At 37.5% G+C, this 288358-nt stretch overlaps 2 protein-coding genes across 5 annotated transcripts; one reads left to right on the top strand and one right to left on the bottom strand.

The window, feature by feature from the left end:
* Positions 1–17071: 17071 nt before the first annotated feature.
* Positions 17072–20151, bottom strand: LOC122468560 (C2 calcium-dependent domain-containing protein 4A-like). Its single transcript, XM_043555276.1, has one exon. It carries the CDS (start codon positions 19258–19260, stop codon positions 18190–18192), a length of 1071 nt encoding a protein of 356 aa, XP_043411211.1. The 5' UTR covers positions 19261–20151; the 3' UTR covers positions 17072–18189.
* Positions 20152–28195: 8044 nt separating this feature from the next.
* VPS13C (vacuolar protein sorting 13 homolog C) lies at positions 28196–237961 on the top strand. Of its 4 annotated transcripts, XM_043555277.1 has the most exons (85): positions 28200–28379; positions 42049–42092; positions 45191–45233; positions 49640–49735; positions 51329–51430; positions 56885–56947; positions 62145–62210; positions 62489–62598; positions 64989–65048; positions 68437–68496; positions 69290–69370; positions 70782–70839; positions 72584–72711; positions 74918–75024; positions 75560–75731; positions 76861–76923; positions 88196–88325; positions 88894–88988; positions 94964–95106; positions 95937–96129; positions 97128–97242; positions 97829–97965; positions 99154–99277; positions 101167–101284; positions 105057–105186; positions 106191–106269; positions 106947–107086; positions 110759–110912; positions 112772–112851; positions 114282–114341; positions 116429–116588; positions 117326–117442; positions 118547–118650; positions 119007–119174; positions 119667–119971; positions 122000–122147; positions 131377–131485; positions 135529–135665; positions 137499–137655; positions 138731–138810; positions 139378–139437; positions 141119–141281; positions 143050–143166; positions 144483–144586; positions 149440–149607; positions 151010–151314; positions 152239–152386; positions 157271–157421; positions 159448–159557; positions 162316–162485; positions 163745–163992; positions 165110–165339; positions 167768–167860; positions 170087–170452; positions 170875–170961; positions 172241–172396; positions 172559–172823; positions 173690–173850; positions 174830–174951; positions 175481–175775; positions 177045–177434; positions 179248–179352; positions 180284–180448; positions 181989–182117; positions 182388–182521; positions 184694–184820; positions 195385–195620; positions 201501–201642; positions 203180–203320; positions 204122–204203; positions 204773–204842; positions 205428–205539; positions 205670–205783; positions 207704–207843; positions 209520–209601; positions 210586–210699; positions 211666–211741; positions 212556–212719; positions 213938–213983; positions 215633–215756; positions 216271–216385; positions 221263–221351; positions 233765–233888; positions 235346–235426; positions 235742–237961. In XM_043555277.1, the coding sequence occupies exons 1-85, from the start codon at positions 28280–28282 to the stop codon at positions 235841–235843; spliced, it is 11259 nt and encodes a 3752-aa protein (XP_043411212.1). In that variant the 5' UTR covers positions 28200–28279; the 3' UTR covers positions 235844–237961. The 4 variants fall into 4 exon arrangements, with proteins under 4 accessions (XP_043411213.1, XP_043411215.1, XP_043411214.1 ...); XM_043555278.1 differs by lacking the exons at positions 56885–56947; positions 62145–62210 and having other exon boundaries at positions 28196–28379; XM_043555279.1 differs by lacking the exons at positions 221263–221351; positions 233765–233888; positions 235346–235426; positions 235742–237961 and adding an exon at positions 217139–218306 and having other exon boundaries at positions 28198–28379.
* The last annotated feature ends 50397 nt before the right edge of the window (positions 237962–288358 follow it).

The raw sequence follows: 288358 nt of genomic DNA on the forward strand, positions 1-288358 counted from the left end.
AATTAAATCTAACTTTAGGGGTGCCCGGGGTGGGGGTTCAGTAGGGTCAAGCATCTGACTCTTGATTTCCCCTCAGGTCATTAATTCATGATCATGAGATCCAGTCCACCCGCTGAGGGTAGAGCTTGCTAATATTCTCTCCCTCTCCTTCTCTGCCCCTCCCCTGCTTGCGTGAGCACGCACACTCTCTCTCGCTCCAAAAAATCTAACTTTACAAGAAAGACTTCTAAAACTTATATAGTATATTTTCTCTTTACTTAAAATGTTATATATCTAGGTTATGTATATGTTTTCTTTTTTATCATGCTGATTTAAAAAATATTTTTCCACCAGAGGGGCTAAAAATTAATTGAATTACTTGGTGTGGATCTATAGTCCGGGACAATAAGTATCTAACAAAATTATGAATTCTATAGCAATATTTTGCCTGTCTTCTGATTATAGCCCTTGATTTGGCACTAGACCAGGGTTTGTTTTGTCTTAGGATCAGGATTCTTTTTTTCTTTTTTAAAAAATTTTAATTCCAGTTAACACACAGTGTTATATTGGTGTCAGGTATATAGTGATTCAACAATTCTGTACATTACTCATTCGCTTATGAGACCAGGGTTTTACTTTGACTTCCACAAATCTGTTTTCTGGCCTCTCAGTTTTGCAAAATGATAGTTCTTTTCCTGAGAAAATCCTGAAGAAAGAGTAACTCCTTAAAGGGGTCGGGTAAAGGTGAGTAGAAAGAATATGCAAGTATAGGTTTCAGAAGTTTACAAAGGCAAGATTATCTCGTATTTAGGCTTTTGGTTTTAGGCCTGGGTGTACCAATTAAAGAAGGAAATATTGGGGCGCCTGGGTGGCGCAGTCGGTAAAGCGTCCGACTTCAGCCAGGTCACGATCTCGCAGTCCGTGAGTTCGAGCCCCATGTCAGGCTCTGGGCTGATGGCTTGGAGCCTGTTTCGGATTCTGTGTCTCCCTCTCTCTCTGCCCCTCCCCCGTTCATGCTCTGTCTCTCTCTGTCCCAAAAAAAATAAATTAAAAACGTTGAAAAAAAAAAATTTTTTTTTAAATAAATAAATAAATAAAGAAGGAAATATTGACTGTTGGGGTTTTTGTCAAAAGTTCCCCTTAGCAGCCATTGTTACTCTAAGTCAGTATGTTTTACCTCTACCAAAAAAAAAAAAAAAAAGTAAGAGTTCTAATACTATGTCTTTATGTAAAAAGCAAAAACTCTTTCAAGAGGAGGTTGAGACTTTGACATAGAAAAACCTCATCATGAAAACAGAGGCCACTATGGCCAGCCAACAGTGTGTTTGTCAACCGTGTCTCAGTCACCCCAGCCAAGCAGAAGCTAGGCAGAGATCATATGATCAGCAACTCAACAATTGTTGGCCTGAGATAAGGACTAAATAACATGACTGTCTTTCGTAAATTTACAATATAAGGAATGACTGCATAAAGGTTTGTAGGGAATCTGAGGCAAAGTTTGACAGATTGAATGGTGATCTAGAGGACTTTCAACAGTTAGTCCTGGATTAGAGCTGTCTCAGATTAGAGATTTATAAGACCTATGTCTCCATCTCTTCTTTTGAATTTAACAGGAAGAGACAATCTAGGGCAAAATCAAACCCCATGAAACAGACTTTGCACATGTAGACAAACAATAGGAAACATAAGGCCAAAAAACAAAACAGGAAATAAAGTTCATGGTAAAAATATTCATCAAATGATAAACCTTCAAACCACAGGGTGTAATGATTTGTATACAAAGACCCAAGTCTAATTATTTCCCAAATGGTGCACCTCCAAACCAAGAAATCTAATTATTTAATCCAAAAATATAAACCTAATAATCTTATAAGCAGAACTCCTGCTTACAATGAGCAATGAGAGCTCAATGAAACTAGTCAGCACTTAGAGTGTTGTTGAGACTGGCTCACTTGGCAACAGATTTGAAAAGACAAATGAAGCTTGAGTACAGGGGCCTGGTGAGCACCAGGGTTGGTCCAATAGTTCCCTGGAATGCTGCCAAACCAGTCTTCAAACAAACTTTGGTGGAACCTCCAGAAGGGTTAAAGGATCAAAGAGCCCTCACTCCATTTGTTAAAAAAAAAAAAAAAAAAAAAAAAAAAAAGAGTTTAATTCATTGTTTACTACAGTAACAGAGAGCTATGTTGGATAGCACAGTCTCTCTGAATAGGGAAGTCTGACACTATTTTATAGGGGTTTGAGATTTGGAGGATCTTCAGAGGGAAAATGTGTTGACCTCATCTTGGTTACTTATCTGAGACTGTTGTTGGTTGGCTATCACTAAGAGGCATGGTTATTGAAATGAGTCCATCACCAACTGGCCCACCTTCAAAATTAGGGGTTGACACTGATTGGTTGGCTTGCAAAAGAATGTTCACTGGAGCAAGTTATTGACTGTGTAAACAGGTTTAAAATGAGTTTGGTGCCTTCTTATTACCATGGTTACATAACAATCAGTCTTTTTCTAAATTAATGGGAATTTTCTTTTTATGTTCAGCCCTAACTGATACACCTCCCTTAGTTTAGGTCTGGACTCTGGATCCATATCCCACCTTTACTAACTTTGTGGTATGTCTTGAAAAAGTTACTTTACTCAACTCTAGGCTCCTCATTTGTGAGACATGGCTAATGATACCCACCTTTAGGATTATTGTGAAGATTAATGTTACAATGATCGTGAGAACTGTAAATTACAAAACACCCTAAAGATATAAAACACTTGGAATACTCTAAAGATGTGATAATATGCCAAAATGGTGTTTAAATTCTAAAGTGCTTTATAATCATAAATATTTATATGATCATTTTTAGTATTTAAATTGTTATTATCATGCCCTGTTCTTCAAGACCAACTCACGTGTTCTCTTTGTCAAGAACATCATTTTGACTACCCAAGCCTCCATGGATCCTCCTCTTCTCTGGATTTTCACATTCATTATCTGTACCATACAAATTAGCCCTTGTAATTATTCCATCTTGATTGACTCACTATAATTTCAGGTCTTATTTCTTCAAACAGAATTGAAGTTACTTGAGGCAAGAGTCTTGTCATTAGTGTTAATGAAGACACTCAGGGCAGCCTCTGTAAGGCAATGGAGCTTAGACTCGAGATAACACTTACTTGCTATCCTGGATCCATCCCAACCCTCCCATTTTCCAAATGAAGAAACTAAGGCCCAGAGAAAAGGTAGCTTGCTCATAGAATACAGAGCCAGAACTAGAACCCGTGTCCCCTACTGCTTGTCATCATTCTTTCTTCAGTGTCTCCAGTGCTGCATTGTGAAGATCCCCAAGGGTGCCTGACACAGTTGCTGAGCTCATACTGGGTGCTCAGCAAACACCTATAACTAGCTTTCTGAAGGCTGAGTTTACTCAGGTATTTGGAAAACAGAGCATTTCCACGACACTGTTGACACTGTAATATAATACCGTTGGGTCTTCCTGGGGTGGCAGCTTAATTCATGATTGTGAATCATCTGACATTTCAATCCAGATTTATAATTTTCATACTCTTTTCCTTCCATAAGAAGTTCCACAAAGGATATTCCAACTCTCTTAAAGTACATACCCTCCCTCACTGCTTGCCAAAGTCTACACCAGTAATACAAATGGAAAGAATTAGTAATCGCACAAAACCTTCCTGGTTAAACATGGCAATGGAAAAACACATCGATCACATTCATAATGAATATTAGATTTAAAAAGCATAAGTCTAAAAACATATTTGCATGACATTAGTTTATTCCCATCCAAGTTACTTAAGACTGAGTTTGATGCTTCTGAGCTAATTGTTCTTTCTGGTTCTTTCTCCAGGCACTCAAATAGGCACTTAACAAAACAATAATTAAAGGTAGTTGGTTCTTTTTAACTCCAATGCACAAATGGCATTTTTTACTTTTTGGAGTCTGTTGTAAATTAGACCTTGAGGTGGAAGAGAAGAGTAGACAGGAAGGGTGCCCTTGCTTAGAAAAAGCCCAGGTCAGCAAATCCTTTCCGAGAGACCCCCAAATTTCCATTAATACATAACAATAATAGCTGTACTTAGGACAGCAAGCAAACTACCCTCAATCCTTTTCACTTGCTGCGTTATCTCTGGGAACATTGTGCTTTCTACAAACAGGTTCCTTTCTTGAGTCACAACCCTATTTAATTTAGTATTTTTCTCTCCCTCTTCCAAGAAGCCTTTCTTTCCCCGTTTCACTTTGTAAAAGAAAATATAACCAACCACAAAGGGCAATTCATCAATCTGTAGTAGGAGCCATAACAATGTCCATATCTTTGATCCTGAAATCAGTTTACTTGGAATTTATTCCAAGAGAAAAATCAAAAGAAGAAAAAATAGTAATAAACTGGGAAGAGTGAAAAATGGGTAACAATAGGGAAATAGGTACATTAATTATTACATATCTACTTCAAGGGTTGTGATACCAAAGACTAACAGCAACATAAACAGCTCTTAAATTATAATCACAAATTAAAGGGAGAAAAAAATGGTATGTTTGTGTAGAGACTGTCCTTGGAAGCATATAAATCTAGCTATACTTATGAACACAGAATGGAAAGTAGTGGACAAAAACAGAAATCATTTATTTATTTTAATTTTTTTAAATGTTTATTTATTTTTGAAAGAGACAGCCAGAGCATGGCAGGGAGAGGGGCAGAGAGAGAGGGAGACACAGAATCCGAAGCAGGCTCCAGGCTCTGAGCTACCAACACAGAACCCGACACAGGGCTTGAATTTACCAACCATGAGATCATGACCTGAGCCAAAGTTGGATGCTTAACCTACTGAGCCACCCAGGTGCCCCAAGACAAAAATTATTTAGATCAGAGTGTCAGGAGAATGGTTGTGTTTTGATGGTGATAATTTTTCAAAGTATTTTCTAACAATGCAAGAAATTCATAGTTCATCAGGGTAGTTAGTCTTACGGCATACGAAATAGCACTCTGGTTTGAGAGTCAGGAAATGCCACCAACTGACAATATGACCCTGGAAAATGCTTTCTCTCTGATCTTCCTTTCATTATCTATAAAATAAGGACACTGAGAAACCTTTTTCTAAGTTGATTTGCAGTTTTAAATTCTATTATCAAGGGGTGCCTGGCTGGCTCAGTCGGTTGGGCATCCGACTTCCACTCAGGTCATGATCTCACAGTTTGTGAGTTTGAGCCCTGCATTGGGCTCTGTGCTGAGAGCTCAGAATGTGGAGCCTGCTTTGGATTCTGTGTCTCCCCCTCTCTCTGCCTACCCCTCCACTCCCGGCTCATGCTCTGTTCAAAAATAAATAAACATTTTTTAAAAATTTAAATTATATTATCTTTCATGGGCTTCTTTGCCTCTTTATTTTAGTTAATGTTTGAAAGTGTTTTAAATATTTAAGGATGATAAACACTTGTCAGATTTCAGGGCCTTAGTCCAGTAAAGAAACTCTCAAGCCTCAATCTCAAGCTTAGAGAAATGGGTTACATAAAGTGAAAAGTAATCTGCCTTGACTCAAAACAAGTCATTTTTCTTAAGATTAAATCTTGCCTTTATCCACTCTCAGAACGGCTCATACTTGCAACCTGCTGATGATTAAACCGGTAGTCATGCAGTCAAATGTCTTTAAAAGATGGATAAATAGAGTTATCCAAGGGCAGTATGATGCTGTGAATGAATAAATCATGACTGCTGACATAGGATGAGTTGCTGTTTTCTAACTGTTACAGGGCACAATGATATCTACCCTTTAGTTCTGTGTGCCAAGGTTTCAGCAAGGCAAAGTCCTCAGGAGGTGGCGACATCATCACCAAATTTCCCCCCGGGGACCGTTGGGACCTAAGAAGCAGTGTTTCTATAACACATTTTACTTATCTTGGATCTCAAACTTAGTTCTTTTTCTAAGACTTCCCTTCTCTCTTTTCTCTACAGACCCCAATTCAACTTACCTCTTGGTTACCCAAGCCCTAAATTTTGTAGCCATATGCATATGGCTCCAAATCAATGGTCTTGCCCTTTATAAGCTGCATGACTGTGCATCTTCTCGGACATTCAGAATCTAGTTATAAAGTCCTTCTTCATGCATCTGGGGCACAAGAGAGCTAATACTTAATGTGTCTCTTGTACAGTGTCTGGTACATGGTGAGTATTAAATAAATGTCAGAACCTTTCTCATTTCCCAATCCCCTCTTTTAAGAATCCATGTCTAGGGGGGCCTGTGAGTTCAAGCCCTGCATTGGGCTCCCTGCTGGGCTTGTACCCTTTGTAAAAAAAAAGAAGAAGGAGGAGGAGGAGGAGGAGGAGAAGGAAGAAACAGAAAAAAAATTCTTGTCTATAGCACTATTGTTTGTAACACTTAACTTGGCACTTTGTACTGTTTCTCAAATGACTCATATGGGTATAACGTATCTATTCAGTCTCATAGCTGGAAGGTCAGTGACAGGATAAGCACTTACTGAACATGCTGGAAGCTTGGGGAGAACATTAGAATATAACTAATATTTATTAGGTGGTTCTGCATACCAGGCACTGTGCTGTGCACTTGGAATGCCCTAGCTCCTTTAATCCTTAAAAAAAAAAAAAAATCCCACGTGGTAGGTAATTTTACTGCCTCTCTACTAATGAAAACATGACATTTTACAAAGGCTAATGAAGAGACGCATAGTAAACAAGAGCTGCGATCTGGAACCCATATCCTTCTGATTTTGAATATAAACTCTTTGTAAAAAACAAACTTACCATCAACAACGGACACTTGGAGAGTTGCTACAGAGTAGCTAGTGCCCACCATCCAATCCCAGATCTGCAGAGGGCGTGGCGCCTTTGCGGGGGAGGTGGGGGGGGGAGGTGGGGGGGGGAGGGGGAATGACTGCTGGAAACCGGCTCTGCAGCGTCCTAGCTCTGATGTCACTAGAAAGCTCATGTTTCTGCTCCTCCAGCTGCAGGGTGATACAGAAAGGAAAAGAGAGATTGTCAACTCCTCAACAAAGGTGATCTTTACTAACCTGCCCAGAGGAAAAGCAGTCCCATCTAAGCCCCATCTCTATTCAGACTTTAATGATATAATTGTTATTTCCTTTCACTGACTCCCACAACATTTGATCCTGGTTTATAATACACCTCTTTATCCATATTGGTTTTAAATGACTAAATTCATAGCTTTGGGAAAGAAACTCAGTAACTCCCACTGAAGTCCAAAGCTTTGGAATCAGCATGAAATATTTAAACATTCTGATACTCTAGGATTCTAAATAGACACAGACATTTTATGGACATCTTGTACCAAGGTAATAATGATTGCATTCCTTTATAGAATTGTTGAATCACTACACTGTACAACTGAAACTAATACAACACCATATGTTAACTGTACTGTAATTAAAATTTTTTAAATAATTGCAGAATAACAACTTTCCTCATAAACAAACAATTACATTTCTTTGAACTTCTGTCCTAAATATGGCCTTTGCCTAATTGTTATTGCTACTTTTTAAATACTAAAGTAAAACTGTACTCAAAATGTGAAAAACTGACTTCTGTGCCTGGGAGTCGAAATACGTAATGAAAAGACAGAGCTTGGGTATAAAGAAGGAAGATAGGGGCCCCTGGGTGGCTCAGTCAGTTAAACATCTGACTTCCGCCTAGGTCATGATCTCGTGATTTGTGAGTTCGAGCCCAGTGTCGGGCTCTGTGCTCACAGCTCAGAGCCTGGAGCCTGCTTTGTATTCTGTGTCTCCCTCTCTCTCTGCCCTCCCTCTGCTCATGCTCTGTTTCTCAAAAATAAATAAATGTTAAAAAAGAAGTTAGAGAAGGAAGATAGTTTATGACTTTGCCATGCAAAGGAGGCTGCTACAGGCTAATGCCTCCAAGACTACAAGCCTGCCCAGTGTATTTATAGGAAAATACAGGATCTGGGAGGTTCCAATAGGAATCTGGTACATGCTGTCGGCCCTGTTGGTCATGGCTTCAAGGTGGTCTCGTGACTAGTGCTGGAGTGGCCACCAGAATCTCATTACTAAGTACATATGGGGTCAGTGAGATGTCAATATCGATACCGAGTTCCTGGAACAAAGGATTTTACAGGAAAGCAAGTGAAGGAGAGGGGAGGCTTCAAGAATGAGGAAGAGAAAAATTTGTTCAGTTTAAAGTCAAGCTTTGCTGAGGTACTAGTGTGTCCATCTTAATTTCCATCCATCTTTATTTTTCTATACTGGTTTAAAAAATTCTCAGGGGATTGAGGTACATGGTTGTAACAATACACATGTAACAAAAAATTGAAACTTTGAATATATGTTTCCTTCAAAAGGTCCCCATAGGTACAAATGTTGGCAAGGACGCAGAGCAAAAACAATTCTCATAGTTGTTGGTTGGAAAGTAAAATGATACAACTCCTTTGGAAAAGAAGTTGTCAGGGGCGCCTGGGTGGCTCAGTCGGTTAAGCGTCTGACTTCAGCTCAGGTCATGATCTCATGATTTGTGAGTTCAAGCCCCACGTCGGGCTCTGTGCTGACAGCTCTGAGCCTGGAGTCTGCTTCTGATTCTGTGTCTCCCTCTCTCTGCCCCTCCCCTGTTCACACTCTGTCTCTCAATAATAAACAAATGTTAAAAAAAAATTAAAGAAAAGAAGTTGGCACTTTCTTGAAAAGTTAAATATACACCTATCACATGATCATTTATCCATTCTACTCTAGTTATCTACCCTGGAGAAATGAAAGCATATACCCAAAGTACTAGACATGAATAGTCATAAACTGGAAACAATCTAAGTATCTATCAAGAGGTGAACAGGTGAACGGATATAAATCTAGCCTTCTGAATGGGGTCAGCTTCTTCTCGTTAGCTTGGAATGAGTTCCAATATGGAAAGAGCTTGGAAGTTGTCACTCTCATTCTTACAACAAGAAAAAGGCTGAACACACTGAAAATGATGGACCTAATGACTTTTTCATCAGATTCAAGGTAGCAAAGTGAACCACTGCTCTGAAATCTAGAGAGACACACAAGAGAATACTGATAATCCCAACCAAGAGCAGACCATCTGGAGCAGAAGCCACTGAAGCCATAAGTTGATAGGAATACTTACATGGTAGTATTAACAAACTGCTGGAGGCTGAGTGTGTGCTGATGTGGAAGTGAGAGATTCCTGATAGCCAAGATCTCAGGGGTGGGGTTGTGTGTGGCACACTTTCATGGGTTTTACCTCAAGGAATCCCACCAGATTCTCATGGTGAAAGGTCAAGCAAAACCTTGGTGATCATTTTGAGAAACTCCTAGCACATTCTCCATAACAAAAGTCTACTCTACAGAAGAGACTTTACCAAAGCCTTACTGACTTGCAGAGAAAGGCATTTACTCAACTCCAACTTTCCTCTCCTTTCCATCTCCCTAGAGGGGAAAAATTTTTTTTAAAAATGTGAAGGTCACAGCCCAGGGACAAAAGCACACAGGAAGAATGAGATTTAATCATGGTATTGAGGCAAAGAAAGGCGAGAGAAATGTAGCTTAAATTAAATCTCCTTACAGCTTCCAGCCCATTGACAGGCACCTGAAACATGCAGAGGGTGACCTTCCTCAAGGAACTCAGAGCTGGCAGTCTTAGCGCCTTAATGTTTATGTTTTATTAAACGCTAAAAGTAACATTATCTTAACTGCAGCTAGCCCCTCAATGTCCTGAAAGCCTTGCTTTCAAATTCCTTAGAGACTTACACTCTCCCTAACCCCACTAATTAAAAGTATGTAATCATTCACTCATCACAATCCAAGTGCACCTATTTCTGTCCACGGGTCCTGTCCTGAACTATATAATGAGATCGCCTTTTTGCACCAAAATCATCTCAAGGATTCTTTCTTAGCCGTTCACTCATGAACCCAAAATTTCATAATTTCATCAGTATAGACTGCTTCCCCTCTCCAATATTTACCACCACATCAGTAGCACTGCCATGCGAGAAAGTGGATAATAGCGAAAAGAGCTGTAAGACACGTAAACACTCTGTTTCAGAAACTGCACCTAGGGAAGCCCAAAGACTACAGATCAGACAACAATAAGGACGCAGAAGGAAACTGAAGCCTCAGACACTTAGAGCTACAGCAAATGGGAAACACAGCATAATTCTGCCAGATAAGCATAAAGCCTCACACCAAAGGTCTATTTTACCTCTGCTCCTATTATTTAATACATCATGTCTGGTGTTCAATAAGAAACTACAGGCAAGAAATAAAAGGCAAGAAAAAATAGGAGAGACAAAACAAACACTCAGAACCAGACTCAGATATGACACGGATCTTGGAATGATCAGACAGGGATTTTAAAATAACCATGACTAGGGGCGCCTGGGTGGCGCAGTCGGTTAAGCATCCGACTTCAGCGAGGTCACGATCTCACGGTCGGGGAGTTCGAGCCCCGCGTCGGGCTCTGGGCTGACGGCTCAGAGCCTGGAGCCTGTTTCCGATTCTGTGTCTCCCTCTCTCTCTGCCCCTCCCCTGTTCATGCTCTGTCTCTCTCTGTCTTAAAAATAAATAAACGTTAAAAAAAAAATTAAAAAAAATAAAATAAAATAACCATGACTAATATGTTAAAGACTCTACCGGAAAAAGTGGAAAATATGCAAAAACAGATGGGCAATGTAAGCAGAGAGATGGAAATTTTAAAAAATCAAAAGGAAATGCTAGACATTAAAACACTGTACCAGAAATGAAGGAAGCCTCTGATGGGTAGACTGGGTACAGCTAAGAAAAGAATCAGTGAATTTTATGATATGTCCATAGAAACTTCCCAGATTGCAATGCAAGTGTGGCAGGATTCTCACACAGAGAGTGGTGACTCTGAGGCTTTTTTTTTTTTTTCGGGAAGCAACTTTATTAGTGCCAACACTGGCTCAGTTGGGTTTGTACCCGAAAAACTGAGCTCCAAGGCCATGTGGCGTAGTCTTTTACACATCTTCTACTTCTTTGCCTCCAGTATTGGGTAATGTAGAGGCATACAGTCTGATTGGGTGGTCTCATGTTACAGGGTCATGAGAGGAGTCACCAACACATGCTAGCCAGGTTGCCTTCCCTTATCTTGGGGTCTATTCCTTTTAGGAAGCGGACTCTACCACACAAGGAGAAAAAATAATGAAGGAAAAACCCAGGGGCACCTGACTGGCTCTTGGTCTCGGAGTCATGAATTCGAGTGTGTGTTGGGCATGGAGCCTACTTAAAACTAACAAACAAACAAGACCCAAAAATCTCAGAGCAGGCTACCCACAAACTGTGTGACAATTTCAAAAGGTGTAACATATGAGTAATACCAAGAGGAGAAAAAAAACAGAAGGGAACAAATGTAATACTTCAAGTAAAAACAGAAGAGAATTTTCCAAAATAGATGACAGATATCAAAGAACAGATCCAGGAAACTCAGAGAACAACAAACAGGAAAAATACACACACACAAATCTACACCGAGGCATATTACATTCCAGCGGCAAAAAACAAAAACAAAAACAAAGAGAAAATCTTGAAAGAAGTCAAGGGGGAAAATACCTTACCTACAGAGGAAGAAGGATAAGAGTTTTATTGGACTTCTTGGGGCACCTGGGTGGCTCAGTTGCTTCAGCGTCCGACTCTTGGTTTCCACTCCAGTCATGATCTCTAGGCTTTGTGGGTTCAAGCCCCGCGTCGGACTCTGTGCTAGTGGTATTTGCTCTCTCTCCTTCTCTCTCTGCCCCTCCCCAATTTGCACTCTCTCTGTCTCTCTCAAAATAAATAAACTTAAAAAAAAAAAAGTTGGGGGCCTGGTGGCTCAGTCAGTTAAGCATTTGGCTCAGGTCATGATCTCTTGGTCTGTGACTTTGAGCCCCGCATCTGTCTCTGTGCTGGCAGCTCAGACCCTGGAGTCTGCTTCGGATTCTGTGTCTTCCTCTCTCTCTGCCCCTCCGCCTCTCTCTCTCTCTCTCTCTCTCAAAAATAAACAAACATTAAAAAAAAAGTTATATTGGACTTCTTGTCAGGAACGACACAAGGAGGAAGAGAGTGAAGTGAAATATTTAAAGTATTGAAAGAAAGAAACCATTAAAATAGAATTCTGTATCTAGTGAAACTATCCTTCAAAAGTAAAGGAGAAATAAAGGCTTCTCAGGCAAAGAAAAACTAAGAGAATTCATTGTTAGCAAATCTGCCCTAAAAGAAATGTTAAAATAAGTTCTTAAAGGAGAAGAAAAATGACATAGGTCAGAAATTCAGCTTCACATAAAGAAAGAGAGCATGTCAGAGAAGGAATAAATGCAGGCAAAATGAAATATTTTTCTTACTCTTATTTGATTTGGTGGATAACTGTTCAAAGTAACAATAGTAATATAGTGGTAATATATCATAGTAATAATAGTAATATTAATAATTATTGTATACGGGTAAGTAAAATGAAAACAACATTATAAGAGATGAGAAGGAAAAATTGGAAATACTGTTTTATAATATACCTGAAGTGCCCATGAAGTAATTTACTGTTATTTGAAAGTAAATTTAGATTAGTTGTCAATGTATCCTGCAAGCACTCGGGGAAACCACCAAAGGAATTTTTTAAAGAAGTATAATTGATATGCTAAGAGAAAAGAGAAAATGAAATCCTATAACATGCTCAGTTAAGACCAGACAAGACAGAAAAAGATGAAAAGAGGAGAAAAGGAAAAAATAATCAAATACTAAGTTCAAGGAATAAAAACAAGTTACAAACAAGTGAATGGATAAGAGAATTGGGGTTTATCCATTCAATATTCATTCACCAATATAAAGGAACAAAGTATTGAAATAGACAACATCATGGGCACATCTCAGAATAATGATGCTGAGTGAAAGAAGCTAGACCACCCCACTCCAAAAAAAGAATATATGTATTCTTCTATTTATATGAAATTCTATAAAGTACAAACTGATCTATAGTGACAGAAAGCAGACAAGTAGCTCCCTGGGGAGCAGGGTGGGTGGGTGAGGGAAGTCAGGAGAGAGGGATCACAAAGGAGCATGAAGAAACTATTAGGTAAGTGAAAGAAGTCATACAGAGAAAGACAGATACCATATGTTTTCACTCTTATGTGGATCCTGAGAAACTTAACAGAAGACCAAGGGGGAGGGTAAGAAAAAAAAAAAAAAAACGATTAGAGAGGGAGGGAACCAAACCATAAGAGACTTTTAAAAACTGAGAACAAACTGAGGGTTGATGGGGATTTGGACGGAGGGGAGGGTAGGTGATGGGTATTGAGGAGGGCAGCTGTTGGGATGCGCACTGGGTATTGTATGGAAACCAATTTGGCAATAAATTTCGTATTAAAAAAAAAGAAAAGAAAAAAAAGTAACTATTAGGACCGATGCATGTATTCATTATCCTGATTGAAGTGATAGTTTCATGGTCATATATTGTACATCAAAACTTATAAAATTGTATGCTTTAAGTGCAATTTATTGTATGTCAATTGCATCTCAAAAAAAGTTAAAAAAATAGATTATGTGAGGAAAGACAGTGAGAATTGAAAAAAAGCATGGAGGTCTGAGAGGTCTGCCATTAAATTAACCGTTTATTTGATGCATGGATGTAGGCAACTGACTTAAGTCCTCTGAATCAAAGTGTCCTTCTCTGTAAAATGGATATTGTATCAGTTCAGATTGTGTTCATATATATCTGGAAACTCAACAAAGGCTGAAGCAACTTAGGAATGTATCTGTCTTCTGGACAAGAACTTTGGGTGTAGGCTGTCCAGAGCTGGCATGGAAGATCAGTGATGTCACTGAGAAACAAACCTCCTTTAGCTTCCTTAGTGACAGCTGCCATCTCTCACAACTTGTATGTTCCAGCAGGATGAGGGAGGAAGGGGAAAAGGCACCATTAGCTGGCCTCTTGCTATGATTCATAGCTGATTCTCATAGCTCTCCATAGCTGAGAAAGGGCCTGAGAAGGCTAGTGTTTGTTCTCGAGACCCTATAGCACATAAGGGAGAGCAAGAAGGGGTTGGACTGGGTGTTGAAGGGACCACCTATAACATCAACCCCAGGTACAATAAGAGTACCTACCACAAACAGTTGTTGAGAAGCTACAAACATAAAGGATAAAAATTATCTGTGAAAACCATAAAATACAAACAAGAAGAATCATGTTGCTATTTGCTTTCTAATGCCCCAGAAAGTCTAATCTGACCAGAGTTTGTCAATCGTCTCTAATGCAAGTGCCATTATAATGCCATACCAAAATTCTTAGCTAATGGGATCTTGCCATGTTAATATGCAAAATAGTAGAAACTGTGTTTGTTAACACCATGCGCTGTCCCAGGTTTTTTCCATCTGTTAAACTCATAAGCCTGGAGGCAAAAGAGCTTCTACACACTAGAGGTGAACCACACAGGAAGTACTTCCCACGGGTGGTAAGGTGTTAGCAGAATTCCTAGGAAAGCGTTTGTCAGGTCACCCTAGGAGACAAGGAATCCCAACATCAGCAAATTGGATTGAGCTATGATAGCAATATGTATATGAACCTAGAGAAAAGGCTCAATGTCACATCTTCATACAGGCCTTTATGAACCATTCAATCTGAGGTGTCTCTTTTTACCACAGTAGTGCTCTTTTTCATTATCACATTTTATATTCTGAAGCGCTCCTAAAATTAGTTGTTTATGGTCTGTCTCCTTCTCCAACTTTGAAAACTTAACTCCATAAGAGCAAGGACATTTTGTGTCTTATTCACAGCTATACATCTAGATTCTTGAAAAGTATTTGCCCCATATCGGTATTCGAAATAAACCTTTTGAATGCCCCCTTTTAAAAAAAAATGTTTATTTTTGAGAGAGAGAGAGAGAGAGAGAGAGACAGAGTGTGAGTGGGGGAAGGGGCAGAGAGAGAGGGTGACACAGAACCTGAAGCAGGCGCCAGGCTCTGAGCTGTCTGCACAGAGCCCGATGCAGGGCTTGAACTCATAGGCTACAAAATCATGACCTGAGTGAAAGTCACGTGCTTAACCAACTGAGCCATCCAGGTGCTCCTTGAATGTCCTTTCATCCACCTATATATAGTTATCCTCCCCCACCTAGTTAATTAACTCTCATCACCTCACCTATGTTTCTTCTTCTTTGTGAGAACATTTAAATTCTACGCTCTTTGTAAATATCAGTATACAATACAGTGTGTTACTCACTATTCTCACCATGTTATATATACATTAGATCCTCAAGCCTTTTTCATCTTAGAGCTGACAATTTGTGCCCTTTTACCATATGTTATACCATATACCATATATTGTTGCTTTAATATCATAGGGATCGCATGGTACCCACTTTTTGCTCTGTCTTTCAAATCTTTACCAAATATCAAAATTAGTATTTTGACCTAAGTCCTGGGAATGAATATGGGGGAAGTATTGTGAATTGTTGAAGTGTGTGTAAAAGAAAATTACATTTTAAAGAAATAATCATCTAGGCATGTTTGATCCATATTAAAGCTAGTGTTTTAGGTATGGAATGCATTACCTTTTTAAAACCAAGTGACCAAGCTGTTGATTTGATTTTTAAATTCGCACTTAACTAAAACTTTTTAAACTGGCATGTTGTAGTCTGTTGTGTGGGATATTTCTTTGAATATGTTCATATATTTAAACCACAAAGAAGCAAGATTATGCTATCATTTGTGCGAAGATGTGCATACCTAAACCCAACGAGAAGCATAAAACTCTAAAAACAGTTTTCTGCAACCAACATGCCATTGACGCACACTCCCAGCTTCATAATTACTGCGAAGTTTTTCTTCTGTTTTCATTTTTAATCTGAAAACTTGGGGGGCATCTTCTACATTCAGACAGCTGTTTTTAGTTATTTTGAGACGTGAATCTTCACTATAATATATTAGCGCACATCTTCAAGTTCATTGGGTTCTGACATGACACTGGTCTTTAGTATGCAGTAGAGATGTTCTAATACTAAGTAGACCCATTGACAAAGCTTATGAAGGATCCACTAGAGGGCAGCAAAGTGCAAACCAAATTAAAATTTGCCAACAGAAAGGCTGATGCATAAAAAAAACATTGTGTTGCAAATAAGATTTTGTACATGCAAAAAAAATCAAATTAGTTCAGCGTGGTAAAATAATTTATATGCAAATGTGTCTCCTTCCTTGGAAGTAGTGGTCCAAAGACTCATTAGGTTGAAAAGCAAAATGAGAATAGAAGTGGTCCTAGTCCCACCTCTTGCACTGATTATGTGATTTGGGACAATCTACAGTCTGCCTTTCTGGTCCTATTCTGTAATACCTGGGTTTGCACAAAATAATTCTTAAAATTCTTTTCAACTCTAAAGTCCCATGGTTTTATGGTTTATGATTATATTTTAGTCATTTAAAAGTCTTTGCTGATTAGGCTCTTAACATTGTTTGACCATCATAACTTTATATTAGTGGAAATTCTGCTTGAAAATACCATTATATCATGGAAAATTTACATTCCTGAAGTGTGTTGATGTTACCTTAATAAAATGACACTTCTGCCCCAAACTCTTACTTGTATATAATCTAGTGACAATAGTGATTGCAATGTTTTCTGGAATAAGGTTTTGTTATTTAAACCATCAGTGCAATCTGGGTTTTTTTTTTTTAAGTTTATTTATTTATTTTGAAAGAAAGAGCAGGGGAGGGGCAGAGAGAGGGGGAGAGAGAGAATCCCAAGCAGGCTCCACGCTGTCATCATGGAGCCCAATCAAACCTGAGCTGAAACCAAGGGTTGGATGATTAACCAACTGTTTCACCCAGGTGCCCTGTTTGTATTTTAAAAAAAGGCAGGGGCACCTGGGTGGCTCAGTTGGTTGAGCGTCCAACTTTGGCTCAGATCATGATCTTGCAGTTTGCGAGTTTGAGCCCCATGTGGGGCTCTGTGCTTACAGCTCAGAGCCTGGATCCTGCTTCGGATTCTATGTCTCCCTCTCTCCCTGCCCCTCCCTGCTCTTGCTCTCTCTCTCTCTCAAAAGTAAATAAACATTTTTTTTTAAACAACAAAATAAAGTCCCACAATGATATATTTGGATGTATGCATAAGAAAGAAAGAAATATGCTTGTTTGGCAGTGAATATGAGCAAGGGAGGAAAATCATCCTTTAATACATAACAAACCTATTATGATTATCAGAAGCCAGAGGTAGAACACTATCACAGGTAAATTCTAGACTCCCTCTCCTAGCACATTAGCTCAGCTGGGGCCAATTAGGCTAGCCTCCCCCCCCCCCCCCCCCTCGCTTTTCTACTACTCTGAGGCTAGTTAGCATCTTTCTCAGACAGAGCCTTGGCCATTAGCATGACATAATAAATTACTCATTTCAACCAATTTGCTTTTCCACTAGGGGGTGAGAATGTGAAGAGACCCCAGACTCAGAATCAAAGATTTCAGATGTAAGTTGCAGCCCCACAATAGTAATGTGATGAACCCTTCAGATGCTGGTATTATTCCCAGAAAGTAATAAGTAAAACACTGATTGCCTCAGTGCAAATCCCGACTCTGCTCTATTTTTTGTGCCTCAGTATCTTCATCTGTAAAATGGGGACAAATGTGCCTGTCTTTTAGGTTTGGTTTTAAGAATTAAACAAGTTAATACTTGCAAAACTATTATTATTTTAACTTGGAAAGTTAAAATGGCTTCATTTTTTTCCAGTGCTTTTCCAGCAAGATGTAGCTAAAAGTATCAGGTTGGAGTTTTTTATTAATAATTCACTGTTGACCTTGAGCAAGTTACTTCACCTCTCTTGGCCCCAATTTTTCACCAGGGTCTTAAACAATGCTGCAAAAGTAATACACGCTCTAAGATGGTCTCAGTGGATGTTGTGAAATAAACTTCAATATGAGGAGGTTGGAGCAAATAGACCACCAGGATACCCTCTAGTTTTAAGACTTCCTGTGATTCATTATCTCCCAATAGGTCCGTGGGGAACATGAAATGCAATTGTGTGTCCATACAGGGAAACGCTACTGCAGAACGCCATACCATTTGCTGAAGCGAATTTTGAAGATATTTACCCAAAATACTACATCCTTTATTATAACTAATCCAGCAACATATGCGCCCCTATTGGACTAACCAAAGGCGTGAGTAGAAGAATAAATACACTTTCATTTTGTCCAAAGCGGCTGTCGGTGTCCGAGTTGCCAGCGGTCCGAGGGCGCCCCGAGGGGGCGGTCTGAGCCCCGGGCGCCCTCAGGGCAGCAGCAGGGAGCCCAGCAGCAGCTCGCCCTGGCCCAGCGGGCGGCCCCGCTCCAGGCCGCGACCCCGCTGCTCCGCCTTGACGCGCACGGCTAGGCGGCGCACCTGCTCCTCCGAGAGCCCGTCCAAGCACACGTCCTGGTGGAAGGCGGCCTTGCGGCTCCGCCGGACCACGGCGCTGCGCTGCGAGCGCGGCTGGCCCGGCGGCCGCAGGACGAAGCTGACGCGGCAGCCGACGGCGGGGGGGTCGGCGGCTCCCGCGGCCAGGCCCTCGGTGCCCAGCAGCCGGACGCGGAGCCGCCCGTTGGCCCGACTGTACTCGGCGGCCAGGCGCAGGGCGCCCCCGGCGCGGCCCAGGGCCACGGTGCCCTCGGCTTCCAGGCGCTCGGGACGCGGGCCGGGGCAGGGCGGCTGCGGCGGGGACGCGGAGGGAGCCTGGGAAGGGGGCCCCGAGACGGCGCCGCGCTCCTCGTCCTCGTCCTCGTCGCCGTCCCCGCTGGACACGGAGCGGGCGCGGACCAGGCCTCGGCTCGTCCGGGCCCGCAGCGCGCGGGTCAGCAGCCGTTCGGGGGCGCGCAGGAGGCGGCGGGCGCGGGGCGGCGGGGCGGGCGCGTCCGGGGTGGGGCGGAGGCCCGCGGGGAGCGCGGGGAGCGCGGGAGCGGAGGCCGGAGCCGAGTCCCGGGGCACGAGCGGGGCGGCTGCAGGGCCCCCGAGGAAGAGCGACTCCTTGCGGCGGGTGTGCGGGCTCTCGAGCAGCGCGCAGAAGCCGTAGGCGGTGAGCGCGCGGGGCAGGTGCGGCAGCGATAGGGCTGCCTGCGAGCGCGGGTCCCAGTCCGTGTGCGCCGCGCTGTAGTCTATTTCTGCTGCTTCGCTCCAGGAAACCCGAAGTGCAGCCAGGGCCGTGCAGGACGCGAGTCGTGGGGGGATGCAGAACTCGGGGATGCGGTCCGGGGTGAGCACGTTTGCACACGCGGCGGGAGTGAGGGCCGGGACTTGGTGCGCCCGACCTTGAAGAATCCCTTGCCTGCGCTCAGGACCAAAGCGGAGCCTCTCCAGGCACCACATAAGGACGCGGGTACGGGAACCGGAGCAACCTTGCGCTGGTGCTGCTCGGCTTGCACTTCGCAAGGGTACCCTAGTCAGAGGGAGCCCTGCGAGGCGCAGCAATTCCCGTGTCTTGTTTTCTACTTTAGGGGTGCTTTCTCCTGCCTCCGTGGGACAAGGCACACTGCCACTCAGGCTATTGCAAGCTGTGTTTCAATGACTGCAAAACAATCGTTCTTCTCTCGTCTCTAGTAGTCATGTACACTTCGGGGCTTGTTGATTTAATCTCGATCCTCCTTCGCTGGCCTAAGGCGGAGATTATCAAAATGTTGGCTTCCAACTTTGGTCGCGCTGTCGTCAATGCCAAGAGGCGCTTTGCTTGTGCAATCCCCTCCCGAATCCTTGGATTATTGCACTCTAGTCCTCAGCGAGAATTAAAACAATTATTATCCCCTCTAGGACTCACGGCTTGCGGCTAGGCGAGTTAAACAAGGATGCGTGGAACCCTCTTAGCGTAGCTGGAGTCCGGTGTCTGACGGTTGTCCGCACGGTTCTGCCAGAGGCACCGAGCCAGAGAGTAGCGCCACCTCCGGTAGGTTCAAAGCGTGCGAGGCGGGATTCAGCACCGCGGTTCTAGGACAGCCGGTCTGAACTTTTATACCCGGGGGCCCTGAGCGCTGGCCAATGGGCGGGCGCGAGAGGTCCTGCTCTGTAACCTGACGCCCCGCCTTCAGCTCTGCCAGGAGGATAGGTCGACTGCGCAAATTTCAAGACTTGAGTTCCTTCCCTTCCCCGCGTCTGGTGGGGGTGCTATTCTCAGGAACCCTTAACAGGTTTCTGTTTCCTCACGTGCAGAAAGGAATGCATGTTTACTATATAGAGAGTCATTAGGAGGATTGGCCCACATATGAATGTGAATGCACCCATCACTAAAAGAAGATAAGAGTCGTGTTTTTCTTGTTCTTACCTAATATCATCCCCATCCCCCAAAGCCAGCCTTCGGAATGTCTTACCTGCTTTCTGGTTTTCAGTCTTGATTTTAAAAGTATTTCCCCTGTTAATTATAAGCCACTCTGGGCACAGGAACCTTATGGGATGCTGAAAATAATTCTTATCTTGATTGATCTGGGTGAGGTTACATAGGTGTTTACGTATGTTAAAAAAAAATCTCTTGGAATACAATTAAGCTTGCTTATAAGATTGTGTGTATCTTATACCTTAATTAAAAAAAAATCACAACTCACTTCTTAAGCCATTGGTGCTGATTTTTGCTTGGGAAAATATACTCCTGCATATAATTGTGCTGTTGGAACATTCCTTTGAAGGCACACAACCACCTCTGGCCTTTCCAGGCTGTACCCACCTGGGATACTCTTTTTCTTCCATTTGAAAACTGACCTGTGTTCATTCTGTAAGAGAACTGCTTCCAACTAGCTCAGATTAAAAGAGATCTGAAGCATTTGGTTCAGCATTTGAGTGTATGCTATTTCTACTTAAGACACTGCCTTGGTAGTTAATAGCTTTTACAAATAATGTTAAATAATTAAACAAAATATTGTTCAGTGAATTGAATCCATCCAAAGGCGGTTGTAGGATGGGGCATGTGCATTTTGTTTCCAGCATATACATGCACAACACTGTGCTTGATGATTAATATATAGTCTCTAGAATTGTCATACAAACCTGTAAATTGGTGATTATTCCTAGTAACTTATCAAGTTCGCATAGTGATGGGAAATTGAGGAAATAATACACATTAGTGGGCATAAATGAGTTGCTTTGGGAATTAAATGAATGTAATAATGTAAAATATTTAGCATTGTGCCTAGAACGTGGTAAGTGCTAAATGCACAGAAGTGGTGATTATTAGGGGTGCCTGGGTGGTTCAGTTGGCCCAGGTCATGAATGATCTTGTGGCTCGTGAGTTCAAGCCCTGAGTCAGGCTCTGTGCTGATAGCTCAGAGCCTGGAGCCTACTTCGGATTCTGTGTCTCCCTCTCTCTCTCTCTCTGCCCCTTCCCTGCTCATGCACTCTCTCTCTCTCTCTCTCTCTCTCTCTCTCTCTCTCTCTCTCTCAAATATAAATAAACATTTAAAAATTTTTAAAAGAAGTGGTGATTATTAAAAATAATAAAAATAGAAGAGAGGTGGGGCGCCTGGGTGGCTCAGTCGTTTAAGTGTCTGACTTCAGCACAGGTCATAATCTTGCGGTTCGAGCTCAGTGTAAGGCTCTGTGCTGAGAGCTCAGAGCCTGGAGCCTGCTTCAAGTTCTGTGTCTCCTTCTCTGTCTGCCCGTCCCCCACTTGCACTTGGTCTCTCTCTCTCTCTCAAAAATAGATAAACATTAAACATTTTTTTTTAAATAGAAGAGAGGTTGAGTGCCATGGTTGAGAAAACTGGGTCTGAAGTCAGATCTTGTTTTGATTATAGAATGGCTCCTTATCATGTCAACTGAGCAAGTTATTTAGCCTTTCTAAGCTGGTATCAAATGTACAATAGTAGGTGGAACCTTTGAGAGGTAATGAAATTAATTACGGCATAAAAGAGACCCATGAGGTATTGAGGAGGGCACCTTTTGGGATGAGCACTGGGTGTTGTATGGAAACCGATTTGTCAATAAATTTCATAAAAAAAAAAAAAGAGAGACCCATGAGAGCTCCCTCACCCTTTCTGATAATAGTTTGTACCTGTAGGGTTGTCATAATATGTCATGCATAATAAGATCATGCATACGAAGAGGTTAGCTTGCAGCCTGACCTATATGATGTCTGATTTTATATTTGTTGTTATTATAGAAGAGAACAAATGCTCGTTAGTTCATTTATTCGTTCAAAGCAATATTTACTGAATGCTTCTTGGATTTCGGCCACCATACTAGGCAGGTGGATCCAGGCTGTACAAGATCACATCAGCTATAGACGTCTATCAGAGGAGCAATGATGAAATATTTGAATTCTGTCTAGCTGAGGCAGGAGTGAGAAGAAACTATTCAACAGGATTTATATACTTAATCTTGGTAGCGGGGCAGTGTTGGTGGGTCGCTGGCCTTGCCATGCCCTTGACTAGCTACTCTTTGTCTCTGTATCCTCTCGATGCCTGGCCAAAATTTTGGGGGGCCGTGCTAAATCTATGGGAGAATGATTGCTGAATTATATACTTGAGGGTCACATGCATATGTTTGGACTCAACTTTTCCCAGGAGACAAGAGGCTGTTAGCTCTGCAAGTGAGAGCCCAGAGAGTCCTTGGTTAAAATGGTGAGGCTCCCAATCTGAGAAGTTAAGCAAAGCTGTGTTGTAGTGGGAGAAAGGAAAAAAGCACCAGAGAATGAGAAATGATTTAGAGGCGAAGAAATACAGACTTTGGAGTAAATCTGTCCTAGGTTGAAATCTGTTATGCAACTTTTTAGCTATGGGACAGTGGGCAAATTAATTAACCTCTTCGAGTCTAAGTTGCAAAGTGAGGGTAACAATATCTACCATACGAGGCTGTCAAATGAGGGGTTTGGGTTAGCCATATTTGTTTTGTTTTCCTCTGGCTCTCAAATTTCTCCAATTCACTCCAGTGCTTTCTGACAGATAATCTTCCTAACTTTTCTCACAGTCCATGGTGTTAGGTTATTCTCTAGCTTTCTCCTCCATCTTTCCCCCCCAAATCCTTTTTGCTTTTCTCAATGAAAGGTTAGCAAATAGCATGTGGGTATGAGGCAATGTGAAGTGAGAATTTATTTTTCAGTTTTTAAGCAAGAATTGTTAATTTTTCACAAGTATTCCTAATTTTGACTTCTGTTTTTTTTATTTGTTTTTTTAAGAGAGAGAGAGAGAGAGTTCTAGAGTGAGCCGGGGAGAGGGGGGAGGGGAGAGGGAGAGAGAGAGAACCTTAAGTAGGCTCCATGCTCAGCATGGATCCCCACTGGGGGCTTGATCCCATGACCCTCAGATCATGACCTGAGCCGAAATCAAGAGTAAGATGCTCAACCTACTGAGCCACCCAGGTGCCCCTGACTTTAATTTTTTTAAGTTTACTTATTTATTTTGAGAGAGAGAATGAAAGAGCACATGACAGCCAGTGGGAGACAGAGAGACGGAGGGAGGGAGGGAGGGAGGGAGAGAGAGAGAGAGAGAGAGAGAGAGAGAGAGAGAGAGAGAATCCCAAGCAAGCTCCATGCAGGCAGTCAGCCAGGAACCCACCATGGGGCTCCATCTCACAAACCATCAGCCGAGATCAAGAGTGGGACACTTAACCAACTGAGCCACCTAGGCACCCCATCCCTGACTTTCATTTTTTTAAATTTATTTTTTAATTAAATATAATTTATTGTCAAATTGGTTCCTATACGACACCCAGTGCTCATCCCAACAGGTGCCCTCCTCAATGCCGATCACCCACTTTCCCCTCACCCCCCATCAACCCTCAGTTTGTTCTAAGTATTTAAGAGTCTCTTATGGTTTGCCTCCCTCCCTCTCTGTAACTTTTTTTTTTCTCCTTCCCCTCCCCATGGCCTTCTGTTAAGTTTCTCAGGATCCACATATGAGTGAAAACATATGGTATCTGTCTTACTGTGCCTTATTTCACTTAGCATGATACCCTTCAGTTCCATCCATGTTGCTACAAAAGGCCAGATTTCATTCTTTCTCATTGCCAAGTAGTATTCCATTGTATATATAAACCACATCATTTTTATCCATTCGTCAGTTGATATTTAGGCTCTTTCCATAATTTGGCTGTTGTTGAAAGCACTGCTATAAACATTGGGGTACAAGTGCCCCTATGCATCAGCACTCCTGTATCCCTTGGATAAATTCCTAGCAGTGCTATTGCTGGGTCATGGGGTAGATCTATTTTTAATTTTTTGAGGAACCTCCACACTGTTTTCCAGAGCAGCTGCACAGTTTGCATTCCCACCAACAGTGCAAGAGGGTTCCCATTTCTCCACATCCTCGCCAGCATCTATAGTCCCCTGATTTGTTCATTTTAGCCACTCTGACTGGCGTGAGGTGGTATCTCAGTGTGGTTTTGATTTGTATTTCCCTGATGAGAAGTGACGTTGAGCATCTTATCATGTGCCTGTTGGCCATCTGGATGTCTTCTTAGAAAAGTCTGACTTTCGTTTTTAACAGAAATTACTCACCTGTCATTTTGCTCACCTATTTTTATAGCTCAATCCCACATTGCCATTTACTTTTGCAATTGCCTTTGTTGTCTGCGTTATTCTTAAGCCAGAATGAAGGTAAGAACTATAATTACTACAGTGTTCGTTATCTTTAAACCTCTGTATCCAAATTCCTTTGGGTGGAGTGCTATACATCAGAGTGCTAATGGTGTTTCTTTACATTTGTTTGTTTTGGATTAGGACTGTAAATATCTGATTTCTTCAAGAAGTATGTATGATTTGGGACATTACTGTATGCACATAATCAAACCTTCAAAACACATTTTAAAAGGAAAATATTAAAATTTAAAGACTTTTTATATTATATGGTAATAGCATTATTTATACTGCCAATTTTGAGCTGAATTTTCCACTCTGAGGTTTTCTATTCTTTCATTAACGTTTCAAAGTAAGATCTCTGAGAATTACTACCAGCCTAGCAGTTATTTAACTATAATTATTGAAAGACAAAAGGGTGGCAATGTTCGGGGAGCTAAAGGAAATTAATACCTGCTGTGTAATTTGGGGTAAATTGTTTAATATCCCTGACTTTAATTTTCTTGTAAAATGGGGCCAAAGCTACTACCTGCATTTTACTTATCTCACAGATTTTTTTTTTAAGGTTACGTGAAAACTTCCTCATAATTCATGATAGTTCATGAATTATCACTGATTATTAATAAAATGGAATAAGACATATAAAAGCACACACATTCTTTCAAAAGTGTAAAGTACCATAGAAGTGCAAGGAATTATTATTATACAAGGATTAATACTGCCCACTTCTCCCAGCAGATTAAGCTTTCTGTTCCATTTGCTTGACCCCACTATTCTGCCTGTGGCATCTTCCCTGTCATCTTGCACTGTGATTCATAAATGCTTACATTGTTTGCTTCTTAACCGTTCTATGGTGCATACCTATTCCAACCGGAACATAATATTGTTTACTTGCTTTCCCCTCAGTGCATAGTTGGTGCGAGTGTACAAGGGGAGAGGGATTGTTGGAGGAAGTTGTGTGGACTAGAAATATCTTGGGGACAGATGGAGGAGGGCGTTCTGAACACTGGAAACTTATTGGGTATTTTTGAGCAGGTTACTAACTTGAGTTCACCTGTGCTTTGGGAAACTCGCTCTGGTGGCAGTGTGTAGATGGAGAGGGGGAAAAAACGGAGGCCAGTTAGGAGGTGATTGCGTGCTCCAGGTGAGATTGAAGAATTTAGGCAATGTGGCAAAGGCAGAATAGAGCGGTTTGGCTTTTAATTGGTTGCAGATGGTGAAGGAAAGAAGTGCAAAGTGCCTCCTAGGTATTTGGTCAGGGTGACTGAGCAAGGAGAACTAAATGGTTAAGGATTAATTTTCTGTGTGTAGGAGTGGAGAATGGAAGTGGGCACTGATAGTACTGGTTAGTATTCGTTCTTCCTTTTACATCCATTTTACATAATACTAATTGTAGTCATTTTGATTTTGATTTTCTTCTCCAATGGATTTTGATTTTAATACGTGATTTTTCTTTTTGATCCTGTCTTAGTCCATTCAGGCTGCTATAATAAAATACCATATAGACTGTGTGGTTTAAAGACAATGCAAATTTATTTCTCACAGTTCTGAAGAATGGAAGTCTAAGATCAAGGTGCCAGGAGATTAAAACTCTGGTGTGGACCACTTCCTGGTTTATAGGCGGCCATCTTTTTGCTGTGTCTTCACATGGCAGAAGGGGTGTGGAAGCTCTCTGGGGTCTTTTTTTGGGGGGGGGGTCTTTTTTTATTTTGAGAGAGAGAGAGAGAGAGAGAGAGAGAGAGAGAGAGAGAGAGAGAGAAAGATGGGGGAGGGACAGAGAGAGAGAGAGAGAGAGGGAGGGAAAGAATCCCAAGCAGGCTCCTATCAGCACAGAGCCCGAAGCAGGGCTCAAACCCACGAACCATGAGATCATGACCTGAGTCGAAATCAAGACTCAGACGCTTAATCGACTGAGCCACCCCTAGGTGCCCCATGCGGCTGGGTGGGGGCTGTGTCTTTTTTATAAGGGTACTAATTCCACTCATGAGGAGTCTTCTTAATTACATAATGACCTAATCACCACCCTAAGGCCCCACCTCTCAATACCATCACATTGGGGGTTAGGATTTCAACATGAATTTAGAGTGGGGACACAAGTATTCAGTTGACAGTTGTTTAGGAACAATTCATACATAGTTTTTCAAACATTATGCATAGCAAAACAGTTAATAAATGCTTATGACTACAAATCATCTTAGCATTTCTTAGGTTTATTTCTGTTCACTGTATCTCAACAGCTTTTTGAAGTATATTTTAGAAAATGCCCAGGTTCCTAAAGAGAACTGGTTTGTCAATGGGTGGTTAAATTTTATTTAAAAGAATTTTTTTTTTAACGTTTATTTATTTTTGAGACAGAGAGAGACAGAGCATGAACGGGGAAGGGGCAGAGAGAGAGGGAGACACAGAATCGGAAGCAGGCTCCAGGCTCTGAGCTGTCAGCACAGAGCTTGACACGGGGCTCGAACTCACAAACTGCAAGATCATGACTTGAGCTGAAGTCGGACGCTTAACCGATTGAGCCACCCAGGCGCCCCAAATTTTATTAAGGTACAGAGTCCTTGCATTATAAAAGCCCCACTTTCCATGTCTTTGCCACACTAGACACAGTTCAATGGTAGTATGGAAGAAAAAGACATACTAACCCATAGCTAACCCATACTTACTGAAAACGAGAAAGATAAGAACAAAATGCATGTTCGGTAGCCATTTTATCTTTCATCCTACGATGGCGTTCTGTTCACCCTCTTTCCACTTTTAAATAATTAAAGATTTCCACGGGCCTGGGTGGCTCAGTCGGTTGAGCTTCCACCTTCTGCTCAGGTCATGATGTCCTTGTTGGTGAGTTTAAGCCCCGCATAGGGCTGTCTGCCGTCAGCGTAGAGCCCCCTTCGGATCCTGTTTCCCTTTCTCTTCTGTCCTATTGCCGGCTCACACACACTCTCTCAAAAAAAAAAAAAAAAAAAAAAAAAAAAAAATTAAAAAGTTTTTTTTTAATGTTCATTTTATTTTTGAGACGAAGACAGAACGTGAGCAGGGGAGGGACAGAGAGAGAGAGGGAGACACAGAATCCGAAGCAGGCTCCAGGCTCCCCACTGTCAGCACAGAGCCCGACGCGGGGCCCAAACTCCAAGCAAAACTATGAGATCCAGACCGAAGCGGAAGTCGGAGGCCTAACCGACCGAGCCACCCAGGCGCCCCAATAACAAAAAAAAAATATTTAAAAGTTTCAAGAAGCAAAAAGAAACGCAGATGTTGCCCCAGGTGGGGTTAATGTAGCAGGACAAGGGTGCAGGGTCTCCTTTGCCCCACCTGACCCACAGGTGAACATGTGGTTACATAGGAGGCGCTCAGGGTGGATACGGGGCCTGAGAGGGTCGGTTCGGCTGGAGGCGAGGCGCTGGGGAGCTGCTTTCGCCCAGGACGGCGAGCTCTGCGGACCTGAGGTCCACGGGAGGCGACGGCAGGCCAACAGCGGCCACAAAGGTGTCGCTGTGCTCAGTAACTCCTGCCTTCGTTTTCGCTAACATCTTCCTCCTCTGGGGCCTCCGGCACGGCAGCAGAGGCAGGCCCAAAGGCGGCCTCCCCGTCTCTCCTCCGCCCTCCCTCGGGTGGCCGGGACCGCGGCTGCCGAGAAGCAGCCAGCTTGCTGCAGCGCTCCCGCATCCTTCGGGTCCAGGCGGCAGCGGCGGCGGCGCGCGTGCGCACAACCCGGGTCACGCGCGCGGCGCGAGGGCGGGCCGGCGCCCGCGGGGCTGTGGTTCGCGGCGCAGGTCGCCGCCCTCAGCTGCGCCGGGCGGTTCCGGCTCCTCCCTCTCCCGGTGCCTCGGTTGCACGATGGTGCTGGAGTCGGTGGTCGCGGACCTGCTAAACCGCTTCTTGGGGGACTATGTGGAGAACCTGAACAAGTCCCAGCTGAAGCTGGGGATCTGGGGCGGTAAGCGAGAGGGCGTGCATGGCAGGCTGCCCGCGCTGGCGGAGGGGCCTACGCCGCGGGCTCTTTCCGCCCGGGTCCAGCCCGGGCCGGGCTCCCTTCGCCGCCCGAGACTCCGCCTCCGGGGAGGGCGCTCGGCGGGGCCCCCCTCCCCGGACGGCAGGTGCGGGGTGCGGGGAGGCCTGTGCCACCGCCACGGGGGCCAGGGTACCCGCCTGGGGTGGGGAGATGCGGCAGGGTCGCGCTCGCGCTGCCCGCGTTCCCAGGTTTCGCGTCCCCGAGGCGGTCCCCCTGCCCTGTCCCGCCTCTGCCCACCTCGCAGGGTCCTCTCGCTGCCTTCCTTAAGAAACCTTTCTGCTCCCGCACCCTGTGCAGTGGAGACTGCTGCGTGGTTACACACGCTCTAATAAAGTGGCACCAAGGAAGAAGAAAAAGGAAATTGCGTTTCACAGTTACCTTCTCGTGGCAGTTGTTGATGAGCAGGAACTGGGTTTCTTCTCTTTAGGATTGCAGGATTTGGGAGGGGGTCCATCGGCCCCGGAACATCCTTAGGAAAGGCCTGTTCGTATGGGCTTCTTACTATTAATACTTTCAGCGTTTGAGAAAACGACTTCTTCCCTTAATATTTACTTCACCTCAGTAAGATGACTTTCAGTTTTATTTTGGACGACGGAAAAAAATAATTCAGGCGACATCTGGCATCATCATTAATTAGGTGCATGCCCCAAAATGTACCCCGGCGTTTCTCTCCTCAACCTTGAGTGCGTAGAAGTAGACAGTAAGTAGTATGCTTGCATACTCTTCGGAGAGATTAGTCATTTGCACTGATTATGCATATTAAGCTTTGGGGCTCTTGGGAATACTTTTCACTCTACAAAAGACTTGAGAATTTTGTCAGCTTGGGAAGGAAATCCAAAGAACCACTCAGATGGATGGAACTGCCTTTTCATTGAGTCAACCTAAAGTGAAAGACCCACGCTGTCGGATGGGGTAACCACTAGCCGCTCTGGCTGTTAGGCCCTTGAAGTGTAGTTACTGCCAACTGAGACTTGCTGTAAATACAACATGGAGTTTTGAAAATACTCAGTAGGAGAAAGAGTGTAATACCTCAATCTTTTATGTTGATTATACGTTGAAATAATATTTGATTATATTGGCTCAAATACATGATCAAAGTTCATTTCCCCCTTTTTCCTTTTTTAAAATAAAATTAAAAAAAATTTAAATTATTATTTTTTGATGTTTAATTTTGGAAGCGAGGGACAGAGTAAGTGGGGGAGGAGCAGAGAGAGAGGGAGACAGAATCTGAAACAGGTTTCAGGCTTTGAGCTGTCAGCACAGAACCCCACGCAGGGCTCCAACGCATGAACCCGGAGATCTTGACTTGAGCGTAAGTCAGATGCTTATCTGACTGATCCACCAAGGTGCCCTCCCCCCAAATGTTTTAATGTTTTGGCGTTTTTCAGAGAGAGTGAGAGCACACAAGCAGGGGAGGGCCAGAGAGAAGGGGACAGAGGGTCTGAAGCAGGGTCTTTGTGGACAACAAGGAGCCCGATGCCTGATGTGGGGCTCGAACTCAAAAACCCTAAAACCATGCATGACCTGAGCTGAAGTCAGATGCTCAAGCAACTAGGCCACCCAGGTGTCCCCTCTTAAAAAAAACAAAAACCAAACAAACAAACAAAAAAAACTTGTTTCCTAAAACATATAATTATGTATGTGAACCATATATTTATATTGGGCAGTGTTACAGAACCATGAGTGCTGCCCTAGGTTGTGAAGGAGCCTCCTTTGAATAGGTTGCTGATCATTTGACTGGTTCAGTTGTGGTTTGCCCAACACTACCCCCTTTGTTTACATGCCCCCCTGCAACATTAATATAATGCAAGAGAAGGAGAGAAAGAGACATGTAAGGAATTAAATATCCAGTGCCTTCTGCAGGAATCAACGCTTTCTTCATACTGTCAAATGCAAATTATTGCTTCTAGTCTAAACTTTATTTAGGAATTTAGGATTTAGGAAAGCATTTAGAAACCTGGATTCTAGGGTGTTGTGTTGGACAAGCCACTAACCTTACTCGGCCTCATCTTAATTTAAACTTAAAATTTTTTTTTTAATGTTTGTTTTTGAGGTGGGGGGGAGGGGTAGAGAGGGAAGGAGACACAGAATCCAAAGTAGGCTCTAGGCTCTGAACACAGAGCCTGACGCCGGGCTTGAACTCATGAGCTGTGAGATAATGACCTGAGCCAAATTCGGACATTTAACTGACTGAACCACCCAGGCGCCCCTTTATTTTAAGTTTAAAAGAAAAAAATAATGACACCAGATAATGTAATAGTCCTTTGCGGTCACTACTCAGAATCATCTACCAGTATGTAACATTGTGTCCTATTTACCTCAGATTATTTTTAAAGAAATAAAGTTTATAGATGAATGAAAGATTTCTTCTCTACCAAATCTTAGTTTTCTTTTACTTAAAAATTGGAAGTTGGGATAGATAACATCTAAGGGGCCTTCCAGTGCCAATACTCTGTGATTCTAGTTGCACGTGTTTTTGCTAAGAAATTGTGATGCAGGCTGGCTGGGGATTTTGAACTTTTCACATCTGAAATTAAAATGCCACAATATTATGTCATTTACTCCTTTTTTTTTTTTAAGTTTATTTATTTTGAGAGAGAGAGAGAGCGAGAGTGAGTGGGATGGGGTGGAGGTGGGGGTGGGGAGAGAATCCCACAGAGGCTCCGCGGGGTCCACGCAGAGCCGGATGTGGGACTCAGACTCAAAAACTGTGAGATCATGACCTGAGCCAATAACAAGAGTCAGACGCTTAACTGACTGAGCCACCCAGGCGCCCGTATTCCTCTCTTTTTTGATGGAATGTAGAAAAACATTTATTTTCTGACATCTCATTTTGTTTCTTTTAGATGAGGTATGCTGTCAGTGGGCGATATCCCTTTTATAATAGGCCTGAGAAAATAAACTGTATCCAATTGAAGTCCACTCAGTAATTCCCTTAGCCTTATCAACCCACATCTCTGCTTCTATAAAATTTTGCCACCTTTTATTTCTGTGGTTTATAAAGGAAGCTTTTATGGTTATTATTCAATATATTTTTTATAACACTAATTGTCCTCTTAAAGGCAAAATATATGTTGAGTATTTCTATCCTCTGAAAATATTCCTAAAGAAATAATTAATTTTTTAAATTAATATTTTAATTTAATTTAACTTTTTGTGGTAAACAGGTTGGTATATTAATGAAATAAGCTGATATTTATGACATCCATGATACTGACAAGTTTTATAAAGAATTAAAAATTGTATATAATCTTATTTGGAGACTGCTTTATAAATAAGGTTTATGTGTCATAGAGTTTGGCTGTTTGCATTTTTTTTTATTGTTATATTTTCACATCCTGAGAAAAGAATTCAACCTGTAAAAATTTCACAGGGCTGATCTTAATTTTCTTTAGACATAAATGGGAAACTAAATTGATACTTCTTAAAACTGGAGTATTTGACCAGGCGAAAGCAGTGATTTTTCAGCTGGAAATGAGTTTGCCCTGAAGGAATATTTGTTTAAAAATTTTTTTTTTCAACGTTTATTTATTTTTGGGACAGAGAGAGACAGAGCATGAACGAGGGAGGGGCAGAGAGAGAGGGAGACACAGAATCGGAAACAGGCTCCAGGCTCTGAGCCATCAGCCCAGAGCCTGATGCGGGGCTCGAACTCACGGACCACGAGATGGTGACCTGGCTGAAGTCGGACGCTTAACCGACTGCGCCACCCAGGCGCCCCTCCCTGAAGGAATATTTGGCAATGTCCGAGACATTTTTGATTGTTACACTGAGGGCTGGAGGTATGCTACTGAGATCTAGTGGGTAGACCGCAGGCATACCGCTACATTGTACAATGCACAGGACACCTCCCCACAACCAAAATGATCCAGCCCAAAATGTTTTTTGAGTAACTGGTCTAAGGAGAATATTGAGATTACCTTCTGCATTTTTAAAGAGAACTTCTGGGTGCTGAACAAGTTGTAGTAAGAAGTGAAAAAGTACTTAGAGGATGTATATGCCTTATAAAATTTGGAACTTAAGACAGAAACAGAGGTCTTAAGTGACTGAGAGGTATCATGTTGGTAAAAATGAAAAATCTTTCCATGATACCAGGAAGTAGTTTTAAAAATTAAAATATCGTATAAACACTTTGCAAAGGATTGTAGCATGCATATATTTGTACATGTATAGACACAGTGAAATACACAATAAATAAAATGTTGTAGAGTAAGAAGGATGGGGAAATTTTATTTGAAAGTCTAGAATCGGGAAGTTTATTGTGGATATTGTCTTTAAATTAGAGATGACTGCCTCCCCTTCCCCCTGCCAAAAAAAAGCTTTTTTTTTTTTCCTGTTTTTATTAAAAGCTTTTTTTCTTATTCTTTTCCTCTTATTTTTTTTTTATGCCAAGAAATTCCTATGTTTTTAAATAGGGATTTAAGGAGAATGATCTTTAAAAATTCTTGCTGTTACAGGAAAATTAGGCCCTGCTTATTTACTAGTTGTGGGATCCATGGGCAAAACGTTTTAATTCTTTAAGCCTCAGTTTCCTTATCTGCAAAATGGGGTAAATAACACTATGTGATGTAAATGATGTGAAAACCGTTTGTAATTCTAATTGTTAAAATGTTAATAATATTGATAGTGATAAACCTAGCTGAGTTATGGAAAATAGCCTGCTTTGTTTTATTTTCATGAGTATGTTTCCTCTAGGCTTCAGACTTCAGGGTTTTCATAATCTGTGTGATTATGTGTGACAGTAGTATGACAGTAGTGTGACGATTTGGTATAGAGGTAGCACAACACATGTAAACATTTCTTATTTTCCAAACTCTTTAAAAGAATAAAAAATCCATTTGCATTTAAAGTTATACTTAAATACTAATATTATCTGCCAGGTGGTTTGTAAGTCAGGTTCAGTTTTCAAAGGTTCAGAAAAGTGTGTGGTGGGCATGTTGCTGCCTATGCAAATAGTGAAGGTTTGTCTGGGTTTTTGTTCTCCACAATCTGGTACCTGAAGATAAATTGCACAGCCCTTAGCTATTTGAGCTGTGTCCAGGGTATAATTGTTTTAAGAGTAACATGTATTTGAAAAGGTATGTTGAAATACCATATCTTTTGCAACTTGCTTTAAGGAGTATTGTTGCAGTGTAGAACCTTTGTTAATTTGATTTTTCAAAGCTGATTTACTGTGGAAAGTCAGCAGGAAAATCCTTCATTCAGAATTCTCACTCCCATTTGGCATGCAGAGTATATATAGAGGCTATGATGTGTTGGATGCAAGGGGTAGCTATGGTGATCAGAGGAAGGAGCCAGGTGGAGTGCCCACAGTTTGTGATTCTGCAAACCAGGCTGAGTCTGTGCTGATTACCGTACTGTCCTTCACCTCATGCCTGACACTTTTCCATCAGCTGCCAGATACTGTTGGAGCAGAGCAGCACAAGGAAGAAGGAAACCTGGGGATATAATTCCATTTGTGGTACTGCCTAGTTGTGTGGCTTTTGGCAAGTCACTAACCAGTCGTCACTATTTTCTTACCTGCAAATGAGAGGGTTAGACAAGGTCATCTCTTCTGGCTTTCAACTTTTGTGATTTGAACAAAGCCAGAGCTGAGAGATCTCCTTCATTAGATAATGAATATCTTAATCACGGTATCTTTCCTCTTTTTCACTCAAAATAGTGAGCAAAGAGTCACAGTCACAAAATGTGACAAGATAAATGAAGTTCCAGCCTCATGCTGATATTTGCAAATCCAAATCTATCTAGTATGTTACATTGTCTTGACAGGTAGCTGTAGAATGCAAGAAATCGAACGTCTCTTTGGTTCTTTTGTACCTTGATAAAACGTAACAGTATCTAGATATTTCTAAACTTGTAGAGGAGTTTTTTTTTTAGCTCTTTCTTCCCAGCCAGCACTTGGTACAGTGAAGGCCATTTCTCAGTAGCCTGTCCTATAGCATATAAAATAACACATAGTTGAATTATAATATATTTACCCTCAGTTATTATCAATTAAAGCAATGCTTAAAACACTTAAATTGAAAATAACCTTACCACGCATTTAAATAACATCATAAATTAAAAATACACCCCTTTACCAGAAATAAAACAGGAAGTTAGTACTTTGACAACCGTTCTGCTAGGAAGGTCTGCCTTCCTGAAAGGGAGAAAGTTTAGCCTTAATCCGGCAGATTTCTGCCTTTCGTTGCCAAGACTTTCTGTTTTAATAGGGAAATGGAAAGAATAAGAATTAACTTTTTCCTTTTCCCCTCTCTCTCAAGACAAAGTCTCTGTGAACGATTAAAAGGAATCTGCTGGGGCACCTGGCTGGCTCAGTCGGAATGGCATGTGACTCTTGGTCTCCGGGTTGTGAGTTCAAGCACCACATGGGATGTAGAGATTACATAAATAAATAAAACTGAAAAAAAAAGTCTGCATTAACTAAGTTAATGTGGGTTGAATCGAAAGATTCAATTGGAATGAATTGCTACCATAGTTTCTTCAGTATTCTTTACTGAAACAATGGTTATTAAAATAATTTGTTTCATGCTTGAAAGATTGTTCAGTCATTTAGTTTAGCTCACTTTCTTGGAGAATGAAAGTGTCTGAATATTTTGATATACTATCAAATAAATAGTGAGTCTGTGATAGATACATAAAGGAAATAAAAACCAAATATATAGCACTGCATATTCTTTTTTCATTGTTTTACAGTATGCAAAGAGAGTTTCATGGAGTAAGGCATGGCATTTTTGTTTGTTGGGGTTGTTTTTAATAACAGTTTGATTTAATATTTGTGTTTTATATTAAGAACATCGACCAGGGAGTCAGGAGACATAGGTTCTATTCTTAGCACTGCTACACATTAACTGTATAATCTTAGATACATTACCTAATCTCCTTAGCCTTCAGCTTTTTCATGTAAAGTGAGAGGGAATTAGGTTTAAAGATCTTTATGGTTCTGAATAGTTATACTTTATGAATTTCTGTCTTTTGTTTTTGCAAACACAGCTTTTTAAAAAGTTCTAAAATAACCCTTTTGCAATGCCGTCTTCTGACTCTGTCCTTCCTTTGTGGTTATGTCCTCATTAGTTGTCCGATTTTATTTTCCCTTTTTGGTTTTGGATTTTTCATACTCTTAAAATGCAGAGACCAAAAATGGATCCACCATCTATACAGGCATCTCAGTGTTTGTGTAAGCACAAGAGAGATAGAATTATCTTCTGAATTAAAATTGTCTGCCCATTCTCTTCTGCTCTTTGAAAGATAGTGTGATGTTCTGAGCAAAACATTGGGCATCAGAAAGTTTGAGCCCTGGCTCTATCATTTATTAGGTTGACATAGTATCCTTAGGCCAGCCATTTAACCTCCCTAGGCCTCAGTTTCTTTTGTTTGATGTCTGTGTCCTGTCTCCTTCATTGGGAGACTGTGAGGATCAAGAAATGTTATAGATCAGAGAGTGTTTTCTAAAGGAGAACGATTTTATGTTCTTGTTGTAGTTGTCCTACCCCAGCATAATATGCATTCTAAATGAATCAGGTCAATGTTCATTGTGCACTTACTGTGGGGAGAATCAGTAAGGAATTTATAAGCAGGTTGGGGAAATATTTATATAGTTAAGTGCCACATAAGAAAGGTAGAGCTAAACTTCTGTGAAAGTTCAGGTGAATTATTTCTGCCTAGAGGTATTTAATATCAGTACTGTATTTCTTCATTTATTTTGTAGGCTTTATGCATTGAATAAGCCATTCCTGGACTTAGGTTTGTTCCATATTATGCCAGTACCATTTCATTAAAAATTTTTTTTTAATGTTTATTTATTTTTGATAGAGTGTGCAAGTGAGCGAGGGAGGGGCAGAGAGAGAGGGAGACACAGAATCTGAAGCGGGCTCCAGGCTCTGAGCTGTCAGCACAGAGCCCGATGCGGGGCTCGAACTTACAAAGTGCGAGATCATGACCTGAGCCGAAGTGAGACACTTAATCGACTGAACCACCCATGTTCCACCCCCATTTCATTTTTATTCATAAATATACTAATTTGGTTGTTTTCTATAATTTAGCTACCATTTCTATTTCTGTTTTATTTTCTTGTGATGACTCCACCTCTGCTTACCTTGGTGTCATTTGCTAATTTAATAGATTCACTGTCATTTTCATCTTCTGGTTCTTTAATAAGGATTATTAGATAGATTCTGGTCCAGGATTTACCCTTTAACGTACCTCTGAAAATACACTTTGGGATTAACTTTGAAATTTTATGTGTGACTCCCCAGCTGTGTATGCTCATCTAAAATGTGATGGTTTATTGATGAGAATCACATAGGGTGAGAATGAGAAGCCTTCTCTTCTGACACAGACTACATTTCCTGCTTACCGTCATCCTTTAGGTCTGTCAGTCCATCATAAAAGGAAATCACTTCATAGAACTTCCCTACGTGTCTGTCACTGTGGTCTTTTTGGAACTTCATGGGATTAGAGACACCTGATTGTGGGATTGGCTTTAGTGCCTTCCTTTCTGGCAGTGTTGGTTATCTGTTCTTCCTCCAATTGTTAGTCATTCTTTTTCTCTTTTTTTGTTTATTTTAAAGATTTGACACAGGGACACCTGGGTGGCTCAGTAGGTTAAGCACCTGACTTCAGCTCAGGTCATGATCTCACGGCTCATGAGTTCGAGCCCTGCATTGGCCTTTGTGCTGAAAGTTCAGAGCCTGGAGCCTGCTTCAGATTCTATGTCTCCCTCTCTCTCTGCCTCTCCCCCATTCATGCTCTGTCTCTCTCTCTCAAAAATAAACATTAAAAAATAATTTAAGGTTTTGGCACAGATATGGCCTGTGTTTCAGCCCTTGATCTGGCTATAGCAGTAAAATTATTTGCATGTAGATGGAATTATTATGTTATCTTGAAGTAGAGACAAATTAAATCTTTTTCCTCAGTATTCAGTCAAATATAAAATGGTTGATATGTAGGAAGGGCTTTGATCTTAGTCTTATAAATTATTTTTTATGTAAATGGGATTTCTGGCATTCTGAGAATATAGACTATTAAACTGATACATACATATATTTAGTGGAAGAGTACATATTAGCACAGTGCCTTACCTAGATAAAACACTCATCCACTGGTTGAATGAATGAATGCACTTATGACCTGGTGTTTGTCTGCAATATGCTGCTGTTCTTCCCATTTTCTTTGTACTAGGACCAGTGGCTCCTCCTTCAGTGCAACTAATTTATTGAAAGTGTCATTCTTATTTCATTGTTATATTTACTGTTAGATAGCATTCACATTTTTCAGAGAGGAAGTATGCATTTGTTTGCTAGACTCTACATAGCAGAAATAGATTTAAATTTTTTTTTTAAACATTTATTCATTTTTGAGAGAGACAGAGCCGGAGCAGGGGTGGGGCAGAGAGGGAGACACAGAATCTGAAACAGGCTCCAGGCTCTGAGCTGTCAACACAGAGCCCCATGTGGGGCTCAAACCCACACACCATGAGATCATGACCTGAGCCAAAGTCCAATGCTCAACCAACTGAGCCACCCAGTTGCCCCTAGAAATTGATATAAAAAAAAAAAAACACATCTTTTAAGTAAGGTAGATATTAGATGTAGGAGGAATGTGCATAAAATATACTGTGTTCCTATTGACCTTAGAACTTACAAGGGCACCTGGCTGGCTCAGTCGGTAGAGCATGCAACACTTTATTTATTTTTTAAATGTTTATTCATTTTTTGAGAGAGAGAGAGAGAAAGAGAGAGGGAAACAGACACAGAATCTGAAGCAGGCTTCAGGCTCTGAACTGTCATGACAGAGCTCAGCACAGAGCCCGACGCTGGGCTCCAACTCAAGACTGGGCCAAAGTCAGACGTTTAACCAACTGAGCCACCCAGGCCCCCTAGAACATGCGACTCTTGATCTCAGGGTTGTGAGTTCAAGCCCCACACTGGGTGTAGAGATTACTTAAAAAAAACAATAAATAAAAAGAATTTACCTTTGTTTTGTTTTTCATTTCTTATTCTAGTTTGTATAATTTTAACATAAAATTGTTATCTGATTATTATAAAAACTGGAAAATACTAAAAAATATTAATTAAAATCCTTAATCCTACTTGTTAGCAGTTATCACTATTATCTCTTTTTGTCAGACTTTCTAAATATACTTGTCTAAGTCTGTTAGCCATATTGGTAGTTTTCAGTATTTCACATTTAAATATCATCTCTTCTTTAAAGAACCAAAGTGCTACTGTAATAGAAACAGCACACTTTTTAAAAGTGCATTTATATTTTTACATTCATCAAGTTAGCGTCTTTAATAATTGTTAAAGAAATACTTTATATCTAATGCAGATTATTTCTGAGCACTTCTGGTGACACTTGACCCACTAGTGAGAGTCACTGGGTAGAGCAATCCTGATTCATAAGCAAGTTTGCAGGTCTCTCTGTGGTCCTTGATCTTGTTAAATAGTTTGGATTGCTTCAAATATGTACTAGCATCTGTGCAGTTCACTTCTTTTGGCTTGAATAGAGTTCCCAGTTGTAATTATTTATAATTCATCATCTGACAGAATTAAATCCAAGGATATGTTTCTACTCTATGTAATTTTTGTACGTATAAGACTTCTTTTTTGTTTATTATTTTTGAGAGAGAGAGAGAGAGAGAGAGACAGCATGAGCAGAGGAGGGGGAGAGAGGGGGAGAGAGAGAGAGAGAGAGAGAGAGAGAGAGAAACAGAATCTGAAGCAGGCTCCAGGCTCTGAGCTGTCAGCACAGAGCCTGACATGGGACTCAAACTCAGAAACTATGAGATCATGCCCTGAGGTAGGATGCCTAACAGACTGAGCCATCCAGGTGCCCCACATACACCTTCTTAAGGATTTTTTTTTTTTCCAATTCCAGAACCACATGTCACTTTTCTTTTTTTTTTTTTTAAATTTTTTTTCAACGTTTATTTATTTTTGGGACAGAGAGAGACAGAGCATGAACGGGCGAGGGGCAGAGAGAGAGGGAGACACAGAATCGGAAACAGGCTCCAGGCTCTGAGCCATCAGCCCAGAGCCCGACGCGGGGCTCGAACTCACGGACCGCGAGATCGTGACCTGGCTGAAGTCAGACGCTTAACCGACTGCGCCACCCAGGCGCCCCACACATGTCACTTTTCCATGACTACTTTATTATCCCTGCATTTGGTCTGTGATGTCCTCTTGTCGTTTCTACCTATAAAATTACTTCTTATTCTGACTCTACCTCTTTGATCCTGAAGTTACCGTTTCAGGTTTTAATTTCTCTGTAGTGTTGTAGAAGCTGCTTGACTGCCTGTATTCTTTCCCTTTCCTTCTATTATAATGCTGATAATATTTTATTTATTCCCATTTGTGAGACTTCTTACCTTCTCTCCTTTTTTGAAGCTTTCATCAGGTAATTTTAGAAAATGTAAAATACATGTGTAGCAAATGAACTTTATTATATGGAAATAACCACTGTGGTCATTATGGTCTCTAGTCTTAGAGTTGTTTTCTTTGTATGTGTGCATATATATACTTTTTAAATTACATCAGTTTAGATCAATCTGAACATTCTTTGGCCTTTTAAAAAACTTAATATTTTGTGAACATTTTCCCATGTCTGTCTCCATTTTTTGCTCTATATTGTAGCTGTATTATGATTTATGCCTTCTTGGACATTTAGTTCTTTAGGTACTTCCTCTCTCCCATTCATCCATTTATTTCTGCTGTTACAACCAGTGTTGCAAAATCCTTGCAGCTAACTTGTTTGGGCAGATCCATGGTTATTTCTTAGGAGAGTAGAGTAATGGTTCTAAAATATAGCTCTGATTTTGTCATTCCTCTTATATGTATTTCATCTCTGTGTTGTGACCAGTCTGAACTTTTCATTTTCATCCTAAAAACTCTTCGTTAGTCTGGCTCCTGCCAAACTTTCCAACTTTATCTCCTGTTGTTTTATCACACCCTCCAGGCACACTAAATCACATGTGGTTTCTAAAATGTGTCTTACTCATGCACTCATGTTTGTCCTGTTTTCTTATCCACTCAGGAAATATTTCTTTGGCCTTCTAGCCTTGACTTTCATGGGAAGTTCTTGATCTCTTTGGGCAGTTAGGTGTCTTCTTTGCATCTTGTATACTCTTCTCCTGGAATGCCATAGAGTTTTTACAAAATTTTAGAAATTTAGTCTCCTTTGCTAGACTGTGAGCTCCTCAATAGCAGGGATGTCATTTTTGTCATTTCTCTATTCAGTACCTAAGAAGAAGTACTCTCTTAGGTAGTTCCTAAGAGGTACTACCTCTTAGTAGTAGGTGGTTAATAAATGTCTGTTTGAAAAAAACTTGAGATCTGGGGAAAAGTACATCTCTAACAATGGCATAATGGAATTGAATATTCTTTTTAATTTGCTCCAAAGTACTGTGGGGTAAAAATTACTTGACTGAAAAAATATTTATGGATAGCATAGAAAGAATAGTATTTTTAAAAATATAAATGTGTCATGAGTGATTAAGAAAATGTGTAGCTGAATAACTCATGCTTGTATTTAATATTGAAATGATAGTTTTATGAACCTTTAGAGAATTTAAGTGAAATGGAATTATTATGTGATCTTGAAGTAGAAGCAAGAAATTAAATCTTTTTCCTCAGTATTCAGTTAAATATAAAATGGTTGATATTTACGAGGGGCTTTAATCTTAGTCTTACAATTATTTTTTATGTAAATGGAATTTCTGACATTCTGAGGATGTAGACTCTTAAACTCATGCATATATATATCTGCAGAAAATCATGCAGTTTAGTGGATTTTTTTTATGTAAGCAAGAATATTTAAGTATCCTTTATCAACAAATATAGGTACAGGGTTTAAAACTAGAGTAATGTAACAGTATCATTATGGCTTTAGTTTTTATAATGTAACATCTGAGTAGATTTAAGAAGAGTTGAACTAGTTAAACATTGGAACCATAAAGGTGCTTGGCTGGCTCAGTCAGTAGAACATGTGATTCTTGATCATGGGGTCCCGAGTTTGAGTCTCATGTTAGGTGTAGAGTTGCCCATTAAAAAAAAAAAAAAAAAAGTTAACATTAGGACCGTAAACGATAATCATTGGGAGGGTAGGATGTTTGGAGTTTTAAAAGATCAACATTATATACCTGTAGAAAATGTTCATTAATACCATAATTGAGAAAAGAATCCCAAGTTACAGGATAATTGATCTGTTCTTAGAGTCATTTCTTATGTCTTTTTTTTTTTTCTTTAGGTTTTTGGCTTAATCATTCAAAATGATAGATATTTTCTTTGGTTCTAAATTTCTTCAGTCTGAAAGTCTCCAGATTCTTTCTCATTGTCCATTTGAATGTTGGCCGGTTTAAATATTTTGTAATTTCTTTTGCATTTGGCTAACCTAAAAAATGCTATCACTAATAATTGTCCATATATAGCAACGCTTTGTGTTAGTAGCTTCTTCAGTTGTTGAAGTTTGCTTTGCTTACGTACTGTCTTATTAGTACTTACTGTAGTATCATAGTGTTTGCTACTATATTATGACAGGTTATACTAATTGGTATTGTAATTTCATGTTTTTCCTCTTTTTCTTTTTTTTTTTAAAGGTAATGTGGCTTTAGATAACCTACAGATAAAAGAAAATGCTCTGGTAAGTTTTTAAACTATATTGATTACTTGAGTTAATTTGGGTATACTCTCAGAAACTCTTGGTGTCTGATACCAGGTACCAGATAAAGTGATTGAGTCATTCAGAAAAGGATTGCTTGTTTAACTGTTCCCTATAGGAAATTCTGAGATTAAATTAAAAAATTTTTTTCATAATGATCAAAATAGTATCTTTTGGAAAGTGGAATGTTTTTCCCTGACTTAAGTTGACTGAAAACATTTGTCTTACATGAAATAGTTTTCTTCAGAATTGTCTTTACATAATTTTTTGGTAAATAAGGGCTTGATTTTCACAGTTTACCGAATGAATAATTGTCTTTTTGAAATACATTGACAGTCCAGTCTTATAATATTATGGGAATACAAAGACGTCAGAGTAGACTTTTTGGGGATTCTAACTTTCCATTTTCTACTCCCCCTCCCTCCCTGTTAGGCTTTTAGCCTATTGGACTTAACTTGATTTTACTAAGTCACTTGAGAATGAGTTTATTCACTAATTAATAGGTTAGATTAATAGGTTAGATAGATAATATGTTTTATAACCCTAGTTTTGACTTCTGGTTGGATTTCTACATGATGAACGATGTAATTAGGAAGGGTCTCATACATGATTGCTTACATGATTGTGCTTACATGATTGGTCTCAGGGAACCAATTTTGGATATTGAAGATCCTAGGAATAGAATTTTGTCATGAGGAGTAACAATTTCTTTTGTTAAACTGGAAAGAACTTGGCATAGTGGAAAGGGCATGGACCTTGTAGTCTGGCTGACCTGGGTTTCAGTGCTAGCTCTGCCCTTCTGTCAGCTCTGTCACTTTTGACAAGTTTCTCAATTTCTGAGAGCCTGGAAAGTAGAGGACACTCAAAATATTTAAATTTTCTTTCCTTCCTTTATATAAGATGCTACAACTTTTTAAACTTTACCACAAAATTTAGAACTTAATACACTGTTTCTGGAGATTGCAATAAAGGTTATTTTTTCCCTATTTAGGAAAATATTTTAGAAGGAAAGAAGTATAAATAGAATTGTGGTGACAGGATATATATCTAACATACTTAAAAGATAAATTGTTTGAACTCTCTGTTAGCCTAGTTTGAATTTTGGTTATAATTAAATATAATAAATTATTTTGTAATTAATATTCTCCATTAATTCAAAGTAGCCTCCTTTCTCCAATTAAATTGGATTGGTTTTACTTCGAATAGGAGTTCTTTACATTTATTTTTTTGTGAAAAATTATTTCATGAGGATCAAAATGACCATGAGACCAAACTTTTAGAAGTGTATAGAGGTGGTATCCTGTATATATAAAATATGCACTTTTTTTAATGTTTACTTATTGAGAAAGAGAGAGAGAGAGAGAGCCTGTGAGTGCACAAGTTGGGGGAGGGGCAGAGAGAGAGGGAGTCACAGAATCTGAAGCAGGCTCCAGGCTCTGAGCCGTCAGCACAGAGCCCAATGCGGGGCTCGAACTTACAAAGTGCGAGATCATGACCTGAGCCGAAGTCCAGTGCTCAACTGACTGAGCCACCCAGGCACCCCTAACATATAGGGGTATTTTATTTTACTTTATTTTTTACAGTTTATTTTATTTTTATTATTTTTTTTAATATGAAATTTATCATCTGATTGGTTTCCATACAACACCCAGTGCTCATCAAAATATAGGGGTATTTTAGAAGTGTACAGCTTAGAGGTTGTATCAGGTATAAGATATAATATGAATGTATCCCCTCCTACTGCCTGCTGCTGCCTTGGGTGTAGAGCTGCTCTGTTAGCACCAGTGAGGAATTTCCTGTTCTGGTCTAGAAAAACATCAGTGTTGTCTTCGATTCCTGTTTACCTAGAATTCTTGAGTAATCAAATGATTGGGTAAATTGATTATTTTAGTTAATTATTACCTAATACTGTATTTCGGTCACCAGAGTGATAGTATTTGTATATACTATGGTATATTTCTAACAGAAAGGCTATTCTGATTGGGTTAATTTTTAATAATTCTAAAGACTCCAGTAATTGTTTTGAATATCAGTTACTGTTCGGTACTCTGTGAATAAAAAAGTTATTTGTACTTTTTAGTGGTTTGGAATCCAGATACCTGGAAGTTTATTTCTCTTATTGATGGTTACTTGTCAGTAACTTATCTAAAATAAATTCTAATTTGGCAAATCATAAGTTGGGTATCTACTTTTTAAGATTTTTTTTTTAAGTTTATTTATTTTGAGAGTGACAGAACAAGAGTAGGGGAGGAGCAGAGAGAGATGGAGAGAGAGAATCCCAAGCATGCTCCACATTTTCAGTATTGAGCCAAATGCGGGCCCGAAGTCACAAACCAGGAGATCATGACCTAAGTCAAAACCAAGAGTCAGCTGCTTAACTGACTGAGCCACCCAGGCATCTCTCTTTTAAGATTCTTTTGTTTAGGGGTGCCTGCGTGCCTCATGCAGTTGAGCGTCTGACTTCAGCTCAGGTCATGATCTCGCAGTTTGTGAGTTTAAGCCCCGCATCGGGCTCTGTGCTGACAGCTCAGAGCCTGGAGCCTGCTTCAGATTCTGTGTCTCCCTCTTTCTCTCTGCCCCTCCCCTGCTCATGCTATCTCTTTCTGTCTCTCAAAAATGAATAAATGTTAAAAAAATTAAAAAAAAAGATTCTCTTGTTTATTTACTGAAAGTTTTATTTGAGAGAAACTAGTTGTTCAGTTGTTGTTTTCAGCTAATTTTTGTGAAAGGACTCTTTCTGTTCTAATATTTCAGATAAGCAGTGTCCATCTGTTATTTTAAAAGTTAATAGAATTTTATCTGTTTTGGTTTGGTTTATTAAAACAAGTAACCATTTTACCCAATTACTTTCTTTAACTACAAACTCTTTTTCTATTGTTCCTATTTATAGTTTTGTTTCTCTTACGAATTCTTTCCTCAAAGTAAAATTTAAGTCTATAGAAACTCTTTTTTTCAGGATGTCCTTTATGAGTTACTCACATACAGAAAATTGTTTCATATTTTTCCTTCGAGATGATTATGTATTTAAATGAGGGGAGAGCTTAATAATTTGTCTTTTAAATTTTTTCTTCCTTTTGAAGAGTGAATTGGATGTTCCTTTTAAAGTTAAAGCTGGCCAAATTGGTAAGTATTCTTTGTTTGAATTATTCTTAGTCCTTTTAGGTTTTTACTTTTCCTGTGTTATTTAATCTAAAATTTTTTAGCTTGAACAAAAATGTGAGAAGTTTTTGGCTTATGTTGGTTAAAACTTTTGGAGTTCTGGACCTAATATATGTTATATGTAATACATAAATACTTCAAAGTGTTTGGCAAAAGGGTAGAATATTACCCTCTAAAAAGGAAGCATTTGAACTGCAATGATAGTTTTTGGGCTTTGGTTCTACTACACAAAATATATCTTGATTTTCCAAATTGATACCTAAGTTTTGTATGCTTTTTCTTTATATGTGAAAGTAGTATAATTTGCAAACTCTAGTAAATAAAGTTTAAGTATAGCTTATTTCTCTCATGTTTTGTTCATCCATTTCACTTGATATATTATGCAGCAATGTGGTGTAGAGGATATGTCTTGGTAAGTAGAAAGTCTTTGCAGCTAAAGGCTTATAAGATCATCCATAACTAAGCATACATCTTTGTTGAAGAAATTTTTTAGTAGGTCCTCTAAAGGTCCTTTGTGAAGTCCTCTCAACTGTCCCATATTAGCCAATTTTTACTTTTTTTAAATGTATGTTACAACCCTAGACAACTGGCTGTTACTTTAAGAATTTTCATTTACGCCACCATCCATCCTTCCTTCCCCTTCTGTCACCCTTCTGCTTCACCACATCGCTTTCCTTTTTCGTTTATTTTGTATTCAGGGAAGCTTTTGTCTTTCGCTATTCTGTCATCTCTTAGCAATTACTTGAATACTTCTCTTTGAGTCTACTTTATATCACCTACATGTGTTCCTTTTAATATAAAGTAGCATTTTTATGTTTCTGTCTCTTCAAACAGGAGACACTGCCCAGATTGCAAGCATCCTTAGGGCATGCATTATCTTTTTGTTGTTGTTGGTTACACAGAGCCCTATGTTATGTGAAGTGGTGATATTTATCTGTGATGATACCCAGGAGTATTGTGGTCCTGCATGCTTAATTGACATCCTAGAGTGAAGTTACAGCCTTTCATTCATTCTTTTACCTTTGAGATATTTATACACACATTGCTATATATGAGACTATGAAAGTAGGTGTGGGGGAGGCAAGGATGAATATAGGTTTGTCTTTAAGGAAGTTAGATCTAAAATTAGGACATAGTATTAAAATTGCATTTCTAGGGTATGGATGAGTTATATTTGACTAAAGAACTTTTACATTATTCATTATGTTATTAGAACTAGATTTATATTTTATTTTATTTTATTTTATTTTTTTTTCAACGTTTATTCATTTCTGGGACAGAGAGAGACAGAGCATGAACGGGGGAGGGGCAGAGAGAGAGGGAGACACAGAATCGGAAACAGGCTCCAGGCTCCGAGCCATCAGCCCAGAGCCCGACGCGGGGCTCGAACTCACGGACCGCAAGATCGTGACCTGGCTGAAGTCGGACGCTTAACCGACTGCGCCACCCAGGTGCCCCAAGATTTATATTTTAAAAGAGGTTTGCTAATCTTTCAGAATTGGCTTTTTATGCTTTTAAAGTATTATAATCATTTAATGGCTCCCTTCAGGGTTTCTTATTGACCCTATCCCAACATATAGGGATACAAAGCATATTTTTTTATATTTATCCCTGTTTTGGTTTATGGAGTACTTATATTAGTTATTAAATTTCTTTTAAGTTTAAATATTATACCTAACCTATAAAGTCAGTGTGACTTTGTAAGCTTAATAAAGTTTTGGTATTCTAAGAGTTTGGTATTCTAAGTTTTGGTATTCAAATATTTGTGGTGCTCATTGGTTATCCTTTTACTTAAAAATTTAAACCTTGTCTGTTCTATCAGTGGGAAGCAGTAATATAACTAACTCAATTCCAATGGAATTTCGGATAATAAATGATGAGAGGATAATGAGTTAGGGTAAGTGGAAAGAAGAAAAGGTGTAGGGAACAGGCAATCCCTTTTTGTTATGCTCAGGGGCATTTCTCACTTTTTCTTTTTTCTTTTTTAAATTTCTTTTTTTATTTTTTAAAATTTACATCCAAATTAGTTAGTATATAGTGAAGCAATGATTTCAGGAGTAGATTCCTTAATGCCCCGTACCCATTTAGCCCATCCCCCCTCCCACAACCCCCCAGCAACCCTCAGTTCGTTCTCCGTCTTTATGAGTCTCTTTTGTTTTGTCCTCCTCCCTGTTTTTATATTATTTTTGTTTCCCTTCCCTTATGTTCATCTGTTTTGTCTCTCAAAGTCCTCATATGTGTAAAGTCATGATTTTTGTCTTTCTCTGCCTAATTTCACTTAGCGTAATACCCTCAGTTCCATCCACGTAGTTGCAAATGGCAAAATTTCATTCTTTTTGATTGCCGAGTAATACTCCATTGTGTGTGTGTGTGTGTGTGTGTGTGTGTGTGTGTGTGTGTGTATGTATATATACACACACGCGTATATATATATATACATATATGTATATATATATATATATATATATATATATATATATATATCACATTTTCTTTACCCATTCATCCATCGATGGACATTTGGGCTCTTTCCATACTTTGGCTATTTCAGTAGTGCTGCTATAAACATGGGGGTGCATGTATCTCTTTGAAACAGCACACCTGTGTCCCTTGGATAAATGCCTAGTAGTGCAGTTGCTGCGTCGTAGGGTAGTTCTGTGTTTAGTTTTTTGAGGAACCTCCATACTGTTTTCCAGAGTGGCTGCACCAGCTTGCATTCCCACCAGCACTGCAAAAGAGATCCTCTTTCTCTGCATCCTCGCCAACATCTGTTGTTGCCTGAGTTGTTAATGTTAGCCATTCTGACAGGTGTAAGGTGGTGTCTCATTGTGGTTTTGATTTGTATTTCCCTGATGATGAGTGATGTGGAGCATTTTTTCATGTGTTGGGTGGCCATCTGGATGTCTTCTTTGGAGAAGTGTCTATTCATGTCTTTTGCCCATTTCTTCATTGGATTGTTTGTTTTTTGGGTGTTGAGTTTGATAAGTTCTTTATAGATTTTGGATACTAACCCTTTATCTGATATGTCATTTGCAAATATCTTCTCCCATTCTGTCGGTTGCCTTTTAGTTTTGCTGATTCCTTCACTGTGCAGAAGCTTTTTATTTTGATGAGGTCCCAGTAGTTCATTTTTGCTTTTGTTTCCTTTGCCTCCAGAGATGTGTTGAATAAGAAATTGCTGCGGGCAAGATCAAAGAGGTTTTTGCCTGCTTTCTCCTCAAGGATTTTGATGGCTTCCTGTCTTACATTGAGGTCTTTCATCCACTTTGAGTTTATTTTTGTGTATGGTGTAAGAAAGTGGTCCAGGTTCATTCTTGTGCATCATTTCTCACTTTTTCAGACTCATGCTCACCATAAAGGCAATCAAATCAACTTTTTAGGAGTTTATGAGTTAATTACATATGTAAGAGTATCTGTTATAAATAGGTGGTTCTCACTATAAAGTCATCAGACTTAGAAATGTCCCAGAAGTATACTGGCATTATTACTTCTAGACTCCCCTCACATGGGAGCCATTTAGGAAACTCAACAGGTTTACAAACTGAAGAATAATACAATTTAAATGGAGAAGTAATTTGAGATTTTAACCCTGGGAATAGATTCCCAGGTAAAACTGCCCTACCTACATAAGCCATGAAAGTGAATCAAAATATCCTCCCTTACGTTGCATTATTTTATTTCCTCTTCACTTTATTATCCTGTTTAACAGTTCTTTGAACTTTGGGCATCTTTTTTTTTTATTTAAAAGAAGTTTTGTTTTCTTTTTTTTGTTTGAGAGAGAGAGTGTGAGAGGCAGAGTGGGGGAGGGGCAGAGAGAAAGGGAGACAGAATTTGAAGCAGGCTCCAGGCTCTGAGCTGTGAGCACAGAGCCCGATGTGGGCCTTGAACTTGTGAACTGCGAGATCATGACCTCAGCTGAAGTTGGATGCTCAACCACCTGAGCCACTCAGGCGCCCCAAACTTTGGGCATCTTGATTTAAAAGTACCAGTGATTCTGGTGGTATATGTACCACCACACTGATGACTTGGGTAGTCTTAGGTAATTCTTTTAACTTCTTTGGGACTGAGTTTCATTTTTTTCAAAGTTGAAATAATAGCTGCCTCATTCTACGTACAGTTGGGAAATATTAAATGAAATTATAATTATCAGAAAGTTTGAAAAGTATAAAATACAGTGTGAATAGTTACAAATATGGAAGAGATTTTTGTAAATTTCATTGTTGGAGTTTTTTCGTTTTTTTCTGAGTGGTACATATATTATATGCGTGAGGATTGTGTTACACTCTTTCTCTAAAAGGAAAGTGGGAAATGTGTATCTTCTGGAGTAGCTCAAATAAGAATTTAAGGTTGAAATTATTATTTTTTTTTAGATAAATTAACTTTGAAGATTCCTTGGAAAAACCTTTATGGAGAAGCAGTTGTTGCGACCCTAGAGGGACTCTACCTGCTTATTGTCCCTGGAGCAAGTATGTTGTTTTAGATTATAACCACTCAGTAACAGCACAGTGAAATTAAATTATTACCTTGGCTAAATATTTTAATATGTTTAATAAAATAGAAGATACTTTAAACTGATTATATATATGCATATACACACATGTATATGTATATGTACATTTTACATATACACACATATATATTGCCACATTTTATATAAAATATTTTTATGTTACTGCTGGAAAGAATAATTCCAACCATTTGATAATTTTAATCTCTTCTCTGAATAATTATTTTGCAACTAAGGCTTCATTTTAAGTTCAGATGCATTGAATAATTTACTTTTGGAGAATGAAATGAAATAAGTTTTTAAAAATGTACTGATGTATTAAGCTACAGATTTCAAGAATGGAAAATTTTTCCCCCTATTTTGTTGCTTCTGGTTTTGAGTGAGTGTTCATTCAAAAATGCATGTGAAAAAGGTAGATTATTTTTAATTGTAAATAATAGGATTTTAATTTTTAATGAATGTTGTAAAGCATTATTTATTTAAGTCATACCTTTGTTATGGTTGTTTCTTTTTCAGTTATAAAAACAATAGAATGTTAAGAAAAGTTTGGATATTTTAGGGAAAAATTACTTGTTTTCCCAACCAGAAAGCAAACACAATTTTTATTTTTATATTTTGCTTTCTGTTCTTTATACATACTCAATTTGATAGAGTATTTATCACATTTTATATATACAACATGGATCTGGCTTTTTTACTTAATGTATATATTTTTGATATGGGATAGTGATAATTTTGAAAGTCTGTAGGATATTCCATTGTGGGCTGCCTGCTGTTTTGGACTATTACAATGAACCTTATAAACACCTTGTTCTTAAAGATATCTTTTTTATTCTTTGGTGTTATTTCCTTAGGATACATTATCAGCAATGAGATTACTGGATAAAAAGGAAATACCTATTTTCTGATTGTTGATACATATTCTTGAATTATTTTCTAAGAGTCTTTTTGTCAATCTATATTGGTACCATCTAGTATTGGATATTACGTGTTTTTTATAGTTACTCAAAATTTTACTCCTCAGATAAGATGACTAGAAATTTTCTGCCTGCCTCTGTTTCTCCTTTTTACCTTCTCCTCACTCTTTTCCTCTCCTTTTGGTTTTCTCTCTTTCTTTCTCCCTTTATTTTTTTGTTTTTCTTAATTTGTTTATTTTGAGAGAGAGAGCAAGAAGGGCAGAGAGAATTCCAAGTAGGCTCTGCACTGCCAGCAGAGTGGGGCTTGATCCCATAAACAGGAAGATTATGTCCTGAGCCAAAACCAAGAGTCAGATGCTTACCTGACTGATCCACCTCTGTGCCCCATTCTTTCTCTCTTTAATTCCTTTCTTTCCCTCCTTTCCCTTTTGATAAAAGCTTTGTAAATAAAGAAGGATCGTTTATTTATGTTTAAACTTTTGTGAAATTAATTTAAAGATTGCGGATCTTTTGAATTAAAAAGTGGCTTACAAGACTTAGAGTACACATACACTCCCAATCATAATGAGGTTGAACGTTTCCTATTTATCTGATAATTGCATTTTTTAATATGTGAACTAAATATATATTTTTAGGTATTAAATATGATGCTGAAAAAGAAGAAAAATCCTTGCAAGATATTAAACAGAAAGAGCTATCCCGAATTGAAGAAGCTCTTCAGAAAGCAGCAGAGAAAGGTACAATATGTTTATGTTTTAGATATATATACCTATATTTTAGATATATTTAATGCACTTTAAAGAGGATACTTTCGTAAGCTTTCATAAATTGTAGTTCCAAAGAAAGAATATTCTTCTAAAATCATATGTCACAATATTGATTATATTTTCATGGCCCACATTTAGGAATCATTGCCACACGATTGTTTTATCTCACTGCCGGTTTAATTTTCCCACTGTCTTTAACCACTTGTTTTTCTGTGATGCTTTATGGAGACCTTTCTGTGAGTTCTTGCAAGCCTGTTTGTTTTTGCCAAATGCTAAAAGGTTCTATCTCTACATTTTTAGGTGTATCCATGGAAGATAATGAGGTTCACCGTATCAGTGTAGTGAAATAATGTTTAGAGGAAGTAGTGCTGTAATTCTGTTTCTAGCTATGTCTCCTTATATCATATAGGATATTTATAAAAACTTGATTTTTCAGATTTCAACATTTTAACATCTTGCCTTAAGTGTTAATTTTTTTGTTTTTATCTAAAAATATGATGACTCTTTTGATTTGGTTTATGGAGAAAGAATAAGGATGAGATGAAAAAGTAGTTGATAGAGTGATGAGTTGAAGGATTCCTCCAGGCCTCCAGTTTTTCTCTTTCAAGTCAAATCACACCCCAGTTGCTGTGTGGGGTGTGAGAATTACTAGCAGTTTACATCGTTTTTCTATCATTTGGTTGGCATGTTTATGCATGTCTGTGATGGGAGGAGACGATACCACAAATGCTAATGCATTTCTCTTTGGTCTTTCTTAAAAGGTAGGGCAAACCGTGAGTTAGAAATGACAGAATTGATTTTGTTTCCTAGTGTAATCAGTAAGAAATCTCTTAAAAATAGCTTCTTCATTAAAATTCCTTATCAATGATTCTAATTTTTTTTTTGCCCCAAGTGCTTGCTCTTATGCAGAATTATTGATTCTTTTACAGAAAATTACTAAAATACTTTAAGTATTGAGGCTGTCTAAATGAAAGAAATTTTTTAAAAACTTAAATGTGTTTTACCTTTCTCTTTTCATACTTGAGCATATTTTGTCTTTCCCCTGAAGTTTAAGAATCTTTGTTTTTATGAAAACAGTGTTCTTTATTTCTGTTACTTTTGTGTGCCAAATAAAGCAAAGTGAGAATGGTTTTGTTTATGACAATTCAGTGCGATTATTTACTTTTATTCACTTTTGGTTAATTAGTATATGTGGAAATAGTACCCTAAAAATGAGGAGAAGGACTTGGAGAGCGTTAGAATTTCATTTCTTTCTTGATACAGGTCATATTAAGTATATTTTGTTAACACACCGTATTTAATGACATATATTTATCAGTAGGCATAGTGATATATGTTTAGATAAAATGATATATAAAATATGTATCATAATATATAATATAGAATAATTATATGCATAACTTATGTATGTATAAAATTAAGTTATATTTTTCCTTTTTAGAAATAAACTCCAAACTCCTCTTTCTTTTTTATTTTTGGATGGAATTAGCTGTGATTGTTTAAAACATATTTGAGTGTTTCCAGTGAACTGTAAGAAGTGTGTATAGTCTCTCCTGTTTTAGTAGTTGACAGCTTAATTGGCAAAATCATAACCTGCTGTACATTTTGTATTGAGCACCTATGAAATTTTGACTGCTGCGTGTTTAATGCTTAGGAAATTTATATGTTTAGGATGATTTGATGTACTTATAGGGGCTGAACATCTGTGGCCCTGAGTTTGTGTCGATAGGACTATTATGCTTATATAATGTACAATAATTACGTTGTAACTTCCTGAATAGTAAAATTTACATTTTGGGGGGATAGAACTAAAATTTAGAATGTAAAATTCAGTTTTAATGTTATTATCTTAGATTTTTCAGAAAAATATCCTGAGTATAAAAGAAATGAATTCAGGGTGCCTGGCTGGTTCAATTGGTAGAGCATGTGACTCTTGATTAGGGGTTGTGGGTTTGAGCCCCATGTTGGGTGTAGAAATGACTTCAAAATAAATCTTAAAAGAGATGAATTCAAGAATTGGGATATATATTGATACTGTTTTTTAAAAAATACATTTAATTATCTTGACTGCATATAAATTTTTTCAAGTTTCCATGAATATAGGTCATATTTTTATATAGTATTATTATTCATGCAAATGATAAAAAACACCCTAGTCTTTAGATGCTTTGCATTTCGCCATTATTAATATTAATACTGTACTTTATTTTGGAGACTTATTATTTTTCCACTTATTTCTTGGTTTTAAAAGCACAAAAGCACCATGTCACATGTATAGAGACTAAGAGAGGTGAGAAGAGGAAGTAGTTCAACTCAAAGCAGCAGATGATAAAATTGAAAACAAAATAATCCTGCTAATTGGCTTTAAAAAAGTATTTTTACTTAATTTGTTCTATTTGGTAAAATAGAGTGCTCCCCACAGTCTTGTGGGAAAAAATAAAATTGAAATAAATAGTTCATTTCTAAACAATTTGCTCAACTGTAAAAATAAACTTTTTATGAAAAAAAATTTTTTTAAATGTTTATTTTCTCTTGAGAGAGAGGGAGACAGAGTGCAGTCAGGAAAGGGTCAGAGAGAGGGAGACACCGAATCTGAAGCAGGCTTCAGATTCTGAACTGTCAGCACAAAGCCTGACGTGGGGCTTGAACTCATTAACTGTGAGATCATGACCTGAACTGAAGTTTCACACTTAAACAACTGAGCCACCCAGGCGCCCCCCAATAAACTTTTTAAAATATAAATATAAATATTAAAAATATATAATATATATCATATAATATATAAATAAATATAAATATATATATTTTATTTTATTTTTTGAGAGAGAGAGAGAGAGAGAGAGAGACAGCATGTGAGTGGGGGAGGGGCAGAGAGAGGAAGACAGAGAATCCCAACCAGGCTCCACGCTGTCAGCACAGAGCCTGATGCAGGGCTCGAACCCATGAACTGTGAGATCATGACCTGAGCCGAAATCAAGGGTCAAACACTTAGCCGGCTGAGCCACCCAAAATAAACTTCTTGATATTTTTCTCCTTTTATTTTATTATAGTGAGTTTATTTTCCTAGAAAGGCTTTTTATAAAGTAAAGGGAAAGATTAAATTCCTATGAAGGCCAAAGATTCTCAAATGCTATAGATTCTGTATTTAAAATGTTAATTTTATCCAAGTAGTATACACACACACTTTAAAATCAAATAGTTTTCCCAAAAAGACTTCTGAGGGAAAATGTCAATCCCCTGTTCTGCTCTTCTCTACCCTTCAGACCCATTCCTTAGAGGGAACCGTGGTTTTAGAAATACTGATATTCTGCCATTATCTAATTTATTAGCATAAGGTCTTACCTAGGATATCCTCTTATGGTAGTCACGGAGTTTACTTCTCTTACCATCATCTTCCACTCTAAATTGCCCTCTTTCTCGTCTCAGAATATGGTATATAATAATTTATGGCCAATTACAGGTCAAATTTACATTACTCTGACAGTGTAATTGTTCACTGTGCAGGTCAAATGATGTACTGTGATTATATTTCCTTTCTTTACAACCTTTTGTTTTTCTTGAACTTGTAAATGCTTCTTTTTTATTTGCTTTCTTTTCTGTGTAAATTTACCTTTAATTCTTTTCACTTGCCACATGAAATAATGTTATATGACTCTCAGTGTTACTTTACTATTGTCATACCCACCTATTGGTTCCCCACCCACACCCCATCCCCATTTTCTCTTGAAGATCTCCCTTTGAAATGGTTGTTTTTTCAGTCCTGCCGCACAGCTGTCATCCTGGGATTGGTCTTCATTACTCTTCTGTGTTTAGTTCAGTGTTTTCTGGGTCCCTTGCCTTTTGTTCTTTGTTATTTATGCTGCAGCATATCTGTAGCTTTTAAGAAAGGATACATTGGATATAATTTTTTAAGATCCTTTCAAGGCTGAAAGTCTTTGTTTACTTACATACTTGTTTGATTTGACTGGGGATAGAATGCTAGGTTTAAAACTAGGATTTTGAAGGCAATATCGTTAGTTTCTAGGTACTTTTGAGAAGTCTTATGCCCATCTGCTCAACACGCTGATGGAAACATAAAAGTCAGAGAATCCGTGAATTGTGCTGTCCAAAACCTTACATTTTAGTTGAGAAAATAAGACATATGCATAATAATAAACAGGAGAAAAGTGTTGAGTCTCATCAGAGAGGTAAAGATAAGAGTGGTAAGGAAGTTCAGAATGAACATATCATGTTCAGCCAAAGAGATCAGGGCAGACACGGTTTAGACACATATTTAAGCTGTGTCTAAAAGATGAGTTTGCAGAAAAGGAGACAGGGTCTTCTAGGTGGAGGGGACAGTGAAGAGAGACAAGTATGGAGTATGTATGGGGAACAGCTAAGAATCTGGGAGTTTGATAGAATGTAGTTAAATGTAAGTTAAAAAGCTGAGTTTAGGTCAATTTTAAGAGATTTGAATGCCGTGATGGTGATAATGGTGACGGTAATGACAATGGTAGCAGCTAACATTTAATGAGCATCTACTATTTGCCAGGTCACTTTTCAAAATGCTTTCTATTTATTGACTCATTTAATAGTTACAACTCTATGACTTAAGGCTATTGTTCCCATTTCTCCCAGTGGAGAAAGCTGCAAGTTAAATAAGTCATCCTAGAAAATGATAGAGCTAGAGCTAGAAATGAGCTAGAAAATGATAGAGCTGTAATTTGAACCTTCTCTGGCTCTAGAGCCTTTATTTTTAGTTTCGTGTTATAACAGACTTTAATCTATAACCACAAAGAGAGTCAGTAAGTTTCCCTTTTACTTTCTTTAAAAATCCAGGGAGGGATGTCATAAGAGCTGTGTTTTAGAAAGGTTAAGCTTGCTGTCTTGTCTATGCTGTATGTGAGGAGGGAATTGGAGGATGGTGCTATCTGGCCATCACTAGCAAGAATGGATAGAAAGGAGTCATTGTATCTAAAAAGGGACAGATGAGAGTAAATTAAAGTAAGATGAGTTCATTTTAGTTGACTCTGAAGTTAGTGTAAATCTCTCTCAATATTGCATTCTGCAAATGGGCAAAAACAGTAGGCAAAAAGGGACCAAAATATCTGATTTTTGCTCTGTTTGAAAATTTCAAACAATTCAGTGAGATATTAGTGCTAATTTGTCTGCTTTGCTTAATTTGAAATGATTAATTCTTATAATTCTAATTACTAAGAAATTTTGTTAGAATATTATGATAATAAAGTTTGTATGTTGAAATAATGGAAATGATGTCACTGTGAATACTTCCTTAAAAATAGATTGTTTTGGTGTCACTGCATTTCACTTCTTCTGTCACATGATTTCTAATTCTTTGAATTAAGTTTAGACATATTTTACATGTGAAATTAAAGTGTCTTTTAAATGCTTTGCATTCTGGTTATTGCTGCCATGCGGATGCAGGGGCACATTCAGGGGAGTTCATATATGGCTTGGAAAACTTTGTTTACAAGGACATCAAGCCTGGTGGGTATGCATGGTTAATTTTATTTAGTTATATAAAAAATTATATTCTTATCTACTCTTGAACATTTAATGGAGCCCATTTGATGACATGCCTTTTTTTTTTTTTTAAGAAAATATGGAAATGTAATTCAGGTTTTTCTCCTTTACCATCATTTCCATTTCCCAACCTTCTGTAGCCATTTGTTCATTCACTAAATATTTAGTGTATTCACATGGCAGGCACCGTGCTGGATGCCTGAATGTTCCTGGGGTAAAACAAACATGAACTGTCCTTGTGGAGCTTACAGTTTGGTCTGTAGACAACCTTCACATCTGGATTGCCTTGTGGACTCTGTCATATAGTAGTTTCTCAGCTGGGCAAGTTCTCTCCTATAGTAGTAGTTTTCAGGTTTGTAAAAAGCAAGAAAATGGAACCTATTTTACTGTGTGAGACTTTATTTAGAGCCTTGATAAGAGGTGTCCATCTGGTGTCCTTCATATCCTCCGTGATTTGCTTTACCTCCGTAGGAGCTCCAGAGACAAATGTAGACCATTGTCTTACACAGCATACTGAAATTTGAGACTCCACAAAAGGCAGATTTGAAGGCTGAATGCTTTAGCATTTACAATAGGATTCTTTTATTTGGTAGGGAATTGATCAAGTATGTTAAAATAATAATTCTGATAATTTACAAATTAATTTGACATGTTTAATTATATTTTCTATAATTTTATAGGAGTTTATTATATTAACTTAGTCACACTTAAAATTTGTATCAATTGAATGGCAAGTGAGGTGTGTACTCAAAACATAAACAATAAGCATTAGGTTAGAATTCTCCAGCTAGAAACTTCTTTAATATTTGGGTTCATTTGGCAAATGGAAGAAGAATTTGCATTGCAAATTTCACAGCATTGAGTGAAATGGTCTTGAAAGGCGTTTCTCTTTTGATAAAATTTGCCCCTTTAGCAAATGTGACTGACTATGCTAATTTGCCTTGCAGTTACTTTGTTTAATATAAAAGATAGTCAGGAAGTACTCATGGCTCACTTTTTAATTTTGTTATGATTAGACCAACTTTCTACAGTCTCTCGGAGCAGTGTTTTCTGATCCTACTAGGAGTTATCTGCCTCCAAGGTACAAATGAATTCTGGTGGCCCGTTCAAGTCATAACAAAATCATTGGACAATATCGGTGATCAAACAAACAAACAAACAAAACACCACCTCCCCCCAGAAAACCAGACAGTGATCAATCACTATAAAGGAAAATGTAATTGATTCAGAGTTTACTTTTCAAAAACACTACATTAACCTGGATAAAAAAACTAGTCCTAGACTATTGATGATTCTGCAATGAGAATAGTTAATTTGGTGATGATATCTTCATTCATTTGGCTAGGATTTAATGTATACTTCATGATCATTTCATCTTTCTACTTTCTGAGTGTATATTCCTTCCCCATTTGATGTCATTTAAAAAGTTATTCCAGAGCAATAGTTCCCAAACCATCAAAACTGTTTTCATAATAATACTAAAACAGTATTTGATTTTTTACTGTGCCAACACTGGTGCTGATGATGAAGAAGCAGTGTTGTGTTAAAATTGCGGCTGCCTCAGCGTGAATCAAGGCAGTGGCACCAAACTTGACTGGTTGCCATTGTATTGTTCACTACCATGTACTCACAGTAAAAAGTAAGATGAAACAAAAGAAAGAGAGCCCCAGTATTACTTAAAAATGTTATTGATGGAATAGGAAAAATTTAATTTGAATCAACTTAAGCTCTTGACTACGCGTCTTTAATTTTTTGTGTGACAAAGGGAGAAGTATGTATGAAGCACTTACATAGAATAATTGTCTTAAGGAAAAATACTTGTGCATTGTTTAAATTGTCAGCTGAACTAGTTGCTTTTTTCCTGGAAAATCATTTTACGTGGAAGAGTGATTGACAGACTGTTATTATTCAGATTTGGATGTTTGGTAGACACTTCAACAAAAATCAACTCATGATATTTGTTGCTAATAATAAGATTTTAGCTTTTGAGCAAAAATTAGAATTTTGGAAAACTTGTATTTGCCACCTGGAGTTTGGCAGCTTCCCAGTACTTAAAGACTTTTTGATGAGATTGGCAGGGGTACTAACAAACGGGATTTTTGATAGTAAATAATGAAATCACTCAACATTGAGAAGATCTGCATAATTCAATGAAGCAATATTTCCTTATTACCAATGAGTGATAAAAAAAATCAGGTATGTGTAAAAGATCCATTTGAAGTGCAGGGTAACCAATTTTAATTTGGATGAAAAATTTATTGGTAGAGTTTCAGATTCCAAAATGGAATTAACCTTTAAGAAACTACCACTTGTTGAGTTTGGGTATAGTATCCGTATTTACATGAAAAGACCATGAAGATGTTCCACCTTTTTGTTTGTTTGTTTTTGTTGCATGTGTATGTGGTTAGTTCAGATTTTCTTCATATGCTTCAATTTAAACAACATATTTCAGCAGATCAAAGGCAGAAGGAGGTATGTGAGTCTAGCTGTCTTCTGCCAAGCCAGACATTAAGAGATTTGTAAGATTGTAAAACAGTGCTACTCTTTTCACTACAATTTTTTGTTTGGAAAATATGGTTATTTTTCATAAACATGTGTTATCAATGCTATAGCATAGTAGTTTTTGAAAAGTGAATTAATACATTTTTAAAAAATTGCTCAGTTTTGATTTCCACTCTGGCAAATATCAGTAGTTGTAACCCACACTAATAAAAAGCTTTGAAAGGTTCTCAAGTAAGTGTGTAAAAGGTGCCCCAAGACCAAAATATTTGAGGACCAATTTAGAGAGTGATTGAGAATCATAGACTTAGTATTCATCAGATTAAATAGAAACTTTCTAACACTGGGATAAAATAAAGATGAAACAAGAGGCTAAAACAGTTGTGAAGCCAGAAAGATAATAAGGTAAGGTAAGAAGAGTGAGTTACAGTAGTATCTAAACCCAGAAGTTGAAACTGTCTCTGAAAGCTGTTCTTTCAGAGTCAAGTAGGGGTAGTTTTCAGGGCTACTTTGTCTTTCTTGTTTCTTTTTAAGTAATACTTCTTTGAGAACTCAGTCTGTTTCTAGATGTTTAATTTATGAATGAAAAAGACTTAGGGACCATCATTATGGCAAGAAATACTGGTAATAACAAGGTCCAGATTATTTATGTATTTATTAAATATTTTCATCTTGAAACTTAGGGTTTTATTCTTGGAATCCAGGATTTGGTTCTTTGGGGTTTTTTTGTTTTTTTAATTTTTTTTTAATGTTTGTTTATTTTTGAGAGAGGGACAGACAGAGTGCAAGCTGTATAGGGGCAGAGAGAGAGAGGGAGACACAGAATCCGAGGCAGGCTCCAGGCTCTGAGCTGTCCGCACAGAGCATGATGCAGGGCTCGAACTCAAGAACTGTAAGATCATGACCTGAGCCGAAGTCAGACGCCCAACCAACTGAGCCACCCAGGCGCCCCTGGTTCTTCGTTTTTATAGTGGCAGGACAATTTGCTTTAAAATATCAAGAACAATTTTATTTAGTTATTAATTTTTTTAATGTGTATTTATTTTTGAGAGAGAGAGAGAGACAGAGAGAGTGTGTGAGTAGGGGAGGAGCAGAGAGAGAGAGGGAGACATACACAATCCGTAGTGGGCTCCAGGCTCTGAGCTGTCTGTCAGCACAGAGCCTGATGCGGGGCTTAAACTCAACTAACTGTGAGATCATGACCCGAGCCAAAGTCAAGACACTTAACTCACTGAGCCACCCAGGCATCCCAAGGAAGAACAGTTTTAAGATTTCAAGCTAAATTTCATGTGTATTTTCTCAAATGCTATATATATAACCTGAGCTGGGTTTATATATTTTATTACAATGTTCAGATGTGGGTTTTTTGACTCATTTGAACAGATGCCTGCCATGTGCCGTGTGCCTACATATTAGGATAATTCCTGTCCTAATGAAGATTCCTGCCTAGTGGCAAGACAGTTGTGTAAACATTTCAATTACAGTATAATCACTGCTTAGTGGAAGTCTATGTAAAGGTGCAGAGGTAGATGGCCCTGGAGCTGCTTGGAATAGTTGAAGAAGGCCTTAGGGGATCTGGGATTTGGGAGCCTCCCAGGAGTTTGCCTGGTGAAGAACTTCAGGGAGGGCAACTGAAGTTCTGGGAATGATTCATATAAGAGAGAAGCATTAGCCGTTAGAAAGTTAGGCTTGTTTTGTTAGGTAAGAATAGTGTTTCTGAAGTATCCAGCGCAAGCATGAGTAGAGGAGATAGAACGGCACAAGGAGCTAGGGGTCAGATCTTGAAAGGACCTTTGTGTCATGCAAACACGTTTTCATTTTGTCTGCCGGGCTGCAGAGAGCCTTAAAAAAGAATTTTGAGTAGGGGATTAACAGGCTGTGAATGGCATTGTAGAAGGTATTAGTCTAGTGGCACCGTACGAGGATGTTTATTTTGGAGGTAGTGTGGAGACTAGAGGCAAGCGAGACCGTACGGAGACCACTTTAAGAGTGCAGACTAGAGATGATGTCTAGTAGGAAGTTGAGTGTCAAGATGTGTAACTTGGATCAGATGGGTGTTGCTTAATGCCATAAAAGTGAAGCAGTGCCAATTAAAGAGGATGAGGTTTTAAAGGAATTAATTACTAAGCCAATTTCAAAGTACAGTTCAATGTACATTCTTCTCTTTGGGGGTTCTTTGTATCCTTAACTCGTTCAAGGGTTTTGCTTGTGAGGTGTGTCGTCCAGAGGAAGTTACCTGTCACCAACCTAACCATTCATTTCATTTGTGTTCCTGTGTCCCTACCATATATTTGTGAAAACCTTTCCCTGAAAGTTTTATATTCGGTCATTATTACATTTCCAGTATTTTGATAACCTTGAAATTAAAGTTAAACTTTACTTGAAGAGTCAAAAATATTTAAAGCGCTTTGTGTATGGATATTTGCCTAATTTTTGTATAATTGTACTTGCCAAGTTATTTGTTAGATTAAAGGAGGTTATTCTAGACTAAGGAGGTTTATGAATTTCTGTTTATATTGAAATAGCAGGTCAGTTTAGAATAGAAGTAAAGCAAACTTACCAGAATTTGCTGTTAGGAAGAATTCTCTTGTTTTTCTTTCTGTCCTCTAGTCTCCTAACTTGAATTTTATCCTTTTCTCACTAAAATGCTTCCACTGAGAAGGACGTAAACGTAAAAAGCACAAAAAACATTTTAAGAAACCTTTTAAAAGTCTTGATCGCTCGAAAGGTAGGTAAAAGTAGTTTTTATGCCATGTGTTATTTGTACACATCGCCACTTGATTTCTGTCTTCAAAGGTAAAATGGATGTTAGATACTCCATAACTTCAAAAATAAGTTTTAACTTGGAAACACATATTAAAGTCTAAAATAAATCTAAAATAAAACAAGGACACCAGAATAGGCTGTCCTTTCTGTTGAGTAGTGCCTTTGCTATGCTTTGGTCATTTGATAGTGAAGTATGTGAGAATTTCAACTCTTGACCTTGTATTTTTCTGTTTTTTATAGATAAGCCAAAAGAAGCCAAAAAGGATACATTTTTGGAAAAATTGGCAACCCAAGTAATTAAAAACGTACAAGTAAAAATCACAGACATTCACATTAAATATGAAGATGATGTAAGTAATTTAAACTTATTGAGGTGAAGCTAATAATTGTGTATTTTATGATACTAATTATTGATTTGTTTAGATATGGGTTTTCCGTACCAGATTCTAAATCCATGATTTTTTTTTCTGATGAATATACTACCATATCTTTCCTGTGTTACACTTCTTTCATTAGGCACTTATGTGTATAAATATAAAACCACTGTATGCCCCTTTCTAAAAGTCATATGAGAGATTTTTCACTTGTCCTCTGTTATTTATTTTAAATTTTGTTTAATGCCTTAAGACTTATTATAACTTTAAGGAACTATATTGATAAAAAAAATTAGGTCCAAATGGTGATGGAAATAATCAACTATAATGGTAGTTAGTAGAGAGTGGACTAAATCATACACCAATAGACTGCTAGTCCTATGCTCTTTACATTCCTTCAGAAGGGATTAAATATGCACAACTACTTACATACATGTGCAACAGTATATTGAGAAACCATACTTCACTTATAAACAAAGTTTAACATTAGTTGATTGAAGACTGTTTATTGATTAATTTTACTTAAACTAAATATACATTGCTTTGTTTTAAAGTTTGAAAATTATGTAAAATAACCTTGAATTTTTTCATTTACCTAAAATGATGGAAATGCTATTCCGTATCTTCTAAAAATGAGTTTGTATTCTTTTTTGTTTTTAATAACTTAAGGTTTGGATTTAATTAAAGCAGTACTGACGTATATAGAACTTACTTTTTTTTCTCACAGATTCCTTATAGAACTTCAGTTTTCGTAATACGTACTTATAGTTTTGCAAGATACACTATCTCCATCTTATTTTGACTTTACCTTTTGGTTTTAGGTAGTCATTAAACTGAATTTTGTTAACAAATGTCTAAAAAACCTAAGTCATTAGTGCCCTTTTTATACAAATTAGTGCCCATTTGTATAGGAATTTTTTATTTTATAGGATTATAAAATAGGATAGGATATATAATATAGGATTTATGTTATATTATAGGAATATAGGATTATATTCTATATAATAGATATAGGATTTATATAGGACTATAATATAGGATTTATGTTATATTATAGGAATATAAATCACCTCAACACATCATGGAAGTGAGAGTTATTATTGAAACTAATGGCATATTGATGAATGTGAACCTCAGTTTGAGCTTTAACTAAGGTTTTTTACTGTGCAAGTATAATTAGAAAGGCACATTATTTCTCTCTTTTTAATAAAAAAAATATACAGAGATGCACAGGAGTGGGATAAGTAACATCAATAATGTTTAAGTTGGTGTCACTGACAAGGTAGATTAAAAACGTCTAAGAGGAAAAGAACTAAAAAGTGCAAAGGGATCTTCCTTGTATCATTCTTCTTTCAATGTTATTACCTTAATTATTGTATTTAGGATAATGAAAAGTAGAGTTTAGGAAGTGGGGAGTAGGGAAAGTATAATAATGTATCATAAAGATGCTCACTGGATGATAGTCGTAGTTTGTGGGTAGTGCCTTAGCAAGCGAGGAGTTATGTTTCATTCTGAAATAGCTGCAAGCTATCTTGAGCTGGTTGTCTGAGGTATAAGGATCAGCGTGGAAATAAAGGAAGATAATAAAAAACTAAGCTCCCAGCGCGATTTGTGCTTCTCAGTTATTCCAGAGCATGCATTTTTCCTGCATTTGCGAAGGGTCTATGTGACTACACTCTGGAGTCCCTGTTGGATGACTTAAAACAATATGTTTTTTCTTCTCTCTCTAGTTTCCCTAGTTTCTTTCATGGCCAACCACCCTACCCTGTATGACTTTTGGACATCCCTGTGATGTCTAAAACAATGACATTGTACACATTGTGGTACAGTGTAAGCATGGTGTGTCCATATAACTTATGTATTAAAGATCAGGAATAGAACAAAAGTTTGACAGGTTAAGAGAATATGTTAAGAATCTTGGGCATTTCCTAACAAAGCAGTTTTGAAAAGTTAAGAATGTTAAAGGCTTAACGAGACAGTTCACATTTCTAAGTGTTAAAAGTAGTTTAGTGGCACGGTTATTATCCATGACATCTTGTTTTCTTTATCTTTGAAGAACATCTTTAATAGTAGACCTAAAGAGACTGTCTATTTTTCACTAGACAAGAATCTAGTTAGTGAGAAAAAAGTTCACTTCATAAGAAAAGAGTTTCACTGGGAAAGTATCGTATTCATATCATGCCTACAAAATATGGGTAATCCTAGCCATGTTACTGCCTTTTTCTCTTCTTTTTTTCCCACAAATCCATTTGGATTGTATGACTTTCTTGCATACTAATTGCCCTGTGTTGCCTACTATACATAGTGGAGCATGGCTTCACTTTTACCATCAGTATATTTTCATGTCATCTTTTCTTTTTTGATAGGTCACTGATCCAAAGCAGCCTCTTTCATTTGGTGTCACACTGGGAGAACTCAGTCTCTTGGTAATGTTGGCCTTATTTACAATTTACAGTTTACAATTACATGTAAAATACTGCCATGTCACAGGGTGAATTGCTAAAACCAACTGTTGATACAAACAGCTATTTTGTTTTTATGTGTAATTTTTTTTATAACTTTTCTAGAAGTTCAAAATTTATAGTGATGCTGTTATCACATTCTCTATTTCGATTTGTCTTTGAATTTAATGAATATCAAGATACCAATATCAAACATTGTTGAAGAATTAAAAGCTGTATCTTAAACATGTGGGAAGGTAGGGGAAGGCAAATTTTTATAGAGTCATGTTCTCATCCTTGGTATAGGCAGGTAGAATTTCCAAATAGCTTAGAAATGTGTATATGTACATGTGTATTATATTGAGATGTATATAAGGTAGTTTATTTTGGTTAAGTATTTTATAATGCAGTTTGCTTTTCTTCTAAAGATATTGAAAGGTAAATAGTGTGTATATTCACGTTGGACATTTTTCCCTCTATTTTCTTTGGACAACTATATGGTAGGAAAAATGGTTTAAAGTTAAGGACAGTGAGTAAATCATGCTTGTCTTCTCATTAGTTATATGGAGAGGGCCTTAGTGAAGAAAGAAGAGGAAGCAAAATGAAAGAGAAGGGGAGAAACAGAAAAAGGACATGGTTCCATTGAGGCCTTAAGAATAATATTTCCATATGGAGAAGGAGAGATATACATCAAATTGAAGACCAAAGCAGAAACATTGGGGGGAAAAAAACAAGACAGAAAACCTGGATGAACAAATTTAAGGGAACCAAGGAAGCTAGTGTTTATTATACTGTTTATCTCTGCTTCTTTCCAAGATGAATTTTAAGTAGCTCTTGATGAAAAATGAAATCTACAATAACAGACACTAGAGATAATTGCTCCAGAAAAACTAGACTAACAATATTAGTCATAAATGAGCACAGTATTTTACGTTGAGCTTCTAACCGACAAAACAAAAAATACAATTTAGTCACGTACTTCCCATTGACTGATAAAGAGGCCCACTAGTGCATACGAATGATATGTAGTTTCCTTAGTGTATACTGTTGTTTGATTCTCTGTATCTTTGTTCAGACTCTTCATACCGTTTTCTTTGCCTGTATTACTTTCTTCTCTTTGTCTCCTTGACGATCCGTTCAGGTTTTAATTTTTATGTTAGATATTACCTTGTCTTTCCAATTCCTTTTTCACTTTCCTCTTAGAATTTATTGTTCTTTCTTTTATGCCCCCTATTATATTTTATTAGAACACCTGAAACATTATTTTACTGGTTACCATGATGGTCTCCTTCTGTCTAACTTTCATTCATTCACTGATAAAATAGTACTTTTGTTTTAGAGTTTTTGTGATGATTAAAGGAAATAGTTTGTGTAAAGCATTTGGGACATGTCTGGCTCAGTAATTTTTTGCTTCAGCTATTACACTGACTTTAATAACAACAGTAATCCCAAACTTAGCTCTTTCTGTACCCATACCAATCCTTTTTTCCATCTTTCCAGTTACAATTGAACTCATATTTAAGGTGACCTTCCTACCTCTGATCTGGATCCCATCTTCTCCATGTCCTTAGGAGCTTTTTTCCTTCCTCTCTCTCTGCCTCCTTTCATCACTTCTTTCTTTCTTTCTTTCTTTCTTTCTTTCTTTCTTTCTTTCTTTCTTTCTTTCTTTCTTTCTTTCTTTTCATAAATTTTCTTTTTCCTAAATCTTCAACTCTCTTCCTCCCCACCCTTTCCCCTCCTTCCACTCCTTCCTGTAAGCATTTAAACACATTCAAGTCTGGGGTTTTTTTGTTTTGTTTCTTTAATTTTGCAGTTTTTAAAATTAAAAAAAATTTTTTTTATAATTTATATAAATTTATATATATATTTATATATAATTTTTATATTTATATATAATATATATAATATTATATATAAATATATAAAAATATATATTTATATATATAAATAAATATATATAAAATATATATAAAATATTTATATATATAATTATGTATATAATTATATATATATTTATATATAATTATATATATAAAAATATATATATTTTTATATATATAATTTATATAATAAATTAAAAAAATAATTTATTGTCAAGTTAGCTAACATACAGTGTATACGGTGTGCTCTTGGCTTTGGGAGTAGATTTCCCGTGATTCATTACTTACATAAAACACCCAGAGCCTAAATGTCCATCACTTGATTGAATGGATAAAGAAGATGTGGTATATACATATACAATGCAGTACTGCTTGGCAATGAAAAAAACGAAATCTTGCCATTTGCAACACTGTGGAAATGTTTTTTTTTTAAGATTAAAAAAAAATTTTTTTTTAACGTTTATTTATTTTTGAGACAGAGAGAGACAAAGCATGAACGGTGGAGGGTCAGAGAGAGGGAGACACAGAATCTGAAGCGGGCTCCAGGCTCTGAGCTGTCAGCACAGAGCCCAATGCGGGGCTCGAACTCACGGACCCCATGAGATCATGAGCTGAGCCGAAGTTGGCCGCTTAACTGTGAGCCACCCAGGCGCCCCTTTAAGATTTTTTTTAATTTTTTTTTTTTTTTTTAAGTAATCTCTACCCCCAACATGGGGCTTGAACTCATGACCCTGAGTTTAAGAGTCACACACTCTTCGGACTGAGCCAGCCAGGTGCCCCTCAGGTCTTTTACGATAAAATTAAAAGGGCCTCTTGAACCTTCTCCCACCCCACTTAGGCCCCATCTAACCGCTGTCTTCTCTTTTGCCTCTTTCTAACTTTCTGAGAGAATTCTCTACCTTTACCATCTTTGTTTCCTTACTGCCTTCTGACTCACTACCCAACGTACTGACTCTGCTGTGCCTCTGAAATTGTTCTTAACAAGTCCATCAGTAATGCCCTGACTGCTCAATAAATTAGTTTTAGTTTATCTCATGGTGGCATTTGGCCTTAACTGACTATGCTGACTTTCTAGAAATGCGGTCATGCTGTGATTTCCATATTCTCGTGGTTTTCTTCCTATTTTGCAATAACTATTTATTTGATCTTTTAAAAGAATATGGACCTTCTTATTCACTATCTCATAGGCTAGCTTTTTTTTTTTATTCATTTATTCATATCCAATTCCTTCCCCACAGACACATAGTTTAGACAAATAGCAACTCTTAATTTTCTGGATGAAGGAACTTGGTTAAATTAGAACCTCCTCAATTCTGTTTTCACCATTCCTTTGATTTTGTCAAATAGATATGTAAGGGAACAGGTAACAGTAGTGAACATTAGCCAGATGTCTTTTTTTTTTGTCTAAGTTATTTTGATATAGTTTATAAATATTAGAGCAATGTTTTATGATATATATACTATGTTTCACAGTTATTCTTTATTTCTTTTAGACTGCAAATGAACATTGGACTCCATGCATATTAAATGAAGCAGAAAAAATTATATACAAGGTATTAGACTGGATTAAGAATTTGTTATTATTTTTCTAGGAACACACACTTAACATATTTTTTTTGAAACCTTGATGGAGCCCAGTGTGCCATTGAAGAGTGACTCAAGTGTAGGGCCTGGTTTTGGCTCTGCTTACTGTGTGACCTTGTGTGATCATTTACCTTTTCTGAGGTTTAGGTTCTTCCCCTAGCAAAAGGAATCAGAAAAATTAATATTTTCCAAATGTATTTTGTGGAGCATTAGGTAATTGAGATATTAGATTTATAGAAAAAATATTCTCTGGTCAAGATTACTGATGGAAGTACTAAGCTGTATATAATTAAACAGTATGTTTCATTTTGTTTTAAACCACAGGACTTCACAATACTTTAAATATGCTTATAAACATTAGGAATTTGTAGCTTTCCCCACCTTGTTGTTCTAGATTCTCCTCCCCCTCACCCCTCCCTCTAAACAGCCATTCCTGTCCATTGGAGGAATCATGTCTTTCTTATTCAACAAAACATGTACAAGGCCTGTTAAATAGTATATTGTCAATTAATATTTGATAATTGAATGAACGAATTTCCTTGGAAATAGTGTTGCCGGAAGCACAATTTTCCAAATGCTAAGGTTAATAATAAAGTCCATGAATAACATGATTATGTTTTCCCCATATTTGCTCACGTTTTTTCTTGAAAAGCTCAAAATGGCAATTGGATAATGTTAGGGTGAATATGAGAATAATCTTTTAATATTGCTTCATAATTTTAATGTGTTAGTTGCTTGACCTCTTTGATTTTTCTTTTACAGCTTATACGACTTGATAGTCTTAGTGCCTACTGGAATGTAAACTGCAGCATGTCTTACCAGGGGTCGAAGGAACAGATCTTGGTAATTTCAGTTTATGCCTGAAGAGCTCACTACACTCCCTAAACTTTTTTTAACATAAGAAGTGCTGAAGGAGAACAGGATATAGTCTTTTGTTTAAGTTGTATTTAACTATATCAGAATTGTGAAACACACTTTTTGGAATCCACTCTTTTTTTTTAAATTTTTATTTAAAATAAATAAACTTCAAAAAATAAACTGGTATTTTTGAAGATCTTTGTGAAACCATTCACTACACAGTGAAATAATAACCTATACTATTACATTAAAACTGCATTTCCGATTTTTTACACTCACATTTTGATGGCATTCTGGTTACATTGTGGTGTTTCATGTCAGAACGATTACTTGAAGAGCGTTGTAAGGAAAGATGATACCTTTCAGAGCTAAAGAACATCTTCTTAGCACTTTTTTTTAATTGAAGTGTAGTTGACCTTAGCAAATGTTGTAAGCATTTGTGATGATGATTTCCTGAACAGTGAAAGGTCAATTCAAAACTTCAGTGTGCTAAGTTAGTCTTGGTCATTTTTATTTACTAAGAGGGAAAAGGAAGAACAGTTGAAATTTCTGAACTTGAATTAATTACAAGATTCTCTTATTTCTCAGAAAGATATTGTAGCAAATAATTTGCCTTTGTCTAGAAAGTGTTTAAGATCTCAATTCATGGATGTTTAGTTTTTTGTTTTTAAAAAAAATTTTTTTAATGTTTATTTATTTTTGAGAGAGAGAGAGAGACAGAGCGTGAATGGGGGAGGGGCAGAGAGAGAGGGAGACACAGAATCAGAAGCAGGCTCCAGGCTCTGAGCTGTCAGCACAGAGCCCGATGCTGCTCCGGAACCCATGAACCGTGAGATCATGACCTGAGCCCAAGTCTGACGCTTAACCAGCTGGGCATCCAGGCGCCTCCCTGCGTGCCACTCCCCCCCAGTTGTTTCTTTTTTAGTCAGAGGGGAACATAATACTATAACATTTTTAAATATTTAGAATTTTATTTTATTTTATTTTATTTTTTCATTGATTTAATGCTAATTTATTTTTGAGAGAGAGAGGCAGAGCGTGAGTGGGGGAGGGGCAGAGAAAGAGGGAGACACAGAATCCAAAGCAGGGTGTCAGCACAGAGCCTGATGCGGGGCTGGAACCCATGAACTGCCAGATCATGACTTGAGCCGAAATCAGACGCTTCAGCTACTGAGCCACCCAGGCGACCTAGATACTTAGAATTTAAAAAAATTATCTACTTTTATATTTTTTTCCAAGAAATATACCCATAAATAATGCTTGGTGTGCTTTTCTTGTGGACTACTAATTAAAAAGAGGAAAATAAAGATACCAATTTAAGAACAACATTTTCCCCCCATGTGTAGATGAATATGTGTGTATTTCTTTTCATTCTCATCCTCAAATTTTTGTTTAGGATCAGCTGAAAAGTGGAATTCTTACAAGTAGCAATATACCTGCAAATCATCAATATAGTAAGTAATGGTAAAAGTTTTACTTCATGTTATAGAAAGCGTAGATTTAAATACTCTGCCATAATATACTTTTTGTGATAAAGTTACTTTGACAAGACAAAAGTATGGGTTTTATATTTTAGTTTTATAATATAGCCTATTTGGATTATACCTAAGTGTTTAGGAATAGGTTATGACATATACATACCACGGGAGTGTAAGAGAGAGGAGGGAAGTACATATGTAGTTCATTCCCAATGACTAAACACCCTTGACCTCCCTGTTTTCTTTTTACCTTGTTATCACGTTTGTTTGGGGCTTTAGGTTTTCTTTGTTTAATAACTCAGTTTCTGAGATTTTGGTATTCAGGTCAACCTTACCATGTCACTATTGCAGTGTTATGACAAACCAACGATTCTAGAGTTATTTATTTGTTTGTTTGTTTATTTTGAGAGAGAGAGACAGAGACAGTGTGTGTGTGAGCACGGGAGGGACAGAAAGAGCGAGAGCGAGAGAGAGAGAGAGAGAGAGAGAGAGAGAGAGAGAGAGAGAGAATCCCAAGCAGGCTCTGCACTGTCAGTACAGAGCCCAACATGGGGCTTGATCCCATGAACTGTGAGGTCATGACCTGAGCCAAAACTAAGAGTCAGACACTTAACCTACTGAGTCCTCCAGGTGCCCCCATAGAGATTTTCTAACTGGGCTTTTCTAATTCTTGGCACCCTCACCTTTACTTATTTTTCAATAGCCCTATAACGAGTGAGCCTGTTTATTTATGCTGTTTTCTCCATTTTAGTTTCATTCTAAAGAGGCTTTTGTTTTGTTTTAAATTTAGTACACCCCTTTGTGTTTGTCCTGAGCTTTCATACTCATCTTCTTGCATATTCTATATTACTGTGGTTTACTCTCGTTTTCTTCATTTTTTATAGCTGACTGCCATGATGTAAGAGTTGTTACTTTCTCTTTATGTTCATAGACCTCTCCATGTAATGATGATGATGTTTTCAGATGAAAGTGTTTAGTTTCATACGTGAAAGAACTATTTCAGAGAAATCTACAACCTCATTTATAAGTGGTATCCTCCACTTGTAAATGACCTTTAAATAAGTTAAAAATTTTATACAATCTTATGCAATTGTTAATGCTGTACGATATCACAATTTATCTAAGTTCGATATTGTTCACAGTTAAATATATTACTTTGCCCTGTCATCTTCCCTAATATGCCTTTTCATGCTGGTTCTTAACTTTAGGAATATTTTCTTTATTTGATTCTAAGATTGTATATGTGATGATAGTTTTGAAAATTGTAAAGTGGTAAGCAGTTTTTTTTCTTGGTAGTATGAATTTCATTCATGATTCTGTTCTAAATTCTGCCAGTGATTAAATAAGACAAATAATCAAATTTTGTTTCCTACCTTATATAATATTTTTAACGAATAATAAAATCATTAAATGTCTCGTACTAAGGAAGAGAAGCCTAATTTTATATAGCCAGAATAACCAAGAGTAGATGGTCTACTATTTTGTGCATTTTTACTTAGAGGCATAGGAGTACAATTTCCTCCTTAGAGATCCCCGTTTAACTTATACTCAATGTTATGCAGATAAGTAGATGCTTAAATATTTTTTGGTAGTGTTTTTTGTTACATTTTTTACGTATTTTAGTCATTTTTCTGTACTTTCAGAATAGTGTTTTCATATTTATACTTGTTCATTTGTAAGGGCTTATAAACATATCTTATGTCTTCCCATGTGACGAAAGTTTTCCAGCCAATATCAGCTTCTGCAAAGCTCTACATGAATCCTTATGCAGAAACAGAGCTGAAAACACCCAAACTTGATGGGAACATAGAAGTACAGAATATTGCCGTTGAATTGACCAAACCTCAGGTAAGATTCAGGTGGACATTTCTAGCTTTGATCAGCTTTGAATCTCAACTTCATTTGTCCTTTGTGATTATTCCTTCTCTGATGCTCCTCTCCAATGCTCTGGTGGTTCTTTTATATATTTACACGTGTGTGTGTGTGTGTGTGTGTGTGTGTGTGTGTATTTTTTTTAAGAAAATAAATATAAAATTAAAAAAAATTTCCTTCATTTTATGTGATCTTTTCCTTCTTGGTAGAGTATCTTACCAAGTTATAGAAAATGACATTATTCCTATTTAATTCTCAATTGTTGATGGAAGATTTTAATGTGTTTTTTTCTTCCTCAAATTTTAATAGACATATTCGTATTAAATATTGTCTACTTAATTTTTAGAATAGCTTATGTTGGCAGCTTTTTCTTCCATCATTTGTTTCTCATTTGGTTACATGCACGGGGAGTTTGGGTAGCAGACCTGGAGAACTGAAAATGAAGGGAGGACCAGGGATTTATTTAGCTAAATGACTTTTAGCTCAGTGCAGTCCAATAAGAATGTACAGTAGTCCCCCCTTCTCCACGGTTTCCTTCTCCTTGGTTTGGCTTACACGGGTCAACTGTGGTCTCCAAGCAGATGACCTTTCTTCTGATGTATCATCAGAAGGTCGCTAGTGGCCCAGTACTATGTCACAGTGCCTGTATCATTCACCTCACTTTGTATCATCATTAGGCATTTTATCATAAGAGGAAGAGTGAGTGCAGAACAATAGGATATTTTGAGAGAGAAACACACACCACATTCACTTAACTTGTATCGCAGCATCTTGTTATAATTATTCTCTTCTATTATTATTGTTGTTAATCTCTTGTTGTGCCTAATTTATAAATTAAACTTTATTAGAAGTATATGTGTAAAGGAAAAGCATAGCATATGTAGGGTTCAGTACTATCCATGGTTTCAGGCATCCGCTTGGGGTCTTAGAACATGTTTCCTGTAGGATAAGGAGGGGATTACTGTCATTCGGGTTGTATATGTAATTTAAAATTAGTTTAAAATTTTCTAGTTGTTACATTAGCAAAGTAAAAAGAAAAGATGAAATTAGTTAGTAAAATTAGTAACATTCCATTTAAGCTAGCATACCTGAAATATTATTTCTGCATGTAATCAGTATAAAACATTAAGATATTTTACATCCTTTTGTTTTTCCTAAGTCTTTGAAATGTAGAGTGTATTTTAAACTTACAATACATGTAAGTTCAGACTATGCATACTGTAAGTGGTGAATAACCATGTGGTAACCATTTGGTAAAAATGTGTTAAGAAAAACAGAAGAAATAGCTAGATTTGCCCCTTTCTTGATCTTATCTACAGTCATGTTGTGTGTGTGTTTCCCTTCATTTGAGTTGCTTACCTGGTACTTGCAGAGTTGTATTGGTGATAAGATGGACAATTAAATACGTTTATCTTGTCTTAGTTATATAATGATTTTCTGGAGCCATTTTCAAATCAGCTCATAGATAGTCAATGCTGAAATGATGGTCCAGAGGAAAATCTGTAGTTTTAGGAACAATCATGTTCCAGGTCACTAGTTATAGATAGTGTGTTTGGTTGTTTCTAAGATGTGCCTTTATCTTACACTTTAGCATATTTGAAAATAGGATGTATTATTATTGTTGATGGTGTGACAGTTTTAATTGGCAGCATTGTTTTTTTTTTTTCTTTTTATAGTGGAACTTAAAAATTACGTTACAACTTACAATTGATGGTGTCTTAAATTTGGTGAAATATATATATTTTATATATATATAATATATATATGTATATGTGTGTGTATGTATATATATGTATATACATATATATGTACATATATATACACACACATGTATATATAGCATATGTTTTAAAGTTTATCTTGAGAGAGAGCATGAGCAGGGGAGGGGCAGAGAGAGAGGGAGAGAGAGAGGATCCCAAGCAGGCTCCATGCTGTCATCGTGTAGCTGGTTCAGTGACTGGAACCCATGAAATGTAATATCATGATCTGAGCCAAAATCAAGAGTCAGACGCTTAACCGACTGAGCCATCCAGGTGCCCCAATTTGATGAAATATATTAACAAGCAACCATGATTGTCATTATTTCAAGGAAGTTGGAGTCTTGTGAGACTGAAAATATAATAAAATATGGTGTTTATCCATGTGTGAAATGTAATAATTATAACTATTTTTGTTTTAATAGTACTTAAGTATGATTGACCTTTTGGAGTCATTGGATTATATGGCTAGAAATGCCCCTTACAGAAAATATAAGCCTTATTTACCACTTCATACCAATGGTCGACAATGGTAAGTTAGAATTTTTTTTTGAGAAATATATAATAGAGTTAGGAACTCTCAGATTTAAGAGACCTTTAAAGCCATGTGATGAAACCAGTTTTTTTCTTTATTAGACATGAAAAGGATATCTTTTGTATTATGTCTTTGTTAATTTTTCGTAAACACATTCTCTTGTACTCTTGCTTTTAGAGTATTACTGAATTTTCCACTTAGCATTAAGACTTTAATCATTTTTTGGTCTTACTGTCCACGGGCTCAATGTTATAACCATATTGGGATAGTATTCATTTTGCATAACATGTCATTTTGTGTCTTTATGACTTTGCTTTGACATACCCTCTTATTGGAGTTGTTTGGTCATTTTGTAATCTGTTTATGTCAGAGAATTGTACTGGACAATTGAAATGTTATTGCTGAGCTCTTATAGGAGAATGGTTAATAAGAACACAAAAATGTAACACTGTAGATCCAAAAGTCAAAGCCATTTTCCTGCTTTTTTTCTTAAAACTTTGTATTCAAATGTACATTAAAATTTGATTTGCAGGTGGAAATATGCAATTGATTCTGTTCTTGAAGTTCATATAAGAAGGTATACACAGATGTGGTCATGGAGTAACATCAAAAAACACAGGCAGTTGCTCAAGAGTTATAAAAGTGCCTACAAAAGTAAGCTAACCCAGACTAAAGTCCCAGAAGAAATACAGAAACAAATTCAGGTATATTTTGCATATATTAGTGAAAGCTATTACTTGTTAAATCATCCTTCAGTGTTAATTTTTCTAAATTATAAATATAAAATATAATTTTAGGAAGAATAGGACTGATCTTTTTTTGAAAAAATGCAGAGTTTTTTTTTCAGTTTTTTCTTCTTTAAACAAATCTTTCTTTTCCATCCTAATGTCAGATAAAATGTGGTTACTAGAAACTATTGTGAGAAATTGCTTGTTTTTTTATAATAATGTTTAGAAAATTAGTAGCAGACCTATTCAAATATATATTTATTATTAGCTAGATATATGTTATTAGTTTTGTTACTGGCTTTTTTTAGGAGCTCAAAATATTATTTATAAAAAAATAGCTCTTATTCCTTAAAATAGGAATCCCTTTGGAAAAATAGAGAAACACGACTCTGAGTATATAAGTTGCTTAATATCATCTGGTCTTGATTATATGACTACTTCTGCCACAAATTCATAATGTAAAGAATTAATTGAATTCCCATTATTCTGAAATACATGAGAATCCTTAATATTATATATTAGAAAAAGCATCAAGTTTCTCAGCATCTGAGGTCTGATGTTCTCATGTATAAAATGGATCTGTCTTACAGAGTTCTGAGAATTGCATGAAATAGCACATAGAATACCTAATACACAGGTCACCAATACATATTAGATTCTTACATACTTTTATTTAAATTCCCCAAGTCATTTTCTACTTTAGCTTCTTGTGGATTTACAGAATTTTGCATTCTTAAATTTTGTGTTTTATAGTACAGTCATTATAAAATACTATAGACTAGAGTGAGTCAGAAGTAAGAACCATAAGGATAATACCTTAAAAAAAGCCTCTCTCCTAAATATTCTGTATCTATAATGATCTTATTAAAATTCTTACGTTTATATTGTATTTTTTGAGGGTTTGCTTTCTTGGAAAACTTACTTCGCTTATTGCAAAAACTATAAGTAGAATAGTCAAGTGTACATGCAAATTTATACTTACACTTACATGAGATCACAGTTACTGTTTATTCATGGACTAGATAAGCCTAGAAATCTTAGAATAAAAATTTTTTTAATCTAATGTCATCTTTCTTGTTTACAAGTGTCTCTTTGTATTTTATAGGATTTGGAGAAGACTCTAGATGTTTTTAACATAATTTTAGCAAGGCAACAAGCACAAGTTGAGGTAATCATTTTTATTTGCTCATTTTATGTTTTAAACATGTTAATATTACTCCTTTAAACTTAAGATCAGGAAGTCTTAAGTTTCAGGGGATTTATTCAAGTATAAAGGTTGAGTTTTCATGCCTTCATTTAGTCTCAGGAGAAAAAATTGGAACATTGGAAAGAACACATTAACATGAAAGGGCAAAAAGTTTTAATTAAAAAAATATATTTTAATGTTTTTATTTTATTTTTGAGAGAGAGACAGAGCACAAGTGGGGGAGGTGCACAGAGAGTGAGAGAGACACAGAATCCAACCCAGGCTCCAGGCTCTGAGCTGTCAGCACGGAGCCTGACATGGGGCTCGAACTCACAGTGAGATCATGGCCTGAGCCAAAGTTGGACACCTAACTGACTGAGCTGCCCAGGTGCCCCAAAATTTTAATTTTATGACAAAAAATTTGAAACTCCCCCAAAGAAAGTAAATAAAAGTTGTCTGTAATCCTAGCAACATAGAATGCTGCTGTTAACATGTTGACACACAGTCTTGCAGTTTTTCTCCCATGCCTAAGTGCTGACTTAAGTTTGCTCTTTATCCCCCGTCCCTTCACTTTGTCTTTGCCTTGTTTCCTTTTCCCTCCCTCCCTTACTTCTTCTTTCCCTTCCTCCTTCTCCCCTTCTCTTACTTCTTTTCTTTTTTACCATAATTGGAATCAGTCTGTTTATATTTCACAATTCATGCTGACTTATCCCACTTGGCATATCCTACCAATAATGGCATGTCTCCATTGTTCCATGTCAATCCTATTCTGTAACATGACATTTTTGATAATTAAAAAAAAATAAATTGCAAGTACAATACAACTCGGTGTAGGAAAGTTAGGAAATAAAGATACACAAAGAAATAAAATAGAAACAGCTATTATCTCACACTGAATATACCTACAGTTGATAATTTTTTGTATATTTTTTAGTCTTTTTGATATTTATAGATCTCTGTACACATACTCATATTCAAAAAAATTTTTTTTATGTTTATTTTTGAGAGAGAGAGAGAGAGAGAGAGAGAGAGAGAGACAGAGACAGAGACAGAGTGTGATTGGGGGAGGGGCAGAGAGAGACACACACACACAGAATCTGAAGCAGGCTCCAGGCTCTGAGCTGTCAGCACAGAGCCCAATGTAGGGCTTGAATCCACAAGCCCACAAGCCATGAGATCATGACCTGGGCCGAAGTTGGACGCTTAACTGACTGAGTCGCCCTGGTGCCCCACATTTTTAAATGGGATTAAAGCACACGCCTACTCATTCATTTACTTAGTAAGTACTCATTGAGTGCCTATTTTACTAGCATCATGGTTAAGAGTGTGGACTCTGGAGTCAGATGGTCTGGATTCTAATCCCAGCTTTGCCTACTTGTATGATCTTGGGCTAGCTCTTTAATCTCTCAGTGCCTCAGTTTCCTGATTTGTACAATAGGATTAATTCATAGTATGTACATCACAGGGTTACTTTGAGGAGTACATGATAATCCATGTAAAGCACTTAGACTACTGAGTGCTTGGCATATAGTAATTAGTAAATAAGTGATTTTTTTTCATCATCATCATCATCATCATCATCATCATCTGTATTAGCGTACAGAAATTAACAGAACAAAAATCCCTTACTTACATTCTAGTAGAAAGAAAGATAATAAAAACATAAATAAAAATAAAGTTGAAGGGCATACAGAAAAGGAATATATCACTGGGGCCAGGCAGTAATGATGATGCGGGTTGCAATTTTAAATAGGGTGGTCACGGAAAGCCTCACTAAGAAGGAAACATTTAAGCAAACACCTGAAGAATGTGAGGGAATCAACCAGAATCCTTTCTGAGGGAAAAGTGTACCCAGGCAGAAAGAATATAGCAAGCTGAAAAGTTTTGAGGTGACTATCTGGTTCACTCACGGAACTAACTGAGTGGTGAGAGAGCGGAGAGTGGTCGTTAGCAAGGTCAGAGTGGAACATAGGGGAGCAGTAGGAGGGGTGCTTATGGGAGTTGGAGAGGGTGCCAGATTGTTAGGGTCTTATAAGTAATTGTGTGACTTTGGCCTTTACTCTGAATTAGGGAGCCATTTTGAGAATGGAATGATACAGTCTAACATGTTTTAAAACTCACTCAGTCTGCTCTTTTGTGTAAAAAGGAGAACAAGGGTGAAAATAGGGAGATCAGTTAGGATGCTATTGAAATATTTGAGGTGAGAGATAATGGCTGAGAGTGGTTGCAATGGAGGTGATGAGAAAAGGTCAGATTCTGGATAGAATTTGAACATAGAGCTAATATATCCCAACTGATTAGATACGGGTTATAACAGAGAAATTGGAGATGACTTTAGAGATTTTGGCCTGTCGCAGTTGGAAAGATGGAGTTTCCATGAAATGAGATCGGGAAGTCTGGATAGAATAAGCTTGGGTGAGGTGGGAGAGATCAAGAATTCAGTTTGGGACCTATTAAGTTTAGCTATCTTTTTTTTTTTTTTTAATTTTTTTTTCAACGTTTATTTATTTTTTTGGGGACAGAGAGAGACAGAGCATGAACGGGGGAGGGGCAGAGAGAGAGGGAGACACAGAATCGGAAACAGGCTCCAGTCTCTGAGCCATCAGCCCAGAGCCCGATGCAGGGCTTGAACTCACGGACCGTGAGATCGTGACCTGGCTGAAATCGGACGCTTAACCGACTGCGCCACCCAGGCGCCCCAAGTTTAGCTATCTTTTAAATAAAATTGTGGATGTATGGAGTAGACAGTTGGATACATAAATTTATAGTTGAGAAGAGAAATCTGTGCTAGGTATATACATTTCGGAGTTGTCAGTACATAGATGGTATTTAATGCCGTGACATCAGATGAGATCACTTCGGAAATTAGAGTAGCTAGGGGAGTACTCCAAAGATCCAAAGCATTCTATTGTTATAGGTCAGAGAGATGAGAATCAACAAAGTTGATCATGGAGGAGTTGCCAGGGATGTAGTTGGGAAGCTCTGTGAATAATATCCTCAAAGTCAAGTGAAGAAAGAATTGCAAGCAAGAGGGAGTGATCGTATGTGACAGATGCATCTGATTGGTCAACTGAGCTGAGGCCTGAGAATTGACCATTAGATTTACCAAAATATGAGATGTTTCAGCCATTATTTCCTCAAATAATTTTTGATCACATTCCTTTCTTTTTTCTGTCTAGGACTCCCAGTTTTATACACACACACACACACATACACACACACACACACACACAGCTGACCCTTGAACAATACAGGAGTTAGGGACCCCCTACACTGTAAAAAATCTGCATTAACTTTAGACTCCCCAAAAGGTAACCACTAATAGTCTGCTGTTGACCAGAAGCCTTACTGATAACATCAACAGTTGGTTAACACATATTTTTTATGTTATATGTATTCTATACTGTACTCTCAAAGTAAGCTAGGGAAAGGAAAATGTTCTTAAGAAAATCATAAGGAAAATATATTTATGGCACTGTACATATATAGAAAAAAATCTATGTATAAGTGGAGCTGTGTAATTCAAACCTGTGTTGAAATAATTTTTGGTCTAGATTTCTTCTTTCCTTCTTGGATTCAAGTTTTATACACATATACACAAATGTGTACTTATATACACGTATACATGTATATGAGACCTTTTGATACACCACAAATCTCTGAGGCTTTGTTCATTTTTTTAATCAATCTTTGTACTCTCTGTTCTTTGAATTGGATTATTTCTGTTGGTACGTCTTCAAGATTATATTTTTCTCTATCATCCCCCTTTTACTGTTGAGCCCATCCTAGGAGTTTTTCCTTCAAATAATATGTTTTTCAGGTCTAAAACTCATATTGAGTTCCTTTTTATAGTTCCCATTTCTCTACTGAAAATTCTAATCTTTTTAGTCATTTCAAGTGTCTTTCCTTTCATATCATCTAGCAGAAACTATAGTGGTTCTCTGCTGGTTTCAGCATTGAGGTTATCTGACCATTGGATCCATACCCAGCACCTGGGTGGCTCAGTCACTGAAGTGTCCAACTCTTGCTTTTGGCTCAGGTCATGATCTCAATGCCATGAGATCGAGCCCTGTGTCAGGCTCCAAGCTGGGTATGTCATTGGTTTGGGTCCATTTTGTACATGAATAGTAGAGGAGTTAGTTGGAGACTTGTGCAGGTCTCTCTATATCTTTGCCCCTTTTGTTTAGGTCACTTTCATACATGGGGAGCTTGGGTTAAACTGAAATTTGTGCAGGTTCATACACAGAATTAAGAGATAATCCATTCCCTGGCTCTTCTGCCCCTGGTATTTCCCTCATCTTCTCTGGTTTTCATGGACTTCATTTTCTCATTCCTTGGCCAGCCTATGGAGTTTCAGGGGTTTAGCTACCTGTGCCTCTTCAGTGCTCCATGGCTGAGGCCCTTTCTCGGGGGACAGCCGTGTGAAGTAGTTTTCTGTGGCTTAAAGCCGGTGACTTAAAGCAATGCACAATTATCTCAGAGTTTCTGTGAGTCAGAAGTTCAGGTATAGCTTGTTACCTGAGATCTCTGCTTATGGTCTCAAAATATTTCCATGAAGATGTTGGCTGAAACTGGTTTCATCTGGGGTGTCACTGATGAAGGATCTGCTTTTGTTGGCAGATTTTAGTTCCTTGTGCCTGTGGGATGTAGGACTCCAATTTCTTGTTGGCTGTTGGGTAGAGGCTGCTCCTTAGCTCATCATTTCATTTCATTTCCTTGCCAGATGGGCCTCTTAACATGGCCCACAAGATGGCAGCTTGCTTTTCCTTTTTTTCTTTTTAATTTTTTAAATGTTTATTTATTATTTTTGAGAGAGAGACAGAGTGTGAGCAGGGGAGGGGCAGAGAGAGAGGGAGACCCAGAATCCGAAGGCTCCAGGCTCTGAGTTATCAGCACAGAGCCTGACGTGGGGCTCCAACCCACAAACCACAAAATCATGACCTGAGCTGAAGTTGGATGCCTGACCGACTGAGCCACCCAGGTGCCCTGTCAGCTTGCTTTTTCAAAGGGAGAGAGAGAGATTCCAGCAAGAAAGCTGGTACAGTTTCATGCACATAGTCACATATATCTTGTCACCTTTGTCATATTCTGTTGGTTAGAAACAGGTCATAGGTCATGTCTGCACTAAAGGGAAGGGGACCGCCCAAAGGCAAGAACATCCTCGGGAGGGAAAAGTTAAGGGGGGAAAGAGGGTAGGCACAACATGTGAGGGAAAATGCAAAAACAACAGCAACAACAAAACATGGGTAGCTCATTCTGGTGGAGATGATTTCTCCAAATTTTGACTCCTATCTAGCATCTGCCTACTTTGCTCAGTTTTCAGAGTCTGTTGTAGATGATTTTTATATTTTGTTCAGAATTTTTACTCATTAATGTGAAGGATGGGCTATATAGGACTTATGCCACCATGGAACTGAAAGTTTATTGTTGGATTTAGCAATAAAGAAATCAATTAAAGAGCAGTTTTTATAGAAAAATGTGGGTAGAGACAATAGGAATGAGAGAGAGTGGATGTCTAGGAATTGGAGACATTGAGTGTTGACAGTGTGATGCCTTACTGTAAGGAGAGAACAGGTCAATGGAATGGTAACTGGCGGGGAATGTGGAGTTAAGAAAAGGTTTTGTAAATTGCTTTTCTTTCTTTTAAAAAATTTACTATAGCATTCCATTTTTATGCCCGTAGAATAATTTCTCCAACATAATTTTAAATAACTGAATAGTATTCCATTCTGTGCATATATCAGAATTTGCTTCACTATTTCCCACTGATTATATTTAATTATAAATGACACTACAATGAACAGCCTTGTCTACATGCTTTCTCAAAAATTTCTTCTTTTTTTTTTTTAATGTTTGTTTATTTTTGAGTGACTGAGAGAGATCCAGTGTGAGCGGGCGAGGGTCAGAGAGAGAGAGGGAGGAAGGCACAGAATCCCAGGCAGGCTCCAGGCTCTGAGCTGTCAGCACAGAGACTGACGCGGGACTTGAACCCATGAACCGTAAGATTGTGACCTGAGCCCAAGTCAGATGTTTATCCAACTGAGCCACCCAGGTGCCCCACATTTCTTATTTTCTTAAGGGCAGGTTCCCCAAGGTACAGTTTTGGGGTCCAGGAGTAGGAATATTTTTTTTTTTAAGTTTATTTCTTTTGAAAGACCAAGTGAAAGCAGGGGAAGGGCAGAGAAAGACGAAGAGGGAGAATCCCAAGCCGGCTCCACGTTCAGCGTGGAGCCCAACGTGGAGCTGGAACTCACAGCCATGACATCATGACCTGAGCTAAAATCAAGAGTTGATGCTTAACTGTCTGAGCCATGCCGTCGCCTTGAGTATGAGTATGTTAGAAGGTATTTGATAGTACTTGGGCTTGTTCCTATGAATTAAAGGAATGATTTGCCAAAAGGAACAGATCGTTTCAATCCTTTCTACATTAAGTTGCTTGACCTTTAAGTGCGTGTACTGAACATCAGTTACTAGTTCCTTAAAAATCAAAGGAAGGGTTTATTGTTCAGTGCCATGGATAAAGGGATGGATATAGATGAAGAAAAGTCAGGTAGCTTCATCCAAGGCTAAAGTTTTTTCATTGTAAAGGAAAATCCACAGGGTCACAGAATTTAAAATAGAGGCAGAGAATTGGCTGCAGTTACTTACCATGGACCCTTAACTGCATAGGGCAGGAAGGGAAGACAGCAGAGGGGTATTAAAGTGAAAGGGTCCTGCACCCCTCCTTATGTTAGGTCATATACGTTTACAATTCATTTTTGGTGTCATATAGATAAGAGATTTTTTACTTTGAAATAATTGTAGATTCACAAGAAGTAAAGCAAAGATATTTCACAGAGGTCCTATGTACCCTTCCCTCAGTTTGTCTTAGTGGTTATGTCTGTTGTAATTATAATATAATATTAAGACCAAAGATTAGACACTGGTATATGCTGTGTACGTATTTCTAGGTCAACTCTCATTTTTGAAAGTATTTTTTAAATAATCATCAACATATAAGAAAGTTTTTTTTCACTATTTTTTATTTTGCTGTTTTCTTCATAATCATTATCACTGTTTGAAATTAGTATCTTTAAATTTTTTTTAATGTTTATTATTTATTTTTGAGAGCGAAAGTGAGAGAGAGAGATAAAGAATGCACAGGAGAGGGGCGGAGAGAGAGGGAGATACAGAATCGGAAGCAGGCTCCAGGCTCTGAACTGTCAGCACAGACTATGACGTGGGGCTTGAACCCCTGAACCGTGAGATCATGACCTGAGCCAAAGTTGGATGCTTAACCTTAAGACTGAGCCACCCAGGGGCACCTGAGTGGCTCAGTCAGTTAAGCGGCTGCCTTCAGCTCAGGTTGTGATCTCATGGTTCTTGGGTCCAAGCCCCACATTGGGCTTTCTGCTGTCCGGGCAGAGCCCACTTCAGATCCTCTGTCCCTCTTTCTGTCTGCCCTTCCCCTACTTGTTCTCTCTCTCTCTCTCTCTCTCTCTTTCTCTCTCTCAAAAATAAATAAATAAAAAGAAATTTATAAAAAGAAAAAGACTGAGCCACACAGGTTCCCCTGAAATTAGTATTTTTACTGCTTTCTAATTAATTAACTTCTGTCTTCTCTTTATTAAGTGTCTAAAATTTTCAGTTTATTTTGAAATTCCTCAAAATCTGTGACATGCTGATCACAGCTTTACAAAGATTTCAGTGCTAATAGTGGCTATATCTTTTTTTTTTTTTTTTAGTTAGGGATTTAAATAGAGATTTGAGAGGGTGAAAGTTGAATGTTGGGGTTGGTCACTACATTATTTTAATGTCCCATATCAACATTTTATTTTTTAAATTCCTTATAATGATTAATTTATTTTTCAAAATGAAAATGTTTTCCCTTAAAGCTGAAAAATATGTTTTCTTTCATCAAAAAGTAAAATTTTAATGAGTGATAAAAAATATGGTAACAAAAATTTAGTGCCTGTCCTTTTTTGAATTAGTTTAGTTATTAAAAAGATTAAAAAACATTTTTTTTAAAGTAATCTCTACACTCAACATGGGTCTTGAACTCATGACCCCCAGATCAGGAGTCGCACATTCTACTGACTAAGCCAGTCAGGTGCCCCATTTTAGTTTAAAAAGACTGTAATAAAATATCAAATATTGTATAGCTATTCCTCTATTTAGATTTATAGAGAACTGTTCGTAAATCTAGATGATATACATTTAATTGGATGTCTTTTCTGAAAATAGCTCAGTTTCATCTACTTCCAGCTTGATGATCTCTGCTGTTGTTGAGGAAACTCTTGTCTGGTTATCTCAGTGGTTCTGAATCCTGCTGCACATTAGAATCTCTAGCGAATTAAAACAAATGATGCCTGGAGTCCACTTCCTCAGGATTTGATTTAATTGGTTTGTGGTGAGGCTCGGACATTGTTGTTTCTGTTTTTGTTTTTGTTAAAGTTTCCTGATGATTCTTTTTTTTTATTTTAGTGTTTTTATTTATATTTGAGAGCAAGAGACAGAGTGCCAGTGGGGGAGGGACAGAGAGAGGGAGGCACAGAATCCCAAGCAGGCTCCAGGCTCTGACCTGTCAGCACAGAGCCTGACGCGGGGCATGAATCCATGAACAATGAGATCGTTACCTGAGCTATAAATTGGACACTCAACCAACTGAGCCGCCCAGGCGCCCCTATTTCCTGGTGATTCTTAAGTACAGCAAGGATTGGATACCACTGAGCTATGATAATATCCACAGTAGCTGATTTGCCATTGACTTTGATTTTGCAGATTCAAACAGGGCCTGAACATATGCATTTCTCTCTGGTTTGTGACAAAAATGTTACATTTCTCCCCTGCTTAGTCTTTACATTCTCAGGCACTATCCTAGTCTCCTCCTGAATTATCATTGGTGTCATAGTGCTCTTCTGTCACTGCTTTTTGTTGAAAGGAAGAGCCCTATTGATAGGTTGCACGATTTCTTTGTCTTAAAGATTCATACCTACTGTTGGAACTATGTAGCTTGCATCTAAATGCTACATTTGAAATTTTTTGAAACCACTTTCAAATTTTATTATTTCTTGTTTTTTATTTCAAGTGCCTCTTCTCACTAACATTTCAACACTTAGGACTTATGTTGTTATGGACACGATGCAGTTAGTTCCACTCAAAAAATATCTCAAAGTTAAAGACAAACACAGCACGTACTTGAATTAATAATATTGTTTCAAAGTCTGAGGTGAACTCAGGATATTGGTGGCTAAGAATTGATTTGTTTTTGCTGAAGCTTTGTGTTGATGAAAAGTTTTAAAGTAGAAAGTTTAGTAATAGAAACGAAAATAATAGCTACCATTTTGTTGATATAGTTTGCTGGGTATCTATTCTGAGGAAAGTACTATTACTGTCTTCAATTTATATTAGCAAATTAAGGTATAGAGAGGTTAAATAACTTGTCAAAGTTCTAATTGTCATGAAAAATAAAATAGCACATTAATCTTCTATGATAAGAGAAGTCAAATGTTATATCCTATGGAATATAAAATAATCAAATGTATATATTTTTACTTATTACATTTCCAAATGCTGAAAATGGATTGGTAAGCTTGACAAAAGGTAGTTATGGCTCAGCTGTCAGTGATGAAACTTTGACAGTTTTGTGCACAGACGTAGACCTCTTCCCTTATTTATTTGATGTCTGGTTATTAAAGAGAACTTACTTAACTTAGTTTCATCTTGTCTTTACTAATTCTCCTTTTTTTTTCATCTTCTCTTTTTGAGTATTTCACTTTTTGTTACACAGGGAGACTTGAAACATGTCACTACCAATTTCAAATTTTATATATTTTAAGTGGTAAAATTATTACTATTTTTTAGAGATTTTATTTTAAATTTATTTCGAGAGAGAGAGATAGAGAGAGAGGATGCATATGTGTGCATGCAAGCAGGCGAGGGGTCAGAGAGAGAGGGAGGGAGAGAATCCCAACCAGGCTCTGTGCTGTCATCTTTGAGCCTGACATGGGGCTCTATCCCAGGAACCATGAGATTGTGACTTCAGCCTAAATCAAGAGTCAGACACTCAACTGACTGAGTCACCCAGGTGCCCCCTAAGGTGGGAAAATTATTAAAGTTTACTTATTCAGGGAATGAGAAGACAGAGTCTAAATTACTTATCCCCTTAAATCTATTTATCCTTCTGTTGTGTACTTTTTGGTTATTCATCTATATTTTACTATTTGAAAGGAAGCAGCAGAAAATCAAGCCAGGATTTACTGAGAAGAGAATAAAATTAGATTCAAAGGCTATCTGTTTTTATTTATATTTTTATTTATATATATATTTTTATTTTTATTCATTTATATTTATATATTTTTATAGATATTTATTTATAATTATATATATTTATTTATATTTATATATTTGTGTATATTTATATTATATATCTATATTTATATTGAAACCCTTACTATATTTCTTTTTTTAATGTTTATTGTTTCTTTTTTTTTAATTTTTTTTCAACGTTTATTTATTTTTGGGACAGAGAGAGACAGAGCATGAATGGGGGAGGGGGCAGAGAGAGAGGGAGACACAGAATCGGAAACAGGCTCCAGGCTCTGAGCCATCAGCCCAGAGCCCGATGCGGGGCTCAAACTCACGGACCGCGAGATCGTGACCTGGCTGAAGTCGGATGCTTAACCGACTGCGCCACCCAGGCGCCCCTAATCTTTATTGTTTCTTATATGAAATTTATTGTCAAATTGGTTTCCATACAACACCCAGTGCTCATCCCAACAGGTGCCCTCCTCAGTGCCCATCACCCACATTCCCCTCCCCCCGACCCCCATCAACCCTCAGTTTGTCCTCAGTATTTAAGAATCTCTATGGTTTACCTCCTTCTCTCTCTGTAACTTTTTTTTCCCCCTTCCTCTCCCCACTGGCCTTCTGTTGAGTTTCTCAGGATCTACATATGAGTGAAAGCATATGGTATCTGTCTTTCTCTGCCTGACTTATTTGTATTTATATTGAGACATTTACTATATTTCTGACAATATGCAACCCCATCAAAATTTTATCAGTAGGAAAGTAAATTAGCAGTGGGACTATTAACCAAATCATGTTGAATACCGTTTCAGAAGGCTTTCTTGACTGTTTTGAACCTAATGTCATGTTAAAAAAATTAACCATTATTCTTACCTGGCTATACCTGAATATGAAGAGGGCATTTATTCTTTAATTAAATTAAACATTTTTACTTTTAAATTTAAATGTAAAATTTTTACTTTTTTAGGTGATTCGATCTGGGCAAAAATTAAGGAAAAAGTCTACTGACACAGGCGAGAAACGTGGAGGCTGGTTTAGTGGGTTTTGGGGTAAGAAGGAGTCTAAGAAAAAAGATGAAGAATCTTTGATTCCTGAAAGTAAGTTTCAAGTCAGATATTTTATTGTACACAGATAAGAAAAAAAATATAAGTTCTATTTTAGCCAGTTAGTTGAATTTTACTATGTTTATTATTAGTAAACATGTGAGCAGATGCTTCAGGCTAGAATAGTTCTGGATTTATCTAGCTAAATTAAAACTTTGCTATTTTTGAGAAAAATTATTTGTGTGAAATTTTATAAGTTTAAATTCAGAAGCGTCAACATCTGGCATTTCTTATTGTTACTTTTTCCATGGGTATTAATAGTTTCACTTAATTTTTAACATACTTAGGGAATTCTAAAATCCTTATGACAGACTGGTATTCCCTTAGTGGTGTCTTTTTTTTTTTTTTTTTTTTTTTTTGCCTTTTCTTGGCCTAAGCAAGCAAATACATGATGTTTGTTTTAACTAGGCAAAGTAGTATATCAGAGGATATTCCCTGGCTGCTTTTGCTTTTAGCATTTATGTCTATTTATTTTAGGGCACCTGTTAGTTTGGTTTGATTTTTTTATTATACCTGTAAAACTGAAGCAATTGATTTCTTAAATTCTGTCATTTCTTTGTAGGTATTGATGACATTATGACTCCAGAGGAGAAAGATAAACTTTTTACTGCTATTGGTTATAGTGAGAGCACCCATAACTTAACTTTACCCAAGCAGGTAATTATTTTTAGGTGGTTTAAGAGGTATTTTGTTTCATTTTACTGTATTATCTTGAATTGTGTTAAATGAGTTACTGATTTTTATGACATTGTTATTTGTTTCTGTTTTACTATTTTATTTGTTAAATGTTTCCAGTCAGACCCTACCAGTTAAAACTGTCTTCACTTTTAGATTTGGTCACTTTAGTGAACGTGTGAATAACCTGATTTAAAGAAGTACTTATTATTGAGTTCAATTGAATCTTTAAAAATTTTATCTTTAAAATAATTATAGTATTACGATATGTGTGTAAAGGCTGAACAAAACCAAAATGTATTGCATTTATCACACGGGGAACAGTGGTGTCGTCACTGTCAGGGTTAAGATACAGACCTTGCTATAGATTTGGCACTGTTGTGAGATTCATTCCTTTCTTTCACTAGTTGGATTTTGCTCATTTTCATTGCTGTATAGGATTCGATTATTTCAAAATACAACAACTATTCTTTCTTTTGTTGATGGACATTTGGCTTATTTCTATTTTTTGCTTGTTATGCTGCTATTAACTTCTTGTAAATGCCCTTTAATGTGCATATGTGAGAATTTCCGCTCTGTATATTCTTAGGAGTGGAATTTCTATGTCATAGGATGTAAGTATATTTTTACTTTAATAGATTTTGCTAATCAATAGTTTTCCAAAGTGAAAACATTTCCATCAGTAGTAGATGAGGATTCTTGTTTCTCCACATACTTGTCTATTCTTGGCATTGACACTTTCTTCAAGCTAGCCATTGTAAATGGTATGTAGTAGTATTTCATTGTGGTTTTAATTTGCATTTCCTGAATGGCTAAAGAAGTTTCTTACTTTTTAAGTAATTATAAGCCTATTAGGTATCTTCTTTTGTGAAGTCGCTTTTGAGTCTCTTATTTTTTATTGTGTTGTCTTTTTCTCACTGGTCTGTAGGCATTCTTTATATGTTCTGGGTATGAGGCCTTTGCTAGTTAGGCGTGTTGTTAATATCTTTCCCCACAGTGTGGCTTGCCTTTTCGTTTTTGGTGTGTTGCAAATATCTTCTCCGACAATGTAAGGTAATGTGTATTTTCACTTTTAAATTGTGTCTTTTGATGAATAGATGTTCTTTATTTAATGTTACCTGATTTGTTAATCTTTTCATTTATGGGTCGTGCCTTTTTTGTGTCTTGTTTAAAAAGTCTTAACTCACTATAAGGTCATAACAGTATTTTCTTTCCAGAAGCTTTATAATATTTTACTTTATGTATTTAGATCTAAGGTCCATTTAGAATTGAATTCTTGTATGTGGTGGGAGGTCTTAAAAAAGTTAAGATAAATTTTTTCTCTAGATGGCTGTATACTTGGCTTCTCATTGACTAGTGAAAGGACCATGCTTTCCCCACTGCTTTCCAGTTACCCTTTATCATCAGTCAAGTGTCTGTGCTTATGGAATCTTGGTTATATTGGTTATTTGTCTTTAAAGGCATGCTGTTTTAGTTACTCTAACTTTGTAATCAGTCCTAAGATCTAGCTGTGTAAATCCTTCAACACTGTTCTTCTTTAAGACTGTCTTATCTATTCTTGGCCCTTTACATTTTTATACAAATTGTAGAGCCAGCTATTCAGTTTCTACAAAAAAACTGTGAGACTTTGGGATTTATTGAGTATATAAATTAATTTGGGAGATAATTGACATCTTTATAATCTTGAATTTTCTAATCTATAAATAGAGCATATGCTTCTGTGTATTGACATCTTTAATTCCTCTCAGTAATGTTTTGAACTTTCTGTTTAGAGTTCAACATCTCTTGTTGGATTTGTTATAAATGGTGGCTTTAAAATTTTGTTGAGGTAGAATTTAGATATGATAATAAGAATAGATCTTAAGGTTCATAGTGATAAATTTGAGTAGTTGAATACACCTATATAATGACCTGCCCAAAACAGAACATTTTCATCCCCCCCAAACAATTCCCTCATAATCTTTTCTAGTCATTTTTCCTCTCCTGCCTTACAAAAGCAGCCATGTTATGACTGTGTCAATATAGATTTCTTTTTATTGTTATCATGTTTTTTATCTCATGGTATATCTGTTATTTCAAGTTTTGGTTATTGATCAAGCTTCTTGGAACATTCTTATACGAGTCTTTTGTGGACATATATTTTTATTTCTCTTGGGTAAATACCTGGGAGTATAATTGCTGGGTTATAGGGCAGATGTATATTTACCTTTTTAAAAACTGACAAACAGTTCTCAAAAATGATTGTGATATTTTCTATTCCCATACACTGATTCCAGTTATTCCACATCCCTGCCGGATGTCATATTGTCAGGGTTTTTAATTTTAGCAAGTCTAGTGGGTATGATACACTATTCCACTATGTTTTAGAATGTATTTTCCTGATGACTAATGATAGTCTCGACTAATGAGTTTTCATATCTTGTTGGCCATCTGTATATATTCATTTATGCAGTATCTTATGTTAAAGTGTTTTTTCCCCATTTTAAACTTACGTTATTTGTCCTTTTACTTTTGTTTGTAGAAGTCTTTCTATATTCTTCATACAAGACAAAAATGTTTATGTGGTATTTTTCCTTCATCTGTGGCTTGCCTATTTATTTTATTAAAGGTGCTTATTTATGAAAAATAATTTAATTTAATCCATTTGTCATTTTTGTATTTATTTAAAAACTTTTTCCAGCTTTATTGAGATGGAATTGACATATAACTTAGGGTAAGTCAAGGTGTACAGTGTAGTGATTTCATATACGTGTATATTGCAAAATGATTACCACAGTAAGGTTAGTTAATGCATCTGTCACCTCACATAGTTACAATTATTTTTTGGGGGGAGGATGGAAATATTCTTTCTCTTTCTCAGTTTATGGTGAGAACTTTAGAAATCTACTCTCTTTGTATTAGTATTGTTACCTGTATTCACCAGGCTGTACTTTATGTCCACAGAACCTTTCATTATATGTAAAACATTGGTTTGTGAGCATAATTTGTTCTGGAAACATGCTTGTAATCCAAAGCACTTGCATATCAAAGTGAATTTCCCCATAAGAAATAATGGACAGTCAGTTGATTGGTTCCATAACCCCCAAATATTCATATAAAAATGATTAAAGTACTGTAATATAATAGAAATAATAAAGAAAATACAAAATATAAAGAAAAATAAACAAATTAACTTGTACTTACCTTTGAAAACCTTTGTGGCTGGTGTGAGGGAGACTAGAAAGAGGAGGGTTATTGTGTGGGATGACTTTCACTCTTATTAAGGAATCACTGCTCTCTGTTGGCTTGGTGGAATCTTTTTCTTTTCGGGCAGCTTTAACAAGGAATCTGTTTGGGGCACCTGGGTGGCTCAGTCGGTTAAATGTGCGACTTGGGCTCAGGTCATAACCTCATGGTTTGGGACTTGGAGCCCTGCATTGGGCTCTGTGCTGATAGCTCAGGGTCTGGAGCCTGCTTCAGATTCTGTGTGTCCCTCTTTCTCTGCCCCTCCCCTGTTCATGCTCTGTCTCTCTCTGTCATGCAAAGATAAGTAAAATGTTAAGTAAATAAATAAACAAGTAAATAAACAAACAAACAAGGAATGTATCCAATGACAGTTGCTTTTGCCTCCTTTTGAGGATTTCATGGAAATTGCATTGACAATCACCCATAATCCCGCAGCGAGAGAGAGAAGAACCATGGGCTCAGTTGTGATCATATGACATTTGGTGTCACATACTACTTGTATTACAAGACATCACTCGTTTATCAAGTTAAAATTTATTAGAAATAGTTGCTCGTCTTGGGGAACCTGGATGCCTCAGTCAGTTAAACGTCCAACTCTTGGTTTCAGCTCAGGTCATGATTTCATGGTTTTGTGGGTTTGAGCCCTGTGTTGGTCTCTGTGCTGGTGGTGCAGAGCCTGCTTGGGATTCTCTCTCTTCTCCCTCTCTCTCTGCCCCTCCCCCACTCATGCTGTCTGCATCTCTCTCAAATGAATAAGTAAACTTAAAAAAATTATAAAAAAAGATGTTTGCTCATCTTACAGAATACTCATAGAACAAGTTAGTCTCAATTCAAGGTTTTACTGTATAACTGGAAGTTTGTACCTTTTGACCACCTTTACCTGATTATTGATTCAAACTCCTTACTCATAATTGGTCTGTTCAGATTTTCTCTTTCTTCATGATTCAGTCTTGGTAGATTGTACATTTCTAGAATTTGTCCATTTTTCTTAGGTTGTCTAATTTGTTGGTGTATAGTTGTTTGTAGTAATCTCTTATGATCTTTTGTATTTCTCTGGTATTGGTTTTAGTATATCTCCTCTTTTATTTATAATTTTATGTGTCGTCTCTCTTTTTTTCTTGCTTAGCCTCGCTAAAGTTTTGTCAATTTTGTTCTTTTCAAAGAACCAACTCTTGGTTTTGTTAATCTTTTCTGTTGTTTTTTTTTTCTCTATTTCATTTATTTCTCTTCTTATCTCTATTATTTCTTTTTTCCTTCATTATAACATTGGGCTCAGTTTGTTCTTTTTCTGGTTCCTTGAGTTGTAAAGTTAGGTTGTATTTGAGATCTTCCATTTTCTTGACATAGGAATTTATCACTATAAACGTCCCTCTTAGAATTGCTTTTGCTGCATCCCATAAGTTTTGTGTTTTGTTTCCATTTTTGTCTCGTGCCATTTTTTTTTCCTTTTGATCTCTTCTTTGATCCATTGGTTGTTCTATGTATTTGTGAATATTGTAGCTTTCCTCTTATTAAGATTTAATTCTATTGTGGTTGGGAAAGATACTTGATATAATGGTATCTTCTTGAATTTTTTGAGATTTGTTCATTGCCTAATAGGTGTTCTACGCTAGAAAATGTTCCATGTGGGCTTGAAAAGAATGTTTATTCTTCTGCTGTTGGGTGGAATGTTTTATGTATATCTTTTAGGTCCTTTTGGCTTATAGTGTTGTTTAAACCCATTGTTTCTTTATTGACACTCAGCATGATGTATATGTTGTTGAGAGTGGGCTATTGAAGTCCTCAAATAATATTATATTGTTGTTTATTTCTCTTTTTAGTTCTGTTAGTATTTGTTTTATATACTTAGATGCTCCAATGTTGAGTGCCTAAGTATTTACAATTGTTACATTTTCTTGATTGATAGATCCTTTTATCATTATATAATGACCTTCTTTGTCTCTTTTGACAGCATTTAACTTAAAGTTTATTTTCTTCTGATATAAGTGTCACTACTCTTTTTTTTTTTTGGCGGTGGGGGGGAGGGTTACTATTTGCTTAAAATACCTTTTTCCATTCCCTCACTTTTAGTCTATGTGTGTCCTTAAAGCTAAAATGAGTGTCTTTTTGTAGGCAGCATATTATTGGATCTTACTATTTTTTAATCCATTTTGCCATTCTATGTCTTTTTATTGGAGAATTTGTTTACTTTTTATTTAGGTAAGGACTTACTATTGCCATTTTGCTAATTATTTTCTGACTATTTTGTGAATCTTCTGTTCCTTGCTTCCTCTCAATGTCTTCCTATGTGGTTTTATGAGAATCATCTCCCTGGTTCTCTGTCCTACATCCATTCTTGACCTATGAATTTTTTGGTCATGATTTTTTTTTTCTCAATGTATTTTTAACCCTCGAAAGACATCAAGAAGATGTGCTTTATATTTTGTTGTTTTTGAGCCAGAGAATTGGTCTGAATTAGCTTGCTTTAGTGAGAGCTGGTGAATTAAATCTTGATGTGACAAAATATTTTATCAAGTTTCATTTTTATTCTAAAACTAAGAGAAATACATTTTGGATCTCTTGTAATTGTCCTATTTCAACAATTTTATAATTCTTTATTGAACTTTTTAATGTTCTTTTTGAACATACTATATTTAGATCACTTTATATTTCAACAAATTTAAATGAGAAATTATTAAAGAAAATAATAATTACTTAAACTATAACAATCTTCATTCATTCTTTTTGTTTAGTATGTTGCCCATATAATGACATTGAAGTTAGTAAGTACCTCTATTACAATAAGAGAAAACAAAAATATTCCAGAAATACTAAAAATTCAGATAATTGGCCTGGGCACCCAAGTATCTCAGCGACCAGGAGCACAAGCACTTAAGTAAGTTTAAAAAAAACTTTTTATTTCAGTTTTTATTTCTAGATATGACTTGACTGAAAAATATTGTTATTTAACATTGAACAACTGATTAATAGTAGTTCTCCAGTTTCTTTTCCATTTGTATGTCAGATGGTGTTTTTATATTTGAATTTGTTTTGTTATGAAGCCATATGAGGAGTTCATCATTTATTTACCCCCTCTTCCTTCACAAATATTTTTTGGATAGTGAATGTTTAGTTTATCAAGTTGATACTGTGAAGGCTAGCATAGGAACAATAAATTTCTGTTTTCAAGAAGCTTATGCTGTAGCTGTTAAGAGAGGATAACTAAAAAGTTAATAATTTAGAACTATATAACAGCTCATAGGTGAGAAGGTGTTGCAAATCCTTATAGTTAATGGCTATGTCGGCTCAATTGCAGAAGAGAGTAACTTGGGCTAGGAGAAGTGGGGCTTCAGCTATCTGAGTAGAAAGGGCTAGGAGAAGCTTTTGATAGTATTCTGGGTGGCATGAAATAGGGAGAAGAGTTGCCTGAGTGAAATGTAGCTTATATTCACATAGCAGTGATCAGAACTCCCTCAGTGTTTGGGAGTTGGCCAAGGTGGGCTTCTCATGTGGATGAGAAGGGGTTAAGAGCAAACAATCAAAATAAAACCCCAGATTGTATGGGTAATTAAATGCCAGGCCAAGGAGTTTGTGCTTTATCTCTTGGTAATGGGTATGGTACTGGCTCTGAAAGAACTTTTTTAAAAGGGAAATTATGTTTTAAGCCATTACGTTTTACAGCATCTTACTTATGTACCTTTTTTTTTTTTCTTCAATGGATTATAGGGTGGAAGCAAAATTAGAACACTGGTATATAACAGGTCTGAGACAGCAGGGTATTGTACCATCACTTGTGGCTTCCATTGGTGATACTACATCATCCTTGCTTAAAATTGAGTTTGAAACCAATCCAGAGAATAGTACCGCTGACCAGACTCTGATTGTTCAGTCTCAACCTGTGGAGGTCATCTATGATGCTGTAAGTGCAAGGGGACAGTCTTTATCAAACCTGTCTTATACTTCTGACATAGGGTTTTCTTATTTTTCCTCTTTCATATTTAACACTTATTAGCTAAGTTTACTACTTTTTCTTGTTTTAAAAGCAGTACATGGTTAGCAGTGAATTTTACCTTTTCATATGCTACCTTTTTTTCCTACTATGTTAATCTATGCTTATGTTAAAGTAAAAATAACCTAAAATACTATTCAAAAAGTCTGTGTTTATTGTACCAACTTCTCTCAGATAGTTATACGTGGACTTCCTGTTCCAGTTCGGTTTTGCTTTTTCCCTTTCCCCAAATATCTGGACCAATTCAAATTGCTTTAGGAGTAATTAAAAGAATTTTAAATACTGTTCACATGAGAAAAAAGCATTGGCACTTAGATGTTATTGAAAATGCTGGCTCAAGTTTCTATCTGTGGTTGCATGTTTTATTCAGAGGCTCTTAACTCATCTCAGGCTAGTGATTAGGATCACTACCCATCACTTGTAAGTTGGCCCTATGCTCTTGTTGAGTTCTCTGATTTTTTTTTTAACTTTCTAGTTTAGAAGTGTATTCACAGTGAGGATGGGAGGCATTATATTGAGACCGCGGACTCATTGTATTCTCTGATTTTTAAAAAATTTAAGTTGTGGTAACATACATATAATTGACCATCTTGGCAATTTTTAAGTGTATAATTTAGTAGTAATGTCCATTGTTACATCAGTATGTCACTTTAGAACATACTTAAGGTCATCTTAATGATATGTACACATTTGTTGACTTTCTAGTAAGCTTACTTGTGCTATTCCCTTTTTTAGTTAGTTTTTTTTTTTTCCTTTAAACTCCAGATAGAAATGCAATATGGCAGAGTATCTTTGGAGATATCCTCTAAGTTCAGAGCCACAGTTGTTTTGAATTAAACTGAAATTTTAAAATTTATAATATGGAAAGCACTGTGTATAGCCTGCTTATATTTTAAATTATTTTACAGAAAACCATCAATGCAGTGGTTGAATTCTTTCAGTCAAATAGAGGATTAGATCTTGAGCAAATAACATCAGCTACATTAATGAAGCTGGAAGAAATTAAAGAGAGAACAGCTACAGGTAAAGAATTTATCTACATAAAAACATCAGCTACATTCAAAATGTTATCATAGTTAAAAGTGTAGGCTGTTTTTTCTTTTTGTAAATTCCATGAAGTTGCATCGTGTACCTGAGTTACCCAAAGTCAAATATACCTGCTAGACTGAATGAGAAAGAGATGTGGCACAGGTGATTCTGTCATTACCTTTAAGAACCTGTGCCTCACAGTGAAACTGAGAGGGAAAACATCCCTGCACTTTAGTTCTTAAGAAATAGTTCATCATTCTGTGTACTGCGTGTGAAACTGGTTCTAAAGATACATACTTTTGTACAACATGGTCTTTAAACTCAAGCCACTACTTTCTGTGGTTGCTTAACTAAAGAAATGATGTATTATTCACTCTGGATAAAATACTAACTATGATGGGTTTACTGTATAGTGTGATAGTAAGATTGTTTGCCATCGACCATATGGAGTTTCACCTTACATACACTAATATGTGAGAACAGGCACTCCTCCATAATACTTTTCAAGTGATGCTTGTTTTATTGTTAATAATATAATTACATATTTCAACTTGAGCATGTAGTCTTTTATTTCTTTTAGGACTTACACATATTATTGAAACTCGAAAAGTCCTTGATTTAAGGATAAATCTGAAGCCTTCTTATCTAATACTTCCACAGACCGGTTTCCATCATGAAAAGTCAGACCTTCTCATTTTAGATTTTGGTACATTTCAGGTAGGTGTATATCCATTTCTTTCTGCCCATTTTTTGCTCAGGTTGGAAGCTAGCTGTCTGATAGTTGGCTGATTTTCCCCTCAGAGTTTACTGAAATTAAACTTAGACTTATTTCTTCTTAGCATTTTGTCAAGCCTAGCTTAGACTGAGTATTTATTATTTTTTTTTTTAATTTTTTTTCTCAACGTTTATTTATTTTTGGGACAGAGAGAGACAGAGCATGAACGGGGGAGGGGCAGAGAGAGAAGGAGACACAGAATCGGAAACAGGCTCCAGGCTCCGAGCCATCAGCCCAGAGCCTGACGCGGGGCTCGAACTCACGGACCGCGAGATCGTGACCTGGCTGAAGTCGGACGCTTAACCGACTGCGCCACCCAGGCGCCCCTAGACTGAGTATTTAATATATACTTTATGGCTATTAAATAAAAAGAAAGCCCGTAAAATTTTCTCTAATGGTAGATGATTTGGTCTTGAGGAGTGGATTACTGCTGTATTTTTCTAATTGGACAGAGGTACTCCTAGTATCTAGGCACTACTAGATTTCCACACACAGTGTTGTTTATTTACATATTTGATAGTAGGAAATTTGATAGTGCAGGTAAGCCACTATCAGCAATTAAGTAGTGAAAGGGAACTCTTAAGGTTTTGGGTGTTGAACCCATTAGAAATATAAGCATCTGATAAAGAGTGAAGATTTCAAAAAAATACAGTCCAGAATTGATCTTTGCTTCCTTTGGGGAGAGGGAAAAGGAGGTAGAGATTGGAGCTGAATTCTAATGGCCTAATTATTTCTGGTGATGTAATGTGAAGAAGGAGGAACAAAAACCTGCGATGTGTTGGTGAAGATGTTTGGGTAGGTGGTAGGGGTACTGAGCTGTAAGAGGCAGTAACTGCTGAGAGCCAGGAAGAGTTGAATGTCCAGACAGGTTATTTGAGGTACACAGCTGTGTAACTGATCTTCTAATAAATGCAAATATGCTGACCACCTATTATATAAACATATTAAAGCTGTTTACTGAAGTACTATATTCGTAATAAAATATTTGCAAATAGTTGTCAGAAAATTAAGCAAAATGTGAATTATTTAAAGACACTGTTTTCATTTTAGTTATGTTTTAAGAAGACACAACAAAAGTATGTATATACTTTTCTGTTAAGAAAATTGAAGGGTTTTTTTGTCCCTTTTAGCTTAACAGTAAAGATCAAGGTTTGCAGAAGACTAGTAATTCATCTCTGGAAGAAATAATGGATAAAGCATATGACAAATTTGATGTTGAAATAAAAAGTGTGCAGTTACTGTTTGCAAAAGCAGGTAAGCTATTGCTCAATTTTTAGGAAGGATCTTAAAATTATGTTGAGTAGCTTAGGTAAAATGTCTATGTGTGCATGTATATCAACACTGACAATATTTTTAACACATATCTTCTTGGTCACTTAAGAAAACTAAGTAGGGGCCCATCAGTACAAATCATTGCCACAGGTAGAAATAGAGATAAACTTTTGCCTATTCATTTTCAGGTGCTTAGGACCATTTGGATCTAAGTCCAGCCATTGCCTTTTTTTTTTTTTTTTTTTTTTTTTTTTTTTTTTGTGATTTGACGCTGAAACTACGCAGAACACGAGCATAAAAGTTGCCATTGGCTTATGTTTTTCTGTCTTCGTGCTTTTGGGATGTCTCAATGTTGTATTCCTTTGGTGCTTTATTTTAAAATATTTTAACTCTATTAGCCTAGTCTTTATTTTAGTAGTATCACATCTTATACTTTTGTAGCTACTGACAAGTATGGGTATAGCTTTAAAACCCTAAAGGTAATTAATTACAAACACCAAAAGCTGTGGTGTTTTCTACTGCTTAGGTAAAGATCGCTGGTTCTCCATACTTCTTTAGTTTCTTGAAGCAGTAAATAATTGCTAAATATCCTTGAATGTATCACTTTGTGGTAGGTCATTGGAAGAAAGAACATAATATCTGTGTGCAGAGTGTATACTCTAGTAAGAATGGAGAGATTTATTAAAACATAAATACACTTAGTTTTTATGTATTATGAGCCTATTAATTCCTTGAAGGGAAGTACTTTTACATAGATCATTAAAACAGCCTTTTCTTTTGTGTGTACTTAATAATAATTGAGTTATAAGTGATAAAATACATTTAGTTAAGATAATTGGAAATTCTGTCTTTGGGACCTTTTATTTGGTGAAAAGTTATAATTATACTTTTGTATCAGAAAATCTTGCTTGATAAAACTCATTTTTGTTTCAGAATTATGTGCTAAACTAGTGTAATTTCTCTAAGGAACTCCAGAAAACTTTTTTCCCTCTGTCATTTTCTATTTTTTTCCCTTTTTCACTGCAACCACCTACCTTGATCACTAATTCTGGAATCAAGGCAAAAAATTCCTAGCTTTTTTCCCTATTGGCTTTAAAATGCAAGACGTTTTATAAACATTTTCCAAATAAATATTTAGAATTATTTTTATATCACAGTCTTTGACTTCTTTCCATCTTTATTTTTTGTTTTTGTATCATTACTTATTTTAATCAATTGTCAGCCATTTGATTTCTCTGTTCCCCCATCACATATGCACTAATGCTCATAAACATATTTATATATAAAACTGTTTCTTTCCCACTGATTTTTTCCTTTATGTTTTTATTCCCCACAGTAGACTGTACTTCATCAGTATTTGTGAGTTCCTTTGTAGCCTTTAAACAGATAAGCCAGATTGATAGCCTAGAAATGACAGACCTAGGATGAGGGTAAAGGATATCAAATGATGTTAGAGTAGGCAAATGAAAGAACAAATCCTGAAATTCCATGTCATTAATAACCCTCACTTTTAGAGCATGGGTGAATTTTAATTATTTTCTTTAATATTAATTGTATAATTATTTATTATAGCAAATTATTTTAGTATTCATACAGCAGTAGTAATTCACTGAGAATTATTTAGTAATTTAAGTGAATACAGATGCCCATTTATTATGAAGTGTTACTTCTAACTACAAAACATTTTAAATTAAGTGGTCACATTATTAGCTGTCAATCTTACTTTAAACATATAGGTTACGTAACTTGTATGCTGAAAGAAGTAAAAATTGGTATTTGTTGAATATGTTTGCTAACTTTTCTAATAAGTTAGAGTAATTTTCTACAGAACATCTGATTAACAGTTGTTTAATTTAAAAAAATTTTTAAAGAGGAAAACTGGAAAAAGTGTCGATTTCAGCATCCATCAACTATGCATATATTACAACCCATGGATATTCATGTTGAGTTGGCCAAGGCAATGGTAGAAAAAGACGTTAGAATGGCCAGGTAATGTATGAGTTTCCTTTATATTATAAAGTTAACAAGGTGAAATATATCTGTATCAGTTACTGGATTTCAGGAAAGCAAAACTAGATTTCTGGGGGACAGAAAAAAAGATTATAATATAGCACAAACATGCTTTTAAGAAAATATTTATATGGGGTGCCTGGGTGGCTCAGTTGGTTAAGTGGCCGACTTTGACTCAGGTCATTATCTCATGGTTCATGGGTTTGAACCCTGATTTGGGCTCTGTGCTGACAGATTGGACCCTGAAGCCTGCTTTGGATTCTGTGTCTTGCTCTCTCTCTGCCCCTTTCCCACTCACGGTCTGTCTCTCTCTCTCTCAAAAATAAATATTACAAAAATATATATTTGTTTGCACCTCTCTTATTTTAGAAGTGTTTGGACCTTCACATTGTGTAAAAGTTGGTTATCTGTTGTTGAGTGGATCAAACCCATGGTTTAATATCAATAATATAAAGTTTTCAAAAATTAGCGACGTGGATGGAGCAGAGTATAAGTCAGTCAGAGAAAGACAAATACCGTATGATTTCATTCAGATGTGGAATTTAAGAAACAAAACAGATAAACATAGAGATAGGCAAACTAGAAAACTGATTCTTAACTAAAGAGAACAAACTGAGAGATGCCAGAAGGGAGATGGGCAGGAATATGGGTTACATTGGTGATGGGTATTATGTAGGGCACTTGTTGTGGTGAACACTGGGTGTTGTATGTAAGTGATAAATCACTAAATTCTATTCCTGAAACTAATACTACACTGTATGTTAACTAATGGAATTTAAATAAAAACTTGAAAGTAGAAGAAAAAATGAGAGGCTCTTAATGATTATGAAACCATGTAAAATCATGAGAATAATTCAAGGGAGTGAAAGTAGAAACTGAATTTTGAATTTAAGTAGATAATTATGAAATATTTATGCTGCCTTCTTAAAAACAGCCTTAAGGAAATATTATTGATATTCAATAAGCTACATCTGTTTAAAGTATACAATTTGACGTATAGATATACAGATATATAGATATAGATGTATCTCTGAAACCATCATCACGTCAAGATAATGAACACATTCATCATCTTCCAGAGTCCTTGTGTACTTTTATACTCTTGACCTTTAAACAATGTGAGGGTTAGGGGCACCAGCCCCCACCCCAACTCTACCCTCCCTCATTTGAAAATCCATGCATAACTTTTGACTCCTGCTAAATTTAACTACTAAAAGCCTCCCTTTAGCCAGAAGCCTTACCAATAATATGAACAGTTGATTAACACGTATTTTGCATATGTATTATATACTGTACTCTGTTTTTACCAAAAAGTAAGCTGGAGAAAAGAAAATGTTATGAAGAAAATCATAAGGGAGAGAAAATACAGTTACAGTAATATACTGTAATTTTGAAAAAAAATCTGCATATAAGTGGACCACAGAGTTCAAACCTAAGTTGTTCAAGGGTCAGCTGTCTTATCTCCCTTCCATCCTTACCTGCTAACTCCTCTCCCTTCAATCCTCAGGTAACATTGATTTTCTTTCTAACACTATAGATTTGTTAGAATTTTCTGGAATTTTCTACAAATACAGTCATACAGTTTCAGTTTTTTTGTGTGTGACTGGTTTCATTCAGCATAATTTGAGATTCGTTCATGTTGTGTGTATCATTAGTTCGTTGATACTTTTTATCAGGTGGAAGTTAAACCAACCATGCATTACTAGATAAACCTCATTTGGTAGTGATACATTATTCTTTTAAAATACCGTTGGATGTGTTTTGCTAAAATTTTCTTATGAAGTTATACATCTCTATTTATGAGGGATGGTTGTGCTTTTATTATTTTGGAATCAAAGTATCAGGGTATTGTTGGCCTTATGAAGTGAGTTTGTTGGAGGAAGTTGTATAGAATTATTTCTTCTTTGTTTTGTAGAATTCACTAGTGAAGCTATCTGGGCCTGCGTTTTCTTGTGGGGGTGAGGGTTTTTAACTACAAATTCAGTTTATCTCATAGATGGAGTGATCTTGGGTAGTTTGTCTTTCAGGGAAAGAATTTGTCCATCTTAGTTTTTGAGTGTATTGTCACAGGATTGTTCATAATATTTTTGTGTTGCCTTTTTAATACATGTAGAATTTGTAGTGATGCTATCTCTCTCCCTCCTGGTGTTAGTGGTTTGTACCTTTTCTCTTTTTTCCTGATTAGTTTATAAGTTTTGTTGATCATCTGAAAGAATCAGCTTTTGGCATCGATTATTTTCTCTATTGTCCTTCTGGTTTTTGTTTTTGTTTGTTTTTTCCCACTGATTTCCATTCTTGTGCTTATTATTGCTTTTTTCCCTTCTGCTTCCTTTGGGTTTCATTTACTTTACTTTCCTCATTCTTTTTTTTTTTTAAATTTTTTTTAATGTTTATTTATTTTTGAGAGAGGGAGACACAGCGTGTGAGCAGGGGAGGGGCAGAGAGAGAGGGAGACAGAATCTGAAGCAGGTTCCAGCCTCTGAGCTGTCAGCGCAGAGCCCGATGCGGGACTCGAATTCATGAACCGCGAGATCATAACCTGAGCTGAAGTCAATGCTTAACCAACTGAGCCACCCAAGTGCTCCTACTTCTCTCATTCTTTAAGGTGGAAATGGAAAACATTGATTTAAAACCTTTCTTCTTTTCTAATATAGGTATTTAATGTTACAAATTTCTCTTGAAGTACTTTTACTGGACCCTTCACATTTTCAAACTCTTAAGTCACTAAGCTGGGGTATTCCTAGGTCTTCCCTCATTTGTTTTTCATCTTTCATCTTTCTTTTGTTGATTGATTTCCAGTTCCTTTTAAACCATTGCTTCATTTACTTTGTCTAACTTCGTAGTTATTCTAGGTGAGAAGGTAATCCAGTCCGTCTATTTGAGATACTTTTAGTTTTATGTACTGTTTCACAAATGATAAAGAAGCATCTTACATATTTATGATGCTTTCAGCTTACAGAGTACTTTTGCAGAAAGTTCAGTATTTTGAGATAGCAACAGCCAGCTGGCTTCTTTTGAACATTAGTGGCTTGTGCATTATATAGAAAATCATTCTTCATGTAGTGGTTAGGCATCTGTCCACTTGAGCTGTTCACAGCTTAGTTAGCAAGTCAAAGATAAACAGTAACCAAAAAGAACTTCCTGAGCAGCAAACAGCTGCCACAAAGCTATTAGACAAATAAACCTAGGCCTTTATGCTGAGTAAGGAAGCAGTGTAAAACCAGGTGCTGAAAAGTAGGCAACTAATGAAAGCACAGCAGTGATTCACCAGTGAGTAAAACAGATATCCTCAGGGTGCTTATATTTTAATCAGACATAAAATAAGCAAGTATATATATGATATGTCAGGGATGACAAGTACTAGAAAAGGAAGTAAAGCTAGGCAGGGCAATAGAGAGTGATGGAGTAGATACTCTTAGATTTATGTAATGCAAAATCTGTGATGCCAGGAAGTAGAGGATGTATAGTGGTTTTAAAAATTAGATAATTGTGTTTGAAAATATGTTCATAAAAATTAGTTACCGTGAAAATGTTTGGCTGCTTAAGACGGATATATTGAAATTATCTGAAAACCTGGTTTATAAAGAATTTCTCATTCTCTGACAGTGTTGACCAAATGAGGCATTGATTAGATTAAAATATGTGCAAAGTCATTTTGACTCCACAGTGTAGTCTCTTCTCCAGTCCATTCTCCACTCCATAATAGAAAGAAGCTGGACCTTAAAACCTTACAGTTGAATTGTATTTTTAGATTGAAAGTATCCGGGGGACTTCCTTTGATGCATGTGAGAATTTCTGACCAGAAGATGAAAGATGTACTGTGTTTGATTAACAGTATACCCTTGCCACAGAAGTCCTCTGAACAGTCTCCAGAGAGACAGGTAACTGGATATAATAAAAATAGTGAATTTTTACATTTGTGTATATGGTGAGTTTTTTCCATCTTTCTTTGTGCTAATTTGTTTTTGAATATTTTTTAGGACCGGTTTCATTTATTTGATACACTCCTAAAGTTTAATGTTGTTGATTCTGTTCAAGAGTGCATATGGCATTGAACAGATAAAAGTTGAAGCCTATTTTCACTGCAGTTTAGAGTGGTGATAAAAAGTCTGTGCTGGGCATGGAGCCTGCTTAAGATTGTCTTTCTCTGTCCCTCCCCTGCTCACACACGCTCTCTCAAAAATAAATAAATAAATCGATAGATAAATAAATCTTCTTTAAAATGTTGCAAAAAGAATTTGTATATAATTTTATTACCCATTAAACTTAAAAATTCTAGATAACTTTATTTGCAATTGACATTTACAACATAAAATATATGTTAGATTTCCACTTTGAAATGAAATTTTAGCCAACTAATGTTGTTATCATTCTCTAGGAATCTGTAATATAGATGAACAGTTAATATTGTCATAGCAAATAAATGACACACTATGATAGACTTATCTACTAGAGTAGTAAATAGTCTGCCCTTGTAAATACAGGTGGTAGTCTTAATAATTAGTAAACACTAGCTAGTTGCATAATGTGCTTTGTTGGAAGATTTGTGTCTTATGTGTGTATGTGTCTTTCCATCTCTCTCTCTCTACTCTATAATTTTTCAGTATTTTTCCCATTTATGTACATTTGATCCTGTTAAATCAGTGTGTTAAACTTTTTTGGGGTACCTGGGTGACTTAGTTAAGCATCTGACTTCGGCTCAGGTCATAATCTCACTGTTGAGTTTGAGCCCCACATTGGACTCACTGCTGTCAGCGCAGAGCCCGCTTCAGTTTCTCTCTCCCCCTCTCTGTCTGCCCCTCCCCTGCTTGTGCTTGCTCTCTCTCTGTCTCAAAAATAAACAAGTATTGAAAAAAAAATTAAAAAAATGTTTTGTATTTGACAGGTATCCTCAATTCCTGTTATTTCAGATAGGACAAAAGACCTACTTAGTACTTCACTGTTGCTAGATGGAGTAGAATCAGGTAAGGAAAGTAAATGTTTTTTATTAAACCAAGCCTATACATTTGTATACAGAGATAAAATTTTCAGAAAATAAAGGAATTTAGAAAGTGTTACAACAATCACTGGTTTTAGTTCTAGCTGTGCTACTAACCAACAGTGTCATTTTGAGTCACCGTTTTTTAAGCCCAAGTTTCTTCATTTGAATTATAGGATTTTTGTGATAGACAGTGCTTAAGATTCTATATAAGATTTTTTTTTTTGGCCCCAATTTCTACCTGATCTTTTTTCCTAGCTCTAGCCTAACTGATCTTGTTTAACTTTGAAGTAGAGTATAAGCTTCATGAGGACAAGGATCATGTCTGCCCTCTTTACCTTGGTGCCCTTGGTGGCTGATACAGACTGATATATGATGGGTGATGCCCAGTAATTATTTATTGAATATTGAATGAGTGAACTAAAGTGAAAAACAGAGCTTTTGAAGAAAAAAATAGTAGGGTGGTTTGGTCTTTATGTATGATTATCATATATCAGGTTGAGTCACTTTGTGGGACTTACAAGTAAGATTGGACATATATTCTGATTCTGAATATGAAGATTATATCTCATAAATGAATTTTACCTTTGTGAGATTTAAGTTTGAGTGTTTTATGCAGTTTTCTGTGGACATTCTCTCAAGTCAAATGAATGTCTTCTTTAGAGTCTGATGATGAATATTTTGATGCTGAAGATGGAGAGACACAGACTGGTAAAAGTTTGAGAGGTTCAGAACTAAAAAAAGCTGCAGAAGCCCCAAATGAGGAACTCATTAATCTTTTACTGAAGTTTGAAATTAAAGAGGTATGTATATTTGTTTCATCCATTTATAAATATATTGCTATTATCACTATCCTTAAAGTATTTCATGCTAGATCTGAACATAAAATATATTAAAATTTTGGTACTCTGTCTTCCCTGCTTCCCAACACACACACACAGACACACACACGCACGTGCATGGTTCCAGGAAAATGAAATGTTATTTTGTAAATAGTGATATGAGAATGATCTATACCATATGTAATCTAGTCTGGAAAAGCTCAAAGATTCCTAAGTGGGATTTTCTTTTCCATAGAAAATTTCTATGACATGTTTACATTAATGTTTTTTTACTTTTAAGCTAAATAATATTGCTCATTGTGATGTTTATAATTTGAAAAAGTGTAAACAACCTAGATTTTTAGCATGTCTTTACAGCCACTAAAAGTCATGTAATAAAACATTGACATGGAAAGATGTTCACAAAACATCATTATTTTGGAACAAAAATAGATTAAAATACTGAGGACATTATGATTCTATTTAGAAATTATACATACACATACATTTTTTTCTATGATCATACTTGATAGTGTTCATCTCTGTGTGGAGGAATTATAATTTCTTATTTTTGCCTGTTTGCTTTTCCCTATATTCTAAATATACTTAATAGTAAATATGCATTTCTTTAATAATAAAACACAGGTATAAAAAGATGTTTCTAATTGACTGCTTTTTATCCCAATGTGAGGTGATGTCCTAAAATATAAAGTCATAAATACCAGATTTTAATTGTGTATATAAATCCCTCTAAGTATTACTGGTATTTGTTTAAAAGAAATAAATGTCATTTATTTTTAGCCTTCTTTTCATATACCCATTTAGCCTTTTTTTCATATACCCATCTAAAATACCAAAAATCCCTGACTCTAACTTGAGAATACATTGAAATGATTGGTCTTCTCTTCTATTGCTACTGCACTGTCCAAGTTACCATATTCCCTGGACTAGTGCAGTAGCCTCATAATTCTTTCTCTGCTTCTGTAAGGTACTCTGTTCTCCACACGATAACCAGAGTGATCCTTTTATTTTTTAATTTTTATTCATTTTTATTTTAGAGAGAGAGTGCAGGCAGGGAAGAGGGGCAGAAGGAGAGAGAGTGAGAGAGCGAGAGAGCGAGAGAGAGAGAGAGAGAGAGCAAATCTCAAGCAGTCTCCAAGTGCGGAGGCAGATGCGGAGCTTGTTTCCATGTCCCTGAGATCATGACCTTAGCCGAAATCAAGAGTCAGAAGCTCAACCCACTGAGCCATCCAGAGTGCCCCCAGAGTGATCCTTTTAAAATGAAAGATCAGGGATGCCTGGGTGGCTCAGTCAGTGTTGGCAACCAACTTTGACTCACGACTCATGGGTTTGAGCCCGCCTTGGGGCTCTATCTCCCTCTCTCTCTGCCCCTCCCTGGCTCATTCTCTCTTTCTCAAAAATAAATAAACATTAAAAAAAGTGAAAGATGATGTCATGTCTTTGCTCACAACTGTCCCCTGGCTTCTCTATTGATTAAAGGGCTAAGTCATTCCCATGGCCTACAACACCTTGCTATATAGCATATAGGTCACCCCATGTGACTTTAGATTCATTTTCAGTTCTCTTCTGCCTTGCTTACTCTGCTCCAGCCATATTTCGTTCATCCCTTCAATAAATATTCATCAAGTGCCATCATGAAGTGCATTGTTTAACATACTGCAGTTACAGCAGCAAACGCAAAGTTCTTGCCTTATGGAACTTACACTTGGCTTTTGTTCTTCCTTATGTATACCAGAGCACATTCTTTGTGCTTGCTGGGGTTTCTTTCTGCCTGGAACACTGTTTTTCTGTATGACTTGATTCTTTATTTCCATTAGCTATTTGCTCAAGTGCTGTCTTATTGGGAAGGTCTGATCACCCAATACGAGATAGCAGCCCTGACTTTTCCCCACTCTTCCTAGGATATAAGCTCCATCGGGACAAGAACCTTGTGTGTTTGGTCACTTCAATGTCCCTAGTTGCTGGGATGGTCTCATACATGGTAGATGATGCGCAATAAGTATTTTGTTGAATATTGAATGAATGAACTGAAATTATCAACAATCAGCATCATCTAAGAAAAAAGAGTGCTGTTAGAAATATTTTTCTCAATTTGATGTTTTTGTCATTCTGAAGTTTTAAATGTTGCTGTACTGAAATATATTAAATTTTTTCTTTGTATCTTAGTATTAGTGTATGTTTAGAAAATTCTATTAACAAAAATATTTACCTACAATTTAATATATTATTTTATGTTTTTATTGCTTTCATTAAATCATTGATTTATTTGAAATTTACTTTTGTGTAACAACTCTGCACTGAGTATCTTACTATTGTCTCTCATTGTTTCTACTCTTTAGTTGACACCCCTGTTTTTTCTTTTTTTTTTTTTTTAAAATTTTTTTTTCAACGTTTATTTATTTTTGGGACAGAGAGAGACAGAGCATGAACGGGGGAGGGGCAGAGAGAGAGGGAGACACAGAATCGGAAACAGGCTCCAGGCTCTGAGCCATCAGCCCAGAGCCCGACGCGGGGCTCGAACTCCCGGACCGGGAGATCGTGACCTGGCTGAAGTCGGACGCCTAACCGACTGCGCCACCCAGGCGCCCCGTCCCCTGTTTTTTCTTAAATGTGTAATGATACCACTGCCAATAATATTAATTTTTGCTTTTATTCATCATTTATGTTGTTCTGTTATTATTGCTGCCTAACAGGTTATCCTAAAACATAGTACTTCAAAACAACTGTTTAATTTTGCTCAGAGTATTATGGGTTAGGAATTGTGGAAGGGCCCAGATTGGTAATTTTTGTGTATAGTTTTTCATGTGGTGCAGTCATATTTGTTGGAGCTACAGTGACCTGAAGTCTCAGAGGGTCTCAGAAGTGCCTCACTCATGAGGCTGGCTCTTGCCACTGGCTGGTGGCTGGGAGCTCAGGTGGGACTGTTGACTGAAATACCAACTCATAGCCTCCTGAGCATGGCAGTTTTAGGGTGGTTGAACTTTTTACATGCCAATTAGCTTCCCCTCAGTGTGCATTCCCAGGTGAAACATTTATGGGCATTTTTTTTTTTTTTTTTATCATTGGCAGTCATTAAAGTGTGCCTTCTGTAGTCTGTTGATTGAAATTCAAAGATAGTGGACAAAGCTCTCCATCTTGGGATGGAGTACCAAAGTACTGTTATGTTTTAAAAATTGTCACATATGTGTTTTGGTTTTGATTGGCTAAATATACTGGCTGTTATATCCAGAATAAATTTAAACAGTACTGTAGTAGTAAATAGCTAGACTGTCCTACTTTTTACTTTAATGGAAATGCCTTTTTTTTTAAGTCAACAAACATGATTTTTGTTTTGAGATAGAGGTTTAAGAAAATCATATTAAGTAAGAATGCATATATTCCTGTTTAAAAAAAGGAAATTTAAAAAGTAAATCAATAATTGATGTAAAATTTTATCATGATTTTTATATAGATGTAGTTTTATTCTGAATAATAGAATTTAAGGTATAATTTCCAATCATAGTAAACAATTTTATGGTATTAGAGAAGTATGAGCTATTGTTCTCATGATAAAATGTATGAAGAAAAATTTTGTTTTTTAAACATGATTCAGAATATTTATCATGCTTTTAATGGGTGTCCTGATTCTTTTAGGTTGTTTTGGAATTTACTAAACAACAGAAAGAAGAAGATACAATTCTAGTATTTAATGTTACTCATTTGGGAACAGAGGCTACATTGAGAACTTTTGATGTAACTGTGGTATCTTATTTAAAGAAAATCAGCTTGGATTACCATGAAATTCAAGGTAACAGCCACACAAATAGAAATAATGGTTAATAGTAAATATAGTCTCACTTTGAGTATTTGAGACACTTTTGTGTATATAATAATATTTTTAAATAAATAATAGCTAGCACTGTTCTAAGGATTTTATAAATAATAACTCATTTAATCCTCATAACAATGTTATCTCCAATTTACATAAAAGGAAACTAAGCTGTAAATCGGTTATATAATTTAACCAAGGTCACACTGCTGGTTAGTCGCTGAACCATGTTTAAACCCTGGAAGTCTGGCCCTAGGGTCTGTATTCTTAACTACTGTGATCTACTATTGCCTCAGAGAGTCCACATAAATCTCCATTGTATAGGGAATATTCTTCCCATTTTACAAAGAAAGTTTAAATAAAGGGATTAAGTGGCTTATTCAAGACCATGCATCTTATGAATGGCAAAACTTAGAATTTATCTCTGATCTTATAACTTTAAGTTCTTGTTCTTTGTATTGAATAGTGTTTACATATCAGAAGCTCAGTAGGTTATAAGAATTAGAATGGGGCATAAAATTCATTCTTTTAGAAGCTCTTATCCTTTGTTTACTTCAGTGTACAGTTTATGTGCTCATTAATATTTGAGGAATGATTGGGTGAATCTACATTTTATATTTGACTAGTATTTTAGCCAAATATAAAGTCCTATTTTTGTTATTTTTTAGTAGTTGAAATTAAAACACATCTCAGTTTAGAGGAGAAATGTTTTATATGTTAGTAATGTTCTGTAAACATGGTGTTAAGATGGAATTTACTTTCTTGAGGGGAGAATGTAAAAAATTTGCTAGGCTATTTTTTCCTTTAGGGAAGGTTATGACCTTTAAGGTGAAGGGAAAATTCTAAGATTATTCAGAAGGAGCAGGAATTATAGAACTGAAAATAATAAAAGATGGATAAAATGGTGCATAAGTCACTTCTCCTTCCACAGCTTTTTGACACACTTCCTTTGGTATATCTACCTCAGGACATAAAGGACATCTGGTAGTGTATCTGTAGTTTTTTAATGAAAAGAAATTTGGCAATTCCCCTCCCTTACAACATACTTTAATTTTCTATGTAAAATAAGCCTTCTCTCTTACCATAAACAGAGAAAAATTATTTGTTTCTTTAATATGAATGAAATATTTGCTCTTTGAATTTTATAGCTCAATAGGATATTATATATTTTTATAGTTCATTCTTACAATATAGTTGAGAAAGCTAAAGTTAAATAGCTTTTGGTAAGAGTAGAGATGAACTAGAATTCATTTCTTAATTTGTAAGCATTCTACTGCCATACAAATGCACATATATCCTTAAAAATATCTAGAGAAGTATTGATTATTTTTGAATATAGATGTAAAATCAAATAAAAATAAATATGCATGTTTTTAAGTAAGTTGGATGCTAAAGGTAAGAGAAGTATTTGGATTGGTCTATTTATACACCAGTGATATTAATGTTAAATAACCATGAAAATATGTGCAGGTAGGCTTTTAAAGCTTAAGTAATATATTTTTTTAAGAAAATGATCTAGAAAATTCCAATCTTAGGGGTGCCTGGCTGGCTCACTTGGTTAAGTGTCTGACTTTTGATTTGGGCTTAAGTCATGATTTAACGGTTTGTGAGATTGAGCTCCAAGTTGGGCTCTGTGCTGACAGCACGGTACCTATTAGAGATTCTCTCTCTCCCTCTTTCTGCGCCTCCCCCACTTGCGCTCATGTGGGGGAGTGCACTAAATAAATGAATAAATGAATGAATAAATAAATAAGTAAGTAAATAAATAAATAAATAAAATTACAGTCTTAAAAAGAACAGTTTATTTGAAACACTTTTCTTCTTTTTCTTTAATCTAGGATCAAAAAAGAAGCCCCTTCACTTGATTAGCTCTTCTGATAAACCTGGATTAGATCTCTTAAAAGTAGAATATATTAAGGTAAGGGCCATAGAATGTTTACATATTTATTGTATACTCTAAATTGTCCTCTGGAAGGAAAAAGATGACAGCAGATTACTAAATTCTCTAGATGTGTGTCATAGATTTTAATCATAAGAATATCCATTTTTTCTCTTTTCATTTATACACTTTCTCTTTTACTTAAGTAGAAGAATAGGACCAGTAAAAAGACACCAAACTCAGGGTGCTTGGGTGGCTCAGTCAGTTAAGCGTCCGACTTCAGCTCAGGTCATGATCTCACAGTTTGTGGGTTTGAGCCCTGCCTTGGGCTCTGTGCTGACAGCTTGGAGCCTGGAGCCTGCTTCTGATTCTGTGTCTCCCTCTCTCTCTGCCCCTTCCCCTGCCCATGCTCTGTCTCTCTCTCTGCAAAAATTAATAAACTTAAGAAAAAATTTTTTTTTAAAAAAAGAAAAAGACACCAAACTCCCTATCCCCAAAGATGGAAGCTTGGGATGAAGTAGCATGAACTTGTACCTCTTGGGGCACATTTACCTACCTAAGTTCATTGTAAATGTAGGTCACATTTGGCTGAGTATCCTGTATCACAAGGGATAGAGTCAAATTTGATTGGGTTCAGAAGAAAACTACCAGGATTGGGAAGGGACTCAAAAAGATATCTTATGAGAAATGCTGAAGGAAGTAAGAGTATTTAGCTTTATTCAAGATTAGTTGATTTGTTTAATCATTTAACAAGCATTTATTGAATGCCTTTGTCAGATTCTGTTAGGCACTTGGGATACAGAGATGAAAAACATGCCCTGTTTTCAAGGAACTTATGGACTAGTAGGCAGACAGACAAGTTAGATAACAATTAAAATATAATGTGATTGATTCTCTCATAAAGAACGTAAGACTTTGTGGCATCAGGGAGGCAGAGAAGCTAGCCTAGGCAGAAGTCTTCTCACAAGATGTAAAAATGAATTTCCTATGGATGTGCCCAAGAGACAGAACTTGAACCAATAGATAATTGTGTTGGGAGGTAGAATTTTGACTCCGTACCAAGGCCTAATTAAATCACAAGTTCTCTGAAGATTAAATTTGTAAGAAAATGAGGTTTCTTTCAGTGGAGATAACCTAAAATAGTCTTCAAAGATATAAAGGGATATATTAAGTGATGGATGAACTAGATGACCTTTAAACCTTACAACTTTTAGAGTTTATAATTCTGGTCTCTAGTTGTAGTTTCCTAGAAGTACATGTTGCCATGCTTTTCATATTTGAAGAGGAGAACAAAATTGCATGATTATAATAAATAACTTGGATGTCACTTTAAAACAATGACAGTAAAATTAAATATATACAAAGTTATAGTTCTGAATAAATGTAAAAAATAAACTAGAGATCATAAATAAGTTATTTATTTACTTTGGTCTTAAATCTTTTTTCAGAACTTCTATTCTTTTTTTTAGGCTGATAAGAATGGACCTAGTTTTCAAACTACTTTTGAAAAAACTGAACAAACACTTAAGGTAAGAGATTTTATTAAAAGGGTATATCTTATTTGAAAACAACTTATTGTGGAAGGCTTCAGTATCCTTTGAGGAATAATGACTGGGTGGGTAATTTGATGAAATAATCAAGAGTCAGTAAAAGTTATAAATCTCCTAGATACCTACCATGTTCTATGTTTGTCATTGATTATAATAGAGCTGGTGTTTTGACTTCCTGTAGCACATCCTAATTATTTCTAAAAACAGGGACTGCAAATAGACAATGGAACTTTGATTTATAAAGAACCAACAAGGTTTTCAACAAATTAAACTAGATACTGTTGTTTAATGCAGACCTGAGAAAGTATGGGAAATACAAGAAGATGTTGAGTACATCTGAAGCCATACTAAGGTAGTCACATGGAGGAAGAGGAGACAATGTAGTTGTGGATTATTTTAAAAAAAATTATTTTTAATGTTTATTTTTTTTTTTTGAGATAGAGAGAGACACAGCATGAGCAGGGAAGGGGCAGAGAGAGAGGGAGACACAGAATGTGAAGCAGGCTCCAGGCTCTGAGCTGTCAGCACAGAGCCTGACGCGGGGCTCGAACTCACGACCTGTGAGATCATGACCTGAGCTGAAATCGTACGCTCAATCGACTGAGCCACCCAGGCGCCCCAATTTTGGATTATTTTAAAAAGAAAATCAGAGATAGGAATTTGAAGTTATACTTTTGTGAGATGGGAGAATTTGTGGAATGTTGTGAACCTTCCTTTTTAAAAATTACTTATTTATTTATTTTTAATTTAAATTCAAGTTAATGTATGGTGTTGTCATGGCTTTAGGACTAGAACCCTAGTAATTCATCTCTTGCATATGACACCCAGTCCTCATCCCATCAAGTGCCCTTCTTGATGCCCATCACCCATTTAACCTATCCCCTACCTGCTTCCCCTCAGCAATCCTCAGTTCATTCTCTGTATTTAAGAGTCTCTATGTTTTACCTCCCTCTGTGTTTTTATCTTACTTTTCCTACCCTTCCCCTTTGTTCATCTGTTGTCTTTATCAAATAACACATGAGTAAAATCATATATCTTTCTCTGACTTATTTTGCTTAGTATAATACCCTCTGTTTATATCCATGTTGTTGCACATGGCAAGATTTCATTCTTTTTTCATCACTGAGTAGTATTCCATTGTGTATGTATACCACATCTTCTTTATCCATTCATCAGTTGATGGACATTGGGTTCTTTCCATAATTTGACAATTGTTGATAGTGCTGCCGTAAACATTGGGGTGCATGTGCCCCTTCGAATCAGCATTTTTGTACCCTCTTGAACCTTCCTTTTTATAATTTTTATATCCACTTAGTGCTTTGAGGCAGTAAAAGGAAATTCTTTTATATAAGCAAAGATTTTTAAAGAATTTTAAATTTGCTGTTAGAAAACCACATTATTACTGAAGCAGTTTTTGTTGGTATCTTAGCTTTCTGGAGTCATTGTTTTAAAAAATGTAACACTTTTTTTCCTAAAAGTTTTATGTACATTCATATATACACACACATACACATTTATACACATACACATATACACACACACATTTATACACATTCATATATATATATATTTAAATGATAGGACCATTATTGTGGTTTTGGAAGATAATTTAGTAACTGAGAACTTAATAATTGTACTTGTAAATCTCTGAATTTCACATTTGAAATCATCTCTCGACATAGTATTAACACATGGTGATTTTGGAGTTTCATGATCTAACTTTCAAGTTTTATATAATCAAAATAAGTCCATTGAAGATCCAAAAGTCCTATACGTGATAAATATCGAGATGGCCATGACAAGCAGATTATAGGTTTCTTGTTAATTATATTTGGGAAACAGAATAATTACATTACTCATGGGAATTCACAATGTGTGTGAGTGTAATTTACTGTCCATATATTTGCTCTTTAAGGAGTCTGAGTCGTGAATCTTTATCTCCTCTCTGTTCCTTCTAAGCTATGGAAGCAGCGATGTAAATCTGTCTAGAAGCCTTTCAGTTCCATCATGGAAATTATGGTTATAATTGGCCTGGAAAACTAACTTTCTTTTTGAAAAATTTCTAGGTGGCTTTTTCATCTTTAAATCTGTTGCTACAAACACAAGCTCTTCTGTCTTCTATTAATTACCTGACAACCATTATCCCATCAGATGACCAAAGAAGTGATACCAAAGAAGTACAAATTTCAGCTGAAAAGCAACAAAAAAATTCAGGTGTGCAGAAAGGTATGAAAAACACTTGTTATTAACAAGCATATTAGAATACTAGAGGTAAATGGGAATCGTAGAGATCATCAAGTTCGGTCATTTGCATGCCATTTTCCCCACTTCTGTGCTTTTCTTCAAACAAAATCATATGTGAGTAACTGCTGTGTAAGGCAAGTGTAACTAATACTGGTGCTTTAAAAAAATACCTGTTTTTCTTCTTATTTTGGTGGTAGTGGGGAAGGCTGTAGGTAGATAGTAGGGAAGAAGACCTGTATTTACACTGAACTTTTCCTCCCTTCCCAGTGGCTCCTGAATGAGCTCCACAAAGGGTTAGTCTTCCCTTCCCATTTTACAAATAAGGTAGTAAGACCCAGAGACTTGGGGGTAACAGTACAGGGAGAGCATGTAGTTGGTTAAGAGCCCAGATTTTAAATCAAAAACAACTCAGTTCAAAATCCTGCCTCTGCTACTTAAATTATATGACCATAGGCACATTATTTAATTTCTCTGAGTTTCAGTGTCCTTATTTATGTTTTTTTTTTCTTGCTTGTGCATTATGAAAGTAACATCTCAGTATGAGAAATACAAACTGTACAGAAGATGTAAAGCAAAAAGAGTATTTGAAATCTTTAAGAGCTTGAGAATTTTATAATTTTTTAAAACAGAAATATGGTTCACTTAATACAATCAAGAAACCTTAATAGAGTTTGAATTACTCGAATTCCATGTGATAGAATGCTTTGTTTTATTTTTAGTGATTGTATCCTCTAAAGACAGGGACATTATTGACTTCAGACTATTTGCCAAGTTGAATGCTTTCTGTGTCATTGTTTGTGATGAGAAGAACAATATTGCTGAAATCAAGATTCAAGGTAAAAGTTCACATACTATTAAGAATTTTTTAAAAGAGAAGCTTTTTTTAATGGTAAAGAGTATACAAATGGAGGGCTCTGAGCTGTGAAAACTGGATAATTTTTTTTATGACATAATTGAATTATATATTTTCTTAGCTCTTTGGGATGTAGATCTTGGTTAGAATCTGACCATCAAATTGAATGACAATACTGGTGTTTTGAATCTCTCGGAGTTGTCTCAGAGGTGAAAAGGGATCCTAATGTCCATGTAGAGATGCTATCAATGGGCTGGGATGTGGGTCCGATTTTCAGGTCAAGGTCTATGAATATGCTTTATCTTGGTACAAATGCAAAAGAACCTTATGATGAAGAGAAAGCCTATCTATGAGCCCATTATGTTCTTTTAGGCAAAAGCTGCTGAAACTGATAGGACTGTGTTTTTACCAGCTCACTATGATCTGATAACGGTAAAGAATGTTTAATGAAATTCTTGAATAACTTAAAAATGAAAAAAATTAGTTTTTTTCTTTGGCCTTTCCAAGCTGACAATTACCTTTAGTCTACATTTGATTCATGAAACTTATAGCTTCCATATGAATGACTGGATATAAGATATAAAAGATTTCCTAAAATCCCAAGATAATCTGTTTGCTCTAGGTGTAGTTTTTTTCAGAAGGTTGAAACTTCAGATAATTGATTTATAATGAATGTATTGGTTTCATTGTTTATAACACTGAAAATGTATAACATTGCAACTAACTAATTTATCAGTTGGGAGTTCAAGCATAGTTAATTAAAAAAAAAAAATCACCCTAGGGGCACCTGGGTGTCTCAGTCGGTTAAGCGACCGACTTCGGCTCAGGTCATGATCTCACAGTTCGTGAGTTTGAGCCCCGCGTCAGGCTCTGTGCTGACAGCTCAGAGCCTGGAGCCTGCTTCAGATTCTGTGTCTCCCCCACCTCTCTGCCCCTCCCATGCTTATGCTCTGTCTCTCAATAATAAATAAATGTTAAGTTTTTTTAAAAATCACTCCAAAATGAAATTATGCAATAAAAAGAAATATCTTGAGGTCTTCTTATGGTAGGTCTTTAGAAATTATAATAATATAATTTTTTTTTCCAGGCCTTGATTCTTCTCTTTGTCTTCAGTCAAGAAAACAGTCACTGTTTGCCAGACTGGAAAATATTATTGTCACAGATGTTGATCCTAAGACAGTTCATAAAAAAGTAGGTGTAGTAAATAGATAGCTAATATGTTTTGATAATTGAGTATGAGATTTTATTTTTAAATATATTTTAAGAAATATTAATGAAATATATTTTGATACACAAATGTTTGTTTCTCTAATGATTATAAATATAAGCCTATTTATTTATTTATTTATTTATTTATTTATTTATTGTCTCAACCGAGTTAACATACAGTGTAGTCTTGGGTTTAGGAGTAGAATCCAGTCATTCGTCACTTACATATAATACCCAGTGCTCATCCCAACAAATACCCTCCAAATATAAGCCGTTTTTTAAATGAGGCTTTGTCATTACCCTCTTGAACAGAATACATTCTAATCTCTGCTTTTCAGGCTGTGTCAATAATGGGAAATGAAGTTTTTCATTTTAACTTGGATTTGTATCCTGATGCCACTGAGGGAGATTCCTATACTGACATGTCCAAAGTGGATGGTGTGGTATCACTGAATGTTGGCTGTATTCAGATTGTTTATCTTCATAAATTCCTCATGTCATTTCTGGTAAAAGTCACTATTTATATGTTGATTTTCAACTTAGAAATACTTAAGTCTGATAGCTATGATTTCAGATCTTATAAATTTTGGATTTTAGGATGTACATTCTTTTGATTATAGATGGTATTTGTATATTAAGATAGAGGTTAAAACCTCTCTTTAATAGTTGAAATCTGAGTCATTTAATTTGTCTAGAACTGGAATTATTTTTGCTAGAACATAAATTTTACTTGAAACCAAATTTTCAAGTAAAAAAATACTAAAAATATCCCCACCCCCACCCCCGCCCCACTCTGTTCTTCAGCCATATAACATTAGCCCTTATCAGGTGGCTCATAAATATGGATGGATGATCAGTGATTTTTTTCCTAATTCTAGATAAATGAGACTCAATTGAAAGTTATGTATAGGAAATAAATAGCACAGAAATAAAGAAGATGGTGTTATTAATGATGTGCTTGTCCTCTGTTTTTCTCCTTTTATACTTGGTGTCCACAGAACTTCCTCAACAATTTCCAGACAGCCAAAGAGGCTCTGAGTGCCGCCACTGTTCAGGCTGCAGAAAAGGCTGCCAGAAGTGTGAAAGATCTTGCCCAGAGGAGTTTTCGTGTTTCTCTCAATATTGATCTGAAAGCACCAGTTATAGTCATCCCACAGTCTTCTATTTCCACTAATGCAGTGGTGGTAGATCTTGGGCTCATCAGAGTTCAAAACCAGTTTAGTCTGGTGTCTGGGGAAGACTATTTAAACCCTCCAGTAATTGATAGAATGGATGTGCAGCTAACAGAGCTTAAGCTTTCTAGGTATATTCTCTTTGAATAATTATGGATTGAAGTGTTATTTAATGTTTTCCATGAATTTTGTGGCCATTGAAATTCATACCCAACATGCTTCGGTTGCACAGAATACTTTACTTTTATTTACTTTTTAAACAGGTTTTTAATATTTATTTATTTTTGAGAGAGTGAGAGAGAGACAGAGTGCAAGTGGGTGAGGGGCAGAGAGAAGGGGAGACACAGAATCCAAAGCAGGCTCCAGGTTCCGAGTGTCAGCAAAGAGCCCGACGTGGGGCTTGAACCCACAAACCGAGAGATCATGACCTGAGCTGAACTTGGAAGCTCAGTTGACTGAGCCACCCAGGCGCCCCAGAATACTTTAATTTTTAATCAACTTTTTATTTTGAAAAATTCCACAGTTACAGAAAAATTCCAAAAATATTACCATGATGATACCAATATTATCCTTTACCTGGGTTTACCAGTTGTTTACATTTGCTTTAACTATGTATGTCTGCATATTATTATTTAAAACATGTTTAAAAAATTTGTTTAATGTTTATTTTTGAGAGAGTGGGAGAGGGAGAGAGAGAGAGAGAGAGAGAGATGGACGGACAAAGTGCAAGCGGGGGAGGGACAGAGAGAGAGGGAGACACAGAATCTGAAGCTGACAGCTCTGAGCTGTTAGCACAGAGCTTGATGCGGGACTTGAACCCAGGAACCATGAAATCATGACTTGAGCCAAAGTCTGCCGCTTAGCAGACTGAGCCACCCAGGCGCCCCTAAAACCTCTTTTTAATTTAATTTTTAAGTTGAGATAAAATTGACATATTGTCTTGCTTTCAGGTATATAACATGATTCAGTATTTGTGTATATTGTGAAATGATCATCACAATAAGTCTAACATTTGTCACCACACATACTTACAATTTTTTTTCTTGTGATGAGAACTTTTAAGATCTACTTTCTTAACCACTTTCAGATATACAATACAGTATTTTTAACTAGTCACCTTGCTATACATTACATTCCCAGGACTTACTTACTTTATAATGGGAAGTTAAAACATTTTTTGCTGAACCATGAGTATAGAATTTGCTCTTAACCCCTTGCTCTAAATGCTTTAGCGTGTGTCCCCTAAGAACAAGGACACACATCCTTTTACATAATGCAGTTTTCAAATTCTGGAAATTTAACACGGATACAGCAATAACGTCTAATATGGAGTCAGTATTCAAATTTTACTAGTTGTTCCAATAATGTCCATTATAGTAATTTTTCCCTTGATCAAGGGTCACATATGGATGGCATTTAATTGTATCCTGTACTACTGAGGGGGATTTCTATATTACTAGTACTTACTTGCTCTGGAATAGTTCTTTAGTCTTTCTTAGTGTTTCATGATGAGACAGTTTTGAAGAGTACAATCTAGTTGTTTCATGGAATGTCTTTTAATTTGGTTTTGTCTGAGTGATTCTTCATGATTTAATTGAACTTATGTATTTTTGGCAAAACACTGCATACATAATGATGTATCTGTAAAGCTCCCACCAGATGACCCATGAAAATCTATATATTAATACATTTTAAAATAATTTCTACCCTATCCAAGGAGATTTAATTACCTTAATAAAAAAGGAAAATTACAAGGCAAGTCCAGAAAATAATCCTGGAGAAGAGCTTTATCAAACTCTTCAGAAAATGCTAATTGTTCATCTTGCCATTTTTTTCTTTAATCTCTGTATCAGTGCATATATTAGTCTTTGTACAACTATATTTGATGACTACTCCATGTATTCAACATTATGAATATCTTTTTAAAATTTAATCCATGTGTGACCTAATGTTTGAAGAAAAAGGTTTTCTTAATGGGTCATTGTATACCATGTATTTTACTCTTTCCCTAAAGTGAATTATAGATTGAGATTAGAAAAAACTAGCATGGGTTCAAATCACTATTGAGAGCAGTGACTTTTGATTTGAATGTCTTTTTAATGATAGGTTGCATTTCCCTCCTGTGTTTATGCGTATATATCAGTTATATTTTTAATTAGGACAGTGATCCAGCCAGGCATCTCCCATCCTGATGTTCAGCTCTTACACCCAATTAACTTGGAATTTTTTGTAAACCGGAATCTAGCTGCATCTTGGTATCACAAAGTACCTGTTGTAGAAATTAAAGGACACCTTGAATCAATGAATGTAAGTATGTGAGTGAAAAATACTTGTTATTGAAATTTTAGACTCTGAAGACTTTCTTAGGATAAATCAATAAGATATGTGAAATTTTTGAGTGGTTGGTGTAAGAACAATTTCAATGAGATGTTGTCCAAAAATATGTTCATTATTTAGCAGAATTTAATCTTCAGTTAAGTGTTATTGTGTGTGTGTGTGTGTGTGTGTATATACAAAAAAATATATATATATATTTATACACACATATATACATATATGCATACACACACATATATATATATATACACCATATATGTATATATATATATATGATATACATTATGAGTTTGGGGTATATAACATAGTAATTCAACATTTATTTACATTGCAGAAATAGTCACTACAATAAGTATAGTTCTCATCTGTCACTTTACAAAGTTAATATAGTATTATTGACTGTATTTTCCATACTGTACATTGTATCTCCATGACTTACTTATATTATAACTACAAGTTTGAATTTATTAATCCCTTACACACATTTCACATCCCTAATCCCCCTTCCCATCTGGGAACCACCAATCTGCTCTCTGTTTCTATGAGCCTGGTTTTTAGTTTTGTTCTGTTTGGCTTTTTAGAGTCTACATATCAGTAAAATCATGCTGTGTTTGTCTTTCTCTGACTTATATCATTTAGCCTAAGTGTTTTTGTTTTCTTTGGATAGATAAGCAGTAGGGGATAAGCAGTAGCTAATCATATGTTAGCTCTATATATTTTTAGGAACCTCCATACTATTTTCCATAGTGGCTAGTTTATATTCCTACCAGTAGGGCCCAAGGGTTCCCTTTTTTCCACATCCTTGCCAATATTAGTTATTTCTAGTCTTCGGTAATAGCCATTCTGAGAGGTGTGAAGTGATACCTCACTGATTTTGATTTGCATTTCCCTGATGATTAGTGATGTTGAGCATCTTTTCATGTGCTTGTTGGTCATTTCTGTGTCTTCACTGGAAGAATGTCTATTCATATCCTCTTCCTGTTTTTTAACCAGATTGTTTTTTTGTTACTGGGTTCTATGAGTTCTGTATATATTTTGATATTAACTGCTTATCAGTTATAGGATTTGTAAATATCTTTTTCCATTCAGTAATTTGCTTTTTCATTAAATTTTTTAAAATATTTTATTTATTTTTGAGAGAGAGAGAGAGAGGGAGAGACAGACAGACAGACAGACAGACAGTACAAGCTGGTCAGGGGCAGAAAGAGAGGGAGACACAGAGGCTGAAGCAGGCTCTAGGCTCTGAGCTGTCAGCACAGAGCCTGACGCAGGGCTCAAACCCACGAACCGTGAGATCATGACCTGAGTCAAAGTTGGATGTTTAACTGACTGAGCCACCCAGACGCCGCACTTTTTCATTTTAATGATTTTTTTTTTCTATGCAGAAGCTTTTTAGTTGATACAGTTCCATTTGTTTATTTTTCCTTCTGTTGTCCTGGCTTTTAGAGTCAGATCTACGGAAATGCCTTTAAGACTGATGTTAAGGAGCTTAATGCCTATGGGTTTTTTTTTAGGAGCCTTATGGTTTTGGATCTCATATTCATCTCATATTCAAGACTTTCATCCATTTTGAGTTCATTTTTGTATATAATGCAAGATAGTGGTTGAGTTTCATTCTTTTACATGTAGCTATCCAGTTTTCCCAGCACCATTTATTGAAGAGGCTGTCCTTTCCCCATTGTATATTCTTGCATCTTTTTTGTAATATTAGTTGATCATATATGCATGGGCTTATTGCTGGTTTATGATTTACGTGTCTGGTTTTATGTCCAATATCATACTGTTTTGATTACTATAGCTTTGTAGTATAGTTTGAAAGCAGGGATCATGACACCTTTGGCGTTGCTCTTTCTTTTTTTTTTTTTTCAATATATGAAATTTATTGTCAAATTGGTTTCCATACAACACCCAGTGCTCATCCCAAAAGGTTCCCTCCTCAATACCCATCACCCACCCTCCCCTCCCTCCCACCCCCCATCAACCCTCAGTTTGTTCTCAGTTTTTAAGAGTCTCTTATGCTTTGCTTTTTCTTAAGATTGTTATGGCTATTTGGGATCTTTTGTGTTCCCATAGAAATTTTAGAATTATTTGTTCTAGACCTCTGAAAAATGCCATTGGAATTTAGGTACGGATTGCATTGAATCTGTAGACTGCTTTGAGTAGTAATGTTAATTATTCCAATTCATGGGCATCAACTATCTTTCTATTTATTTGTGTCTCCTTCAATTTGTTTTATCAGTGGACAAGTATTTTGTTCTTTTTGATGTGATTGTAAATAGGATTGTTTCCTTGATTTGGCTTTCTCATGGTATGTTATTGTAGGGAAACACAACAGATTTTTTTGTACATTAATTTTGTATCCTGAAGCTTTACTGAATTCATGTATTATTTCTAACAATTTTTTTGTAAAATCTTTAGAGTTTTCTATGTATAGTATCATGTCATCTGCAAATAGTGTGACCGTTTTACTTCTTCCTTTTCAATTTGGATTACTTTTATTTCTTTCTCTTGCCTAAATGCTATGGCTGGGACTTCCAGTATTATGTTGAATAGAAGTGGAGACAATGAGCATCCTTGTCTTGTGTCTGATTTGGAGAAAAAGCTTTTAGCTTTTTACCAATGAGTATGATATTACCTGCAGGTCTGTCCTATATGATCTTTATTATGTTGAAGTATGTTTTCTGTATATCTGGTTTGTGAGTTTTTATCATAAATGGATGTTGAATTTTGTCAAATGCTTTTTTCTGCATCTGTTGAGATGATTGTGATTTTTATCCATCATTTTCTTAATGTGATATATGATGATTGATTGATTTGTGGATGTTGAACCATCCTTGCATCCCTGGAATATATTCCACTTAAACATGGTTTATGAGCCTTTAATGTATTGTTGAATTTGGTTTGCTAATATTTTGTTAGGGATTTGTATCTATGTTCATCAGGGATATTGCTTGTAATTTTTTTATTAATTTTTATAGTGTACTTTTCTGGTTTTGGTATTAGGGTAATGCTGCCCTTGTGAAATGAGTTTGGAAGTGTTCCTTTTTCATTTCCTGGAATAATTCAAGAAAGATAGGTACTAATTCTTCTTTAAATGTTTGGTAGAATTAACCTGTGAAGCCATCTGGCCATGGGCTTTTGGTTTTGGGGGAGTTTTTAAGTTATTGATTCATTTTCATTACTTGTAGTCAGTGTATTCAAATTTTCTATTTCTTTGTGATTCATTCTTCAAAGGTTGTGTATTTCTAGGAATTGTTCCATTTCTTCTAGATTGCCTGATTTGAAGGCCTGTAATTATTTATAGTAGTCTCTTATGAACCTTTGTATTTCTATTGTGTCAGTTATAGCTTCTCTTTCACTGCTAGTTTATTTGGACCCTGTCTTTTTTTCTTGATACGTCTGGATAGAGTTTTATCACTTTTGTTTATCTTTTCAAAAAACAATCTTTTAGTTTTGTTGATCTTTTTTTTTTAATGTTTATTTATTTTTGAGACAGAGAGAGACATAGCATGAGCAGGGGAGAGGCAAAGAGAGAGGGATACACAGAATCAGAAGCAGGCTCCAGGCTCTGAGCTGTCAGCACAGAGCCTGACGTGTGGCTCGAACTTGTCAACTGTGAGATCATGACCTGAGCCAAAGTTGGATGCTCAACCGACTGAGCCACCCAGGCACCCCTCATTGATCTTTTTAATTCATTTTTTAAGTCTCTGTTTCATTTATTTACTCTCTCATTTTTATCATTCCCGTTTTCTACTAACTTTGGATTTTGTTTGTTCTTTTTCTCGTTCCTTTAGGTATACAGTTAAGGTGTTTATTTAAGATTTCTCTTGTTTCTTGAGGTAGGCTTGTATTGTTATGAGCTTCCCTCTTAGAATTGATTTTGCTGCATTCTTTAGATTTTGGTATGTTGTATTTCTGTTTTCGCTTGTCTCTGGGTATTTTGTTTTCGTTTCTCCTTTGATTTTTTGATGACCCATTGGTTTTTCAGTAGCATGTTATTTAATCTTCACATTTCTATGGTTTTTCTAGTTTTCTTATAATTATTTCTAGTTTTGTACCATTGTGGTTGGAAAAGATGCTTGATATGATTTCAGTCTCCTTTTTTTTTTAAGTTTATTTATTTATTTTGAGAGAGAGAGAGAGTGTGAGCAGGGGAGGGGCAGAGAGAGAGTGAGGGAGAAAGAATCCCAAGCAGGGATTCCCATACCATCAGCACAGAGCCTGATGCGGGACTTGAACTCATGAACTTTGAGATCATGACCTGAGCTGAAATCAAGAATCAGATGCCTAATAGGCTGAGCCACCCACGTGCCCCTGATTTCAGTCTTCTTAAATTTTTTGAGAGTTGTTTTTTTTGACCTAATATGTCATCTATCCTGGAGAATGTTCCATGGTCACTGGAGAAGAATGTGCATTCTTTTGCTTTTGGGTGGAATGTTCTGTATGTATCTGTTAAGTCCATCAGATCTAATGTGTTAAGAGCAGTGTTTCCTTGTTGATTTTTTTGTCTAGGTGATCTATCCATTGATATAAGTCGGGTGTTAAAGTCTCCTACTATTACTGTATTACTGTCAACTTCTTCTTTTAGGTCTGTTAATATTTGCTATCTATATTTAGGTGCTCTTATGTTGGGTGCATATATATTTATAAACGTCCTACCTTGCTTTATTGATCCTTTTATCATTATATAATTGTCTTTTTTGTCTTTTATTACAGTTTTGTTAAGGTCAATTTTGTATGATGTAACTATTCCAGTGTTCTTTTCATTTCCATTTGCATGAAACATCTTTTTCCATCCCTTCACTTTCTTTCTGTGTGTCCTTACTTCAGAAGTGAGTCTCTTCTAGGTCTTGTTTTTTTTATCCATTCAGCTACTCTGTCTTTTAAATGGAGAATTTAGTCCATGAATTTAAAGAAATTATTGATAGATAGGTATATACTTTATTGCTTTTTAATTAATTGTTTTCAGGTTGTTTTGTAGTTTCTCTGTTCCTTCATTTCCTTCTCAATTCCTTTGTATTAGATGACTTTCTTTCATGTTATGTCTAGATTCCTTTCTTTTGTGTATTCACTATATGTTTTTGCTTGTGCTTACTGTGAGGTTTACATACCCTATCCTTTGTATGTAAGAGTCTATTTTAAATAGATAACCACTTACTTTGAACGTATCCAAAACTCTACATTCCCCCCCCAAACAGAATTTATGTTTTTGATGTCACCTTTTACATCTTTTTTTATGTGTCTTTTAAGTAATTATTGTAGTTTCAGTTAATTTTACTACTTTTGTTTTTTGAAATTTTTAGTAGTTTTATAAGTGATTAATCCACTACCTCTACTATATGTTTACCTTTTCCAATGAGATTTTTACTCTCATATGTTTTCTTTTTAGTCTCCTTTTTATTCATCTTAAAGAAGGCTTTTTAGTATTCTCATAAAGCTGGTTTAATGGTTATGAACTCCTTTAGTTTTTGCTTGTTTGAAAAACACTTTCTCCTTCTATTTGAATGATAATCTTGCTGGGTAGAGTATTCTGGGTTGGAAAATTTTTTTAGTACTTTGAATATGTCATGCTACTCTCTTCTGGCTAGTAAAGTTTCTTCTGAGAAATCTGCCAATAGCTTTATGAGGTTTCCCTTGAATGTAGCAAGTTGTTTTTGTCTTGCTGCTTTTAAGATTTTCTCTTTAATTTTGACATATTAATTATAATACGGCTTGGTGTAGTGCTCCTTGTGTTCATCCTTTTTGGTAATTTTCATGCCTCCTGGACCTGGATGTCTGTTTCCTTCTCGAGATTAGGGAAGTTTTCAGGCATTATTTCTTCAAAATGTTGTCTGCCACTTTCCTCTCTCTTCTCTTCTAAGACCTCTGTAATTTTAATGTTCTGTTTCTCTTTGTCCCTTAAGATACCTTCATTTTAAAAAAAATTTTAATGTTGTTTTTGCTCTGTCTTGGTAAGTTCTATTGCTTTATTTTCCTGCTCACCAATCTGTTCTCCTTCATCCAGTCTGCTGTAGAACCCCTCCAGTGTATTTTTCATTTCAGTTATCGTATCTTTAGTTCTCTGGCTTCTGTTTGTACTGTCTTATATTTTATATCTCCTTGTTGAAATTCTCACTGTGCTCATCCATTGTTTTCCTGAATTTCAGTGAGTATCTTTATGATCATAACTTTAATTCTTTATCAGGTAGATTGCTTAACTCCATATCATTAAGGTGTTTTTCTCAGGTTTTGTCTTATTCTCTTGTTTGAAAATATTTGTTTCCTCATTTTATTTGATTTTCTGTTTGTTTCTATTTGGTGAAACAGGCAGTCTTTTTAGTCTTGAATGGGTAACCTTGTTTAGGTGATGATTCTTCTTGTTCAACCTTGTCCTAGCTTATGGTTGTCTTCTGAACCTTTGTGGTTGTCTAACACACCTGATTTATTATTGGTATGCCCCCATTGTTGAGGGTGTGCCAAGATCTGTCAGTGATCCAAAGGGAGGAATATTATTCAGCACCTAGTTTAGGCTGATTAGAAGCCAGACCCTCAGGCAACTGCTTTTAAAGTATGCAAATGTATATAGTCCTGTGGGACTGCAATCATAATCCCTGCTCAGGGCTCTAGGAGATCTGAGCACCAGCTGCAGAAATTGGCGTATTGTATTGGTGTGTAAATGAATGTATGAACTCCTTTCTCTTGTTTAGGTGTAATAAGGCCAACGGGGATGTGCAAGGATGGTGTCTCCCTGCTTTTGTACCCTTAAAGCACCTTCTTAGTCTCTAGATATGTGGGAAACTTTAATCCTGTCCCTCAGGCTGATACTCAAGGCTGAGTAAATAGGCCTTTGTCATAGGAAGACTGAGGTTGTGCTTCAGTCTGCTGTCTGTGCAGTGCCCTGGGGGTGTTGACCTGCCAAGAACTGTCTTTCTGCTTGTTATGGTCCTCTGGAGCTCTGGAACACCAACTCTCTTGACTAGCAGGGCCAACGCATCAAGGGATGTTCTCTTTCTGGATTGTACATGGCTGCTGGCTTTAGGAAGACAGTTGGTGAGTGTAGGAGGCAGAGCAGACTCACTGGCTTCAGAAAGGCAGTGGGAAAATGTCCTGACCGTGTGTGCCCTTGGGCTTCAACGGTGAAATAGGCTAGTGTCTTGTGTGTCTGTGTACCAACTTTAGGCTGGGAGTGGGAAAATGCCAGGATCATTCACTAGTTCCAGCCACGGGTGTGTTGCAACTGCGTGTGCTTGCGCACGTGAGCCAGGGAGTGGGAGAACTCCACCACAGTTCTGCTCTCTGGTCCAGCCAGGATGCAAGGGAGCACTGCAATTGCCAGTGCACTGCAGCCTCAGCAAGTGCCTTGACTGTTCCCCTGCTCATCCCAGCAAGGCTCTGGGAGAGTGCCATATCCGGACTCCCCTGTCTGTGCTAGTAGGCTATGTGGAAAGTGCAACAGTGGTAGCTTCCAGCATGTCAGCCTCCCAGGAGTGTTTCAGATGTCCCTTGCTCCTTCAGCCAGTGTACCCAGATCAGCAAGTGAATTCCCCTCATATGTAGTCTAGGTGTTTTTCAAACTGCCAGTTTTTTCACTGGATCTTGGGGCAAGCCCTTTAAGAGGGGAATCTCAGTTTCCTACAGCACTTTGGGGCCTCTGGAGGTCAGCACTGTTGGTTTTCCAAGCCAGACCTTCTGGGGGCTCCTCTCTGTAGTGCAGATCCCAGGGGCAGAGGTGGCCCATGGGGAGTACCAACTCATCACGCCTCCAAGAGAAGCATCTCTGGTGAGATTCCCTCCCTGTTGTGTGACACCACACTGGGGGTAGATTTTTTTTGTGAGACGTGTCTCTGTCTTTCCAGCTCATTTCAGTGTGGTCCTTTTATCTTTTGTTTTGAAGAGCAGTTTACCAGGTTTTAGGTCTTTCTCAGAGTGAAATGATCCATGTGTAGTTTAGATTTGGTGTGTACATACATGGGAGGTGAGTTCAGGATCTTCCTATGTCACCATCTTGGTCTCCCTCTTCATTACTTAATTTTTAAATTTGCTGTATGTTGCAGGGAGTATGACTGGAGTCGCAAAAGATGAGTCCGCAAAGTGCAGTTAAGTGAAGGTCCTCATACTCGGGTGGGAATGAGGCCCTGACTCCAGAATGAAGCTTCTTTTTATTAGGATAATTGCTAAAGACTAGGTGCATAAAGTCAGCTCAGCAAGCCTGTTAATCAATCTAATGGTTTAGCTTTTCAAGGTTAATTTTGAGTTAATTGGTTTCTATAACACTAGGAAGGGTCAGGTATTAAGGAGCATCCAGCCTTAGACAATGTTAATGGCTCTAGGCGTTCCTTACCAGCCACAGCTGTGTTCAGCTGTGTAAACATGTCCTAAGGCCTTGCACCTTTTCCAGCCCTTCCCTTTTGAAGCCTTTTCCTTTGATGCTTCTCTCCTGCATCTCCCACAGCTGTATACATACACATTAGCAAGATCTGTGTGTAAGTTATTTATTAGTATAGTATATCTCATTCTATATATTATATACACATACTTTTAATTTCAGGGGTATCTGAGTACCTTTATAGCATTGAGAGAAATGATTATTTTTTATATCGAAGATAGCCTTTTTATTTCATTGGAGTTGTTAATTTTAAAAAAGTACAATTTTTGTTTTTTCTGAATTTGTCATTTCTTAAAATTATTTTTTAATTATTTTTTACATTTATTTATTTTTGAGAGACAGAGAGAGGCAGAGCACAAGTGGGGGTGAGGCAGAGGGAGAATGAGACACTGAATCTGAAGCAGGCTCCAGGCTCCGAGCTGTCAGCACAGAGCCTGATGAAGGGCTCGAACTCACAAACTGTGAGATCATGACCTGAGCTGAAGTCAGATGACTGAGCCACCCAGGCGTCCCTGAGTTTGTCATTTTTTTAAATGATCTGACTTCTTTAATCATTATTATTTTTCACTAAAGATTATATAAGTTAAGTAGTGTAACTAATCCTGACTGATAAATCACATTTTTTCCTCCAAACGTTTTATTACCATTGAAAATAAAAGTATTTAAACGAAATAAGTAGTGGAATAATTGAATGGGTAGTGAAGATCTAATTTTCAGTCACTGTGAAGGTTATTCTGTCCTTCATGTTTTATAAATAGTAATTTATTTCTATATTGAAATTGTCTTATTTTAAAATGAAGTACCTTTATCTTTTCTTTTAATGATATTTCACAGGTTAATCTAAATCAAGAAGATCTTAACCTTTTATTTAGAATACTAGCAGAAAATCTTGGTGAGGCTACTGAAGACTTAAATAAAATGAAGCCAAGAGAACAAAAGACAGGTAAGAGACTGACAGAAGGTGGCATAATACACGTATCTCCTTATTTTACACTTTAGCACGGGAGTCAAACCATAAAAATGACATAAATATGTATGTACACATTGTGATTTGTATTACCATGAAAAGAAAGAAGATATTTATTTGTTGAATACATATTGAATAAGACCATAGTTAGAGATGATGGACTGTCATTTAGTTATCCCAATAGTCAGTTACCAATTCAGAACTTTTTCTAAGTTGTGTAAGTTAGGAGGAAGCCATAAAAAGTATTTCTTTTTTTTAAATTTTTTTAACATTTATTTATTTTTTAGAGACGGAGAGAGACAGAGCATGGGCTAGGGATGAGCAGAGAAAGGGAGACATAGAATATGAAGCAGCTCTGGGCTCTGAGCTGTTACCACAGTGCCAGATGCAGGGCTCATACCCACAAACCGGAGATCATGACCTGAGTCAAAGTCCGATATTTAACTAACTGAGCCATCCACGCACCCCATAAAAAGCACTGCAAATCTGGTGGATTCCTGGAATAATTTTTGAATTTGCATGTATACAAAAAAAATTCAAAGTTTGCAGTAGGCTATGGTAGCATACTTAATCTTATTTTCTTAAGTTTATTTATTTATTTTGAGAGAGAGAGAGAGTGAAGGAGGGGCTGAGGGAGAGAATCCTAAGCAGGCTCTGTGCGCTGTCAGCGCAGAGCCTGATGCAGGGCTCAATCCCATGAACTATGAGATTATTACCTGAGCTGAAATCAAAAGTCAGATGCTCAACTGACTGAGCCAGCCAGGGGTCCCCGATTTTTAAGTGAGGTTTTGTAGTAAAATATCTTTAAGAATTGAAACATTTGGTAAATAACTCAGCAAAGAAAATGCTGACAAATTGTACTACGGTAAAAATTTAGAGAATTTAAATTATTAGTTGCAATGGCCCTTTGACTTACTTAAAGGCAAAGTAACTACTGGACTTAATTTTTACATTTTTTAAAATGTTTATTTATATTTGAGGAGAGACAGAGCAAGAGCAGGGGAGGGGTAGAGAGAGATGGAGTTGAATCTGAAGCAGGCTCCAGACTATGAGCTGTCAGCACAGAGCGCAGTGCAGGTTTCCAACCCACGAGCTCTGAGATCATGACCTGACCAAAGTTGGATGCTTAACTGACTGAGCTACCTAGGCGCCCCTAGACTTAATTTTTTAAAAAATGTTTATTTTTTAGAGAGAGAGAGAGAGAGAGAGAGCGAGAGCAGGGGTGGGGCAGAGACAGAGGAGACACAGAATCCAAAGCAGGCTCCAGGCTCTGAGCTGTTAGCACAGAGCCTGACATGGGGCTTGAACTCACAAACCATGAGATTATGACCTGAGCTGAAGTCGGATGCTTAAGTGACTGAGCCACCCAGTGCCCCTGTACTTAATTTTTAAAACTGTTATATATGTGTATTACACACACAGACATATATAATTATTTTTTCCATCGAATGGTACTATCCTAAAAGTGTGTGTGTGTGTGTGTGTGTGTTTATGCATTTTGCTTTTTTCTTTTAAGTAAAAGTTTATCTTGGTGTTTGTATCTTTAAATATAATATGTATAGATATGTCTCATTCTTTCTAATGGCCACCTGGTATTAAATTCTCTTGACGTATTATAATTTATTTAGCAAGTCCATACTGATGGACATTTCAGATTGTTTTCAGTGTTCCACTCTTCCCACATTGCTTTGAATGTCCTTGTCCATACACTTTTACAAGTGTATGTGTATCTGTAGGGGAAATACCAGGGCTACTGGATTAAAGGATATTTAATTTTTATTTACTTAATATATATTAAGTTAATGAATGTAACATTTTTGACATCTTGCCAATTGCTCCCCTTAGAACTTGTACTAATTTTGCACTCCTGCCAGTTTTTCTGTGCCTTTTCTAACACAGCATATTATTAGATTTTAAAGTTTTTGACAAATTGCTAAGTAAAAAATGGTATCTCAGTATATTTTTTTCATTTAAAAAACTTTTTTATTATATGTTAATCTGTATTACAGAGCACAAATAGTAAAGAATGCAGGTCTTAAGTGTACAGTTCAGTGAATTTTTATATATAGCTATACCGTATAGCTGTCAATCACCATGGTTAACATATAGAACATTTCTGGCCTCCCCTTGAAGGCCTTCCTATGTTCCTTCCCACTCAGTACACCCACTCTGCCCTCAGATCAACCTAGAATTGACTGTCATCCTAATTTGTAATACCACAGATAGATTAATTTTGCCTTTTCTTGAATTTCACATAAATGGAATCATAGAATTTACTCTTGGGTTTTTGGCTTGTCTCACTCATCATTTTGTTCATGAGATTCCTGCATGTTGTTGTGTGTGGCAGTAGTTTGTTCTTTTTAAATCTGTGCAGTATTCATCATATGGATTTATTAATATTGATTTTATCCATTCTACCTTTGATGGAGAACATTTAGGTTGTTTTGGTTGTATAGCTAGGCTTCACATGATAGGCTCATTTGTTAGGCTTACGATTAGCTTCAGTAACATGCTGAACACGATTTTCCAAGTGGTTGTACCAGTTTACCAGCAATGTATGAGAGTTTAGTTGTTTCACATTCTCACTGGTCCTTGGTATTGTCAGTATTTTTAAATTTCGCCGTCCTGGCTGATACACAGTGTTATTTTTATGGATCTTACTTGTTCCCTGATTACTACTGAAATTAAAACCTTTTCATATGCATACTGGCCATTTGGATATCCTTTTTTATGACGTGACTATTCAAGTCTATTGAGCATTATTTTTATTGAGATGTTTGTGTTTTTTTCTTAGTGATATATTGGAGTTCTTTGTTCTTCTGGATATGAGTCCTTTATTGGTTATATATATATATATATATATGTATATATATATATACGTATATATATATATACATATATATATATATATACATACACACACACACACCCTATCTGTGATTTGCTTTTCATTCTTTTAATGGGTCTTTTATTAATAGAATTAGTTAATTGTAGTGAATTCCAGTATACTATTTTTAAAAATGACGAGTGCTTTTTCTATTTAAAAAATCTTTGCCTATTCCAGGAGTTATTTTGTAAAACCAAATCATTTGCTAGAATTATTCCCCTGGATCACACTCTGTTTGGAACAGTGCTGGAGTAAGGTGATAGTTAAGAAACCTCACCCTATGTGTTTCTCAAAGATAATAATTGACAGCAATCGTTTTCCATATGCTTTTCTGGTATGGTTTACAGAATTCTTATGTTTTGTGTTCATGATCATAGATAATGTTAACTGAAGTAATATTAAGAACTAATACAATGATATTGAGGGTTAGTTGAGAGTAAAGACTTTCATGGGACTGATGAGTTTGGACTCTACCATTAGCCATCAGTGTGATGTTGGGGAAGTTTTATGTATTACAGTTTAGAAAGCAGTTTTATTGCATGTCAGAGTATATGAATTTCAGCACAACAACATCAGATCATATAGCTTTGCATTTGCTTTTTTGTATGGCATAAGAGGTTCTAATCATCCCTCACACTTTTTTCCTTTTCTAGCCTTAACTTTTGTTACCCTCTCCATGATTTAATCATATCATATTCTGTTCTGTTTCCCTAACCTCTCATGGTGTACTCTCTATGAGTTTCTACAATCTCTTGTCTTATACTTGGTTGTGCTCTCTGTGTGAGGAGGTCCTTAAGCTCTACCTGAATGATAACTCCCTTATTAAACCTTTCTTGGCCTCCCCATAACAATGTCTTAGTCTCTGTTTTCTGCACGTTTTTTCTAGTCTATTAACATTTGTTTACTCACTGTGACTAGGCGTAGTCTGCTTATTTTGTTTATTTGCATTTTAAATGTATATGTCTCTTCTCCTAAACTGTAAGGTTTTTGAGAGCAAGAGCTATGTATTACTGACTTGTGGGTTTTCATTGCTTGCACAGGTCCAGAGTTCTCATACATGTCCTCAATGAGCATTTGTGGGAAAAAAAAATGTGTGAATAGAAGTGAAAAAATTTCTTTTAAACATCTTTAGGTGAAATTAAAGGGCCACTTGAAATCTATACATCAAAACAAGATGTACATGCTTCCCAAGGTACTTTAATTGCTGGAGCTGAAGAAATGAGATCTGTAGACATCATTAATATGCTGCTGAATTTTGAAATCAAAGAGGTATCTGATTTTCATCTGTTTTTATTTAAAAAATTTTTTAAATATTTATTTATTTGGGGGAGACAGAGAGACAGAGTGCAAGCAGGGGAGGGGCAGAGAGAGAGACAGGGAGACACAGAATGTGAAGGAGGCTCCAGGCTCCAAACTGTCAGCATAGAGCCTGTCGTGGGGCTCAAACCCATGAAGCATGCGACCTGGGCCGAAGTCGGACACGTGGCCGACTGAGCCGCCCAGGTGCCCCTCATCTGTTTTTGTAAAGTGAATAAATAATAGATATTTGGAATTCCCTCTACTAAAACAAACTTGTAAATTACTGATAAGGATAAAAAAATTTTATGTAGGCTATTTATCATTTGTATGTAGCATTCGTAATTTGTAGCAAATTTGAGAGTATATGAAAGATGAGTTATATTTGGGGTATATAATGTTTCATAGAGAAAATGGTAGCATGTCCTATAAAATGCTTTTCAAATGATTTTAGGACATTAGGAATGTAGCTCACTTTGGATTTCGTATGAGAAAGTCAGGAAAGGGAAGTAGTGACAGATCCTTTGCAAATTTAAGAAACCCTTAATAGAATAAAACATAGTATGTCTACGTTTTTTAAGTGTTGTATTACCACTGTCTGCTTCATCTGCAGATTCTTGAGAGATGAAACGGATTTTCCTCTTCTGTATTCACACATTCAACAAATAGTCATTTCATGTGCTAAGTGCTGAGGATAGAGTTAGAAGGCATAGACTCTAATGAAAAAAACAAACAAAAAACAACTAAAAGTTTTCTAAGTGCTCCCATTAAAAATGTGCAGGAGGAGCTTGTGGCTGTGGATAATAAGGAGGGGGCATCTAAGTAGTCTGGAGTATCAGGGAAGATTTTTGGAGAAAGTGACATTTGAGATGAGCTTTTAAGGAAGATTAGAGTCTTTCTCTTACCCTGGGGCAAGGGGACTTGCAAGAAGTTCCTCCCAAATCCCTTCATCATTAATAGTAGAGGCTATGTTCTTCTGGCTTAAATACAATAAACTTAAAAAAATTAGTTCTATATTTTTGTCCGAAATGTATGCTTTGAAACTAATTTCTTATTAAAACTTCACTGTTTTCTGGTTAATGTTAGTGTTATTGAAGATATAGAAGCTTTAATAATTGAGACATGGATAGATGAATCATTCTTTTTGCAAATGGGCCTCATTAACAATGTGGATAGAAAACCCATACACCATCTTTAATATCATTTGTAGTAAATGTTATAGTTCCATCACTTTAGGACGTGGAGAGTGGGGGAGGCAATTTGCATTCCCCTAGGCCAATACTTGACAGTGTCTTAAGACATTTTTGATTGTCACTATCGGTGGAAAGGGAGCTACTGACAACCAATGAGAGAGGCCAGTGTTACCGCTAAACATCTTACAGTGCACAGGTCTGCTCCCTCACTAAGAATTATCCAGCCCAAAATGTCAGTGGTGTCAAGCTTGAGAAGTCTTGCCTTAGCATTAGTGTAACAATTGACCATTTTTCTTATAGACTTTCAGATGAAAGGCCATCCATCAGACTAGAAAGAACTGGGAGTTAGGCAGAACTACTTTTCTTGTTTTTGTTGTTGTTAATTTTACCTTGATAATCACTAGAATATAGTGGCAGTGCTTCAGAAGTCTGAACAAGTAAATGTACCTTCAAAGTCAATCACATGAGGCAATTTCTAGGCACAAATGGAAGTACTCGTATTTACATCGTGTGAATTTTTTCATTATGCCACTCTGGATGGTTATGAAATTGTTGACTTATCTTCATTATATATGAGTGAGCTTGTTAATGGTGATACTGGGGCCTTTTCTAGGTTGTGATTACTCTGATGAAAAAAGCAGAAAAGAAAGGAAGACCTTTACATGAACTAAATGTCCTGCAGCTCGGAATGGAAGCTAAAGTTAGAACCTATGACCTGACTGCTAAAGCTTATCTAAAAAAAATTAGTATGCGATGCTTTGAGTTCACTGGTAAGTGTGAAGTATAGTCTGTGTAAATTATTCATGTTACAGGCAGTGGCCCCTACCTCTGTGTGAGTAGTAAGCACATTTATTAATTTCATCATGATTATTTAGTTAGATTAAATTTATTACATGGATAAAAAAGAATTTGATATTTAAAAATTTATTTTTTGTGTAGTTATTTACCAGTAAGTAAGAATGTATCTAAATACATTTATATGTATGTGTGTGTATATATATATTTAGAATGAAGTTGAATTATATCTAAAAAGAAAAATGAAGTGTATCTTCTATGTCTATACATAACATTTTAATACTTGTAAAAGCAACATTTTATTACAACTCTGCTGTGAGAACTGATGTATTAGGAAATCAGAGCCCAGTTATAATACCCATGTGTAAAAGCCCAGGGACCCTTTATGAAAAGTGAGTTAATTTACTAGAAAATAGTCTTTGTTTGCTTTTTATTATTTTTTTTTTAAATTACATCAGTGTTTTTTGTTTTCAATGACATTAACCTATACTTTTGAAAAAACAAACAATACAGAAATATTATAGAGGAAAAATTTAACATCACTTTCTAGTTTCACTTCTTACTCCCATGTAAATACTAAGTTGTTGTTCATTGAGTTTCCTCAGCCTTTCAGATCCACTTTTTAAATTGCATCAAGCCAACTTTGAAAGTTGCTAAAGGTGTTTAAAGTTTATAGGCACTCTGTGGGGTAACTTTAAATAGAGCAAACATATTGAGAATAGTTTATGTATTTTATAGCTTTGTTCTTCAATTTAGTCTGATTTGATCAAATGAATAATACCAGTACTACCAAATGTTACAAAAGCTGTAATTGGCTGCTACTGTTTTGTTTTGTTTCTAACTTTTTTTAATGGTGTTTCTTTGTCTTTTTTCTTTCAAAGTCACTTTTACTGAGGTATGATCAGTATACAGTAAAACCCTTTTTAGTATATGATTCCATGAATTTTGACAAACTTACATATGTGTAAGTGGGTACTCTGTTTTAAAATACATTTGAAATGTTTGAAAGACTGACTGGAGCTGCCCTTGGTTTTTTTTTTTTTCTGTTAGACTCTGCAGGAGAGCCACTTCATGTTATTAACTCTTCTAATGTAACTGAGGAACCTCTGCTGAAAATGTCACTGACCAAGGTACCTGGCTTCCTTCTAGGATTCTTAAATATTTAAATACATGAAATTATGTAGTTCTTCCATATTTAATATTTCAGTTTTCTCCCTTAAATTTTTTCATTCGAAAGCTCATTGATTATAGTGAATTATGGAAAAGCACCTGACAGTCCTGGTGATATCAATAACCTTTTGAGTTAACCTTATGTTGTTGAGTAAGTGAGTGTATACAAAGTTCTGTGGTTATCCAAAGCAAAGTTTGTTATAATCTAGATATGCTAGCATTTCCCCTACCTTTAGCATTTGCCTCTAAGTAGGAAAAGGAATTTGAGTTTTTGCTTCTATAGAATTTGAGAAATGTTTATGTGGTCAAGTTTTTTGGCACATGCCTCTTTGCCATGAAGAAATAGGTTTATAGTGTTTTCATAGCATACTTTGAAAAATGAAGAATATATATATATATGTATATATATGTATGTATATATATGTATGTATGTACAATGTGTGTGTATGTGTGTGTGTGTATATATATTTCAGTGTTTGAATTATTAGTATTTTCGGCCCAGTGGTTTAATCTTCCACCTTTTCTAGGCAGACAGTGATGGACCAGAATTTAAAACCATTCATGAAAATACCAAACAAAGACTGAAGGTAAATATTTTGTAATTCACTATAAGGCTTTTTATATTAATGATTAAATCTAGCTTTATAGCTGTCTTCATTTGTGAGATGGTGAGGTCTAAAATTAAAACAAGGGTGACAATAATAATAGATCTAATCTTGTAGATGAAAGAAATGGGTAAAGAGTTGAAATAAAATTTTTACAAAAGTTGATTTAATTTCCTAAAATATTATTTTCCAAATATGAATTAATGATTACTTGTTGAGTACAAAAATAGTATGCTTTTTCCCGATTTTTCTTTCAAGTTTTTATTTAAATTACGGTCATTTAACATACAGTGTAATATTAGTTTTAGGTACAGAGTTTAGTGATTCATCACTTACATACAACACCCAGTGCTCATCACAACTGACTTCCTTAATCCCCATCATCCATTTAACGCACCCCCCAGTCACCTCCCTTCTGGTAACCATCAGTGTGTTCTCTATATTTAATAATCTCTTTCTTGGTTTTCCTTTTTTTTTCTTCCCATATGTTCATCTGTTTTGTTTCTTAAATTCTACATCTGAGTGAAATCATATGGTATTTGTCTTTCTCTTACTGACTTATTTCACTTAACATAGTACTCTCTAGCTCCATCTGTGTCATGGCAAAGGTAAGATTTCATTCTTTTTTATGGCTGAGTTAATATTCCATTGTATTATATATATATACACCACATCTTCTTTATCCATTTATCAGTGGATGGACATTTGGGCTCTTTCCATAATTTGGCTATTGTTCATAATGCTGTTGTAAACATCGGGATGCATGTATCCCTTTGAATCAGTATTTTTGTATCCTTTGGGTAAATACCTAGTAGTGCAATTGCTGTATCATAGGGTAGTTCTATTTTTAATTTTTTGAAGAAGCTCCATACTCCCTTCCAGTGTGTCTGCACCAGTTTGCATTCCCACCAACAGTGTAAGAGGGTTCCCCGTTCTCCACATCCTTGCCAACAAATAATATACTTTTTTTTTTATAAAAAATTTTTTTAGTGTTTATTTTTGAGAGAGAAAGACAGAGTATGAAATGGGGGAGGGGGCAGAGCGAGAGACACACACACACACACAGAATCCAAAGCAGGCTCCAGACCCCAAGCTGCTGGCACAGAACTACCAGCACAGGCCTGACGCAGGGCTCTAACCCACGGACTGTGAGATCATGACTTAAGCTGAAGTCAGACACTTCACCGATTGAGCCACCCGGGCGCCCCAATAATATACTTAAGGGAATTTTGTTCATGGTTATTTGGCCTAGTGTTGATGGAAGCATTAAACATTTGAATTATATATTGGCTTTATGATTAGAATAAAATTAACGACTAAGCTAAAGCATGGCTCAGTGCAAACACTGCCTACAGTCCATTTGCGCTTATATAGTCTGTCTTGGACCCATCTGAAATGTGATTGAATTAAGGCCTGTATCTTTACTTTAAACCCACCAATTGAGGTCAGAATTACAGTTGGGCATGAGAGGGGGCAAAGTATTAGTTTATTGTCTGGTTAAGATTAACATTATAATAGTTTTTTCTTAAAAAAAAAAAGGATCTTAATTGAACTATTCTAAAATCAGCTCTTCTGCAACCTATACTTATTTGTGTATGTTGAAGCTTAACATAAAAATGTCACCACATCTGAAATTTGCCTCTCTAATTGTTCATTATCTTAGGTTTCATTTTCATCCTTAGACTTAGTACTTCATTTGGAAGCTTTACTGTCCTTCATGGATTTTTTATCATCTGCTGTTCCATCCTCTGAACCTTCCTCTACTGAGAAGGAATCTGAGCTGAAACCACTTGTGGGGGAGTCCAGAAGTATCGTTGTCAAAGCTGGTATTAACTTTTGAGCATGGTCTGATTCTTTCTGTCTGAACTTTTAATAATCATGTGATAACTTATATTTTCAAGCTAAGACTAATATTTAGCAACTTAATGTGATAGCTGCTCTGACGGATTAGGATAGTTTCAAAAGAAAACGCAAATTTTATCCTTGCAGTAGTATAGAATAATTTAGTAAGGGATTTAAAATAAATGTTTAGTATTAATCATATATTTATATTTGATTTCACCATCTTTTACATAAAATAAAGTTGTATGTACTTTGTATTGATGTTTCTGTAGCCTTCAGTGCAAGTGAGAACAGAAGAAATTAAAATGTGATACAATCATGCAAAGTACAAAGTACAAAGGCCCATTTCAGTCAGTCACATAAACCTACCTGACGCTGAACAATTTTAAATGATTTGCAGGACACAAAAGGAGGAAGAATGTTATAGAAGAGACAGACTCACTTTGATTTCTAACAAAAACTGAGTTTAAATGACATACATATATGGACACATGTTGCTCAAGCATATGGCTTGTGCTATAAGTTAAATATGAAATATCCAGAGTGAACATGTGCCTGTTTTTAAGCCAAGTATCATTTTAATGATTTTTGCTTTCATATTACATGATGTGAGTATCTGATATCTGGTAATTTAATTTTCAGACCATTACCTGTTTGAGTAATATATCTGTATTACTGACATCTTTAAAGTGTTAAATTCTTAGTAATATTGGACCTAATATAAGGATCAGATTTTTTTTAATCAGGGATCAGAGCAATACTTTTGCTATAAACTAGAGTTAAAGTTTGTCTTTAATATACTTGTCATATTAATGTCCGTGGAAATACTTATTTATATAAATGCATACATATACACACGCAGTTGAATAAATGAAAAAGCAGTGTTTAATTTCAATAAACTACAAAAGTTATTAGCCCAAAAGAACAGTCTTCCAGTATGTTTTATAGTTGATTTTTATGGTTCAAATATAGTTTTTGTGGTTTGATTTACATCTTAAGGGACAAAAATTCCTGTTATCACTTTGGTGATTAAAGACTGATGTCTGTACTTTTACAGTATTATAGGAAAAGGTCTGTTTTCCTCAGGCAAGACACATCTCTAGAAAAACGTCTCCTAAATTTATCAGTGAAGACCTGGACCAAAGTAGATGAAGGGAACCCATTTGTTTATGATTCTTATACACATGCACACACATACATTATATATTTTATCTTTTAAACTTTAACCTTTTATGTTTATGTCTCATAGATTTTATTTCAGGATTTTTCATGGAGAAATAGGATACAATCTAGAGAAATTGGTTCTATAGTTAAGAACACGGATTGTGTTATAGTTAATATGTATTTTATTAACTATTCTTTCAGCATTTTTATGAAATGTTCTTTGATCTAATATATGATGTAAAAACAAGTTCAAAATAAAAATTTGGGAGCAATAGAATTCTAGAATTCTAATATAGAGGACTATCTTTTTTCTAAGAGGAAAAATTATGGGAAAATTTCCCTCTAGCAAATTGTACTTCTGAGGTGCTTTAAAGGTTGCCTTTATTCTTAAGTTGGGAGGGAACATGCTACTTTTTGTCTGATTGGCATTTGAAAATGGAGTCAAATCTATGTTAATTATATGTAATCTTAATGGAGGCCTTTTTGATTCTTCATAGTTCATAATGTACTTTTTATGAGTTTTACATTATTTTATCTGTTATATCATCTGTGCACTTGGCTAATCACAAGGTTTGTATTACTTTTCAGCATCCAGCAATTCTTCTCAAGATGATGTGTTTGATTTAAAGGTCATAGCTGAATTAAATGCATTTAATGTCTTTATCTGTGATCAGAAGTGTAACATTGCAGATATTAGAGTACGTGGTAAGTACATGATATTCCTTGGTGTAGGTATTTCTGTTTCTTCAGAAATAAAAACAGCACCATCACATCAGGAAGAGTAAGCTTGTGCATGGCAGATTTCTCATGAGTCATAGTTTTGTTTACTTATATTGAAGATTTTTGCAACCTTTTTAGAGATGTGCTTTGAAATGTTGGATGTGAATTTGTTATGCTTCATAGCTGACATGAAACATTTCTTGTGTATTTTTTAAATTTTAGAATAAATCGAAGGCTTAATTGCTTATGTTCTGTTTGTATTTTCAGAATAATATAATGTTAATTTAAACTGAGAAATTAATATCAGAACACCTCACTGAGAAAATGTTATTGTCTTTATTTCCCTTGTCCTTTGTGCATATATAGCATCAAAATAGAAGTATCTAAAAGAAATTTTGTAGGCTTTATCCATTATCAGCTTGATAAAAGGATAGATTGGTATTATACCATGGGTTCTTAGACCAGTCTGCCAACATTCAAATTTTGGCTCTAACACTTACTGGCTGACCTTGAGAAAATTAACCTTTCTGTATCTTAGTTCTCTCTTCTGTAAAATGGAGATAGTTATAATAGTTATTCATGGGATTGTTGTGATAGTTATAATAATTATTTGTAGGATTATATACATATATAGTTAGAAAAGTGGTACATAGTAAACACTAGAGAAAAGATTAAAAAATAAGTACTATTCAACAAATATTACCAAGTATCTATTTCATGGGTAGCATGGTAATAGTTTGAGCTTATTACTGGGTCTTACCTGCAGACTTTCTCTTTTACTGAGGAGCTGTTTAGGAAATCATCATGCCGTTAGAAATTATCAGAATAACAAAATTTTTTTGGAGAGAAATCTTAGATTATGTTTTAGATAGATTTTATGACAGTGAGTATTTATTCATCAAATTATATTCATATATACTTAGTTATCAGAGCATTAGTATTCATAATAAATGCTTGTGAGGTAGCTATTGAAGAAATACTGTGTGTCTTCCTAAATGACCACTTGTGATCTTGCAAATGCACAGGATATTTGTTTGGAGACCTGTGATTATTTCTCTTTGAAATTTTTATTTTTGTCTTTAAAATTTCCACAACTTTTATGTATGGGATACCTATAGCACTTAAAGATACTGTAATCTTTATTAGGCATCTCATACATAGAAATTGATACCTTTGATATGTCTAATAGTAATTTTAGTCGTTCTGTATCTTGGTAGTATATTTTTTAACTTAATTAAATGCCACTTGAACTGGTTCACTAGGATTGGGTGAAAAGTTTGTAAATGTTACATTTCCCATAGGAATGGATGCCTCTATTTCTGTGAAGCCAAAGCAGACCGATATGTTTGCCAGACTTAAGGATATAATAGTTACGAATGTTGATTTGCTGTCTATTCACAAAAAGGTAATTAAAAAACAGGTTTCAGGAAAAGGAGGCTGTGCAAGATGGCAGGGTGGGAAGATACTGAACTCACCTTGTCCCATGGCAATACCAATTCTACAGCTACAAATGGGATAATTTCCTCTGAAACAGTTTTGAAAACTAGATGCGCAGCACCTTCACAGCAGAAGATAAAATGGCCACATCGAGATGGGGGCGGTGGGGAGAGGCAGAGATGTGCTCTTGCTGCCATAGCTTGCAGGCACCCACAGCCTACACAGGGGACACCTCGTAGATGCCTGGCTCTGGTGGCCAGGTGGGATTGGGCTTCTGGGCCCCATAGGTCATGTCCTATTCAAGGCCACTCCTCCAGTGGGAGAGGTAGCTCTTTGACATAATACAAAGAAACACAGAGAATGAGGCAAGATGAGAAGGCAGAGGAAAATGTCCAAATGAAGGCAAAGACAAAACCTAAAAAAAAACCCTTAATGAATTGGACATAAGTAATTTTCCTGATAATAAGTTCAAAGTAATAGTCATAAAGATGCTCACCAAACTCAGGAGAAGAATGGATCATTAGAATGACAACTTCAACAAAGAGATATAAAATATACAAAAGTACCAAATGGAAGTCATACAGCCTAAGAATATAATAAGTTAGTTAAAATATACACCAGAGGGGCTCAGCAACAGTCTGGATGAAGCAGAACAGATCAATGAGCTAAAAGACAAAGCAATGGAATTTACCCACACAGAGCAGCATAACAAGAGAATTAAAAAAAAAAGATAACATAAGAGACCTATGAGAAACATGCAGTGGAATAATACCCATATTCTAGGAATCCCCAAAGGAGAAGAGACAGAGAAAGGGACAGAAAACTTATTTGAAGGAATAATGGCTGAAAACTTCCCTAGACTGGGAAAGGAAATATCACAGAAAGTTCCAAATAAGATGAACCCAAAGAGTACAACATCAAGACACCAATTTTAACTAAATTGTCAAGAATTAAAGAGAATCTTAAGAACTATAGGAGAAAAAGAACTTCTTAATGTACAAGGAAAACCACATGAGGCAGTCAGCAGATTTTCAGCAGAAACTTCGCCAAGCCAGAAGGGAGTGTCATGACATAGTCAAAGAACAGAAAGGAAAAAACTTTTAACCAGGAAGGCTCTACCAAGCAAGGTTATCATTCAGAATAGAAAGAGAGAGAAAGAATTTCTCAGACCAACAAAAGCTCAAGAAGCTAAAGAAGTTTGTAACCATTATCTGGGCTTATCACAATGTTAAACAGACTTTTTAAGCTGAAAAGAAATGGCACTAATTAATAACAAGAAAGCATATGAAAATAAAAATCTTACTGGAAGAGGTGAATCTATAGTAAAGAGTGGATTAACCACTTATTAAAGCTAGAATGAAAGTTAATAGACAAAGGTAGTAAAAATAACTATGGTTACAATAATTTGTTTATGGATTCAAAGGATAAAAGGGGGTAAAATGTGACATCAAAAATATAAAATGTGGGGAGACAGTGAAAATGTGGAGTTTGGGAGCGTATTCTAATTTTAGTTGTTGTCACCTAAAACAGACTGTTATCTGCATAGGATGTTTTATGTGAACCTCATGGTAACCACTAAGTAAAGCTTATAGTAAATACACAAAAGACACAAAAGAAAATAAGAAAGGAATGTAAATATAATACTAAAGAAAGTCCTCAAACCATGAAAAAAACTGTTACAGCTAATAAGTGAATTCAGTAAAGTTGCAAGATACAAAATTAACATACAAACATCTGTTGCATTTCTATATAGTAATAATGAACTATCAGAAAGAATTTAGGAAAACAATCCCATTTACAATTGCATCATAAAGAATAAAATATCTAGGAGAAAAAAAAAACACCTAGTCGTTAAATACATTTAACGAAGTAGGTGAAAGACCTGTACACTGTAAACTATAAAACACTGTTGAAAGAAATTAGAGAAGACACAGGTGAATGGAAACATATTTTACGCTCATGAATTGAAGTAATTTATATTGTTAAATTGTCCACAGTGCTCAAAGCATTCTATAGATTCAGTGCAATTCCTATCAAAATTCCACTGGCATCTTTCATGGACTAGAACAATTCTCAACTTGTATCAAAACACAAAAGAACAGCCAAACAAGAACAGCCAAAACAATCTTTTTTTTCTTTAAATTTTTTAAATGTTTGTTTATTTTTCAGAGAGAGAGAGAGCATGAATGGGGAAGGGGCAGAGAGAGGGAGACACAGAACTGAAAGGGGGCCTCCAGGCTCCGTGCTGTCAGCACAGAGCCTGATGGCAGAGCTCGAGTTCACACTGCCAGCTCATGACCTGAACTGAAGTTGGAGGCCCAACCAACTGAACCACTCAGGCACCCCCCAAAACAGTCTTGAGAAAGAACAAAAACCAGAGGTGTCATGCTCCCTGATTTCAAACTATTCTAAAAGACTATATTAATCAAAACAGTATGGTATTGGCCTCAAAACCGGCACATAGATAAATGGCACAGACTAGAAAGCCCAGAAATAAACCCATGTACATAAAGTGAATTTTCAACAAAGGAGGTAAGAATATACAATGGGGAAAGGACAGTGTCTTCAGTAAGTGATGTTGGACCACTATAGTGCAAAAAATGTAATTGTCAATAAAACTTGACAGTTGTATATAAAAGCACAAAAGTGGGGGTGCCTGGGTAGCTCAGTCAGTTAAGCCTTGACTCTTGGTATCAGCTTAGATCATGATCTCACAGTCATGAGATTGAGCCCTGTGTTGGTCTCTGTGCAGGGCATGGAGCCTTCTCTCTCTCTCTCTCTCTCTCTCTCTCTCTTTCTCCCTCCCCCTCAACCCACCCCCTCACAACGCCCACTTACACTTTCTCCCCCTCTCCCTTTACCCTTCCGCCCAAAACCCCCCTCACCCAAAAAAGCATGACCCTGGATCACTATTTTATACCATATAACAAATTTAACTCAAAATCGATGAAAGACTTGAATCTAAGACCTGCAGCCATAATACTCCTAGAAGGAAAGAGGTGGTAAGGTTCCTGACATTGGTCTTAGCTAAGATGTTTTCTTGGATCTGACCCCAAAGGCAAAAGTAACAAAAGCAAACATTTTTTTTTTAAATTTTTTTTTTCAACGTTTTTATTTATTTTTGGGACAGAGAGAGACAGAGCATGAACGGGGGAGGGGCAGAGAGAGAGGGAGACACAGAATCAGAAACAGGCTCCAGGCTCCGAGCCATCAGCCCAGAGCCTGACGCGGGGCTCGAACTCACAGACCGCGAGATCGTGACCTGGCTGAAGTCGGACGCTTAACCGACTGCGCCACCCAGGCGCCCCAAGCAAACATTTTTAAATGTGACTACATGGCACTAAAAAGCTGTATGGCAAAAGAAACCATCACCATACCAAAAAGTAGCTTACTGAATGGGAGAAAAGTTTGCAAATCATATATCTGACACGTGGTTAATATCAAAAATACATGAAGAACTCCTACAACTCAATAACACACACACAAAACAATCAATCTGGTTAAAAATTGGGCAGAGGGTCTGAATAGGCATTTTTGCAAAGAAGACATACCAGTTGCCAACAGGCAAATGAAAAGGTGCTCAGTATCACTAATCACCAGAGAAATGCAAATCAAAAACACAATGAAATATCACTTTACACCTGTAAAATGTGTCACTTACACCTGTCAGAATGGCATTTATTAAATAGACAAAAAATAATAAGTTTTGGTGAAGATGTGGAGAAAAGGGAACTCTCATGCCCTGTGGTTGGGAATGTAAATTGGTACAGCCACTATGGAAATTAGTATGGAGGTGGCTCAAAAATAGACAAAAAATAATAAGTTTTGGTGAAGATGTGGAGAAAAGGGAACTCTCATGCCCTGTGGTTGGGAATGTAAATTGGTACAGCCACTATGGAAATTAGTATGGAGGTGGCTCAAAAATTAACAAAAGAACTTTCCTTCATATGATACAGCATTTTCACTTCTGAATATCTATCTGAAGAAAACAAAAACACTAAAGGGGGGAAAGATGCTGATACATGTAATATGGGTGAATCTCAACATCATGATTAATGAAAGAAGGCAGATATAGAAGAGAACATATAGTATGATTCCACTTACATGAAGCTCTAGAAAAGACTGAGAAAGAAGATCAGTGGTTGCTTGGATCTGGGTTTTGGGGAGGGATCAGGTTTTGGCTAAAGGGGAGGAGCTCAAAAGAACTTGGAGTGATGAGGTGTTCTGTATCTTGTTTTGGTGTTACATACGTGAGTAGTATAAATTTGTCAAAATTTTTCAGAGTATACACTTCAGATGAGTGCATTTTATATATGCAAATTATACCAAAAAAAGTTAACTTAATAAGTTATTTCACAAAAAACTAGAATGTACAGATTAATAGAAACCAAAAAGTAAATATCAAAAATTATTTTAATGAAAGATAATCTCTGCATTGAGATTTATTTAGTTTTGATTTTTATGTATGGTATGCCTTTACTCATTTGTTCATTAATTGTCATGTGTTAGGCACTTTAAGGATTGAGCATGAATATGGTTATTGTATGCTTTCACTTTGTGTATAGTAGATTAGATGATTTGTAAGTCATGTCTGACCAATTAAATGATTGACTATTTCCACTGGTTAAAACAACTTTTGTAGAAATAGGAAAAAGTTTTATTAAGTAAGATATTTTTAGCTAATAATTTATTGAAGGTTAAATTTAAATGGTGCTTCTTTACATATCAAGGATTTTTTAATAAGGAAGCTATTTATAATATAGCTCTTTTGAAATAATATAGCTCTTTTGATGTAATAACCAGTTAATTTAATACTTTTAGGCTGTCTCTATTTTGGGAGATGAAGTCTTTAGGTTCCAAATGACTCTTTATCCAGGTGCCACAGAAGGAAAGGCCTATGCTGATATGTCGAAAGTAGATGGGAAACTTAGTCTCAAAGTGGGTTGTATTCAAATTGTTTATGTTCATAAATTCTTCATGTCTCTTTTGGTAAGTTTATTTAAAATATATTTATTTCTCATTGAGATCTAAATATCTTTGCCTATACATCTGTAACTAGGTAGTCAAAATCTTTACTAACAGGGCTATGTGGTAAATACTGAAATGCTGAACAGAATATCATAGTGAAGGAAATCCTTTACGTGATGGATACCCAAATGAATTTTTGTTATTGTTCTCATTCTTTCACATTTCCATAGTTCTATAATTTAAAAGTACTTTTTGTTGTTTTACTTTAGGTATTTTCAGTGTTGTTTTATGAAATACCCTTAAAGGTATTTAGCTACAAGAATTTTTTTAGGAGCTCCTCAGGCTTATGAAGGACTAGTATTGGAATTTACAACTTTTGAATATAATTGTAATCAAAAAGTCTATAAAATTATTTTCTTTTAGTTATTATTTCCATGTAAATGTCATGGGCTGATGAGTTTAAATCTGCCTATGCCTCTTAGCAAGACTATTATTTAGGGCTTTTAGTCATGGATTCCTACCTACACCATTATGTTTTATTCTTCTGGAAGGTAATTTTATTTGGAGAAGGGGCAATTTAATTCACTTTATATTATTAGCTTCAAGAATATTGCTTCTAAAAGTCATCTTTTCTTCATTGGGAAAAATATGTTTTTAGTTGAAATTGAGATGAAATGCATCTTACTTTAAATGAAGTGATTTGGACTCTTGCTAATGATTGCAAGTTTATAGACCCTTAAGTATCTTTGCTTATGCCTGAGTACACTCAGAAAAAAAACTTCAGAAATAAGCTGGCATTTCTTAGTTTCTAACAATAAACTTTTTTCCCTGTGCCCTAGAGGTACAAAATTGAACCTCTGTGGGAGAAGTAAATTGCTGTCCTTTTACTTACATTTGAATTTATTTTATTTATTTTTTTTTAAGTTTACTTATTTATTTTGAGTGAGGGGCAGGGGCAGAGAGAGAGGGAGACAGAATCCCAAGCAGACTCCGTGCTGTCAGCACAGAGCTCTATGCAGGGCTCTGTCTCACTGACTGTGAGATCATGACCTGAGCAGAAATCAAGCATCAGATGCTTAACCTACTGAGTCACCCTGGTACCCCTATTTACATTTGAATTTAAAGTGACAAACACTCATGAGTAAAGGGAGACTTAAAAAAGAATTGCCAACAAAAATTTCTCATAAAAAAACAGATAATTCTGAAATACATAAAATGAAAGTTAAAAGACTCTTGTTTCTATAGGTAATAGTTGTTAATATTTTAGAGTGTGTCTTTCTGGACAGTCTCCATATATACAATCAGAAATAGCCTCTCTTTTGTTTTACTATTTTATTTAGTTTTTCTTTTTTAAAGAAGATGCTTTTTAAAGTTAATCCTGTTTTTTTTTAAAGGAAATCTAAATATCTGTCTCTTCCAATAGAACTTCCTCAACAATTTCCAAACTGCCAAAGAAGCTTTGAGCTCAGCCACAGTCCAGGCTGCAGAAAGGGCTGCTTCCAGCATGAAAGACTTGGCTCAAAAGAGTTTCCGCCTTTTGATGGATATCAACTTGAAAGCACCAGTTATTATTATTCCTCAGTCTTCAGTATCACCTAATGCTGTTATAGCAGATCTGGGTTTGATCAGAGTTGAAAACAAATTTAGCTTAGTTCCTATGGAACGTGATTCTCTTCCTCCAGTCATTGACAAGATGAGCATTCAACTAACTCAATTGAAGTTGTCCAGGTATACATATATAATCCAATTGTGTGCTACTTCTAGAAATATAATTCTCATAAAATCTTTTCAAGGGGTAAAATACTCTCTTTGTGGTTGTCATTCCTTATTTTTTATAATTATAAAAACATGACCATTGGGTTTTGGTCAGTGGTAATACTTGTGCACCTCATGGAATCTTCATTTTGTGTTACTACACTTATTATGTGGCTTTTTCCATTTTATAAAAATTTACTATTATAAAATTATAGTTTACTCAATAATTTCAATTTATTTTACTTATTTTTCACTTTGCACATAGCTATTTTCTGTAGACAGAAGCAGACTTCTTAAAATGTACTAAAAGTTAAGATTTTTTTTTCCTCATTTCCAAACCTTGTCACGTTTGGGAATTCTCAGTGTGGTATCTAAAGGATTATTGAATCCAAATGGGAAAGTCTTGGGTCTGTTGAATGACAAGAGTCATTCATTTGGTTGTGCAAATGGTTGTTGGCAGTCATGCTTGAAATGACTATTACCATATGTTTGTTCAATGTGTGGGTTTGGTGAGTTTTTCCCTTTGAGTTTGGAGAAGTACCAATAACACAAAACTAAGGATTACATAGAGTTTCTTTGCCTTTTTTAGGAAGATGTTAAACATTTGTTTGTATAACATTGTACTAGTTGCTAATATTGAATAGTCTTTGTGAAAGATAATAAATAGTTTAATAGTCATACTCTTTGTCTTTGGAATCAGCCTTGCCTAGATTTTATTTTAGAAAGCTCTTGATTTCTTCTGATTTGGATTGATTTGTGAAAAGAAGCATGTTCTAGAAGAATTCTGATAGCAGCCTTCAGTATCCAGGAAAACTGGAAACTATTATACAATATGATAGTCTTCATTTTAAAATGTAAATTTAAAAAATACAAAACAAATTCTTGTTTATCTTTCAGAACTATTTTGCAGTCTGGCTTGCCACAACATGACATTGAAATTTTAAAACCAGTCAACATGCTTTTGTCCATACAACGAAATTTAGCAGCAGCATGGTATATGCAGATTCCAGGGATGGAGATAAAAGGAAAGCTAAAACCTATGTTGGTAAGTGTATGTATACATTATGTGAAAATTGTGAGTAGGCTTTTAGCATTGATCACAGTCCAGTTCTAGTGTACATCAGAAGTGGTAATGCCTTGGGATGCCTGAGTGGCTCAGTCGGTTAAGCCTCCGATTTCAGCTCAGGTCATGACCTCATGGTTCATGGGTTTGAGCCCCCCATGTCAGGCTCTGTGCTGACAGCTCAGAACCTGGAGGCTGCTTCAGATTCTATGTCTCTCTCTGCCCCTCCCCTGCTTGCTCACTCGCTCGTTCTCTCTTTCTGTCTCTCTTCTCTCTCTCAAAATAAATAAATAAACATTAAAAAAAAAGTGGTGATGCCTTAAATGAGTACTTTGTTAACTGAAAATGAAGTCATCCTAATTCTCTGACTTTTCTTTATTTCACTTTAGTCACATATCTGGTAAAGCCAGCAAGAAGTCCGAGATAAAACCTACTAGAGTTTACTGAACATATTATTAGTCATTTTGGAAAGGTCTGTTACAGTTTTAAGGCACTTGAATTGTAAGCCAGTATAAAGTAAGATTTAAATACCACATTCAAATTACCATAGGAGTATTCTTAATGTTTAAAAGCACTCTTTTAATTCGAAAATAGAACTTACGTGGCACATGGGTGACTCGGTCAGTTAAGCATCCAACTTCGGCTCAGTGCATCATCTCATGGTTCTTGAGTTTGAGCCCCATGTTGGGCTCTGTGCTGACACCTCAGAGCCTGGATCCTGCTTCAGAGTCTGCATTTCGCTCTGTCTCTCTCTGCCTCTCCCCCACTCACACTTGCTCGCTCTCTCTCTCTCACAAATAAATAAATAAACAAAAATTTAAAAAAAAAAGTGAACTTCTTAAAAAAGTTTATTTATTTATTTATTTAGAGAGACAGTGTGTGTGTGAGAGAGGGACAGAGAGAGAGGAAGGGAGAGAGAATCCTAAGCAGGCTCTGCATTGAAGCATGGGGCTCAAACCCATGAACTATGAGATGCTGACCCGAGCCAAAACCAAGAGTTAGACGCTTAACCAGTAAGCCACCCAGGCACCCTGAAAAGTGGACATTTTAAATAGATGAATGTGTACATTTGGTAAGCCTATAAATACAGCATTGTTTATAATCGTGTGATTATCAGTTTCCATGTTGACTCACTGGGAGAGATGGTATTGGTCAAAGGTGGTAATGGAAGTGTAGGAGTCCTGTGGTTCTCCTGTGCATGTTTGTGAGACCACTGAAGACAAGCAGTAGGGGATAGGGGAGGACCGAGAGTGACTAAACCGAGTATGTGAAAAACAAATAAAAATTTAGTAGTTTAGAAGTTTTTGATACCTGTGATTACTTCAGAGTTAGTTCTAAGATAAAACAGAAAGGTCAAAGAGTTCTACTCAGGAAGAAGTTAAAACTGAAGTTTGGGGGCGCCTGGGTGGCGCAGTCGGTTAAGCGTCCGACTTCAGCCAGGTCACGATCTCGCGGTCCGTGAGTTCGAGCCCCGCGTCAGGCTCTGGGCTGATGGCTCAGAGCCTGGAGCCTGTTTCCGATTCTGTGTCTCCCTCTCTCTCTGCCCCTCCCCCGTTCATGCTGTCTCTCTCTGTCCCAAAAATAAATAAAAGACGTTGAAAAAAAAAAAATTAAAAAAAAAACAAAACTGAAGTTTGTTGTAGGGAGGAAGGGTCCTTTGTGTAGTTATGAGTGGATATAATATAAGGGAAGAGTGTCTAGGGTATTTATTCATAAAGGTTTCTCTATTTCAGAGTATGCAACTCTCAGCTTCTCCCTTGCTGTTAAGAGATTAGATCTCAGGGCTAATATCTGACCTTTTCCCCTTGCTTTCAAGGATTGTGTGGTTCTAGGTTTGCTGAAAGCAAAAGTAAAACCTGTATTTCTGTCAGTAGGAGAATATGGACTAAGGGATAGTATATTCATATTATGGGCAGTATAAAGCAGATAAGGTGAGTGAGCTAGAACTATATGAAACAAAATGGGTATACCTTAAACATAAAAGTGGAAAAAATATTATATTTTTATAATATTATATTATATTATTTCAAATTTTATAACTAACAATAGACATTGCTGTGTGTGTGTTTGTGTTGTGTGTGTGTGTGTATTGTTTGTAGGGAATTCAACAGTGGTAAATATAAGAAAACATTCATGGGAAGAATAATTCTCTAATTCAGGATAGTGTCTCGCTGAAAAGGAGTGTAGCTGGGATGAAGTCTCATAGAAGTAAACATAGGTCTTCAACCATATCTATAATGGAGAAACAAGATCTAAAGGAAATGTGGGAAACTGTAAGATTTGACAAAGCTAGATGATAGGTACATTGGGGAGGATTATTGTATTCTCTCTGCTTTTCCTTTATGCTGGAAGTATTTCAAAAGAAAGACAAAAAGTAACAGATCAGCATTTTAACATCAGTGTGTGATCATCACTTTAACTAAAAGGACCCCTGTTAAATCAAGATGCAGCCTTAGTGGGTACAGTTTCTACTACCTGATGTGTCAGCAATCCAGGCATCTCAGAACACCCCCTCATTGGTGTGAGTCTGTGTACTTTTTCTGGGTGTAGCTAAGAAAGGGTATCAGGTAGGTGACATCAGTGAGTTGAGTAAATCAGTTTGACAGTTCTTAAACAACTGTGGGGCCATGTCTCAAATTGTCATTCACGCTTACGGAAGGGTTTCAGCCACAGCAAACCAGAGGGGATGGTGAAGTTCACTGCTTTCCAGGTAGTTGTAATATCTTGGTTGGTATCACACGTGGGAATGAATACACAGGGAAGTTCTGGGGAGTTAAAGTGACATCTATTCTCTTGGAGCAAACAAGAAATCTTTGGTTACTATCTCATGCTAAAGTATCTCCCCATTTTCATTTAGGCTGGGGTGAGGCACTTTTTCTGTCAATAAGGGCCTGTATTTGGGGAACAAAGTATTCTGTGGTATTCAGAGGAGAAGGTGCTGTGAATGCATGCATGCCTGTGTGAAGTTGTGTTTAAGTATTTGGAACAGTCTTTTGGACCGCTATATGTGTAGGGAAAATGTACAAAAGATAGAAAGATTAAAAGGTTTAACGATTCTTGGCAGCCAGTAGCAACTTTGTTCTAGCTACTTCATGTTCTGCAGGCAGCTAGGAGGAAGATGGTATTATTTCTTTTTTAAAGATTAAGATACCTGAGTTAAGGAGGCTAAGAAACTTGGCAAATAGCACAGCCAGAAAGTGGTAGCGTTGATACAGTGCTGCCTGACTCAAAAACTCTCTCCCTCCCTCTTTGCTTCTTCATTTCTTTTTCTTTTTTTCTCTCTCTCTTTCTTTTTCTTTAAAAATTTTTAATGTTTATTTGCTTTTGAGAGAGAGACAGAGTGTGAGTGGTAGAGGGGCAGAGAAAGAAGGAGACACAGAATCCGGAGCAGGCTCCAGGCTCTGAGCTGTCAGCACAGAAGCGGATGCAAGGCTCGAACTCATCAACTGTGATATCATGACCTGAGCCAAGGTCAGCTGCTTAACTGGCTTAGCCACCCAGGCACCCCATCACTTACTTACTTTGTTTGTTTGTTTGTTTGTTCCTTCTTTCTTTCTTTCCTTCCTTCCTTCCTTCCTTCCCTCCTTCCTTCCTTTGTCACACATTCCCTTTTGTAAAGGTGGGAGATCAACAAGATGCTCCTTTTCTGCTCTGTGTTTTTGTTTTAAAAAATTCCTCAGAAAATTAAAAATAGACCTACCCTATGACCCAGCAATAGCACTGCTAGGAATTTACCCAAGGGATACAGGAGTGCTGATGCATAGGGGCACTTGTACCCCAATGTTCATAGCAGCACTCTCAACAATAGCCAAATTATGGAAAGAGCCTAAATGTCCATCAACTGATGAATGGATAAAGAAATTGTGGTTTATATACACAATGGAATACTACGTGGCAATGAGAAAAAATGAAATACGGCCTTTTGTAGCAACGTGGATGGAACTGGAGAGTGTGATGCTAAGTGAAATAAGCCACACAGAGAAAGACAGATACCATATGGTTTCACTCTTATGTGGATCCTGAGAAACTTAACAGGAACCCATGGGGGAGGGGAAGAAAAAAAAAAAAAAAGGTTAGAGTGGGAGAGAGCCAAAGCATAAGAGACTGTTAAAAACTGAGAACAAACGGAGGGTTGATGGGGGGTGGGAGGGAGGAGAGGGTGGGTGATGGGTATTGAGGAGGGCATCTTTTGGGATGAGCACTGGGTGTTGTATGGAAACCAATTTGACAATAAATTTCACATATTAAAAAAATAAATAAATAAAAAAAAATAAGATTAACTTAAAAAAAATAAAATAAAAAATAAAAAATTCTTTGTGATGCACTACTTACTGTTCTAAGTGGCATTATTCTTGATAAGTTGCACAAATATCTTAGGTATGTCCAGATGCATATTTACAGGGAATAAGAGCTCCATTGCAGGAGAGTATCTTTTTACTTCTTGGTAGAGACTAGAAACTGAACAACACTCTTCCTGTATTAAGTTTGGATGGGAGTGAAGTGGAGGAGGGAGCTGATACTGGGTGAGAAGAGAGAGAGTCAGAGTGGCGATGGGGAGAGGAGAGGAGAGAGAAGCACAGGTCCAGGAACAGTAGAAGAAAGATAGGAACAGACCTGGAAGAAGAATGACATAGGCAGGTGCTTGGGTGTGGGATCAGACAGAAGGGTGCTTTACACAACAATAGTGTCTCCTACTATACAATGAAATACTTGTTTCCTGTATTTACTGTCCCAACTCTTTTTTTTTTTTTTTTTTTTTTTTTTGCTTAGGTGAACATTGAATTTGAGGAACTGTAAACTGAGACATGGATATGATATTCTGCTTTTTTATTACTTATATATTAACAATTTGTTGTTGTTTTCTAGGTTGCTCTCAGTGAAGATGACTTAACAGTTTTAATGAAAATTTTGCTGGAAAATCTTGGAGAAGCTTCTTCACAGCCAAGCCCTACACAGTCTACCCAGGAGGCTATAAGAGTAAGAAAAGATGTTCTGGGTGGGCCTGACCACCTCAAAGGTATAAATTAATGAAGATTTTTGCTTTGATTATGGAGGAAAATTAGTGTTAATGCTGTATTTATGTATAGTGGTATTTTTAGTTGTCTAGCACAATGTGTTATGAACTGTTTCAATACTGTATTATTTACTGTGGAAAATTGGCTGGTACGGGGCCTGGGGCTGCCTTGGAGCTCCCAAGGGAAGGAGGTATGCTCACTGCCTTCCATAAAGGGAGGGGCCACCTACTGTTTGCAGGATACATGTTTGCCCTTTACTTCTAACAGCTGAATTTGCTGAGTTTAGGAGCCACGGAGGTGGTGTACCTTGAGAAATAGCAAATTAGGCATGTAGCATGGCAAGGTCCAAAATTATCAAGAGAAAAAAGGGCCTCAGTATCCTACTCAAATGACTGGCCCAAGAGAAAGGAAGGTCTTCTGGTACAAAAACAGCTTTACTAATCTGGCTTTATTAGAGAATGATATAGTCACATACATAAGGGAATTTTCTGGATTATTACAATGGAGTCATTTAAAAGCACTGAGCCTTTTAAATTCATCCATTTTTAAAGGATAATTTTTATAAAAGAAAAGTGTCATTCTTGTTCAAGATAGTTATATAAAACATAATTTTACTTTTTTCATCATTTAAAGTCATTTACGTGAGCGTATGTTTTATTAGACTGTAACTAGGTTAATATTTCCATGGCTTCCCCTTCTGTTGAATGGCCCCAGACTGTTGTGCTTTTATAATGAATGCTCAGATCATCAGCTATTACTTAAGAAAGCAGTACATAAAAGTGCCAGTTAATAATATCATTAACATTGCTTCTCCTGTATTTAGGCCCAGTGTGTTTTGAAATTGCAAAATAAATGAGTAGAGTTGTGTGCAGAAAAGGTTTTTGTTTCAGGTGGATAGTTAGTGTTACATGGGGTTGGTGAGGTGAGCATCTTCTCCCCAGACTGGGAGTATACTCCAGTACAGTCCAGACAAACACTAGATAAGCAGGCTATTGCTGTGGTTAGACCGGAACTATGTGCACATGATTAAAAACAGCAGGCAGGCTGTATGTGATTAAATCAGGAGCTCATTACGTTCAGCTGTGGTCAGTTTGTGTCTTTGGCTCTGGCTATACGGTTAACATGGTCCTTGGGAAAAGTTGTGAATTCAGAAAGCTGCAAAGATGGTGGAGATTGGAATATGAATTACTTTCAGGAAAAGTGAAGGGAAAAAACCCTAGCATTTTCCAACATGGCGAAGCCTTTATGTGGTTAAAGTTATGCAGTGTTTGCTCTTCCAGTATCTTGTAAGAGCATTTCCCTATAAATGATCAAAGGATAGAATCCATCTCCAAAAGAGTTGATAAAATCAGTGTCTAAGAGTGATTGAAAACAGTATCTGTTTTTATTGTCTAAAACGTTTTTGCCTAAAGATGAGGGAAAGGACTAAATTACTTCTTGAAATCTCTTTTCCCCCAGAATTCCAAAGGCTCCCTGGCCCATATTTTATTTGAGCACTGTTTGTCTCTGCTCTTGAATTATATTCTATTCTTTAAATGTAATGAGCTGGGTGGTATAGGTAATTAAAGATAGCGAGAATTACATTATGCTAGTAGAGGATCTGTTATTGACCAGTCTGTTCTAGGACAAAATATTTTATTTTTCTCTGCCTCTAATTTCAAAATCTCTTAACACTGGCTTATAACCATTTAGGTTAAATGCTTTGATAATTGTAAATTATTCTATGATGAACAGTCCTGCTCTGGGGGGCTTTAAAAAAAAGTTGTCTGGATACTCTCCAAGACCCCTTCTTCTTTGTTGCTTCTTTTAAAATGTAGATGGTCTCCCTCTGTCATTTTTCCCTATACTAAATATATATAGAATAAATCATTGCCATTTTAATTAATTCTCATAATATGATTTAAAGAATCCTAGAAAGTATGATACATATTTAGAATAATAGGTTATCATCTTTGCTTTTTAAATAAGTGTAAAATAATGTACCTACTTAAAGCTTTTTAATTTTCATTCTTATGTTTGAACCATCAGAACAAGATATGACAGGCTTAAAGCTTTCTGTGGACCAAAATGTCACTCTCCAATTTGACTTTCACTTTGAATCTCTTTCCATTGTCCTTTATAACAATGATATAAACCAGGTATGTAGTAAATTTATTTAGAAATACATCTTCAGTTATTGATATTTAATTTTAAAACATTGGCATTTTTTCATTTGAATTAAAAAATTAATTAAAAAATTAATATGCCTATTAAACTCTTACTTGGCCTACAGAATATACATTGGTCTTACTCTGTCTTCACTTTGTTAGTATTTCTAATCTTACTCAGCTAAGGAAAAATTTTTACTTCTTTTGGTAACATTAGCCCTGAACTACTTAGGTCCATCTCTAGTAGAAGAATTTTATATGTGAGTAATTAATTATGTGTGTAATTTTGTTACATAGCTATACATGTGTACAAATATAGCTGTATAAGAATAATTTAGTAGTGGCTTTGGAACCTTGGAGGATTCTTTTAAAATTCATGATTATCCAGGATATAAAAGCATTAATTATGTTTCTATTAAATAAATTTTATATGTAATAGATTTGTATTAAGGATACCGATTAGTGGGTACAAGAACCAAGTATAGTGCCATGATTTGAAGTAATTAATGTACCAGTGCTATTTTAGAAAGCTATTTGTTGTTATGTAGATAGTATCTTCAATAAATAATTTTATTGTATCAATTACATAATATCATAATACTCATAATAAATACATCATATTATAATACCCACAATTTGCATTGATTATGTCTGTTGTTATTGTCCATTCATGTTATCTTATGTTTCAAATTGTTATCTAAGTTATTCATATTGCTCTTGAGCCTTGGGCTAGTGTCTGTCATTTATGCAGTAAACTACTTTCATTTCTAATGTTTAATGTTAATGAAAAAATAAAAAACATGACCTATGGGAAATGAATAGTTAAATGTATTCTTCATTGCACTTAAGGTACCATCATTCTACTGGTGCCCCAGCCTTAGAATGTTGATATTTTCTTTTACTTCCTTCTTTATTGACCTTTATTCATTCGATACTGAGTATTGCCATTTTTTTCTTTGTTCTTTCCTGATACTTCTCACTGCTACTTTATTTGAAACTTCTTAGCTTACCCTTACTGTAATGGCTTCCTTGTTCGTTGCTCTTTTTCCTCTCATCCATACCAGACATTGGCACAAGTTCACTTTCCTAAATGAATTTCATGTAGCCGTTTATAACTTTTTACTCTACTAAAAAACATTCAGTATTAGGCTGTCTGAATTGTACCTTATTAAAAAAAGTTCAGTGAGGGGCGCCTGGGTGGCGCAGTCGGTTAGGCGTCCGACTTCAGCCAGGTCACGATCTCGCGGTCCGTGAGTTCGAGCCCCGCGTCGGGCTCTGGGCTGATGGCTCGGAGCCTGGAGCCTGTTTCCGATTCTGTGTCTCCCTCTCTCTCTGCCCCTCCCCCGTTCATGCTCTGTCTCTCTCTGTCCCAAAAATAAATAAACGTTAAAAAAAAAAAAAAAAGTTCAGTGACTCCAAATTGTTTACATTAGTAGCTGTACTAGTATATTGTGATCAGTAGGTGTGTCACAGGTCATTTCTGTTCATAGTTACAGACCAGAAGCTTGTGAATTATTTACATTTTTATAACTTACATTTCAAATTTGCCATTAATAATGTCAGTGTCTGACCCATGTGCATACAATGTACCGTCTTGAGTGATGGATATAGTTATAACCAATGTACCAGGAATTGCACATCACCAATACCTCTTATATCAATGCCATTGTCTATAGTGAGCAATTAGGACTTCACTTTCCTAAAGAGATTTTTGTTAGTTGTTTTGTTTTTTTCCTTCTTTTTGGGGGGTGGTTGTATATTTAACCTTTAGAATTTGCAGAATGTGTTACATACCTTTAGATATAGAATTTGCAGGATGTGGGGATACCTTTAGAATTTGCAGAATGTGTTACAATTAAAGATTGAGATCCTTTTACCTGTTAATGAAAGTTTAAATCTTTAGTTTGGGAAGTGGGACCTCAGTAGGCCCCTGTATTTCTTCCCACCCCTCATTCCCTACCATTCTTTAATTGAAATATTCAAACTTAAGCAGCTAGTACCTTGTACCCTTATAGCATCTCTGAATTGTTTACTCGTGTTTTTTCCGTATCTGGAATGTCTTCTCCCTCCTCTTACCCCATCTGATCCCGCTTAGTCTCTGAGGCTCAATTCAGTTATCATCTTCTTTCTGAATTTTTCTCAGCCCACCAGTGATCTCTTTGACCTTCTGAGTTTTGCTATTTGTACTCTTTACCTAATCACTTAATATTCTTTGTGGAATATGGGGGGATTAAATATGAATAAATAAGTGTCTACATGTCAGTCTTTGATCATTTACAGTCTACAGCATCTCCTTGTCACGTTTGTTATAGTGTGTTTCTATTTTCTATATTTATTAGGGTATAAGCTCGCTGAGATCACCTACTATATTTTATCCTTTCTCATAAACCCCATAGTTCCTTTCACGGTGTTTTTTGTTTTTTGTTTTTGTTTTTGTTTTTAACAGAAGACTTAATTAAATATTTATTAGACTGATTGACAAAAACATTTCCTGAATATCTTTATTTGCATTAAACTGTGAGATAAATTTTTATATATTAACCATTGTTGAATATCAACACATGTATTTTTTATATGTACATATACACTTACAAACACATGTATTCTGTTTTATTCTTGTGTTTTAACACCCATGCTTCTAAATTTTGTTGTATCAGTTTGCCTTTTGTCTCTGAGTTAAGAAATGTGTTTAAAAGTCATTACATAATATTTAGAGATACTGATTCTTTTGCTTGAAAATACACCACAGGAATCCAAACTTTCATTTCACAATGACAGTTTCCGGCTTGGTGAACTCAGACTACATCTTATGGCCTCTGTAGGGAAGATGTTTAAGGATGGCTCAATGAATGTTAGCCTTAAACTTAAGACATGCACACTTGACGATCTCAGAGAAGGCATTGAGAGAGCAACATCAAGGTTTGTCATCTCTGAACTTGCTGTACGTTATTTAAGGCTGACATTATACCTGACATTTGGTTGCTAGGCTTGGGATTATCAAAAGAGATCTTTGGTCATACTTCAATTTGAAGTGCATCAATAAATAGTGTTAATATCAGATTCAGTTCCTATGAAATTTGAATTAAAGGGAAATTTAATAATAAAATGGAGTACTGTCTTAAAAGCAGGAACTAAGAGAATGTAAGAATTTTAATAATGAAATTAACATAGGGTGGTTTGTTGGTAACATAGTTTTCTAAATTGTCCCCAAAAGGCAGGTTCTTTTTTTTTTTTTTTTTCCAAAAAAAAGCCTGAAAGTTTCTGATCTTTTCTGTGTCTTACTTGTTTTGTCTGTATATTTTAAACCAGTATTCTGAAATTTTTTCCAAGTTTTACTAGAAATATAATCCGTAGCATTTTCACATTATCAAGCCAGTACTTAAACATTAGTTTATATTAGCCTCCTGTAAAGTGGGAAATAATGTAACTTTAATATTCTAATTATATATTTATTCCTTTCTCAAATACTGAGACATACTCTTTTTGCCCTTGATGTTCTTTGGAGAAAAACTATGCTGCTCCCTAACCAGGGGCTCCATTGAATACATACTGGATACTTCTGAGCTCTTTGTGTTTCCTAGAGATGAATAAATGAGGAAAGAGTGCTATCATGCAACCAGCTTTTCTAGTTTGCAAATTTAGTGTTTGGGGTAGCTGTCCAATAGGCAAGGGTAAAGCCATCATCTGTTTGGTAACCTGTTCTTCCCAGCATGTGTGAGGATATGTGGCAACTATCACTGCAGACACTTGATAAACACTGGCTGATTTGAATTGGATTGAATACTTTTGGACTCAAATTATATAGGATGATCTTTGGAGATAAATTTGTTCAGGAAGGTTTTATTTTGTAAACTAATGTAAAGAGATTGACCTTTAAATTTTGTGGGACCACATTAATGTGTTTTGTTAATTCCTTTTAGTAGTCATTCATTTATTTTTCTGCTACTGTATTATAATTATAAAATAATCTGTAATTGCTTAAAAACATGAATCTTGCTATAGAGATTAGGAGACTATGTCCTAGTTCCTAATTAGCTGATTAGACCCCAGTTAACGTTGACCTGTTTTCTGTTCAGATTAAAAACTCAAAGGTGAAACAAAGACTATTAAGGTGTATAGGAAATTTTTCATCTTTTAAATTATTTTTGCAAGAATAAAATAATGTGTATATTTTTTAGAATGATTGATAAAAGGAATGATCAAGATGACAACAGTTCTATGATTGATATAAGTTACAAACAAAGCAAAAATGGAAGTCATGTTGATGCTGTTCTTGACAAGCTGTATGTATGTGCCAGCGTGGAGTTTCTGATGACTGTGGCAGATTTCTTTATCAAAGCTGTGTCTCAGAATTCAGAAAATATGGCAAAAGAAGCACAGATTCCACTACGACAGACAGCCACAGCAAAAATCAAGATGGAGAAAGGTTAGTAGAATTTATCTGTTGTAGATGACAGCTTGTCGTATATTTTAACAAAGATTACAAGAAAAAAGATGAATGGACAATTCAAGAAAGTAAAATACTCTTTCCAATTTAAATATATGCTGTGGAAAACTTTTAGTAAGCATAAATTTTTAAGAGGTAGAATAGAAATATATTGGATTAGGGGCTAGGAAACCCCTGTTCTGGTTCCAACTCTGCCATTAACATTTCTTTACTTACCCAAAAATAGAGGAGTTAATCTGGGTCTTTGGTTGGGAGACTGTCTTATAGAAAGGCAGTCTTTTATTCAGAGAAAATATATGGAAGAATTATATCCATTGAAGCAATTGAACAGATAGAGGCAGAAGGTGATACCGGACCACCCAGCATGATGCCCCTGGACATCACCGTAAACACCTTAAACTAAGGGGAGTGTGTGCAAATGTCTGGTCTTGATGTACACCGAAGTCACTTCCCTGCTCTATAAATTACTCTAGCATTACCAAGTAGATCAGTGATTTTCTTTGTTAAATTATAATTGTCTCAGGTCAGGCATTTATCTTTCTAATGCATAATTCAGCAAGATTGGAAAATACCATTCACTGGCAAGGTCAGAATTTTATTTTTTCATTTACCTTTCCTAAACAGTAATTATATATCTCTATATTCATATACATAGTTAATGTATTAATCCTATAGATTGTAGGACACTGATTATGTGTTTTATAGTGAAGTCAGAGTCAACTTTATCAGAGTCTCTTATCCTCTTCCTGTTATTACCCTCTCCTGTTTTCCCCTCCTGTCTCTGCAATGTAACATAAAACACATTCATGTGTTCATATGTGCACACACCTTAATTCAGACAAAACCAACTTCAAAACGAGATTATTCTTGCTAGGTCAAAGTGGAAATGATGTTGTGTCAGAGATCAGATTGCATTATCCCGCACAATCAGCATTTGTTAATAATTTATCATTAGTATTAGTCAACTACGGTTAATTCTGCCATATCCCATATAGCAAGATATTAGAAACAACCTAGCAACTTATAGATAGTATATACTCAAGTGACAAGATATATTTTGTGACATATTTTTTGGTTGCTTTTTTTGTTTTTTCAGATGACTCTGTAAGACCAAATATGACTTTAAAGGCCAAGATCACAGATCCAGAAGTGGTATTTGTTGCCAATCTGACAAAGGCCGATGCTCCTGCTCTGACAGCCTCATTCCAGTGTAACCTGTCTATGTCAACCTCCAAACTTGAACAGATGATGGAAGCTTCTGTGAGAGATCTTAAAGTCCTTGCTTGCCCTTTTCTCAGAGAAAAAAGAGGAAGAAACATTACTACAGTAAGAATTGCCTTATATTCTAAGCACGGATTGAAGATTGGCAGAAATGGTGGATTCGTAGAATCCTAGAATGTGAGAGCTCTGTAAGACTTCAGAGATTATTTACTACAAATTTGAGGTTTAAAGTTAAGGTTGAGTTCCGAAGATGTTAAATGATTCAGCCATGCTGCCATTGGCAGAACTGGGAGCTGCCTTTAAACTTTTTCCTTTAATTGTACCATCTTTTGTGGAACAGTAGGTGAATTGTAGTACAAATCAGCATTGAAGTCACGTGACCAAAGAGATTGTTTTTGCTGTATTAAAAGTTAACTTCATGGGCACCAGGGTGGCTCAGTTGGTTAAGCGTCTGACTTCACCTCAGGTCATGATCTCACAGTTCGTGAGTTCAAGCCCAGCATCGGGCTCTGTGCTGACAGTTCAGAGCCTAGAGCCTGCTTCGGATTCTGTGTCTCCCTCTCTCTCTCTGCCCCTCCCCTGCTGTGCTCTGTCTGTCTGTCTCTCTCTCTCTCTCTCAAACATTAAAAAAAAAAGTTAACTTCAGTTATGTGTTCAAGTTATTGTTTAAAAAATATTTTAGTTAATTGATTGCCATACCAATAAGTTTTAAATGTTAAATTGAGAATTTTACATTAAAGAGGATTTATTGTATTATATGACTCATTTGCAGTATTAAATTAGGAAAATTTATGACCAAGTGGCTTACATAAAGAAATGCAACATGAGACTTAGTCTGTACTTTATCATGAAGCATTCTTGAGCAGGATCATCTTTTGGCATGTCACAGAAAGCTTATAAATAATTGATTACTCCAGGAAAAACTTTTCCTAATTTTTTTTTTTAAATGTAAGTAATACAATACTAATTCCTCCATTCAGTTGAGGTGTAAGGTTAGTTTACTTATTCAGTTGAGGTGTAAGGTTAGTTTACTTATTTCTTTAATGATATATATATATATGTATATATATGTTATATATATGTATATATATGTTATATATATGTTATATATATATATAGTATAAGTAAATTTATTTACAAATATAAGCTTAATAGTTTTAAGTAAGTCATTGGGTTTACAGATTGGAAATTTGTTTTTATAAGCACCTTATATGATATTCAAGACTGACTTCGTGTTCATCATAGGGAAACTGTTCATTTACGTACCTTACCACAGTCTTTTTCTCATGTGTTAACAAAACTTTATTTTTTTAATGTTTATTTATTTTAGAGAGACTGAGAGGGAGGGACAGAGAGAGAGAGAGAGAGAGAAAGAGAGAGAGAGAGAGAGAGAATGCATGTGCATGCATATATGGGGGAGGGGCAGGGAGAGGGAGAGACATAGACTCTGAGGCAGGCTCCAGGCTTTGAGCTGTCAGCACAGAGCCTGATGCAGGGCTCAAACCCATGAACTTTGAGATTATGACCGGAGTCGAAGTTGGACACTTAACTGACTGAGCCATCCAGCTACCCCAGAACTCTTTGTTTAAAATAACAATTTCAAGTTATTTAGTTGTCATAAAAACTAATAATTAACAATTTCATTTCCTCATGTACTTCTTTGTGAATGTAAGACTTTATCATAGTCTTCACCTCATTTTTATGGGTATTTTAAAGGCATATTTTACAAAGGGTATCGTTTGAAAGATATTTTAGTGAAAGCAGACATTTTATTTTTTTTAATGTTTATGTATTTATTTTGAGAGAGAGAGAAAGAGAGAGAGAGAGAGAGAGAATGAGCAGGGGAGGGGCAGAGAGAGAAGAAGAGAGAATACCAAGAAAGCTCCACACTGTCAGAGCAGAGCCCTATAGGGGGCTCGATCTCATGAACCATAAGATCATGACCTGAGCTAAAATCAAGAGTCAGGTGCTTGACCAACTGAGCCACCCAGGTGTTTTGAAAGGAAACATTTTAAACTTGTATTAGTAACTGTACATCCTTACTTAAGAATTGACATAAAGGAGTTGATCAGAACTGCTTACAGTCCTTTGACAATGTATGCAGATTTGTCATAATTAAGAGCCCTCACAAGAAAAATTCTCACCTAATTTCATTTGTCTTTTGCTTTTGGCATAAGGTATCATTAAAGATCTCAAGTTAAGGGCCCCTGAGTTGCTTAGTTCATTAAGCATCCATCTCTTGGGCTCGGCTCAGGTTATAGTCTCGTGGTTTGTGAGTTTGAGCCCCAAGTTGGGTTCTGAGCTGACTTTGTGGAACCTGCTTGGGATTCTGTCTCTCTTTCTGCCCCTCCCCCTCTGATGCTCATGCGTGCTCGCTCACACACACACACACACACACACACACTCTAACAAAAATAAATACATATTTTAAAAAAAGATGTCCAGTTAAGTAAGACATTTCTGGTGTGTATTATCTACGTATACCTAACAGATTTTAACTAAGGAAATGTGAATTTTATTTATTTGTTACTAGGTCTTACAGCCTTGTTCTTTATTTATGGAAAAATGTATGTGGGCTTCAGGAAAACAAAATATAAGCATTATGGTTGAAGAATTTATAATTAAGGTCAGTGCCTATCATATTATTTGGGTAAAAATTCTTGTTTCTAGCAAAATCTTTTGATGTCTCTTCTAACTAGAACATTATGCTACTTACATTACATATTCAAACAGTAAATACTGCTAATATTAAAAGACATTTTTCTTTAAAGCAAATTTTTTTCTATCTTTTTATAACGAGAGTACTTTTAAATATCTATAAATGATTGAGATAGTTTTTATCCGTTATGTTTGCTTTTTGTGTGTTGGGGAGATTGGGTTTGGGAGACAGCAGAGATGGGATGGGAAGAGAAGAAAGTTGGGATGGAAAAGTGAAGTTGCCTTTATTTGTAGTAAGTTATTTTAGGCTTTTATTCAGGTATAATGTGAATTTAATAATTACATAATTAAATGTTTTATCTGGCTTTTAAATTTTTGTAATGACAGATGTATGCTAGAAATAAGTTATTAGGATTTGCTTTTTATTAATCTCTTATATTTGAAGTATTGGAAAAACAATCTCTGTTCTCCCATAGCATTTGTATTGTTTAGGTATGACCTCATAATTGGTTATAAATGAAAGGCAGAGAATAATACTTCCCCGAATCTCTTTTTCTGTCTGTCCAAAGGACACAATATTGAGGTGGTTGATAGCAGTTTTACTATACCATAACCGATAGTGATTAAACCAAGGCTCAAACTAATGTCATTTGAGTTACCATATAAATAACAGTGCAATTTTCTCTCAATATTTTAAAATGCTCAGTAGTTTTAGATTGAATTTTGTTAACAGATTTACTTTTTGAAGAACTTAAGGTGGTCATTCAGGGGGAAAGGTCTTGAATTTGCATGCACTTAGTCTAAGACAATAGGTTAAGGTACTGGGAATATTGTCTTTCCCTTTCTTTGTATATCAGTTTATTTGTTTATTCATTCAGCAAGCATTGTTTGAGCTCTTACTTTGTACGAAAAATGTCTATACAAGGCATTGGTGATACATAGTCCATATCTTCAAAGAACTTACTGATATATGTGAGAGAAAGAAGTAAATCAATGATTCTGGCTTTCAGAGCTGGAGGCCTGCACTGGTGCTTTTGGGAGCACAAGTAAGGGTCCTGTGATCAGACCACAACATCAGGGAAATCTCCCTTGAAGTGAAGCTACTTGAACTGAGTTTTGAAAAATCTGATGGAGGTTAGAAGCAGAGGGAGGCTGAGGGTTATCAAGACAGAACTGACAATATGCACAAAAGTGAGGTATGAAAAACCTTTTAAGGACTTAGAGTGGTGATTCCAAGTGGTTGGAGAGAATGGTGCGGTGGAGTTGTATGATTGAGAGCTCTAATTAAAGGTGACATTAATAAGGCAAGGATGAAGAAGGGACTTAGTGGACAGGTAAGTTTGGGAAGAGGCTCATACTACTTCCTTCTTTGGGTGATGTAATCATATCATTTTAGCAAATTACATAAGTAGAGGTTGTGAGAACTGAACAGTAGAGGAACCCACTTATTTAACCCAGTATTGCTTACACTTTGGGAAACCCTGGTATCCCAAAGACTTTTGTGTCCTCAGCTAAAGAGAAATTTGAACTGCATCCTTAAAGTTAGGGGCAATTGAAGATTTTAGGCATAGGAATGGCCTGCCCAGATTTGAGTCTGAGGAAAAGAATGCTGGTGGAAATGTGGAGGGTAGACTCTGAGGGTCCAGTCAGCACTGGACATAGTAGGCATTATCAGTGTAGAACTAAGGTGCAAGGCTAGGAATGAGGAGGTGAGCAAAGATACTATACCAAGATAACAAGAGGTAGAGTTTGGAGAACTTAGGGGAGGTGGAAGGGGATCCATGGTGATTCTTAGGCTTTTTGTTTCAGTCAGAAAAATGAAAACCATGTATGTATATTTTGATGAGGATCATATACTTTGGTTTAGTTAATGCAATTGGTAGAAAAATAAAAAATTCAGTTATACTACATTTTTCTTTTCATATAACCCTATTTTATTATGAATTGGTCAATTTAACTTTAGGTTTTGACATTAACATATAATATTAAGTACTTAATTCCAATGTAGCCTGGGCAGAAATCATGGGTATGATGTTAGCTGACTTGACATATGGCTTTGTGTATTCTCTTTTGTTTTTCTTAGGTATTAATGTAATATGTTTAAATTTTTAACTTTTTTTAAAGTTTTGTGTTATATATTCTTCTCATTTAGAAATAATTTATTCTTAAAATTTTTCTGCTTTCTTTTTTAAAGATTTCACCCATAATTCTGAATACTGTGATGACGATCATGGCTGCTATGTCTCCAAAGACAAAAGAAGATGAATCCAAAGATATATCTAAGGAAACAGAAAATCTTTGGGGCATCAAATCTATTAGTGATTATAACTCTTGGTTTCTTGGTGTTGACATGGCAACAGAAATAACAGAAAATTTCAAAGACATTCACTGTCTATCTATAGAGGAAAATTGTGCTGTTGTTGTAGAGTCAGTTCAGGTTACCTTAGAATGTGGCCTTGGGCATCGAACTGTACCTTTATTACTGGCAGAGTCTAAGTTTTCGGGAAATATTAAAAATTGGACTTCCCTAATGGCTGCTACTGCTGACATGACATTAGAGGTATGACTACATCATTTAATACTTCCAGAGCCAACTTCTCAAAATTACACCTGCAGAATTAAGATGTGCACTTTTCTTGTTTGTGCATGGCCATAGCGTGTGTGTGTGTGTGCGTGTGTGTGTGTGTGTGTGTGTGTGTGTCTGAATAGATAATATATTCTAACATTTAACTTGTTGATGCATAATGTAGTATTATTTAGTTGGTTACTGTTTTTTAAAGACTTTTTGTTAAGTAATTTATTTATGGCAGTAAAGAGAGTAAAGGAAAATGTACCCTCTTTATAGCTATTCTTTGTGTCTTGAGGTATGTTGTTAAAATGATTGGCATATAACATTAATTGTGTAATATTTTTTCCTAATAATTATAGAAATATGTTGTTAAAGTTGAAAGACTCTGTTATTACAATTCTGTGCCTTTCCAGGTTCACTACTATAATGAAACCCATGCTGTTTGGGAGCCACTGATTGAGAGAGTGGAGGGGAAGAGACAATGGAATTTAAGGCTTGATGTAAGGAAACCATACGATATCTTTATATTGATGGCACTCAGCACATTCATTTATATTTTTTAGGTCAATGATTCTCAAGATTTGTGATCTAGGATTCTGGAGGCCCTTTTAAGGGGTTTGTGGGGTCAGAACTATTTTCATAATAATAGACATTATATATCATTTTTATTCTCATTCTCTTGTGAGCATACAATGAAATTTTCCAGAGACTGTGTGATATTGCATCAGAATGAATACTGAAGCAGAAATGAGAATCCTCTCATCTTAAGGCAGTCACTAGAGAGATTTGCAAATGCCCCTCTTTTTACTATTAAAGATAACTTTAATAGTTATATTTCATTAAAATATTATTCAACATATAATTGTTTTTAAATGAATATTTAACATTTTCTCAGTTTGGGTTTCTAATAGATTTCATAGTCATAGATCTGATCCATATAAATGAAGCTCTTTGAGATCATCAGTGATTTTAGGAGACCAAAACATTTGAGAAAACTTGAATTATAGTTCATGAATTCTTTGTGTGTTATCTCTTGATGGTATTTCTTGAGAGCACTTCAGAATCCTGGATACCAAAGGACATTTTTCTTGACTAAAAGGAACATGAATTATATACCCCTAACAAGTGACTACACTACAGTTCTCTGGTGTAGCCTGAAGTGTGTGGCACTGAAATTGACTCAGCAGATTCCTATTTTAAAACTGTGAAGCCACTTAACCTGTGTCCCAATTTCTTCTCAGTAAAGTAGAAGTAATATTTCTGATCTACCTGTCTCTGGCATAGACAGGCTAACAAATAGTTTTGTATATGGCCTTTGAGCTCTATTAGAACAAAAACTGTGGTGGAATCTGATGGCTGGTGAAAGCCTATCGTATTATGTGTAGGTGTTAACAGAATTCCACATTACCTCCAGTGAGGATCGGTTTAGACTTGAGGGTCATCTTCCATTACACCTCAACACATAAGGACCAATTAGTCAGGCGACACTGGGTAAATAGCTTCCTCTGGGGAATGCACAAGAAACAAATACTGTAACTGACCTGGAGCGCTTTTGTGACACAGTTCGAAACATTACCCCGTGCACTGACCACACACTGCAAAAAAGACTGCTGATCTGTGCTGTGTCTAAGCGAAGCACTGGTTGTTTTTGAAACTGAGACTTTTGACCAGCCTTAATATGAAGCGACCAGTTTAGGAGAGTTTAACACTTTGAGAGTTTTAAATTTTTGTTATTAAATGGCTAATAACTTAAATGTGTCACATTATTTATCCTCCTAGGTAAAGAAGAATCCAGTCCAAGATAAAAGTTTAATTCCAGGAGATGATTTTATTTTTCTTCCTGAGCCACAAACAGCAGTTCATATTTCTTCAGGAGACACAATGAATATAACCATATCCAAAAGTTGCCTGAATGTTTTCAACAATTTAGCCAAAGTATGTTTGGTTTTTTCTTGGAATATTTCAAATGGGATTTTAAAATGAAACATGTATGGATTATTTATGTTTGTCATCACAATTACTTTCTTAAAAATGTTTAATTTTGGAAAAAAATTGAATGTTGCAAAAATTTTATTGCGATGTTATGTTCCTTTTCAGGGTTTTTCAGAGGGCACTGCTTCTACTTTTGACTACTCTTTAAAAGATAGGGCTCCTTTTACAGTGAAAAATGCTGTAGGCATTCCCATTAAGGTGCAGCCCAATCATAATCTCAGAGTAATAGGCTCCCTTGAGAAAAGTGGTGTTTATGATGTTGATGCTGGTCAGCATTTGGAATTGGAATATGCCAGCATGGAACCTTCACGTCAAGGAAAATTATCTATGTTGAGCCGTCAGGAAAGCTCTTTCTTCACTCTCACCTTTGGTATGCTATATTTATTTTATATTCATCTTTGGAATTGTAGCTGTGTGGCTTATTTCTGTTAAAATGTAAAGATATTGCTGCAGATACCTTGGGAGGCAACATTTCTAAAGGCTTGAAACAAATAGTTGATAAGCTCTTATTTTCTTCCTCTAAACTTGAGACAATTAAATTTTAGAATTACCTTAGAAAATTAGATTATTTCTGTGCCCTTAAATAATGCCGTCTGTAGCATGCTTCAAAAAGGATGTGAGTCCATTGAGGAGAGGAAAATGAACTATATTCAGAAGTCATAAAATGTTGACAGTAATTATCACCATTACACAGAAAAGGTGATTAGTGCTCTATAGTTGAAAGAATAAGGAACAAGCTGAAATTTGTGTGATTTAAGAAATTTTTATTTTTATGTAGATTCCAAGTTAACATACAGTGTGATATTAGTTCCAGGTATGCAATATAGTGATTCATTACTTCCATATAGCACCTGCTGTTCACCACAAATGGCCTCCTTACTCCCCATCACCTATTTCACCCATCCCCCCACCCACCTCCCTTCTGGTAACCATCAGTTTGTTCTCCATAGGTAAGGGTCTGTTTCTTGATTTAAAACCCCAAGAGAAATTGTTTTGGGTCAAAACATTTTATAACTAGTTTCCTTTCTTTTTTTAATTTTATTCTTTTTTTATTTTAGTTTCTTTAGTTTCCTTTCTTTGTTGGTTCCTATGTCTCAGAAAAGCATTTTGATTAGTCGTCATGTTCAGCCATGAAGAATTCCTTTGTATTATTTTAAGGTGCTGATGAGTACTCTGTCTGAGAGAAATATAGGTAAATGGGTATTTGGAATGCTTCTCACTTATGCTCTGCCTTAGTACCTCATGGATATACAGAAGTTGCAAAAGTCCCTGTTGCCAGATCCGGACGGCGATTGTATAATGTACGGAATCCCAATGCCAGTCATTCTGACTCAGTCTTGGTACAGATTGATGCAACTGAAGGGAATAAAGTAATCACTCTTCGTTCTCCTCTGCAGGTAATCCATTAAAGTGAATTGTGTCCCTTGAAGTATAACAAGAAATCTTCAATCATTTGGGTGAATATAGGAATATGCTAAAACATTGAGCTAATACTGAGTATTCAGAAATACGTAATAGATTGAATTGGCTGCTATTTCCAATCTAACTTGTTTTTGTTCTAGTCTTCATTTTAAATGTCTGATTAAACAGTTTTGTTATTTGAAAGCCCATTTTTGTTGTGGCCTAGGTTGAAAATTAAGGAAGATTTTCACCTCTTTCTTTAAAGAGTTAGAACTGGGAGTGTTAATAATTATAAGTGGTTGCCAAATAAGATAACATTCCATTCTCTTTGTATATCACTTGGGATTGTATGTTTCAAGTATATCTGAAGGAATACTGGAATGATCTCCCCAGAAAAAGATTTTAGCATCTTAATCTTTTCTATGTTTAAGGCTTTATCCATTTTTCTTTTCCTGTGCATTATTACAGGTTTCATTATGTGGTCATCAAAAGAACATTTCTTCCTACTTAGAACATCAGATAAAAAAATTAAAGGATTTCAACTTTTGTCCATTGTTCTCTCTCAGTTTGCTGTTAGCTCTAGCCTATATCACATTGTAGTCCAGGAAAGAGAGTTGTAGTCCTTTTCCTTATACTTCCTTTGCTATCCTTTTCTGTTTTCACATGGTGCATTGAAAAGAGGTTGTAATGGGGAAAATATTATGGCTGAACTCCAAAGAGTAATACATATTATACACAACAGTGAACATCAGTGTAGAACGTGTGACCCTCTCAGAACTTTTCAACTGCCACTTAAACATCAAGTTTCTCATGTAAAGCACTTAAATATCCTAAAATTTTTCAATTATCCATAAAATATCTTCTAACACTGGGCTTGAAACTTTTAGATCTAAAAGTAACTGTGTGCAGCTCACATTTTTCTTTTGGCCATGTGTTATCTTTTTAAACAACTTGCATGTCTTTTTTATCCAACAGATTAAAAATCATTTCTCTATTGCATTCATTATCTATAAATCTGTTAAGAATGTTAAGCTGCTGGAGCCCATTGGAGTAGCCAGCCCTGAAGAGGAGTTCCATGTTCCTTTGGATTCATATAGGTACCTATTTCCTTGAAACTAATGCTTGGAAACTAATACAAAGTTTTAAAAGGTTCATACTATATATTTTAAAATATGAATTGGGATCTATATTCCAGGAAAAAACCTTATATTTTTATTATCTAAAGATGTGTAAAAGCCAGTTTTAAGACATCTAGAGAAATACATTTATGTAATCATTGATTTACCAGATGAAAAATGTCTTACTGTATAGTTGATGTTTTAGCACTTTCTGAAATTTATTTTTACTAGGTTGCCTTTATAATTGAAATGACTGTTTTTTTTTTGACTTGTCATTGCTTACACAGCATTTTGTTTTTGTTTTTGTTTTTGTTTTTTTCCCAGAAAGTTCCTCCCTGAGTTAGCTATGTGCCTTTGGGTGGGTTTCTTAACCTTTCGTAGCCTTGTTTTCCTCCTCTGTAAAAATAGGAATAAGTATTTACCTTGTAGAGTTACCAAGAAGATTTAGTGAGATTCTTAAGTTCTTGATAAAAGCTTTTTTCCCCAACTATGTTTCTTTTTTCTCTAGATGTCAATTATTTATTCAGCCAGCTGGTATCTTAGAGAATCGGTACAAAGAATCCACCACTTACATTTCTTGGAAGGAAGAACTTCACAGGAGCAGGGAAGTCAGATGCATGCTTCAGTGTCCGTCAGTAGAAGTCAACTTCTTACCTCTCATTGTCAATACAGTTGCTCTGCCTGATGAATTAAGCTATATATGTAGCCACGAGGAAGATTGGGATCCAGCTTACATTATCCATCTTTATCCTACCCTCACTTTGCGGAACCTTCTCCCATACTCTCTAAGATATTTACTTGAGGTATGTCTCTTGTATTTTGTTTGACCTTTATTATTGCAGAGTGATTTCTAGTTTTTTCACTATGTTTTTAGTTGAGGTATTTTTACATAGCATAATTGTAATGCTTTAATAATATTAATAATAGCAAAAACCGATACAGCATTTAGTATATGGCATACACTATACCATGTGCTTTACCTGTATTAACACATTTAATCCTTGCAGTAACCTTCTGGTGTAGGTACTATTATTAGACCCATTTTACAGAGGAACAAACTGAGTCACATAGGAATTAAGTGACAGGCCCAAGATCCCACAGCTAATAAGTTGTAGAGCTGGGATTTGAACCTAGGTAATTTGGCTTCTTGCTCCCTTCCACTGAGCTCTGCTGCATCTGCTATGAAATGAGAACCATATTAATCTCTTCCATTAGCTGATGGATAGAAAAAAGCCAGTGAGGAAGCACTCATCTTACTTTATTCTAAAGTTAATTTTAAAGTTTTTATTGTAAAGTTAACAGTCTTATTCGATCTGGGTTTCTCTTGAACTTAAAATAATCAGTCTGTCTGATAAATAATGGGCAACATTTTTAGTAATGACATGTGATAAATATTTTTAGATTCTACATTCCACAACATTTTAAAATACAAAAGTCTGGAAAGTGTTGGAGCTTAAATTATTTCTTTTCTTTATCTGACAATGAGCCACCCCTCAGTTTGTAAAGGCTAAAATGAATTAAATGAACTAAAAAGTATTTATGTAAAAGAAGCTTTCAAAAACGAAGCCTGATTTATTATGTGGCTATTAATCATTCTAAAAACAATTCCACATCCCTTAGATAGTTTGTCAGAAGTTTGCTCTCACTTTCCTTCTTTTATTTATATGGGAACCACGAGGCATAGCATTTGAACAGAGGGTGAAGCTGAAGCCAGGCGGTTAAGTGGCTCATTAATGACACAGACAACAGCCAGCATTCCTGAATCCATCCTTGGATCCTAGGCCTAGATCTGACTTTATTTATTTCTTTATTTTTTCAAAATCTGTGGCCATTGACTTACTAATAGCCAAATGACAGTTTCTCCCTTTGGCTGTGATATAATATTTTTCTGTGTAGTCCTTAGTGGTTATTGAACATTCATAATATGTAAGCCTGGGACTCCACTGAAGTCTTGTCAGTTAATCTGAATGTGGGACGTTATTTATTAGCATTTGCATAGAATATGGATGTTGTTACCGCAGAGTTTTTAAAATATCACTAAGCAAATTTAGTTTTTGTTTGTTTGTTTTTAGGGAACAGCAGAAACTCATGAGCTAGCAGAAGGCAGTGCTGCTGATGTTCTCCATTCGAGAATCAGTGGAGAAGTAATGGAATTAGTTCTGATGAAATACCAGGGCAGAAACTGGAATGGACATTTCCGTATATGTGATACGCTTCCCGAATTCTTCCTTGTGTGTTTTTCTCCTGACTCTGCAGAAACGATGACAGTTGACTTGTCAGTACATGTCAGACGAATTGGCAGCCGGATGGTGCTATCTGTTTTTAGTCCCTATTGGCTAATCAACAAGACTTCTCGGGTTCTCCAGTATCGTGCAGAAGATATTCATGTGAAACATCCAGCTGATTTCAGAGATATTATTTTATTCTCTTTCAAGAAGAAGAATATTTTTAGTAAAAATAAGGTGTGTTTTGGTTGATATAACAAGTTAAACTAGATAAATTCCTAGTTTGGAAATTTTTGAGTCATTAGCCTTCCCTGAATCCATGCTTACCAGTTTGCTAAGTGCCATTGGTATGAATGAAGTCCAAGGAGACTTTTAAGGAATGCATAGTCAAGTGGGATGTTAGGATTAGCAAGAGTTTCCCAAGGCTGAATTGCCCTTTTCTCCATTGCCTTTAGATTTGCTTCTGTTCTAGGGCACCATGGTGGCTCCGTTAAGCATTTGAATTCGGCTCAGGTCGTGATCTCACAGTTCGTGAGTTCAAGCCCTGTGTCGGGCTCTGTGCTGACAGCTCGGAACCTGGAGCCTGCTTCAGATTCTGTGTCTCCCTCTCTCTCTGTCCCTCCCCCCCTCCACTTGTGTGCTTGCCCTCTCTCTCTCTCTCTCTCTCTCTCTCTCTCTCTCTCTCTCCAAAATAAATAAACATTGGAAAAAAATTACTTCTGTTATTTTAGTAGTGTCAGGTAGAAAGCTTGACTTTATGTACTTTACCAGTAATGGCATTTCAAAAGGTGGAACAGTTGGATTTAGCTTATATTAACTGAGCCCTTCTAGGTATGAAGCCCTAAAACCAAGCCTTTGAGAGAGAAACCTAGTGCCTAAGCCTGGTCTTTTCTGCTCTGGTCCCTTCATTCCTTTGTAGACTCCTATCATGGAATTGCTTCTCACACATTATCCTAAGTGCTCACTGCTAGGCCTTTGTGTTACAGTTTCTGCCTAAAATGTCTCTTCCCCTGTGCTTTTTCCTGCCTGCCACATCTTTTCTGGTTCCCTGCTGTTTATCTTTTGGCTGTCATTGTGCTCAAGCCTAACACGTGTGAAGGATTTCTAACTGTCTAAAGTAGAGCTAGATAGTACAACCTTGTTCTCTTAGAGCATTGGTTCTCAAGTTTCAGAGCTTGTTAGAATCACCTAGAGGGCTTTCTAAAATACATTTCTGGGTTGTGCCCCTGACATTTGATTCAGTAGGTCTGGGTAGGGTCTGAACATTGCATTTATAACAGATTCCCAGGTGATGCTGACAGTGCTGGTCCAGGGACCACATTTCAAGAACCGTTGTCTTAAAGTGTTGATTAATCCATAGCATTTATTTACCTGTTTATGTGTCTTACCTGTGGTTGTCCTCAGGTTTTTTATAATCTGAATGGAGGAGAGCAGTTAGATCTCTTCTATAAAACTTTATCTAAATCTCATAGCCAGAAGTAAACTTTTTACCGTCTCACCTTGGTAGCATTTTGTACTACTCAGGTAGCTCTTAATGTCATTCATTCTTGTATCATAATTATTAGTATGTGTTTCCCATCTCCCTGTTTAGTTGGAGCTCACTGAAGACAGGAACTGTGTCCTGCTGTCTTCCATTCTCCTGACCATGATGCCTTTAATTTAGCATTTGATAAGTAATGTTAAAGGCATAAATTCTTTATGTTTTAAAACTTTTAAGAACTTGTTGGCTCATTATCTTAAGTCTAACACTGGAAAATATTATTTTATGTTAAGCTTTTCTTTTTAAACAACAGAGGGTCTCATTGGCATACATCTTTAAATTCACTAAACTCATTGCATAGATGAATGGGAAGATCAGAGCTCTGCATTTATTTTATTGGCCTCTAGAATATCTGTGGTTCTCTGACCCATTGGCAGTATGGCTTTGATTATTTTTTTCTGTGTCCTATGATACTAAATAAATTTCTAATAGAATAGTATCTTTCCCTCAAATAAAATTAATGTAGTGTTTTAGGTTTCTTATATGATGGTTATGTGTTCTCTGTTGTAGGTACAATTAAAAATTTCTACTAGCGCCTGGTCCAATGGTTTTTCATTGGATACAGTGGGAAGTTACGGATGTGTGAAGTGTCCTGCCAACAGTATGGAATACCTGGTAAGATTTTGCTTGCTTATTCACCCTTGACTTCGTTCACATTTTCTTCTGCTCCATTACCCAGCTAGGTTCTAAGGGGTACAGAAATTTGAATTCAAAGTATTATGTACAGGACTGTTATCTCTATAAATTTCTTTGGCTACTAGTATCAGTACAAGACCTACGTTTATCAAAGTTTAAGAAGTGAGTTGAGGGGCGCCTGGGTGGCGCAGTCGGTTAAGCGTCCGACTTCAGCCAGGTCACGATCTCGCAGTCCGTGAGTTCGAGCCCCGCGTCAGGCTCTGGGCTGATGGCTCGGAGCCTGGAGCCTGTTTCCGATTCTGTGTCTCCCTCTCTCTCTGCCCCTCCCCCGTTCATGCTCTGTCTCTCTCTGTCCCAAAAATAAATAAAAACGTTGAAAAAAAAAAATTAAAAAAAAAAAAAGTGAGTTGAATCCATCCACGTCAGCAACTTGTAAATATTCAGAGTATACAAGAATCCTCATTCCACACTACTCCCTGCCAGATGTTTCTTAAATCTTAGATTTGACTGAAAATTTGAGTAACCTGAGGTCAGTTGACGTGTTGTAATTGCCACTTTGAAACTTTTATCTTAATTTATTAACAGAGAGATGATAAAGCAGCAAAACTTGAGCCTCTACACTAATTATAAAACAATTTATGTTTGGAATGTTAAAAAAACAAAGAATACAGCTAAACTAAATATGTTATTACAGTCATCATTAGTTAAATTACCGTTTGATATTTCTTGAATTGATTTCTGACGGAGCCAAACTAAGGAACCAAATATTTTTCTTAGTGAGAAGATAATCAGTAGTTGAATATGGCTTAGTAGTTACTTTATTTACAGGCGTTATTTTAAAATATCTTAAGAAATCTTTATGTGAATGGGGTGTGTGTATCATTTCAAAGAAGTTTGTTCCTTTACACAGGTTGGTGTTAGCATCAAAATGAGCAGTTTTAATCTTACACGAATAGTTACCCTGACTCCCTTTTGTACCATTGCAAACAAGTCGTCATTAGAACTAGAAGTTGGTGAAATTGCATCTGATGGCTCAATGCCAACTAATAAGTGGAACTATATTGCTTCTTCAGAGGTAAAGTTTTCCTTCACTATGACTGGCTCCTGAAATGTACAAATAGATATAGACAGATAAATAAGAATTGCATATACTTTTGTGTTACCCTCACTTTGATACAGTATTTGTGTATTAAAACATGACAGCCAGCTTTGACTTTTTTTTCATAAACACATGTTTAAAAAAAGAAGAAGAAAATTACTGGTAATATTTATCACTAGCCAGTCTAGAGGGTTGACACTCAGGCTGTAGCTCTTCCTGTATGTATAGAACATGGATGTGTACTGTGAAAAGTACATTAAGATGACGTACTATGAATTGTCTCAATAGTCAGGTTAGTGCCTCTGTGTTCAAGAAGTATATAATGCTGTTGGAGGGCTTAAGACTCATATAAATTCACATGTGGGAAAAGAGATTGTGTATGCTAAGTTATAGGTGGTTGTAGAAATTCTGTAAAATTTCAAGTTTCCTTGAAAATTCTGCTAAAATTCGACCCCCTCACTTTACCAAGAAGGAAGTTAAAATCTCATACTTTTCTAAGATTGGTGAAGTCTTTGGAAGTCACGATCATTGTGGCCAAGAGCAAAAGGAATGTTTCATAGAAGAGGTGAGAGTTAAACTAAACTTCACAAGCTCAATAAGATTTTAGGAGATGAACAGAGTGAGGGAAAGAGTGTAGAAGAGGACAGGTGCAAAGATGCGCATTAGTGCTTGAATTTGTGTGAGTTTTCAACCAAACCAGTTGACCTTAAGGATAGAACCATTCTTCTGTATGTCTCAAAAACAAAATTATATATATTTTTAAAAACTTAGCACAAAGCTTAAGAGGAATGATTCTAGTTATAGTGCAAACAAATTTAGAGCTCTGAGAGACATGGGCTTTCCAAGTCACTTAGAATGATTTCTGTAGACTTGGCAACAAATAAATGCTCATTATCATTGATGGGGGTTTGATAACAGTATCATTTTTATTCAGAAATGGAATTCACTTACTGCTCTATAACAGAAGGGCACTTTGTATTATATTAGGAACTAAAACCTCAGTTTCACAGATAAGGCTCATTGAGGTATATAATTTTGTTAAGATCAAACACGAAGATAATGTCAGGACTTCCAACGAGGTCGGTGGTGTTCTTTTCACTGCCTTCAATTGTGTTTCTAGTTTATCTAGGAAAAGATATGCTATGAAAGAATTCATAGTGCATTAAGCAATTAAAATGGAGTATGCACAAAAGCAAATGTTATTAAGATTATAGGTTTTAAATATTCAAGATACTTGAGTCATTCTTAATCAGTAAACTCTTTAGTTTCTCATTTGTAATTTTTTCATAAGTACATGAAGACTACTAAATCTGTATTCTTCTGATGGAGTTTCTTTGGTTTCATAAATAGTCCTTATATTGTCAATAACTTTAACATGAGATGAGGAAATATTTTAAGAAACAAACGTAGTAATAATTGTATCGTGGTCAGATTTAGAATTAAAAACTTAAGTAGCCATTATCTTATTGATACCACAGTACTGTTTTAAGACTGATACTAACTTTTGTATTTTTAGTGCCTTCCCTTTTGGCCTGAAAATTTGTCGGGCAAACTTTGTGTGAGAGTGGTGGGCTGTGAAGGTTCCTCCAAACCGTTTTTTTATAACCGACAGGATAATGGCACTTTATTGAGCTTGGAAGAGCTGGTATGTTTTCATGTTTTATAATAAAACATCTTTGGTTTTGAAAATTTGCTTTAAAATATTTTATTGAAGATGCTATAAAATCTGGTAATTATGTGAAGGTGCTAATATATATCTCATGCTGTACATGTATTTGTAAGAGATCAGAGAGCCAGTGTGCTCTTCATTAAGAATATAAGAACACAACCTTTTTGTGTCTCCGTAACTGACTGCAATTCCAAATGTCACTGCAAGTTAAACCAATACTTCAAACAAGTTTTTTTTCTGCAATAGAATGGAGGTATCTTGGTGGATGTAAACACTGCTGAACATTCAACTGTCATAACGTTTTCTGATTACCATGAAGGATCTGCGCCTGCTCTAATAATAAACCACACACCACAGGACGTCCTCACCTACAAACAGAGGTATGAAAAAAAAGCTACATGGAAAATCTCGTTTGCTTTTTACTGGCCCATAGTCCTTTCTGGGAAACACTTGGAGTGTAGATGAGTTTCACATTCCACACGTTTTCTGATTTTAGAAAGGTAATGTGGAACACATGCTGTTTATTATAATACCCCCAGCAGGTGTGGAGCAGTTCTCTGTAGTCCAATACATTAATATTCCTGCACCTGTTGGGATGAGCAGTGGGTGTTGTATGGAAACCAATTTGACAATAAATTCGTATTAAAAAAAATATTCCTGCAGCAAAACTTATAAATATTCATACCAAGTGGGATAAATAAAAATTAATAGTCTCGCATCAATTCAGAGCCATTTTTTTACCCAAATGACTTTTGACACCAAACTGATAAGAGCTTTTACAATTTCAGAATTGCATATGAGGAACTGTGAACCTCTTTGAGCATTATTATTCTTTTGTAATCTGGTAATGCTTTGTTGTTGTTGTTTGTTTGCTTTTGTTCCCAATAGAGGTGGTAGATTAAATGAGAGGACAATAAGTAGATAGTGGTGTTGAGTATAAGTGTGGGATGATAGGAATTTTGTTGTTCTTGCTTGTCCTGTCATTTGGTTTGGATGATGCCGTTATATAATGATATAACAGATAGTTTTACACCCTGACAATGTATGTTGTATATTTTTCAGGAATTATTGCTATAAATCTGCAAGGCATTATTTTATATATGTATAAAATCTTGTATATACATAAGGTTATTTTTATATAGAGAATTATTTTATATAAAATAATGCCTTGCAGATTTACGTATTCTTTTTTTTTTAATATATATTTTTTTAATGTTTATTCACTTTTTGAGAGAGACAGAGAGTCAGCAGGGCAGGGGCAGAGAGACAGGGAGCCACAAAATCTGAAGCAGGCTCCAGGCTCTGAGCTATCAGCACAGAGTCCAAAGCGGGGCTTGAAGTCATGAACCATGAGATCATGACCTGAGCTGACGCTTAACCGACTGAGCCACCCAAGCGCCCCCAGATTTACCTTTTTTTTTTTAATTTTTTTTTAACATTTATTTATTTTGGGGACAGAGAGAGAGACAGAGCATGAATGGGGGAGGGGCAGAGAGAGAGGGAGACACAGAATCGGAAGCAGGCTCCAGGCTCCGAGCCATCAGCCCAGAGCCCGACACGGGGCTCGAACTCACGAACTGCGAGATCGTGACCTGAGCTGAAGTCGGACGCTTAACCGACTGAGCCACCCAGGCGCCCCCAGATTTACCTATTTTTAAGTCTTCTGGCTTGAATCCACTGAGAGAATTTTTTTAATTTTAAAAAAATTTTTAAAACACATGCATGTGCACACAAGGAGAGGGGCAGAGAGAGAGAGAGAAAGAATCCCAAGCAGGCTCCATTGAGCTCTACAGCCCTGTGCTGGGCTGGATCAGCGCTGGATCTCCAGAACAGTGAGATCATGACCTGAACTAAAACAAAGAACCTGACCCTTAACTACTGAGCTACTCACTCCCACCCCTCACTTGAGAGATCTAAAAGCACAGAATGGGATTGAAACCTAATTGGGTTAATTTTTTTTTCTTTTTAGTTCTCTGGAAAGTTTTTTGTGATATGGACTAACACTTCTTAAACATTGTTAAAGTACAGATTCTGATTTAGTAGGTTTTAGGCGGGGCCCAGGATTTTGCACTTTCAGGAAGCTCCAGGTGATGTTGATGCTGCTTATCCACAGATCACTTTGAGTAGCAAAAGTATGGACCTAATTTCTTTTTTCCTGAGACTCACGTTTGTTATCTAATTGTATGTGATTAAAAAACTTAAATTTAAGCACTGAGTGGAGTTCTGCTGCCAAAGAACTTACTATTTATAGCTTTTTTCTACAGGTGGACTCGGATGTACCAATCTGTCTACCTTAATGAATTCCATTGCTGTTATAGTGCCTCGATCGATTTGGAGGGTACTGCAGCTTCAGAAAGGCAAATTCCATTCCCTCAAGCTTTAAAACCATTAGTTTGTTGGACATTTTAGGGTACTTATTGTTAGGCAGGGTTCTGTTGATTAACAAAGGCAATTTTATAAGATTTTTCTGCCAGTCCCCTCTCTGTAAACCACAGGTCTGGGTATCTCAAGGCTTGGATATTTTAATCTTCCCTCTGGCCGTTGTGTTTCAGTGGCTCACAGGAAGAAGTGCACTTGCTGCCAGGACAAGCTCGACTTTTTGCCTGGGCGGATCCTACTGGTACCAGACAGCTTACATGGACGTATGCAGCAAATACTGGGGAGCACAGTCTGTTAAAGGTATCATTTGATGTGAATGGGTGCTGTATGAGCTGCCTGATGGCAAAGGAAGCAGGCAAGCTAGCTTCACACAGTCCTCTTTGTCCTTACTGAATGAAAGATCAGATGGAAGTATTTTCCTTTTAAAAAAAATTTTTTTTTAATGTTTATTTATTTTTGAGAGAGAGACACAGAGCATGAGTGGGGGAGGAGCAGAGTGAGAGGAAGACACAGAATCTGAGGCAGGGCCCAGGCTCCGAGCTGTCAGCACAGAGCCCATCACGGGGCTCGAGCCCACCACGGGCTCGAGCCCACGAACAGTGAGATCATGCCCTGAGTCGAAGTCGGACTGAGCCACCCAGGCACCCCTGGAAGCATTATCAAAATAAGTTGCTTTTGGACTTTAGATTGCAAGTAGTTCATACCAATATTTTAGATTAGTCAAAATAATGTGTTTACAATGTAAAAAATAGCCCTGCTTCATCTTGCCCGGTAAAGACCATATGCCTTTTTTTTTTTTTTAAAGAAAGCAACTTTATTTAAAAAAAAATTTTTAAGACTTTATTTTTTAGAGCAGTTTTAATTTTACAACAGTGAGAGAGATATACATATACTTTCCATATACCCTGACTCCACACATACAGAGCATCACCCTTTATCAACATCACTCATCAAAATAGTTGATAATTTACCAAAAATGAATTTACACTGACATACCATAATCATCCAGAGTCCTTAGTTTATGTTACGGTTCTCTCTTGTACATTCTGTGGGTTTGAACAATTATGTGATGACATATATCCATTATTATACTATCATATAGAGTATTTTCTCTGCCCTAAAAATCTGCTGTGGCCTTCCAGTCCACTCAGCCTTCCCACCTGGCAACCACTCATCACTTTATTGTGTCCATAGTTTTGCCTTTTCCAGAATGTAATATAGTTGGAATGATATAGTATTGGTTTCCTTCAGTTAATAATATACATTTGAGCTTTCTCAAATTGGTTTCTTTCAGTTAATAATATACATTTAAGCTTTAAAGAAAGCAACTTTACGGGACGCCTGGGTGGCTTGGTCGGTTAAGCGTCCGACTTCGGCTCGGGTCATGATCTCGCGATCCGTGAGTTCGAACCCCGCGTCGGGCTCTGTGCTGACAGCTCAGAGCCTGGAGCCTGTTTCAGATTCTGTGTCTCCCTCTCTCTCTGCCCCTCCCCTGTTCATGTTCTGTCTCTCTCTGTCTCAAAAATAAATAAACGTTAAAAAAAAAAAAAAAAGAAAGCAACTTTAAAGCTAGGTGAAAACAATTTCATTTTGAACATATGCTTACCACTGTTGGCTATGAAGTTTTTAGGCATGTTTTCCCAATCAAGGCCATGGTTTTTTTTTTTTAGTTTTATTTTTTAATGTATATTTATTTTGAGAGAGAGTGAGCCAGGGAGGGGCAGAGAGATAAGGAGAGAGAGAGTCCCAACCAGGCTCCACACTCAGCATGGAGCCTAACGTGGGGCTCATTCTCACAACTGTGAGCTCATGACCTGAGCTGAAATCAAGAGTGGGACACCTAACTGACTGAGCCACCGAGTCACCCCAAGGCCATAGGAATCTGACAGTATGCAAATTATCCCATATGAAAAATTTAATGAAATATTTATTGAAACAGTATTTAGGCAACTAATTTAATCATATATGTTATTCTGAGAGTCTTAGACTTTGGGAAGCTCTTAAGAATTCATATACCAGCCTTTCTCTAATGTAGGAATTGGCTCCTGCATTAATGATATAGATCATCTAGTTTCTGTAGTAATATGTTCTATCATGAAAAGTTCATAACAGTGTCCTACTCTTTTGTCTGCTAATGCCATTCGTTAAAAAAGGTTTCTTGACTTTTGCTTTAAAATGGTAATTGGCCAACAGTGACTGGATTATTCTCTCCCATAATTCCTCTGAAATACCCACAAAAGAGATAAAGACTTACCCACTTTTGAAAAATCAGAATGATAGTTCCTCTGTTACTAGATTCTTGCAATAATTTCCATCATGACAATTTAATGGAGCTCTACTGGTTGCTTGTGCTTTACTTTTTATAAGAGCAAAACAAAAGGTTTATGAGTGGTACCGAGGCTTCACTTCCCTGATACTCTTTAGCTCCCTGGCTCAGAGGCATGGGAGCTTTGCCAGAGGTTTCTGTGCTTTGCTGGTATTACTTCCCCTCTCCTCACATTTAATGCTGCTCAGCAACTGCAATGCCCCAATGTAGTGTATGGGCACTAGAGAGAACATGGGAAGGACCTTCTGGAGGAGGATATTCAGGTTTGTATACTGAGGCACATTCAGAAAGCATCTGGGAATGGTGTATACAGGGATTGTAGTTTTTAATGTTTCTCTTCTGTTTGGTGTTAGAGAACCAGGCCGTAGGAAAAATAGCACATAATCTGCCAGATTCTGGAAATTGAGTTGGAAGCAAGGCACTTGCTCATTCCCGGGTCTGCTAGGTTCATTTGGGAAGAGAGATCTGCTCAGGCCCCAGTGGACGTGAAGAGGGAGTTCAAAGGAAATCTGCACATTAGTGGTTAAACCTTAGGTCTGAACAGATCTTTCCTTATTAAGTATGAATGAACAGGAAACAACAACAACAACAACAACAACAACATGGGGTTTATGAAAAAAATAGTTTGGGAGAAAAATATAGCATTATTCTGTAGAATCAGAGGTCATTATACCTCTGAAAAATTTTTTACTGTAAGAGGACCACAAGAAAATTTCCTCACATCCCCAGTTAAGTTATAAAGTGATGGCAGCTATGAAATAGAAGAATGAATGGTGAAATAAAGAGACAACAAAATGAAGTGAAAGCAGAGTAGGGAAGCAGAATATATTCTGCTCATTCTATAAATACATCATTTAATCTTAAATTTTAATTAGAGAAACATAGATTAAAGATTTTGTTTTTTTAAAAAAACTTGTCAATTTGTAGATCTAAAATCATTGATAAAAGAATTTTAAAATGAGAAAAAGAACATAAAGAAAATTTTACCTTTAGAGTAAGGGAGGGAAAGCTAAGGAAGTGTAAGTTACAAGCATAAAGAGGCAGTAAAGATACAGCAGGCACACAGAAGTAAAGAGAAAGTGAAGTTGTTGATACTAATTTCTGAACAACTATAATTCAAAGCAGAAACCTTTACATAGAATATGATGTTATGACAAAAAAGGCATGATAGCCATAAACTTTCATGCAAAGAATAACATCATATCAAAAATACAAAACTTAAAATGCTGGAAGTCGACCAAAACACAATTACCAGAGGATATTTTAACACACCTCATTTAATTCTTAACAGACCAAATAGATGAAAACTAAATATGATTAGAGAGTATTTCCATAATAACTAAGATCGAACCAAGACACATATCAAATTTTGTACTTTACAGAGAGAATTCACCTTCTAAATAGGTATTTAAGGAACATTTGCAAAATTGATTGCATTTTAGAATTTTAAAAACTGAGTAGGCTACTTTGACCTATGTTAAAAGCAATAAATTTTTAAAAAGCAGTATGTTGGCAAGGATGTGGAGAAAAAAGAACACTTATGCACTGTTGGTGGGAGTATAAATTAGTGCAGCCACTGGGAAAACAGTATGGAGGTTCCTCAAAAAACTAAAAATGGAAGTACCACAGGATCCAATTTTTCCACTTCTGGGTATTTACACAAAGAAAATAAAACAATAATTTGAAAAGGTATATGCACCCCTGTTTATTGCGGCAGTATTTATAGTAGCCAAGATATGCAAATAGCCTGTGTACATCAGTAGATGTCTTGTCCTTATCCTGTCATTTGGCTTGGATGATGCCATTATATAATGATATAACAGGTAGTTTTTTTTTTTATTTTTTTTTTCAACGTTTATTTATTTTTGGGACAGAGAGAGACAGAGCATGAACGGGGGAGGGGCAGAGAGAGAGGGAGACACAGAATCGGAAACAGGCTCCAGGCTCTGAGCCATCAGCCCAGAGCCCGACGCGGGGCTCGAACTCACGGACCGCGAGATCGTGACCTGGCTGAAGTCGGACGCTTAACCGACTGCGCCACCCAGGCGCCCCAGGAATTATTGTTCTAAATTTGCCAGGCATTATTTTATATGTATATAAAATCTTGGATATACATAAGATTTTTATATATAGAATTATTTTATATAAAATAATACCTGCATATTTACCTATTCTTAACTCTGCTGGCTTGAGTCCACTGAAAGATTTTTTTAAATGTTTAAAAATTTTTTTAAGTTTATTTATTTTGGGGGAGAGAGAACACGCTCACGTGCATATGAGCAGGGGAGTGGCAGAGAGAGAGATAGAATCCCAAGCAGGCTCCATCCAGCTCTGCAGCCCTGTGTTGGGCTAGATCAGGGCTGGATCTCCAGAACAGTGAGATCATGACCTGAGCTGAAGCAGACACTTAACTACTGAGCCACTTAGATGCCCCCCACTTAAAAGGACCCCCCACTTAAAAGATGCCCCCCACTTAACTACTCAGCCACTTAGATGCCCCCCACTTAAAAGAACAGTAGGAACTGGTCCTACTTCGGCTCAGGTCATGATCTCATGGTTCTTGGGTTCAAGCCCTGCATTGGGCTCTGTGCTGACAGCTCGGAGCCTGGAGCCTGCCTTAGATTCTCTGTCTCTTTCTCTCTCTGCCCCTCTCCCACTCATGCTCTCTTTCTGAAAAACAAATAAACCTAATTAAAAAGTAAACAAACAAAAAAACAGAAACAGACCCATCAATATAGAGAGCAAACTGGTGCTTGCCAGAGGTTGAGGTAGGCAGGGAGCAGTGGGTGAAATGGGTGAAGGGGAGTGGGAGGTACAGACTTCCATTTATGGAATGAGTAAGTCACAGGGCTGACAGGTACAGCATAGGGAATATAGTCATTGGTATTTCAGTAGTGTTGAATGGTGACAGATAGTAGCTATTCTTGTGGTGAACATAGGATAACGTATAGAAGCTGTTGAACATTATTTTGTATGTTTAAAACTAATGAAACATCCTGTGTCAACTATAGTTGAGTTTTTAAAAAGTACGGCTTGAAGAGGCAGAGGAGAGAATAGGTGAACTAGAAGATAAAGTTATGGAAAAAGAGGAAGCTGAGAAAAAGAGAGATAAAAAAATCCAGGAGTATGAGGGGAAAATTAGAGAATTAAGTGATACACTAAAAAGAAATAATATACGCATAATTGGTATCCCAGAGGAGGAAGAGAGAGGGAAAGGTGCTGAAGGGGTACTTGAAGAAATCATAGCTGAGAACTTCCCTGAACTGGGGAAGGAAAAAGGCATTGAAATCCAAGAGGCACAGAGAACTCCCTTCAGACGTAACTTGAATCGATCTTCTGCACGACATATCATAGTGAAACTGGCAAAATACAAGGATAAAGAGAAAATTCTGAAAGCAGCAAGGGGTAAACGTGCCCTCACATATAAAGGGAGACCTATAAGACTCGTGACTGATCTCTCTTTTGAAACTTGGCAGGCCAGAAAGAATTGGCACGAGATTTTCAGGGTGCTAGACAGAAAAAATATGCAGCCAAGAATCCTTTATCCAGCAAGTCTGTCATTTAGAATAGAAGGAGAGATAAAGGTCTTCCCAAACAAACAAAAACTGAAGGAATTTGTCACCACTAAACCAGCCCTACAAGAGATCCTAAGGGGGACCCTGTGAGACAAAGTCCCAGAGACATCACTATAAGCATAAAACATACAGACATCACAATGACTCTAAACCCGTATCTTTCTATAATAACACTGAATGTAAATGGATTAAATGCGCCAACCAAAAGACATAGGGTATCAGAATGGATAAAAAAACAAGACCCATCTATTTGCTGTCTACAAGAGACTCATTTTAGACCTGAGGACACCTTTAGATTGAGAGTGAGGGGATGGAGAACTATTTATCATGCGACTAGAAGCCAAAAGAAAGCTGGAGTAGCCATACTTATATCAGACAAACTAGACTTTAAATTAAAGGCTGTAACAAGAGATGAAGAAGGACATTATATAATAGTTACAGGGTCTATCCATCAGGAAGAGCTAACAATTATAAATGTCTATGCACCGAATACCGGAGCCCCCAAATATATAAAACAATTACTCATAAACATAAGCAACCTTATTGATAAGAATGTGCTAATTGCAGGGGACTTTAATACACCACTTACAGAAATGGATAGATCATCTAGACACACGGTCAATAAAGAAACAAGGGCCCTGAATGAGACATTGGATGAGATGGACTTGACAGATATATTTAGAACTCTGCATCCCAAAGCAACAGAATATACTTTCTTCTCGAATGCACATGGAACATTCTCCAAGATAGATCATATACTGGGTCACAAAACAGCCCTTCATAAGTTTACAAGAATTGAAATTATACCATGCTTACTTTCAGACCACAATGCCATGAAGCTTGAAATCAACCACAGGAAAAAGTCTGGAAAACCTCCAAAAGCATGGAGGTTAAAGAACACCCTACTAACGAATGAGTGGGTCAACCAGGCAATTAGAGAAGAAATTAAAAAATATATGGAAACAAACGAAAATGAAAATACAACAATCCAAACGCTTTGGGATGCAGCAAAGGCAGTCCTGAGAGGAAAATACATTGCAATCCAGGCCTATCTCAAGAAACAAGAAAAATCCCAAATACAAAATCTAACAGCACACCTAAAGGAACTAGAAGCAGAACAGCAAAGGCAGCCTAAGCCCAGCAGAAGAAGAGAAATAATAAAGATCAGAGCAGAAATAAACAATATAGAAACTAAAAAAACTGTAGAGCAGATCAACGAAACCAAGAGTTGGTTTTTTGAAAAAAATAAACAAAATTGACAAACCTCTAGCCAGGCTTCTCAAAAAGAAAAGGGAGATGACCCAAATAGATAAAATCATGAATGAAAATGGAATTATTACAACCAATCCCTCAGAGATACAAACAATTATCAGGGAATACTATGAAAACTTATATGCCAACAAATTGGACAACCTGGAAGAAATGGACGAATTCCTGAACACCCACACGCTTCCAAAACTCAATCAGGAGGAAATAGAAAGCTTGAACAGACCCATAACCAGCGAAGAAATTGAATCGGTTATCAAAAATCTCCCAACAAATAAGAGTCCAGGACCAGATGGCTTCCCAGGGGAGTTCTACCAGACGTTTAAAGCAGAGATAATACCTATCCTTCTCAAGCTATTCCAAGAAATAGAAAGGGAAGGAAAACTTCCAGACTCATTCTATGAAGCCAGTATTACTTTGATTCCTAAACCAGACAGAGACCCAGTAAAAAAAGAGAACTACAGGCCAATATCCCTGATGAATATGGATGCAAAAATTCTCAATAAGATACTAGCAAATCGAATTCAACGGCATATAAAAAGAATTATTCACCATGATCAAGTGGGATTCATTCCTGGGATGCAGGGCTGGTTCAACATTCGCAAATCAATCAACGTGATACATCACATTAACAAAAAAAAAGAGAAGAACCATATGATCCTGTCAATCGATGCAGAAAAGGCCTTCGACAAAATCCAGCACCCTTTCTTAATAAAAACCCTTGAGAAAGTCGGGATAGAAGGAACATACTTAAAGATCATAAAAGCCATTTATGAAAAGCCCACAGCTAACATCATCCTCAACGGGGAAAAACTGAAAGCTTTTTCCCTGAGATCAGGAACACGACAAGGATGCCCACTCTCACCGCTGCTGTTTAACATAGTGCTGGAAGTTCTAGCATCAGCAATCAGACAACAAAAGGAAATCAAAGGCATCAAAATTGGCAAAGATGAAGTCAAGCTTTCGCTTTTTGCAGATGACATGATATTATACATGGAAAATCCGATAGACTCCACCAAAAGTCTGCTAGAACTGATACAGGAATTCAGCAAAGTTGCAGGATACAAAGTCAATGTACAGAAATCAGTTGCATTCTTATACACTAACAATGAAGCAACAGAAAGACAAATAAAGAAACTGATCCCATTCACAATTGCACCAAGAAGCATAAAATACCTAGGAATAAATCTAACCAAAGATGTAAAGGATCTGTATGCTGAAAACTATAGAAAGCTTCTGAAGGAAATTGAAGAAGATTTAAAGAAATGGAAAGACATTCCCTGCTCATGGATTGGAAAAATAAATATTGTCAAAATGTCAATACTACCCAAAGCTATCTACACATTCAATGCAATCCCAATCAAAATTGCACCAGCATTCTTCTCGAAACTAGAACAAGCAATCCTAAAATTCATATGGAACCACAAAAGGCCCCGAATAGCCAAAGGAATTTTGAAGAAGAAGACCAAAGCAGGAGGCATCACAATCCCAGACTTTAGCCTCTACTACAAAGCTGTCATCATCAAGACAGCATGGTATTGGCACCAAAACAGACACATAGACCAATGGAATAGAATAGAAACCCCAGAACTAGACCCACAAACGTATGGCCAACTCATCTTTGACAAAGCAGGAAAGAACATCCAATGGAAAAAAGACAGCCTCTTTAACAAATGGTGCTGGGAGAACTGGACAGCAACATGCAGAAGGTTGAAACTAGACCACTTTCTCACACCATTCACAAAAATAAACTCAAAATGGATAAAGGACCTAAATGTGAGACAGGAAACCATCAAAACCTTAGAGGAGAAAGCAGGAAAAGACCTCTCTGACCTCAGCCGTAGCAATCTCTTACTCGACACATCCCCAAAGGCAAGGGAATTAAAAGCAAAAGTGAATTCCTGGGACCTTATGAAGATAAAAAGCTTCTGCACAGCAAAGGAAACAACCAACAAAACTAAAAGGCAACCAACGGAATGGGAAAAGATATTCGCAAATGACATATCGGACAAAGGGCTAGTATCCAAAATCTATAAAGAGCTCACCAAACTCCACACCCGAAAAACAAATAACCCAGTGAAGAAATGGGCAGAAAACATGAATAGACACTTCTCTAAAGAAGACATCCGGATGGCCAACAGGCACATGAAAAGATGTTCAGCTTCGCTCCTTATCAGGGAAATACAAATCAAAACCACACTCAGGTATCACCTCACGCCAGTCAGAGTGGCCAAAATGAACAAATCAGGAGACTATAGATGCTGGAGAGGATGTGGAGAAACGGGAACCCTCTTGCACTGTTGGTGGGAATGCAAATTGGTGCAGCCGCTCTGGAAAGCAGTGTGGAGGTTCCTCAGAAAATTAAAAATAGACCTACCCTATGACCCAGCAATAGCACTGCTAGGAATTTATCCAAGGGATACAGGAGCGCTGATGCATAGGGCCACTTGTACACCAATGTTCATAGCAGCACTCTCAACAATAGCCAAATTATGGAAAGAGCCTAAATGTCCATCAACTGATGAATGGATAAAGAAATTGTGGTTTATATACACAATGGAATATTACGTGGCAATGAGAAAAAAATGAAATATGGCCTTTTGTAGCAACGTGGATGGAACTGGAGAGTGTGATGCTAAGTGAAATAAGCCATACAGAGAAAGACAGATACCATATGGTTTCACTCTTATGTGGATCCTGAGAAACTTAACAGGAACCCATGGGGGAGGGGAAGGAAAAAAAAAAAAAGAGGTTAGAATGGGAGAGAGCCAAAGCATAAGAGACTGTTAAAAACTGAGAACAAACTGAGGGTTGATGGGGGGTGGGAGGGAGGAGAGGGTGGGTGATGGGTATTGAGGAGGGCACCTTTTGGGATGAGCACTGGGTGTTGTATGGAAACCAATTTGTCAATAAATTTCAGAAAAAAAAAAAAAAGAAAAAAAAAAAGTACTTGATTTTAAACAGCAACAGAACTCATCTGTACCTATGCTTTTGGTAAATCCTTTATCCATTTGCATTTTTTTCCAAGAAAGCATGAGATGGAAAGCACATAGTACATACTTGTCACGCTTGTTGAAATGACTGTTATATTAAGTCCAGAATGAAGGGGAATAATTATTTAAGTCTCTGAAAACACTGACCAAATCAAATCTTATATTTTTAAGGGCCATGTGAGACCCTCAGCCAAGAAGGCTTTGTGAAATAGTATGAGTACAAACCATAGTTTTATTGTTGAATAGTGTGATTTATATAATCACTATTTATGTAGTCACTATATAATCACTGTTATAAATATTTGCAGTGTTATAAGTTATTAAAACATAAAAGTAAGTAGGTTAGTTTTATCTGAGGTTACTATTCTAATAAATATAGGAACCATTCTGTTCTCCATCTTGGAGACAAGTAAGCAGCTTATCGCACCAGTGCCATTGTAGGAAACTCTTGTTCCTGCCAGGTGCCCTTTGAGCAGTCAAACCTAGGGTACAAAAAAAAATTAAGCGCTATTAATGTTTGTTATTGTTTGAAAAAGTCAGTGAGTTATGTTTTAAAATAGGTTTTAACTTTAATTTATATCATTTTGATGGTTTCCCAATTTATGGACATACTTGTCAAACTTTTCTAAATGTGACTGTAGTTTAACTTTATGTAATGACAACTTGCTGCTTATGAGTTTAATATTAAATCTATTTTTCCCCAGGATGAATGTGGACAGTTTCCATATGATGCAAATATCCAGATACACTGGGTATCATTCCTGGATGGGCGTCAGCGAGTGTTGCTTTTCACTGATGATGTTGCCTTGGTTTCCAAAGCACTGCAGGCAGAAGAAATGGAGCAAGCCGATCATGAAATAACCTTTTCTCTCCACAGTCTTGGGCTTTCACTGGTTAACAATGAAAACAAGCAGGAAGTTTCATATATTGGGATAACCAGGTAGGGAAGAAGGAAGATAAGGCATCAGAAGTCTTTCAGAAGCATTGAGCTCATAGTATCAAGCTTAATGAGAATAAATATATTCTGTATTTGGATATACTATATATTCTTTCAGCATAACTTTTGAACAGTTTTTTTCACTGCTAGTTGAAAATGCCCTAATATAGAAAGATGACTAAGATAATGTCTTTGCTCCTACTGTACTGGCATGGGTTAGGGAAGCCAACAACAATGGGTCAGATAAACGGGAAAAAACGTTCACAGAGAAGGCAGTCTTTGACATGGGTACATAATCTTTAATGGGCGGTTACTTAGACCTTTTTAATAAGGATGGAACCAGTTATTTTCTCTGACTCTGCTTGCATCTGTATAGGAAAAATATTCGTATTTATTTAGTTGTTTTTTTTTTTTTTTTAATTGCACTGACTTTGGTAAAAGACTCCTTCTTTTCTTGGAGGCTGTTGGGTGGAATGGTTAACATGTTACCATGTATAACCCTCATAGCACTTATCAATAATCATGTGTTTAGTGAAGTAAAAATAAAAACTAATTAAAAATTAAGAGGTCATGTATATAATGTACTTTACACAACACCTGACAGATAAAGGATTCTATAAATGGTATACATGCCACTAATATAATATTACTATATTTGTATATGTTTGAGTAATGTATTCTCTTGGTTATACATTTCAGTATTGTATAGTATTTTTAACCTAATATAAAAATCATTTTTAAGTCGTATAAATTCAGTTTTTCCACTCCGCTGTTCTTTGATTAACTTATTTTTACTTTAATATTGTATATACTATTATATTGTATCAGATCGGCCTTTATCAGGACTTTTAAAAATTCACCTAAAAGAACTTGATTATCTTTGTTATGATACACTGTACATTTAATACACATTCAATAGAGATATGTACTGAGGAAAAGTAAATCAGTTATGTAATTTTAATCAATAGACTTTTATTCTTTTGAACAGTTTTAGGTGTACAGAAAAATTGACTATACAGACTTCCTGTATACCCTGCATTTTCCCCCTATTATTAACATCTTGAAATAGTGTGGTACATTTTTTACTATTGATAAACTAATGTTAATACATTATTATTATTGTTATTGTTATTGTTATTATTATTTAAAGTCCAGTGTTGGTATTGTTTAAGTTAGAGTTTGCTCTTTGTGTTATAATTCTATGGGTTTTGGCAAATGAGTAACACATATCTATCATTACAGTGTCATATAGAATAGTTTCACTACTGTAAAAATCTCCTGTAACTGCCTATTCATCCCTTTCTCTCTTTCTGCCTATTCATCCCCTGAACCTCTGGAAATCACTAGTCTTTTTACTGTCTCTGAAGTTTTTGCCTTTTCCAGAATGTCATTATCACTGGAATCATATGGTTATGTAGGCTTTTCAGATAGGCCTCTTTCACTTAGCGACATTTTTTTTTAGGTTTCTTCATGTCTTTTTGTGGCTCGATAACTCATTTTTTTAAATCACTGAATAATATCTCATGTTTGGGTGTACCACAGTTTATTCACCTGTTGAAAGACAACTTCGTTGCTTCCAACTTCTGGCATTTATGAATGAAGCTGCTATAAATATTCATAGGTAGTTTTTTGTGTAGACATAAGTTTTTAAGTCATTTGGGTTAAGTATCAAGAAGTGTGATTGCTGGATTATTTGGTAGGATTAGTTTAGTTTTGTAAGCAGTTGCCAAATTGTCTTGCAAACTGGCTGCGCCATTTTGCATTTCCACCAGGAATGAATGAATGAATGAATGAGCATTCATTGTTCCACACCCATGCCAGTATTTGTTGTCAGTGTTCTGGATTTTGGCCATTCTTATAGGATGTAGTGATATGTCATTGTTATTTTAATTTGCAATTTGCTAATTACATATGCTGTTGAGCATTTTCAAATGCTTATTTGCCATCAGAATATCTTCTGTGTTGAAATTCAGGTCTTTTTCCAATTTTGTAATTTTTCATGGTCTTACCATTGAATTTTAAGAGTTCCTTGTATATTTTAGATGCCAGCCTTTTATCATATACGTGTTTTGCAGGTATTTTCTTCCAGTTTCTGCCTGTCTTTTCATTCTTTTAACACTGTCTTTCATAAGAAGGAGATCCAACATGAATTCTTTGGTTCATGAGTTGCACTTTCGGTGTTGTATCTTAAAAGTCATCACCAAGTGCAAAGTTACTTACATTTTCTCCTATGTTATTTTCTGGATTTTATAGTTTTGTGTTTGATGTTTAGGTTTGTATACATTTTCAGTTAGTTTTTGTGAAATGTGTAAGCTCTGTGGCTAGATTTCTTTCTTTTCTTTCTTTCTTTCTTTCTTTCTTTCTTTCTTTCTTTCTTTCTTTCTTTCTTTTTTTCTTTCTTTCTTTTTTCTTTCTTTTCTTCCTTCCTTCCTTCCTTCCTTCTTTTTTTTTCTTTCTTTCTTTCTTTCTTTCTTTCTTTCTTTCTTTCTTTCTTTTCTTTCTTTCTTTCGCATGTGGATATCCAGTTCTGTCACTGTTGAAAAGATTGTCCTTTTTCCATTGAATTGTTTTTGCTCCTTTTCAAAAATTAGCCAACTATCTGTGTTAGGGTCTATTTCTGGACCGTCTGTTTTCTTGATCTGTTTGTCAGTTCTTTCACCCATACCACACTGTCCTGAGGTCTGTAGTTTTGTGGTAATCTTGAGGTCATGTAGTCTCCATCCTCCAGCTTTTTCCTTCTTCTATATTGTATTGGCTGTTCTGAGTCTTTTGCCTTTCCCTATAAACTTTAGAATTAGTTTCTCAGTTAGCTGGGACACTGGTTGGGATTGCATTTATAGATCAACATGGAAAGAACTGATGTCTTGACATTATTGAATCTTCATATCCATGTACGGAGATCCTTTTATTTATTCAGATCTTCAGCCTCTTTCATCAAACTTTTGTTGTCTTCCTCCTACATGAGTCTACAGACTTCGCACAAATTTGTTATTTTCTGTTTATATCTAAGTGTTTCATTTCTTTGTTGCCATTGTAAAGGTTATTGTGTTTTTAATTTCAAATTTCAATTATTCATTGCAAGTATATAGGAAAACAATTGACTTTTGTATATTAACTCTGTATCTTGAAACATTAGTTGCAGGAATTTTTTGGTTGCATCTTTGGGATTTTCTACATAGACATGTTATCTGAGAACAAAGGCAGCTTTGTTTCACCATCTTTCCTAATCTGTGTACCTTTTATTTTCTTGACTTAATTGCATTATCTAGGATTTCCCAGTGTTGAATAGGAAGGAGTGGTGAGAGTAGACATCCTTGATTTGTTTCTGATCTTGGCAAGAAAGCATCTAGTTTCTCACCATTAAGTATGATGTTGACTGTAGGTTTTTTGTTGATGTTCCTTATCAAGTTGAGGAAGTTCTCCTCTCTTCCTAATTTGTTGAAGAGTTTTTATAATGAATCAGTGTTGGATTTATATAATTTATAGTAGATACTTTATTCATTACCTTCATCAACTGGTGTTCTCTAATACATGATACAGTGAGGACATTGTTAACGGTATCATTGATTAATACCAACAAGCTATGTAAGCTGAAATAATATGGGGCTTTATTTTATCATTATGCAAAATTCTGTAATCAGGGATCAACCAAGTATGGCCTATCAGCCAAATCTAGCTGGTGGCTTGTTTTTATTTTTATTTATTTATTTTTTTTACAGACCTTGGTCAAGAATTTTTTACAATTTAGGTTAGAAAAATTTGAAAGGAAAATAGTATTTTGTAACACAATGGAAATGATATGAAATTCAAAGTTTGTTGCCCCTAAGTAAAGTTTATTAGAACGCAGCCTGGCTTATTCTTTCACGTGTCTGTGGCTGCTTTTGTGCTACTGCTTAGCACATAACAAAGGACAAATAACTTGAGAGTGTATGAGTGCCACACGTATAGCTATACTGCAACTTTTACTTATTTTTTATTACTAATGCATGCTCACCATGTCAAAAGAAGTAGAGAAAAGTGGACTTTGAATGTCTCTCTTACAGGGCAGAGTTATTGAATGAAATGGCAAAGCATTATTTTATTATGTAATGAGCCTATACCTGTGCTAAAAGAATATGCGATATATTGACATTTCCAAATAAGCACATATCACAATATGCCTACCTCACAGGAAAGGAATGGCCAGAAAGATTAGAAAATTTAAGACAAAATATCTCATCACAGCAAAATTTCATTTATGTATATGTGTATGTATGTGTGTATGTATGTATTTTTGATTTCAAGTTTTTATTTAAATTCTAGTTAGTTAACCTACAGTATAATATTGGTTTCAGGAGTAGAATTTAGTGATTCATCACTTACGTATAGCCCCCAGTGCTCATTACAAGTGCCCTCCTTAATACCCGTCACCCATCTAGCCCATCCCTCTACCCACCTCCTTCCAGCAGCCCTCAGTTTGTTCTCTCTCCTTAAGAGTCTCTTAAGATTTGCTTCCCTCTCTTTTCTTTCCCCTTCCCCCACATTCATCTGTTTTGTTTCTTAAACTCCACAGATGAGTCAAATCATTTGGTTTTTGTCTTTCTCTGACTGATTTATCTCTTAGCATAATTTCTTCACAAAAATAAAAAACCAAAAATGAGAGTGCAACAAAGTTAGTTTCTGAATGACTCATTTGTTAGCCATGCAAGGAATGCCTTTTATTAGTGGTAAGTTAATTAAATTATCTGAATGTAACCCTGAAGAAATGTGTCCAGAGTAAATAAGCTTAGGACCATTAGTCATTTTGGGAGAACAGTTGCTCGAACAACTAAGGACTTTTACAACATCAGTAGTCAACTAAAAATAAGACAAATGATTTTGACTCGTTTTCTTTGGCTCTTGAGTCACTAGATACTTCTAATACTGCTGTTACTGTATAGTCAAGCAGCCAGTGCTGAGTTTGAAGTAACTAAAGAATTAGCCTCTATGAATACTCACTTTGAGCCCTAATTAAGTGAAGCATTAAGTTGTCACCCCTGAGAAACAACCGTAAAAAAAAATTTTTTTGCAAGTACGTATGGTGACAGATAGTAACTAGATTTATTGTGATGATCATTTTACAATATACTCAAATATTAAATTATTTTTTTATGTTTTATTTCAATTAATATGTTTTATGGCAATTATACTTTAATGAAAAACACGTAATAAAAAATTTAAAAATCTTTTTTCTCATTAATAAACTTGTGTTTTTAAATTTTTTTTTTTTTTTTTTTTTTTTTTTTTTTTTTTTTAACGTTTATTTATTTTTGGGACAGAGAGAGACAGAGCATGAACGGGGGAGGGGCAGAGAGAGAGGGAGACACAGAATCGGAAACAGGCTCCAGGCTCTGAGCCATCAGCCCAGAGCCCGACGCGGGGCTCGAACTCCCGGACCGCGAGATCGTGACCTGGCTGAAGTCGGACGCTTAACCGACTGCGCCACCCAGGCGCCCCAAACTTGTGTTTTTAAAATGTATACTCAATTGTTTTTATATTTGAATTTCATCAATTAGAAAAATTTGTGGAAGTTTTTTTTCTCTCTCTTGTTATCTAAGCACTTAAATAATAACCTCAATTTTATCTCAGCCACAAAGCCTAAAATATTTACATATGGCTCCTTACCAAAAAAGTTTGTGAGTCCTTTGATTGATTGATGTCAGTGTATGATAGAATAACTTTTTCCCCTACCCCTTTTCCTCATGTACTTTTCTACCACAGGTATATTTTGGTGTTTAAAAAAAATCTCTTGCATAAATATAATTTTCATTGGAGATTGATAGTTGCAATAATTTAAAGTTGAGTAACAATTCTAGCAAATCTAATATGTACTCCTAATTTAATTTTCTTTGTGAATTGTTTTAGTTCTGGTGTTGTTTGGGAGATGAAACCAAAACAGAAATGGAAGCCTTTTAGTCAAAAGCAGATAATGTTGCTGGAACAGTCGTATAAAAAATACCAAGTATCCAGAGACCATGGATGGATTAAACTAGATAATAATTTTGAGGTATACCAAAAATTTTTTTGTTTTTTTTTTATATATGTATTTTGTTGGTGGATAGTAAGAAAGGAGAATTTACTGTCCAAGTAAAATGTGTACAGAAACTATTGATTAGTAAATAAACTCATTTATTAATAGGATTGGCATGACTAATATGAGTACATTTTAAATTAAAATACATTATTAAATCATATACTATAAAACATTTAAATATGTTTCTCTCCTGTATTTTTATAGTTTCTTCTGTTCACAAGATAGTTTCATGGAACTTGTTTTCAGTAAGATTATGCAGAAATTAATATTGCGTATTAGAACTTCTTGGTGCATCTTTAATGATACTAGTATAATTGGTAAAAAAAAGTCTGTGCAAAATTATATATTTCAGTAGTGAAAAACCTATGGAAAATCTATTCAGTTAGATTCATTAATGTAAAAGATTGTTGGACATGGGTGGACATCATGAATGCAGGTGTACTCTGTGCAGGCCAGTATTGCAGCTGAAGGCCACTTTTGCTCCAAGAAGATCCAAGAAGCTTGACTGCCATTTCTCATTTGCTGTGGTTCAGTCCCACAGTTTTGGTTACTCTTTGTCTTTGATATCTAATGGTTGGGTTTGCATTGGCTATCAGATATGCTCCCCACCCCTACTCTCATCCCCATAAATGTTGGCCATGCTCAAATGAAAACAAATTGGCAGACCTAAATAAGCTATTAACTATTCATTGTTTAACTTTGCTAAAACAAAATTTAAGAGTTACCTTTATTCATTACTATTGAGGTTTTTATTTTGTATTTTTTAATTCTTTTTAATTAAAAAAATTTTTTTAAATTTTTTAAATGTTATTTTTTTGGGGGGTACCTGGATGGCTCAGTCGGTTAAGCAGCCGACTTCGGCTCAGGTCATGATTTTGCGGTCCGTGAGTTCAAGCCCCGCGTCAGGCTCTGTGCTGACAGCTCAGAGCCTGGAGCCTGTTTCAGATTCTGTGTCTCCCTCTCTCTGACCCTCCCCTGTTCATGCTCTCTGTCTCAAAAATAAATAAACGTTAAAAAAAAAATTTTTTTAATGTTATTTTTTTTATTTTTGAGACAGAGACAGAGCATGAGCAGGGGAGGGGCAGAGAGGGAGGCACAGAATCTGACACAGGCTCCAGGCTCTGAGCTGTCAGCACAGAGCCCGACGCAGGGCTTGAACCACAAACTGAGATCATGACCTGAGCCGAAGTCAGACGCTTAACTGACTGAGCCACCCAGGTGCCCCTACTATTGAGGTTTTTACACAATATAAAGCATGGTTTATTTCCTTCACCTGCAGTTTAATTAATTGAAAAATTTCCCAGTTGTTTTCTTGTTTTCCTCATAACTTTGATGGAAAAGTAATGATTCTGCTTCAATGATCCCAACTTAAGATGACCTTAAGGCAGATCTTTTGGTGAGACATACACATTAAAATGCTTTTCCCTTTCAGATTGTGAGTAAAGGAATATTTAAGATGGGCTACACTGCTAATACCAACTCATCGTACCCATATGTGCTTTTTTCCCAGGTCAATTTTGATAAAGTTCCCATGGAAATGCGCTTCCCTGTTCAGTGCCCGATAAAGCGAGATTTTTTATCAGGGATTCAGATTGAATTTAAGCAGTCTCCTCACCAGAGAAGTTTAAGGGCCAGGTTGTATTGGCTTCAGGTAACATTGTTATTATCGATTCAATAAATACATCTAATCACTTTGGGAAACTTGGGGATAAAGTTTTTTCTGCAAGGCTCTAGCATATGTTGTAAATAGTATTTTGCTTTCTGTTTGTATCTTTATTCCCCTTCTCCCACATATTCTGTGGATTCTCTATACTTAGCATCCAAGTCCAAAGACATTGTGACTATTGAGACCATTTAATTTCATCAGTTAGCCTGCAAGAGTGTTTTCTTGCACTGAAATTGTTATTTTTTAAATATTCCTCTGATTTTGTCATGGGACCCCCAAATTAGATTTTCTTTTGTCAGTCTACACAGGGCTGAGCTGGGCTTTATTGGAGAGTGCTTTTGTCTTCTTGCTTGCTTGCTCCCTTCTTGCCCTTCTCACTCTCTTCCTTTTAACTCCTAAATATGATTTAGGACATTTTAATTTTTTTTCTTCTTTCTACCTAATTTCGTATTTAGTCTCCAGTTACATTTTATTTAAATTATAAGCTATTGAAATCTCACATGATCCATAGGCACAAACATTTTGATTAGTAGTGTGTATGCTGCACAGTGTTAATGTAGTTAGGAGGGTATTACATATTCCTTTATGTGAAAGGTTGCCCTTGCTGAGATATGTAAGAATTTTAGATAAAGTAAAACTTCTAATAGCACCACATACACAATGCAGACACTTAATTGTGATGAAATTAGCAGCATCTTCTATAATATTATCTCAAAAACTAAAAGTTTACATTATTTCAAATCTTGCTGAGTTTTCTTTCTTCTTCTTCTTCTTTTTTTTTTTTAGGTTGATAGTCAGTTACCAGGTACAATGTTTCCTGTTGTGTTTCATCCCGTGGCCCCTCCAAAATCTATTGCTTTGGATTCAGGTAAAAAAAACAAAAGAAAAGAAGTGGAGACAGTTTATTTTTAAAGTTAAATAGCCTTTTTATAAATTAAAAAAAAATTTTTTTAATGTTTATTTTTGAGAGAGAGAGAGAGACAGAGCATGAGCAGGGGATGGGCAGAGAGAGGGAGACAGATTCCAAAGCAGGCTCCAGGGTCTGAGCTGTCAGCACAGAGCCCAATGTGGGTTCAGACTCACAAACTGTGAGATCATGACCTGAACCGAAGGTGGGACACTTAACCGACTGAGCCACCCAGGCGCCCCTTAAAAATTTTTTTTAAATGTTTATTTATTTTTGAGAGAGAGACAGAGAGCACAAGCTGGGAAGGGGCAGAGAGATAGGGACTCACAGAACTCAAGGCAAGCTCCAAGCTCTGAACTGTCAGCCCAAAGCCGTTGTGGGGCCCAAACTTCTGAACCACAAGATCATGACCTGAGCCAAAGTTGGATGCTTAACTGAGTCACCCAGGACCCCCACACCCCCGGCTGACTTTTTTTTTGATCCAGTATAAAGCTTGACTGTTTTTTTCTTGTTGTCTTTCTTCCTTTTAGAGCCCAAACCTTTCATTGATGTGAGTGTCATCACAAGATTTAATGAGTACAGTAAAGTATTACAGTTCAAGTAAGTAGATACCTGTGTTTATATAAAGGAATTTAAAATGAGAATCTCCTTTGAAAATAAATTCCACTCTTGCGAGGATGACTTCCATATAAAAATTATTTTCCACCTGAGCATATCAGTCCATCTTTGGTCAAGTATTTTCAAGTAAATATAGCCCCTCTATAATTTTAAAGTGTAAAATTCCTTAACCACCTTTTCCTGTTTGTAACTCCAATTACAGTATAAAATAGCCAGTGACATAAATGACATATATATTTGCGAAGTGTTTAGAGCAGTTGCTGTGGACTTTAAAAATGGAGTAATACATGCTACATCATCTAATTGTATTTGTCTCGTAATATGATGAATATGGGATTTGGGTATTTAAATGCTGAGTATTAATACAAGTATTTCCTCTAGTGAAAACTTCACTCTAATGAAAAAAACAATTTCAGTTTAAGGATACTTTCATCTTCTTAACACTTTTGAAGAGATGAAGGAGTAAGATCTTATTGGGACTTGATGCAAAAATCAAAGTTTTAACACTGATAATTACAAGGTTTGATAGAAACCCTTTTTCATTCTTTAAAAAAAATTTTTCTGTAGGTATTTTATGGTCCTCATTCAGGAGATGGCCTTGAAAGTTGATCAGGGGTTTCTAGGAGCTATTATTGCACTGTTTACCCCAACAACTGACCCAGAAGCTGAAAGAAAACGGGTAAAAATTTTTACTTCTTGGGAAAATTATAAACTAAATTAAATTAACTAATTAATTAACTAAATTAGCCATCAACTACTTAGAGAAAAAAAATAAAACAGACATTCTTGTTTTATTTTTTTTTTTTCAGACGAAGTTAATCCAGCAAGATACTGATGCTCTCAACACAGAATTAATGGAGACTTCAGTGACTGATATGTCAGTTCTTAGTTTCTTTGAACATTTCCATATTTCTCCTGTTAAGGTTTGTAGTAATTATTATTTTGCAAGTTAGGCAGAATTGTACAATTTTTTAGGGGTCTGCATACAAAATGTGGGTTATAACTTGTATCAAATATTTGGTGGGAATTTTATTTGATTAATTGAAATAATTATGACAATTTTCTGTAACATATGTACAACCATAATTCCCACAGAGAAACCATCAGAGCATGTTCTCTAGTCTTGAATTAATAACCCCTTTATTCAGGGAAGGAGCTGACAAAAGCATTTCTTAATTAAGCGAAGAAGTGCTCACAACATTTAATGTTTTGGTTGCACTTTGTAACTACTCTCATGGTCTAAACAGAAAGCTATAATGGGCGCCCTAACCAGAATGTGAAAACGCTGAAGTAGGTATTATACTGTTGATGTGGTGTTTTTCACCCTTCCAAAATTTGATTGTATCTAAGGGAGTGGAAAATTGGATACCTTTCACTTGCCTGATTTTGTACTTTATGAACCCATTTTCTTTTTTCTTTCTGTTGTTCTTTTTAGGTTTTATAGGAAGAGGTGAATGCTTAGTAAATTCGCAAATGCTATCAACCATAACGCTCTGAACTTGTGTAATGGGCCATATCTACAATTAAGTAACTCTTTAAAATATTGATGATCCTTTACATTCCCCCAAACTATTTACAGAGCATTATTTTCAGTTGTATCCACCAATCCATTCAGCTAAATAATTTATAAAATGGAGTTGAATTATTATTTTAAACTAATATACTAGTTTGGTAGTATTAGACCTATTTATAGTGTTGAGTTTAAAATTGATATCGTTTTATGTGGTAGGTTAAACACAGTTTCTTTTCCATTATTAAGCGAAAGTCATATATGAGATTGAATAATACCTTCCACAAATATTTACTGAATGCCTCCTATCAAAGTTGTTCTGGAAGGTATAAAATGACTTCATGGGTTATAATCTTAGGGTAGTATTAAAGATTGTTAATTACCAATTCATGATTTTATGCACTTTGGAAATTGTTTCATGAAATTGAATAATTAAAATCATAAACAGTAGTTATTTTCTCATTCCATGGTGACTTTGCCTTAAGGGAAAGGCTGGAACTCTGTCTGTCCACCTAAGCTTACCTTTCACGGATCTCCACATTCTCTGACATCGAACAAACAAAAATACAAAAACAAACCAAAAAAAAAACAGCACGCAGGCTTTTCTGGTTTTACCCCAAGTCTCTTCTGTTGAGCTACACATTGGTTGGGTAAAATGCAGAATCAGAAAGGAGAGTCATCTGCTTTATTTGTACAGATAAAATTACCTTCTGCCTGTGTCTTTGCCACTGTTGCAGTAATGACGATAGTCCAAAGTAGAAACAACTAAATTAAGTGGTAAGGTGAAGATCTCATGTTTAAGTTAAAGGAGTCTGTGGAAGCTGCAACACTTAACTCTTTTAAAAATTTATTTAACAGTTTGTTGCTGTAATTGTCATGTTGTTGTTACTTATTGTATAATTATAATTATAATTGTTATTGTTAATTATTGCCATAAATTATTTACTTTAGTTGGATGAAAATAAATGATTATTTGTTATTTTGACTGATAGACTACCTGTGTGCCACTTGACTTGTTTCTCTTCTTGAAATGTTTATACTGTTTTTGTGAAGTGTTTTGAGCCCCCTCCATATAAACACCATGGTATGTATACACTTTGTATAAAATTATAGTTCTGTTTTTGGAACAGACTGCTTTGTCTTTTATCAAAAAGCAAATATGAAAACCAGATATTAGTGAGTTACCCTGTGTTGTGTGTAGAGTAACAAATAATAGCTTTCTTTAGGACTGAAATATACAACATCTGTTTGTATCTGAAAGATTTGGTTCCTATGTATATAAATTTTTTGGTTGTTTTTAGTTTGTATTTATTGAACATTATTTTTCTTTTAGTTGCATTTGAGTCTGTCCTTGGGTAGTGGAAGTGGAGAGTCAGACAAAGAAAAACAGGAAATGATTGCAATTCATTCTGTCAATCTGCTGTTGAAAAGCATAGGTGCTACTTTGACTGATGTGGATGACTTAATATTCAAGTAAGATTTATGTTAAAGTAGATGGGGAGGGTTTTGTACCAAGGTTATTTTATGGATATTAATTCTTCCCATTTGGGCTACAGTGTTAGCTTAGAAAAATGGTAATTCTCATTATACTTGAAAAGTTTGGCCTCTTTCTAATTATGCTTTTTAGATATGCTTATTTTACTCATAAAAAGTATTATATTTTCTTCAGTTATTCATATGTTGATAATCATCAGTGTAGATTAAAAATGGAATTGTTTGACTAGAAGGTTATAAATTGACCACATTTTAGAACAGACTTATATTTAGAAATATGTAGCAGTATGATGAGATTTCAGTATAATCATATGGAAAGGTACAGATAATAATGCCACATTTAATCTGAGAATATTTATGTGTGCTAGACACATATAAATTCAGTGAATGTTTATTGAACTGAATATTCAACAACAGTATTGGAACAAGTAGTTACCTTGGAGGAAAAAAAAATCCATTTATACCATTTCCACCATACTTGTACACTATCAAGTTCCATAGGAATGGAAGGATTAAATATAAAATTCAAATGAGAAAGACTGAGGAGAACAATGAGGTTAATTGTTGTCAAATCTCTTAAGTAAAGAAAGTATTCTCAGTTTAGAAGCAGTGGAAAAACCCACCGTAGAAAATACAAGATAGATTTGACTACATAGAAAGTAAATACAACAGAATCAGTGAAAACAATTAGAACATGAACTGGGAAAATAGAAGGACAAATATGACAAGGAGAGGATTAATAGTGTTAATATCAAACATTGATAAGACAAACCTAAAGATTCCAGTGCCATAATCACCAAAGGACAATAAGATAATTTGCAAGAGGCAAGATACAGTGGCTGATAAATATTTGAAATGTTCAGCGTTATCATATAGCAAATAATATATGCAAATTCAAGTAAATTATCAAAGATTTTTAAATATGAGTAATCCTAGTACGAAAAAGGGCTGGGTCTAACAAATGGGCACTTTTTTTTTTTTTAACTATTTGTAGGAGTGGAAAGATCTATGTATACACACACACACATACACATATATATATATATGTCTCAAAGCTTCAAATGTTTTTGTAGTTTATCATTCAGTAATTCTTTTATTGGGAATTCAGTCCAAAAAAAAATAATAATCTTGAAATGCAACTAAAGACTTATATTCAAAATTTACATATGGCAGCGCTAATTATTATGGTCAAGATTTGGAAATGTCTGACTATGGTAAAATTGTTTTCTTATGACATTTCCACATGATGGAATGCTATGCATCCATTAAAAATGGTTACATAGAATTTTTGCATAACAGAGAGAGATCCTTATTCACAATATTGAGTGTAAAAATGCATACAAACTGTTTTAAATATTTTTGAATTGTATAGAAAAGAAAGAATTCAAAGTGGGAAATGAAAAGAAAAAAAACCCTAAAAAATTCCCTGTGTAATGGGATTATGGTTGAGTTTTTCAATCTTTTTACTCTTTATGTACTAATTTTATAGTAATTTTGTTACCATAATATTAAGACCTCAAACATAAATTATATGTGGCAGATCTACAAATAGAATTGTAAAACAGTTAGCAGTGATTAACATACCATTGAAATTTTAAGTCTCTTTCTCTCCCAATGTAATGATCATGCCTTTGAATCTTTCTTTCTCCTCCCAGACTTGCTTATTATGAAATTCGGTATCAGTTTTACAAGAGAGATCAGCTCATGTGGAGTGTGGTTAGACATTACAGTGAACAGGTAATTTCCTATCATAGTAGCTCACAAAGAATATGCTTCATAAAATATCAAACAAAACATTTGTATGTGATTGCACAGTGTGCAACATTGTTTATCTAATTTACCTCAATTTGTAGTTTTATTTCTTAGTAGTTTTCTTGAATGACTAGTTTTTATTTCTTTAGCTCTTTCCCTTCTAGATAAAAGTTTTTAAAAGTTTCCTGTAGTGCCTTTTTTCCCTTTGCAATTATACATTTACCACTTTGGGAAGGAATACCGATGTAGGAGACATCTCACTTATTTCATAAATGTCTAAAGTTTCTAAGCATAGTCTAGTAGAAATGGGAGAGGAATTCTAAGCCAGGCTCTTTTCCATGCCTCAGTTATTCCATGGTTTGAATTGGTGCAGGGGCAATTGTTGTTTCATGGTAGTGGGATACCATTGCTGTGCTATCGAATTCTGGGGTGAAGTTCCCCTTTCCTCCCTCTGCTAGAACGTCTTTTCTCCTACGGTGTATATAGACATTATGGTTATTACCTATTCAAATAAGGATATACTTTAATTTGTTTTTTCTTTTGATTATTAATTATTTCCCAATCTAGTTTCATAGTAACAGTGATACTAACATATTAAAAATAAGTATTTTTGAATTGTATATTCATTTAATATGCATGCTCAGCCATGCAAGGTCAGTGTCATCCTCCTTCCATTTTTTAGATGAGAAAACTGAGGCCTATAGAGACTAATTGACTTGTCCAAGGTTACATAGCTGCTAACTGGCAGACTGCCTTAAGCCACTCTATCCAAATTGAAAGCAGTTGTAAAGTACCAGCATAATGCCTGGCACATAGTGAAAGATCGGTTAATGGATATAGTGGTGGTTATTCTGCATAGCTTTCCTTTAACAACCTAATTTAGGTAGCACTCTCCTTTTTTCCCAAGGCATCATGATACTCTTTCTTACACCAGTAGTAAAGGACTTAATTTATCTTTTTTCCCTTTAGTTCTTGAAACAGATGTATGTCCTCGTATTGGGCTTAGATGTGCTTGGAAACCCATTTGGATTAATTAGAGGCCTGTCTGAAGGAGTTGAAGCTTTATTCTATGAACCCTTCCAGGTATTGATCTTATATTTAAGTATAGGTACAGAAAATGATACTCTGTTCTTTATGACAGATCATTTGTATTTTTTTTTAAATTTTTTTTCAATGTTTATTTATTTTTGGGACAGAGAGAGACAGAGCATGAACGGGGGAGGGGCAGAGAGAGAGGGAGACACAGAATCAGAAACAGGCTCCAGGCTCCGAGCCATCAGCCCAGAGCCCGACGCGGGGCTCGAACTCACGGACCGCGAGATCGTGACCTGGCTGAAGTCAGACGCTTAACCGACTGCACCACCCAGGCGCCCCAGATCATTTGTATTTTAATTGTATCTGGGAACTGAATCATATTCAAATAACAAAAATACGTTAATGTCATATTTTTACTTCAAATTACTTGAGATGACATTAAAAGGTTGTTTCAGAATTAATTCAGTGCTTCCGATGTCTAGGCATTAAAACGTGCCCACAGCTTCCAAGATTTCATGTAGTTGCAAGGAAGAATGCTAGGTAGGTTCACACCATTTCAGGGCTGTTTCGCCACTATGGAAAGACTCATGAGCTATGAAAAGCCCACTTTGTTTTGTATTCAAGCTTTCCTCTAACCTATTTAAGGGACCCAGGAGTTTAGCAGGACAAAGCAGAGAGAATACATGGGAAAACAAAAGAATCAAAACTGTGGGCTCTTAGTCTTGCTACCAATGCAGCTGGTAACTTCAGATTGTGATTGAAGCAAATGATTTATTTGTTTGGTTTTTGTTATCTCAGAAGAGTTGACTGAAACCATGTGGGCTGAAGGTGTCTTCGTACCCAGTAGGTGTGCTGTCAGTATTTGCGTTAGAGGGGGAAAACTGTGACATCACAGTGTTTATGGGTCTTTACAGATTCTGTATCTTCATGGAAACCCTGAAATACTAGATCACAAATCTTGAGCTTATTTAAATTTTAAATAGCAAACTGTTCATTTATTCATTTTTTGGCCAGGGTGCTGTTCAAGGCCCTGAAGAATTTGCTGAGGGATTAGTGATTGGAGTCAGAAGTCTCTTTGGACACACTGTAGGTATGTATCACATAGTTGTGTATATAAATATATGTATTTTTTATAATAGTTATTCTAATATTCATTGTCTATAAAAACAAATGATTATATTTAATAAAAGAGGGAACAGTTTTCTAATAATTCTGTTTAAAAGATGTGTTCCCTTATTCTTGAATGGAAAACAGTTTAACTGTAGACTTCCTGGGTTTGTTTATATGTCTTTGTAGTGTTGATTCAATGTACTTTTTTGAAGAGAAACAATAATGTATCTTTTAGAACAGTTTTAGGTTTACAGAAAAATTCTGGAGAATCAGTATACTTTAAATAGTTTGATTCCGGGGCGCCTGGGTGGCACAGTCAGTTAAGCGTCCAACTTCAGCCAGGTCACGATCTCGCGGTCTGTGAGTTCGAGCCCCGCGTCAGGCTCTGTGCTGACAGCTCAGAGCCTGGAGCCTGTTTCCGATTCTGTGTCTCCCTCTCTCTCTGCCCCTCCCCCGTTCATGCTCTCTCTCTGTCCCAAAAATAAATAAAAAAACGTTGAAAAAAATAAATAAATAGTTTGATTCCTTTTCTTAATGAGCAGGAAATGATAAAAAATACATTTCTGTGTGTTTGTATTTGAGACAGAATTTGATGCACCTGTTTAAAGCAGAGGTGTGCTGTGTATTGTGGTAATGCTGTTTGTTTGTTTGTTTATTTATTTATTTATTTATTTATTTTAATATAATTTGTTGTCAAGTTGGCTAACGTACAGTGTATACAGTGTGCTCTTGATTTTGGGGGTAGCTGCTCTTTGAAGAAGCAATGTGACTTACTTGTCCGGGTCTTTTGATAGGTGGTGCAGCAGGAGTTGTATCTCGCATCACTGGTTCTGTTGGGAAAGGTTTGGCAGCAATTACAATGGACAAGGAATATCAGCAGAAAAGAAGAGAAGAGATGGGTCGACAGCCTAAAGATTTTGGAGACAGCCTGGCCAGAGGAGGAAAGGGCTTCCTGCGTGTGAGTCTCATACTGAGTCTTCAAGAAGTCCTGAACTTCTGTATACACTTTAGAATATGTACTCGAAGCTGGTTGTTTGAAACTTGGCATATTCCTTGTGAGTAAAAGTCTGTCACAACAGCAGCAGTGAAAAACCGTGGGTTTTGCTGTTTCCTTGTGTGCTGTCCTTTGCTGATACCACCGTCACATCTTTCCCCCAAATCCCAGACTTCGTTTGGCACTCGGGCTGAAGTCAAAACTCTAGGATGATGGCAGATTAGCTCTCTTCTGGAAGAGGAGGAAGTAAAGCAGAGAGAAATATGGTCAATGATGGTAACGAGAGGGAGGGGGAGTTGTTTAGGTCATCATCAGTTGACCATTTTTGTGGCAGGGGAAGTATGTAAGTTAAGTTTTTGTAATCCAGGGACTGCTTTTCACTGCTTTTCAGTACTTTAAAAATTATACAGGTAATTACGAATATTGCTTAATTATACAGGTAACATTATTTAATAAATAATGGAAATATAGGTAACTCTGTAAAGTTCTGTTTGATCACCCTCCTCTCTTCCCAGAAGTATCTGATTTTTTAAACAGTGGGTATACTTCAGTTCTCTTTCTTTGCATTTGTGTAACATACGGGTGGTTTTATTTACTACCATTACTTGACAAGTATTAAGAATGTATAAACGTATTACTGTTCTTAACTTGTAATTGTAACGTGTTTGTACCAGTGATTTATAGTGTTGTGTGCTGTGTAAGATAAAGTACTTTACTTCTTAGGCTATCTGCTGTCCTTCAGAGGTCCTTTCATTTTCAGTTTTCCACACTTCCACTAAATTAAAAAGTTATTTCATTAAAATTTGTAATTAGATCTTAGGGATTATTTGGCTCAACTCATTCATTTTACTGGTGTGGAAACTGAGGCTTAAAGAGATTGAATCAATTGCCCGTGGTTATAGAGCTAAATTGGTGCCAGAGCCAGATGTAGGATCTTTTTGCCTGCTTTTCTAATTCTTCCTGTTATAGAATTTTACTTGTACAAGGTGCTTTTATTTAAAATTTTCTGTTATGTAATATTTAAAAAAATTGTAGTGCTCACTTAGCCACATGTTCACATTATCAAATAAGTCCTCATTTTTTTGAAAAAAAGTTATTTCTAGTGTGTAGGTGGAGACCTCTAGTGGTTGGCTTAAGCACCTTCCATTCAGGTTTGACTTTATGATTGATAATCTCTTTCAGGGAGTTGTTGGTGGAGTGACTGGGATAATAACAAAACCTGTGGAAGGTAGGTTGAGAATGTCTCCTTCCTGTACAAAGTCTGAAGAATTGATACGTAATAAGCATAACAGATGTTATTGCTATTAGTTATTTAATTGAGAGAATTTCTGATTTTATGCTCATAGTTTTAAATTGGTTTTAAATGAATGTACTTTCTTCAGGAAGTAGAGAGATTAAGTAATAGATTATGATTCAGACTTTGAATGTTATTTTCAGCGGTACCATAGTTCAACTGGGTTCCTTTCGATCCTCAATAGCAATAGATCTTTTTTTATCCTATTAAAAAGGTACTTTATTAATTGCAGTCCCAGTCAAAATCCCAGTTGGCTTCTTTGCAGAAATTGACAAGCTGATTGTAAAATGTGTATGTGAATTCAGGTGACCCAATATAGTCACAACAATCTTGAAAAAGATCAGAGTTGGAGAACTTACACTATCCAACTTAAAAACTTACCATAAAAGTACAGTAACTAAGACAATGTGGTACTGGCATATGGATGGACATAGATCAATGGAATAGACTTGAGATTCTAGAAATAAATCCTTACATTTGTGGCCAGTTGATCTTCAACAAGGGTGCCAAGGTAATTCCATAAAGAATACCCATTTCAACAAATGGTGCTGGGGCACCTGGATTTAAACACAGCGTTAATGTGTGTGACAGCAACTCCACTTCTAGGTATATACCTAAGGGAATTGAAAACGTGTTCACTCAAAAACTTATGTATAAGTGTTCATAGAACATAATAGCCAGAAGGTGGTAGCAACCTAAATGTCTGTCAGCAATTTCATAATTAAAATGTGGTATATCTCTACAATGGGATGGTATCCAGCTGTGAAAGGAAATCAAGTGCTGTTACAAGTAGAAGATGAATGAACCCTGAAAACATGTTGCTAAATGAAAAAAAAAAAAAAACAGTCACAAAAGACCACATATTGTTTGATTGCATTTGTAGGAAATGTCCAGAATAGGCAAATCCATAGAGATGGAAAGTAGATTAGTGATTGCCTAAGTCTGGGGGGCAGGGAGGAAGGAGTTAAATTGCACAGGATCAGTTGAGGACAGGTTGGGGGAAATGGTGAATGATTGCTAATAGTCATGGGGTTTATGTTCGAGATGATACAAATTTTCTAAAATTGATTGTGGCGATGGTTGCACAACTCTCCTATACCCAAAAGCATTTAATTTGTATACTGCCATGGGTATGTGAATTATATGGTAAGTGAATTATAATTCAGTAATGTTCTTTTATTTGAAAAAAAAAAGTAACACTGCTTGAAAAATCTCTTGAGGGTAGAATCAAAAAAGAAAAATTTCTGGTCATTTCTTAAACCTTAGATTCTTGGGTCTAAGAAGCAGTGGTTGTAAAACTTGAGCACCACTCAGGATGACCCAGACAGCGTGTTAAAACACTGATCACTGGGCCTCACTTTCTGACTCAGTAGGTGTGGGGTGGGGCCTAATAATTGGTATTTTTAACACATTTTGAAAACCACTGTTTTTTACATTTTATGATTAAATTCAACTTCTTTAGAAAGCCAAAATGTAGAAGATTCCTAGGTAAAACATTTCAGTATTTGCCTCAGGATTTTTTGAGTTCAAACTTGCTTATTTTAAAATATCTTTATACATTCATTGTCCTTGGTTTTATGAAGGTGCCAAAAAGGAAGGAGCTGCTGGATTCTTTAAAGGAATTGGAAAAGGACTTGTGGGTGCTGTGGCTCGTCCAACGGGTGGAATCATAGATATGGCCAGCAGCACCTTCCAAGGGATTCAGAGGTAATTAAGTACATACCATGTACAAGGCATGTGTCTATGGACTTATGGTTGCTAGGAATACATAAATAAGTTAAATACTTTGCCTGCTCTTAAGAGTGTTAAATTCTGACTGAAAGCGCTTACAGATTCACAAGGTGGAGTGCCGCCGGAAAGGAGTAAGAGGAGACAGTTTTTATGGTTCAGTTTCTCTTGTGTTCAACAAATGTTTATTAGTATCTACTATATGCCAGGCCCTGTTCTAGATGTCGAGGATACAAAGAGTGGACAAGTTAGTCCCTGCCTTTGTTATTTTGATATTTTCTTTTCTTTAAGAAAAGGGGGGGTGGGAATTGGAGTCGGACAGACTTGTTTATAATACTTGTCGCATAATAATGGACCGGGTTATTTAAAATCACTCTTTTTATCAAATATTGGTACAATATGGAATGTGGTACAGTATTTAATATACATATATATTTGTATTATTTTGAAAGATTCTCACATATTTTTTGTGCTTATTCTGCTGCCTTTACAGGGCAGCAGAGTCAACTGAGGAAGTGTCCAGGCTCCGACCCCCTCGTTTCATCCACGAGGATGGCATCATTCGCCCATATGAAAGACAGGAATCCGAGGGCTACGATTTATTTGAGGTATAAATTCTGTTCTTCATGGTCACGGGTAAAATTTAATATTAAAGATTTCTAGGACGAGGATTCCATGGGTGGTTCTTAAAGTTCCTGATTCATGAACTTCTTGTAAGGATTATACAGGGAACATGGTTTGTAGAGTAGAATTTTATTGTTTATTTTTTTTTTTGTTTTAGCATAATGTTTTAAATGGGAATAACGTCATTTTTTTTTTTTTTTTCTGCACAGGAACAAAGCTTTTTTGTGCAGAAAGCAAAGCGTTAAAAGAAGTCTTAGGCTTTATTACTGTTTGTGTGGTAGCTCATTTAGTTAACACTGTTAACTTTGGTCTCCTGCTTTATAGCTAATTATAGGAATCCCACTGCTTCCTTTTCTCCCAGCCAAATTAATTTATTTGGACTACTCTGTAAATCTAGATTTATTCAGGTAAACAGAAGCTGGAGGAAAGAAGAAAAAAGATTATGTATAATTATAATCTTTTTAAACCTTAAAAATGTTTTAAGGTGGATTTTTTTTGGTTTTTATTTTAGTTTTAACTTTACTGCTTTTAAATAATATATACATATGTAAATTGCTTTTCTCCCTTGACTGGATTCCCCCACCCCGCAAAAAAAAATTTATTAATATTTTCCTACTTTGACTTCAAAGTAAAATGACTCTCCATTGTTCTTAGCCTTTGGTTTTTATTGTATGTTGATACATTTTATCTTCCTGCATGCTTCTAACTTTATTTTCTTTCTTTTTCTGCCTACACAGCAAGAACTGGAAATACAGGAGTAAATGTTTCCTATGCTACTACTTGATTTCATCCTTAAAAATCAAAACAAACTGTGGTATTAATTGACTGTCTTTGATTTATTTAGATTGATTGTTCATTTTAATTAAGTTTTCTTTACAACTCTCACCTCTCTCTCAACTTATTGTACTGGCTCAACTACAAATTAGAATGGTGGTATCCCTGATAATACTGTACAGGAATAAGAGATTAATATGAAATATTAAAGGATGTAGGAAATTAACTCCCTTCTTTTTTTAGTTGGTGAAAAACTTATATTGAGTTCAGAGGCAGACAATTTTACTGTCATTTTGAAAGTTTTATCTTTTCTTATGGTATTCATGTACTTTCAGGTAAATCAGAAAAATAAGAACAATTCTTATGTCCAATCTGTTATGTGTTCTTTCTATCTGTGAGTCCTGATGATGGAATGACCTAACGATGTTTCACACAGCACCCCAATTTACTCAATTTATGGGGCTGTTAACTGGGGCTTATGTTTTAATAATTGAAATACAAGTTGCTGTTGGTCTGTCCTTAGACCTCAAGGAAGCATTGAGACATGAATTTTGAGAACATGTGCCCTTAATCTCTTTTTTTCTTTTTTTTAACCTCTCAGTACTCTTGCTGGACAAATAGCAATCATTTTATAATGATGTTACATAAATATCAGCCCTTGGCATTTTTACTTTTCAAAACTTGAATCTCCTTGTTGATTATGCTTATTTCACAATTACTAGTTTTACTTAATATAAATAAAAGTTGAACGTGTAATTAGGCAAATTATTTATGTGTCCCTGGAATTTATAGCTATCTTTAGTTTTAAAAACCAATCCTTTTTAAGCTTTTAAGTTTTTAAAGAGGATTTGTTATCTTAGTGAGAACAAAATAATTATAAACTATCATTTTGAAATTAGTACCCTCATAGTTAGTTTTCGAAGTAAATTGCAGTTTGATTTCTTATGATAAATGATAGAAATGTTTGATTTGACTTAACAGCATCTTATCTAGCAGTTTTCATCCTTCTCCCCGAAATTGAAACCAAAATATAAACTTACATTTAATGTGTCATTCATTTGAAGAGAGTGAAACTGCTAACGTATAACTGTTCAGTTGGATTATATATTTTTTAAATTGTCGTTACCAAAAGAAGTAATTGAATGCTTATTTAATACAAGCACTTTAAAGAAGAAAAAATGACACCCAAAGATCAGCCTAAAACTGTAGCTGACAGACTCTTCTTGTGCCTAGATAATTGAGGGTTGGCAAAAATGTCACCGCATGTACAATTTCTGAGAACCAAGCACAATAACTAATCAAGATGCTGTCTTAAATCATCACTAATAATTACCCTTCCTTCTTAGGTAAAAGTAACGATTTTTAATTTTCTTGGATATATTGCAATTTTATGAGTCTTTTGGGAAATTGTATAACTTGTTTACATTTTTTTCTTATTGTTTACCTTTTGTTTAGTTCTTTACGTTAGTAACCTTGTGATTTCCCTTTTTTCAACTGCATGTCTAGAAGCACAAAATTCAAGTAACTTTTATTATTTTAGCTAAATATATCTCTGATTTATTAGTTTTTGTTATTATATCAGACAACATTTTAAAGTTTAATATATTATTGTAGTTACTGGAAAAACTAAAATGATTGTACATTAATTAGAGGACTTGCTAATTTTTTCCATAGGTGACAGGAGTAGGCATGGATAGTTAAATTTAGGCTGTTTGATCCCTTGCCTATCTTGCTGTAATCACTTAGGTATGAAGTATTTATTGATTATCTAGACTGTGCTGGATATACAAAAGAAATGAAAACTTTAGTCCTTCAGGGACCAAGTATAACAAAACTTGTTATCGGGGTAAATATTAAAGAACACTGGAGTGTAAAATTATTCCCTCCTATCCCTCTTACTATAATATGGATACATTCTAAATAATTTATTTGGGAATCTTTTCATTTACCCCATTTTCTTTTTCTCTTGAGTATTGCTCTGTATTTTTTCACTAAGCTTTCAAAATTACTAAATCATACACTGTGTTTTCATAGGATATACTTTTCTGCTTCACCCTTATTCTCCTAAGATACTGTTCACACATGCGCATATATATATATATGTATATATATACATGCACACATGTATATATATATGCACACACACATATATATATATGGCCAGTTTTTATTTAATATTCACATATTAAATATTGTGAATATTATTTCACATACTTGTGTTCACATACTTGTGACTATATGATATTTAAAATGATGTCTGTTGCTTTTTTATTTTAATTACATTTTTCCATGTTCATAGAAATGCTTCACTCTTAATTCTTGCATTACCATCTATTGAGGTAACCTTCTAGTGTGTATTTGATCATTCCAAGTTGTTGGGATTAAAGATGCTTCTGTTATTTTACTAACACTAATAATTCTGTGATAAACATCCTTATAAATATTGTTTTTTCATATATTATTTCCTTAGAATTTACTTGAAAATCTTGAATGCTTTTGCTAGATATTGTAAATCTATTCTTCTGCTGCCATCTGTGACTGAATATCTTAATCTGAATCTCAGAGTGTAGTGGATTTTAGTAGTGCTTAAAATAGTTTCTGGTAGTGTAGTGTGGTGATACATTGCCCTTTAAAGGCTTTCAGTGGTTCAAAGCACAATACCCTGATAAACTAGTGAAAGTGCATACAAAATGGGAAGTGGGTAGTATTTCTTTTACATTGCATCTCAAATCTAAATATTTTAACATTTAAATTTCAAAGCTGAAAATAAGTGTATTGAATTGTTATATTCATTTCCCATTTTTCTTTATTATAGAATTTAAGGTATAAATATTGAAAGATTTTGGCTAATTCTCACAGGCAGGATGTGAAACAAGTGACTTAAATTCCACTTGTCTCTGAGACTCGTTCTGAAGATGAGATCCTGTTTCTTTGGGGATTCATCTTTGTTCATGGCTTTTCATAACTGTCAAGGAATAACTGAACCAAGGATTTTCTAAAAATGTGTATTTAAGCATTGAAATAATAACAAATGTGCTTTCTCTGCTTGTGATTATTATTAGGTTATCCTTTTAATAATATTGATGTTGTATTCTTGGTTATAAATGTTATGGTCTTGTTTATTAGGTATGTTTATGTTCTGTAGTTTCATATACATTATATCATCTGATCTTTAATCGTGCATTATAGATAATGTCAATGATATTTCATTAGCATTAGCTATAAAAAATAACTGTTTTTAATGTGTGCCAATTCAAATCACAATAGTTTGGAGATAGTTGAAATGAAAATAAATGTATTTTAATGTGCTATTTATACTTGAATTATTTATGCTTGTTAATTGTCTTTAGCAATAAATTGTGCCAGCTATTTGAAATCTTAGAAATTCTTCATGTTTGTATTAATATTGACATAATATTTTCTTTTTTATCAAGAATATAATTTGGTGTATACATTGGCTTTTCATGCATGTTTAATCTATAAGACCACATAATTCAAAAACATTAAATATCAGTTCTCTTGGAATTTTATTATTGTGGTATATTTATCTCTCTGTAAATCAGTGATTCTTCACCTTTGAGAAGGGTCACAGACCACTTGAAAAAATCTGATGAAAAATACGAACCATCCTTTGAAAAAAGTTGCAAAACCACATTTTCAAAATTTTATAGTCTATTTTAGAGGGTTCATAGACCTTCCAGGTCCTTCCTTGGACCCAAGGTTAAGAACCCCTGTAATGTTAATGTCACACTTTTATATTTGCATAGATTATATTCCGTTAATGAAAATGTGTGATTATTTCCGGTAGATATTTTTAAACTGCTGAGTTATCACAGAATGAGGTATATTTTATCAGAAGATCACTTAGTAAGTATTTAATACAGATTTGTCATTTAAGGCACAGTTGAAGTTAATTTATAAATGTGCTATGAATATTTTTCTAGTTTCATGTGCCAATATTGTGTTTTTCTTTCTAATAATTCTTTTTCCTAACTAGCACTGTTACTATAATAAACTAATACACAGTATTGGAAATACTATTTGGATGCATGTACTACACAAATCTTGAGTCTTGTTTTCTTTTCAGAATCATGTTAAAAGGTTAGAAGGAGAGACTTATCGATGCCACTGTGCTATTTCTGGAAGCAAGAAGACAATCCTTATGGTTACAAATAGGTATTAACTTCAAGTGATATTTTTTCAAATGCAAACTATATAGATGATAAGAATTTTGAAAACTATCGTGGCAGAGGGTTTGGAGAACTATACTTAAATTACAAGATGTTCATTGTCAGTGAATCACAAAGATACACTCTAGATGGGTCCTTTGAGGTTGTCTGTTCCAACCCTCTCATTTTGGAGATGTTGAAACTGAGGGTCAGCATGTATCCCAGTTACACCACTACTGAGAGATGGAGTCTAGAATGGACTCCATATGTATAGCAGTCATATGTTACATGTGAATTGTAAATCCAGCTATGGAAGCTGAATTCATGAATGATTTTTTCTTAGTAGGTTTTATTTTAGATGATGAGAACACCTTTTTTAAGGATGGTATTACTTCTGTGTGTTTTTTTCCAATTTTTTCTAAGTATTTTGGGAGTGGTAGATAATTTTTCCAAATGTAAGAACTTGGACTACAGTACGTTTATTTTCCTGAGATTTATCCTACATCACTTACTCCAAAATGGCTAGTATATATTAATAATCTTCAAAACTTTCTTAGTTGTGTATTTCATAGGACCAAGCTAGGGTAGTTACAGTAGACAGAAATCTGAATTAGATTCTTTATTACATTGAAATATATTTGAATGGGAAGGAGAGAAAGTAAGACTAACATGACAGGATTTTGACTTAAACCATGAGCTTTTTCAGTGAGTCAACTAGTTGTATGGTGTGTCCATAAAGTAAAAATATTCACAGAACAATCTAAAAAGCATTTTTTACTGATTGGACAAGTAATCACTTATTTTTTATGCCCACAATTTTATAGTGTGTCCATTTATTAGGCCAAAAACAATGTTTGTTTGTATCATATATTGTACTTAGCTTCAATAGCAGTGTGTTAATTCATTTTAAAATTGTGTATCTTTTATGTAATTCATTACTAGGTAATGGAAATCAGGGGTTTTTTGAGGGGTTGTTTCTGGTAATACTTAATACTTTATTTTTTTTTTTAAGCCATCCTCATCAATTTTATTTTTTTTATTTTTTTTATATATATATATATGAAATTTATTGACCAATTGGTTTCCATACAACACCCAGTGCTCATCCCAAAAGGTGCCCTCCTCAATACCCATCACCCACCCTCCCCTCCCTCCCACCCCCCATCAACCCTTAGTTTGTTCTCAGTTTTTAACAGTCTCTTATGCTTTGGCTCTCTCCCACTCTAACCTCTTTTTTTTTTTTTTTTCCTTCCCCTCCCCCATGGGTTCCTGTTAAGTTTCTCAGGATCCACATAAGAGTGAAACCATATGGTATCTGTCTTTCTCTGTATGGCTTATTTCACTTAGCATCACACTCTCCAGTTCCATCCATGTTTCTACAAAAGGCCATATTTCATTTTTTCTCATTGCCACGTAATATTCCATTGTGTATATAAACCACAATTTCTTTATCCATTCATCAGTTGGTGGACATTTAGGCTCTTTCCATAATTTGGCTATTGTTGAGAGTGCTGCTATGAACATTGGGGTACAAGTGCCCCTATGCATCAGCACTCCTGTATCCCTTGGATAAATTCCTAGCAGTGCTATTGCTGGGTCATAGGGTAGGTCTATTTTTAATTTTCTGAGGAACCTCCACACTGCTTTCCAGAGCAGCTGCACCAATTTGCATTCCCACCAACAGTGCAAGAGGGTTCCCGTTTCTCCACATCCTCTCCAGCATCTATAGTCTCCTGATTTGTTCATTTTGGCCACTCTGACTGGCGTGAGGTGATACCTGAGTGTGGTTTTGATTTGTATTTCCCTGATAAGGAGCGACGCTGAACATCTTTTCATGTGCCTGTTGGCCATCTGGATGTCTTCTTTAGAGAAGTGTCTATTCATGTTTTCTGCCCATTTCTTCACTGGGTTATTTGTTTTTCGGGTGTGGAGTTTGGTGAGCTCTTTATAGATTTTAGATACTAGCCCTTTGTCCGATACGTCATTTGCAAATATCTTTTCCCATTCTTTTGGTTGCCTTTTAGTTTTGTTGGTTGTTTCCTTGGCTGTGCAGAAGCTTTTTATCTTCATAAGGTCCCAGTAATTCACTTTTGCTTTTAATTCCCTTGCCTTTGGGGATGTGTCGAGTAAGAGATTGCTACGGCTGAGGTCAGAGAGGTCTTTTCCTGCTTTCTCCTCTAAGGTTTTGATGGTTTCCTGTCTCACATTTAGGTCCTTTATCCATTTTGAGTTTATTTTTGTGAATGGTGTGAGAAAGTGGTCTAGTTTCAACCTTCTGCATGTTGCTGTCCAGTTCTCCCAGCACCATTTGTTAAAGAGGCTGTCTTTTTTCCATTGGATGTTCTTTCCTGCTTTGTCAAAGATGAGTTGGCCATACGTTTGTGGGTCTAATTCTGGGGTTTCTATTCTATTCCATTGGTCTATGTGTCTGTTTTGGTGCCAATACCATGCTGTCTTGATGATGACAGCTTTGTAGTAGAGGCTAAAGTCTGGGATTGTGATGCCTCCTGCTTTGGTCTTCTTCTTCAAAATTCCTTTGGCTATTCGGGGCCTTTTGTGGTTCCATATGAATTTTAGGATGGCTTGTTCTAGTTTCGAGAAGAATGCTGGTGCAATTTTGATTGGGATTGCATTGAATGTGTAGATAGCTTTGGATAGTATTGACATTTTGACAATATTTATTTTTCCAATCCATGAGCAGGGAATGTCTTTCCATTTCTTTAAATCTTCTTCAATTACCTTCATAAGCTTTCTATAGTTTTCAGCATATAGATCCTTTACATCTTTGGTTAGATTTATTCCTAGGTATTCTATGCTTCTTGGTGTAATTGTGAATGAGATCAGTTTCTTTATTTGTCTTTCTGTTGCTTCATTGTTAGTGTATAAGAATGCTACTGATTTCTGTACATTGATTTTGTATCCTGCAACTTTGCTGAATTCATGTATCAGTTCTAGCAGACTTTTAGTGGAGTCTATCGGATTTTCCATGTATAATATCATGTCATCTGCAAAAAGCGAAAGCTTGACTTCATCTTTGCCAATTTTGATGCCTTTGATTTCCTTTTGTTGTCTGATTGCTGATGCTAGAACTTCCAGCACTATGTTAAACAACAGCGGTGAGAGTGGGCATCCCTGTCGTGTTCCTGATCTCAGGGAAAAAGCTCTCAGTTTTTCCCCGTTGAGGATGATGTTAGCTGTGGGCTTTTCATAAATGGCTTTTATGATCTTTAAGTATGTTCCTTCTATCCCGACTTTCTCAAGGGTTTTTATTAAGAAAGGGTGCTGGATTTTGCCAAAGGCCTTTTCTGCATCGATTGACAGGATCATATGGTTCTTCTCTTTTTTTTTGTTAATGTGATGTATCACGTTGATTGATTTGCGAATGTTGAACCAGCCCTGCATCCCAGGAATGAATCCCACTTGATCATGGTGAATAATTCTTTTTATATGCCGTTGAATTCGATTTGCTAGTATCTTATTGAGAATTTTTGCATCCATATTCATCAGGGATATTGGCCTGTAGTTCTCTTTTTTTACTGGGTCTCTGTCTGGTTTAGGAATCAAAGTAATACTGGCTTCATAGAATGAGTCTGGAAGTTTTCCTTCCCTTTCTATTTCTTGGAATAGCTTGAGAAGGATAGGTATTATCTCTGCTTGAGACGTCTGGTAGAACTCCCCTGGGAAGCCATCTGGTCCTGGACTCTTATTTCTTGGGAGATTTTTGATAACCGATTCAATTTCTTCGCTGGTTATGGGTCTGTTCAAGCTTTCTATTTCCTCCTGATTGAGTTTTGGAAGAGTGTGGGTGTTCAGGAATTTGTCCATTTCTTCCAGGTTTTCCAGTTTGTTGGCATATAATTTTTCATAGTATTCCCTGATAATTGTTTGTATCTCTGAGGGATTGGTTGTAATAATTCCATTTTCATTCATGATTTTATCTATTTGGGTCATCTCCCTTTTCTTTTTGAGAAGCCTGGCTAGAGGTTTGTCAATTTTGTTTATTTTTTCAAAAAACCAACTCTTGGTTTCGTTGATCTGCTCTACAGTTTTTTTAGCTTCTGTATTGTTTATTTCTGCTCTGATCTTTATTATTTCTCTTCTTCTGCTGGGTTTAGGCTGCCTTTGCTGTTCTGCTTCTACTTCCTTTAGGTGTGCTGTTAGATTTTGTATTTGGGATTTTTCTTGTTTCTTGAGATAGGCCTGGATGGCAATGTATTTTCCTCTCAGGACTGCCTTTGCTGCGTCCCAAAGCGTTTGGATTGTTGTATTTTCATTTTCATTTGTTTCCATATATTTTTTAATTTCTTCTCTAATTGCCTGGTTTACCCACTCATTCGTTAGTAGGGTGTTCTTTAACCTCCATGCTTTTGGAGGTTTTCCAGACTTTTTTCTGTGGTTGATTTCAAGCTTCATAGCATTGTGGTCTGAAAGTATGCATGGTATTATTTCAATTCTGGTAAACTTATGAAGGGCTGTTTTGTGACCCAGTATATGATCTATCTTGGAGAATGTTCCATGTGCACTCGAGAAGAAAGTATATTCTGTTGCTTTGGGATGCAGAGTTCTAAATATATCTGTCAAGTCCATCTGATCCAGTGTCTCATTCAGGGCCCTTGTTTCTTTATTGACTGTGTGTCTAGATGATCTATCCATTTCTGTAAGTGGGGTGTTAAAGTCCCCTGCAATTACCACATTCTTATCGATAAGGTTGCTTATGTTTATGAGTAATTGTTTTATATATTTGGGGGCTCCGGTATTCGGCGCATAGACATTTATAATTGTTAGCTCTTCCTGATGGATAGACCCTGTAACTATTATATAATGTCCTTCTTCATCTCTTGTTACAGCCTTTAATTTAAAGTCTAGTTTGTCTGATATACGTATGGCTACTCCAGCTTTCTTTTGGCTTTCAGTAGCATGGTAAATAGTTCTCCATCCCCTCACTCTCAATCTGAAGGTGTCCTCAGGTCTAAAATGAGTCTCTTGTAGACAGCAAATAGATGGGTCTTGTTTTTTTATCTATTCTGATACCCTATGTCTTTCGGTTGGCGCATTTAATCCATTTACATTCAGTGTTATTATAGAAAGATATGGGTTTAGAATCATTGTGATGTCTGTATGTTTTATGCTTGTAGTGATGTCTCTGGGACTTTGTCTCACAGGGTCCCCCTTAGGATCTCTTGTAGGGCTGGTTTAGTGGTGACAAATTCCTTCAGTTTTTGTTTGTTTGGGAAGACCTTTATCTCTCCTTCTATTCTAAATGACAGACTTGCTGGATAAAGGATTCTAGGCTGCATATTTTTTCTGTCTAGCACACTGAAAATCTCGTGCCAATTCTTTCTGGCCTGCCAAGTTTCAAAAGAGAGATCAGTCACGAGTCTTATAGATCTCCCTTTATATGTGAGGGCACGTTTACTCCTTGCTGCTTTCAGAATTTTCTCTTTATCCTTGTATTTTGCCAGTTTCACTATGATATGTCGTGCAGAAGATCGATTCAAGTTCCGTCTGAAGGGAGTTCTCTGTGCCTCTTGGATTTCAATGCCTTTTTCCTTCCCCAATTCAGGGAAGTTTTCAGCTATTATTTCTTCAAATACCCCTTCAGCACCTTTCTCTCTCTCTTCTTCCTCTGGGATACCAATTATGCGTATATTATTTCTTTTTAGTGTATCACTTAGTTCCCTAATTTTCCCCTCATACTCCTGGATTTTTTTATCTCTCTTTTTCTCAGCTTCCTCTTTTTCCATAACTTTATCTTCTAGTTCACCTATTCTCTCCTCTGCCTCTTCAATCCGAGCCGTGGTGGTTTCCATTTTGTTTTGCATTGCATTTAAAGCGTTTTTCAGCTCCTCGTGACTGTTCCTTAGTCCCTTGATCTCTGTAGCAAGAGATTCTCTGCTGTCCTGTATACTGTTTTCAAGCCCAGCGATTAATTTTATGACTATTATTCTAAATTCACTTTCTGTTATATTATTTAAATCCTTTTTGATCAGCTCATTAGCTGTTGATATTTCCTGGAGGTTTTTTTGAGGGGAATTCTTCCATTTTGTCATTTTGGATAGTCCCTGGAGTGGTGCGGACCTGCAGGGCACTTCCCCTGTGCTGTGGTGTATAACTGGAGTTGGTGGGCGGGGCCGCAGTCCGACCTGATGTCTGCCCCCAGCCCACCGCTGGGGCCACAGTCAGACTTGTGTGTGCCTTCTCTTCCCCTCTCCTAGGGGCGGGATTCACTGTGGGTTGGCGTGGCCCATCTGGGCTACTTGCACACTGCCAGGCTTGTGGTGCTGGGGATCTGGCGTATTAGCTGGGGTGGGTAGGCAAGGTGCACAGGGGCAGGAGGGGCGGGCTTAGCTCGCTTCTCCTTAGGTGATCCACTTCAGGAGGGGCCCTGTGGCAGCGGGAGGGAGTCAGATCCGCTGCCGGAGGTTTGGCTCAGCAGAAGCACAGAGTTGGGTGTTTGCACGGAGCGAGCAATTTCCCTGGCAGGAACCGGTTCCCTTTGGGATTTTGGCTGGGGGATGGGCGGGGGAGATGGCGCTGGCGAGCGCCTTTGTTCCCCACCAAACTGAGCTCTGTTGTCCGGGGGCTCAGCAGCTCTCCCTCCCTTTGTCCTCCAGCCTTCCCGCTTTCCGAGCAGAGCTGCTAACTTATGTCCTCCCAGACGCTAAGTCGCGCTTGCTGTCAGAACACAGTCTGTCAGGCCCCTCCGCTTTTGCCAGCCAGACTCGGGGGCTCTGCTTGGCCGGCGAGCCGCCCCTCCGCCCCGGCTCTCTCCCGCCAGTCCGTGGAGCGCGCACCGCCTCTCCGCCCTTCCTACCCTCTTCCGTGGGCCTCTCGTCTGCGCTTGGCTCCAGAGACTCTGTTCTGGTAATCCTCTGGTGGTTTTCTGGGTTATTTAGGCAGGTGTAGGTGGAATCTAAGTGATCAGCAGGACGCGCGGTGAGCCCAGCGTCCTCCTACGCCGCCATCCTCCCCTCCTCCCCAATACTTAATACTTTAAAACTTGTTTGATTTAGGCATTTTTGGGGACTATTACTGTGCACATTATATACTTGGTTTTTCTTCAAGTAAAATGAAAAATCATAGTAATTTTAAATCTGGTCGCTCACAGAGCTTTTTGGGAGGCAGTTAGCAAAATATTCCTGACCAGTACAGTGACTTAGTCTCCTTGTAGCTTTAGAAGACTCTAGCAGGAATTTCTTTGATTGAAGTAATTATCATTATGCTGATCTGTTTTACCTTTAATGCTTACTTAAAAATGGCATTTTGTCTAAAATTGGTGTTTTAAAAAATAACTCTTTTATTGCTAGAGTTATGCTTATTCATTATATTTGATACAGATCAGGAATCAACAGACTTTCTTTAAGGGACAGATAGCAAATATTTAGGCTTTAAGGGCTATACTATTTCCCAGGTACTTAGCTTCACCTTGATTTGGCTCACAGCATAGTTTGCCCACCCCTGATAAAGACAATAATTTAAAGGATGGAAATAAAGTAACCGTAATTATGGTTTGTCTAGAACAGAACTGGTCTGTACTTTCGTCCCAATGAAATTTTTAGTAGCTATCCCTTTCATTCTTAAAAATGTCCTGGTTTGAATCATAAATTATGATAGCCCCTAAAAATAGCCTTTACCAGCAATCCCACCAGCCAGCTGGTATATCTCATTTTTACATTATACATATTTTGTAAAAACTATGTACAAAAAATATATTATGTATATGTAACTAACTTAGGTTGTTCACCTAACAATGTATTATGATCATCTTCCCAAACCATTAGATATTCTTTGACAACATGATTTCTAATGACTATACAATATTGTATTTATGGCTATACTATAAGTTTTTCAAATGCTACCTTACTATTTGATAACCAGTTTTTTCCTTCTGAATACTGTATTATTATAAGCACATCTTTGCAGCTGAGTCTTCTTGCAGCTAAGTCTATAATTATTTTCTTAGGATAAGTTATAATCAATGCGATTGCTGATTTAAAAATTGTGAAGGTTTTTGAGGCCCTGTCTATTGCCAAGTTGTTTTGTCAGAACAGTTGTAATTGTTTGTTTTTTTTTTACATACAACTAACAGTACAAGAGAATGCACTTTATTTTGTCTGTTTTCCTAAGACTAGTGTTCTCATTTAAACTTTTTGGGTTTTGCTAACTTAATGGGCAGAAAATAATTCTTTGTTTTAATTAGCACTTGTTTGATTGCTAATGAGTATGAACATTTTAATATATTCATCATCTATGTATATTTTCTATTCTATGAATTGCTTTTTCATATCCTTTCTCATTTTTTGTTTTTTTCTTACTGAATTGAAATAGCATTTTGTAAGTTAATATTATCCCTTTTTACCCAATGTATTATTAATATTTTCATGATTATTTTTTGAGTTTTCCAATATAAAGGGCTTTTAATTTTTTCATACTGAAATTCATCCAAAATTTGGTCTCATTTTTTTTCTTATCAGTTTTTAGGAAAAAATATGAGTTCTCATGATCCAAATTTATTAGGCTATATCTCCACTAATTAATCCTAATTCCAGCTTAGTATTTTATTTTAGTAATCTTCATTAGGAAATTGTTCTCCAAACAGACATTTTTTTTTTTTAACCATCTGTGTTATTCTGTGTTGGCTGCTATAACAAAAATACTATAGATAGGTGACTTAAACTACAAACAATTATTTCACTCCATTCTGGAGGCTGGGAAGTCCAAGATCAAGGTGCCAGCGGATTCTGTGTGTGGTGAGGGCTCACTTCCTGGTTCATAGATGGCTGTCTTCTTGCTATGTCCTCACATGGCAAAAGGGGTGAGGGTGTTTTCTCAGGCCTCTTTTATAATGGCACTGATACCAATGCTGAGGGCTCCGCCCTCATGACCTAATCACCTCCCAAAGGCTCCAACTCTAAATGCCATCACAGTGGAGTTAGGATTCCATGTATGATTTGGGTGAGGAGGTAAACATTCAGACCATTACACTAGCAGTGTCTAACAGAAATAGGGACACAGATAAAAGTTGTATCTCTGTCCGTTCCTCCTCTAAAAGAGGGACCTAAACATCAGTGGTCTCACAGTGTGCTAGAGGCTAAGATAAAGTGATAAATAGAGACTCTGAAGACAGGAAAACCTCTCAGTCCAGTAAGGTGAGAACCAAGGTGTTATGGGGAAGGTGTTAGGGAGAAGGTACTTGAGCTGTGTCTTGTGGAGTATGGATTTTTCATATAGGTAAACAGCAGGCAATCAGAAGCATAAAACATGAAAATATGGCACTTGGAATAATAAGATCATGTGAAATGGCTGGATTGTAGGATGTTTGTAGGGAATCACTGGGAGATGAAAGAAGCCATAGGTGTCTGCTCATGACGTCTGAAGGGTATAGATTTTATCATTAATGTGATGGAAGAGTATTAATTTTTTAAAAAGTATAGACATTTTATTGCTCATTGACCCAGCTTTTCACATAAAGGTATATGCACATTGTACACACATGTCTTTTTTAAATTCCCATTGCGACTTGTACACAAGGACTAATATGATGAAGTTTGCAGTTTAGAAGAATCTCTGGCAGCAGTTTGAATGCTGAATTGGAGAAGGATCAGAATGGAGACAGGGAGACCAGTTAGAGACTGGTTAGTTTTCTATTGTTGCACAGAAAATTACCGTAGAATTAGCACCTTAAAACAACACAAATTTACTATCTCACAATTTCCCTGGGTCTGGAGTCAGCGATGGCATGTCTGGGCTCTCTGCTCAGGGTCTCACAGGCTGAAATCAAGGCATAAGGCTTCCTTCCTGAAGGAAGGAAGTGGAAAGGATCCACTGCTAAGCTCATTTAATGTTGTTGGCAGGATTCACTTCCCTGTACTTGTAGGACTAATACCCCAGTTTCCTAGATCTCTGTCAGCTAGGCACCTGCTATTACCATCTAGAGCCTACCCTCATTTTGGCCATGTGGCTTTCTGCATCTTCAGCCCAGCAACTGCGCTCTGGATTCTCAGTCTCTGACCCAGATTTAAAGGGACCTTGTGGTCAGATCACACCCACGCAGACCAAACTTTTTCTTAAAATCACCTGTGCCTTATAATAAAACCTAAACTTGGGGTTGAAATCCATCATATTAATAGTTGTGAGGGTTATACCAGTCGATAAACCCACATATACTATACGCAGAATCGTGGGGACCATTTTAGAATTCTGTGTACCATAGAGATTGTGGCAGTTACCCTGATAGGAGGTGGTGAGGTCTAAACTAAAAGAATCAAGACAGATAGAAGGAGCAGCCTTGAGAGACCAGAGCTTGGTGACTGATTAAATATAGAAGAGAAGGGAATAAAAGATGACCTTCTGGTTTGGGGCTTAGGTACCGAGGGGGTTGGAGCAAGAGGAAGAGAATGGTAAATGTGGAGCAAGAGGAAGAGAATGAAGGAGATTTAGAGTGGCAGGAGAACACTAATGTTATTGGCCTGGTCAAGAGAGGAAGGAGTTTAAAGACAGTGGGAATGATGAATTTGTATTTGACACAGTGATTTGTAATAGTTATCTGTAACACTTAGCTCTTGTGATTCTCTTCTGGGGCAGGAGGTGGGGGGAAGTGTAATCCACTTTCTAGAGACTGTTTGGAATATGAAGGGGTGTGGAAGGATGTCACAATGATCGGAGGGCCCTACCAAGGCTGGGACTTCGGATGCTGAACTTCCTACAAAGCACAACACAGTCCCAAGTCAGACCCAAATCACAGTAGTTCCTCTGCTTAAAAATACAGTGCTGGGGGTTTATTTTCATTCCCACCCTCCATTGGTTACCTAGTTCATTCATCTTTACCTTCTAAGCATCTGGAATCTAGCTTGCTCTCTTCCCTTCTCACAGCTGCTGCCTTCACTGACATTCTGTTTCCTGGTGGGAGTATTGTAGTAACTTTTTCCTTTGTCTACCCCACCTCTCCTCCCTTGGCCACTAGATCCATGACTCTAAAATAGGAAACTTTATCATGAAAGTTCCCCTTGCCTGTAGGTTAAAGTTAAAATTTATTTAAATGGAAAAAAAATTTTTTAACACAAAAAATTCTGTAAGATCTGGCACTAATTTTCTCACCTCTGTGTATGTCCATCCATCTACAGACCTCAACATTCCTCAAATAAACCTTCCCTTTCTTGTACTGCTGTTTATGTCAGTGATCTGTTCCATTTGTCTAGACTATCATTTTCCTTTTCCACGTAGAGAACTCCTTTCTTTCAAAAATCAGCTTTTAGGGGCGCCTGGGTGGCTCAGTCAGTTGAACGTCCGACTTCGGCTCAGGTAATGATCTCATGGTTCATGAGTTCCAGCCCCACATCGGGCTCTGTGCTGACAGCTCCGAGCCTGGAGCCTGCTTCAGATTCTGTGTCCCCCTCTCTCTCCGCCCCACCCCTGCTTGTGCTCTGTCTCTTTCTGTCTTTCAAAAATGAATAAGCTTAAAAAAAATAAATAAAATAAAAATCAGCTTTTACGCCACATACTTTACCCACATAATCAGTCCCTCTCTTTTGTGCTCCAGAACAATTTTCCACACTGCTATTGCACTCATCTAACTGTGCTGAGATATATATTTACGTGTTTATTTGTCTTCTAACCTATGAGTACCTCTCAGGCAGAAACCGTATCTTTCTTGTTTTTCCAGCACCCTGAATATTTGTAGAATTAACTGTTCCTCTACTTTCCTAATCATGCTCTCTGTAATGGAAACTTTAGAATCAAGTATGGTTCTCTCAGTAATTAATCTGAATCACACACTGGGAAATCAATGTAGATGGCCTTTAAGGACTCTATGATTTTTCTTTTTTTCTTTTTCTTTTTTTAAATTTTTTTTTTTTTTTTTGCTATTGAGTAAAATGGGATACTCTGTGATACAGTACATTAGTGTTAAAGTGTTCAAACCTGATATTTATTAATAGGCCTAAAGTGAAACTTTGCTGACATTTGAGGTTTCTGACATTTCCTGCACATTCTTTCTTGACTGGAAGGCACAGATGATTGACAGTAAAGAGCAATTAATAATTTTCCAAGTGAAACCTTTTCAGGAGCTTCTGCCTTTATTGCTTCCTGGATGAGAGTACAGCCTGTTCCTTATGTGTTTTAAAGATGATTTTAGTATTTCGGTCAGTTTTTAAAAAATTACACTTTTCTGAATTTTGCAAGATTGGCAGAAGGGGAATTTTTGAATGTCTGCTATGTTGGTTGGTAGGGGCCGTATTTGCTCTTTATTTGACAGCTACCTACCTAGACTTTTTTTTAATAGGAAGCGTACCTTTTTTTTTTTTTAAGTGCCAGGTTATATTGTTTACTGAGCTAGTTCCATGTCTGCCATCCAGCAGAGCAAAATATTAGACTAATTGTCTTTATCACCACTTGTATGTTTTGTTTCCTTTTGCAAAACAGGAGAGTGTTGTGTATAAAGGAAGTTGAAATCCTAGGCCATATGTGCATAGACTGGCAGTGTCCATTTGAAGATTTTGTGTCTCCTCCAAGTGTCCATGGAAACCTGCTAAAAATTTCAGTCAAGGTAAGAATAAATGAGTTGCATGTTCAGAGCCAAGAATTTGTTAAGTGAGTGGAAACCAGTGCTTTCTGGCTCTCTTTTACAGTTAACAACACAGAGTGTTTGAAGGATCATGGTGAGGATGATGATGATGATACTATTATAATAATAACGTGAAGTATAAGGAAAGATGTGTTATAATCACTTATTTGTGTACTGTATTTTTTTGACAGTCCTTGATTGTGTTGAGTGAAATATCAATTCTGTTCAATGAAAGAATTAGGATGTTGATACTTCCTTTTTGGCAGAATAAAGCATTAGTAAATAGAATATTTTTTCTAATGTCATATGAATAACTATGTTTGCTGTAATCTTAGATGCTTCTGGAAAGATTACCTTTTTTAGGTTTTTATAAATTAGATTATTATAAATATTTTATCTGAAACACTCATGTTTTATTATAGTTGGCACTTACAAAATACTAATACAATTTAAGTATATAATACTTTCATGTCTTTCTGTCCCATCATTTTCCAAGAAAGAACTTTTTAATTACATAGCAAGTAATTAGCAGAATTGATGCCCTCACCTTTTGCTTAGTTCTCAGACTCACTTTGAAATGTATAATTTTTATTATATATGATATATTGTAAATTTATTTTCACCCCTTAAAAAAACACCACAAATTGTCATTCTAAGAATGGTAACTACTAGAGTATGTATTTTCTTCTAAGCAGTAATGATGTTCTATTATTAAAACCATCTAAGATGGTAACTACTAGAGTATGTATTTTCTTCTAAGCAGTAATGATGTTCTCTCTATTATTAAAACCATCTGAAAACTATTTATCATAAAATTTAGTAGTTAGAGATGTAGGTACTTTTATCCTTTAATTTATGTTTTCTTTTCATAGAAGCTCACAGATAAAAGAAATTGCGAAACAGTACCATTTTGTTTTTCAGCCTTGCCTCCTTGTAGAGTGTCAAAATCGAAAGAGCCTCTTGGTATATGAAACATAGTTTTCAGACTAGGAAAGACTGTGTCACTCTGCATATATATTACAGGCTCCTGGGTTATCACTCTTCTTTCACATCCGTGGTGAAAATTGACTCAGTGTGTTTTACATTATATAAGAATTTTATCTATCAGCCAAGGAAATGAAGGAAGGATTTTTTGATTTGTCAGATGTGGTGAGTTAACAAGTGCTGTTTCTGTAGGCTATTTATCATAGCCTGTAGAAAGTCATTATTTTATACAGATAGTTGTGTAGTCATCCGATTTCATAAATTCTAACAGCTCACACATACGGAACCACTAGCCTTGTACCAAAATGATTTAGTATTTATCATACCTGAATAGGTATATTTCATTAGTCTACTTGTTATAAAATAGAGTTTACATTTAAGCATGCAATTAAAAGTTAGGATTTTTTTTCTTCCCCAGAATAATTTTTCTTCTGTCATTGTTTCTTTTGAAACAGGAGCAGAGTCTGTTCCACAAAAAAGACAGTGCCAGTCATGGCTGCCGGCACATTTATCTGCAGGACAACGCCACAGCAGAGGTAAACAATTTATTTTAAAGAATGGCCCTTAATTTTTTAGCTGAAAGATTTTTTTAATCTGTTATAATAATACCCATTATTTCTCTCAAAAGATCTTCCAGTTATAACTCTGGATGGATATGTAAGCTTAAAATAATATATTGCAGGCTTAATGGAGCAGAAGCGTCTTATTTTGCATTGCCTGTTTGGATTGTGTATTCTTATCCTCTGCTGTCGGACCTGTGTGGAGAGCTTCATTTCTTGATTTTAGACCTTTCTCCTTCACATGAGCCCGTACTTGTCTTTACCATTCATAACAAATATTTTATTTTACAGAGAGTATGTAATGCCATTGGTGATGCACAGTCAATGAGACACCAGCAAAAATTGATGAAGCAATCATCACTGAAACTTCTCAGGCCCCAGACACCATTTTAGTCACAGATCCCAGGGGGCTGCTACTGGGAGAAAAACCAACCATCAGTCTTGTCTATAAATCACTCTTTTTTATCTTGCTAAAGAGAATTTTTCAAGCTATACTGTAGTTTTAGAATTATTTTCCAGGATAGTGTTGGATTTTCCATTTTTTCCCTTTACTTTTGACTCTAATTTTGTAACTCTGTGTTGTCAGCAATTCACTTTTCTGCACTGCCACTCAAATGAGTCAGACCCTCAAAGAAATATCACTTTAAACCCAGAATGAAATTTCCATTAATGTTTAAATTGTGAAACAAAGGGCACTGGGCTTGTTTTTAATTAAAGTTCTTGTTGAAGAATAAGAAAAGAGCTTTGAATGACTATTGTTCTTTAGGAGGTTTTGGACAAACCTTTGGACAGATACTGGGTATTTTATTTAGGGGTAATTTATTCAATAATTGAACTGAGATAATATTTTGGGGCAGCCAGGTAATTGACTGAAGAAAAGCCAGTGAAGGAAGAAATGACATGTTTCCTATTTTCTTTTCATGTTATTTTTCTCCTAATAAAACATGTTTTCCTTTGGTGCTTACTTTTCTTCCTTGCATTACAGTATAAATGCATATGGAAAATCAAATCTTAAAATATCTGTGGTCCGCTCTGTAACGTAGCATTCATGAAACTTTTGAAATTATTTACATGCTCTTTCAAGAGGAACTTAAATGGCACAATTATAACTTGATGCATGAAAATATTGTACTTTAAGTTTTTCAAGACTCAGAAATCTGAAAAGCTCAATATTTCTATATTCTTAGAGATTGTTTTTTAATAAATTGAAAGATTTTTAAGGGCATCATAAATTAATACTTAATGCATAGTTTGAAATGTATTTTAAATACTTACAGAAAGAATGAAAAAGTTAATTGTGTATATAGTAAAATAAGGCATATATAAGAACACTGTAGAAAATAACTGGTCATTGTGTCTTTTGAGGGAGCAAGCCTGTGAGAATCTGTTCGGCACAGTAATATTTTTGTCGTTTCCACACCTCACTTACGCTGACCAGAGATATACTGCCTACAAAAGCTTTTTTAAAAATGCTTAGAAACATCTGACTTCGGCTCTGGTGATGATCTTGCAGCTCATGCGTTCAAGCCGCACGTCAGGCTCTGTGCTGAAAGCTGGAGCCTGGAACCTGCTTTAGATTCTGTGTCTCCCTCTCTCTCTGCCCCTCCCCTGCTTGCACTTTGTCTCTCTCTCTCTCTCTCTCTCTCTCTCTCTCTCTCTCTCTCTCTCATACACACACACACACACACACAAATAAATAAACATTAAAAAAAATTTTTTTAATGCTTAGAAGTATTTAATTTCCTTGAATGAATAGTTACATTTGCTTCTGGTTTTTACATGGCATTTATTTCAAATCACTAAATTCATGATGGAATGAAGATGTGGATATACTTGGTTTGCTCTGTTTTTGTTGATGTGTGGTAAAGTTTCTACTATCTTTATGTTTTTAAAGACCAGCCTTAAATCTTTTTAGTTATTGTTTACTGTAGACTCTAGAAAGAGGATATAATAACTAATGCCCTAAATATTTGATCTCTGATATGGAATGGTGGTCTTTGCCTTTTCAACATCTTTTTTTTTTTCTGTGAAGGAAAGTGTCATGTATAAAACTTCCAGCCTTAAACAGAATTTCTGCATCAGTGGTTAATTGCAATTTATTAAATGGAGCATTATAAACAGAATTTCACAGCAAATGTGCTCGTATTCTGTGTCTTTAAAGCAGACTTAATCAGGAATTCGAGATATCTGATTATATGTCTCATATGAATCACAGCTATTGACAATGTCCTAAATATTTAAGTAAATCATATTGTACTGATGGCATGTACAAAAAACATTGAACTAAAAGAATTCATAGAAATATTATAAATTCACCATCTCAGTTGGCATAGAAATAAACTGTCAAATATATGTAACATTTTAATTTGATTTAATCCCCTGAGACCGAAATAATTCATTGGTAAAGTGTGATGTCTTTTGTATTTTTAAAAATGCTTTCAGAGTCATTTACTTGTGTAGGAACTGAAAGAAATAAAACGTTTGGTGCATTGTTTACAAGGGTGAAAACTTTGTGGGTTTGTGTTAAATGTTCAAATAACATTTATTCTACTTTATCTTTCCCTTTTCCTCTTCCAGTCCTGTCATAGGGAGAAGTTAAATTAATAGTTAGGGAGCACTTAAAAAATGCTAGTTAGGGAAAGGCTTTGCTGAAAGGTACTGAGTCCCTTTACCACCCTGGAGATCTCTGGCACAGGTCTTCAATTGGGGGTGGGGGCGGAGAATACAGAGAATGTATTTGACGAGGGCCCAACTCCTCCACTTTGCAATCCTGGGCTGCTTTTGCACTGGGGCTGTGCCTTCTGTGGTTTCTATTAGTTACTGACGGTGCAAGGCAAGGGTACGAGGGCAGGTCCATTCCTGGGAGACAGGAATTCCTCTGATAGCTGACTGGCTTGAAGACTTTTCAATGGCCTTGCAGAACCTTTCTTAGGTTGCATGATAGTCTGGGAGGCTTCTACCAGGTCTGTTCCTCTCCTCTACCCTCCTTCTATTCCCTTCCTGGGAGAGACTACAAATCTGAAGGCTATCCCGGTACTGAATTAGTCAATAGGAAGAACAGGTGCATGGTTGTGTACTGTCGCAAAGTGGGGGCATCAAAATAAGAAAGAAAAAGTGCGTAGATGTGTAGACCAAAGCTTCATGTGAACATCTGATCTAGGGTGAATTTACTTACATGTGTTTCAAGAATTTTCAATTATGTATGCGAGAGGACACTTTTTTTTTTTTAATTGGCCCTTTAGGCCTCTAAGTGTATTGATCTGGTGCTGCCTCCATCTGTATTTTTAAGTGTTCCACATGCATTTCTAAGGCACAGCCAGGACTAAAAATTAATGTTCTAGACTGGAAACAATTAAAGAAGAGTTCTACAAATATCAGTGCCAATTAAAATAGAGAGCTGTAGTTACTACCAGAGCTATAAGAACCATCTTTCTACTGAGGAGAAAACCAAAGATGCTTGAAGAATAGGAGATTATTCATATCACAGATCACCTATCCTTGAGGTACAGGTCCTTTTGGTTGTAAATGACTGCCAGAATGTCCACTAATAGTGATGAAATTGGGTTTAATGCATGTATGTATTGGTTCTGAAAAGAAATGGAAACTCACTGGAGCAGAGAGGGAACACATTTTCCTTGGTAATTGTGCCTATAGGAAGAATTTCGGCTTATTCTTGGATTCATGCTTGAAAGTATTTTGAGTTACAAGGCTATATCATTCAAATACTTAACATTGAGCTGAAAAAACCCTTAGAAAGGCTTTTTGTTTGGTTGGTTTTTATATACAACAGACCCACCATCCCTTACCAAATTTTTTAAAAGTTCTGGAAACTAAAAAGGTTTGCATAAATTTGAGGTAAAGATATTTGACAGAAAGTTCTGAACTTGAACTGACAGGAGACTAATTTTGGCATTTATTATATTTGGTAGAAATGAGTTGGGCTGTAGCAAATTTAATATATAGGATTATGGGGTATGGCTCCAGATTTCACTGGAGATATATGAAGCATATTGTCTTTCTAAAACTTAAAAACCTTTGTATTCTGAAACACATCTGGCCAAAGAGTTTCAGATAAGACAATGTAGATCTGTATACCCTCAAAATTATCTATCTATTAAAGTTGCTTTCTGAATTTTAGAAATAAACTATAGGAGGAGCAACTGAATTTTCTTCTACTTCAGACCATGCCACTGTTCCATTTTATAGTTACGCTGGAAAATTGTTTTGATACAATGTTCAAAGTAATCGATGTTGACATACAGGAGACTGAAATGTTACCATGGGGTGGTGCATCATAAAGATTTATGAAGGGGCACCTGGGTGGCTCAGTCAGTTAGACATTGGACTCTATTTCGGCTCAGGTCATAATCTCATGGTGTTGAGATCGATCCCAAAGCCCTGCTTCAGGCTCTTTTCTCTCTCTCTGCCCCTCCCTCTCCACCTCCCCACCCCCACCCCTGGCTCACGTGCGTGCACATTTTCTCTCTCTCTCTCTCTCTCTCTCTCTCTCTCTCTCTCTCTCAAAATAAATATTTTTTAAAAAAGATTTATAAAAACTCTGGGGGAAGAAATGCAGATTAGAACAACATCATGATTTCTGTCCCCCTTGTATATTAATTAAATATCCGGTGGATGAATAGTTTTTAGGATTGACCTCTAGTGGGAAAATAATTCAAATAGTAAAGAAATAAGCTAACATGATCCTCTAGTTTGATAATATCCACTAGGATAATAGTAAACACTTCATAAAGAGGATTTAGTTCTTCAGTGTTTTGTTTGTTTTTTAACTTGAAGAATGACCAAGTGGCTTCCTTAGAGATTGACTATAATGCTTAAAACATCCCAGGTGTGGTTTAAATTCCATGATAATTTTCATCAAAAGTAGATTTCAGATCTTGGTCTTTGGGTTTGTTTTTGTAGAAAATATTTACCTTACACCTTTCTTTTTTTCCCCTCAGACAAACCACTTTTCCCCTTGGCCATCATTTAAGCTTTATACCTCTTCCCTTTTTTTTATACATCATTTTACTTCTTTTCATGGTACCTCTCTATTATCAAACTCTCTTCATTAAGTAGATTTTATACTGACATCTGGTGTACTACAACCCAGGGGCCAAACAATATGTTCTTGCAAATAAAGTTTTATTGGAACACAACCACACGCATTCATTTGTCTTGGTTATGGCAGTTCCCATTTTACAGTGACAGAGTTGGATAGTTGTGACAGAGGCAGTATGGCTGACAAAACCTAAAATAGTTGCTCTCTGACCCTTTACAGAACAAGTCCATCAATCTTGACATTATACTATATAGTGAATCCTACAGGTGGAGTAGAAATGAGACACTAAATGATTTACCCACGACCTTATGGTGAGATAGGAGCTAAAATTAGGCTCCAGCACCTACCATTCTCCTTCTTTTATCTCTACTTCTTCCTCTTCATTTTTCCTAGAAACAAGGATGCCTGTGTCAATTTTGAATAAACATGGCCAATGTTAGCTTTTTAGGTTTCTTTTAGAACCTCACACCTTTATCCCAAGATTATCTATGTATTTTCTCCTCATCTATGTTTAAGGCCTAACAGTAGTAACACAAGCATTTTCCATAGTAACACTTAAAATCTAAGTTGGCCCTTTGTCTGAATTTATTTTTTCCTAGAGAATTCTTGTATGTGGTCTAATATTATTGTGGCAGTTTACTAGCTAGCAAACATAGCTTTTGATGTGTAAACATTAGGAAGTAAAAACTTTGGGTATAGGACATAAAACTTGCCTCTTTTCTAATGTACAGTCAGAACAAAGATCAAATGCATGCTATTCTGCCATATTCAAACCATTAGAGAGTTCTACTGATATCTGAAGCAGAAAGAAATGCCCAAGATACGTACTTTATCACAACAGATGGCCTTACCAAGAAGGAAATTATGTTTTTAAGCACAGTACGTCATATTATAGAGTAATAACATAACAAATGAGCAGGTGTTTGAAGATTGCAATCTGAATGGAAGCTACAACATTTTAGCTTCATCAGAGGCTGCTGCTGCAAGTCAGTTAGGCAAGCACTTATTGATGGTTTAAATTAAGAAGCCACACTTGAACAGAGCCCATTTCCCTTCCCAAGGAGTGCTGTTAAAGATTCTTAACCTACTATGACACTTCTGATATAATCTTCCCTATTTCATTCAATTCAGGTTGATTCACACACACTTTCAAAAATAGTTTAAGAAAAAGGGTGTATGTGTGTGACATGAATAGAGGATTAACAGAATTCTTTATTTTTTAAATAAAAATTTTGTAGACTCTGGTTATTTGAACATCAGTAACTGTCATGGCAGTAGTAGAGTTTTTGTTTCTTTAAGCTAAGCTAAGGCAACCATGCTCGTGAGAAATTCTGAAATAGTTGTAAGGTCTTTGTGACATTTTAATACATCTGGAATTATTAACCATAAATACATTGCAGGAAACAGTTCCTTGCCCACGCTAAAGATTCCTATGGTTAAAGCTTAGAGATCTAGAAAATGCTCCTTTTGGATTGACCCCAAATGCATAGAGTGGAAATCTTGCATGACTATTATTACAATCCAGATGGTGAATGGGTGGTATTGAAAACAGTGTTTTGTAAGGGCCATAAAGACTGATTACCCATGACTTAGACTGGTGAATAAGAATATATTGCCCATTCTACCTAAAATTAATGACTCAATCAATGTTGAATTATAATGCAGGTCTTTAAGAAGCACCAATAATGCTTACTGTTGTTTTTAATTTAAAAAAAAAATTTTTTTTGAAGGAGAGAGATAGAGCATGAGCGGGGGAGGAGCAGAGAGAGAGGGAGACACAGAATTCTAAGTAGGTTCTAGACTCTAAGCTGTCAGCACAGAGCCTGATGCGGGGTTCAAACCCACGAACCATGAGATCATGACCTGAGCCGAAGTCGGACGCTTAACCGACTGAGCCACCCAGGCGCCCCCAGTAATGCTTACTTTTATGTCAAGTTGATGAATTTTAATATCACTCATTTTTTTTTTGGAGGCCATTCAGTTAGAGGCCTTTATTTTAGTTATACTTAAATTCCTAGAATTATAAAAGTCCCTAGTTGGAAGGTCCTTATATTCAGCATAAATCTGTTTTCTTGTGGCTTCCATCTGTTGAACTAAGTCCCAAATACTTGGGGCCATCAAAGTAAGAATGACTCTTTTTCTGTATATGGAAGCCTATATAAGGGAGCACTGCATAATGGAATTAAGGACTGGCCACATGTCCTACCATTCATTCAGTAAAGCATGTAAGCCTTCAAGTTCTCATCTTTTTCTACCATTCCTGATTACACAGAACTTCATGTCATTCCATGGTCTCAATGGCTATCTCCTAAATACAACAAACAATTTACCTGTACTCATCTCAGATAACAGTATACTGAGCTGAATGAGTGTTAAGCAACCAACTAGGCAGAGTGAAGCTTGCACAATTATATATTTTCTTTTGATTTCCTAATAGTAATAAGTATCCCAACCTATTAACTACCTACATAAAATAAAATTACCCCATTGTTGTAATAATCTCCCCCATTATTACAGTTTATTCGTCTTATAACTTTTTTTTAATGTTTACTTTTGAGACAGAGTGCAAGCAGGGGAGGGGCAGAGAGAAAGGAGACACAGAATCCAAAGCAGGCTCCAGACTCTGTGCTGTCAGCATAGAGCCCGATGAGGGGCTTGAACTCACAAACCATGAGATCATGACCTGAGCTGAAGTCAGATACTTAACCAACTGAGCCACCCAGGTGTTCCTCATCTTATAACTTTTACTTATGCAAGAGTATTGTTGAATTATCCCTTTTATCACTCGTAATAAAAAGCAAGATTGAATTTGTATGGTACTATAAATTTAAAAATCAAAATAACCCTGAAAAAATTATTTTACCTCTCTCAACCTCAGTTTCTTTGTTTGAAAACAAGACCTTTGGACCAGAACTAGCTTTCTGTAAGTGTTAAGGAATTTGGTTATTGATAAAATACTAAGTTTACAATTGTTATTTTTGAGACAGGAGTTGTGTTACTTGAACTTTTTATTGCCTCTTTCTTACAAAATCCCCATAGACATTAAATGTATATTTTAAATAATCAGTGAGGTTTGGGGTTTTTTTTTTTAAACCACAAAGAGTAAAATCTACTGAAGTAGGCGAGATATTGTTGCTAGTACTTGTATGTGAGAATAGTCTGGATGCGGAAAGTACAGGTAACTGGGTGCCAAAAGAGAGCCTTGACGTGACCTGTGAAGGCGAATGGCCATGTCTGGAGCCAGGCTGTTGCTGTGAAGATGGAGTCCTGCTCTTCTTTCTCAGAGGCACACCCTCAGCAGTGCCCTTTAGTTGTCTGAGGATCTAGGCTGTATTTGATGCAGTCATAGCTCACACGATGCCACACCAAACATCTGTAAGATAGCACTACATGGACTGACCGTTTCTGTCCCCCAAAATTCCTGTGCCAACATTTTAACCCCTGAAGGGATGGTCTTAGGGGGTGGGGTCTTTAGGAAGTGAGTAGGTTATGAGGATAGGGCCCTCAGGAAGGAAATTAGTGCCTCTATAAAAGAGACCCTGAGACACCTGGCTGGCTCATTCAGAAGAGCATGCGACTCTTGGTCTCGGGGTTGTGAGTTTGAGCCTCACACTGGGTAAAGAGATTACTTAAAAAAACTTTTAAAGAATTGATTTAAAAAAAGAGACCCTGAGAGAGCCCTCATCCCCATCCACCACATAAAGACAGAGAAGGCGCCGTTTTGTCTATGAAGAAATAGGTTCTGCCCAGACACCCAATGTACTAGCACCATGATCTTGAATTTACCAGACTCCAGAACCATGAGAAATGTCTGTTGCTTATAAGCCACCCAATTTATGGAATTTTTGTTATAGCAACCCAAATACACTAATCAGGCACCCACTCAGAAGATTCTGCTGGCTAGCCTCGTCACTTGAAATTTTGCTGAAGACCTTGCTTTGGGTAAAGGATTATAAATGTTAGCCATATGGGTTAATTTGCATGGGTTAATTTGTCATATCAGAAAGATAGTAGGCTACTGCCAGGATTAGGCTGCCAAGAAATTAGGAGAAGAAATACCCAATAAAAAATGTTAAATAGATACACTTTAAAAGGATTCAAAATGAGATGCTATAAAAACAGAAGAGGCAAATTTGAATAAGAACTAAATAGATCTTCTAGAGATAGAAATACCATTGAAATAAAAAGTCAATGAACAGCCACAACAGTAAATTAAAAATAGCTGAAGAATTGGTGAACTGGAAAATAGAACTGAGTTCATATCCTGGAATGCAATAGAAATAAAGAGATGGAAAATATAAATAGGCAACATGGAGGATAGAAAGAAAAATCCAACATACTTCTAATCCAAGTCCTAGAAGGAGAGAATAGAGAAATTGTTGATATGTTCCAGAATTTATGAAAGATAAGATGTGATAGATGCCGGAAACAAAGTGAGCCCAGAGCAGGATAAATAAAAATAAATCCAAACCTAACATACACTGGATTGAAACTATAGCCATGCAAACACAGAGAAAAACAGAAAAAACAAAACAAAACAGATTACAAGAGATCAACAATTAGACTGACAACAGAATTCTCAACATAATAGCATCTGGAGACAAGGGGTATTTACATATTTTTGAGAGAAAACCAATTGGCTGCCTAGTTGTGTTTAATTAGCTATATTATCATTGAACAGTATGGACTAAATAATACCATCTTCAGCAAAGAAAAAGAATTTCTCACTTTCAGGTCCTTTTTAAAAAAATTACTAAAGGATGACCTTCAGGAGAAAGGAAGTTGAACTCAGAAGAAATAAAATATAAGAAGCAATGGAAATAAAGAAATAGGTAAACTTTAAAATACTACTTCAAATAGAAACAAAGCTGCGTAAGAAATTCATCAGAACTTTGCAAGACATGGAGAAAATTATAAAACCCTATTGAAATAAGTCTTAAATTTTCTTAAAAGTTATACAATGTTCATGAATGATAAGACTAATTGAAGAATAATGTTCAAACTTATCTATATAATCAGTGTGATTCTAATCAACATTCCATTAATTGTGGGGTTTTTTTGTTTTGGGTTTTGTGTGTGTGTGTGTGTGTGTGTGTAGCTTAAAAGGCTGTTACAAGCATTCACATGGAAAATGAAAGGCCAAGAACTGGCAACTCAATTTGAAGAATAAGATCAAGTAGAGAGGATGTGTTTTTTTTCTTTCAAATTTTAAAGCTTATTAAAGAACCCATAATTTTAATTAAAACGTCATATTCTCATAGTAATAGGTAGATATAACAAAAAAGACTAATTACAGACCCATGTAATATGTAATAATAAGAATACTAAGGATAGTAAATAAAGCATATGATTTTTACCATATAGTTTCAGGCACTATTGTAAGTGCTTTACATATTCTAACTCCTGTATCTGCAAAGGTGCGTTAAATTTCAGTCAAACACAGCAGCATTACTCATGATGGCCAAATGGGGGAAACAACACAAATGTCTACCAAGGGATGAATGGATAAACAAATTATGGCATACCTATACAATGCAATATTGTTCAGCCATGAAAAAGAATGAAGTATTGAAATATGCTACAAAATGGATGAATCTTGAAGCTAGACACAAAAGGTCACATTCTGTGTGGTTCCTTGTATATGAAATACCAGAGGCAAATCCATAGAGACAGAAAGCAATGTTGTGGTGCTAGGGGCTAGGGAAAAAGAATATGGAGAGTGATTACTTGAAGAAAATGGGATGTTCTGGAGTGATGAAAATGTAAAACTACAGAGAGGTTGTTGCCACACAACATTGTGAATGCACTAGATGCCGCTGAATTGTACACTTTAAAATGGTTCGTTGTTAATATGAACTTCACCTCAGTACAAAAACAAACTTCAGCCATCAAGAATAGACTATTCAATAAATGTGCTTGGGAAATTGGTTCATGCATGTGGAGAAATATAAAATTAGATTTCTTCTTCATACATTACACTAAAATAAATACCAGGTATATTAAAGCCCTAAATACAAGCAGGACTTTAAAACTTGCTGAGATGAGCACTGGGTGTTGTATGGAAGCAAATTTGACAATAAATTATATTTTAAAGGGAAGAAAAATAAGAGAATATATCATCCTTTATAAGTTAGAATTTTCTGCAAGAAAAAGACCATTAAGATAATGGAATGCCTGGGTGTCTTACTTGGTAAAGTGTCTGCCTTCAGCTCAGGTCGTGATCTCACAGTTTGTGGGTTTGAGTCCCATATTGGGTTCTGTGGTGACAGCTCAGAGCCTGGAGCTTCCTTCAGATTCTGTGTCTCCCTTTCTTTGCCCCTCCCCTGCTCACGCTTTCTCTCTGTCTCTCTCAAAAATAAATAAACTTTAAAAAAATTGAAAAGCTAAGTGATAAGCCATGGACCAGGAGGGAATATTTGTAGCCAGTACAGTTGACCAAGGGTTATTAATGATAATATTTGATGGACTCCCTCATCTCAGGAAGAAAAAAAGACAACCCGATAGAAAAATCGGCCAAGGCAATGAACAATTCGCGGAAAAGGAAATCTGAAAAGTAACCGGGAACATGCAAATCGAAACAATGACCTGCCATTTTCCATGTCAGATTGACAAAAAATCCAACTTTGAGAACATCGATGCTTCACAGGGTGTGGAAATGTGGGCCCAGTAAAACATTGCTGATGGGATATAAAATCGCTTTAGAGAGCAATTTGGCAATACCCACACAGCTGAACAAAGGCTTACAAAACAATTCCAGTGTCGACATCCGACCTAGAGAAACTCTCAAACAAGCAAAGAGGAAATAAGTAAATATACAAGGATGTTTGCTGCAACACTTTAAATAAAAAGAAAAATATGGAAACAACTGTCTATCAGTTGTGGATTAAAAAAAAAACCTGTAAAAAGAATACGAAAATAGCAACTGTAAGAAATGAAAGTGTGTGTGTGTGTGTGTGTGTGTACCTATATAAGCTAAAAAGCAAAATGTTGAGTGAAAACAAGTTGGGAGAAACTTAAGGCACATGAAAATTACACATGCCAACTGTAGAACACTGATTATTTCTGGGAAGGGAGAGTGAGAAAAAGAATAGGACCGGGGCGCCTGGGTGGCGCAGTCGGTTAAGCGTCCGACTTCAGCCAGGTCACGATCTCGCGGTCCGTGAGTTCGAGCCCCGCGTCGGGCTCTGGGCTGATGGCTCGGAGCCTGGAGCCTGTTTCCGATTCTGTGTCTCCCTCTCTCTCTGCCCCTCCCCTGTTCATGCTCTGTCTCTCTCTGTCCCAAAAATAAATAAACGTTGAAAAAAAAAATTTAAAAAAAAAAAAAAAAAAAAGAATAGGACCAGGATGACTGTATATCTACAGTGATTTATTAACAGTAAAAGAGTGATTGCTAGCAAAGATGGCAAAATGTTGATGTCTGTTAAATCCACGTAGTACATGAGTGTTTATAAGATTATTTTTCACACTTTATATAAACAAAACATTTCATAATGAAAGCAGGAGAAAAAGATCATGGCCTCATGCTCATGGTAATATTTCAACTGAAGTAATATTTGACCCCTCCAACTCCCCAGATGAACTGCACCCAGAATGCAGCAAGGGCTTTCTCTAAGGCCAGAGCTCTACAACACTCTCTATGGAAAGAGTTGACCCACAAGTGGGGCTCCTGGTGAGGAAGAAGACAGATGTTGAAGTAGCTGTGGGTCTTGGCAAAAGGCAAGGAGGGAAAAGAGGAGACCGGGGCAAACCGAATGAATGAATCCCATCCTGAGGATGTCTGTGTAAACCAAGCCAGATGGAACCTGTGCATGCATGTGCTCTCCTCCCACACCCCCTCCAGATGACAGCCATGAAACAGGTATGGCCCTGGGTGGGGGGGAGGGGGCAGCAGATGAGAGGTGTCCACAAATTTGTATTTGACTTGGCAAACTGGATAGAGCTGGCACTTAGAGCATTTGGTGGGGATGGGGGTGGATCATGCTGAGGAACCCTGGAAAGCCTTGAAAGTAAAGGACGCCATGCTTTGGGTAGAACTGGAAAGAGGAGGATTCATTGAATGTCTTAAATGAGTAATTAGATCCCCACATCTCCCCCAACTCCCCACAGCCTGTTAACATCCCGTATCTTAACTTTGAAGGAGACAGGTGGGAGGAAGGAGGTGTGTGCAAGGGTGTGATGAGTGTAGCTGCAGTTAGTACCCAGGGGAAATTGAGCTTCTGCATTTCAAGATACCAGGCCCAGTGGGGGGCAGTTTGGGGTGTCACACTGAAAACAGGAAGCAGTTAAGGAAAATTTAACATTTGATTAAGCAGATCCCCCAGCATCCCCTTCTTCCCTCCCACTCCCAAAACACTGGTACCTAGGATCAGAATCCCAGACAGGAACACGGATATGTTTTCCCTCTAGAGTGTTAATTTGCCCAAGAGATTTTTGACATTTGTAAAAAAAAATTTTTTTTAATGTTTATTTTTGAAAGAGAGAGACACAGCATGAGTGGGGGAGTGGGCAGAGAGAGAGGGAGACACAGAATCTAAAGCAGGTTCCAGGCTCTGAGCTCTCAGCACAGAGTCCGAGTGGAGCTCGAACTCACAAACTGTGAGATCATGACCTGAGCTGAAGTTGGACACTTAACTGACGGAGCCATCCAGGCACCCCAAAATTTTTGACATTTTGAGATTTTGACATGAGAGATTTTTGAGATTAGATGGTCTCCCAACAAAGCAGTTGGGTTTGATTTTGACACATGATGGTGGCTGCAACAAGGGGAAGCATGAACCCAGAGTGCAAAGGAAGCTGGGACCCACGGCCCTTGTCTTACAGAGCCAGGAATGGAGTCTTAGGGAGGCAAGGGGGCTGCACAGAACAATGAAAAGAAGTCAGACTCCACACTACCACATATAATGCAGGTGTCTTTTCCTTGAAGGTAGAGATACTGTAAAGTATAGTAAAAATGTACTCAGACTATGTGGAAGGGAACTTTTTTTTTAAGTTTACCTATTTATTTTGAGAGAGAGAGAGAGTGCGCACGAGTGGGGCAGGGGGGAAGAGAGAGGAAGAGGGAGAATCCCAAGCAGGCTCTGTGCTCCCAGCACCGCTCAATCTCATAAACTGAGATCATGACCTGAGCCTAAGTCAAGAGTCAGATGCTTAACCTACTGAGTCACCCAGGCACACCCCCTCCTTTTTTTTTTTTTTAAACTTTACCTATTTATTTTGTGGAAGGGAATTTTTAAGGAGAGTCAATTCTGTTTCTTTCAAAGTACAAATGGTTCTGTAAGTTAAACTAGGCTATCAAAGTATGGGCTGGCCAGGGCTCTGGGGGACCCACTTTAATGAATTAGATAAAGTTGATTCATATCTCATATACTAAATGATTGTCAATTGCTGCTTCTAAGGTAATTGAGAATGCTTGAGAGTAATTTAAGTGACACTTTACACTATTAATTAGCTCTACCTAACTTTTTTATTTCATTGATAGAGCAGAGGCTGGGCTTGAATTACTTCAGCAATCTAAGCAAAATGGGGTTTTCTGGGTAAGGAGATGTTTCTGGATCTAGTATTCCTTGACAGGAATCGGATTAGGATTTAAAGAGATTTTGACCTTTGATAGCACTTCTTTATTGTTTACCTATGGCAGCCCAGCCTTATGCATACCTTGTTTAACCACTCATTAAACATTTCTATCAGAAATCTCCCTCTTAGGGGCGCCTGGATGGCTCTGTCAGTTAAGTGTCCGACTTCGGCTCAGATCCCGAGCTCATGTTTGGTGAGTTGGTGCGATGTCACCACAGAGCCTGCTTCGGATCCTCTGTCTTATTCTCTCTGCCCCTCCCCAACTCAGGTACACCTGCGCGCTCTCTCTCTCAAAAATAAATAAAGATTTAAAAAAATTAAAATAGAAATCTCCCTCTTAATAAAGCGGAACACACACTTTGCAACAAACATATTTTAGAGCTGATTTGATTAATTCATTTGAAAACCAGAGCTCTGGGCAGTTAGTTGCTTCTAGAAACATTTGTTTTTTATTTAACATCTTTGGCAAGACAAAAAGATAAACAGAAATGATGCGGCTTCTTAGAGAAAGACAATGTTCCACTCATTTTCTCTCTGAGGAAGCTTGCTATATATTTTTTTCCTCATGTCAGAAATACATGGAGTGTCTTTTCACAGAGAAATACCATACTTCCAAAACGGCTCTTGTCTTCATGGGGCTGATAATCTAGGCGGGAGATGCAGTACAACACAGGGCCAAGTTGGAGCGTGTGGTTAAGAGTAGTTCAGACGAATCCCCCACCGTCTGCATTGGATTCCAGTTTTTGATTTTTCCTTATTTTTTTCCAAATTCCTTTTTCTTTTAATCTTCCCCCCTTTCCTAATTCCCAGCTGCTGAGGAGGAGACGCTCTGACCTCATCTGTGCTGGCAACAATCAAAGCCCATTGTGCTGCTTGTTGGGTGTGCCTGCTCTGCCCTGAGAATGTGGCAGCTGGTTGGCCATTGTGGACAGAGAAGAGCTACTGTCACTTATCTTGACAGGCTGCTTTTCTGTGATGTGGGCAACCCCCAGGCCCCGCTTCACAGGATAAGAGAGGAGCACCGGTTTGTAGTGGGAAGGCCTACATGGGGGTGTCAGAGCTACCCTCACCTCTGGAAGCCTGTCACCTCACTGGGACCAGGACAGGGGGGTTCTGAAAGCCCTTTTAGTCCTTTAGGGGGCGTGGAGTAGTTTGAACCGTAAGTAAAAAGCCCCAGTTGTAATAAGCTTCCCATTCTTTTTTTTGTTCATGTTCATTTATTTTTGAGAGAGTGAGAGCTCAAGAAGGGAAGGGGCAGAGAGAGAGGGGGACAGAGGATCTCAAGTGGGGTCTGTGACAGCAGTGAGCCTGACGCGGGGCTTGAACTCACGAACTAAAGATCACGACCTGAGCTGAAGTCGGATGCTCAGCTGACTGAGCCACGTAGGAGCCTCAGCTTGGCATTCTTTTAAAGAATGGCAGGTACATTTGTCCTTGGTGAAATTTAGAAACCTTTCTAGGGATCAAACGTGCAACTCACTTGTCAGCCCAGGCCAAATGAAGAAACACTTAGCACCTACCATGTATAAAGCGCTGTGCTAGCTTGGGGACACAGAGAGAACCAGTCTCCGTCTGGGCCCTTTGGCCTAGGGAGGCACTGAGGTAAGGAAGAAACAATCAGGTCTAACTAAACTTTATCATTTTCATTGCTCTTAAATTTTAGAATAAAGTTTCCTTATTTTAATTCTTCTGCAATAAAGTAAACTTATATATTAATATGTGCATAATTATTATTAATCTAAGCACACTTGAATTCCACACTTCAGAATTAAATTATAAAGCACAGTCTTATTAATGCAAAAAGAAAATGGACGGGGATGCTGACGGATTTAGTTACCTTTTATAAATGCTGAATTGGCTTCTTGAATTAAAATAATCATATGTGTTTCTTGAAAAGATATTTACACTGACAGGTTATAAATGCTAACTAAATTCCTTTCAGACCAAGCAGCCAGGCCCTTAGACTGGAGGCATCTAATTTAGGAGAGGTGAAGTTTAAGATTAATTAATCATTTTAATTTTTTTTTACATTATTTATAATGTTTTAGTAAGTGCTCCAAAGAAGAGCCAAAGTCTTCTTTTTGCAAGGAGTGTCTATTTGTGCTTTCAAATCTGTTATTCAGAGGCTGTGCCTTCGGTAAATTTGGATGTTGTGTCTTCCTGGGAGTACTTACCACTGTTTTGTGCACAGTTTGATTTTGATTTCCAAGGTGCCAGGTGTATTTGTGTAATTTGGATTAGAGACACTGTTTAGGGCCATGAAGACCTTTTGCTGTAGGTGCCACAACTCCTTCCTTTTAGGCATTTCCTTTCGTTTGACTTTTCTTACTTGAAATCCTATTTGCCTTACATTTTTTTTCATCCAGTCAGCATCCTCTGGTTTAAGGTAGTTGAGAAGCAGGTTATTCCCGCTAGCATTTACAGCATGTACACAGGAGGCAGCAAAGCAGATAGGAGGGAGCAGAGCCTTTTCCAGCACAGTCACTTAGAGGCTCTGTTAAGTTCCTTAACAATAACACGGAAATAAGAATACCCGCTTCATGGAGGTGTTGGAGAGATTACATAAGATTATATGCATAACGTGTCTGCAGGATGCACAGTGCTCAGGGACCAAGTAAAAGATAATAATTAAATCCCAGTGGTCTTTGATTTTGTAATTTTGGCCTAATATTCCTGCCAAATATCTATATTCACATACTGTTATTACACTTAATAGATTGCCTCAATATCTGAAATCACACAAAAATGAACCGTGCAAAACGTATATTGATAGCCCTATATTAATAACTCTTATTTAGTGCTTAAATAATTCTGTTTTCCTGACATTTTTTAACTCCTCTGAAAATGTAGGCGCCCCTCGGTACATGCCCCCAGAGTAGGGCAGAGCGTCTCTATCTGCTCAAAGCATTACTGGAATCTAGTTCCTGCACGCGCGTGTGCGCGGCAGAATGGATTTTATACTTTAAAGGGACTAATAAAAAGACCAAAATGCTTTGCAAATGAAGTGATGGCGATTTAAAAAGAACAGCCACTATTTGTCTCGGTTTTCAGACCTCCTGTTTGAAAGGGCTGTGCCTGGATTTGATGCCCAGACTTGAAAGTTCCCTGAACCAAGAGAACCATGTGCGAAACACATCAAGGGACTCAGGCTTCCCAAAAACCCAACTTCATTGTTTTTCTTGGAGGTGGAGAGAGCTGCTGTTCAGAAAAATTTCCAAGGTTTCTGTGATTTGTTATGAATTGAAGGTCGTTCCCTGGATCAGATTCGTAGGAGGCACCGGAGTCCGTCCGACGGTCAACGTGGAAGCAGATGTGAGCTGGCAATTGTGCAGCGGCGGAAAGAAAACACTCATTTGGTTTGCCTCCTTGGGTTTCACTTTGCGCCTCTCCAGACTGTCTTCTCCCCGACTTCCACTAGAGGGCGCCGAGCCCCCAGCTGTCCCGGCTCTCCAAGTAGGGGTCTTTTCTGATCCTGGTCCCAGGGGCCTGCTGCAGAGACTCCAGAGGATTCTGGATCCAGTTTGGGGTTCAGGGTTCCCTCAAAAGGTGATCCTTCGACTCCCTGGAGAGGGTGGGGACCTGTGAGAGCCTTATACTTCAGGATTGGGATTTCGGAAACCCCAATGAAGGCTTTCTTTTTTGATCTTCTCTGCTTCAAAAGGGCACTGGCAGAGATGAATTATGTTGGATCCCAGGTCTCTGGGGACTCTGCTTCCTGAACCCCGATTGCCAGGCCCCTGCAAACACATATGTGCTTATGGGAGCACTAGACTGGAATATTTGAAACCAGAACTCCAGAAAATCCACAACAGATGTTTTCCCTGAAAGACACAGGCTCTCTATCACCGAGCCCCCGGGGTCTCCCTGCCCCCTGCCAGCCATGCTCCTGCATTGGCATTGTGTGGGTGAGGGGGATCACGCCTGACTTAAAATTCTAATGGACAGGTCAGTGCTTCCTGGGGCTGTAAGTAGGCTCCCTCTCAGCATGCTCTGTAAGCAGGAAGGTATGATGAATGTCTACCAACCCTGTCCTGCCTGCCCCATTCTTTGTTTCTCCAGGTTGTTTGAGGACCTAATTTTGAGCGACCTGCCCCTGTTGAAATTACTCCTGCCACGTTGGAACATCTGCTGAGAATAACCAGGATCCGCATTTCCACTGCACTTTGTGCCTCACAACATACTTTTGCAGGTACTGTGCCATCGGATACTTTCATGACCGTAAGGCATGACTCCTCTCCTTCCCACCTCACGGATGAGAACAACAAGGTCCAGAACGAGTAAGGGCTGGCCCTGGGACTTGAACTCACATCATGTGATTCAAAAGGGATTGCACATATTTTTGGGGGTCTTGGCAATATTAAGAATTCATTTGGGTTTGACTCCAGGGAAACCTTTCAGACTCCGCGAGCTTCACATGGGTGTGCATTATCAGGAAATTATGACATTCCCTCCAGACACTCTTCAGAAAATGGCAGCACGTATTTTTCCTGGACTGGTTGAAGGGCATCCTTTCTTAGGGCAGCGGGATGGACTGGACAAGCCCTGGAGGTGGCTTCTAGCCGTTGTGTTCTGCGGAACAAAGCATCCAGAAATAGACGAATCGGTCCCTTTTACCCCAATAACATTTGTGGCTAACTGTATGAAAACAGGCCATTTCCAGTCTAATTCATAACTACCGTAGAGTCGTTTTAGGAGGTGCTCATCTCAGTAATAGATTCAAAAATTCTCTCCGGCTTAAGACCTCATTGTTCTGGAGCACGGCGGCTGTCCCGCGTGAAGCATGCAGTTCTCCCCGTGGCCACAGGGTGGCGGGGTGACCTTAAGCTTCTTCCTCGCCTTTGGACAGGAAACGCAGCTCTCATCAAAATGAGCAAAATGGAGCAACTCGGAGCGGGTTCAGAGTGACATACACTTCACGTTTATAACCCCTTAAAAACGGAGCGGCAAGCGCTCTGTTTCCAGAATGTCAGCGATGGGAGGTAGTGAGGAGAGGGGATGCTGGGTTCTGAAGCAGTAGAAGAGGCTCGTAGTGTGGAGGGCCCGGTCTGCTGCAGCCCATGGCCCGGTTACCTGGCCGAGGCCGAGGGGGCAGTGCCCTGCGGAAGCCCACCGTTGGGCCTTCCAAAACTATTGCTGTTCCCCTTCTCTGTCTTGGAATCTTCTTTCCTGGGGCTCTGCTTTTATAGATTGTCCCCAGGATGTACTCGTTATGTCTTAAAGGGGTGCTTTGTGCTGTGTAAATTGGGGAGGGGGGTGATGCACCCTCCAATGGGCAGCAACCCCTTTGTGAGCCTCAAATTGAGACATAGGCTTCTGACATGAGGGGCCGTATTTTGGGGGAATGGTGAGGAGATATTTAAATGTGGATTCTGGCACCTCCTGCCCACACACGGTGGAAGCCTAGAGAGACTTGAGGGAGCATTTACTTCTTGCCTACTGTGTGCATCATGATGCAGGTGCGAACTTCCGTGGGGCTGCCGCGGACCCTACCAGGTGCCCACGGTAGGCGGATTGGGCAGGAGCCTGACCCACCCCACTGATGCCCACATGGAAACTGTGAGCTTTCACCTCCCGCACTTCTGCCAAAGCCCTGGATGCCGCCGTGTGGAGACAGCAGAGGTTTAGTGTCATTAGCTCTAGTCTTCTTAGCCGGCCTGGCAGAAGCGATGTTGAATTTCAACGTGGGAAGTTTCCAAGCACATCTTGAGGGATGCAGGAGCCTCTAACACTTTTCTGTAGATGTGATTAATATTCCTTTCCTCAAATTTGAGACCCACGGGTGGGTGTTCGTGTATCAGACACACGCACACATAACTCACACATGCCACAGAATGGGGAGGCATTGCCGTTCAGGTTTCAAGACGGAGGCTGCGTGTAATAGCTTCTTTCCTCCTTCTGGATACGCTTTCGCTTCAATATTTATGTCATTCACTTATTAATCTTTTACAGGTATTCTCAGAACACCTACTGTGTGCTAGGCAAATTAAAATGAGTCAGAGTCAAGCTTGCTTTTAGAAAAGACAGACCCCAGGGAATCCATCCTTTTTTTGGTAGGGAAAAGGCAGGGCTGAGCCGTGTTGCTGAGAATGCGGGTCTGGAGCTGCTGCCTGGGTGGGAATCCTAGTGCAGGTGCTCCCTGTCTGTGTGTTGTTCTCTCAGTTTCCTCCTCTTCGTATGTGGGTAATGGTAGGACCCACATCACTCTGTTGTCAGGAGCAAACGAACGAGTAAGAAGGGCTCTGTACCATGCACGTGGAAAGAACACAATACACACAGAGCCCTTACTCTTCTTTTCTCCTTGTGAACTAAAGCTCCCCAGGATGCTCGTTAGGCTGAGATCTCTCCTGTGCTTATGGACCAGCTAACATGGAGACTGAGGATGAACTGGACCCGGCTGTTTCTGTTTTGGGAGCTGGGGGCAGCTGAGGAGGCCTGTCATCGTGGCCAGCAGGGAAGAAGCAGGTGGTGACGGAATGAGCTCAGTGATGAGCCATCACTCTGGCGAGTGGGGCAGGGGGGTGAAGACGGGCGACCCCTGCTGTGGCCCCGACTGCCTGGGAGTCACCATCCTCCTGAGACATCACTTGCCGGTCTTTACACAAACTGCAGTCTCTTAAGGAGACTGTGACCCTCAGAAACAAAGAAGGACCCTTCTTTAGTCAAGAGGATTGTAGGGCATCAGAAGATCACCTTTAGAGACAGTCCAAGCTCTGGTTTCTGAGGGATCCCCCAGGTCATGGAGCCCCCGTGTCACCTTTTAGGGCTCAGTGATCACAGCACAGCTCCATCCATGCTGGTGCCCATGGGGCAAGGCACCCCTGACAGGGTAGTGTCTACACATTTTAGTCGGGTCTTTCTAGAGTTGTGGCTTCACCCTGGTTCTTCCAACCTCATTCCTGAAGATGTGTGGGAAGGAGCCATGTGCATTCTTCCCCAAGCCTTGAGTCCCCTGGGTCAAGAATGAGTGACCTCAAGCTCTCAGGAGAGGGGGGGCGGGCAGCTCCTGTCAGGGAGGCTCCAAAAGGGTGTGAGCTGAGATCCACTGGGGGGCTTCAGGCTGCCCTAAAACCAGGCCCACAGTGGCTAATGGGCAGGTGTGGTGGAATTGTGGGTAGCTCGGTGACACCTTGGTGCCACTCAAGGGGGTGCTTTGTAAGCGTCTTCTGGGAGAGCGATGGGGAGAGGGCATGAGTGAGCAAGAAGGCCCAACACCAGGCCCCAGAAGGGCGATGAGATACCATAGGAGGGGTGAAGCTGGGGATCTGAGGTTCTTTGTTAGCCAGGTGACCTTGAGTAGGCTATTTCACCTTGTGGGGCCTCACTTTTCAAACCTATAAAACAGGAAGAAAAAATGTTGCCTCCATCACTAGGCTGGATCAACACGAGTCCAGCTGCTGTGTGCAGGTGGCCGTGCTCCTTGAACAGAGGCTTCTGCTCTGGGACTGGCCTGTCTGCAGTGCCCATCCAGGCATTCCTGGGGTGCCCCCTGCCTGCCTCTTGCTCCGTCTGTCCCAGGTGAGGAGCACTTGGGCTGTCCGCAGCCCGTCCGTCCTCGTCACACGGCCAACACGTGCCCTTTCAGGAGCTAGGTCCAGGTCAGGCTCGAAGTCATCAAGCTCTGACCTCACCAAACTTCCTCCTTCCTCACTCTGCCTTCCACGTGTGCTGTGCTCCCTCACGCTGAGGTCCCTGTGGGGCACCTCAACTTGCTGACACCCTTTCTTTCACCCAAACCCTCAGGTTCCTCAGTCTCCAGGACTGGTTGCCGTTCAGCCGACAGGGCAACACAGGCTTCATGGTGGTAACACCATAACCTCCCACCCCCTCCCACCCTCAATCCAAAGTGCTCTCTCTGCAGTGCCTCGAAGTTGGCATGAAGAACAATATTTGAGCCCCATGGCAGGGCCAAAGGGCTGGAAATTCCTCTTATCCTAGGCTGTTTGGGAAGCTTTGCCCTAGCGTCAGCTTTGCTGCTGTGATTCCCCCTCATCCACCTCCATGTGAGCTTGTGGCAAGGACACTTACAGTGTCCCCTCTCCCTGCACTCCTCCCCACACCCCCCATGCCCCCAGCACCCAAGCTGCTGGTCCCCCTGCAGGCCCCACTGACGTGGACAGTACGGTAGATCCGGGAGGGTTCGAGGTTTGCAGCATGACTAAGATATGTTGCCATTGACAAGATGCTCATAGGCTGAGTGGGGGAGACAGCCTGGCTTTAGATCTGGCCTCATTCTTGCATCTGTAAGATGGAGTCAGGCAGGTGCCTCAGCTGAGCAATACCAACCATCCTGGGTGTTCCTCACATCCGCTGATGCCAGGCTGTCATGTGTCCCCATTGACAAGCATATACTGAGCACTTCCTAGGTTCCCAGTACTGCCTGGGGTGCTGGGGGGAACTTTTAGTGAACAAAGCTATTTGCCTCATGGAGCTTCTGGTTTCGTGGAGAAACAGAGGAAACGTAAAACAACATAAATTGTTATGTCTATCAAAGTGGTGATAATTACTTAATTGTTACCTTTGCTTCTGCCCTTGGCATGCCAGGTGCTGCTACTTCTGGGAAAGATCTAGATTGTCTGCTGTGGATGAGACCTCATTTGCTTATTCTGATGTTTTCATGCAGTCCTTCTCCGCCAGAGTTCCTCATGGAAACCACAGAACACAGAACATGATCTTAGTGACAATTTTCTCAGCTCTGCCAAGGATTGTTCAGAACTAGGACCACTCTGGATGCAGACGAGAGGAGCAAATTCACTACATACAATGGATGTCTTAGGGCACTGGGCTTTTATTCCCCCCTCTGCTTCTTTGTGACAAGTTTTCCATTTTTCATCCTCCGAACATTGGTTTCTCTCGCTTCCTGCCTCTTCTGAAACTTTTGTTTTTTAATCCCTCTTCTTGGATTATTTCCTCTATCCTTTAATCTCCTGAACACAGAGGAAGAAACAGAAATATGGAGCAGAGGTACTTTCATTAGTGATGGGTGATGGTTCTTCTTGATTTGAAAATCTACACGCAGAGGGGTGGGATCTAAGACAAAAATTGTTGCCATAGGTAGCCAAACAGGACCTTTTTCAGGTTAACCATTAAGAAAAAAAATGAAATCCACTCATTTCATGCTCCTCCCTCCACAGCAGCTGACTTTGCTAATAGAATAGGGTTCTCCTGGATTAGGGGGAAAACAGGGCAAATGAGAAGCTGGGCAGAAGGAGGTGCTCTGCTGATGGTGGTGGGATTTGCAGACTGAGTGCGAGAATAAGAGGCTCTGGTTATGAGCAGGAGTCCCTGGGGCCACTGTTTTATCGTTTTCCTCCTGTCTCTTCCCTAGACCCCTGACTCCTTTTTTCAAGGGCATGAACCCCATTCAGTGTGGGCAGAGGCTGTGGTCCCTATTCACTGCGGTCTGGGGTCTCTCTAACCCTGGGTGGAGCACTTGGAGGACAAGGATAAAAGTAGGACTTCCTCCTAAAAGTGCCCAGCCCAGCTGTGACTTTGATTCTGAAAGAAGGCCTTGCAGGTTGAAGACAATGATTTGTTATTGTTACTGTTTAATATTCATCAAATGCTTGTAATGTGTTGGACGACATTGAAAAAGATTTGTGGTGGGTAAAATTAAACTGAGCTCAGAACTGGCCTGCTGCCTCCAGGTCTGGCAGGCCACGTTCTGGTTTCTTCTGCTTGTCCACAAGAATGACCTCAACCAACCAGGAATGGGAAGCCACCACCACCATAGCCCTGCTGATAATTCTCCTTTAAAAAGGCATGAATTCCTATAATCTTTCCTGCCTTGGGTTACAGAGGGGTGATGCTATGGTTACCTTCAAGAATGAAAGATCCAGGGATGTAAGGTGACCCAAAAAAGTGGCAAAGCAAATCAGTGTGAATGACATCTTTGAGCCAAATCTACAACATCAGCAAAGCTGGGCTTCAGTTTTTTCCCCTTTCCCCTGGTTTGGATGCTGCCTCTGTAAGACATGTGGACTCCTCTTACTCCTCCTGCCTCAAGACCACCTGCCAGGAAATGATTATGTATGCTCATTTGAACTAAAGAATGTTAAAGAGAGAGAGAGAGCGAATAGGCCAAAAATGGAGTCACTTATGCTAAGCCCCATGTCACCAAGCTGAGACTTAACACTGCACTTAATTACAGTTTCAGTCTCCCCCTGGGGATCTTAAACCAGTCACTCTGGAATTACCTGGTCTGCACTAGTGAGGTAATCTTCCTGAGACACCCCTGAAGCTCCCGGAAGGAAAGTGATCTTGCCACAACCAGTTCACTCTTTGCTAGTAATACTTCCTTGTCCCACTCTCTTCTGCCTGCACAAATTGGGTTGGAATGACACTAGGCTACCCACCAACCTCATGAAAGTGTCCATGATACAAGGTAAACTGTAAAACACCACACAATCCCCAAACCAATGGCACATCCCTCTTAGGTATTGTTTGGCTCCAAGGTACCCAGGGCCTAGTGAAAGAAATGTGATCCTTAAGTTCTAAAGACTTGAGTGTGCTATTTTCTGTTATACTTGCTTATTTTATGTCCAAGAACTGTGGTCCTAGAAACTAAAAGTATCTACAAAAAGGCAAAATCTTAAAACAACTTAAAATACAATGACCATCATGGGGAGTGTTCCAATCAGAAAAGATCATTCTTTTAAGACATGCACTTGAAAGCAAGGATTGCTGGGTTAAACAGACAGAATAGGATACCTATTTTAATTGGTATTCACAAGCTTCCAAAAGGCTTCAAGATTTCAAAATAGCTTTTTCTGAAAGATTCATTGCAAAAGCTAATGAAAAATTAAAGACACAAGAGGTACCTAAAACAAAAGACTGCAAGGCTGACATGACTCCTACTGCTCCTCTCTCTCCTCTTTTACCTGTGTCCTCATTCCAGTTATCCTCTGTATGAATTGTCTTTCCATTCTGAACAGATTACACAACCATAAACAGAAGTCTACCAAGTTAATGACCTTACTCCCTGATATTTACCTTTGAAGAAGCACTCCCAGGATGTGCTCTGGGACTCTTGAGGGATTTTCTGGTAAACCTCTGTGTTATTCCCTTAAACAGCCAAGGGAAACTAAAATTAAAATTACGGGAAAATGTTCTGGCAGATAACAGAACCTACAGATGGGATCCTGGGAAAACTGGCAAAAACCAGGAAAGGGTAAGTGTTTGTACCATAATCTCTGCCTGTAGTTTCTACTCAAGGCAAGAAAATAAAATTTCCTGTGATTCCTTCCTTTCCAAATCCAGACCCATTGGCTATTAATCCTTTCTTTCCCAGAGACAGCCATTACCTTCTCATTTGTCTTATTTTGTGTCCTGATAATTTGGCTTTGTAATGGTCAGATTGGGAGCCCTAAAATATGGCCAGACAGAAATGTGGTTTGCACCCCATTTGTGGCAGTCTATGTGTAGACAGAAATATGGGTTGAACTCCATGTGTGGCTGGGGTCCTACCTGCCAGCCCTCATGGGAATTGTCAAAGTCTTGCTTTCTTCTGGTTATCTTTGGGAGTGGCTCTGGATCCTAGGAGTAGTATCTTTTATACCCTCTTTGGGCTTGCCTCTTACATCCACGGCAGGTTATTTAGTATTTCCAGGAATATTTACTGTTTGTCTTGACTGAAATCTAAGGTGTTTGAAAAGATTTTTTTTAAGTACCTCTGTGGTCAGAGGTTGGCCAAATTGGAAGCTGATTTTCAGAGCCTGATAGAAATTTTTTTAGGTCTTCTCTCCTAAGCTAAATGTACCTGGGGCCAGGAGGGAGGAGCACCTTCTGAAACCTTTTTGAAGGGATTTACTAACAGATTCCAAAGCACAGCTATAAATCCAGAACATAGAAATAATGTGGTTTGATAGGCAGATCAGCTCCTTGATATAATTTTGGCTGCAGCTTAACTCTTTAAGTAATTAAAAACAACTGGCATTATCTTACAAATCTTTGCAAACAAGAAATACAGCTCTAGAAACAATTTAAAATCCACTTATTTTTTTTGGCCAGTCCCAGAAATTCCCCTATTTATCTCAAAAAGCCTGTAAGTATTGTAAAAATCCTGACTTTAGGAAACAAAATCCCTTCTTGAAGCTACTGGCATTCTTTTCCCATGCCTTTGAGATGTAAGTGTTCTACCTGGTCTTCTCCAGAAACTCTTATCTAGGTCACCTCTTTGAAATGGGAATTTCAGGGAGGAAACTCTCAATGGAAGGAAAACAAAGAGGGGAAAGGTGATTTGCAACTTTGGTGAATGAAAACGCTTAACTATGCTATAGCCACTGAACAGGGAAACTTAAGTTATTCCTTCTGCCAGAAACACAACTGGGATCTAACTTCTTTTATAACCAGTGCTCTTTGTATTAGTTTACCTGATTCATTGCCAGAACTTCAGAACAAAATCTGCATCTCTGTGTCTGTCTGTAGATTTATGGGTGTCTCCATATTTATATGTTATAAATGTGTGATATTTTTCTACCTCCAGATTATATTGCTAAATTAATTTATCAAAGAATTCTATTTAATTGATTCAAAGATATCTAGGAGTGCCTGGGTGGCTCATATGTTAAGTGTCTGACTCTTGAATTCCGCTCAAGTCATTACCCCAGGGTTGTGGGATCAAGCCCCACGTTGGGCTCCATGCTGAATGTAGAGCCTGCTTAAGATTTTCTCTCGCTGCTCCTCCCCCCTCCCCACTTGCTCTTTCTCTCTCTAAAATAAAATAAAATAAAATAAAATAAAATCTAATTAATAGGTAGGAGGGGCCAAGGTGTTTAACCATTACTCTGTAGCATTATATGTACCACACTTGGGATGGTTTCCCATGGCCAGTGGGTTCAGCCCTAGCTGAATATTAGAGTCCTTTGTTTAGTGGGGAGGGTGCTTTTAAACCATACCAATGACTGGGTCCCTTTCCTGAGATCCACATTTAATTGGTTTGGTGGGAGAGAAGGAAGAGGATTGAGTGTGTTTAGAACACTCTCCATGTGACTGCCATGAGAAAGCAGAATTGAGAACCCCTCCTAATGAGGAAGGCCAGAGAGAAGGGTAGCAGACATAGGGGAAGAGGTGAGGGAGGCTTTCAGGAAGATTTTCTCCAAGGACTGAAAGGGTGGTGGCTGTGACTGTGCTTATTAAAGAAACTTGATCTTGAGTTCTGGGAAGTAGTACAAATGAATTAACTCTGCTCTCAGGGAAGAGAGGGTATGGAGTGGCTGACTCAGAGGGTAGCCCTGAAAGGTATTTAGTTCAGAGAGACCAGAAATTTGGGACTATTCCAGCAGCCCTCAGGGCCCGATCTTTGTTTTTCTTCCACCACCCCCGCCCCCACCACGTAGTGGCTGGTTTGACTGGAAGAGCCATTTGTCATGAGCACTGAGGTGCCATCGAGGAGGACCCTGGGAGGGGAAAGAACATGGCAGAGGGAAGACCAGGGAAAGAGAATATGAACACCTGGAATTGTGCCACCAGCATGAGAATCCTTCCATAGCATGGAGCATTGGGTCCAGGTATCAGGAGTTAGAGTTAGTCTCTCTGTGGTTTCCCTCCCAGGGCATGCTGCCCATGCCTCCACTAGATGAATCCCAACAGGCCAAGGTTGGTTGTTCCCCATTCTGTCTTCATCAGCACTGTAAGGGCACCTGACAGTTCAGGAGTATATCTTGTTCATCTGTGTAGTTGGGTGTGTTTAGAACACTCCTCATGTGACTGCAGTGACTGCAACCCCAGTGCTTAACGCAAAGCCCAGACATAATAGGTGTTCAAAAGGATGACTAACTACCCTAGCTTGCGTGAGACTGAAGGGATGTCCAGAGATGGAACTTTTAATGTCAACATGGAGAGAGCCTTGGCAAACTGGGATTGGTTGATCACTTTAGTGCCCACTGACACCTCAAAAGCAAGACCCCAAACTGGTGAGTTTTAAGCCTTCAAAGCTGCCTTGGATAGTGTTGGCATAGCCCGTCTGGAGAGCAGCTGTCTTCACAAAGGATGTCTCTGACATGGCATGAAGACTCTACCAAGGTCACTGATCTCACCAATTATTTCCTATTTCTTCTGACACATGGAAAATAAGTGATACCAACTATATGGATGATGGAGGAGGAAGAAGGGGAAACAACATCTTAAATCAGAGACCAAGAGTCTTCAGATTTAGGTGGGAAACTTACCTCTGCTTCTAACTGAGAAGAGAGGAATGTTTGGAAAACAACACCTGGCTACACGAATGGTGCCTGAGAATGGAAATGTACCACACACATTACATAATAATTATCAAAATAGTGGTTACTCTCTTTGAACACTTACTTTGTGCTAGATGCTGTAGTAAGACATTTTTTAAACATTTATTTGATAAATATAGGAAAACATAAAAAATTAAACCGTCCTCTAATCCCAGTTCTGAGATGGTAGTTGTGATTGGATATAGTTAGACAGGAGAACACTTCTGCCTTCTCTTGGGCCATCGAGCGTGAACACAGTTTTGGAGTGTGTCCTTCTTGACTTTCTCCAGGTGACGCAGACATATTTATGTCCATATCTTGCAGACGTGTCTTTACAGGTGGAATGAATAGGTACGTTTGGTCTGCAACTGTTTTTGTATTGTTTTTAGCATATATAGACAACCTTCCTTCCAGGTCATTGGCTATTGATCTTCTTTGTTCTTTTAACTTCTGCGTAACATTCAGTGTATGAATCCAACATAGTTTTTCTACCTCTCTTTTATTGGTAATTTACTTATTTCAAGTATTGTTATATTAATTATATTCTATTATATTATTATAAAACAATTAAACATGTTTTACATATTTTACATGTGTGTCCAAATCTTTCTGTTGATCATAGTCATGTAAGTGGGGGTGTCTGGACCAGAATTCATCTACATTGTGACCTTCATAAATACTGTACAATTAACATCCAGAAAAATCCAAAATCCAGTTTATATTTCCAACTCCATGTCTCTACAACCTTGCCATTACTGGACATTTTCATTTTCAAAAAAACCATTTGCCTATGCACCTATGAGTACAATGTGATATTTTGTTGAACATGCTTTTTGTTGATCATCTTTTTGATAAGAATCTGAGCAGCTTCTCGTTTGTTTACTGGCCATTTAAATTTCCTCTTCTGGTTATATCCTCTACCTAGTTCTTCTATAAAGTGCTTGTGATTTTTCTACAAATGCATTACAGATATTTTTGCATAAGACGCACATTTTGAGCATTGTATCTTCCCTATTTTTCTATAGTTTTTGTTTTTCCAAGAAGGTTTTTTTTTCAACATTTTTTAAATTTATTTTTGGGACAGAGAGAGACAGAGCATGAACGGGGAAGGGGCAGAGAGAGAGGGAGACACAGAATCGGAAACAGACTCCAGGCTCTGAGCCATCAGCCCAGAGCCCGAAGCGGGGCTCGAACCCACGGACCGCGAGATCATGACCTGGCTGAAGTCGGACGCTTAACCGACTGCGCCACCCAGGCGCCCCTCCAAGAAGGTTTTAATTTCAATTTGGTAAAATCTGTTCATTCATTGCAGTTTTCTTCCTCTTCCTTAGATTTTATATGATGATACCATCCTTGCTAAATTCTTTGCCCATATTCTTGCATTTAAATGGGAGGCTCAATCAGTTAAGCATCTGACTTCAGCTCAGGTCATGATCTCATGGTTCATGGGTTCAAGCTCTGCATTGGGCTATGTGCTGACAGCTCAGAGCCTGGAGCCTGCTTTGGATTCTGTCTCTCCCTCTCTCTCTATGCCCCTTCCCTCGCTTGTGCTCTCTCTCTCTCTCTCAAAACGTAAATAAACGTTTAAAACAATTAAGAAAATAAATGGTGCAAAGGGCCTGGAAACATTTGTGGGACCTCAGGAAATTGAGTGACCAAGTGGAAAAAAATGTAACATAGAACAAAGATGTCATAGATGTTGCCAGGTAGAAACCAGGCCAAAAAAAATTGTTATGGGGGAAGTTAGCATACAAAAAGCCCTCCCATCCTTTTCTTACCTTCTCTGTTCATTTTTCGGTTTTAAAACACTCATTTTAGAAAATATGCCTTAATTGTTGTAGTTGTGAGCTCCCTGCCCACCCTCCCGCAGGCTTCCCTGGATTGGCCACCAATGCCACACCCTGGCGAGATGAAGCTGTCAAAAAACCCCAAAAAACAAAAAACAAAGAAAAGGTGGAATGGATTACCTAGGGTGACAGAAAGTGAGTCTTTAGTCACTGAAGGTGTTTAAACCTCTTGATGGTGTATTTATACAGAAAAGGTGGTCCTAGTTCTAGTGAGTGGTAACCCGTTTCTCACCCTGATATTCTCTGATTCCGGGACCCAGCAATGGAATATATTAATGGCAAGGGATATCTTATGATGTGTTTAACAGTAGTAGAACTGGAAATCTTAGAAGGGGATGTGGGTATACTAAGTTTTCACTGGAGTGCAAATCCCAACAGGGAGGGAGGGAGTGTGCTGGCGGAGAGGGCAACAGGAGTCCTATTTTAGGAGTGTGTGGATAGTACTTTTTAAAGACCTAACACAAAGCTGGCATGGAGGCAAGATCCAGGAGTGAAGGAAGACTTCAACCATCTGGCCATCAGCCTGAGTCTCAGGCAGCTAAAAACGGATAACTTCTTGTCTTGCCTTACTGACAATTTCATCTCCAAAGGGAGAGAGAGCAAAGAGGAATACTGGTTAATTGGGACCCAAAGGAATCTACCTCCTATCTGAGGTAGGAGAAGACAATGCCCCAGGAAGACTATGGTCCCAGTTGTGGAATCTTTCTGAAAGAAGCTGAGGGTAGAATGGGTAACATCATCCCCGCATAACCCAAAAGTGTCGGAGAGTGGAGGAGTGACTCTTACCCACCACAACCTTAAAGATGACACAGCTTACAAGACAGGAGGCTCCCAATGCTCTTCTGCCTATAACATCATAAGGGACCCACAAGAAAAAGGTGGAAAAGCTTGTAAAGGAACCAGTACAGCCACACCAAAGAAAGAAGTGTGCCTTCTCCAAAGAAAGAGAACCAATGGAATGAACATACACACACACACACATGCACACACACATACCACACATACACAATTTTTTTTTTTAAGGAATTGGCTCACATGAAAGTCCAGAATCTATAATGCAAGCTGGCAGATTGGAAGTTCAGGTAAGAGTTGTTGATTTCGCAAGCTTCAGTCCAAATTCTGCAGGCCTGCAGTTGGAAATTCAGACTGGGTTCCTATGTTACAGTCTTGAGAATTCCTTCTACTTTGGGGAACCCTTAAGGCCTTCAACTGATTAGATGAGGCCCACATATATTATGGAAGCATATCTGCTTTACTCAAAGTCTACTGATTTAAATGTTAACCTCATCTTACAAAGAATACCTTCCTGGTGACATCAAGGCTGGTATTGGACCAAACAATGGGGCCCTGTAGCTTAGCCAAGTTGACACATACGTAACCATCACAGGGAGCATATGGCCAAGGGCAAATGAGAGCACTGTCATGCTGCAGGATGAATCCCAGGAAGGCTAAGGTGGGAAATGGCTGTAGAGCCAACTAAGGACCATGGTGGAGACACTGAAAATTAGTGTGAAGCAGACGGATGAGGCAAGGAGTATAGCAGGGTACAGATCACTTATCTTCTCTCTTTGCCAAGCAGAAATATCTCCAACCTGGGGCAGATAAAACTTAAGTGTATAAGAGAGATCTGAGACTGGAGACAAGAAGAGACCCAGGCATCTTTAAACGGACAAGCACGGAAGCTGAGACCAGTTCAGCTCAGGGTGCTGCAACTTTCTAGAGATATCGGACTCCTGTCAGGATTTGAGAGAGATCACTGAGAGCCAGAGGGAACCAGAGGGTTGCAGGCTAGTATTCAGCTTTCATCCAGGGAGCATACTGGATAGAAATTGCTAGTCAATTTCTAAAATAAATTACAAGCCCGTGGTCTAAGCGTTTAGAAATGAAGGGTTTGCAGAGCGAGAGCCAGCCTGGGGTATCAGGTTTGAGACCTACCTCGCCTCTGTGCATATGCAACCTGAGCACAGGCTTGCTTTCACTCATTCCCTATAGTAGCCCTTCTGGGAGCTGAGCAGAGTCAGAGGGTAAGGGGTTTGCCCAAGATCCCACTGCTGGATATATGGGACTCAGAGCATTGGTAGATCTTGTGCTTTTTCTCTTTCTCTACAGCAGGGCAGCAAACTATGGCCATGGGCTGAATATGGCACTCCAGCTGTTTTTATATGTTCGGTGAGCTAAGAATGGATTTTTTAAGCAGCTGAGAAAAAAAAAAGACAAACAAAAAAGGGGATTATATTTTTGACATGTGAAAATGATATGAAATTCAAATTTCAGTGCCCAAAGATAAAGTTTTATTGGGATACAGCCATGCCCTTTGTTTATATTCCATGACTGCTTTTGCAGGAGAACGGCAGAGTCAGGTAGTTGTGATAGAGATTGTCTGACCTGCAATGCCTAAAATATTTACTCTCTGTCCCTTTCGAGTAAGTGTGCTGACCCTGCCCTCCAGTGTCTTGGGCAGCTCCTGTGTTAACAGTTACTGTCCTACCAGAGAACGTCTGTAGAAACATGTCAGAACCTAGGAGCCAAAATGATGAGAAATGTTTTTCACGTTGGCCTAGCCTGGGTGGGATGGCACCATGGGGCATGGGAAGGGATGTGGAGACAGGACAAGACAGCCTGGTGAAGGATTCTGGGATTTATTCTAGTCTTTTAGACAATGGGCCCGGCTTTCAGTAGAGCCTTTGCAAAGTGTCTCCTGACAGCTGTGGATCTAATACAGAAAATTTGGATCTGATGACAGTAAGTAGATACATGTGTCATGGGCTGGTCAACTGTTCCAACAGGATGTGATTAACGAATTGCTCCCAACCTAAGGCCTCTAGTAATATGTGGCGCAACCACATCTCTGAGCCTGTCCTATCTCACAGTTACATCAAATGTTTGGATAAAGACACAGAGCAGTCTTACCCAGTCCAAAGTAAAATAAGTCTGGTGCACTAGTAGTTTAAATCAGAAGACTAGGAGTTTTACCTTAACAAGGAGAGCATACACGAAGAATACGATATCATGATAAAGCAAATGCAGTTTTAAGGCCAAGAAGAGAAGTCTAGTGCACAGATCAAGAGAAGCCTCAGGACATGCAAAGCATTGAGTAGATGTGCTGGGAGCATCATGTCCTGTCCGGTCCATGTCCACCACCTCATGGGAGAAACCTTTGCAAAACAGATGGCCAGTGAGAACCTGGCCAGGTGGTGACGGGTCTGCAAACGGTGTTGCAGGAGAAATAGGAGAAGGGCACCAGGAATATTCGGCTCGGGGAAGAGAACTCAAGTAGCGCATTGCCTTAGTTGACTTCCCCGGAAACAGACCTGAGACAAGGAGCGAGGTATGAGTTTTATTCGGGAAGTACGGAAAACACCGGAAGGGGAAGGAGGAAGGGAGACAGGGAAGGAAAGGCAGCCAGGAAAAGGGTGTGTTATCCAGCCAGCTCCCACAGTGGGTAAGTGGGCTTCAGGCTTCAGAAAAGCCCCGGGAAATGGTGTAGAGCACATGTCTCAGTGAACCCACCCACGCGGTGAGGGATGCTGGGCACTGACTGCGGGCTGGGCACAGGGGTCTACCCAAGGCTTCAGGGAGGGCACCGAGACTCGGAGAGCCTCACTGGTAGTGGGAGGCTCTGTGGGCCTGGTACTAACGCATGTGCTATGGGCTTCAGAGCTGTCCTCCGATGTTTGAGGAGCTGTGGTGGGTGAGAGTTACAGGAAGCTGATCTGTGATGTAGGGCAAGAAGCCCTTTCTAACAGTTCCAACTCTATGAGTTGGTGACATCACAGGGCAGTGCAACCCCAGCAGCAGGCCCTGAGGGGCCCCATGCCGGAAATGCCTCGGATGCATTCTGGCTTTGAAGGTGATATTGACAACAATGACAGGCCCATCCCTTTCCAGGTGCAAGATTCTGTGAATGAAATTCTAATGGACCCTGGAGCACACAGGGGAGCGGGTGAGAGTACTTGGTGGTGGTGGCAAAGGGCTGGCGGTTGGTGAAATCACACGGTGCACATGCTCCGAGGGCCCGGCCCCGGCCCCGGCCCCAGGGTCGGGGCCAGGCGTGGAGAAGCGTTGGGGGGAACCAGAAGCCTGCTTCAGTCCAGGGCTTTGATCCTCCTGATCCCCAGCATCCGCGTGGGTGAGCAAAATTGAAGGGCACTTGAAATAAAGCCTGAGTTCAAAAACAGCCCCTTGGGCAAAAGCTTTAATGCAAGAGGCAGTGGGGGTCCTCCATGCCCACCAGCCCAGTGGCCCCTCAGCTTTATTTCAGGGGACTCAGGGCCCTGGGGCTCAGAACCTCTCCATGCCTTCCCTCCCAGACCCTCTGAGCCAGAGTCAGCCGTTCACGAAGGAGGCAGCTCATTAGTTTGCTGCAGTTGACTTGAAATCTGAAATCAATCGGGTATCAAATATGCAGTCCTCAGTTTGATACCGTGTTTCAAAGGTGCAATAACGTTCAGAAATGACACTGCATTTCCTAATTATGAAATTCTGTCGTGGCTGCTCAGTCTAGGATGACTTGGCTGCAGGGTTTTCTTTTTCTTTCTCTCCTTCTTTCTTTTTTTCTTTTTTTTTTAAGGTTTAGCATACACCACGATTATTTTTAAATTGCTTTGGAAGAATATATTTCATCAGTGAACTACGAGCGTGCTTATTACTGAAGTTTGGAGGCAATTTGAGAGGAAGGATAAATTTGCACAGACTCTGGAGGCCTTGGAAACATGCCCTCCCTCATCCCCACTGCTTCCTTCTTACCACAGCTAAGGAAACTTTTCACTGTCAGGGCCTCCAGACTCTTCTGCCCACCTCACTCACGGCACACTGGTCAAGAGGGTGAACTTTTGGGGAATTGGAAGGGGCTGCTGGGAAACTTCCACCCTACATCAGAACCATGGAGCAGCTGGAAGGAAGGATGAAGAAGACGTGAGAACCCCAGGGCTTCCTCCGATTCCCTGAGCTCCACGACCAGAAGAGCTGCTATAGATCCTGGACGTCCTGTAGAGCTGAGGCTCTCTTGGCTCAGAAACACGGATGCCTCTGTGGGCGGTGGGACTATTGAGTGAGTTCCCAACATTAAAAAAAATTCATAATGTTTATTTTTTGAGAGAGAGACAGAGTACGAGCAGGGGAGGGGCAGAGCGAGAGGGAGACGCAGAATCTGAAGCAGGCTCCAGGCTCTGAGCTGTCAGCACAGATCCCAACACAGGGCTCGAACTCATGAACCATGAGCCCATGACCTGAGCCAAAGTCAGACACTTAACTCACTGAGCCACCCAGGCACCCTGTGAGTTCCCAACATTTAAAGAGTGATCTGGAGCAAGTCACTGGCACACAAAGGCATCTTGAATCTCAAAAACATTATGTTGAGCAAAAAAGAAAAAGCCAAACAACAATGGGCACATGCTTTATGAGTCCACCAATATCATTGTTCCTGGACACTTGAAGTTCATCTACGACAATAGGTGTCAGAACGGTGGTGCCCCTGGAGAGACTGACTGGAAAGAGGCAGGAGGGACATTCTCTGTCCAGATTAGCTTGTTGTCACATGAGTATATAAGTTTGTCAACATGGAACTGTACATTCAAACAACATATTGTGGTGACTCAGTACCACTTAGATGAATATAGACAGAGGCTTACAGCCTCCACAACAGACACTCTCCAGACACTCCCCTGTCACTCGGCTCTCTCAAGGAAGGCTCCGTTTCTTTGGTTTCTGTTGAGAAATGGAGTTGCAGTGGCTGCCCAGTCCTGCTTAGGGATCTGCCCTGTTATCCTAGCCAGGAGCCCAATACTTGAATGCTGCCCGACTCTGGGGAAGCAGCTTGGCTTTCAGAGTAATATATATTCAACCTAGAACCCATGCCATCCCTATCTCAGCAAGGCAGCCACGAGCAGCACCAGCACAAAGTCAAATGTTAGAGGGCAGATAAGGGTAACACGCACATGCTTCCCGGGGCTGGGGTGACGGGAACCCCTCATTTGTATGAAAGGATCCTTCCCAAAGAACTTTTTCTTTTCTCTCTCTCTCTTTCTTTTAATTTTCTTTCTTTCTTGCTTTCTTTCTTTCTTTTCTTTCTTTTTTTTTTTTTGGTAACAAAGACCTCTTCACATTGGCGAATTATGAATATGCAGGACCGATGGTGTGAGACCACTCTGTGTCTCTGAACTGAGGCCAGTTTAATTCCTAGGACTCCCGTCACTGGTACTTCTCCTGCATTTTCAGCAGCACCTGAAATAGATTTCACTTCATATGAAATGCAAAACACTGCAGAGTAGAAAGCTCACCCTGGTCTCTGATCCAGGCGAGTGTTCTCAAGCCTGGTGTTCATATTTTTTTCTCCCTTTCTTCAAAATACTGCCTTGCTAAGCCCACAGATGGGGATCATAGGATAAGTAGATGCATAATATATTACCCAAAATATTCCACCAGGCATCTTCTCTTACAGGTCAGGAGGACTTGCAAATGGAGTCTTCTGGGTCACCGCATTTCCATCCGAGAGAAATTCTCTCTCATAATTAAGATTATGTCAGCATTTCCATTACAGAACCCAGTGGTAAAATCCACTCTGAAGTGGAGCTTGGTTTTAAAACTCTTGGTCTTGAAGAAAACTCCCCCTCTCTGACATTGGTTGTGCAGTACTTTTCCCCTGGAAACTAGAGAAAGAAAAATGCACAGTGAGTCAGGAGCAGGAGCGCCACGCTGTTGGTCAAGGGGTTGGGAACAAGTGGTTTGTCCCATGATCTCCTGGACAGTGCCAAGGGCAAGCCAGTGTTCATCAAACTGTTGCCTGCAGATCCCCCACATCAGAATCATCTGGGCAGCGCCATTCCAAACGGATTCTTACTCTCCTACGGCACAGTCCACCTGCCCCACCTGCCCCATCGAATCAGAAATCCCGGACGGAGTGATGTTAACTCAGTTTCCCAGATGATTTATGTTTTCAGGGAAAATGAGGCCTCCTCATCTAGGCCTTGCTACTTTGTTGCTGATGACCTTGGCCAAAGATCTTTACTTCATTATGCTTCGTATCCTCATTTATAAAAGAACAGCTAACATCTTACCATGTGTCAAGTATGTTCTAAGAGAGTTCCATGATTTAGCTCATCTAATCCTCACCGCAGCCCTAGGAGGCTGGCAGTATAGTTATCTCCATATTTAGGACGAGGAGACACTGAGAGGTTAAACAAGTCCCCCAGATCACACAGCTAGTCGAATGGCAGAGCTGGGCTTTCCACCCAGGGTGTCGAGCTCTGCCACGTTGTGCTGGCTTTTGGAGGACAGTTAGAACTCACTGTCCTGGGCTGTGAAAGGCAAATGAAGAAGAGAATGTCACACTGTTCTGTGGCCTGTGATTATGTTTTACACCAGATTCTCTGGACCCTGGGTCCATGCCTCTTTCCAGTTCTGCGTGTAGGACTGTCCCGGCTCCTCCCAGTGTCCTGTCATCCTCCTTCTCTCTTCCTAGTACCACTGGAATCTTTGACTGTTGGACAGCTAATCTCACCAGCTCATTTACACTCAAGTGTTAATAAATGATGATAGCTTAATGCGTTTGCTTTTCTCAGATAACACACTTTCATTTTAGCTGAAGTTTTAACTCAGCATTCCCTAATCTCTTGACACTGGGGAGCCCCCTCACTGTCTTTCTCCTACCCAGCCCCATGTTCTATGAGGTGTTTCTGAAAGAAGCAAACTTCATTAATTAATTAGGAATCGGTTCCGTATATACATCTTTATATTTCATAAAATGGAAGAGAATTGGTGGGCATTATTTTGGAGGCTTATTTGAAATCCTGAAAACTTCAGAAGGAACCATCCTCATTGCCATCTTAACGGGTCACCTAGTGTCTGGAGGCCCCTTGGAGGAAGCCATTATCTCTCCAGAAGGACAAAGTAACATGGCAGCATGGAGTCTGTTGGGTGGGGTGGGAAGTGGGGGCCATACGAATATGGATTTGTGACAGGCAGCATCTCTGGGTTGGGCTGGCTGTGATGCTCAGGACGTTGCCCCTGGGAGCCAATGAAAGGATGGACAGCAGTCTCATTAAGGAGGCAGCAGCTGGCGTGTGCAGCCCATGGAGGTGGGATGGGGGTGTTGCTGTTGACTGGCAGGCTGGGGTGGGGACAATGTGATGAAGTTGCTGTGAAAGATATGTTTGCCTAACAGTCATTATAATACTTCACCTCTCTGAAACTCCCCTATTTTTTTCAAGTTTATTTATTTATATTGAGAGTGCACATGCACACACACACACACACACACACACACACACACAATCGGGGGAGGGGCAGGGAGGAAGGTAAACAGAGAATCCCAAGCAGTCTCTGTGCTGTCAATGCAGAGCCCGGCCTGGGACTCGATCTCATGAACTGTGAGATCATGACCTGAGCTGAAATCAAGAGCTGGACGCTTAACTGACTGAGCCACCCAGGCGTCCCAAGACAGGATTCTTTTAATGCACCTATTTCTTCAATGTCCATCATATCCCGTACCACGTGACTTTCACTTCTCATACTTCATTGAAATCCTCTCCCTTAAGGCCATCCATAACCTCTTTATTGTCAAATCAGTGACTAGCTGTTGGTCCTTAACTTACTGAACCCTCAGTCACATCTGTCTGCGCTAGACGTTTCCTCTTCCATTAAATTCTCCCTTCCCTAGATTTTGTGGAATTCAACGTTTGTTTTGCAGGTTTGAATCCCTCTGAATACTTCCTAAATGCTGGTTTCCTGAGAGTTCTGTCTTTGGCCTGCTGCTGCTCCCTCTATTCTCTCCCAGGTGGCCTCGCTCACTCTTAGGGTTTCAATCCTTTTGTATTCCTGATCCCCACATACGTGTCTGTTTCCAGCTCAAATCCTACCTCCAAACTTCGGCCTCATGCGCCCTGACTACTTAGCATCTTCCCTTGGATGTCATTCAGGCCCTTGTGCTGCATCCCAACAGAAGTAACCACCAGTCCCTCTTAGCATGCTCTGCTTCCTGGTTCCTTTATTTCTGTCCGTGGCACTGCCATTTAGAAAAGTGGGAGTTGTCCTTAACTTCTCTTTTCCTCTCACCTCCCATGTTCAGCAAACCATCAAATCCTATTAATTTTATTTCCAAAACATTTTTCAATATGTCACTTTTATTCTATACCAACAACCACCCCCCATACAGAGTTACTCCAACAGCCTCCTAACCGATTCCTTGCCTCTGGTCTTGTCCCCTCAAGCCCATCCTCCACTCCACACAGCTGTCATTCTTTCCCTATTTAATGCTTATCCTGTATAAAACATGGTGATCTGTGTTAGAGACACAGCAGTGAAAAAGACAAAGGCCCTATTCTCATCATATCAGTGGGATCCACATATATAATAAATCTTACACAGGCCCTCTCTGGCTTACAAACTTCAAACATGGTTCAATCCTTCTCCCAGTTATCCTTTGCATGTCTGGGGTCATGAATTCCTTTTAGAATGTGATAAAAGTTGAATTCATGCATACACTTTTGCTTACTAGATCTTTTTTCTTTTTTGCTTACTAGATTTTTTAAGTTGCTTACTTATAAATTTTAAACTTCAGGGGAGAGGGCACTGGACCCTAAAGGCCAGACGTCAAGAATCCTTGACCTGGGGCGCCTGGGTGGCTCAGTCAGCTAAACGTCTGACTTCCGCTCAGGTCATGATCTCATGGTTCGTGAGTGTGAACCCACCATGGGGCTCTGTGCTGACAGCTCAGAGCCTGGACAGCTCAGAGCCTGGAGCCTGCTTCGGATTCTGCATCTGCCTCTCTCTCTGCCCCTTCCCTGCTCTCTCACTCTCTCTCTCTCTCTCAAAAATAAATAAACATTTAAAAGAATTAAAAAAAAGTATCCTTGACCTGTACTATCAACTTCAAGCCCATTTGAATAATATACATGGCCCTCCATGGTGTGATCTATAAGCCCCTCTCGCGGCCCTGCCACTGGCCTGGTATCATGTCCACCTGTCTCACTCTGTTCGACGTCACAGAGACCTGGAACTTCCTGAAGTTCCTCACATTAGTTATTAAAAAACCTACTTTTTAAATTCCAAGTCACCAGAAGTAAAGGGGTAAAAAAGAATGTCACAGGGGCTTCACATTCCATGCCATTTTCTTTTTTTTTTTAATTTTTTTTTTACGTTTATTTATTTTTGAGACAGAGAGAGACAGAGCATGAACGGGGGAGGGTCAGAGAGAGAGAGAGACACAGAATCCAAACAGGCTCCAGGCTCTGAGCTGTCAGCTCAGAGCCCGACGCAGTGTTCAAACTCACGGACCTGAGCCGAAGTCGGCCGCTTTAGCGACTGAGCCACCCAGGCGCCCCACCATGCCATTTTCTCACTGAGGCTTTACTTTCTTCTGCTGCTTCTCTGGTCCTTCCCATTAACTGGCCATAGCCCACTTTAAAATTCAACCCAGGCATCTTTCCTTCTGGAAGACTCTCCTAAATGTACCCTCCCTCTTCATACTGGCTTCATATGGGAGTCCTTCTCTGGGTACCTGTATTTCCTAGCAAATGTCTGCGCCCAGTAGATTGTGTATAATTTTCTGTTTATGTGGATGTTTCTTATAGTAAATCAGAAGTTTTAAAGGACAGAAACAGTTTTGCTCTTGATTACTTTATTTCCGTGCCTGCTTCTGTTCAGGACACAATAAGTATTTGTTGAATGAATGAAAGAATAGGAAGGATGAACAAGGCTAAAAAGGCTGTATCAAGCCGCACCAAAGGAGATCCCTGAATGCTGGTGGAAACATTTTACTCTCTACCGAGTGTTCTTCCAGTAGTGTTGCTGGAAGTGGTAGATAGCGAACGATAGGGTAAAAGTGAATCTTGGTAACGGCAAATCTGGCAATGGCTCTCCAGGGTCGGTGGAGGGGGACGGGTCCCCGCCAAGGACAGGATGTAAGGGCTAAAGGTTAGAGGCAATGTGGTTAAGAGGCGGAGTCCTAGTGGAAAGGCTGGGCTGAGGGCTCAAGTACCGTTTCTGCCACGTTTTAGCTGGGTGCTAATTATCAGGCGCTACCCTCTCCTGGCGCTCTTTCTTCACCTGTTAATTTAGGGGGTTTAATTGGATGTGTTCTGGGATGCTGTTTTAAGTTTCCTGGTCTCTCCTCCTTGATAGCACTTCTCTATTGCAGACCCCAGCCCACCACTTCTTTCGGCGCCAGAGAATTACTGGGCGCTTGCTAGAAATGACCCCCAGAGGCCACCGTAGCCCCCTCGTGCCTCGCTTAATTTGGATGCCTGGGTAGATAACTCAAACTCGGAAGGCATCTGAGGGTATTTCAGGGTTGATAGGGATCTCAAATGTCACCAGGGCTTTGACTGCCGGATAATTAGGCCCCAAGCGACGGCTGGCTACATCTCCAGCCCCTTAGTCCCGTGGCAGCCCCGTCATTTTCTCTCCTTGGTTGGAGAGACGGCTGCTGGCTGTGATCTTCCCGCCAGATCAGCGCCTTATCAGAGCTGGACACGACTCCCTTCTGAAGGAACCCTGCGCAGGTAGGGGGGCCGGTGTGTGTCTGCAGCCGCCTCCACTAGGCTTTCTCACCGGCTGCGGCTTGAAACAGAGCCAACACCCCTGAAGGAGGAGGGGACCCGAGCGGGGCGGTGGCTCACGCGGAGTGAGCCCCCCCCCCACTCTGTGCGCCCTGTGCTCTGCCGGGTTGTTGTCCCAGGGCCTCCCAGCAACCCCGGCAGGCGCCTGTTATCCTCTTCCCTTGAGAAATGAGGGCGTCGAGGCCCAGAGAGGTTGAGGAACCTGAGCCCGTATTCCCACCCGGGCTCCTTGACTCCACGCTCTGTGGTCTTTCCAACCACACAGGCGTAGAGCAGCAGACCCTGGGCACCCCACGTTACCCACACTGGGACTTTATCTCATTGTTATGGAAAAATCTTGGATTCCAGGATGCAGGTTTGAGCCGTGGCTCCGCTGTTTACTGTGTGAAGTTGGCACGGGACTTTACATTTGTGAGCTTCATTTGCCTTATCTGTAAAATGGGGGTGACTCCACTTAACTCTATGACTTTGTTGTGAGGAATAGCTGGGAAAATACAAATGCTAATCCTTGTCACTCTCATCCTTGGTGGGGATTTTTTGGAGGGTGTGGTGGATGAGCTGAGCGCTTCTTCCATTGTTAGCTGCACTTGTGTTTTTCACCTGGGGTTTGTTCTGTCTACCCAGGACCATGGCTGATCCTTCAGGGCAGGCCTTGGTTGCCAGGGGGGTGGGAAGAGTCAGGGGAATACAGACTGTAGGCTTCCCTGGGAGAGAGGAGACTACTAGGGGAGGAAGAGGAGAGGGACATCCGCAGGACACCGTTTTGCCTCGCCTTTGTGGGGCTGCCTTAGTGTTTTTAGGAAGTGGGGCCGGAAGGACTCAGGGGATGGGGGTGGGGTAGAGGTGAGGCTAGTAGAAACCACATACTGGGAGACGGCGTCCCCGTGATTGAAGCCCAGGCCCAGCACCTGCTGGCTGGGTGACTTTGTGCAATTTACTCAACTTCTCTGCACCCCAGTCCCTGCATCTGTGATTCTGTGTACCCCACAAGTCATTATACGGATTTAAAAAAGGAAAGGAGGCTGCAGGGAGAATAACAATATTGAGGATACACAGTTTCTAAAAATCTGGGTTGCCGGGTTAACATGGAATATTTTTTTCTGATTTGTGAATTTACGGATATAAAAAAGTCTGACAAATGGACAGAATTAAACTGTATTTTAGTGTACCTTAATGAATAATCTTTGTTTCAAAGACTCACAGAACTTTGGAATTCTGGTTAAAAATCTAGGTTACTTAATCACTGTTGATAAGGAATCCTTTTTACTCCTTTTTCCTGATGTCAATTGCAAGAGGAGCTTGGGAGAAATCATGACAAAAGCAGCCAAGAAAAACAAAATGTTCCCCGTCTCCTGTAACTATTTTGAACACATCCACTGATTTTTTTTTTTTTTTTACCTGTTGACCCTTATTCCCCAACAAGGACAAACACTTCCTCCCTGAATGCCATTTTCTTTCCATTTTCAGTATTAATTGTATGATACCCTTCTCTAGAAACAAAAATAAGGATTTGCTTGATGATAAATAATGTCACAGTACATGGTCCTGGACTAACACACTGCACCAGTTCAGGCTTGATGTTTCCCTATTATTTATTGTGCTATGAGTATAGCTCTCAATTGGATCCTGGTCTTAAATCAGGGATCCCATCACAGAACCTAATGTGAAAGAAAGCCAGATGCTCCAGGAGCCTCCTTTATTTATCCTCTCTGGCTTGTCAAGCAGTCAGAAAACGGAGACTCGACATTAAAAGGTATGTGCGGAATAACTCTGTCTGGTTGCTAATGATACTGTGATGTGGCGAAACTCCAGCTATTGCTGATGCTGCTGTGAGCAGATCTGCATTCTAGAGGAGTCAAACCCAAAGTCCTTTGTCTAATAAGACATTTAGCATTTCAAACTTACAGCCAGAGCATCCTCAGGGCATTTTGAAATTTTTTGAGTCTTCTGGGAAATGCAAAAGGGTCAAGGAATTAGAAGAGTTGTTTAAAGAATTTCGAGGTTGACTCAGTTTGTTAAAATACACTGCCATACCCGGGTATGGAACAGGACGGGTCCCCCGATGGGCTGTATCTGGGTCAGGTGGGTGTTATTCCCACAGGCGCATCTACCGAGTGCCAAATGTGTGCCGGGCCTGGGCTGCATGCTGCAGGTGGATACAGAGGGCAAAGCCCTTGGTCCCTGCCCTAACTAACCTGTACTCTTGAGAGATGGGCAAACAAATGGTTGCCATATCTAGAAAAGGCTTCTGCAAGACTCCCTGTGAGGGTAACTGGGAGCCTGTTGGCCTCTGGCCTTGGGGTATTGATTCTGAGGAGGATTTCTTCAGTCTCCTCCTTCAGTCTCCTCCCTGTCCTGGGAAGCAGAGGTGACTCCCAAGTGCCAAGAGGGTGATTTTCAGGGGTCCTCTTTATTCACTTCCAGACAGTAATTAACCAAAGAGCAAGGAAAGGCAGTTCCATGAAAGAAAAGTGGTAGCAGGTGAGATCCTGGATGAAGTCTTAAAGTGCATAGGTGGGTATCTCCCTTTACCCCCCAGCCCTGTGCCCGCAACTGGTAGGGAGGCAGTGTGGTTGAATGGAAAAACTCTGTCCCCTCTCCTGGCTGCCACTTGCCACGCATGGAGCCAGTGATATGCTGGTAAACCAGGTCTCAGAGCAGGGAAGAAAAAAGCTCTGATTTGTAATGTTTGCCCATTTCCATGGTGTAAATACTCCTGTGATAGCTGATTTCAAGCTAGCAATAGTTTTTAATGCCTGGCTTGAAAACTTGCTGAAAACTGAATAGGCTCTGCTCAGCCACAGAACCTGCCTTCAGCGCACCCCTGCATGGATCCTCCTTTCTCCATGGATAACAGTTTCTGCCCTGCTACCTGCATGGCTGTGGTGACAGTGGAAGTAAGGCAGACTGTACCATGGTCTGTCATAGTGTGTGGCATACAGGAGGGTCTCAGTTAATTGTTGGTTCCTTTAACCCCTTTTCTCTCCACCCTTAGAATGACAAAGTGATCAATGTCATGCTGATCATTCATTCATTTGATGTTTATTGAACACCTGCGAAGAAGTGTTAGTTAACCTGCTAGGCCCTCAGGGTTAAACACAATGACAAGAGTCTTGCCTGCAAGCATCTTACAGACTAGTGTGGGAGACAGAGCCAGGGGTCAGGCAGAGCCTGGACGGGAGCTCAGGGACTCGTGCTGTGAACTAGCTGTGTAGGGCTCGTCATGGGAGCAAAGAGGAGGGGCAGAGAGAAATAGGTTTTTCTCAGAGTTTTTTTTTTTTTTTTTTGGAGGAGGGGACATGTTCTGAGTTGTGTAGCCTGAGGTAGATAAAAAGGGCAGAAAGTCACTTTCAACCAGTGTAGACAAGAGACTTTGTTTTCATTATTCCTCCCCTAAGGATCCTTTTCAGACATTTTTTCCCTGATCATTCCTCCCTTCCCTCATGAGATTTTAAAATATGCTGCGTATCTGTTTATATAGTGCATGAATATTTATGTTTTATGTATTAGAAGAGTAAGAATTTTTTTGCTCCCCTTGAACTAAAGGGTAGTAGTGCCCCCTGTTGAAAATGCATCTCCAGCTGAAAAGCCCCAAGGCGGTGGGTGGTTAGAAACCATGACTCTTCTTGCTAACAAAGGAGCATACAATAAACAGTTAATAAGTATTTGCAAAGTGAATGAATACATAAATAAATGTCACTGGCCAATACAAAGAACTAGTGCAAGAAGTGGATCAGAAGAATGAAACAGCATAGGCTAATGAGACAACGTAGGGTTTTGCTTCTATTTACAAATTATGAAACCTAGGCTCAGGGAGGAGTAAGTGATAGGGTCGGAGAGGTAAGTTGGGTCCATTTTGTAGGTCCTCAGATGCCAGGCTGAGATGTCAGATTTCATTCGATGAGATTCTTGAGCCCTCAGCTCACGTTGAGGAGAGATTACCCATGGCTCTTAGGACTCTTCATTGCAGCCCTTAGCGATGAGCCAAGATGTGGACGCCAAGGCAGAGATGAACAACCACTGGCTAACTTATTACGCTCCAAAGTTTTAATGAAAGAGCTACAATTACCAAGCTCTCTGCCTTTGGCACTTGAGAATCCATCTCAATTTCCCCTTTCTTTCTGAAGCGACAGTGATTAAGGATTCATTCTGCACATAAAACAAGTGATCAATGGCTCCTGGCAGTTGCCATTGTCTCTCCCCCCCACCCCCATCAGTAGACAATGTATCTTGGGGAGCTGCCGGGGCCTGAGAAAAATGAGTTTGCCAGACACAGTTCTATTTTGATTTAGATCACAAATAGCTCAGCTCAGTTTTTACATTGATAACAAGGAGATGGGTTCCATTTCCTGAGTTCTGCAATCTCAGAATAAGTCCATCTTGCAAGAGAGATCGATCTTTTTGTTAGTTGTAATGTACTGTACCCAAATTTTTGTGGTCTAGCAGACACATGAGGAAACTCGGGCCAACTGATCTGGCCCCTTTCCTGGACCCTCAGAGATCAGTGGGGTTACCAAGCCTGGGACCCTGGTTCCTCCTACGTCACCCCAAATCAGTCCTCACCAGGGATCAGTGGTGTGCATCTGCCCTAGAGAGAGGATAAAGGCAAAGGGAGAAGCCAGGGTGAGAGGAGGGACCGTCAGCCAATGGCTACAACACCCAGGTGGGTTGGGACGTGGGTGAGGGCAGCAAATCCAGTGGGTGCAAAGGGAGACCAACCTCCACTCTTTTTTTGTGGACAGACTAAGACTGCCAGTTTGCCTGAGGGGATTCCAGGGGGGAAGCTGAGGCACTTGAAGAAAGGAGGTTCAACCTCCCTACTCCATATCCTACCCCGAAATGTTCTCCTTCCCCCTAATTCTTTTCTCCTAAAGGGGGCTGAATACTGAATTTGCAACGGAGGAGCCAGTTTAGGAGTAAGAACCTCTCACAGGAACAAAGGGTGAGAAGTGTCAGTAGAAGCCATTGCTGAGGCCTCTGGGGAAGCTTCACTGAGCAGGAGGAGGCATTGGGGCAGATGATGAGGGGAGAAGTAGGGGTTTTCCAGCCAAGCAAATCAGAGGAGGGGCATTCGAATCATAGAATACCATCCAGGTGAGGACAAGGGTCCTCTGGAGTTGGCTGGGCAGAGGTTTCGAGGGAGGATGGTGGGAGGTGGGGACAAAGGGTGGGCCAAGTGTCCAGGGACTGTGGCGCTGGGGGTCATTCTGAGGCAAGAAATGAATTCACATAAAATAGTGTGTGCTTATAATTTCAATCATGAAAGTAACTGTTGAAAATAAATTTCAGAAGGAAAGAAGCCAAAATGTTAGCAGTGTTTATCTCTGGTCGTCACAAGTGACATTTTTGTCCTTTGTTATACTTTCCCACACATTCCCTCTGTCAATGAGCATGTGCTACTTTATTTTTTAATTTTTTGACCTATTTATTTATTTAAAATTTTTATTTTTATTTTTATTTTTATTTTTATTTGCTTTTTAAATTTTATCCAAGTTAGTTAGCATATAGTGCAACAGTGACTTCAGGAGCAGATTCCTTAGTGCCCCTTACCCATTTAGCCCATCCCCCCTTCCCACACCTTTCCAGTAACCCTCTGTTTGTTCTTCTTATTTAAGAGTCTCTTATGTTTTTGTCCCCCTCTATATTTTTGTATTATTTTGCTTCCCTTCCCTTATGTTCATCTGTTTTGTATCTTAAGGTCCTCATGTGAGTGAAGTCATAAGATATTTGTCTTTCTCTGACTAATTTCACTTAGCATAATATCCTCCAGTTCCATCCACATAGTTGCAAATGGGAAGATTTCATCCTTTTTGATTTCCAAATAATACTCCATTGTATAGCTATACCACATCTTCTTTATCCATCCATCCATCGATGGGCATTTGGGATCTTTCCGTACTTTGGCTATTGTTAATAGTGCTGCTATAAACATTGGCGTGCATGAGCCCCTTCGAAACAGCATACCTGTATCCCTTGGATAAATACCTACTAGTGCAATTGCTGGGTCATAGGGTAGTTCTATTTTTAATTTTTTGAGGAACCCCCATACTGTTTTCCAATGTGGCTGCCCCAGCTTGTATTCCCACCAGCATGCAATAGAGATCCTCTTTGTCTGCATCCTCGCCAACATCTGTTGTTGCCTGAGTTGTTCATGTTAGCCATTCTGACAGGTGTTAAGTTGGTATCTCATTGTGGTTTTGATTTGTATTTCCCTGATGATGAGTGATGTGGAGCATTTTTTCATGTGTCAGTTGGCCATCTGGATGTCTTCTTTGGAGAAGTGTCTATTCATGTCTTTTTGCCCATTTCTTCACTGGATTGTTTGTTTTGTGGGTGTTGAGTTTGATAAGTTCTTTATAGATTTTGGATACTAACCCTTAATCTGATATGTCATGTGCAAATATCTTCTCCCATTCCGTCGGTTTGCCTTTTAGTTTTGCCGATTGTTTTCTTTGCTGTGCAGAAGCTTTTTATTTTGATGAGGTCCCATAAATTTTTTTTAATGCTTATTTATTTTTGACAGAGAGAGAGCACGAGTAGGGAAGGGACAGAGAGAGAGGGAGACACAGAATCTGAAGCAGGCTCTAGGCTCTGAGCTGTCAGCAGAGAGTCATATGTGGGACTTGGATCCACAAACTGCGAGATCATGACCTGAGCCGAAGTTGGATGCTTAACTGACTGAGGCACCCAGGCGCCCCTTGACCTATTTATTTTTAAATAGCTTTGTTGAGTTATAACTCACATACCCTATGATTCACTCATTTAAAGTATACAAATCAATATTTGTAATAGGTTCACAGAGTTATGCAATCATCATCACAATTACTTTTATAATATTTTCATTACCCCCAAAAGAAGCCCTGTAACCATTAGTAGCCCTTCTCCATTTTCTCCATTCATTCCCACTCCTGCTTTCTATCTATAAAATTGTCTCTTCTGGAAATTTCATGAAAGTGGAATCATACAATATGTGATCTTTTGTGACTGGCTTTTCTTTCTGGAAATCATATTTCTAGGGCTCATCCATGTTATAGCATGAGTTGGTATTTCATTCCTTTTTATGGCTGAATGATACGCCATTATAACATTTTGTTTATCCATGTTAGTTTTAATGGACATTTGCACTGTTTCTATGATCTGGCTATTATGAATAATGTTTCTGTGAGCATTCATTTGCAAATTTTTATGTGAACACAGGTTTCAATTGTCTTGGGTATATGGACCTGAGAGTGGAATTGCTGGGTCACATGGAAACTATATATTTAAATTTTTGAGGAACTGTTTTCCAAAGCAGCCCCACCACTTACATTTCTGCTGGCATTGTCTGAGCATTCCAGTTTCTCCCTATCTTCTTTAGTACTTATTGTTATTATTATTACTATTTTTTATTTTAGCCATCCTGGTGGGTATGGAGTAGTGTCTCATTGTGGTTTCAACTTGCATTTCCCTAATGACTCATAATGTTAAATACCTTTTGATGTGCACATTGGCCATTTGTATATATGTTCTTTGGAGAAATGTCTGTTGAAAGCCATTGTCCATTTTCAAATTGGGTTTTTTGTCTTTCTTTGTTGAATTATAAGAGTTCTCTATATATTCTGGTGATGACACCTTTATTAGATACGTGGGTTGCAAATAATTTCTCAAATTCTGTGAGTTGTCTTTTCACTTTCTTGACAATGTCTTTTGAAGCACAAAGACCTTTTATTTTTACAAAATCTTAATTTATCTGGTTTTTTGTAGTTGCTTGTTCTTTAGGTACTAAGAAACTATGGCCTAATCCAGGGTCACAGCGATTCACCCCTATGTTTCTTTTTTCTTAGAGTTGTATCTATTTATTTTTATACTTATTTATTTTGAGAGAGAGAAATAGACTGCATGTGCGCAGGAGAGAGAGCAAGTGGGGCAGGGGCAGAGGGGGGGCAGTGCGGAGCCTGATGCAGGACTTGAGCTCACAAACTGTGAGATCATGACCTGAGCCAAAATGAAGAGTTGGACACTTAACCGACTGAGCCACCCAGGTGCCTCTCTTCTAAGAGTTTTATAGTTTTGGCTCTTACATTTGGGTCTCTGATATGTTTTGAGTTAATTTTTATATATGGCATAAGGTTCTAATTTCATTCTTTGTATGTGAGTATCCCATTGTCCCAGCACTATTTGTTGAAGAGACTGTTTTTCCCCAGTCTATTGAATTTTCTTGACACTCTTGTCAAAAATCAGTTGCCATTAAAGGTACGGATTTATTTCAGGACTCTCAGGTGTATTCCATTGATCTATGTGTGTGTCTTTATGCCAGCATTTTATGCCACACAGTTTTGATTACTGTAGCGATGTAGTAACTCTCGAAGTTGTAGTATGAGTCCTTTAACTTTATTCTTTTTAAGGATTATTTTGGCTTTTCTGGGTCCCTTGAATTATTATATGAATTTTAAGATCAGCTTGTCAATGTCATCAAAGAGGCCTTCTGGGGTTTTGATACAGATTTCACTGAATGTGTAGATCAATTTGGGGGTTTTACTTTGAATGAAAGAAGTGATCTTGAAGTGAGGCAATGTGGTATAGAAGAGGTTATGGATGAGTGTACGTCAGGCAGGCGTCAGTTCATGTCTGATTTCTCGCTCTGGCTTGGTTTGTGAGCTTGGGCAAATTAAGTCTTCTTATTTGGGCCTCAGATTCCTCACCTGTAAAACAGACCCAAGGATGTTCATTCTAAAGTGTTTTGAGCATTAAATGAGTTCACCTATGCAGGGTGTAAGGCCAGTGCTTGGCACGTAACTGAAGTGTCCATCCATTTCCTGGGGCCACTGGAACTCACCCAGCTAACAGGAGGGAAAGCACCAGGTTAGAAAAATGTAAAGGCTGGAAAGGACCTCAGTGAATAAGTTAACACATTTAAATGTCATCATCTGCGACCTTAATCTTTCCCCTGCCCCTAGAATCATTTTTTCCTTATATCTTTGCCAAAATTGTACCCACCCTGATAGCCCAGTTGGAAGTAATCTTCTCTTTTCTGAACACACCTGACACTTTTTCTTCTCCAACAACATCTGATTCTGTTTGCCAGTTTTCTACAGATTTGGGTATCTTGACTCGACTTCTAAATTGTAAGCCAATAGCAGCAGGTTTCAGCCATGTCTTCCTTGAAATATCATTGTGACAAGGCTGGATAAAGCATGGCTGCGTTTATGTTTAGACACTGTGTATCTGTGTGTGTGTGTGTTGAGGGGTCATTTTCCTCTACTCTTCCCCCAATCCTCCCCAAGCACATGCTCCCTGCCTCATGCGCGAGGAGACTCTGCTAACAGTGAAATGCTGAAGGACAGAGGTGAGTTGACTCTTGAAGACCACTGAAGGCTCTAGAGATTTCTTCTGCCTTCTTCTTCTGCTCACTTCATCGCACACGTCTGGCACAGCTGGCAGGCAGCCAGCACCCTCTCCAGTAGGGAGGAGTTGCTTTTAATTTTGCCAATTGGACAGATGGAATATAGTATCATGTCTTGATTTGTACTTCTTGCATTACTGCTGGAGTTGATTTTTTTCATGTGTTTATTAGCCATTTGTACTTGTGTTTTGATTACCCTTTCCAGCTGAAGTATTTCACCATTTGGATTTGAACTGGCAAGGAATAGACTGGTAACTAGCAGGAGATAGAGTTCAACAGCTTGTTAGGGGCTGATAAGTCAAAAGTTTGGAACTGGCTCACTGTGGGTGGGTGAGGTGCCTGAGAGACCTAGAGATTCACCACTGACTTCATTCTGTGTCACTGTAAGTCATGATGGCACGTTTATGCCATGTGGTCCCTATTAAATGCAGATTTTAGTATTGTAGCCTTCTGCATAGAGCTATGGCTGAAATCTGTTTCTCTTAATTCTTTCATTTAAGCTTCCTTGCTGACTTCATATGTTGACGCCTCTGTCAAAATGTCTCTTAGGTGTGCACAGGCTTCTGATCACGTCCCTTGGAAAAACAGAGTTGAACATTACACATCCCTGTTGGGGTGAGAAACTGCTTTTTTGTATCTGTTGCCAATTGCCAGTTAATTACCTTAATATCTGATGAAAGCTAGAAGCTGAGCTGGGTCTGGAGACACAAAGGCAGAAAGGACTCCATGTGTTCATTTGCCCCTGGGAGAGTTCATGAAGCCTAGAATGTGGTATTGGAGCAGGATACTGAGATAAAAAGTTGTACTAGGTCCTGATGTTGAGTCCAGGGTGAGCTGAGAAGTAAGCACCTTGTCTTTTCTCAGAACCCAAGAGAAAGGCTTTGTGGATGGCTTCACAGAGCTGGAGATCTTTGGACAGAAAGTGGGTGGACAAAGGATGACCATGCCCTAGGAAGAGGGGACAGCTGGGGCAAAGGTCTGATGTCACTAAAGAGCTTGACATGTGGGAAGCGGCAGCCTATTGAGATGACTAGGGCTTTAGGGCTTTGGGCGTGGATGGTAGAGATGACTGATGAGGATGAAAAGTGGGTGTGGCTTGGAAGAGGCCTTTGGGTGATGGGGATGTATAGGTGGGACAGCATCAGAGTGCTCAGAAGAGGGAATCTGCTGCCCTTGTCTGTTGATGGGCTGAGGGGATGGGAGAGCTTACTCTGGCTTCTGGTTTGGGAGCCTGGCTGGATGGTGTTGCCAGGAACTGAGACAGGGTGTGTAAGTA

The sequence above is a fragment of the Prionailurus bengalensis genome, chromosome B3 (genome assembly GCF_016509475.1).
Source record: "Prionailurus bengalensis isolate Pbe53 chromosome B3, Fcat_Pben_1.1_paternal_pri, whole genome shotgun sequence".
Lineage (NCBI taxonomy): Eukaryota > Metazoa > Chordata > Mammalia > Carnivora > Felidae > Prionailurus > Prionailurus bengalensis.

Bases quoted from the DNA above. Each gene is read 5' to 3' on its own strand.
- LOC122468560 (XM_043555276.1), bottom strand. From the start codon at position 19,260: ATGTGGTGCCTGGAGAGGCTCCGCTTTGGTCCTGAGCGCAGGCAAGGG.
- VPS13C (XM_043555277.1), top strand. From the start codon at position 28,280: ATGGTGCTGGAGTCGGTGGTCGCGGACCTGCTAAACCGCTTCTTGGGG. The intron at 88,326-88,893 runs GTAAGTTTCAAG...ATTTCTTTGTAG, and splicing joins AGAATCTTTGATTCCTGAAA to GTATTGATGACATTATGACT. The intron at 212,720-213,937 runs GTGAGTCTCATA...AATCTCTTTCAG, and splicing joins GAGGAAAGGGCTTCCTGCGT to GGAGTTGTTGGTGGAGTGAC.